This window comes from Phocoena phocoena, chromosome 16 (assembly GCF_963924675.1).
Source record: "Phocoena phocoena chromosome 16, mPhoPho1.1, whole genome shotgun sequence".
NCBI classification, from domain to species: Eukaryota; Metazoa; Chordata; class Mammalia; order Artiodactyla; family Phocoenidae; genus Phocoena; species Phocoena phocoena.
The window spans coordinates 50,297,888-50,574,266 of record NC_089234.1 but is presented as its reverse complement, the minus strand read 5'-3'; the positions used below and the strand labels follow the sequence as shown (position 1 = coordinate 50,574,266).

At 40.1% G+C, this 276,379-nt stretch overlaps 1 protein-coding gene across 4 annotated transcripts; it reads left to right on the top strand.

Annotated features, from left to right (window-relative positions):
* The first annotated feature begins 67,677 nt into the window (after positions 1 to 67,677).
* CCSER2 (coiled-coil serine rich protein 2) lies at positions 67,678 to 189,338 on the top strand. 4 transcript variants are annotated; one of them, XM_065894346.1, is made up of 11 exons: positions 67,678 to 69,094; positions 70,239 to 70,435; positions 101,165 to 101,255; positions 109,108 to 109,270; positions 130,906 to 131,101; positions 152,144 to 152,227; positions 157,770 to 157,856; positions 165,102 to 165,191; positions 176,185 to 176,269; positions 182,258 to 182,297; positions 188,520 to 188,583. In XM_065894346.1, the coding sequence occupies exons 1-11, from the start codon at positions 67,678 to 67,680 to the stop codon at positions 188,581 to 188,583; spliced, it is 2,514 nt and encodes an 837-aa protein (XP_065750418.1). The 4 variants fall into 4 exon arrangements, with proteins under 4 accessions (XP_065750418.1, XP_065750417.1, XP_065750419.1 ...); XM_065894345.1 differs by having other exon boundaries at positions 176,185 to 176,317; XM_065894347.1 differs by lacking the exon at positions 182,258 to 182,297 and having other exon boundaries at positions 188,520 to 188,614.
* Positions 189,339 to 276,379: the final 87,041 nt, after the last annotated feature.

The window sequence follows — 276,379 nt, the reverse complement described above, 5'->3', positions numbered from 1 at the left end:
CATTCAATAGCAAAGTAGTAGACCTAATTTATTTATATCTTTCCCCTTGCCATGAAATTGAAAGGATTTCTGCTGTTTTCCCTGTTAGAGACACAGTTAATTCAATTTGTTGAAATACAGGCTCATTCTCCCTCCAACAAAACTGTCTCCTGGATTATTTTTCCCATCTCAGTAATATCATTACTATTTGTCCTGTCATATAAGCTAAATGAAGAGAGAAGAAAGAGGGGGAAAGCAACAGCGTGCTAGGCCAAAGTCCTTACCTGGAAGATAAGGATGACGCGGTGCCTAGTTTCTACCACAGGGTGGCAGCGCTAACTCAATGATAAATTAATTCAACCTGGGTCTCCAGTCCCGGAGGTGTCTTTTGAAGAGCCTGGAGGTTCCTCACAAGGCTACTGGGGTGAATTATAGATTCCTGCAGGATCCCAGACAAGCATCCTTTTCTGCTCTTGCTACAGAAGCCTGATGTCTAGTTGTTTTCCACTCCAAATAATGATGTGATTCCACATCTCTCCTTGAAGGGCACGGAATTGCACGCCCACTGTCCAGAGGACTCCCAGAGGGCCCTATACAGCTCCCCTTTTCTCTGCCTACAGAAGAGTCATTGAAAGTTCTGCCAGATGTAAACCTCCAAAGTCTTCCCATGAATAGGATCTGGTTAGGACGTCTGGTCTGGCTTCTGCCTCTGTCTAATCATGAGAAGTTGGGGCAGTCCCTGAATTTTTCTGACTTGGATTATTCATCTGGAAAGTGGAGGTGAGAGCACCTTATGCTGATATTACATGTGGGAACACACAGTAAACTATGGGATGTGGGACATAAGGGCATTGCAGGGACCGTACCCAGAGAAGCAGCCCGAGCCTCTGCAGAGGTGCAGTAAATGGCTTTTGGTGATGGTAACATTTCTAAGGTAACAAGTCCTGGAAAAGCCCTGGGTGAAGGCCAAAATCACAATCCCTAAATCCTCCTGTCCTCTTGGTTGAGGTAACTTGCTGCTCCCCTCTTAAGCTGCTCCCTGGCCCTGACTCCACACATCCCTGCAGCTGCTGCTACAATGGCCTCCACTGTCTCCCTGCAAGGCCGGCTCTGCCCAGCTGCCCTTCCTTTCGCAGCTGTCAAAACACATGCAAGTCCTTTGCTGTCTAGGTGAGAGGCAACGTGACAGCTTGGAAAGCACTTAGGTGTGGGTATTGGAAAGACCTGGCATGAATCTAGGATTAGCCTTTTATTCAATGTGTGACCAAGTTTGAGCAAGTTTCTTATCTCTGATTTTGTTCTGCTCCCACCAAAATGGCCTCATTGGGGTGGCATATTTTAAAGCACATAGTGCGTAGTGGGTGTTCAATAAATATTAGAGTCCCACCTTATCGACTATTCCTTGCTATCCCCTGAATTTTACTATTACTCACTCAAGAAAGGGGTGTACAGGAAAATTATGATGATTGAGTGACAATTATACGCAACATGTGTCACATCTACAACCTCGTTTAATTCCCCACAACATCCTCAAAAACATATTCTCAAACTTGTCTGCACCTTTGAAGCATCTTGGGGCCTGGCCATTCAAAGTGGTCCCTGGACCAGAAGCATCTGAGTGCTTGTTAGATATGTAGATTCCCAGGCCCCAACCCCAGACCTCCCGAATCCAAATGTGCTTTTTAAATGACCCCCAGATCATCTGTATGCATCTTAAAGCTTGAAAAGCACAGCGGAGATTTACAGACTGTGAAGTCTGGTCCCTCCCACAGAGACTCTGATGTAATTGGTCTGAAGGGCTGGCGGGGCTTGAGGCTTTTAAAAGCTCCCAGATGATTCTATTGTGCAGCCAGGATTAAGAACCATTGACTAGGGGTGGGGGTTATGGACGCTCATTCTGTGAAGAGTGATTTAGCTGAGATTTACTGAGTCATCTCTGAGGCTATTATTTGCTGTTTTATATGAATATATTATATATCTATATCCACACACACATATGCATACACATCTCTCTATATAAGTCTATTTCCTTTTTTAAAAAAATTTTATTTATTTATTTATTTTTGGCTGCATTGGGTCTTCATTGCTATGCACAGGCTTTCTCTAGTTGGGGAGAGCGGGGGCTACTCTTTGTTGCAGTGTACGTGGACTTCTCACTGCAGTGGCTTCTCTTGTTGTGGAGCATGGGCTCTGCCCAGCTGCCCTTCCTTTCGCAGCTGTCAAAACACATGCAAGTCCTTTGCTGTCTAGGTGAGCTTGTTAGCAGCTCTTGGATGTTCTACGTGTGTGGGCTTCAGTAGTTGTGGCATGCGGGCTCAGTAGTTGTGGCTCACAGGCTCTAGAGTGCAGGCTCAGTACTTGTGGCACACAGGCTTAGTTGCTCCGCGGCATGTGGGATCTTCCCGGACCAGGGCTCGAACCCGTGTTCCCTGCATTGGCAGGAGGATTCTTAACCACTGCACCACCAGGGAAGCCCTAGAAGTCTATTTCTTTGTTACTCACCCCCATCTAGTCCTATGGATTGCTCTCATCTTTCTCTTACTAATTCCCCAAATCCCAAAGATCATGGACCCAGCAGTAGAGTTTCAGCCTAAGGCTTTTTGTTTTATCACCATGATATCATTTACAAGAGAACAGGGTCAGGTCTTGTAACTGATGGAGAGACAAAGGCATAAAGAGGTTAAACATACTCCTTAAGGCCATACAGTACATGGGGAAACATGACTCCTGACTCTCAGCCCAGATTTTTGGGTATCAGTGCTGGCCATTCAGATGCAGGAGGTAGAGAGCCGGGCTTCTCAAGCCATCAAGTGCACACGAATCATTGTTAAGTGCACGTTCTGATTCAGCAAGTCTCAGGTGGGGCTGAGATTCTGCATTTCTAACAAGCTCCCAAGTGAAGCCAAGGCGGCCGAAGCTGTAGTGTGTTTGGTCAGGGCATCACACTATGATCCCTAGTCCCCGTTGCCTGGCTCTCCCTTCCCAGCAGCTGACCGGGGTGTTCGTTCAGTCTCCCTCACCTGCCAGATGTTTCAGACCAAAGTTTCAAGGTGTGTCATCAGGTTGTGGAGATCGGCTGACCTCCATGCCATGACTCATCCTACCACTGGGTGGCGCTCTGGGAACACCTCCCTACAGGATTTCATATTGCTCAGCTGCTCTTGGATGTTCGTGAAACAAATATTTATTTAGCCTAATTTTATCAGGACACCGTTTAAACAAGACAGTCAAGGTCCTCACTTGCAGTTTACAGTCTAAGACAATAAATAAGTGTATAAAATAGATCATTATGAACTGTGCTGTGCAAGGAGATAAATGAGGGCTAAGATGGGAAGTGACTGGGAGTGGTGGTCAGGGAAGACAGCTCTGAGGTGGTGCCCAGTGAGCATTTGGAAACGTGGGCAGGAGCTAAAGGGAGTTGCCCTGGGCGGGGCAACATCACATGGCATCCTCTAGGTGTGGGACAGTCACAAACTCCCAGCCTTAGCACAGTCTCTCTTGACAGCCCAGGAATTAGCATGAGGAAAGGAGTGCTCTAGGATTCTGATGAGAATTTTAGGGCCTGTGATTCTCCGAAATAAATAAAGCCATGAGCATCAGTATTCTGCTACTACGGGAATAAAGGGAGGACCTTAGTGAACATGTGGATTGGGAAAAATTAGAATTAAAAACATTTTTCAACTCTTTTATTTCTGTGATCCTTAGAACAAACAAAAGAGGAAAGCAGGAAGGGGATTTGGAGTCCCATTTTTTGATGAAAAACTGAGATTCACACAGGTTAACTGATGACACCAGAGCCTGCATTTGAACCCCTTCCCCTTGATTCTAAATTAAGCCTCCAAACCATGCAGATCCAAATACCTATGGCCAGATAAACTATTCTTGGAAAATACGTACATGATTCAAGACAGCACGTGCTCGAATGTTTTTTCAGATGCTTTGGGAGGTGACTTAACAGGGTGGCAGCAGGTAAGGTGAAAAGAAACCCTGGGCTCCCAGTCAGAACAACACCCACCTTGGAGTTCCAGCTTTGCTGCTCCCTTCCTGTCTGACCTTGGGTGGGTCACTAAATTTTTCTGGTCTGTATTTTCATCTAATAAGGGGTTTGGATTATATCAGTTGTTTTCAAAGTTTAAAAAAAATGGAAGTTTTTGCTTTTGTTTTTTGTTTGTTTGTTTGAGAAAAGCCATACCAGGATGTAAATAAATTAGAGGGATCCCAGCATAACTTGTCCCCAGTCCTCTTCTCCAAGAACCATCATCCTGGAAGGTCTGATGACATCTCTGCTTTGCTTTCTAGGAGTCTGTGGGTTGCTTGCCTTTCTAGGTAAGTCCTGGGGTTTCCTACCTGCCCCCAGGTTTAAAGCCTCCAGTGCCCCAGGAAAGCTGCCTCAGAGTCCCTGTCTTCACACCTGGCAACCCCACAAGGCAGCAGGTGCCCTCTGTTCATAGCTCTGTCAGGGCACGAGCCCCATGGATGGAGCATCTTGGTTGTTCTGCCTGCCTGGGTTTCAAAGAAGGCCTTTGTGGAAGCTCAGGCATTAGAGAGCTAAAGACACTATTATTCATCTGTTGCTGTTGGCAGGTGCATTTGCCAAACCTTTGCTTAATTTAAACAGGAAGTGATTAAAGGGCTCCCTGGAGCTAGGAAAGGCAGGAAGAATAAACACTCGTAATTATGAGCAACAATGCCTGACACCTTGCTTTGTGTCAATTCATCTAATCCTCTGAACCATACTAGGATCACAGTATTATGATACTAAGTATTATTTTCCACATTGCATATATGTGAAAACTGAGGCTCTAAATGATTATAAAAACTGCCTTAGGACACTATTAATAAGTGACACAACTGGGATAGAAACCCTCACAATTATGTAGATACCAATGGAAGAATAGTTTTTCTAAGATTCTCTAGGATTAAGAAATAAAGCCACAACATCACAAGATAGCACAATAACTTGTCCTCGGTGGTTACTTCTTTGGAGTCCAGTCACTCATTCCTTCAATAGCAGCCTGCTATTTACCAAGCACCTGACTTGGTTCTGGAGGTGAAGATAGGAGGTGAATAAGACATAATCCTTTCACTCTAGGAGTTCACAGCCTAGCAGGAAAATAAAGTCATACATTATTATTTGTTACAAGTGCTATAATAGAAAAGTTGATTCAAAATAACATGGGGTGTCAGCAGGAATGATGGAACAATATATATCTCAACCATATAGCTCAGTTTTAGGGTGTGTAAATTGAAAGTGCTACAGGAGCTCAGAGGAAAGTTAAAAGCTACAGGGGCATCCAAGAAGGCTTCCCTGAGGAGGTGATATAAGTTCTTCTCTTCCTAGCTCTCAAGTCTCTGAAATATAGTTGGCTCACAATCACCTTCCAAAGCAATGTCTCACCACAGCACTAAGGTCCCACTTCACACGCTGATGTTTCTTCCTAGTGCCTTCCTTTCCTCTATACAGGCTTTACATTACATTGACAAAATCTTCCTAGCTCTATTTGTCCATCCTTTCTTCAGTGGAAGTTTTTTCTACATCTGAATATATTTTTTCATAGTCATTTTAAAATCAATGTCTAATAGGCATCTTGCATGAGAATTTTCACATCTTCCACATGTTTAAGGCTGGAGCAAGGTGGGAAAGAGACAGCCCATGGGAATGGAAGGGAAGGGGCGTGCTAGGGGCTGAATATCCGGGTGTGTAAGGGGCATTATCTAGTGACCTGTAGCATGGTTTTGCCACGCACTATGCTTGCACCACGGTTGCATGCCATAAAAGCAATGCTGGTAAGGAAACCACGGCCCAATGCCAGGATCCATTAGGTTGTGTATTGATCAGAAAGGGGACAGAGTACAGAGCAACAAACAGTGGTGGAAGCATCCAAGGGGCACCGTTGATGGAGGATAGATTTGGAGATGGGCTGGGAGGAACGGAGTCCTAACTCTAGGTTCTGGAGGAAGGAGCGTTCATCTTTAGCACAGGAATTGCCTGCTCTCCACTCCTCCACCCCACCCCTCTATGGACCTTAACATCACTGAGGTTTGAGAAAGTCATACCCTTTTAGTTGTGGTGCTTTTGATGAGATGAGAAAGGAGATGTTGCTCTAAGGCCATTGGAGTTGAAATAATAAATGTAAGGAAAGGAATGATATAAGCTGGGGCAGGAGACACTGGCCAGACCACACAGGTCGGTTTAAAGATTTTAGACTTTACACTAAGTGTAATTGGAAGGCACAGAAGGGGGTTAAGCATAGGTCAATATAATCCAGTTTATATTTTGACATTCTGGCACAAAGAAGGGTCTTTGTTAGGAAGAGTGGAGGCAGGGGACCAGTTAAAGTCTATTTATGGACATCCAGGGAAAATATTGTGGTAACTTGGACTGTGATGATGGCAGTGGAAGTGGAGGAAAGGACTGGAAGGTGGCTGGGTTTACGGGGAAGATTATGAGTTCAGCCTGGGATTGTTGTGGTTGGAATACCCGTGTGATGCCAAGTGGAGATGAAGAGAGGGTGATTGCATATAAGAGAAGTCTGAATGGGGATGTAGATGTGCGAGTCTTTGCTACAGAGTTGATAACTAAAGCTGTGGTCCGAGATGAGTTGCCCAGGGGAAGATTATACATGGAGAGGAAAAAAGAGCCTCCACCGAGCCTTGAGGAACCCCAAGATATTTAATGGCCTGATGCAGGAGGAAAAGTCTTGAAAGGAGATGGAGAATGAATATCCAGAGTAATGGGGGGAAAAAAACCTGGAGTAGGGGGTGTCCAGAAGTAAAGGGAAGTGAGTGTGTCGAGAAGGAAAGCAAGGTCAAGTAAGAATGGGAAAATGTACATTGGATTTGGTGACTTGGTGGCCATTATTGACCTGAGTAAGAACTGTCTCAGTGAAGTGAAGAGAATGGAAGCCAGAGTGGAAAAACAGGAGATTATTCCAAGAATTTTAACTGTGGGGTGAAAAATAGAAATAAGGTAATGTGGGGGAGAAAGGTAACTCTGTGAACTCTAAGAAGGACGAGATGTGAGTAAGCTTATGTTAATGGGAAAGCTCTATTGAGAAGGAACAATTGTACATATGTGAGAGAGAAGCAATAATTCGTAGTGTAAGGTTCATTTTATTTTTAATTTTTTTTAAAAAGAGGCTATCACTTTAATTATTTATGTTTGTTCTGGTATGCACAGAATCAAAGTTTCTCATTTTTCTCTGGCACAAAGACCATGATTTAGTTGAGCTGATTATAGTGTAAGCCAAAGAAAAAGTTATCAAAATCCTTTTAAATACTTGATTTAACTGCAGGACAGAACCTGCTTAAGAATAAATTTTACAAAAAAAAAAATAAATAAATAAATTTTACAAGTCTTTTGAAAGCTGAGGTTTTATTAAGTCCATGAGATTTTATTAAGTCCATAAAAATATCATCCCTTTTTATGGCAACATATGAGATGTGATTTTAAGCATCTTCACTTCTAAACATGTTTTTCTCAACGTTTAGGTACACAGTGTCTTCATGTTGAAAATGAAGCTATCACAACTTCCTAATTTGGAGGAGCATTTCACATTTTCTTTTCTGTATAAATGTTATCTTTCTCTACATCCACATAGTGTAGGGTTCTGAGAAGAGGAAGTAGATAGGACCTAACACAAGAGAAGAGAAGGGGTAGAGGGAGGGAGATTGGGATGTTTGTGGGTATACTGGCAAAATTTTAAGGAAATTCCCATTTGATGACTTCAATTTTCTTTGTGAAAGAGGAAGTCCGCTATTAGCAAGGGAAAAAGTGAGAAGGTCAGAAGATTGGGAAGAATGATAAGAATGAAGAAAGTTTAAAATAAAAGTTGAATTTCACTGAAGTGGATTACAAATAAACACATGAAAAGATGTTCAACATCATTATAGGCATTAGGGAAATGCAAATTAAAACCAGGAGAGAACTCCTGTTTTCAGGAAATTGGAATAGACTTGCGATTCCTTATTCTTCTTGCCAAGTATAACTAAAAACCCTAGACATGATATATAAAGCAAACATAAGAAAATGGCTGAGAGATGGAGAGAAGGAAGCCTGCCTAGAGACCTCAGGATGGAGAAATGACACAGAGGTTTGCTCCCTGCGTTTTCTTTTTGCATCCAATACCACAGATTTGAAGATGAGGAAGCCAGCCTCCAGTCACAACAATCAGTGAAGAAAAAAATAGAACCCCAATAAAAACCTGCTCTCTCTAGCCAAGTCAACAGGAAAGGTGCAGCCTGGCAAGACAGAAAACATTTAGGCAATAACCACCCCAATTTAATTAAATACCACAGGAAAATGTTATTTCAACACGTAAATTTGACAACTTAAATTTTACCTATTCCTTAAAAGCACAAACTACCACAACACATCCAATATGAAACAGGTCTTTTGAATAGCCCTATGAGGGAAATTGAATTTATAGTTTAAAAATTCCCAGAAAAATCTCCAGATCCAGAGAATTCTACCAAATGTTTAAAGAAGAACTAACACAAATTCTATGCAATCCCTTCCATACAGTAGAAGAGGAGGAAAGGCTTCTCAATTTATTTTATGAAGCTATCATTACCCTGATACCAGAACCAGACAAAGACAAGAAAACTACAGACCAATATACCTCATGAATATAGACGCAAAAGCCCTTAACAGAATATCAGCACATAGAAATCAAAAATACTTAAAAACAATTATATGTAAAAACAAGATCAGGAGAATCTATTCCCAGGGATACAAGGCTGGTTCAATATGGGAAAATCTATCAATGTAATTGTGGACAAAGAATGTTGCCTGCTTTTCCAATAAACCACAAATGTTGCCTGCCATCAAGCCGTCAGCCACTGCAGCTGCCACCTGCCCACAGTGCACCCTGAGGGGAATTCAAGATAGAGAAAAACAGGATACTGGCCCTAAATAGTTAAGATGCATATCTAAGGAATAATTTCAGTATGCCCAGATTCTTGCATCTTCCCATACAAAGAAAAGCACTAAAATCATTAACTTGGGATGTCTGGTTTTTGTGATTAGCAGTCTTTAGATGTTCAACTACATGTTGTTGTTTTGTTTTTCATCAAAAACTCCTCTATATCCTTGCTCCTCCCTTACCTCTTTGGAGCAGTTCTTGAGAGCTATCTGAGAGGCTGTCTCTCAGGCTGTGGTCCACAGGAAGGTCCCTGAATAAAACATAACTCAGAATTTTTAGGTTTTACATTTTTCTTCAGTCGATATCATCCACCATATTAACTAAAGACTAAAGAATAAAAATCACATGATTATATCAATAGATGTAGAAAAAACATTTGATGAAGTTCAACACCATATTATTCATAATAAAGATTCTCAGAAAGATAGGATAAAGTTATTTAAGTCAGACAAAGAAAGACAAACACTGTTCCTTAACTTGATGAAGAGCGTCTACAAAAACTTACAGCTAACATTATATTTAAAGGTGAAAAACTGAATGTTTCTCCCTAAGATCAGGAACAAAACAAGGACGTCCACTTTCATACTTCCTATTCAATATAGTCCTAGAAGTTCTAGCCAATATAATCAAGGCAAGAAAAGGAAATAAACAGCATAGAGTTTGGAAAGGAAGAAATAAAACTGCCTCTATTTGCATATGACAAGATTGTCTATGTAGAAAATCCCAGCAAATATACAAATAAACTCCTAGAACTAATAAGTGAGTTCAGCAAGGTCACAGAATAAAAGAAAAACATAAAAAATCAACTGTAGTTCTATATGCTAACAACTAACATGTGGAAACTGAAATTAAAATACAATACCATTTACAATTGCTCAAAGACAATGAAATACTTAGGTGTAAATCTAGGAAGACATATATAGGACTTGTGCGCTGAAAACTATGCAATGCTGATGAAAGAAATCAAAGGCCTAAATAAATGGAGACACACATAGTGTTTGTGAATTGGAAGACTCAACACAGCAAAGATGGTAATTCTCTCCAAATCGATGTAAAAGTATAACGCAACTCCTATTAAAATCCTAGCAACAATTCTTGTAGATATAAATTTTTAAAAATTTTGTATAGAAAGGCAAAGAAACTTAAATATCCTGAAATTTATGAAAAGGAAGAATAAACTGGGAGGAATCCATCTACTCGATTCCAATACTTATTATAAAGCTACATAACCAAGACTATGTAGTATTGGCAGGAATATAGTCACATAGATCAGTGGAACAGAGTGGATAACCCAGAAAAAACCCACCCTAATATGCCCAACTAATTTTTGAGGAAGGTGCAGAAGCAACTCAATGGAGGAAGGGTAAGCTTTTCAACAAATTGTGCAATGCAAGTCCATAGGCATAAACAAACAAATAAATGAACAAAAATCAACTTGACCTAAGTCTCACACTTTAGGCAAAAATTAATTCAACATGGATCATGGGCATAAATATAAAATGCAAAACTATAAAACTTTTAGGAAAATAATTTAGGGGAAAAATTCACAGCATATAGGGCCAGCCAAAGTGTTTTTAGACCTGACACCAAAAGGACGATTCATAACAGGTAAATCTGGTAAATTAGACTTCATCAAAATTAAAAACTTTTGAAAGCAACTGTACCCCAATAAAAATTAATTTAAAAAATTAAAAACTTTTGCTATGCAAAAGACCCTCTTGTCAAAATGCTTCTAAGAGGTACTTTGACAAGAACACATTTAATAGTTTCTATGAGGAAGAAAGGAAACCTCACTTCAGTTCAATAGAGATTGTTATTTGGGACCCTTTCAAAATAATCAATTATTACTCTCTCTATGATATTGCCATCCAGCCCCCATCCCTCACTACTGTCTTCATGGTATTTAGAAGGTATTCATTCATCCAGTGCCTTGCTGAAGTCCAGATGCTACTGTCTAAAGCAGTTCTTTAATCTGCCTGTCTAGTGATCCCACCACAAATGGTTCTATTCAGTCTGGCAAGCCTCGTGCGTGGTGTGATTTTCTACACAGTACACTCATTGTAGGTGAACGGGACAAATGATCTGATTAATAAAGAAAGCTACATTCAAAGCATTTTGTCCCAGACCCAGTAATCTCCATTAGAGGGAAAATACACTTTCTATTTGAGAATCCTTGGATTTAAGTCTTCCATTTGGAGGTTGGAGAGAATGAAGAAGGGAATCTGTGGCATCTACTTCATTCACATCTTGGTACAAGGTGAAGATTTATTAACTATTTGTTGTTTGGAACTCTTCATTTTAACGTTCTCAGTAAAAGCAGTCTGTGATGACAGCATCTTCCTACCTCAGAATTCATGTGTGCCCTTTATATTATCAAGGAATCAAATGTTAATAATCATAAATACTTTGTTATAGAAACTACTTTCACCCCTCTTGGCTTCATTGCACACTGCTATGAAAATATTTCAAATTCTTCCAAAGATAACTGCCTTGGGAGTAGTCACGGAACATTCTTGTTCAACCTGCTTATTAACCCAGCAAGCAACAGCTTCGGGATTATGCACCTGTGATCAGGCCAAATGTGGTAGGAACATTATTTACCCCTGTCTCCTCAGGGATGAAAAAACTCTGCATTGTACATCAGCCTCATTTTTTTCCCCTTACTCTCTGCCCAGAAATCCAGCCCCACCCCATGAAAAGGCTGTCTATTCAATCAGAGAGACACAAAGTTGGCTTGTGCAAACCAGGCCTGAAAGACACAAGAGCAATTTATTCTGGTTAATAAGCTGGGAGAAAACATGTAGAGGCCAATTGTACGGTGGGCACAAGAAGGGTTTCTTGTCTGACCAGTGTATAATGTTGTGGCAGACACTGTTATTTGTTTGCTCACCCGATAGCCACCTCCCACCCGCCTTCTTTATTACTTAGAAAAAAACTGTCTGCTACAGATATCAGGCAGGTGGCCATGGGATTTAGGAAGCAATGATTTGCTATCAGCCCTGACAGATGAACAAATTACAGTTTCTCTATGCAAATGTTGGGAGGCAGCTTTGAGATCCTCAAACGATGCTCACCTCCTGGCCTTCATGCCCTTGTGTAGTTGTCTCCTACAGTGAATAGGGCTGACGTGTGAACAACAGGATATTGTGGAAATGGCAGGGAACACAGGCTAGCAGAGCTGAGGACCCCTAGGAAAGAGAATGAAACATAACCTGAATCAGCTGAGGCCTTCTGGCCTGATGTGAGCTGCCTTTGGACCCACATAACCTTTTTAAAGGGGAGGAAGAAAAGCGTGGCTACTGGTAGAATGTGTACTCTGTGTTTATCACTGGACTAGGTACTTTATAAAAATTATTTTATTTGGTTCTCACAACACTATATGTCAGCAAATGTGTCGGCGTTTCCCTAATGATGAACGACCCAGGACACTGAGAACTGGAGTAACTGGCGGAAGGTCACCTGGCTAATCAGCAGTGGGGAAAGAATTTCATTCCAGGGGTCTCTCCGTCCAAAGCTCCAGCTCCTTACACTCTGGATGCTGCTATTTCCAAAAAGTCAACAACACAGTGGACTCTTGACCTAAGAAGAACTAAATAGCATTTGTATTAGGTAATAAATAATATGGATTATTTATTATCCAAGTGCTCTGCTTGAAGTCAGGGGATACTGATCCCTCTACACCCCTTCTTCAGCTTTCAGGGGAGCTCCTCTAGGTGCTGGAAAGATCCTGCAAATAGCTTCACTCCTACTCAATGGGAGAAAGTGAGGTCATTCCTGAAAACATGGGCTGGCAATGCCCTGGGACAGTGACTTAAGCCATAGAAGGCCAATGCTTGACAGCAACCAAGGGATCTGCTGGTGTGTGGTTAGGTCCCAGGGAACAGAAGAGGTTTCACACACTAAGACCAGGACCCCATCTTGAAGCCATGCCTGAGATGTGGTCAGTTCAACAAACACCACACTATGGGATAAACCTTTTATGGTAAGGCAATAGCATGGTGGTTAATGTCACCTCAGGCTGTCTGCATTCACATTGTTTCCACTAGCTGTGTAATTTGGGGTGCATTTATTTAACCCCATAAGCCTCAGTTTTCCCCTCTGTTAAATAGGGATAATAGAGTTGATTTTATACAATTATGTATGTCATATGTTTGACCTCTGGAAAGTATTCAATCAACTTTACCTATTTTTATTAACATCATTACTCTGCAGTGATGCAGGTCACTGAAGGAAAAGGCAGAGTTTCAACAATAAAAGGGAGAAAGTCCTTAGCGTGTCTCCATATTCCTTGAAGCAGAGCTGGAAAGACAAGATGGGCTTGGCCTTACTTCCCTCCCAGGCCCTCCCTGTTGGACTGTCATTCCTCTGCACACATTCCTCTACAGAAGCAGCCCCACCCATCTCCTGAATCATTCCCAACCAGGACAGGAGGAGGTCTTGGCCTCAAACCACCAACTGCACCACAGTTGAGCCTCTTGTCAGGTGCCCACTGAATCCCAGGCCACTCCTTCTCCTGTCCTTGTCCATCTGACCTGACTTCTGACTGGTTTTCTCTGCTGGACACTTGTCTGGGGCTGTATGTCCACATGGATCTTGTGGTCCCGTGCCCAGAGGTTGGGGGGAAGAGGCTCCCACGCCCTAAGACAACAGCTGAGCTCAGTCCTCTGTGAGTGCCGCCTGTCAGAAGAATAGTGGCACTGTGTTTAATGTGCCAGCTGTCACTGTGACCCCATCACCCAGATGAGCACATGCCATGCACCTGTGGATCACCAGCTGCTTTGTAGAGAGGTTCTCCCATCCTATGATGACCTAACTGGCTTCCCAATCTTCCCCAAAATATCATATCGCTGAGGTCCTTGTGGATCTTGCAGATAAACTCACAAAGGACATCCTATACACAAGACAAGCTGCTTATAATTAAACAGTCTTGCTCTTTGGTTCCTGGGCCCTACTTCACAACAGATGGCAGCCAGCTGTCTGGTTTACCCACTTAGGCAAAGTGATTCAGAAGTTTTCCTATCCATTAAAGCTACCACCCTCCATTCTGAGCCACACCCCTTAGTGGATGCACTAAAACACAGTCTCTCCCCTCCACCTGCTTGCTGTAACCCAGGGAAGTCTATGGGTTGTTCTTGATTTCAGTATTTCTGATTGCTATAGGAACAGGGGAAGTAGCAGCCACATGAGAAACTGAGTTTTACTCTGTAATATTATAAAATTCTTATAATAACTGGTTTTAGGCTTAGGGTCCATATTGTTAAAAAGAGATGATTCAGTGGATGCTTGTTAAAAATGGCAAGACAGAGTTTATTCAAGGCTATTGCAACAGAAGAGAGACCAAACTCAACTCTGAATACAAACAGAGAAGGAGAAGATAGGAGGAACTTGGTTAGGTATCAAGAGTTGGGAGGAAGAAGAACTGCATTAGCCTTTGATAAAAGGTGGAGGAAGAAGAGTTTGATTGGAAATCAAAGGGTGGTTGGGAGAGATTCTTCATAAACTGGCTTAGCAGGATTATTTGGTAAAATTAGGCTCAGCAGGTCAAGGATGAGACCTAGTCAAGAGGATCAAGGGGGGAGTCTTTGTCAGTATCAGTCAGAATCCTTTGTCAGTATCAGAATCGGAACCATCAGGATATATGGATATGGAGAAGGGGTGGGGGGGGCTGGGAGGGAGGGAGAGAGGGAAGGGAGGAAGAAAGGAGAGAGAAAGAGATTTATTTTAAGAAGTTGACTCATGTAATTATGGAGGCTGGCCAGTTTGAAATCCATAAAGTAGGCCAGCCGGCAGGAAACCCAGGCTGAATTTCTATGATACAGTCTTGAGGCAGAATGTCTTTTCTGGGAAACCTCAGTTTTTTCTTTTTTGCTCTTAAGCCTTTTAATGGATAGAATGAGAACCACCCACATTATGGAGGGTACTCTGCTTTTTTAAAAGTCAACTGATTGTAAATGTTAATCACATCTACAAAATACCGTCCATCACAGCAACATCTAGACTAGCATTTGACCAGAAGACTGGCACCATAGTTGAACAACCCTAACATAAAATTAACCATCACAAGGTTCAAAGAAAGTATGTGGAAGGCCAGCTGGGCATGTCCAGTCCCCTTTGACTTCTGAGGGACACTCACCAGCCTCCTGATCCTATTTTCAGAGAAGATGATACAGAAGACCCCTCCCCTGTACAATGCTCCTCTTAATAGCCTAGAGATTAAAATGAGGTAGAAAATATTTGTGCCTTTACCTCAAGTGGACATTCTTTATCCAGAAACCCACAGTTCTGGGAACATCTGCCTCCTTCAGACTCTGACTGTTGAGCAAGGGTATTTTGAGGCCCTTCATACAAGATGCATTGCCAAGGAGAGGGAAAAAACAGTCACCTGAACCTGAAAGTAGGGTCTCAGTCCCGGAGATGCTGAGGCTTGGCAAAAATGCTAAAAACACTGATATAGGCCCCACAATGTTATTTGTAGGTAAGAGCAAGGAAGGATTACGCCACAAACCTAATAATCAGAGATGATTGAAGTGGAAAATCTCACTTCCCATATATGCTGTTGTCTTCTGACTCTCAAACATGAGCTTTTAGGGGCTTCCCTGGTGGCGCAGTGGTTGAGAGTCTGCCTGCCGATGCAGGGGACACGGGTTCGAGCCCTGGTCGGGGAGGATCCCACATGCCGCGGAGCAACTGGGCCCATGAGCCACAGCTACTGAGCCTGCGCGTCTGGAGCCTGTGCTCCGCAACAAGAGAGGCCGCGATAGGGAGAGGCCCGCGCACCGTGATGCCACTTGCCACAACTAGAGAAAGCCCTCGCACAGAAACGAAGACCCAACACAGCCAAAATAAATAAATAAATAAATTAATTTTTTAAAAAATGAGCTTTTAGATTTGGCAAGGCAGGAAAAACCACACAGATAGAAATGGCCACCATCCTCTCCCCAAATAGGAACTTGTCACAGAGCATCTTACTGCTTTGCTGAATCTTCATAACTGTCCTCCATGGACAGCTCCCACTGCCAGCTGATGCCACTGCTTCACCAAGCACCTCAGCTCCACTGGGACTGGCTGGGCCTTCTTTCACAGGGAGTCTCTCTTGTCCGAGACCGTGGGTGGTCTTCAAACAAGCAAGGGCGTGAATAGAGTTTTCCTACTTTCTGTGATGGATTTTCTTGGTGTGATGATAAAGTAGGGTGCTTGCCTTTAAAAGGACAGCTCCCTTGATTTTACTCACTACATCCCGTTCTGCCCGAACTTGGACACGTTAACGGCTGGGCTGAGAGACAAAGCTGAGAGATGCCAGGTCTGGCTCCTTCCTGATAACCAAGCTCCTGATTGGATCAGGCTCAACCTGAGGGAATTCCTCCCCTCTCATTCACTCACGAGTGCATTTTAGAAATGTACTTTGAGTGCCTGCGCACCAGGCACTGCTCTGGGTGCTGGGGATTCAGCAGCGCCCACACAGCCTCCACCATCTTGAAGTGCCCCTTCTTGCAAAGGGACCTCTGCTCCCATCATCCCAGTGGTCAGATGTGTCCAAATAGGCCTGCTTCCAGTTCAGACTCATGATGGGCTCTCTTACCCCTGCTATGTTACGTATATTTTTTAAAAAATATTTTTAAACATTTGTTAAATAGCACTTAGTGGTAGATATTTCTTTAAAATAGGAAAACGCAGAAAAGTTTAAAAAAGAAAAGTAATCATTTTTACATCCAGATCCATTGATAACAATTGTTAATATATTGGTATATTTCCTTCCAGTTTTTTTCCCCAATATATATAAAATTGGAAACATACTACACATCCCGGTAATGGGGAGAATTGGCCATTATCTCCGTTTCCTCCAGAAGGACTTGGGAGATCAAAGGCCCTTGGCTGAGAATGAAGTGAAGGCATTGTTAGAAGTGCCATTTCACAGCTCCTCTCGGGGTAACCCAGGGAGCCTCCTCTGAGGCATAATGTGACTCCTTTGTTTTTCAGGCCAGCCTTAAGGAGAGGCAGGAAATAAACCAAACACGACATAGCTTAACAATGCAGCATGATGACTCCCAGGAAATAGGGAGATGCACTCAAATTATGGAGCTGCTCAGGGAAGAACTCCCTTCTCATTGCAGGTTTGGACACTGACTCTGACCACTAGCATTGCTGTTTGTCCTTGGGACACGTGGATGTTGATGCTGGCTTTAGCAGGTGCGTTATTTGAAGAAACTGGATGTAACAGGTGCATTCCCTGGGAGAAATGTGGCAAAGGAAAGCCAATCTGATGCCAGCATCCACCTCGACCATTGATATCTGAGGGCTAAAGCCCCTCCCGGGCCCAGGATGTGCAGGGGACTAGATTATTGGGTGGGAGTTCCCCCATCATCCTTCCAAAGCCCAGTGGATCACAGACTCAGGCTTGGGGAAAGGCACTGGCACCTTATAAAGCAGTGGGCGTGGGGATGAGGGCTGTGTTGCTCAAAAGTTGGGTGGAGGTTTAAAGAAAGAGGCATCACCACAGTGGGGCAGGTGTGAGCAGGGGCCTACTGCCAAATTAGGACCTGGGTCATGCCCTGAGGGGCTCCTCCATGAGGAGCTCATCTCTTTCGTACTGTTTCTTTGGGTTCTGGGGAGAAATGCTAATTATCACCTTCAATGTGGCAAATCCTTTTCCTCCACTGCCCTAATCAAAGCCCCTGAATGACATCAGGGCAGCAGGCCCAGGTCAGAGTAGACAGACAGATGCCACTGGGAGGGGCTCTGTCTTCTGGAGACAGAGGAAGCCTTGTTTTTGTGGTTATTGTTTAACGGAAGAAAAGAAAGAATGTGAGGACTTCGGGAAAGAAAGACACAAAGAAAGAAAATGTAATACTCTCCCCAGATCCACAGAGAGCATTGTCAACGTGGACATAATAAGGTAGCCTTTGTTTATTGATTTAACCAAAATAGTAATGGAGCTATATTGGGAGAATGGAAGAAGAAGATGATGTAAGAAGGCTAAATCATGATCTAAAGGAAGTAAAGAGAGAATGTCTAAAATTAATAAATTATGATTCAAAGTGCTCATCCGGGGAGCTGGGGTGTGGTCAGAGGTGGTGCAAGGTATTGCTTTATCATCCTCCTCTACTCTTCCTCTTAGTTCTCTTAGCCATGTTTGTGTATAACTTTTACCAAAAAAATTAAATCTATGAAATTATTTGGGAAATGGAAGTATGCCTGTTTACATGGCTGGTATACGGAAAGGGGGTCTTGGGGACTACAGGAGGGTGGTGGAGGAGAGGGGCCTCCCGCATGACCCCCGCCCCCCCATGTCTGTGCTGTGTTGGAGGACGAACAGCAGCCAGCCATTTAACAGGTGGTGTCCGGGGAGCAGCTCTAATGCTGAGGACGCCCTGCAAGGACCCCTCCTGAGAGACACACGTTAGACCTTCTCTCTACTTGTGCAAGTAAGAGGAAGCTGGCTTTGAATGGGGAAGTCGAGGTTGACATTGATGTTTCACATATCTCTGTGTCTTGCTTTTTACACTTATGGTCATTTTGTGTGTGTGTGTGCAATATGTACATCCTTTGGAAATTTGGTCAAAATGATATCTAGTCTCATGTCGTGACAATCCCATGTTAGTGGCAAAGCCAAAAACAACACTGCTGGTTAAGAATGCAGGTGTACCAGTCCCATCCTCTGGGCTGAAACCCTGACTCTGCCACCTGACACAGCTTCAGTTTCTACCTCTGTAAAATGACCTACTTCCCGGGAGCAGTTGTGAGATTTAAATAAATGGATACATGCAAAGTGCTTAAAACAGCATCTGTTACATAGTAAGCACTCAATAAATTGTAGCTATTACTTTTTTTTTTAATTTAGCCATCCTCATTTTTAAATTTAAGGTTTCTTTTTCCTAAAGCTCACTTTGATAAACATCCTTGTACATTTTTTTTTGTGAAACAATAATACAAATAATTTATATTTATTATAGAAAAAATAGACAATGCAGATGAGAAAAGAAAAAAGAAAGAAAGAAAAGAAAAGCTGCTTGCAGTATATTACTCCTCAAAGACAACCACAATATATTTGGTGTATATATTTCAAGTTTTTATTTCCTATATGTGTGTATGTAATCATACACACACATACACACACGTACTTTACAAAACGAATCTTGTATACTGTTTTATAATTTTCTTTCTACCAGTTAAGAATCATCATGTACACTTGTCAGGAAAAAAAGGTAACAACATAATTTTTAGTGGCTGCCTAGTATTCCTTTGCATGTTTGTATCATTCTTTATTAGCACCCATTGACAATTACAAACAGCATTTTATTATTCAAATTGTACGTATGTGGTGGGGTAAAAAGTTATGCACAGTCTCCTCTGGTGCAAAAGCGTACAGCTTTAAATTTTCTCCGTAATTATCACAAGGTATTCTCTATCAGGTGGTGTAATGACAGAAATTTAGACTTGCCATTTAAAAGTTCGCTATCTCTTCTCTTATTAGAGATAAATTGCCTGTCAATATTTAGTCTCCTTCTTCTGAAATTGGTATCTGGGTTGACAGGAGCACAGTGTGTGTAGGAATGAGGGGGCAGGTCCTGGGGCCTAGCTTGGAGCTGTGTACTCTGGTCATGGGGTCTAGCATGAAGTCTCTGGGGACCCCTTTCTACCAACTGAGCCCTTGACCCCTGACTCCTGCAAACCCTCTGAGTCTAGACACTTTCTCCATCAGTCCCCTGGCCAGTCTGTCTTCACCAGTGCTTTTCAATCTTTGGCACACAAAGCAATCACCTGGAGAGCCTGTCAAAAGAGATTCCTGGGCACCACACCCAGAGATTCTGATTACAGGTCTGAGATAGGGCTGTGAGAGTTTGTATTTCTACCGAGCTCCCAGGTAAGGCAGGTCCAAAGACCATACTTTGTGCAGCCCTGGTCCATGTCTCCACCACAGCCTCTGATTTGGGGTCACTTTGCTCTCACCAAGGTGGTCCTATGGCTGGCTCATTTGTTCTCAACCAAGCTGCCTACCCCACATGTTCCTGGGAACTTAGGAGAATTTCTGGATTCTTGTATTCCACAAAAGAAACAGGGGTGGGTGCTGCGGAAGTGCTTCCTCTAGCTCTCCCTTGGATGAATATTCCATGCTGCCTCCTCTCCCCTAAAATGAGGTGGGAGTTCCCTGTGAGAGGCATCCCTCCAAAGTACCAAATGGGAAGAGAAACACAAGCTCCCTTTGCCTTAGGCTTCGATCTGAAGAGGCAGTTCTTCCATTTTAAAACTAGAACCGGGGCTTCCCTGGTGGCGCAGTGGTTGAGAATCTGCCTGCTAATGCAGGGGACACGGGTTTGAGCCTTGGTCTGGGGGGATCCCACATGCCGCAGAGCAACTACGCCCGTGAGCCACAACTACTGAGCCTGCGCGTCTGGAGCCTGTGCTCCGGAACAAGAGAGGCCACGATAGTGAGAGGCCCGCGCACCGCGATGAAGAGTGGCCCCCGCTTGCCACAACTAGAGAAAGTCCTCGCGCAGAAACGAAGACCCAACACAGCAAAAATTAATTAATTAATTAATAAACTCCTACCCCCAACATCTTAAAAAAAAAAAAAAAAAACTAGGACCAAATGTGGGGAAGGGTAAACACAAGGACACTGGCACCTGACATCATTTGTATCTCTTTCTCTCCTCTCCTTTCCTCCCAGAACCAAAAAGGCTTTCTTTCATTGCTCGCTTTGTCTGAAAATCACTTTTCCATTGTTAATGCCTCCTTCTTCCTGTGGTGGACATTTGGGCGCCTTCCCTGGGGCCATAATGGCAGAGTGGCTTCTGGGGAACATGATTGAGAGAATAGTAAAAAATACATGGCTGGGCTTCCCTGGTGGTGCAGTGGTTGAGAGTCCGCCTGCCGATGCAGGGGACACGGTTTTGTGCCCCGGTCCGGGAAGATCCCACATGCCACGGAGTGGCTGGGCCTGTAAGCCGTGGCTGCTGGGCCTGTGCGTCTGAAGCCTGTGCTCCACAACGGGAGAGGCCACAACAGTGAGAGGCCCGTGTACCGCAAAAAAAAAAAAAAAAAAAAAAACATGGCTTAATGTTTTCAAAAGATTGTCTCTGATACATTCAGTAATTGTGTTATCTTTTTTTCTTTGTTACATTTGCCAGACATTTGTCTATGCTTTTTTATTTGGTTTGATTTATTAATTCTACTTTTTTCCTATTTTCACATTCAATAATATTGTTACCTTTATGACATTCTTCAGTTTTAGATTTTTTCTAACATCTTGAACAGAAAGCTTAGTTTATTAATTTTCATCATCTTGAACTTTAAAAATATCAATATATTTCACAATCACATACTGTAAATAGGTAATTTTACATAAATGGGATCATGTCACATGTGGATACCTTCTCTGCCACCCTCAGTTACATCATCCCTTTGCATCAGCACCGCCCCTTGCCTTTTTCTTCTTATATAATAGAACATTTGAGGCTAGAAATTTATTTCTTTAAATGCTTTGGCTGTATCCTATTAGTTCGACATGTAGGATTCTCACTGTCTTTAAATTTCTATAGACATTAAAATCCTGCTACAGGTTGCCTCATAGATAATGTGAATTTAGACATACTACATCTAAATTTACTGAGATCAGTGCTTTGTTCCTCCCCTCCTCTGAGCCTTCTTCTTCCTTTTCTTTTTTTTAAATTTATTTATTTATTTTTGTCTGCGTTGGGTCTTTGTTGCTGCGTGTGGGCTTTCTCTAGTTGCAGCAAGCAGGGGCTACTCTTCGTTGCGGTGAGCGGGCTTCTCACTATGGTGGCTTCTCTTGTTGTGGAGCACAGGCTCTAGGGGAGCAGGCTCAGTAGTTGTGGCACACAGGCTTAATTGCTCCGCAGCATGTGGGATCTTCCGGGGGCAGGGATCGAACCCATGCCCCCTGCTTTGGCAGGCGGATTCTTAATCACTGCAGGGAAGTCCTCTTCTTCCTTTTCAATCGGGGTCAGCTAAAATTCTTATCTTCCTCATAGGAAGGGGGATCTTAGAAGATGTGGGATTGGGCAATGGAGTGAAGAGAATATGGCCTCCAATCTCCTGGGATTCCCCTGGCCCATTGGCCCTAGGTCAGCTGGAAAACACCAGATAAGAGATCCTGGGACTGTTGCTCATGTCCTGGATGTAATCAGCCACAGAACTCAAATGCACTCCTGTGAATATTTAGGTTGGGGCAGCCATCAGCTAGCAGGTAACACCAAATGCAGCCAGGTCCTGGATGGATTGGGGGAAATCCCAGCTACAAAGACGTGACCCTCATCTTTTCATCTCATTAAACTTGCAGTAACATAAACCTGTACATTTTACAAAATTGAATTTTTTGGACTCTTCTAAGTGGATTATGATGGGGTTTTACTATGGGATGTGTGAACAAAGAACAGAGAGCGTCGCTCATCACCCAGTTATACAAGGGTTAAATCAAAACCCATGTGGTTGCCCACTAACAGGACACCCTGAAAGGGATTCAGGATAAAAAACAGGATGAGGCACTCTGTGCTTTGAATAAATGGGCCCCTATATTCCTAGAGAGTGAGAAGTCTATCTCAGGAAGAATTTCAATGACCCTAGATTCTTGCATCTTCCCACATATATAAAAAACACACTAAAATCATTAACTTGAGATGTCTGTTCTTTGTGATTAGCAGTAATCTTTTACCATCATGTATCCTTGACTATATGTATTTCCTAGCCAAAAAAAAATCGTATACAAATTGGTTCCTCTCCTGCCTCATAGCTGAATGAGTGGCTCTCTCCAGGGCTATAGTCCTCAGTAAGACCGTGAATAAAACTTAAACTCACAACTCTTATGTTGTGTTTTTCTTTAAGTCAACAGATGAAATATACTTGAGTCTGCTCCTACCCCCTAGACCATGAACACCCAACGCCAGAGAATGGCTCCCTGCCCCTGATTTTCACTCACCCACTACTCTCCTTCCAGCTCACGTCATCCTGTGGTCCTGGCACCAAGCTTTTCTGCATTTCGCACCCTTGGCTCCTAATCCTGTCTGCCATTTCCTCCCTCAAGCCTTCTTACTCCAACCAATGTTTCTGGTACTCTCTTTTTTGGTTGCATTTTAAAATTATTATTATTGTTATTATTTGAATTTATTTCCTATACTGCATAGGTATTTTCTTCATATGGTACAGCATTGAAAAGCTACACGAGTATACAGTGGGAATAAAGTCTCCTTTCATTCCACGTCTTAGTAACAGAATCCCCCTTTGTGAAAGCAACCACTGTTAGAAGTTTCTTGAGTATCTTCTGAGAGATGGCCTTTGAAACTACAAATATTTGTGTATATACACCTATTTCCTTTTCCCTAAACAAGTTGTGGCACGTTATACATATACTTCACACCTGGCATTTCCCCCTTGACATCGGGACTTAAAGGGAGCTCCATTCCAGCGCGTGGAGACCTGTGCGTTGTTGTTAATGCCATTACGTTTCTTGGGCCTTGACTTTTGGAAAAATGTCTTGGGTCATTCTGAGAACCCCCGAAACTGCCTTCTACTCCCCACACTGCAGCTTCCAGTAAGAGGTACTCCGTTCAGTCCACCCCACCCTCAGGGACTGGCACCATCCCTGCCACTCTCCTAGGATTTCCTGCCAATGATGGAGAGGAATGAGCCAGTTCTAGCCACAGCACTTTATTTCTCCCACAGAACAGCTGAGCTGAAAAGGGAAATGGCGCTTTCTGGAAGGGAGTCTGTGGACCTTCAACAATGACATGCTGACGCCTGGCGAGGAGCACAGAGTCACAAAACCTCCCCAGCCATAGCGGGCAAATGGCATTCATACAGGAGGGCAAGGCTCAGCAATATCAAATCAGCAATCCTTTCTTCTTTATCTGCGTGTTTATCCTGTAAGATAAACAAGGGGTCACTTTCCACGAGGAACAGTCAGCATCCTTCTCAGGGCCCAGGGTGGCAGGATATCTCAATTTCTTTACTCCTTGATCATGCAGGTTATTGTATTATCACTTCTTAAAAAGTTAGCCTTTTTCTCCCCAATTCAACAAATATTTTTGAATACTCACTACGTTACAGGTTGCATTCTAGGTACCAAGAATATAACCATACTGGAAGGTCCCTATTCTCCGTCCAGTTGTTTTTTTGTTTGTTTGTTTTGTTCTTTTAATTCTCCCATCTTCCCTCTTACATGCTCTAAAGCCTGATGGCTGTTTCTTGTATAATATTGGTATGTTCATTGTAGAGTCATTTCACGGGAAGGATCAAAAACTTTGCTCAATTTCCTGCTTGCTTTTGGTTCCTATTCCTTTGTCCAGACATGTCCACAGATCAGGTGTGTCAAGCAGTCTCCTGACTTCCACGGCTTAATGTCCTGGTGCTCAGGATAATGCAAAGGAGGGAATGGAAGGGAGAAGGAATCAGATACAGCACTGAAGTCGTCCATGGTAGAAACTGCCTCTAATACACATTCTCCTTTTCTTCATAGGCGTAGATTTTATATCTGGGCACAGAACTGTAGAGAGGAAAGAACACATTTGCCAGTCTCCCTACAACTAGGTGTGCCATGACCTAAAGTTTGGCTGAGGAAATATAAGAGGAAGCGTCCTGTGGCCACTTTCGGGAACCTACCTTAAGAGACTGCTGGAGCATGCCTTTTGCCCTTTCTTCATTCCTTTCTCCAGCCTACTGCTTAGAACACAGTTGTTGACTTAGACCTTGAAGGCGAGAGCCACATCCTAGGGATGGAAGAGGAACTTCAAGAGAAACTGATGGCGCCAAGCCCCATAACGATACTGGACACGTACCTCTTGACTTTTCCTTGAAGGAAAAAAGAAATTCTGGTGTGGTTGTAACCTCTGTCAGGTTGAATTTTGCTGAATTTTTTCCCCATCCCTACCTAAGTCATAAACTACCATCCACTCAGAATTCTGAAGAAATATATTTTCATGTTTATTTTTAAATCTCTGCTATTAGTAGTGGCAAGGGTTAATTTATAAATGTTGATTTAAAAGTTATCAGCCATTCTCAGCCCCCTGCCTTTCCAACCTACGCAGTAAAATTTTCAGCTTGAAACCTCAGTCCTACTCAGTGCGTGAGCCTGAGGAGGGGGTATGAAGTGTGCATGTGGAGCAGGGCAGGGGGTATAGAGGAGTTTGGAATTATTCTTTCAGGAGGTTGGATTCCAATATGCCCAGGCTACCCAGATGGTACTCTACACACCTGTGTGCTCAGCCCAACAACTGCTTGACCCTTAATGTCTTGCTTCTCCATCATGAGCAGGTCATTCACTCCTCAAGGGTGCACATCCTCTTTTATGTCTGTTAGAAGAGCTGGCTACTGGTCGGTAGCCTACGATGGGAATCCTCTCCATGATTAGTCCCAAGTACCAGGGAAATTGACAGCAGAATTGGCATAGGAGCCAGTTGGGAAGAAGTGAAAAAGGCAGCCCATGGGTCATTAAGCAGATGGTTTCCTATCACTGGCACCACTACTGGCCGATGGTGCATGGGCACATTTACCCAGCTTAAAGGTCCAGGGTAATCTGTGTAGTTTCTGACAGAAGCCTCTCTGGGTTGCTGGTGCCTGGCCCCTGCACTCTGCCCAGCTCTGAACGAGATGGGTCAGTTGGAAGTGCTCAGGTGCTGCCAACAGTGTCCATATTGCTTGGAGAAGTTGGTTCTGGGCTCCATCACTACACCAGACTGGGATGGATACTAGCTCATAATGTAACTCATATTTGCTGTGTACCCTGCATGCTGATTTGGAATCCCCACCCCCTATATTGGAAGTCCCCTCTACAATGTCCTCAGTGACCTGAGCCTTGGGATCACCCATCATCCCTTTCCTTCCTGGCCCATTGTTGAGCCAATTGCCCGGGATCACAGACAGATTTCAGAGGTGCTGTGGTGTTTGCAGGGGCCAAGGTGAGGCCAAGTCATCCAGAGAGAGTTACTGAGTCCTGAACAAGTCAAGAGGACTATATCTCCCGCTACCTTACTTGGAGTCTTCCACTTGGAAGGTTAAACAAGGGATATCGCTCCAGTGACTACAGAAGGCAGGAGACAGCATCTTTGAGGACCCCAACTCTTCCCCAGCACCATAAGGTCTTAAAAGCTATAGCCCTTCCCATCCCCCATAAATTCAGACACGTTCTTAGAGAGAGAAGCGGGGAACAGATGAAGCCATAGAGATATCGGGTCTTTTTACCAGGAAATAATCAAAGACTTCTTAAAAGGTATTGTTTATAAGATCAGCTATGTCCAAGTTTTAAGCAGATTGATATATTTTTTTCCAAAACCCAGCAGATAAGGAGTCAGGGGAAAAGTCAGATTAGTTATAGTCAAATAAAGGAATTTAAATTTCTCTGCTGTTATGGGCTAAATTGTGTCCCCCTAAAATTCATATGCTGAAGTCCTAACCCCCTGTACTGAGTGTATTTGGAGATAGAGTCTTTAAAGTGGTAATTAAGGTAAAATGAAGTCATTAGTGTGGGCCCTAATTCGACATGCTGGTATCCTTGTAAGAAGAGATTAGGGCATAGACTCAGAGGGACACAGGGATCAGATGGCCATCTACAGGCCAAGTTGAGAGGCCTCAGAAGAAACCAACACTGCCGACACCTTGATCTTGGACTTCCAGCCTCCAGAAGTTGAGAAAAAAATTTCTGTTGTTTAAGCCACGCAGTCTTTGGTACTTTGTTATGGCAGCCCTAGCAAACTAATATATCTGCATATCTGAATAATAGTGTAAATAAATTTACATCCCCGTTACGACTTTAATTTTTACATGAATTGAAGTGTGTTGTACTAATATCTAATTATTTAGCACCTCCTCTGTGCCAGGCATTACTCTAAGGGCTTACATATATTAATTCATCTTATTCTTATAAGAACCTCATTTATTCTCCATTTACAGATATGAACACTGAGGGACAGAGAAAGTAACTTCTAAAGCCTCACAAAGCATCAGTGGCATGTGGCAGAGCCAGGATTCAGAGCTAGACAGACACCAGAGCTACATGCTCCACCAGCACAGGGAAACTTGGTTTTTCACTGAAATATAATACTTCCTGGCAGTTTTCCATGTCAGTACATGTTTGTTTAAAGAGTCACATGGAATTATAGTCTTATTCCAGGGTATGAAAATTAAACCTGCATTGATGCCTTTGCTGCTTTAGCAAGTAGCCTTCTGACCATCCTCAGGAACAGTGACTCATCCAGAAAGAATTAAGGCATTTCCTCTCATCCCCAAGGAGCAGAGTGGCCATTGTGTTTCTCAGGATTGGTGGGCCCTCCTTCATTTAGTAGAGCTCCTTTTTGAGAAGCTTTGCCTGAAAGGAATTTAAGTCATATTATGACAGAAAACAAGTAAAATGAGAATTTGTAGGAGAGGTACTAGATGGATTTGGAGCTAGCACCCTAAGAAATGCCTGGGAGCAGGGGACAGGAAGAAGTCCTTTGAAAGGTCCTGGGGTCCAGTAACTGGCCCATACTTGTGTGGTCCCATCTGTGGTATATAGTCGGGAAAGGGTCAGGTCTAACGCCAGTGGGGGCAGAGGACTGTAGGGAGTTCTGTTGGAGTGGCCAGGGTGGACGTCAGACTAGAGAAGGGCTGTCCTACACCAGAGGCAACCAGCCAGGGCAGGCTGCACAGTGGGGAGAGGAAACTGTGGGAGTGGGCACTTGCCCTAGATGCTGCCTGCCCAGCCTCCTGGGAAAGCCTATGAAATCCATGTCCCCTAGTGAATCATCTGCTAGTGAGGAGCTTCCTCTTTTTACCCCAGGAACTTGGCACACCTTCAGGAGATCTCATTAAATTATTTAATCTCCTGTTCTCAATCTCTTTTTCTGTTTTCATCAATTTCTGGGAGAGTTCCTCAACTTTATTTTCTATCCCTTCTATTGAGTTTTTTCATTGCTGCTTCATCTTTTTCATTTCCAAAGGCTCTTGAACAGTGTTTTCAGAACATTTCTTTTCTTATGACATCTATTCTTGTTTCATGGATGCAAGGATATTTCTTATTTTTTTCATATTTCCTTAAACACATTATTTATACTTTTTTTGTGAGGCAAGTGAATGAGGAGTAGTTTTCTTCTTCCTGCAGAGTTTCTGGTTCCTTTCAGGTCTATTTGTTTGGGTCTCTGTCTTCTGTGTTAGAGGTTGTCTTCTAGTGTGCTGCAATTTTGGTTTCTTGTTCATTGTTAAGCAGGAAGGGGGAACTAAGGAATCCTATAAAACTATATTGGATTCTGTACCTATAGAAAAGAAAATATACCATTTTTTGAAGTGCACGTGGAATATTCATGAAAATTAACCAAATATTAGGTTGCCAAGAAAATCTCAAGAAATCCCAAAGAATAGAAACATACAAATAACATTCTCTGATCATAATGCAATACAACTTTTAGAAATTAGTGACAGAATTTCTTAAAAATGTAAAATTTCCTTTTTCCTGGTAATTTAAAAAAACCATTAAACACCTATTGGATTAAAAGGAAAATAAAAAAACAAGATTTCAGAATTTCTTGAAAATAATAATAATGAAAACATGACATAGAATCTCTGTGATACCACTAAGGCTGTTATCACAGGAAAACTTATAGCTTTAAACACCTGGTGCAGTAGAAATAAAAACATCAATATAAATGAATTCAGCAACCAAAATGGAAAGCTAGGAAAAAAATAACTAAAAGAAAGGAGAAGGAAACTAATAAAGATCAAATTATAAATAATGACTTGGAAAACAGAAAAGAGTAGAACCAATAAATCCAAAAGTTGGTTATTTGAAAAACATAACAAAATACACAAACAATTAGCTAACTTAAGCTTTAAAAAGGGAGAAATCACAAATGTAAGAGGGAAATCGCATAAAAGGGGGTAAACCACTAGCTAACTTATGCTTTAAAAAGAAAGAAATCACAAAAATAAAAGGGAAATAGCATAAAAACAGAGAAAGCAATTTTTTAAGAAGAAAGTACTTTGTGCAACTCTGCAAATAAACATGAAAACTTAGAAGAAATGGGTATGTTTTCAGGCAAACAGAAGTTGCCAAAATTGATCCTAACAAAGACAGAAAGTCTAAACAAACTAATTGCTATAAAAGAAATAAAAAGGCTAAAGAGTTATTGCACAAAATGATACACAAAGAATCACCAAGCCAAACGAAATTCCACATAATCTATAAAGGTCAGATAATTTCATTGTTACTTAAACTATATATAATATTAATCTCTAAACCTGATGAAGATTATCAGGTTTTTATTCCAATACATTTCAACGCATTTAGGATAAATTCCAAAGATTTTTATTCCATCTGTAAATTTTATTTTTCATTTTATTTTGGCCGTGCCATGTGGCATGTGGATCTTAGTTCCCTGACCAGGGATCGAACCTGTGGGCACCGCCCCCCCGCCCCGCCCCACCCCGTACTGGAAGCACAGAATCTTAACCACTGGACCGCCAGGGAAGTCCCAAAGATTTTTATCCCAATAAAAGGAGACCACAGACCATTCTCAATTAAGAATTTCCTTATCTATTCATCCGTGTCTTGGCTCTTGTGAATTATGCTGTGATTAACATTGAGAAAGAGATATAGCTTCAAGATAGTGCTTTACTTTCCTTCAAATATATACCCAGAAGTGGGATTGCTGTGTCATATGGTAGTGCTATTTTTAATTTTTTGAGGAACCTCTGTAGTGTTTTCCATACTGGCTGTACCAATTTACACTCCCAACAATACTGCACAAGTGTCCTCTTTTCTCCACATCCTTGCCAGCATTTTTTTATCTCTTGTTTTTTTGTTCTTTTTTAAATTATAGCCATTCTAAGAGGTATGAGATGATCTCTCTCTCTCTCCCCTTTTTTTTTTAACATTAAAAAAAAAGAAATTTATTTAACCAAAAAACCAAAAACAGTTCACCCATTTCTCCCACCCTTTCACACCCCCACCTCTGGCACCCGCTAATCTGTCTCTTCTCTGTATCTATGAGCTTGAGCTTGTTTTGTTTTTGTTTTTTTTTATATTCCATGTATAAGAGAAATAATATAGTATTTGTCTTTCTCTGTCTTACTTATTTCACTTCATGTAATGTCTTCGAGGTCCATCCACATTGTCACAAATGGCAAGATTTCTTTATTTTTTCTTCTCTGAATAATATTCCATTGTATGTATACCAAATCTTTATCCATTCATCTGTCAATAACACAGCTGTTCCCATATCTTGGGTATTGTAAATAATGCTGCATTGAACACAGGAGTTCATGTATCTTTTCAAGTTAGTGTTTTGATTTTCTTCAGATGAAAATCCAGAAGTAGAATCATGGGATCATTTGGTAGTTCTATTTTTAATTTTTTGAGGAAACTTCATACTGTTTTCATAGTGACTGCATCAATTTACATTCCCACCAACAGTGCACAAGGGTTCCCTTTTCACCACATCCTCACCAACATGTATTTCTAGTCTTTTTGATGATAACCATTCTAACAAGTGTGAAGTGATATCTCATTTTGGTTTTGATGTGCATTTCACTGATGATCAGTGATGTTGAGCATCTTTTTAAAGATAATAAATGTGTATTACAGTATTTAAGCTATAAATAAATAAATAAATACAGAAGTCCCTAGGAATATTAACTCCAAACTAGTAAAACATGTTAAGATGTCTATAAACTTAAGAAAATACACTGAAATATTATTATGATTGTATTAAGTGTGTTTGAGAAGTCTTTTCCTTGTTTTACCTATTATGATCCTATTGTAGATACTTTTTTAATCTAATAAACATGCATAGTAAAAATGTATAAATATGCTTGCTGACTCTTCTCTAGACTCATTCCCATACAGACATCTGTAAGGCAGACACCCCTTCCTCCAAACGTTCTGTGCTATCATACCGTTTTTCTTAATAATCAAGTCCAGACTGCGATCCAAAAGATCATCTGATTCCCTGTTTGCCCTGACACCACTGGGCCCATCCCAAAAAAACACTGGGAAGGTTTGTCAAACTACCAACGTTCCCACCACAGCATTTTATACATCTGCCCCTGACTCTTCATCTTCTGTTCTACTTCCCCTGCTCGTGGGGCTGGGGTTATACCCTGGCCTTCTCAGGCCTTCTCTGCTGCCTAGCCTGTGTTGAAGCCTGCCACAGTTGGGTTACTTATCCACATAACACATGACACTTAAACCTTTGTCTCCCATCAGTCATTCATGGGTTTCTGGGAGATGGTCATCTCCTACCTGATTAGGATGATTGTAGAATAGATTGTTGAAGAGGTAGTTTAGTGCAATGGTTCTTACGGTGTGGTCCCTGGGCATTATTCCTCCCAGGAACTTATTAGAACTACAGATTTTTGGGTACCACCCAGGCCTTCTGAATCAGAAACTCTGGGGGTGGTGCCCAGCAAGCTACAGTTTGCTAAGCTCCCCAGGTAATTCTAACTAAAATTTGTGAACCACTGCTCATCTTGATCTGCCCTCTCACATTTAACCTCAGTCATAAGCAGGCTTCAGACTCTCAGAGGTCAGACTTCTAAGGATATATATAATATGTATATACAATATATTTATATTTAATATTAAAAGCTTTTTTATATATAGCTTGATGTGCCTGACAGAACTAATGTGACATAACAACCAAGTAAATGAGAAAATTGAGATAAAGACTAAACAGCAATAAGGAAAATTAGATGAAGTTGGGAAATATTCATACACAGCAAGCCCCCAGTAACCTTTGTAGAGGAAGAAGGGAAAGGTGACAGTATTTAAGAGCTGCTAAAGAAAAGAGAAAACATAATCACTTCAAGTCTTTAGAGAATCACAAGATAGCAACCTAGCAATTTGGAGAAGCATAGCTCTTTCTGGTTTTTGGAACAGAGATGTTCCTTTCCTAGATCCTCATATGCAGACTATCTAGTATGTAGTGTCTTCTCCAATTCTCGCATACAAGCTGTTAGGAGACATTTCTTTCTTTTTTTAAATTAATTAAATAATGTATTTATTTTTATTTTTGGCTGTGTTGGGTCTTCACTACTGCGTGTGGGTTTTCTCTGGTTGCATCGAGTGGGGGCTACTCTTTGTTGCGGTGCGCGGGCTTCTCATTGCGGTGGCTTCTCTTGTTGCAGAGCATGGGCTCTAGGTGTGCCGGCTTCAGTAGTTGCAGCAGGCAGGCTCAGTAGTTGTGGCTCGCGGGCTCTACAGCACAGGCTCAGTCGTTGTGGCGCATGGGCTTAGTTGCTCTGCAGCATGTGGGATCTTCCTGGGCCAGGGCTTGAACCCGTGTCCCCTGCATTGGCAGGCAGATTCTTAACCACTGCGCCCAGGGAAGCCCGACGAGACATTTCTTGTACCACCTCTCAATTTAGCTGATGGCATAAACCCCAAAGCACATGTTGGTAACTGCATTTATTTTTATTTTATTTTTTTGGTACGCGGGCCTCTCACCGTTGCGGCCTCTCCCACCGTGGAGCCCAGGCCCCGGATTCACAGGCCCAGCGGCCACGGCTCACGGGCCCAGCCGCTCCGCGGCACGCGGGATCCTCCCGGACTGGGGCACGAACCCGCGTCCCCCGCATCGGCAGGCGGACTCCCAACCACTGCGCCACCAGGGAAGCCCGGTAACTGCATTTCTTGAGGGACGTTCTTGCGGGGTGTGTTCAAGTGTTCAGTGTGGTGTTTGCCTAATGACCTGACTTAATCCAAAAATAAATCGTAGAGTGTTTAGTTCTAGTCTACTTAATCCAGAGATAAATCGTAGAGTGTTTAGTTCTAGTCTTTCTCTACATTTTAAGCATACATCTTATCTTCCAAGAAATTCAATCTTTAACTTTATGGGTTGATTTTAAACATGACACTATTTTCCAAATATAAAAGTATACTATTAAGAGAAGTCTGGTTCTACAAATCAGGCATGCCCCCTCATACCAGTCTGGTAATTTCCACTCCCTTTCCCCTTGGAGTATCACTGATCTGGAGGCATGAAAGAAATCAGTATTTCTCAAGAAATCCTCAAAGTTATTTACTGCAATGGAGCTGCTGATAAGCATGGCCTACAGGGATTTCAGGTAAGTCTATTGCCAGACAGGGGAACCTCCAGGGCTTTTACATCCAGCTAGACCAGGGAGGCTTCCAGGGGCAAGGGCACTCAACAAGCCAAGCCATCAAGGAAGAAAGGAGGGGAAGAGAAGGCCTATGGCTGATGGAAGTCCCAGAGGGCAGGAGGACCTGGCTTCCGGCAAAAGAAACCCAGATTGATTATGTCATGAAGCTGTTTCCACTCTCAGCACTCCGGTGTGCCTATTTCTTCCACTCAATCTCAGTAAGATCCGGCAGAGTGTTTGTTGGTTCTCAGTAAGATCCGGCATTATCCAGAGCAAGCACCGGAGGGCAGAAAACAGGGATGGACCTGAAAACACAAAATGTTAGATCTGTCCACTTCACCGAAATGTGGGAGAGGAGCCCACGTCAGTTCCAAAGCTCTGACTACTCCTAACTTTTCGGGGTCGGGAGGTTTAGTTGACAGGTTTGACCGAGGTAAAGAGGCAAATGTTGGTCCAGGAGGCCGGCTATAGGTGGGTCAGCCACCAGGCTGGCGTCACAAGTTGGGCGCAGGAAAGGCCTGAGTCAGGGGGCAGAGAGGCAAGGTCAGTGGAAGGGGGCGGGTCCTGAAGTGGGGGGTGTAGCCTGGGAAAGGCTGGCGAGAGGGCGGGGGCGGTGCCAGAAATGGGCAGAAGCCGGAGTCAGGCGGCGGGGGCGGGCCCAAAGGCGGGGCCTAACCGCGTGAGGCTCGCGCCTGCGCAGGGCGTTCCGGGGGGGCGGGGCTGCGCGCGCGCGGTTCGTGGGCCCCGGAGGGCGGAGTCCAGGCGGGCGCCGGCCGAGGGAGGGGGCGCGGCGGCTCTGGAGTCCAGCGCTCCCTCGGGCCGTGGACGTGATGCTGGCTGCTGTGGGTCGGGCGGCTGGGCCAGCGGGGATGTGACGGGCGGCCCCTCGCCTCACCTGCCGTCCTTTGGCCTGTAGGTCGCTGGGCGACCGGCAGCCGGGCCGCGGCTGAGGAGGCAGCGCGACCTCCGCACGGTGAGAGTCGGGGTCGGGGCGGGAGCAGGGGCCGGAGTCGGGGCGGGGCGAGCGCCCGCGGCAGCCCTGGGCAGGGGGCGCGGTCCGGGGCCCGGGTCCGGGCGCTCGGGATAGGGCCGTGGCGTCCTCCGGCCTCCTGCCCTCCGGAGCGACCCTCTGGAGTCTCCGCGAGCCACCTGAGCAGGCAGGCGTGGAGCGGGGAGGTCGGACGTTCCTCGCCCCTGGGGCTGTGACAGGCATATCAGGGCCCGTGGGCCGCTGCGGCTGCGGCCCTCTCTCAAGGAGAAATCAGGGCGAGGCTGAGATACCCAGTGATTTCAGAGCCAGGATGCTAGTGAGGGATGATAGGGAAAGTACCAAGTACCGGGGTGCCCCGAATGACTGTGGGTTTTTTTTTTTTTAATTGCTGGGCCCAAACAAAGACACACCCTAAACACATCCTGAGACAAAACTTTGGTGGACCACACCGTTGCCATAGGTTCAGATGCTTCTTCTCTCTCCTTTTTAGACATCTGCTGTTTTTATACATATATATATATTTTTTTAATGCACCTACTCTTTTTTGTCAGGCAAAGGGAGAATGACTTCTTTGAGGGAGCATTTGACGGCTAAGCTTGAGTTTGAATTTCAGTAATTGCAAATTCATCTTTGTGGGCTACCCAGCCAGTTAGGCTTGCTGTTCCTAGACTAGGCCTGAACAGTGTGGAAATTACTGATGCAGGGACTCTTCGTAGTCCCAGATTGGAATGTCTGTGTTTCACTCCCATTGGTGAGATAAATGGAGCTTAGGCTTTCCAAAATAACCTTTTGAAAGGCATTTCTTTTTTCCCTTTTTTTCCTGAGCATTAAAATATTAATGGAACCTATTAATTTTGCCAGTTTTTTTTTTCTTCTTCTTCTTAAGCATCATCTTCTAGACTAGTTTTAAAGAGAGTTTGGTTGTGGCACCTCTTCTTTAACCAAAAGGCATTCAAGATACTTGCCTCTGCAAAAGATAGTCACAAAAAACTTCTTATCTGTAATCAATATATGTATTATAAGGATTTAAACATTCCTGAATGTTTTGCCTGAAGTCAGTCTTAGATGTTATTACTGTTTGCCTCTCTTAATTCATTACTTAGTATCTTTAGTATTTTCTTATTTGCTCGTTTTCTTTAGTGTTCTCAACAACACTGATGTCAAATAATCTTTGGGTAAACACACACTTTCTTGAACCCTTTAGCTGTAATTCATACTGTTTTACTTCAGTGTTGTATTAATACGCCATAGTAAGAAACTGCTAGAAGCCATCCTGAACACCAGGAACTCTCCATTTAAAAAAACACAACAAGGCAATTTATTGTACCTTTTCACATCTAGACTTTCATTTTCTGTTTGTTGTCTTGACTCAACTTTGATTGGGGAAGAAGAGGGGACTTTGATTTCATGCTTAAAAGTCTGGCAGTGACTCTTCATAATAGTCAGAGCCCTTCACGATTTCTCGTACTTGTCTTTGTTTCTCATTTCATCTTCTACCATTTTGCCTGCCCTCTCTGAACAAAGACTATTTAGAGTTCTCTGAAGATGTCATCTTCCTTTGTGGTTTTACACTGTTGCCTCTATTGAGAATTCTTCTCCATCTAGTAAACAACTTACCCTTCAAGACCTGACCAATTATCACCTCTGAATCTTGTCCAGACATCTTATCTCACTTGTCTTCACTGATCCACTAGTACATTGTACATTCTGCAGTTAGTACTCTGTCAGTTGGTAGTTAATGATTTGTTAATATGGCTGTGTTCACCAGACTTTTGGGCTTCTTAAGGGAAGGGACCTTTGCAACTCGCTAACACATGCTGTTTTATGGCACAGGTGCTCACAGACTGTTTACTAAATGAACTTTTGAGGAATGCTCCTATAGTTTATAGGTAAAGTATATTATAGGTAAAGTATATTACCTACCTTTTTATATAGGTAAAGTTTATAGGTAAAGTATATTAACTACCTCTTTCTGTGTTAGAAAACTTAGAAGAGGTGACTGCACAAGGTACTTTAAAATTTCCAGGAATAAAGTCAAAATTGTTGCTGGTTAGGAATGAAACCCCACTTAGGACAGAAAAAAACCAATATGTTTTATGACACAAGAATAAAAAGAATATGGCCAGTAAGTATTGCTGTTTCTTTAATTTTTTTTTTTTTTGTTTGTTTTGTGGTACACGGACCTCTCACTGCTGTGGTCTCTCCCGTTAAGGAGCACAGGCTCCAGACGTGCAGGCTCAGCGGCCATGGCCCACGGGCCCAGCCCCTCTGCCGCATGCGGGATCTTCCGGGACTGGGGCACGAACCCATGTCCTCTGCATCGGCAGGCGGACCCTCAACCACTGTGCCACCAGGGAAGCCCTTGCTGTTTCTTTAATTTAGGACTTTAAGACAAAGAAATTTGCCCAAGGTCATGCAGGTAGAAGGGGACAGAGCTGGGATACAATCCAGGTCTTTTGACCATCTGTGTCCTTGCCCCCAGTTGCCTACTTCTAAGTCTTGTTTTATAATCAGAGTGGGAGATTTTGAGAGAGTTGGACGTATATTGGTTAAAGGGGTCTATTAGTAGGATTTTGAACTTGAAAGAATTCATAGATTATTTGTTTCAACTTTAAAAATTTTACCCATTAAACGACTGACACCCCAAAGGGCAAGAAACTTACTTGAAGTTACTAAGAGTCACTTGTATCCACATCTCCTGATGTCACACTTGTGTATTTTTCATTATTCCTTGGTGCTTTGGGGGAAAATGAGGAAGTTGTCAATTTTCAGAGGGAGAGCAAATCAGCTTCAACTTTCAATCTCTTTGGCTGCTTAATTGCCTGCTGCTTCTAGGGTCTTAGAGCCCTTGAGGCTAAGAAACATGATGATTCATTTGAGGATATAGGAGAAACCTAACCTCCACTATTCCATTCGTCTGAGATTTTTGACCTCATTGCTGGATAGAGTGCTCCTTAATAAGTGGCTTCTGCTCACCATATGGAGACCCCCACATACAGTTACATTTTGATGGTGAAATGAAATTTAATAAAATAAGGTTACAGCTGGCTAATAGCATGGCTAAAATTACATGTATTGCTAGTCTGTACGTGAAAAGAGCCTATCTGATTACTTCTATGTGATAGGTTTTTTGTAAAAGAAAAATTGTGGTTTTATGCCTTTGAAAAGTTAGTTTTGAAATGTGTACTTCCTATGGGAGGCCTGATCAATTCTAACAGACAACTTAATGGTCAAAGAAATAAGGAAAAAAAATAAACTTAAAATATTCTCTTATTCATTTCTCATCATATATACATGATTTTGTACTGTAATCACAGCATTACAGTTCAATTTTTGCCTTCATATTTTATGTTTTCTTACTGCTATAGTTTTTATATATTTAAATTAGTATACAGTGTTACAGTGAGTTGATTTATTTACTTATTTATAATTATTGGACATCTAAGCTGCTTCCCGTTTTTCACGGGATGCAGTTAACATGGAGATGTCCTTTGTTTTGCTTCTTTCCTTTAGGCTAAAGCCCCAGGCGGGGGATTATAAGGTCAAAAGGTATGAACGGTTTTGTCACTTTTGAAAAATATTGCTAGGTTTGTTTCTGAAAGGTAGTATTTTTTTTTTTACTGCTTCCAGCAGTTTGGTTGACCAGTTTTATCTTTTACAGGCTTTTGTTTTTAACTTTTTTTTTTTCAAATAGGTATAAGGGTACCTGCTGTCTAAGATCGCTATTCACAATAGAAAAGGAAGTGCAGTATTTCTCTCATTTTCTTTTCTCCTTTGTATGAATTGTTTGTCCTTTGCCCATAAATTTACTGGACTCTTCTTACCAATTTTCATTAGTACCTAGCATCATAAATATATTATTCTCTTGAAATATGTTTGTGATCTGTTTTATTTTTGTTATTTTTATTGTTGTAGACTTTGCAGTTTTAAAATTATTAAAATCATTGACAACAACAACAAAAACCAAAAAAAAAATCATTGACAATTTTTTGTGTGTGATTTCATCCTTTGATTGTGAGATCTACGAACAAATGTCACTCTATCATCTGATGCATATTTTTATTTTCTTAAGCTTCTATGGTTCTTTTTGTTATATGTATATATCTTTAACAATAATATATGCAATTGAGATTGCATTTAATTTTTGTGGATTTTATACTATAGAGAATCACATTCTTAAAAATAAGTGAGTTTCCATTGGTAAACTGCTGCCTTTTTTCTTCTTGAACTTGAACAGGAAACAAAACAAAATGAAACTAACCTAGTTTTTTTTATAAATGGGTACTTGTGTTTTAATAAATTATAGTAAATTTAGGCAAAAATTTCATGAAAGCAGTTTTTGGTTAATTGAAGTTTTTGTTGTTTCCAGATTAACTAGAAGATCATTTCTGATTTAACTTTTATTAATCATTCTAAAATGTACGAAAATAAAACCTTGGTTATCTTCTTCCTTTGGGAGTAAGACATTCTAGATATATGAGACAACCCTGGTGTAGTAATTAACATTGATTGAGTGCTGGTTACTTTGCTGGTACTTGGATAGAATTTCTTACTTAATCCTCATAACAACCCTAAGATGTAGGTTCTTTTCATATCCTCATTTTGCACATGAGAAAGAGAGGTAAGGTGACCCGCCAAAGGTAACACAGCTGGGAAGCATCGGAACTAGAACTCAAACAGCCTGCTTTTAAAGGGCTCTATTTGAAAAGTATATTATATTACTTTATTTTCTCTGCTAAGGATTTGAACTTTATCTCTTAGGTACTGGAAAAATATTAGATGTTTCAAAGCAAAGGGATGATATAGTATGTTATATCTTTTAGGGAGGTGGCTGATGTGGCAAAGTGGAAATATATTGAATTGTGTTTCTGATAGGAAGTGGTTGAAATAGGTCTAATGAGAAATGAAACCTAAACTGCAAGTTGGAAGTGGAGATCAGGGGTATTATGGAAAGCTGTGGGGCTTAGTAACTGATAAGAGAGTGGGAAGCTGGAGTGTTGATTTGGACGTTATTAAGTGGGGTAATGACAGATGAATATGCGCTCACAGAGCTTTGTTATATTTCTTTCATAGCATTGACTGGGATTTATTGTACCTAACTTAGTGACACATCTACCTCCCCCACTGGGTTATGTACTTGTCAAGGACAGGGACTGAGTAGAAAGCATGAGCTAATGCAGGATGAGCTAATTCAGGAAAATGGCAAGAGACTGAACTGGGGGTAGGAAACACCAAATCACCAAAATCAAAAAGTGGCTGGAGGAAGAGAAGCTCTAGAGAATGACAGTTGTCAGGGAGAAGGGGGAAGAGCCATCAGTGCAGGATTAGAAGAGGAGCCATCAGTGCAGGATTAGAAGAGGAGCCTTAAGGAGAGGGAAGTATTCGCACAGAAGTAAACACGGAATGCCACCTCACGCTACAAACAGTTTTGGTTCGTGTGCCCTACTGTGATTTGCTGATGGCCAGTGGCTGCATGGCATTAAATCGTCTTTCCTTTGTTACTGACCTCCCCGCCCCCCGCCCCGGCCCCCCGGCCCCCCCCCGCCCCTTTCTCAGAGTATCCCGTGCCCTCTTTCAGCTTCTACCATCTTCTTGCTACAGGTGCTGATGCTGGGGCGTGACTCAGCCTATAGAGAGCAACCAATCAGAACGCTCCTTTCTTTTTAAGTGAATTGACCAATCAAGAGTACGATAGGTGTAATCTCTGAGTTTTTAGCTCTTCTCTGCTGAGTTGATTGCCTTTGAATGCCCCCAGAGTTACCTCTCTGACTTCAAATTGGTTATTTTGAGATTTGGAGCCATTAGAAAGCCAGAGAATTCTTAAAGCCTGCATCCATGAAAGTGAAAGATTTTCACCTTTCCCATGTTGATCAGTAAGTTAGTTCGAAAATATTTAGATCATCTTTGAGGATTGTTGATCTTAAAAATGCCCCAGGACCATCATTCCAAATAATTAAGAATCTCTCTTCTCTTTGTATAGTTCTGTCATTATCTAAGGTGTGGGAATTTGTTTTAAATTTTAAATTTCCTCGGTCAATTCATAACTTCATGTTTGTTTTTCGAAGAGTGACTTAGAAAAGGAATTTGTGCATGATTTCTTCTGCTACCTTTTGCTTCAGAGCATCGTTATCCTTCACTGTCTGTGTTGTCCTTCGTTGTATTCATCTGCCCAGTTTCTTCTGTACTTGGTAAGTAGAATAGGAAGGGGGAAAAGAGAAAAAACATGGGTAATTATTCCTCTCCCCTGCTTTTCCATGGTTGTTACCACTCTTCCCTCCCCCATTACTGCTCTCAGCTGTCCATTTTGGCATGGTCTCCTGCGCCATCTCTTCAATTCTATGTATGGTAATGGGAGATGCAAGACAGCTCTTTAGCTGAGGAATGCTGGATTTCTCAGGGTTTTGGTTCTTCCGTGATCTCTGTTTTGGTGTCATATTGAAGAGCCCAGGTGACATCTTGTATCTTAACAGATGCTTTCTATTGCCTGGCACTCTCTTTAAAATGGAAAAAAATAAATCCAGGTCCTGTTTCTTTGAATTTGCTCTCTCTCTTTCCCTCCCTCTCTTTCTCTCTCTCCCCTTCTCCCCCCTCCACACACCTCCCTCCCCCCATATCAAGATACCACAGTCTCTTGATGACAGATACCCTAGTGCATACACTAGAGAAAATGAAGATAGGCAGACACCAGAAGGTACTTTGAATTGTTGTTGTCATTACATTAATGATATTTGGTTGCAGCCTGAGTGCTTTGGGGAAATTTGAGAGCTTTCTCTGACCATTATGTCTTGGCAGCCAGCGTTAGGGTTGGGAGTTACAATTTTCTCAGAAGCCCATACCTTAGAAAAGCAGGGACTATTCCTAACAGCTATTTAAGTGTGTAGAATGGGTCTGGTAATATTTTGGTCTAACTTGGTAGGCCAGCTTACAGGAAACATATCCAGGTGGTATTTCTTTACAGGGAATAGCGAGGCAGGGATGGCCATTTCTTCTTCTTCCTTTTATTTTTATTTAAACATTTTATCTCAAGCTTATTTTCTTTATTTTAAGATAGTCTGGACTTGTCAGCCCTTATTTATTAATGGCATCAGCTAGACTTGTAGATCTGGCCATTGTTGTGGCCACTTTTGCAGTTGATGTTTTTTTCACTACTTGAGGATTTCTTCACTGTAAGTTTCCTCAACCCAGGCTTTGAGACCAGATCCTGAATCTGGATTTTCCTCATTCATGCCATCTTTCCATTCAACAAATACCAGCTGGGCACTTGCTAGTAATGGTGCAGTGAAGAAAACACATTTTCTGACCTTGTGGAACTTATATTCTAATAATAAGATACAGAAAATAAACAAGTAGCTATTATACTGCTGTGGAAAAAAACAAAGCAGAATAAGGTGGAAAGAACACAGGGGATGATGCAGTGATCAGTGGTGAGCAGAGATGTGGAAGAAATGAGGTTGTGATCTAATTTGTACAGATATTAGGGGAGAGCATTTGAGGAAGATGGAATAAGAGTGCAGATGTCTTTTGTCTGAAGCATGCTTGTCCTGTTTGAGGAGTGATAAATAGATCATTGGAGGCCTTGTGAGGAATGATTGGTGGAAGATGAGGCCAGAGAGGTGGGTGAAGGGGCCAAAGGGATGGTAGCGGGAGTGCAAAATACATCATATATGGCCTTACAGGCCAATAGAATTTTTTGGCTTTTACCCTGAAAGTGGGAAGCCATCCATTGATTTTGACTTGTTTTAAATAGACCTTTCCACTGGTGTGTAGAGAATGTCATAGGCAGGCATAATGAGATAATTCAGCAGGCTTCAGCAATAATGCCAGGTGGGAGATGATGGTGATTTTAGGCAGGGTTAGGAGAAGTGCTCACAGTATATTTTGAAGGCAGAGCTAACAGAATTTGATGGTGGATTAGATGTGGGTTGTAGGTTTTGACCTGAACCACTGAAAGAATGGAGTTTACCGAGATGGGGAAGACTGCAGGAGAAGCAGGTTTTAGGGGGAAGTAATGCGTTCAGTTTTGGATATGTTAGGAGTCCAAGTGGAGATACTGTCTAGACAGCTGGGTATACATGAGTCTGCATTTCAGTTCAGAGGAGGGGCTGGGGATATAAATTTCTAGTCATTGGCATAGAGATAGTATTTAATACCATTAGAACTGATTAAGATAATCTAGGAAGTGAGTGTGACTGGAGAAGTCAGAGACTTTGCCTTGGGGTCCTCTAATGAGAGAGAGGGACCTGGAGAGAGAGTTAGTGCTAGAGCTAAAAAATGAGTAAGAAGCACCCTCCAAAGAAGGAAAATTAAGAGTGAGTGGTTGTCTCTGAAGCTAAGTGAAATGTTTTAAGAAGGGGGAAGTGAGTGATCAGTTGTGTTGGCTGCAGTTAGATCGAGGACTAAGATGTGATTTAGATTTAACAATGTGAAAATCATTGGTGGGAATTCCTTGGAGGTCCAGTGGTTAGGACTCCGCGCTTCCACTCATTGCAGGGGGCATGGGTTCGATCCCTGGTCAGGGAATGAGGATTCCTCATTCCTCGTGGTACAACCAAAAAAAACACAAACAAACAAAAAAGGAAAATCATTGGTGACCTTAAGTTGTTCATGGTGGATTAATGGAGATGAAAACTTGATTGGAGAGGGTTTAAGAGGGACCTATAGGAGAGAAATTGGAGACAACCAGTTTTCTCAAGGAGTCTCAACTGAAACTGAGGAAAAACAGGGTGCTGGCTGGAGGGGATGTGGAGTCAAGGAATTTTAATTTTTTTAAAATATGGGTGCTTTTCTAGTATATTTGTAGCTGATGGAATGACCCAGTAGAGAGAAAAAAAATTACAGGAGCTATTTCTTTGAAAAATAAATGAAATTAATTTTATCCTTATCTGTGACCCTAAGGTCTGTCATTATCATATATGTGTCCTTATGTACTGACCTATTTTTTTTCAAATGAAGACAGTGGCTAGTGGAGATAGGTATTAAAGAACATGCCTTCCCCACAGTTTGGTGAATTTTCATCAGTTCAAAACTGTTGTTTTTATATGTGGGTAACAAAATTTTTAATGAATTATTAGGAATCCGTTAAATAATCTTTGTTGTTGTTGTTATTGACCAGTTGTTCTCTGGTAACTTTTTTTTTTTTGCGGTACGCGGGCCTCTCACTGTTGTGGCCTCTCCCATTGTGGAGCACAGGCTCCAGACGCGCAGGCTCAGCGACCATGGCTCACGGGCCTAGCCGCTCCGCGGCATGTGGAATCTTCCCAGACCGGGGCATGAACCTGTGTCCCGTGCATCGGCAGGCGGACTCTCAACCACTGCGCCACCAGGGAAGCCCTCTGGTAACTTTTTACTGATTATCATTCTCAGTAGTTTTGCACAGTGCTAGTAGCCATGTGGTAGGTTCCAAATTTGGATTTAGTAATCTCTGCCTGCTATGGTGTTTTATTATGAAGTATCTTTTTTAAAAAGAAAAAAAATTTTTTTAATAAAAAAAACCTTTTAAATTAAAGTATAGATGAAGTACTTTTAAGGGGAAAATTTGGTGGCCACTCTTTTTCCCTTTTTTTTTTTTAATGTCTCTGATTGTACTTTTACTGTAATTGCTTCTGATTATTGAGTTGTTATCAGAGATGAGTTCTGAAACTCATGGTTCAAAGCACATATTACAGTTACAGCATTTATGTGCCTCTTGCTGTGGTTCATTTATGTTTGAGTAGGTAGTTGTCAGTATTTAGTGCTGGAGCATTATTGCAATCGCTTCTTAATCTTCTTCAGTTTTCCTCGAGGTTTTCTTCCCTTAGCCACTGCTACTGACTTTTGGATTTCTGAAACAAGTTTTGTTATTGCTTAAAAATCTTCTGTGGCTCTGCCCTGTTTTTTACTTCTCCATCTCCTGCCTGCACTTGCACTCTGCTTTAGGGGATTTGGAGTACTCCTTAGGGCATTCTAATGCACATCTGACGTTTCTTACCACAGGACTATAGGATAAGGGTCAAATTCCTTATCAGTGTACAGAAAGTCTTCCATGAGCTGTGCCATGACACCTCTGTCATGTTTCCATGAAGATGAGAAACTCTTTTTGACATCTCCATGCTTTTGCACATACTATTCCTTTTGTTCCAGAATACCATTCAGCTTTCTTAGCTATCTTGTTAAATCACTTCATCTTTTAAAAAGCCCAACATAGGTGTCTCCTCTTCCAGGACAGCTTCTAGGTCTATTTTCATCATGCCTCCTCTACCCATCCTCCATTATATTCTCTGTTCTGTGTTACCTGTGTTTCTTTACATTTTGCAATGACTTTGTTGTAGTATTTGCTATATGTTACTTTATTTGCTTTGTATCTGGTTCCCCTTGTCCCAATGCAAACTGATAGTCACTCAATAAATATTTTTGAATGAATGAATAAATAAAGCAAGTAATTATTTAGTATTGACCCAGGTTTTTTTTAACAAATTTATTTTATTTATTTATTTTTGGCTGCCTTGGGTCTTCGTTGCTGCAGGCGGGCTTTCTCTATGCTGCGCGTGGGCTTTCTGTAGTTGCGGTGAGTGGGGGCTACTCTTCGTTGCGGTGCGTGGGCTTCTTATTGCAGTGGCTTCTCTTGTTACGAAGCATGGGCTCTAGATTTGTGGGCTCAGTAGTTGTGGCTCTCGGGCTCTAGAGCACAGGCTCAGAAGTTGTGGCGCATGGGCTTAGTTGCTCTGCGGCATGTGGGATCTTCCCGGACCAGGGCTCGAACCCATGTCCTCTGCATTGGCAGGCGGATTTTTAACCACTCTGCCACCAGGGAAGCCCTATTGACCCAGTTTTGATTGACCTATTTGGTTGGGCTTTTACATCAATTTAATTTTTACAGAATATGCAAGTAAGCAATTCAGATAGCATTCTTAAAGATAGAGTCATACCCCCAAGGTGTCTTAGGAAATTGGTATTTTGTTAAATATTTGTTCTTATGAGCAAAAAATAAGATTTGTTGATGATTTCATGATGTATCTCAAAATTCTCTTTTTTGTTTGAATATCTGAATGCAGTTTACCCTTGAACAACACAAGTTTGAACTGCATGGGTCCACTTATGTGTGGAATTTTTTCAAGAGTAGATACTATAGTACTACGGGATCTTAGCTGGTGAAATCTGTGATGCAGAGGGACCAAGTATAGGGAGGGCTTACTGTAAGTTGTACTTGGATTTTTGGCTGAGTGGAGGGTTGGCACCCCAATCCCTATGGTTTTTTTTTTCCTTCTGTGGTTTCATTTTTTGCTGTTTGATATTTCTATTTGAATGTTGTCCTTAGACACTTCTCATCCTAAACATATTTTAAACTCATTCCCTAAACTTGATCTTAACTTCTCCATTAGTGTTTTCTATATTACCGTCTTGTAGTCACTTAGGTTTCTCTGCAGTAACTTTAAGTCCCACTTCTATATTTTATCATTACTGAGTTCTATTGTAATTCAACAAAAATTTTTTGGCCTCTTCCTGTGTCCTGTTTTGTTAGTTCTAGTAATGAGAGGCCGAATAAGAGAGGGTCCCAGTCCACAAATGATTATGATGCAATGTGATGAGTATAATAATATGATTATTTTTTTAAATTTATTTTATTTATTTTGTTTCTGGCTGCGTTGGGTCTTCGTTGCTGTGTGCGGGCCTTCTCTAGTTGCAGCGAGCGGGGGCTACTCTTCGTTGCAGTGCACGGGCTTCTCATTGTGGTGGCTTCTCTTATTGCAGAGCACGGGCTCTAGGCGTGCAGGCTTCAGTAGTTGCGGCCAGTGGGCTCAGTAGTTGTGGCTCGCGGGCTCTACAGCACAGGCTCAGTCGTTGTGGCGCACGGGCTCAGCTGCTCTGCAGCATGTGGGATCTTCCCGGACCAGGGCTTGAACCCGTGTCCCCTGCATTGGCAGATGGACTCCCAACCACTGTACCACCAGGGAAGCCCTATGATTATTATTATACTCCAGTCCACAGATGATTATGGTGCAATGTGATGAGTATAATAATATAGTAATAGTGGAATATCTAGGGCACGCTGGGATTAGAGAATATCTCTCCTTCATGTATCTCTTAATTCTTACTTTGTCTACTGCCAACCTCTTTCAGGCCCTCATTACTATGTTTAGATAATTTTAAGACTGCTTAATAGCTTGTAACTCTCGTCATTCCAGTTCATCATGAATGTTGTCACCAGGGTAGTTGTTTCAAAAAGAAAAAAGAAAAGCTACTTGTCTTTCTTCTTCCTCACAGAATAAAATCTAAAATAGAATAAAATCTTGAATGCAAAGTCTTTGGCCCAGACTTCCTGTCTTGTCTTCTGCTACATGAACTTTCCATTCCAGCAAAACTCTTCTACATTCTGTTCCAAACACACTTTGCCAAATACATTTTGCACTCTTCCTTTTTTGTTTCCTTCTCCCAACAGTGTTTTTATTACTTTTGCTTCCTCTACTTGTTGAAATTGTATTAACCTTGGACATAGTTCCTAATTGTTAAATCCTGAGTGAACCATTTAGCTGATCGTGCCCATGTTCTTGACACCTCTTTTTCTTGGCTTCCATGATATCACTCTCTCCTGTTTCTCTTTCTTACCTCTTCTTTCTCAGTTATCATTACTAACTCCTGTCCCTTAATGTTCATGTTTTCCAAGGTTTTAGCCTGACTTTTTTTTCTTCATTGTTATGCTTTCTTGAATACATTATTTTTTGTTATCTCATATCTGTGTTCTTTTATCCACCCTAGTTTCTCTCTTGAGCATTACAGTCCTTAAGTTTGCTATTTAGAATGCCCACCTGATAGTTCAGCAGAAAACCTGAAATTTAAAACATCAAAAATTAGTACGTGGTCTTCTCCAGACTTACGAATTCACTTCATTTCCTGCTATGGTTAGTGATGCTGCCCGTCACTCAGTTACCCAAATTATAAACCTGAGAATCATCTTGACTTCTGTTCATTTTCCTTTGCCTGTCAAGTTCTGCTGATGGAGCTTTTCCTTCTCCATTCTCCTTACTGTTTCCTTCAGCCAGGCTCTAATATCCTGAGTAGACCATTGTAAAAAGGCCCTTTGAAAGTAATTCTTCTGCTTGGTCCTGGATATTCTACAGGAAATGCATGTTGGTTGTATCCAGTAGGAATGTCAAAGGCAAAATAATTTTGGATATGCCACCCTAGAATAGTGCTTGAACCATTAAAGGTCAGTTTCCTAAATATCTCTGTTAGGTGATATTGTTAAGAAGTAGTTTATGCTTTTTACAAGAAATTTGCTTAAGAGTTAAGAATATGATTTGTAAGGATTAGTGGGGAAAAGCAAGAAAAGATATATGGATAAGTCCCAGAAATGCTCTTATAGGACATTTTCTTAATGAGCTAGAAAAGAGATTAAAACTTTGAAAGTAACACTTGGTGCTTTGTGTCCAAATGCCAGTTAAAGAGCAATTAAGTATAAACCCTGCTTTCCATTTATACCAAACCACCCAAGGATCTGTGACCATACTACTATCTTTCAGGACTCCTTACCAGTCTTGGTACCATACTACCCCCTTGACTCAAAATGCCCATTCACCCACCTTGGTCCACCATGGGAACTCTCTCTGAAGACTTTTTCCTTTCTTAGCTTAACCCTTAAGCAGGAAGATCTTGAGGCTGTGAATAGATGAAAATAGGAGCTTTAGCGTGGGGAATTGTAAGCTAATATATTTGAGTAGTACCTTGAAGAAATGCTGTTTAAACTCAGTTAATACCCAGAAGAGACTCCTGATACCATTGTTGCATGTTCCTGGAAGATGCGGGCCTAATATGCTGATGCTGCAGATGTCGTAACATAATCCCTGTACCTGTACATCATCTAATATGATTCATAAGCACAAGTCATTTAGTATTGAATCGTCATTTTCTGATCCCAGATATAGTCATAGAAGAGCTCTTTAGTTTCTTGAATTTTGTCTTGGTTTGCTAACAGATTTTGTAAAATTTTGTAGAATTTATCTTGCTTGTTACATTTAAAGAAGTCCAAATTTGCAGAAGAAAGTATTTTTAAATTTGATCCTTTATATTCTGGATGATTTACCACATATTTCAAAATAATTGAGTTTTACATGTTGTGAATGTTTTGCAAAAGTATTAAATGTATTTTTATTAGCCTTTGCTGTTGCTACATTGTTGATCTTTATTTACTTTTCTGATAAATGTAGAGTTTATGAGGCTGGCACTATATTCTCACCTGGAAATTACCTTGGAAAATCTATTTGAGCATTCTGTATTGTAGCATTTTGAAATTTAGAGTGGGGTGTGTGTATCATTTTGGCTTATATTGTTCTGCCTAGGAACCTCCCTTGTGGAGGAGGTAAGAAAGAAAGGAAAACGTCTTCAGAGAGAGTTCCCAAGGTGGACCAAGGTGGGTGAGTGGGCATTTTGAGCCAAGGGGGGTAGTATGGTACCAAGACTGGTAAGGAGTCCTGAAAGATCATAGTATGGTCACAGATCTTTGGGTGGTTTAATGTAAGTGGAAGGCAGGGTTTATTGGGTAGTTGTGGGAGAGAGCTGCTGCAAAGGAGTAAAAGCCAGATTTTGAAGGCTTTTGTAATCTTAGCTGCATTTTCTTACTGTGTGGCTATGGACAGATCATGTGATTTTTCCAAGTTTCATTTTGCTTAAATCTGGAAAATAAGAATAATGAATATATCTGCACTGTAGGATTGTTGTGAGATTTAAATGAGGTAATGCAGGTACCTGGCATACAACTTCTCAGCAGCTGTCACCTGCTGTTGTTAGTACTGTTTTAAGGTGTTTGTTCTTTGGAGGACCACTGAAGGATTTTAAATCGAAGAGTGACATGATCAGATTTATGATTTTTTCTTTTCTTTTTTTGAGGTACGCGGGCCTCTCACTGCCGCGGCCTCTCCCACCGCGGAGCACAGGCTCCTGACGCACAGGCCCAGCGGCCATGGCTCACAGGCCCAGCCGCTCCGTGGCACGTGGGATCCTCCTGGACCCGGGCATGAACCCGTGTCCCCCGCATCGGCAGGTGGACTCTCAACCACTGCGCCACCCGGGAAGCCCCAGATTTATGATTTTAAATATCAACTCTGGGAAAACTATAGGGATGAATTGAAGGGGAAGAAACTGAAGGTAGGGAATTAAGGAAATTTATGCTAGAATGCTGGCTCTAGATGATAAGATTCTAGATTAAGAAATGAGGTAGTGTTGGAGAGCACAGGACAGAGTTGAGAATTATTACACATTGACATGTGCATTGTATTCCACGAGTTGGAGAGATCTAAAGGAAACTAGGAGAACAGACAGCCATCATATAGACAGAGTACCTAGATGAGTAGGAAACATTGTATTCTTCTACTCATAATAAGAGAGTGCAGAAGAGGATGGTTAGAAGCAAGTACTTGCCATTGCCAAGGAACTAATGACTGAGCTGGGTTGCCTACTGTTCCCCAGATGGGGCTGGAGGGTTTGGGCAACTCTGGATGAGTCCAGAGCAGTAACTTTGGGCAGCACATGGGGATTATATGCCAAGTGTCAGGAAGCTCTCATGAGTGGAGGAGAGAAGTGACATAGACCACAAGTAGACCTTAAGCAGTACCAGGCATGAAATAGAGAAAGAGCTAGTTCCTAAGGGGTTGGAAGGACAAACTGACAGTGTTGTGATATATTTGGATTTTCTAAGTACTAAAAGAGGATCAAGCCCCACTAAGGACTCACCTAAGTTTTGTTAATTTTATAAGCCCAGAAGTATCCTTCAAGCATTTGGTATTTTAACGTTTGATAGTGAGACATTTTGCAGTATTACCATATAGTCATTTTGGGTAAAGATGTATTTCTGCTTTATAGTTTTGTTTTTGAAGTACTTTATGTGTATTCTCGTTTAATCATATTGTGTCTGGCAAGTTTAATTGTAGTATTTGAAAACTACCTTTCACAGTAAAATGATTAGTTTTTAATTTGTTTACTAAGTTGCTTATTCTTACCTGACATAATTTTACTTAAAGTTTCTTTCATAATAGAGAACAAAGTTCTGTCTAGAATATTATGATATGTATTTTCTTGTCACTGAAGCGTTCCTTGCGTTGTATTGACCAGTTGCCAGCATAGGTTAAATATAAATGTACTTTGATTTTAAGGTGTGGTTGATACTCAGGCCTCAGCCTTTAACTTTTTTTCAGTCATAGTTTATGAAATTGTTATTGAAGTAGTTATGAAATTATTATTTGTGTTACTGAAGTAAACACGATTTGGGGATTGTGCATAGTGTTTTTAATATTTCAGTTCTTTATCAGCAACCCCTAGTTGCTGTGTCTCATTTGCTATGGAACTAGAGGAAGACTCTTTCTACATGCTGCTATATCCAAGGTAAAGAAAAAAACCAAAACACCTTTTTACTAGAATTGTAGTCATAACATTTAGGTTCTTTAGTAACTTTTATTTCTTCCCTCAGCTTTTACTGAGTGTTTTTTCCTACATATTTAAGAATTAAAAAAACCCAAATATGTTGTGGTCCTTGTTTTTTTTTTTTTGCGGTACGCGGGCCTCTCACTGTCGTGGCCTCTCCCGTTGCGGAGGCTCTGTACGCGCAGGCTCAGTGGCCATGGCTCACGGGCCCAGCCGCTCCGCGGCATGTGGAATCTTCCCGGACTGGGGCACGAACCCGCGTCCCCTGCTTCGGCAGGCGGACTCTCAACCACTGCGCCACCAGGGAAGCCCCATGGTGCATTTCTTTTAGTGTAGTCTAAGATTGCCTGTGTGTGGCCTTATCACACTGTTAACCCTTTTGAGCTCATCAACTAAAATTGCTAAAGTTAAACTAAGGCCCCAAATTTATTTCCTTGAGATTTAAAAACATTTTAATTTTTCTGCAGTAAGGTATCAGATTGGCTTAGAGACCTGAAATAGACTGAATGACTTGAGGGATTGTTTAGGGTATTCTTTCCTGTCTAAATTATTTCTTGAAGGTACCAAAACCTTAGACTGCTGGTATATTATTTGAATGTTTTCTACCAATACTACAATTCCTACTATCCTGAAATAGGTTACTATTTTAATATTTTCAATTAAAACTAATAATTAAGTGGTAATTATAACTAAAGTTTAGAAAGTTTTTTCTGAGAAGCTTACTTATATACTATAACTAGCATATTTAAAAGCAAACTTAAAAATAACTCCATACTTTGTTTTTACAGAGAAATGTCTTTAGAATTGAATTATAGTAATTTCCAAACTTAAAGATGTTTATTTAATACTTGGAAAGCTATTGTCTCATAAAATCATTATTTTATGTTTGTCAACCCAAAATAATGGACAGTAACACCATTGGATGTTACTAATTAAATCCAGAAAATAAAATTGATTGAAATGATGCTTTTTAATTGATATGTGAAGAAAATCAAGTTTTATTAGATGAGCATTAAGGAGATAGGTGGACATTTAAAAAGAATGAGGGGCTTGAGAGCAGGATTTCTGTGTTACTGTTCTTTGTATCTAGTAATTTGTTGTAAATGGTTGTTGAGTGAATTCTGAAAGAATTTCTAGGTAAGAATTTCTAGAATTTTTAGGTTTCTTTTCTGTGTTAGAAAAGCTGGCTCTGTGGTCAACAGAATCTGAATGGAAATTCTTTTAACTTCTCTGGACTCAATTTCTTATATGATCTGTAATTTCCCAATTCCAAAGTTCTGGTTTATTAAATTTAAAGTACACTGTATGACAGAGTGGCATTTTTAAGGATATAGAGATTGTTTATAGCACTTTTATTTATTATATCTAATTTTACTTTAAAATATTTTCATGATAAGCCATTTTTAACTGTTTATCTAATTTTCAAGGTTTATCTGTCTTCCTCAGGCACGTTTTGTGATTTATAAGTGGAGTGAAAATAAACAGGATTTTTTTTTTTAATTTATTTTTGGTCGTGTTGGGTCTTTGTTGCTGCACGCGGGCTTTCTCTAGTTGTGTCAAGTGGGGGCTACTCTTCATTGCGGTGCACAGGCTTCTCACTGCGGTGGCTTCTCGTTGCAGAGCACGGGCTCTAGGCGGTGCGGGCTTCAGTACTTGTGGCTCGTGGGCTCTAGAGAACAGGCTCAGTAGTTGTGGCGCACAGGCTTAGTTGCTCCGTGGCATGTGGGATCTTCCTGGAGCAGGGCTCGAACCCATGTCCCCTGCATTGGCAGGTGGATTCTTAACCACTGTGCCACCAGGGAAGTCCCAACAAGAGGATTTTTTGGGTTTTTTTTCTCTGAAGTAGTAACTGGGCAAGAATTTGAAAAGACAGAAGGAGAGATTTAAATATTTGGTTTTTAAGTTTGTGTATAAGACTGTGCTGTCCATTATGGTAGCCTCTAGCCACGTGTAGCTTTTAAATTTAAATGAGTTAAAAGTAAATAAAAATTTATTTCCTTAGCTACTGTAGTCATATTCTAAGGCTCAAGAGCCACTTGTGGTTAGTGACTACTGTATAGGACAGAGCAGATATAGAACATTTCCGTTATTGTAGGAAATTTTATGGAGAGTGCTAGAGATTGTATGGAATGGGATTACTCATGAGAGTGGAGACAGACAAAATGGTGACTTGTGTGCACACATTCCTTTTAAGGCTAAAGAGGCTAAATCTTGAAGGTGGGGTGAGGGAGAGGAGATGTGCGAACAGGGCCCCAAAGATATACAATTCTTTACACTGGCCATCAGGTGACAGTGTCTACTCAGGTCTGGGGAAAGGGGAAGAATGAGGGGAGCAGTCCTATGGATGAGTGGCAGCCAGTGTGCAAGGTTTTTTTTTTATATATGCAAAAGTTTGTCAGTAGGGTCTTTACATTTTACAAATTTCTTAGATGTTGCAATAAAATGTTTTATCCTTGTATTTTAAAACTTATAATCAGAACATTTTACATGCTGCACGCACATATATACACATAACTGAAACTAAAGTGTCATGAAGTACTTTCACTATGCATGATGCCTTCTGATATTTTCTGTTCTATTCTTATTGCTGTATATGTAGCAAAGGTATTGATTCATTATTAAGTAGGGAAAAACTTCTTTTTTAAATAAATAAACTGCTTTTTAAAAAATAAATCTAGTTTCCAAAATATAATATAAAAACGACTCAGTGAAATGTTGCAAAATTAATTTTAAAAATCCAACTGAACATTATAACAACTGCTGAAGCTGTAACTGTCTTAGGTTCTACACTGGTTTTCCTTATATGAAACACAAAGGCAAAAATGTTTACATAAAATAATTACATTTTATAGTACTGTTTCAGGTTTGGAAAAATTGCAGGCAAGTTTATTACTCTAAGTCCACTGAATGTGACATGCCTCGTTTCTTTGGTCTGACAAGTAAGACCATTACTACACACAAATGGAATCACTTAACTTCACATGAAAAGACTGAGTCTGTCAACATTTTACTGTCTTTAATCTACCTTAATCTTTCATCGGTGGTTTGATAATAGAATTCGGATAAAGCCTTTTGAGGTTATCTGCAACTTCTGTCCTCCTTTGCTGGCATTTTCCCTCACAGTGGTCCATTCCAGTATTATTTTGTAATTCACCCCAAATAATATAATTATTTTTCACCTTCAGACAGTTTTGATTTTGATTTCTCAATTACATCAATCAGAATTTCTCCTTGCTGTTTGTTTTTTTTTTTTTGCGGTACGCGGGCCTCTCACTGTCGTGGCCTCTCCCATTGCGGAGCACAGGCTCCGGACACACAGGCTCAGCGGCCATGGCTCACGGGCCCAGCCGCTCCGTGGCATGTGGGATCTTCCCGGACCGGGGCACGAACCCGTGTCCCCTGCATCGGCAGGCAGACTCTCAACCATTGTGCCACCAGGGAAGCCCTCTTACTGTGATATTCTTGAAAAAAACTGCAATTTGTATATTATTTATTTTCAGTTCTTCAGAAGGCTCTAGTAACTGTTGTCTCCTCCTTGTGGCTACATTTTTTTCTCTTATTGGAGTTAAATTGAGCATCTTTTTCAGCTTTCTATTTTCAATCCCTGACCCTTTTCATCATATTCTTGTTTCCCTGAAGTGTTGATTTCTTCAAAAAAATAGATTATTCTTTGGGTTTTTTTTCATTGAAATTGACTTTACTGTTACTTTGAATAATTCTTAAACATTTTCTCTTATCTATTCTATACAACTTTTACATTTAAAGAAGAAGAAGAAACAGATTTTCTGATTTGTGCTCCATGAATAAGTTTTTGAATATTTTTCACTGTTAAATTTGATTGATTCCTTCCCCATCCATTACAAAACTAAACAAACACATCCGTTACATATGCTTTTCTTGTAGTTCGCCCAGGGTGTTGGCCATCTCGTCCAGCACTAGAGAAGGTATTGGGAAAAGAGTGGAGTAGTCCATTCTATTCTAGCCTTTTCATTTACAACAAAACTTGCTTGTCATAAACCAATACATTGATGTCATGATCAACAGTTTGAAAAACACAGTATATTGCATCTTAGCTTAGAGAAAATGAATTGGAGAGAGGCTATATAGGGTAATGGTTAAATTTGAATCCTGGCCCCACCACTTAGTAGCTGTGTGGTCTTGGGAAAACTACCTAACCCCTCTGTGTTTACTTTCTTCCTTTGTAAAATGATTACATTTACTTCATAAAGTAGTTGTGAAGGTTAATAAATATGAAACCCTTAGAACATTGCCTGTCACACAGTAAGAGCTATAAGAGTGTTTGTTAGCTGCTATTGTTCCTGCTGTTACTAATACTACCACTACTATCACTACCCATCATATTGAGTGCTACTGACTTGGGTTCAGTAGTCTTGGTTCTTTATTATCTATGTGAACTGGGACAAGTTACTTAACCTCTGTAGAAAACTGAGTTTCTTCATCTCTGAAATGGGAATAAATATACCTGTTGTGTGTTGTAATGAGGTTAAGATATGGTAATTCTTATAAACTGATCAGCACAGTGCCATACATATACTGTTCTTGATAAAATTTAATGTTTTTTTAATAAAAATTAATGTTTTTTAAAAAATGTTATCATTAAGGCCCCTCACACTCATGTTGTCCTCTTTTGTTTTCAGTAGGGACAATTAGGTTTTTCCACCCTCCTGGTCCCATAGGAAGGAGATTTTCTAGCCAGGTCATTGGAAACACTGCAGAGCCTGCCTTCCACAGGTGTTCTGTCTCTTGGGATATTGCCCTGAGTTGGTCCCACAACATCATTCACTTGTATGCGCTGATATCTGTTATGTGCCAGGCTCTGTGCTAGATGATGAGAATTTTAAAAATGAGTTTTTAAATTAAGCTATTGAGTAAATATTACAGACATTTTCATTACATTTATATTTTTGAAATTATTTGTATTGCCCACGGTCTCAATAATCTTGCTGGTTGAGTTTGCTCATAACATCTAATAAGACCTAGTCCCTGCTTTCTACAGCCCCGTTCAGCTGCAAGCACAATTCCCACATCCTGCAGGTTTAGCCAGTCCCGACTAAGGTGGGTGAGTGGAGCCTGCCGTAGTGTCCAGTGTTCCCAGGGCTAGAGCCCTGAGCAATGTGCCTGTCAAGCTACCACCTTCTTCGTGACTCAGCTGTAAATCAGAATGTCTGCCTTGTTTTCCTGTCTAGCATTCCAGGCCTCATCATGGGACTGGAAGCCCATCTTCATCTTATATCCTGTGGTATCTTGCTGTAGCTATTGTTCCCACCATTTTCTTATTTTTAATCTTCTGTTTTAGCTCTTTCTCTGCATCTTAGAAAAGAGAGAACAAAATTAGAAAAAAAAAATTAGAAAAAACCAAAACTACTGCCTTTATTTCCTCTCAGGTTACTGCCTTCTTCTTTCTAGTCTTTGAAAGAATGGGTTAACGTTTCCTGACTCTATTTCTTTACCTTTTTTTTACTCTTGAACTCTGTAGTTTTCTGTGCCTCATCTTGTCTCCTGAAACTCCTCTGGCAAAGGGGACCAAATCTGCAAACTACCAAGGGTGATCATTCCTTTCAGTCTTTAGTTTTTCTTTGCTTATCTGTGGAATTTGACACTACTGCCTATTATTTTCAAATTCTCTTCCAGTTCTTTTCTTTCCTTTTGGATTGTGCATTCTCAGCCGCCTTTGTTGCTTTTTTTCCCTTCTGTCCATTCCTTAAATGTTTGTGATCCCCTGGATCTCCTTAGTCTTTCTTTCCTTTTTCTACATCTTCCTCAGATGACCTCACCTGTTTCTGGTGGAACATTTGACTGTTTTTTGTACTGACAGTTCTCAAATCATCTCCCATTCAGATCTTGCCCTTGCATTTCAGACTTCTTTACATGGCTTGTAAACACCCCCACCTGCACCCTCTCTAGGTACCTCAAAGTCAGCTTGACATGCTAAGTTTACGATCTCTTTCCCTAGACATAATGTTTGCCCTCAATTAAAGGCACCACCCTTTGTCCAGTCAGGCCTGGAATCATGAACCCTTTCTCCTCTCTACATCAAATTAGTCAATCAGTTATCCGTTTCCATCTCCTACACCTAATCAGTCAGTCAATTATTCATCCATTTATTCATTAAATATTGTGCTCTCATTTTGTGTCCACTGTTATGATCAAATTCTCAAGATTCAGTATTGCTAATATCTTTTGTATTTTTTCTCTAACCTTTTTGCTACAACCCTTGCCATCATTTTCATGTTAAAACCTCTTAACCTATCTACCTTTCTTCCTCTGGTCCATCCTTGATACTGAAATCAGAGTCAGTTTTCAAAATTCAGGTCAGGTCATTGTTTTCTGACTTAAAACCCTTTGGCTTCCTTACTGCCTGTAGTAAAGTTCAAATTTCTTAGTATGGCATTTAAGGCCTTTCGCAGGCTGTATTTTTTCCATTGAACTTCTCTCGTTTCCTGCAGCATTTCTTTGAACCCTGTTCACTACCCTTATTTAATTAATAACAGTTTCCTGAATGTGCCATGCTGGTTCTGTGCTTTTGTTTATACTCTTTACTTAGGCTGTATTGCTTCTCACATTTTCTTTATTATTATATTATTATTTACTATTTATCATTTGGACCCAACTCAAGCATTGGCTTCCTCTATGAAGCCATTTATGAAATCCCCTTCTCCCATTAAGTACTTTCTTTTTTGTACCCTCATGTACTACCCCGTATACTCTCCTATAGCAATTATAGCACTTCATTGCCCTTTTCTTGTCTATATATCTTTTTCTCTGTATTGGAGTGTCTGTTGTATCCACATCCTCTAGCACAGAGCCTGATTTGTAATAAATCTTTTAATAAATGTCTTCAAAAAGGCTTTCAATACATGTTTGATGACTGAATTAATGTATTCTAAGTCATGACCATGATGAAAACATTCCTTCCTTTGCCAGATCATAAGCTTCTCCTGGCAGGCATTATATCCTACCTTGTTTATTTTTTAGGATCTTGTCTCATAGATGCTTAATAAAAAAGTGTTATAGTAATCTGAGGTGGAGGTATGCAGTGAATTAAGTGGGGCTTCCCTGCAGAGGCAGAAGTTGAATTGTGATAGGCCTAAGCACAATAAGATTGCTCTTATATTCAGTGATCCTTATGCCTTACATCATGGTCAACTTATAGATGCAAATATTGTACCTAACTTTAATCACTCTGATTTTTACAAAATCAATAAGATTCTCAGTGCCAATACCTCTGGGGACTGGTTAAATGCTGTTAACTAGTTTACGGATTTTTACTTTTTAAAAATGTTAAAATATGAGTATCCTAGTTCAATTAAAAGTTGCAGAGTAATTATCTAAAATACTTTGTAATTAAATCACACAAAGAACTTATAAAGAGCACAATCAGACTGAGATTGTGTCATGTCCCATTTCTTTTGTAATTTTTTTTTTTTAAGAATGGAGACTTTTTAAAAAATTAATTAATTAACTTATTTTTGCTGTGTTGGGTCTTCGATTCTGTGGGAGGGCTTTCTCTAATTGTGGCAAGCAGGGGCCACTCTTCATCGCGATGCGCAGGCCTCTCACTATTGCGGCCTCTTCTTTTGCGGAGCACAGGCTCCAGACACTCAGGCTCAGTAGTTGTGGCTCACGGGCCCAGTTGCTCTGCGGCATGTGGGATCTTCCCAGACCAGGGCTCGAACCCATGTCCCCTGCATTAGCAGGAAGATTCTCAACCACTGCGCCATCAGGGAAGCCCCTGTAATTTATTTTCTTTTAATAATGTTTTATGCCAAAAGTTGTAGGTTTCTTGGAAAAAACTTAAAGAGTTAGGTGCCATGGGTATGAATAGGGAATGAGATTCCAAATTAGAATAGATTCTTAAGCAAGAAAGCTACCAGGGAGGAGACTGGCTTTTTCATTGGGTTTAATAACCCAGTGTGGTTTGTGGAGGGGTGGGAAAAAAATCAATATCATGAATTTGGGTGCCTGTTTTACCTAGGAAAATAGGAGTTTATAAACAGAAGCTTGTACTTGTGTCAGGCTGTGTTATGCTTTATACATATAAATGCTTTTATTGCTTTTTTAAAAAATTTATTTAATTAATTTATTTTTGGCTGCATTGGGTCTTCGTTGCTGCACGCGGGTTTTCTCTAGTTGCGACGAGCGGGGGCTACTCTTCGTTGTGGTGTGTGGGCTTCTCATTGCGGTGGCTTCTCTTGTTGCAGAGCACGGGCTCTAGGCACGCGGGCTCAGTAGTTGTAGCTCACGGGCTCTAGAGTGCAGGCTCATTAGTTGTGGTGTATGGGCTTAGTTGCTCTGTGGCATGTGGGATCTTCCTGGACCAGGGCTCGAACCTGTGTCACCTGCATTGGCAGGCGGATTCTCAACCACTGGGCCATCGGGGAAGCCCTAAATGCTTATATTGTTGATTAGAGGTAAAACTAACAAAATTCTCAGAAAATCACTGTTAAGGGATATGCTTTTCTTGCTTTCAACCTGCATTTATAAAATGCCAATTATGTGTGAGCCTATGTCCTAGGGCCACAGTGAGGAAACGGAAGAGTGAAAGGCATAGTTTGTATTCTCAAAGAACTTGGTTTCCAGTGAAGGGAACATAAACCTGGAGTGGTCTGAGGAACCCTTCTTGGCTTGTTGACAAGAAATAGGAGTACACATTCATTTGAATGCCCTACGCAGTTATTGAGTTTTACCTGAACTAAATAAATTTGGAGAGAGAGCTTTTGTGGTTGGCCAGAGGAGCTTCCAGTTCTTCTTTAGCTGCTAGTATTCTCGTTGTTCCTTAAATTAAAGTTTCAGGAAGTAATATACTTTGAATCTGCATTTAATAACATCATTTAATGTTCCCAAACCACAAAATCATTTTGAGAGTAACTTCCACAAGTTGCTTTGATCCCCATCTGCCTGAGTAAAAAATTGTAGCTAGAGGACAAAAAGGTCAGCTTGATTTAAAAAAAAAAAACAAAAGTGGGGTTTTGGGTTGAGCTCGGTGTGCACTCTTTAAAACCGTGAAGAATCTGGAATGAAGTTGTATTGTTTTAAACCTTTACTTTTGAAAGTGTTATTTTTACTTATTTAATTGCTATAATCAAGGCTTTGAATCAACTTGACATAGATGACAGCCAGAAAAAACATGGGAGAAGAGGATATGAGGGAAATGGTTGGGTAACACAAGGTAAAAAAAAAAATTTTTTTTTTAAATTAAATGTAGTTATCTGAATGAGAAAGCAAGTTTCAAGAAGTGACTGGTAGGGGCATGTAGTCATCAGCATTGTTGTTCAGTTAACTGCTCTTGGACTCAGTAGTGAATTTATGCCTATGTAAAATCCCTAAAATGTATGCATTTCATACCTTCTAAAAAGCTATTTGAAAAACGAAAAAAAAGAATATGAGTGGGTGGTTCCTCAGATGATAAAGTAATTGATATGAAAGAAATTTGAAAAAGAGAAAGCTCTTGTTTTTTTGCAAAAACTTCTTTAATCAATACCTAGGTTCTTTGCAGTCTTCATGCTTCTCCTCTAACCTTAGCTATCCAGTTCCTTCCTTCACTGTTGTCCCTAGCTATCAGTAAACTTCTCAGAATATTTCATTCCTTTGTCAGGAAGGCAGTCTGCCTGGATCCTGGAATCACGTAGAGTTGAACCTGAATTCTCTTAAGTAATTTATGAACTTGTGACTTTGGGCAAGTGTTTTAGCCTTTCTGAATCTTGGTTTATCTGTTTAAAATAGAATGAAATCTACCACCTTATAGTATTAGGAAGATTAAACAATTAACAGGGACAAAGTGGTAAGGATGTTACCTGTTATATAAGTACTCAGTAATATTTGCTCCTTCTTTTCCCTTCTTATCCAATTGTGGATTCCTTTTAAAAGCAAAAAACTTTGATTTGTAATTTTTTAAAAAAAGAATTTATAAGTAGTTTTGAAAATTCTTTCAAATGTGAACTACCATACTTTAAATGTGCTCTACTTAAAAAAATTATTCTTACAGGAAGTAACTCAAAATCTCAGATATTTCCAGGCCCTGTACCAGGTATTATTCTTAGTTCAGCATTAAACTAAAGCTCACAGACAATGTTAAAGTATTTCAGAGAAGATTATATCATTAGATGATGTAGTCAACATGTGCTTTTTCAGACTTATGACTGCATTTTTTTTTTTTTTTTTGCGGTACGTGGGACGCTCACTGTTGTGGCCTTTCCCGTTGTGGAGCACAGGCTCCGGACGCGCAGGCTCAGTGGCCATGGCTCATGGGCCCAGCCGCTCCGCGGCATGTGGGATCCTCCCCGACCGGGGCACGAACCTGTGTCCCCTGCGTCGGCAGGCGGACTCTGAACCACTGCGCCACCAGGGAAGCCCATGACTGCATTTTTTAATTGCTTAACCGACTGCATATCAGGAAAAGTGTAGCAAAGACAGCACAACTACTAAAATGAAGCAGATTCACAATGTCTGTTTTATTTCATTTCAGAGTTACAAGTAAGTATAGGAGAAAGTTTCATGAATATTTAAAGACAGAAGGTAGCTCATCAACAAATGAAGTGACAATATTCATAACATAAGCAAATATGGAAACTTTATAGAGTTGAGCTGTCAGATTAGCTTAGTTTTAAGACCACAGTCCAAGATGCTTGATAACAATTATGTTGCAGTTATTTGTGCATTTAGAAATCAGTAAATAATCTTGATAGGAAATAGTACATTCAGGTCCTAATCTTTTTTCTCCCCTGCCATGTGATAGCACCCTAAACATTTTGTAGTAACAGTGTGTCTTTCTTGTGGGCTTATCTTGTGCCTCTAAGTTATTAATACTTAAGATGTTCTTGGGGGATAACATATATTACCCTCATTTTAGACAGTCAAGGAGAAGCATAGAAAAGTGAAAGAATAGAGTGTTCTGTTCTCAGTCTACTTGTGACTGGCAGGGAAATGTTAAAGCCTTTCTGACTCACAGATGACTCACCAGAGGACAGAATCTTTAATGTGTGTTATTTAATGATTTGCAGAATGACCCTTATATCTAATATCATTACCAGTTTTCTTATGGTCACCCTGAAAGTATTTGTAGGTGTGTAGTATGTTTTGTGGTAAAGGTCATTATCAGAAAATGAGCATGGCAGTCATCCAGCATGGATATGCTGTCCCTTTTCCTGCTTATGGCAGATATTGCTGTTTGCAAGATTCTTTACTGCAGAGTCTAGATTTCACCTCAGAGTCCTCAACGTATTGCTCAAGGCCGCTACTACCAATCAGTCACAGGCCCACAAAATGAAATTACTTTTCAGTCTTGGCTTACTATTTATTAAATTAATTTGCACTAAGATTATGAGTTTACTTAAAAGTTGAGGATCTGTCATATTTGTGATCCCGTAGCAGGCACAGTTTATGCTCTCATACTTTCTTATGGGTCAAATAAACATGCACACAATTATAAGACAGACTCAGCTCTATTATTGGTGTGAAGGGAATAGAGAAGGATGCAAAATTAATTTTAACTGGAAAGGTTTGTGAGTGTAATGATTTTGGACTTGGAGGGTAGGATCTTCAAGGTGGTCTTTACAACTTTAGCAAAGGCATAGAAGGTACAAAATATAGGATGGATTTGGGGGAATGATAGACAATGTATCTTGGCTAGAATGTATAGTACTGCAGTGATAGGGTAGAAGCAAATAGAGAAGCTTGATCTCTGTACAGTGGGTTTTGGATTTTATTTTGTTGTTCCTGGGCCACACGTGGTTTTTAATCTATAGAATGACATGATCAGATCTGTGCTTTGAGAGAATAACTGTTTTGACAGTTTGAATAGAAATGGAGTCGGAATCTTGATAACGTAGGAAGGCTTTTTAGTAATGCAGAAAGAGATGAGGGTAAGAACTAGAATTGTGGAATGGATATGGTGAATTTAGAATAAAATTTTAAAGATAAAATTGATAAGTGAAACAATAAATTGAGGTTGAAGTCTGGAGAAATTGAAATAGTAATTTATGAAAAAATAATGTCTGTTGACTAAAAAAATCCTCTTTTGTGTTTTATCCAAACTTCTATTTTTATGTCTTTTAAGTATATTTTCTGTAATATTAAACTTAATTTTAAATAATTTTTTGATAAGATTAAACTGTTTAAGAGTCTTGTTTGATACTGAATAAATTTTTTTAATTTTTTAAATGCAGTTTTTTAGTTAACATGTTTTAAATGGCAAAAATATGGGCATATTTAAAGTATTTAAGCAATAACGATGTAAAGGTGAAAAGTCTTCTTTTCACCTAATTCTCACTTCCCTAATGGTAATCACTATTAACAGTTTGTGTGTTTAAATATATAGGTGCACGCACATCTCTATGTTATATCCTCTGTCTGTCTGTCTATTTATCTATCTATCTGGCATGTTACTTTTATAAAAATGGGATCTAGTGTACAATTTCTCAAGTAGCAAAAACGAACATGTTCATTTACATGCCCCAAAGAGAGTCTTTCTGTAGCACACAATAACAAGAAGCAAAAACATATAAACTTGAAATTATGCTTAGTAACCAAAGTTTTAATATTCTTACTTAGAAATGATCTAGCAAGCCAGTGATTATCCACTAATTAATTCAGTTTAATATTAGTCTAAGCTTTTGTTACCTTAAAGTTCTTGGAAATTATTTGTAAGATGACATACTGTAAAACATAATTACTGTTGAAATGAAAAGTTTGTCAGAATAGTCATTCAATTTAAATACAGTTTTACATTTTCATAGTCTTAAACACTGTGTGTGAGTAATACTGGCTTATTTGATCAGTAAGCCTATATATGTTTTAGAAAGTTACTCTAATGGAATAAAGATGTATGCTTGTATTATACTTAACATTGATTTTAAAAAGCAGAAGATAAACCTATTAAACTATTTTTGTTTGCCATTTACCTTAATTATATGAACTTAGTTCTTAAAACCTTTCTGAGTTAATTTCTGTAAGAATAATTTAAAAAAATATAACACAGTTAAAATATTAGAAGATCAATTTGCTTATTTTCTGGGAATTTTGGTAATATTCAATTTATAAAAATAGTGCATATTTATAAGCCAGTCGGAACAGAGCTGCTTTAAGAGACTTTATAGGGCTTCCCTGGTGGCTCAGTGGTTGAGAGTCCGCCTGCCGATGCAGGGGACACGGGTTCGTGCCCCGGTCTGGGAAGATCCCACATGCCGGGGAGCGGCTGGGCCCGTGAGCCATGGCCGCTGACCTGCGCGTCCGGAGCCTGTGCTCCGCAACGGGAGAGGCCACAACAGTGAGAGGCCCGCGTACCGCAAAAAAAAAAAAAAAAAAAAAAAGATAGGTAAACAAAAGAGATAAGTGAACAGGTGACTAATGAATCAGATTCTTCTTTTTCTCTCACCCAACACAGATCTGTATAAACCATTAATTTGTTTACAGAGATTACTGAATGACAGTCCATAAAATCAAATTCTGAATCATTGTTATCACCAACAGAGAATAACTTATTGACCATAAATAAACTAAAAACAAAAACAAAATTAGAAGAGAGGAAAGTTAAAATAGAAAGCACAGTTAACAAAGTTCTATTGCTGTTCTTAGTTCACTTCTGGGAGACAAGAAATGTCTGGGCTTGAGCTGCCTGTGAGGTATATGTACTATTTTGGCAAAGAAGTTACCTAGCTCTGTCAGGTGAATCCACTGGGTATCTTGGTGGAATTTCCAAAACTACTAAGGATAAATTTTAGAAGAGAATTAAATCATGACTCTTATTCAGATATCAAATGGACATGTTAAAGGTTTTATTTATCTTCATTAATGAGGGAGTCAGATATGTTATAGCTGGTTCAAGGGAGAATGCAAAGGACACGTACATTTATAGATCAGGAATATTGAAGTGAATTTGCAAAGCTGGCTTCTTCCATCATGGTGGAGAGAAGTCAACTGAAATGGGCAGAATTTATTTGCATGTCTGTAGACAAGAATTGTGTGCTTTACCATTAGTTTTCTATATGTTAACCTCTATCTTTACAGAGTGGTAAAATAGTCCAATGACAGTTCCTGTAGGATTAAATTATCCCTAGAAGCTGCAGCATTTCATCAGAAGGATCTTTTTTGCTTATTCAAAAGTCTTAAAATTTTCTTTACAAAATGATTTTTTTCAATCTGCATTCCCAGAGAATTATTTCTTTATCCTTGACGTTTTATTAATTTAATTTAGATATGTATTTGGATCTGTGGTTTATTGTATTTTTCCTTTCCTTTTGTAGATTTTCTTTACCTTTATTTTAGGGCTATTTTCTATCATGTCTACCTGCTTTTTCTCTTCTATTTGTTTAGTTATTCTACTTCAGGGATACTAAGTATATTTCTGTTTAGTCTCTGTCCTACTTATTCTATCTGATTGCCTTGGTATCTCTGTCTGTTTTTCTCCTCAGTACTTAGGAGATTTTTCTTATGATTTTTCTTCTTGCCATTAGTTTGATTTTCAGTGTTTGGTTCTTTTTCTTGCTTTTTTTTCAAATTCATTTTTCTTAATTTTCTTAGCTCCATAGCTTTTCTTTTCAACTTACCTGTTTTGTCTTTTTATCTTTGAGCTTTTGATTTATTAAATGTATGTGCTTATTAGGTTGTTTTCTGTTACAAAGAACTCATTGGGGATTTCCTTATTTTCCTGTGTTATATTTGCTTTCAGACTAGGTTCTTCTTTTCTTTCCTCTTCTTTCCACCCTCTTGTTTATACAGTTGCATGGCCTTTTCTTTATATCTTGCTAGGTAAAGACTTGGATAGTGAAGTCAAGACTTTGTATCTGCCCTGATATAACATGGGTGAATTCTCCTTGATGCCATCCTCATCTTAGCTGTGACTTTGTCTCCTCCTTTTACTGTACCCCCTCAATACATCTTTTGAGCAGTGTGTTTTATTCTCTGTCTGCTTCTCTGTAGTTGAAGGATATAAGGTGGTGGTGGGGGGAGAGTTCTTCTGGGGCTCCAGGCTCTCCTGTCTCCTTAGATTTTGTTAAGTGTCCTGTACTGGCCTTATTCCATCCTGCCGAGGGTGTAGTACATTTCTAGGGGCTTCAGACCCTTTCCTTAACTCAGAAGAATGCCTTGGAAGTCAACAGGTTCTGGTGGCCATTCTGCCTGTCTCAGCTTAGGTTTTAAAGCTTCTGTGCTGAAGGTGTTCTCCTGGACTTTTCTAGGGCATGCCAAAGCAGGTCTTTCTATCCAAACCGGAGGATCTTTATTAAAATATTAAAATATTTATATATTAAAAATTTCAAGTTTTATGAACTCACCAATTTTTCTCATTATTGCTTCTAGGCAGTGTAATCAGGCTAGGAGCCAGATCACACTGTGCAGAATCTTTTTCTGGCCACTACTTTTTAAAGTTTAGAGATGTTTAGTTTAAGCATTTTCTTGTTCGACTGTAGCTGGTGGATTTTTGGCTGAAAAATGAAACACACATATGTATAGTCTGTGTCTTTTTAAAAAATTAATTAATTTTATTTATTTATTTTTGGCTGCTTTGGGGTCTGCATGTGGCCTTTCACTAGTTGTGGTGAGCGGGGGCTACTCTTTGTTTCAGTGCATGGGCTTCTCATTGCGGTGGCTTCTCTTGTTGAGGAGCACGGGGCTCTAGGCACGGGGCTTCTGTAGTTGTGGCTCGCGGGCTCTAGAGCGCAGGCTCAGCAGTTGTGGTGCATGGGCTTCACCGCTCCGTGGCGCGTGGGAACTTCCCGGACCAAGGCTTGAACCCTTGTCCCCTGCATTGGCAGGCAGATTCCCAACCACTGTGCCACCAGGGTAGCCCTAGTCTGTCTCTTTTTTTTTTTTTGTGCGATACGCGGGCCTCTCACTGTTGTGGCCTCTCCCATTGCAGAGCACAGGCTCCAGATGCGCAGGCTCAGCAGCCATGGCTCACGGGCCCAGCCGCTCCATGGCATGTGGGATCTTCCTGGACCAGGGCACGAACCCATGTCCCCTGCATCGGCAGGTGGACTTTCAACCACTGCACCACCAGGGAAGCCTGTGTTACAACATTTTTATATAACCACAGTGAACATATAGTGACCATATTATATTTTTGTTAATGTTAGGGCATTTTAATATTTGTATCTCATTTTTGTAATCTCATCAGATGACATAATTTATTAAAGTTACATAGAGGACACTTTTTATTTTTATGCTCTTTTGTGTTCATTGAACCTTTTTGTTGTTTTTTATTACCTTTAAAATAATTTGAGGGACTTCCCTGGTGGTGCAATGGATAAGACTTCACGCTCCCTATGCAGGGGTCCTGGGTTCGATCCCTGGTCAGGGAACTAGATCCCGCATGCATGCTGCAGCTAAGAGTTCGCATGCCACAACTAAGGAGCCTGCCTGCTGCGACTTAAGACCCGGTGCAACCAAATATTAAAGAAAAAAAATTTGAGAGGTTGAGATTAATGGACTAATCAATGTTATTAATTCATTATACTTCTCACCCTGACACTAACTGTAATGTATGTTTATATTACTGGATAGAAATCCTTTTGAGATATTTGCTTAAAATGACAGCTGATATTTCAGCCCTTGATGCCAGAAGAATTTTTTTCGTGCTGTTGGATTCTTTATCTACATCCTTCTCGTAACTTTAATAATGAACGTTTTAAATTGTATTCCAGTTTTTATAAGATCAAGTGCACTTAAAAAAAAAACCAGGGCTTCCCTGGTGGCGCAGTGGTTGAGAGTCCGCCTGCCGATGCAGGGGACACGGGTTTGTGCCGTGGTCCGGGAAGATCCCACGTGCCGCGGAGCGGCTAGGCCCGTGAGCCATGGCCGCTGAGCCTGCACGTCTGGAGCCTGTGCTCCGCCACGGGAGAGGCCACAACAGTGAGAGGCCCGCGAACCACCCCCCCAAAAAAAAACCAAAGTCACGTTTTTATTTTTGAAGGAAATAATATTACCCAAAATGGAAAAAATAATTTGGATTGGAAATTGGAAGATGTGCTGTAGAAGTGTTATTTTTTAATACAAATTTGATAGTCTAATTTTATTATTTCTGGATTTTGCTATCATCATCCATGGCCCAAGTTAATAAAAGGGTTTACAAAAATGTTTATTTTCTAATAACATAAAGTTATTAATTAGTGTAATCAGTATTTATTAAGAGTTCTGTAGGAATTATGAGTAACTTTTGGTTTTTGCTGCATTTATTTAAGAATATGCATTCATATTATATAATAATCCATGTAATTATCCTTATTTAGAAATGTTTAATCTGCTTTTTTGTCTCCTCAGATTTTGTCAAATTTTAAGAACAAATGCACCATATAGCTCATGGAAGAAAAAACACAAATCAAGACTTTTTTGGGTTCCAAGTTGCCAAAGTATGGAACAAAACCTGTAAGAAGTACACTGCAGCCAATGCCAAATGGAAAACCTGTTAATTTATTGGGAACTTCCAAGAGTAGCAATGCCAAAAGTTACATCAAAAATAATGGCTCTGATTGTTCATTGTCCCATTCATTTAATTGGAGAACGGCAAATAAATACCAGTTTAGTGCACAAAGTCCTGAAGAGCCTAACGGTACTCAGAGTTCACATGATAAAGAAATTGATCCTGAAAAACATGCACCTGCTCAAGGAATGTTTGATAAAAATGGGATGAAGGGAGGTTTGAAAAGTATTTCTTTACTCACATCAAAGTTAGCAAAGACATCTACTATGTTTGTGTCATCTGCAGAAGAGTTAAACCAAAAGTCTTTGTCTGGACCATCTAATTTGGGTAAATTCACCAAAGGCACATTATTAGGAAGGACTTCATATGCTTCAGTCAGTGCTCCAAAGTCGCAGTTGAATGGATTTTATGGAAACCGATCAGCTGGTAGCATCCAAAGGCCTAGAGCAAACTCCTGTGCCACCAGAAGCAGTTCTGGAGAAAGCTTAGCACAATCCCTAGATAATATTAAATCTCTTGCTTGTGAAAAAATGGTTAGGTCACAGAGTTTTTCACATTCCATTCAGAATTCATTCCTTCCACCTTCATCTATAACCAGATCACATTCCTTCAATAGAGCTGCAGATCTTACAAAGCCTTATCAGAATCAACAGCTACCCATTAGAGTGCCTCTGAGGTCAAGTATGCTAGCAAGAAATTCTCGGCAGTCAGAAGTACTCAATGGGAATGAACATTTAAGGTATGGATTTAATAGACCTTATGCTGCTGGTGGAAAGAAGTTGGCTTTACCAAATGGCCCGGGTGTAACTTCCACTTTGGGTTATAGGATGGTTCATCCCTCTCTACTGAAATCTGGCCGATCTCCATTTTCTGGGACTATCACAGTTGATGGTAATAAAAATTCACCGGCTGACACATGTATAGAGGAAGATGCTGCACTTGTGGCTAAGGACAGAGCTAAGGATAAGGACCAAGAACTAATTGAAAATGATAGTTATAGAACAGAAAATGACCAGACCATGAAACATGATACTAAAATTAGATACCTGGGTGATGATGTGGATGACATTTCATTGTCTTCTCTGTCATCTTCTGATAAGAATGATTTAAGTGAAGACTTCAGTGATGATTTTATAGATATAGAAGATTCCAACAGAACTAGAGTAACTCCAGAGGAAATTTCTCTCAAAGAAGAAAAGTGTGAAAACGAACCACCAAAGGATATATTTGATTCCCCCAAGGAAAATGAAAAATCCTTCAGTAAAACTGATGAGTGGATAGATACAAGTGTCTCTGGTAAATATTAATGTCCTTAATTTTTTTTGCTTTCTCCTAGATAATAGAACTGAATTTTCATTTAGGATTATCTTCTGATTAATACCAGGATACTAACAATTTCATGGAAGGATGGATCTAGACAAAATTGGAATGGGGCAACATTTACCTTCCTTGTGAATTTTGTCCCTTGTTCTATTTTTCATGCTAAAACAACATCCATAAAAATATTCATTCCCTTATGGTATTTTACCTTTGCTCTTCTTTGTCACACACAGGCTTATTATCCCTGCTTGCTTCAAAATTATTTTTTTTCTCTGCTTCCTCCAATCAGTGGCAGCCTGTTTTAAACCATCTCTTCCTTTAGGGTAGTAGATCACTACTATTTGTTAAGAGTAAAGCTGTACCAAAGGGTAAATGGACTAATATAGGTTATGTCAAATCTAATGAATTTTTTTATCCTAGGCAATTTTAATTTTTTTTAAGGAAGAGTTAGATTTCTTGCTTAGTAGACTTAATAGTTAAACTTTCAGAGGAGCTTAATTTTTTTAATTGAGAGAGAGATAGCACCTGTTAAACATTTCTTCTTATACTTGGTAATCCTGGTGCTAAATACTGGAGAAAATATATCTCTGTGTCCATCTGGCCTGAAAAAGGAACAAACTGACGGTTTGGGTATAGGCATGTAGTCTGGTTGAAGGACTAGGCCATCCCTGGAGATATGCATAAACCCTTGACTGCCTGAGGGTCTTCTAGTTAGGAGTGACTACTGGAGTAAGTTATTTCCTTATAAGGAGTCAACTGCAAGATTAAATGATATACACAGAGTAAAGAGTTTCCTGGGCAGTGCTTAAAAATAAATATCTTAGGAAATATTCAAAGAATATGAGGCTTTATGTACATTTCTAGAAATATTGCAGAAGTGAAAGATGACTCATTGAATTTTCTTTATTGGGAAATATTTCAGTAGTTTATTTTTAAGATTTTGCATCTTGATTTTTTTATTGTTTAGATTTAGAAGATTCTAGTTATGAATACTTTTTTGCCAACTTTTTTGCTATAATATATCAAATTATTAAAGCTTATATTTTTTGAACCTGAGAAATAATTATATTTTTGTGAATTAATAACTTTTTTTTCCTCTCTTTTAAAAAATCAACTGAAGACAGGAGTGAATGTTCAAAACATGCTTCTGGAAACAACTTGATTTCACCAGATACAGATTACAGAGCTGGTTCTTCATTTGAACTCTCTCCATCTGATAGCTCTGATGGAACGTACATGTGGGATGAAGAGGGCTTGGAGCCCATTGGAAACGTCCACCCAGTTGGGAGCTATGAGTCCTCTGAGATGAACAGCATAGTATGTATGGATTTATATACCATTTTGGAACATTTTGTTTACTTTGCTATAGAGAGACTTGGGATATTGATTGGATTTTTTAAGTTTATGAACTAACTTTCCTAGTTTGAGAAATGGGGATTCATATCTCTTAAAGGCCTACAAAACATCTGGTCTTAATACATAATAAAGCACCTATTTGTATAATATAGCACGAGTTAAATATGTTCTCATACACATTCATAATGTAGTTGACCCTTGAATAACATGGGTTCGAACTACAAGGGTCCACTTATATATGAATCTTTTTCAATAGTAAAAATACTACAGTACTACACAGTCTGTGGTTGGTTGAATTTGCGGATGCGGTAATGCGGGTAGGGAGGAACAGTGTATGTATATAGAGGGCCGATTGTAAGTTAAACGTGGATTTTCAACTGTGTGGAGGGTCAGCACCTCTAACCCCATGTTTTTCAAAGGTCAGCTGTATGTAAATAAATACACACACATATTCATATGGACACACTGTACTGTTCAGGTTAAGCTAGGCTAGTGGTTCTCAGTAGGGGAAGGCAATGTCTGGAGACATTGTTGGTTGTCACATTGAGGGATGCTGCTGGCAACTAATGGGTAGACACTGGGATACTGCTTAACATCCTGTAATGCACAGCATAGCACCCACAACAAAGATTTATCCAGCCCAAGATGTAAATAGTGCTGCTGATGAGAAATCCTGGGCTAGGCTGTGCTGAGGTAACATTCTCAGTGCCAACTCTCAGTGACTTAACACAATAAAAGTTTATTTTTTACTCTTAAAATGTCTATTGTAGGTCTGGACAACTCTCTAGGGCAACTGTCTTCAGTGTTCCAAGCTGCTTTGATCTTGGGGCTCTTTTGAGACCCTTTGTCACTCTGGTAACGAGGATCTCACACATGCAGTTACTGGCAGAGGGTCTCACACATGCAGTTACTGCTGTGGCCTGCAGGTGGCATATGGCACTTTTACTCACAACATACTGACTGGAACTAATCTTGTGTACTGAGTGGGCAGGAAGTATAATTTTCCTGTGTGCCTGGTAGGCGAGGGCACCAGATATGAATGAGCACTAGAGGACCTACCATATATTTATACATGCATATTTTAAGAAAAATTGCAAGTAATGTGGATTATATGCCATGTGAGTAAAGTATAGTTGGTGTGATTAAAGTTATTCCCTGTAGTTACTGAGTATATAAAATCAATTTTCCAGTAGTTGTATGGGAAAATTGGTAGTTTTTGTGGTATATTAAATTCCAGGTAGACTTCAGGTGATGTAATTTTCACAGGTTTATTCATATAAACCTGTGACTTGGAAAAAAATAAACGTTGTTACCAGAGGCTTGTTAAATTGCACAGACATGGAGAGGGCACGTACTTAATTTAGAGGCAGCATCTCTTATTTCGTTAGATAAAGGAAGTTCAGAAAAGATTACGGTTTAGTGCCTTATGTGCTCTCTTACTAGGACTTTTTAAGCGAATATGATTGAAGTTGAAATGACCATTGTGTCCAGTAGATGACAGCAGTCAGCTGCCTAGTACCTGACATTTTTCAGACAGTTCACTGTTCCTGTAACATAAATGATGAAATAGCCTCTGGAAGACTTCAGTACACATCTGAATTGACCATTAGTCTCTAAGATCCATGAATTTCCTCCTTGATCATTTGGCTTGTGTGTATGGGATGGGAGACTACAAAAGTGTTCATTCTGTGCTTTGGAACGGAATGGTGTCTGTCATTCTCTTTGGATCTAAGAAGAAGATAGTCTGAGAAAGGATGGTGAATTGATGGTAAAAGTTGAAAAGAGTGTGTTAAGATCTACTGTGATAGTGGATTTACCATTTATGCTCTAAAATTCTATCAGCTGTTTGCTTTTTTCTATTTTAAATTAATTTTGTTACATGTGTACCTGTTTAGAATTGTTTCCTTGGTGAATTGGACTTTCAGTCATTGTTTAGTGAACCTCTCTAACCCTCATTATGCTTTTTGTCTTAAGGCCTCTTTTTTTTCAGAATTAGCATATTTTACCAGTTTTATTTATATATTTTCTATCCTTTCACTATCAGTTCTTTTGATATATAATAGGTTATTATTTTTTAAAAAATACAATCTGGGCTTCCCTGGTGGCGCAGTGGTTGAGAATCCGCCTGCCAATGCAGGGGACACGGGTTCGTGCCCCGGTCCAGGAAGATCCCACGTGCCACGGAGCGGCTGAGCCCGTGAGCCATGGCCACTGAGCCTGCGCGTCCGGAGCCTGTACTCTGCAACGGGAGAGGCCACAGCAGTGAGAGGCCCGCGTACCGCAAAAAATTTAAAATAAATAAATAAAAAATACAGTCTGTCTTTTGTTTTTAACTGGTGAGTTTGGTCCTTTATGTTTGCATTTATTGATATACTTGGAATTAACTCTGTTATCTTATATTTTTATTTAAATTATCTCACTTTTTCTGTTTCTTCTTTCTCCTTTTTCTAAAATAGTATATCTAACTTACCCCAAAAGAACTTTAGCCTGTTCTCATTTTCCTTTGTCTCTCCATTGCCTCCTTTGTGTCACCAAAGACATTTCCTAATCTTGTGTCCTTCTCCACAAGCACCACTATGGTGGTTCTTTACAACAGTGCTCATTCCAGTCCAGGTTGAGGTTAGGAGCCTTCACTAGAATGTGAGTCAGCTGTGTCCACAACTAACAGTTTAGTTGAAATCCATTGTTTAGTTCAGCTGACTTTCTCTTTGAAGAAAGCAGTGTGTTGATGCAGTCTGGTGCAAGCTCCTTATCTTGTCATAGGTCCTCACAGTTTGTAGACGGACTACTTTGCATAGCACTTGTCTAGAATCTAGGCTTTTGTTTTTTGCTTAAATATTGACAGTGGTTTGTTGAGGTATAATTTAAATACAATAAAATATACAAGTCTTTTGCATATCGCATAGGGAATTTTGAAAATGTGTATACTTGTTTAACAGTCATCCACATTTATGATATAGAATATTTCCAGCACACCAGAATATTTCTTGTGCTCTTCAGTCATTCTGTTACCCCACCCCAGGAGCAACCACTGTTCTGATTTCTATTGCTGTAGCTTAGTTTTGCCTATTCCTGAATTCAATATGAGTAGAATTATAGACATGTGTTATTTATATCTGGCTTCTTCCAATAAATGTTATATGCATATTTGTTAGTTGTTTGCTCATTCTTCTTGTTACATAATAATCCATTGTGTGAATATATTATAAGTTATTTTATTCTGCTATTGATGGACATTTAGATTGTATCTGGTTTTGGGCTACTGCTTCTGCTGTGAAGATTTTGCATCATGTTTTTTGGTGAACATTTATGCATTTCTGTTCACAAAATATGTAGGAGAGGAATTGCTGGATTATAGTGTATACTTATGTCTATAGCTTTAGATGCTTTCAGTTTTCCAAAGTGGTTGTATCCGTTTAAACTCTCACTAGCAGTAAATAAGCATTCCCGAAATTCCACTTTCTAGTTTATACTTTATGTTGTCTGGTTTTTTTTTTTTGCATTTTTGCTATTCTGGTGGGGGTATAGTAGTATTGCATTGAGATTTTTGTCCTGTGGTTTGTGGTAACTACTTGTTTGCCATTAGTATATACTCTTCTGTGAAGTGCCTTCTGTTGGGCTTTATGTATTTTTTCTTAATTGTTTTGTAAAAATCCTTTATATATTTTGGATATAAATTTTATATATATACACACATATACACATATGTGTATACATTTTTATATATATGGATTGCTTTTAAAACCTTTTAATAGTGTCTTTTGATGAGTAGAATTTAACAATTTAACATTTTTCCTTTATTATTAGCACTTTTTGCACTGTGAGAATTTTTTGTCTACTCTAAAGTTATGAAGGTATATTCCAATGTTGTTGGTTTTTTTTGTGGTATGGAGGCCTCTCCTGTTGCAGAGCACAGGCTCCAGACGCTCAGGCTCAGCGGCCATGGCTCACGGGACCAGCCGCTCCGCGGCATGTGGGATCTTCCTGGACCGGGGCATGAACCCGTGTCCCCTGCATCGGCAGGCGGACTCTCAACCACTGCGCCACCAGGGAAGCCCCCAATGTTTATTTTTAAAAGCTTTGTTTTTTAACCTTTCATATTAAGGTCTACAAGCCATCTGGGAATTATTTATGTGCATGATACGAGGTAGAAGTCAAGATTAATTTTTTTTTCTTTATTTTGGAAAAGTCATATTTTTCCTACTCTACTGCATGGTTTTCTTTGTCCTAAGTCAGTAATTGTATCTATGTATTTCTTGCCTCTCTTTTAGTTCATTGGTCTCTTTGTTTATCCTCGTGTCAGTGCTACACTGCTTTAATTGTTGTAGCTTTAAAATAAGTATTGACGTCTGGTAGTGTAAGTCTTCTAGTTTTGTTCATTTCCAAGGTTTCCCTAGTTGGCTTTTTGTAATCTATTTAAATGTTAGAATGAGTTTGTCAGTTTCTACAAAGAACCTATAGGGATTTTGAATGGGATTGCATTGAATTTATAGATCAATTTGGGGAGAAATGACATATTTACTATAGTGAATACTTCTACTTTATGGGTGTGGTCTGTTCCTCCATTTATTTGGGACTTTAAGAAATATTTATTGCTAACATTTTGTACTTTTCTGTAAAATTTTATACATATTTGCATTATTTTTAGGTATTTGATTTGGTTGCTATAAATGGTACCACTTTAAACATTTTATTTCCTGATTTTTATATTTTGACCTGTTTTTTCAGTGACCTTGGTAAATCCACTTACTAGTTTTGATAATTTGCCTGTGAATGTTTTTGGAATTTCTACATATACTATACAGTGATACTATTTGCAAAGGCTCAGCATCCCTCCTAACCCCCCCTCCCACCCCACCCTTTATTGCACTGGTTAGAACCTCCAACATAATGTTGAATTGAAATGGTGATAGAATTTTAGGAAAATTTTAATAGCTCACCATTAATATTTGTGTGTGTGGATATGTGTGTGTGTGTGGGGGGGGGCGGGTTGTAGATAGTTTTCATCAGATTAAAGAAATTCCCTTTTACTTTATTTGCTGAATTTCTGTTGTGAGTGAATGTTAATTTTGTTATCAAACACTTTCTCTACATTTATTGAAATGATTAAATTATTATTATTATTATTTCTGTTAGTGTGGTAGATTGCATTTCTTTTTTTTTTTTTTTTGGGCTGTGCTGTGCCACTTGCAGGATCTTAGTTCCCCGACCAGGGACTGAACCCATGCCCCCTGCAGTGGAAGTGTGGAGTCCTAACCACTGTACTGCCAGGGAATTCCCTAGATTGTATTTATTGATTTGCAAATATTAAACCACCTTTCCATCCCTGGAATAGATTTACTTGGCACTTGAGTGTGATGTACTATCCTCTTATAATAATAAATGTTGTTTAACATTTATTATAAACTTGATTTCCTAATATTGAATATGTATTTATGTTCTTTTTTTTGCATTTATGTTCATGAGCAAGATTGCTTTGTAATTTTTCTCTTTTTTTGCGGGGGAGTGGTATTCTTGTGGTGTTCTGGTATAAGGGTTATGTTGGCTTTATAAATGGGTTGAAAAGTGTTACTTTTTTTTTTTTTCCTTTGAAGAGTTTATGTACAATTCATGTGGCTTCTTCCTTAAATGTTTAAAAGAATTCACCAATGAAACCTTTTGGACCTGGAGTTTTCTTTGGGAAAAGAATTTTAAGAACAGATTTAATTTTTAAAATAGATGTTGGCCCATTAAGGTTTATATATATATTTCTTCTTGTGTTGGTTTTGAGAACTTGTCCATTTCATCTAAGATGTCATTTGTTGGTGAAGGTTGTTCAGGATTATCTTATTTTTTTTTAAACATCCTTATGGTCTTGTAGTGATGTTCACTTTTTCTTTCCTGATTACTGATTCCTGCTAATTCATTCATTAGCACCCTAGTAGCAAATATAAAAATGAGTTTCTTCTAATGTGTCTTACTTTAAAACATGAATTCTAAACCATGTTATATAGGCCATCTTTTTTTTTTAACCTTTAATGCATTTATGTATCTGTGGATAATACATGATATTGTTTTGTATGTCTGTTTTACAACTTAATATAAGTGATACATGATGTTCTGTGATTTTTTTTTTTACTCAGTTTTATGTCTTTGTGGTACATGTGTATTTATATTATAGGTCTATTTCATTTATTTTTACTACTGTATAATATCATTTAAATATACCATTCTTTTGCTCTCCGTTCCTCTGCTAATGGACATTCAAGTTATTCCTCACTGATAATATCAAGACAATGCAGCAGTGAACATTCTTACTCATGTTTCTTTGATCATATACGTCAGAATTTCTCTAGGGTATAAACCTAGGGATAGCATTACTGGATCAGAGGATCTGTGGATATTCAGCTTTACCAGATGCTGCCAAATATCTTCCTAAAAGGGTTCTACTAATTTATACTTTGCAGCAGTGAATGAAAATTTCTCTTGCTCCTCATCTTAGCCCACTTGCTATTATCTGACTTTAAAATTTTAGCCAGTCTGTTGAGTGTGAAATGATACTCATTTTAATTTGCATCTATATCACTATTAATTTTATAATTTTTTCATATATTTACTGGTTGGTTTCCTTTTCTGTGTATTACTTATTTACTGATTTTTCTACTGAGTTGTTTGTCTTTTTCTTATTGATAAGAAAAAGTTTCTTGTGTGGTCTGAATTTAATTCTTGTTAAATGTGTCACAAATATCTTCTCTCAGCCATTGGCTTCTGACTTTTTTTGTTGCCTTTACCATGTATGGTTTTAAATTTTCATGTAATTAAATTTAGTAATGTTTTTCTTTATGGTTTTTACTGTGTATGTGTGTGTGTGTGTGTGTGTGTGTGTGTGTGATAAAGACAAGAGCCAGGGCTCTGAGACAGGTTAGATTAAAAATCCCGTCACTGTCATGTACTAGTTGTACATCTTTGGATTCTCTGTTCCTTTTTTTTTTTTTAATAAAATGGAGATAATAACAGTACATATCTACAGGGCTGATATTAGGAGGTACATGCGTGAATGTTTTAACAGCTATGTGATAATGGTTGTTGAGTATTTTGAGTATCATCTCGGACTACCCCCTGGAATTGCTGTGAACCTTAAGTAAGGTCATACATATAAAATACTTAATGCCAGGGAAATAGCAAGAGCTCAACAAATGTTAGCCATTTATTATTTTCCTGTTGTCTTCATTTTTTTACATTTAAGACTTTAATCCATCTGAAGTTGGTATGAGGCATAATAATTTACCCTCAGTAATATTCTTTCATAATATACTTGCTGTGCAAAAAAGACTTAACACAGCAGGCCTGAGATTGCCTATTCCTTAGCTGGCCCTTTGCTGGTAAACAGTTCCCTTACTGTGATACAAAACCTTCCCTAAGTGATAAAGAGTGGTTCACTGTGCCTCAGCTGTGCATGTGGTTTATGCTGTGTACCTGCTTTCCTTCTGGGGTTCTGGAGTTTTGGTATGTCCTAGGCAGAGGGTGCCCATGTCACCAGCCCTCAATAAAAACAACCGAATTTCTTAGGAACATCTGTAATAGACAACACTTTTCATGTATTGTTACAACTTGTTGCTTGAGGAATTAAGCACACGCTGTGATTCCACTGGGAGAGGACTCTTGGAAGCTTATACATCGTTTCTTCAACTTCGTCCCATGTGCCTTTTCCTTTTTTTTTTTTTGCGGTACGCAGGCCTCTCACTGTTGTGGCCTCTCCTGTTGTGGAGCACAGGCTCTGGACGCGCAGGCTCAGCAGCCATAGCTCACGGTCCCAGCCGCTCCGTGGCACGTGGGATCTTCCCAGACCCTTCCACGGGCATGAACCCATGTTCCCCGCATCAGCAGGCAGACTCTCAACCACTGCGCCACCAGGGAAGCCCCAACCTTTTCCTTTTTTAATTTTGTTTCGTGTCCTTGTGCTGAAACAAATCTTAGCTGTGAATATCTATGACTGCTGAGTCCTGTGAGTCCTTCTTGTGAACCATCTAACCTGGGGGTGGTCTTGAGGACTCTGACATAGGTACTGATTTGAAGTTATCTTTGTTTGCTGCAGTAAGTATATTTTTAATTTATCATCTTTTGTATTTTTATAATAATCCTTTGAAGTAGCTATCGACCAGTTACTAACTCTTGCTTCAGATTTGGATAAGTTTAGATGCGTTGAGTAAACTGATATTGATAGGTTGGGAACTAGCTTGCTGACTGTTGTACTCTCGGTCCGGTATTCTTGTTTTTCAGCCTTATATCTACTCAGGATAACTGAGCATTTTAAAACTCAGGAAACTTTTAGTCGACATTTAACTTTTTTGAACATGAAATACAGCATTTTTTTTGTTAGTAAATATTGTCCGAATCATATTGTATGTGAACAATTAGAGGCAAAAACATTTTCACTGTTGTACAGCAAATCGCAACCCTCTTTGCTGTGGTGCTGTGACCAATATAAGAGCTTTCATTGCAGAGGAATTGAATTACAATGTCACAATGACTGATTTCCTAACACTGATATATTTAGGGATTGATAATTTTAAATCATCACATGGAGTGCTTTTATTTTTGGAAGGATTTTTATGGAAGGCTAAAGAAGTGGTTGAACCAGATTTTTCCTGAAAGTGTCTAGCTTTATTTTTCTATTTTATCAGCCTTGACTTATGTTCACATAGTAGGCAGGTTTAACCTTATCATTTAAATAGAAACTTTTTTACTTTGAAATGTAGATTCAAATTCTTGCTTGAATGCTTTTGACACATCAGTAAGTAGTTACGCCTCATGATGCTAACACGTTTTATTACACATTTTTTTCCTGTGTTTTACTAAGGGAACAGCTGGCTAGATTTGGGTTTCTACCTTCGTGGCTGATGTTGCTAGACTTTATTGAGACTTAAATGTATGCTGAATATCATAATATTCTTAGCAGTAATTTATGTGGGAATAGGACTCCCATAGGTGTTTTTGCACTGAATTTTGGAATTTTCTGTGGTCTAGAAATGTAGCAGAGGAATACTAGAATATCAAATTTGGTTTTTATTTTTCGTATTTAGTTTTATTGGCTTTAATTTCTGTTTCCTGTTTCTTTGGGGTATATTAACAGGGACCAGCAAGCTACAGCCTTGAGGCTGCCCACCCTTTTTTTTTTTTTTTTTGTGGTACACGGGCCTCTTACTGTTGTGGCCTCTCCCGTTGCGGAGCACAGGCTCCGGACGCGCAGGCTCAGGCTCAGCGGCCATGGCTCACGGGCCTAGCCGCTCCGCAGCATGTGGGATCCTCCCGGACAGGGGCATGAACCCATGTCCCCAGCATCGGCAGGCGGACTCTCAACCACTGCGCCACCAGGGAAGCCCCACCCATTTTTGTAAGTAAATTTACGTATATGTAAAGTTTAATTTACATGTAGTCTGTGGCTGCTTTCATGCTACTGTGGCACTATTAAGTAGTTACAATAGAGACTATTGTACACAAACCTAAATATTTACTATCTGGGCTTTGAGAAGACGTTTGCTGACCCCTACATTAGAACACTGAAGATAATTTTAAAGATTCGGAAATTAACTTTTTAAACCAATGAAAAGTCTATGGAAAATTTTTAGGCATTTAGTTTTCTCTTTGTTGTCATTGCTACGCCGTTCTTCCTCTGACCCCCAGTGGAAGGTATCCATCAATCCATTTAACATATTTGAGTGACCATCATGTGCAGAGCACTGAGGATACAGTGATCAAGACAGCTGTAGGATCTGTTTCCGTGCTTATATTCTATTAAGGCACATGTAGTTGAAATATTTAGCTAACTCATTATCTTCAATCGATATGTGGAGAAAGTGCTACAAAGGAGAATTACAAAGTGTGAAAGTGTATTATTGGAAAACCTGGTCTGGTGTGAGTGTAAGGTAAGGCTGTTTCAGGAAATGATGTTTAGGCTTAGTTGGCCCAGGGATACAGTAGGTAAAAAGGGTATATGTAATTGGAAGAATGTCAGATGTTTTAGTAAACGGCATATGGAAATGCCGTGAAGTAGGAAGGGATCATGGAGTGTTTGGGGAAATATGAGAAGGTCAGTATGGCCTGAGCACTGACACAGAGGGGAGGAGTGGCAGGAGAGAGGAGGCTATTAGTATAGAGCTTTTATGGAGCAGAGCACAAAGGGTTTGAATCTTTATCCTAAAAACTGAAGGGGAGCTGTTGGAGGATTTTAAGCTGGAAAGGGACATAATTTGATTCACATTTTAAAAACGCTTTGTATAAAGATTGAATTAGGGGGCTTCCCTGGTGGCGCAGTGGTTAAGAATCTGTCTGCCAATGCAGGGGACACGGGTTCGAGCCCTGGTCCGGGAAGGTCCCACATGCCGTGGAGCACCTGGGCCCGTGTACCACAGCTGCTGGGCCTATGCTCTGGAGCCCGCAGGCCACAACTGCTGAGGCCTGTGCTCCTGGAGCCCGTGCTCCACAACAGGAGAGGCCACTGCAATGGGAGACCTGTGCACCCCAACAAGAGTAGCCACAACTAGAGAGAGCCTGCGCACAGCCAAAAATGTAAATAAATAAATTAGAAAAAAAAAAAAGATAGAGTCAGAAGAGAGAGAGAAAGTATGCTGGAAGCTGTCATTCAAGTGAGGGGTGGTAGTGGCTTGGGCTAAAGTGACGGCAGAGTGAAGATGTAGTGGGGTCAGCAATTTTGAAAACGGGTTTAGAGGGTACAGCTGATGAAATTCAGTTACTCGTTGACGGTAGGGGAGAAAAGTGTCACCTCCTCCTGTTTAGAAGTTATGATTAGTACTGTTGCTCTCATTCATTTTGCCAGAATCATCCTAAATTGTCAGTTTGACTTGTTATTTTCCTGATGATTTTCCCATTCCTTATAATGTCAAATGTAAACTCCTTGACTGGCTCTCCATGGTCTGTGCTCACTTTATACAGGTCTGTCTAGTTGCTTTTAATCTCCAGTTCCTACTACATGTCTTGAATATAGTTGATATTTCTCTCTTTCATCATTCTTTTAGGTTTCTGGCACTAAATAAAGACTCAAAACATACTTGTTGAAATGGGTGCCATGATGACATGCCATTTAATTCAAAATAAATGGAAACCCTTAAACTAAATATAATGCTTAATATTATTCAGTATTTTCCCATACACATTGTGACATAGCCTATTTACAAAGTAAGTTTCTAAGGTACCACGTGTCATAATGGCAAGTTGCAAGTAAGTAAAAATGTGACATTAGCATAGGTGTAATAGTGGAGGGACAGCTTACAGAAAGTTGAGACCGTCCTGATATAGGTAAATGAAAATCTCAAACTGACATTAATATTTACAGTATGCTCTGATACAGAATACAGAACTTGAATGCATAGAAGGGATCTAATCCAACTCATTTAGCTATTTTACAGATAAGGGGACGGAATGAGATGGGAAAACTAAATTTTTCTTAATTTCCTTTTTTTTTAGCTAGACTAGTGAATTTCCCATGTCCATTTAATTACTAGCATAGCTTCTTTTTTGGCCTGTTAATGTAACTTTTAGGTTTAAAAACAAAGTTTAAATTTATCACACATGGTTGTTGTGACCCTTTAGACATAATGTTTTTCTTCACTCTATATTGTTTCTTGTAGATTAAATCTGTTTAATATGAAGTTCAATTCAGTAATTATTATTTTTTTTCAATTCAGTAATTGTTTATTGAGCTTCTGCTGCGTCTCAGGCACACTGTTAAGTGCTGAAATTACTGAATATGCATAAGGCTCTCTTTGTCCTTTATGAATTCAAAATAGTATAATTTTTAAGTGATATCATGCATGCTGTGTTAGCATGTGCATGATATACTAAGAGGAAGTGACATCTGAGTTGAGTTTTGAAAAATGGATACAAAGTTGACCAACTGGTCAAGGAAAAGGGAGGGTGAGCATTTTAGGCATAAAGAATAGCATGTACAGTGACCTGGAGGGATCACAAAATCGTGATGTATGAGAGGAATATCTGTACACTAATAGTATAAAGTGTGAAGTAGAGAGAAATTAGAGATGAAGCTGTGGAATTACTAAAGTGGAAAGGAAGAAAAATCTTGTATCTCAAATCAGAAAGACAAGTGATGTTTACAAATCAGATTTTAGAATAAGACAGATATAATTTAAATATTATATCAATATCTCTATTTCAGATCTTTATACACACTTCCTGTCTATGTACTGGGATCATGAGTATTTTTTTCTGAGCATTTTTTCTTTTTTTATAAAAATGGAATTATTGGACTGTCTAAACTCCTTCTGGGTCAAAGCCTGTGTTTCAGAGAAAAAGTTAGTGAATTTAAAAGTAGTTTGTCTTATGGTTACCAAGGGAGAAAAGGCAGGGGAGGGGTAAATTGGGAGATTGGGATTGACATATGTATACTACTATATGTAAAATAACTAATAAAAACCTACTGTATAGCACAGGGAACTCTACTCAGTACTCTGTAATAACCTATATGGGAAACGAATCTAAAAAAGAGTGGATATATGTATATGTATAACTGGTTCACTTTGCTGTACAGCAGAAACTAACACAACATTATAAATCAACTATACTTGGATAAAAATGAATTAAAAAAATAAAAGTAGTTTGTTAAAGAAAAAAAAAAGTAATTAGTTCACTGCCAGATCCCTTTTACCTAGCATAGGACCTGGCATAGAGTAGATGCATAGTTAGTAATATTTATGAAGAAAATACTGAATTCTGTGAGTTGGATCAGATAGATGTTATAAACTAGTTATGGTTAGTGAGGACACTGAGGCTGAGGAGTTAAATGCCTTTTATGAATTTTAGGAGTTGTTGAAGTTGCTGTTCTAACCTAAATGATTAGTCACTTAAGAACTGTTAATTTGTACCCCCATAGGAAACACCTTTATCAGTTAAAGTAAGGTGTTTATATAGAATTCCTTTACCTTTAGTCTTGCAGACTCCATTCATTTCCACAGTTACTTTGGACAGTGCTTTATTCCCCTCACCTCCTTCAGTGAGGTTGTTTCATAAACTTAAAAAAAATATGCATGCATTGAGATTTACTCTTTGTGCTATAAAGATCATTGAATTTTGACAAATGCTTAATGTCTTGTATCATAAAGAATAGTTTCACCATCCAAAAAATGTCCCCTATATTTTATGTGTTTATCCCTTCCTGCAGTGAACCCCTTGCAAACACTAATGTATAGACCATGTCTATAATTTTGTCTTTTTAAGAATGTCATATAATTGAAATCATACAGCACATAGCTTTTTCATATTGGTTTCTTTCATTTAGCAATATGAATTTAAGATAACTTCTGGGTCTTTCTGTGGCTTGCTACCTCATTTCTTTTTATTGATGAATAATATTGCATTGTACCACAGTTCGTTTATCCATTCAGCTATCAAAGGACATGTTGGTTGCTTCATTTTTGGCCATTATGAATAAAGCTGCTATAAATATTCACATGCAGGTATTTATGTGGACAGGTGTTTTCAACTCATTTGGGAAAATACCAAAGAGTGCAAATGCTCAATCACGTGGTGAGACTGTTTAGCCTTATAAGAAACTGCCAAACTGTTTTGCAAAGTAGCTGTACCATTTTGCATTTCCACTGGCAGTGAGTGAGAGTTCTAGGTCCTCTGTGTCTTCACCAGCAATTGGTATTGTCAGTGCTTTGTGTTTTAGGCATTCTAATAGGTGTATAGTGGTATCCTGTTATTGTTTTAAATTTGCAATTCCCTAATGACAAATGATGTTGAGCATCTTTTCATATGCTTGTCATCTGTATATCTTTAAGTGTCAATTTGGATCTTTTGCCCATTTTAAAATTCATTTCTTACTGTTGAGTTTTAAGAGTTCTTTGTATATTTTGGATATGTCTTTTATCAGATATGTGTTTTGCATGTGTTTCCCAGCCTGTGCCTTGTCTTTTCATTCTCTTAAAAGTGTCCTTCACATATATACACTACCAAATGTAAAATAGATAGCTAGTGGGAAGCAGCCACATAGCATAGGGAGATCAGCTTGGTGCTCTGTGTCCACCTAGAGGGGTGGGATAGGGAGGGTGGGAGGGAGACGAAAGAGGGAGGAGATATGGGGGTATATGTATATGTATAGCTGATTCACTTTGTTATAAAGCAGAAACTAACACACCATTGTAAAGCAATTATACTCCAATAAACATGTTAAAAAAAAATGTCCTTTACAGACCAAACATTTTAATAAATTCCAATTTAATTTTTTCTTTCATAGATCAAGGTCATGTAGTTTTTCTACTTTGTTTTTCTACTTCAAGAAGTTTTATAGTATCGTATTTTACATTTTGGTCTGTGATCCATATAGAGTTAATTTTTGTGTAGCACCTATGTTTGAGTTAATTTTTTTGCATAAACTTTTGTCTAAGAATTCCAGCACTATTTGTTGAGAAGACTATCCTTTCTGCATTAAATTGCTGTTGCTCTTTTGTCAGAATGAGTTGAGTGTATTTGTGTGGGTCTGCTTTTGAGCTCTCTGTTCTTTTTTGTTGATCTACATGTCTGTTCTTTTGCCAGTCACATTCTGTCTTGATTACTGTCTTGTTATGTCTTATAGTAAGTCTTGTGTTGTATAACGAAGAATTCAGCTGGCTTTTGTTCCTAGTTCCTGCGTGGGAGCCTCTACATCTTTGGAATTTCCCAAGTGATAGGAGTATTTTTGTTCACTGTGGGCCCTAATAATTTATGCTAACAGGGCAGCTCAGGGTCAGGGTAAGCCATGCAAGAAAAACCAAACATGTAATTAGAGGGTTGGGGTGTTGAGCCCTCTGCTATTAGTCTGATCTCTGGGGAGCAGGGGAAGTGGGCTGGACATTGAGTTCAGTCATGTGGCCAATGATTCAACCATGCATGCTTTTGTAATGAAACTACAATAAAAACTCTGGACACTGAATCTCAGGTGAACATCCCTAGTTAACCATACTCTCTGCATATGTTGCTGATCTGTGTGCCAAGGAGGTGACCTGTTCTGACTCCATGGGGAGAGAACACAGAAGCTTTGCGTTTGTGACCATCCTAAGCTTTGCCCTGTGTGTCTCTTCTTTTGGTTTGTCCTGATTTATACCATTTTGGCTATAATACAACTTATCATAAAGTATATTGCTTTCCTGAGTTCTGTGAGTTGTTCTAGTGAATAACCTGAGGGAGTCACAGGAACCTCTGCATTTGTAGGCAGTTAGTAGGACATACAGGGCCTGGGAACCCCTGAACTTTTTTGGCCAGTGATGTCTGAATTAATGTCAGTCTTGTGGAAGACTGTGCCCTTAACCTGTGAAGTTTGTCCTAACTCTGGATCATTAGTGTCAAAAGTCCTTGTAGTTGGTGTCAGAAAAAGTGGAATATGCTAGATAACCCTGCCTCACTGTAGCTTGTGGGAAGAGAAAGGATGAAAGGACTGGGGATGAAGAAATTTTGATTCTTGGATGGCTATCTAGTTGCTCATGATATGAAACTGCAGCTGTGCTATGATCCATTACTAAAGGCAAAAGTTGTGGAATAGAATTTAGAAACGGTGGGAGACACAATCCCCAATGAGGTGGCTCACTGGTTACAGAAGGAAATGCAGAATAATAAGAAGCAAACTAAATATATAGTGTGTTGGCTATTGTTACTTGTAATAACTAAAGTGAAAGTAATATAGAATGCTGGGGCTGATCCTGATTCTGGGCCAAGCTTAGATTTCAGTCAGTCTGATCTACCACCAATAGCTTTAAAGCCACCCCTAATGAGAGAGATTATTCTAGGACAAAAGGCAGTACTGTTATGAACTCTGGTTACCAGGAAGGTGGTCCAGTTAGGGAGAGGGAAAACCCAAGAAACTACTGAAATCAGGGGTTATAGTGCCAAGGAGTAGTCTTATTTCGTGGATCTGTGTCATCAACTTCCTGAAGAACTTTTAGTAAAATGGATTGCGAGAGTGATTAATTTAGGGGTAGTATCTTTGGTTTTGAATGCTACAGAGTGGAAGAGAATGTTGGGTTGACATAGGACCCACAGCTCACTGAAGAACAATCACAGATGGCTGTCCATAGTAGGTTACCTGAGGGACTGGGTAGCCTGGTGGACTGGATAAAACTTGCTGTAAAGTCTGTTTATCTGAGAAGAGAGACTGTATTTCTTCTATAAATGCCAAGTGGAACACCACAGATGAAGAGTCTGTGCACTTCATAGCAAGCCATGCTGGATTGACTTGATGCTTTTCATATGAAGGTTATTTATCTACTGAATATGCCCTATAACCAGGTCATGGTAACTCTTGTGATTAAGAGGGCCCCTTTTACATGGGCACCTCATGAAACAATACTGTTGTAAAACCAAGCAGCTGAGAAACGTTAGATTTGTTGTCTCAGTTTCCCTTATTGATGTTAAAGATGAAAAAAAAAGTCATTAACAAGAAAAGGGAGGAAAACAGAAGGGGAGAGCTAAGGGATTCGTCCCATCAGGGGTCGATGTTTATGAGAAATATAGTGAATATATTGGACATTGATGAGGTTAAGACAAAGGTGTTAATGCAGCAGTGTTGAAGATTGAGTGTACCAATGGGAGCTAATGCTGATTCTACAACTTTAAAGGGGCCTGAACAATACCACTGTATTTATCCCAGTTTGGAGGAATTTTAAACGCTTAAAGGCAAAGGTAAAATTGAGAAACCTGACTTGGAATCACCTGGGACAATGTTCTGGTAGATTAGTGAAAATGAAGATTGACAGAAGGGATAGGGTCCCTTGGCTCTTAATTCTTCCCCTCTGGGGACCTAAGGCCTTATGTATGTGAGTGGGTAAAATGGTTACCAGGTGTAGAAGAGACCTTTCTGGGACTCCTTGACACAGACCCCCATGTACTTTGGTATCAAAACATGTTGACGAACATGTCTTAACTGGGGCCACTTTAGACTGAGAGAAAATAGTAATGCATTGGTTGATGGGATTAAGATGAAAGTTCAAGTGAAAGTTTAAACAGGCTTTATGTGAAGTAGTTGGTCTTCTTAGCTGAATGTTTTATGGAAAAGGATATTATGCCCTATCTAGTATTGTGAAGCAAAACTGTTCGGTGAAATTTTAATAGAGGCTACTGTTAGGAATGCAAAGTTGATGGGATTATTGTCCTATGAAGGTCTGAGAATAATATTGTAATTTTCTGTAAGATGTTACAGAAAAACCCGAACAAACTTTTTGGCCAACCCAATAATTCCACCACCAACAATATAATTCTTGAAAACAGCTTGAGGATTTTTTTTTTCTTTCTTTTTTTTTTTCTATTTGAAATAGTTTCTCTCTGAATGGTTATTCCATGAACTTGATACACAGGTTTGTGTATAGTATTTTACTTTTGATTTTTAGGGATTCGTTTAAGCATTATTTGCGATAGTAGAATATTGGAAACAACACAAACACCCAAATAACATTAATATTACATAAGAATAGCATATTATAGAGGCTAAGGTAGGGGAAGGAGTATGAAAATGCAGGTATTTGTTTAAAAGTTTTAAATTAATTTTTTATTCATTTTTTTAGAAAAAGTAAGCAAATATGAATATATTTACCACCCCTCAGCTTCTAAACATATATATATTGCTTTTGCTATTACAACTAGTTCTTTAATAAATAGCCTTGTCTTTTTGTATTTTGGGGATAGATATATAGAATGGTGATATTGGATCAAAGGTTAAATGTACAAGTAATTTTCTTAGAAATTTGAGCAATATTTTTTAATTTTCAAAAGCTCTTTTTTATTCTTGAGTGAAATTTCATTCAACATAAAATTAACCATTTTAAAGCGAACATTTCAGTGGCATTTTGTATATTTGCAATACTGTGCAACCACTACCTCTGTCTAGTTCCAAAACATTTCATCACCCATAAGTAAAGATTGTACTCACTTAAGTAGTTACTCCCCATTCACTCCTCCCCAGCCTCTGGAAACCATCAATCTGCTCTCTGTCTGTATGAATTTACCTATTTTGGATATTTCATATGTGGCATTATACAACATGTGACCTTTTGTGCCCAGATCTTTTACTTAGCATAGTGTTTTTGTGGTTCTTCCACATTTTTGTAGCATGTATCAGGAGTCCATTCCTTTTTAAAGCTGAATAATAGTCCATCATATGTACATTCCATTCATCCATTAATGGACATAGGACATATGGGCAGTTTCTACCTTTTTGCTGTTGTGGATAGTGCTGCTATGAACATGCATGTACATGTGTTTGTTTGAGTACCTGCTTTACATTTTTGAGGTGTATATACCTTGGAGTGAAATTGCTGGATTATGTAGTAATTCTGTGTTTAACTTTTTGAAGAGCTGCTGAATCGTTTTTGTTTTGTTTTTAATTGCAGCTGAATCATTTTACATTCCCAATGTAAAATGTGTAAGTCTTATACAGCAATGTATAAGTCTTCCAGTTTTTCTACATACTTGATAACACTTGTTTACTGTCTTTTTTTTTTTTTAATAGTCAACCTACTGGATATTAAGTGATATTCCATTGTGGTTTTGATTTACATTTCCCAAATGAATAATAATGTTGAGCATCTTTTCATGTGCTTGTTGGATATTTGTATATCTTCTTCAGATAAAGTCTATGTAAGTCCTTTGCCCACTTAAAAAATTGGATTATTTGTGGTTTTATGTATCTTGGATACTAGAGTCTTATTAGATATGATTTGCAAATAATTTCTTTCATTCTGTAGGTTGTCTTTTCACTTTGTTGGTAATGTCCTTTGATGCACAAAAGTTTTTAATTTTGATGAATCCAATTTAATTTTTTCTTTTATTACTTCTGCTTTTGATGTCATACCAAAGAATTTATTGCCAAATGCAAATTCATGAAGATTCAGGGTCTTTTGTGTTTCCACAAAAGATTAGTAGAATTATTTCTTCTAGTTCTATGAAAAACACCATTGGTATTTTGATAGAAGTTGCATTCAATCTGTAGATTGCCTTGGGTAGTATGATTTTTTTTAACAATATTCTTCCAGTCCATGAGGACATATATCTTTCCATTCGTTTGTGTCATCTTCAATTTCTTTCATCGTCTTACGGTTTTCAGAGTAAAAGTCTTATTCCTATGTTTTTTATTCTTTTTGATGCAGTTGTAAATGGGTTTTTCTTTATTTCTCTTTCTGATAGTTTGTTGTTAGTGTATAGAAATGCAGCAGATTTCTGTATATTAATTTTATTTCCTGACACTTCAGTGAATTCACTTATTCTGTTTTTTGGTGGTGTCCTTAGAATTTTCTATATATAGTATCATGTCATCTCCAAACAGTGACAGTTTTAGTTCTTACTTTCCATTTATTATTTCTTTTTCTTGTCTGATTGCTGTGTCTAGGACTTCTAATACTATGTTGAATAAAAGTGGCAAGAGTGGGCATCTTTGTCTTGTTCCTGATCTTAGAAGAAATGCTTTTAACTTTTCACTACTGAGTATGATATAAGCTTTAGGCTTATCCTATATGGCCTTTATTATATTCTTTCTGTACCCACTTTCTGGAGAGTTTTTATCATAAATGGATGTTGAATTTTCTCAAAAGCTTTTGCTGTATCTATTGAGATGACCATATGGTTTTTATTCTTCAATTTGTTAATGTGTTGTATCACACTGATTGATTTGCAGATATTGAACCATCTTTGCATCCCTGGGATAAATCCCACTTGATCAAGGTGTATGATCCTTGTAATGTATTGTTGAATTTGGTTTGCTAGTATTTAGTTGAGGATGTTTTCTTGTATTGCTATAAATTTCCTTCCTAGAACTGCTTTTGCTGCATTCCATAGATTTTGGAGCATTGTGTTTCCATTTTCATTTGTCTCCAGTTTTTTTTTTTTTCTTTCTTTCTTCTTTGATTTCTTCTGTGATCCAGTGTTTGTTTAGTAGCATATTCTTTAGCTTCCACGTGTTTGTGTCTTTTTCAGTTTTTTTTCTTGTAGTTGATTTTTAGTTGTCATAGTGTTGTGGTGGGAAAAATGCTTGATGTGATTTCAATTTTCTTAAATTTGAGACTAGTTTTGTGGCCTAGTATGTGATCTATCCTGGAGAATGTGTTATGTGCACTTGAAAAAAATGTGTATTTTGCTCTTTTGGATGGAATGTCCAGTAGATAGCTATTAAGTTTAATGAGTCTAACACGTTCTTTAAGGCCAGTGTTTCCTTATTGATTTTCTGTCTGGATGATCTGTCTGTTGATGCAAGTGGGGTTTTAAAGTCTTCTCCTATTATTGTGTTACTGTCAATTTCTCCTTTTGTGTTTGTTAATACTTGTTTTATGTGTTTAGGAGTTTTTCTCTTAAATTGTTATACTTTCATCTCCAGAATTTTTTATATGTTTTATATCTTCACTGATACTCTGTACTTGGTTAAATATACTTTGCCTGAGGTTTGAACATATTTAAGATAGTTGATTTAAAGCCTTTGTCTATTAAGTTCAGTGCTTGGGCTTCCTCAGGGATCATTTCTGTTAATTTTTGTTTTTTTTCTGTGACTGGATGATACTTTCTTTGCATGTCCCTAAGGTTTTGTTGAAAACTAGTCATTTTAAATATTTTAATATAGCAACACTGGAAATCATATCCTTCATCTTTCTTAGGGTTTGTTTTTGTTACTTTTTTAGGCTATAGCTGTTTTTTTAAAAAAATTTTATTATTTATTTATTTTTAGCTGTGCTGGGTCTTAGTTGCAGCATGCAGGATCTTTGTTGTGGCATGCGGACTCTTAGTTGCGGCATGTGGGCTTCTTAGTTGCGGAATGTGAACTCTTAGTTGCAGCATGCATATGGGATTTAGTTCTCCAACCAGGGATTGAACGCAGGCCCCCTGCGTTGGGAGCATGGAGTCTTACCCACTGGACTACTAGGGAAGTGCCCCTTTTTTTTTTTTAGTGAATTTTCTAAACTATTTTTCCAAAGCCTCTCTTTTCATGTGTGGTCTATGAAGTGTGTGTTACTTTAGCTTGTGTTTATTTAGTGTTTTATGCAGAGATTTCCTTGAGTGCCAGATGGCAAATAAAAAGAAAGAAAAGAGGGCTTCCCTGGTGGCGCAGTGGTTGAGAGTCCGCCTGCCGATGCAGGTTCGTGCCCTGGTCAGGGAAGATCCCACATGCCGCGGAGCGGCTGGGCCCATGAGCCATGGCCGCTGAGCTTGCGCGTCCAGAACCTGTGCTCCACGACGGGAGAGGTCACAACAGTGAGAGGCCTGCGTACAGCAAAAAAAAAAAAAAAGAAAGAAAGAAAGAAAAGCAAAAAAGAGGGAGAGAGGAAGAGGAAGGGAATAAGGGAAAGAAGAGGAGGCAGAGAAAGAACAAAGAATTAAAAGGAAGGAGAATTAAAAGATCTTACAGTCAAAATTTAAAAAAAAACCCATTCAGTGTCTCTGTCTGCATATTGGCTCTGTGTTGGGCCACTCCTTCAATCTTTAGCCTGACCATTTACAGTTCTACCTTAGCCTTCACTTGCTACTTTTTCTGGGCCTAGAGATCAGCCAGAGGTGAAAGCTTTGGGCTTTCTTAGGTCTTTACTGAGAATACATTCTGCCCTGGGCATTTTTGTGGCTTTCTAAATTTCCAACATACATGGCACTTTTGAATTACCTAATTTCCCAAAGAAATTCTCTCCCCAGCCTTTTTTCTCAGTCTTTTAGTATTCTATTATATCAACTATAATCTTTTGCCCCAGGGTGATTGTGGATTGTTTGACTTACAGTGGTTTTTGAGCAGTGCCCACAGCTTTTCTGCCTGAGTGAATTCCAAGTTGGGCAAAACAAAGAAAAGCACTTTGTGTTAGTTATTCATGTAACCCCAGACAGGTTAGAGCGGACAAACACAGTATTTCATGAGTAAGTTTGCCACTATGCCCTTTGGAACCAGGTAGCAGAGTCCCACACTGGGAACAAGGTCTACTTTAAAGTCTGCAGTCAAGCTGGGGAGGGGCATATGGGAAAGGCTGGTCTCAATGATAATTGGAATGCAAATTGTTACAGCAATTCTGGGAAATGGTTTAGCAGTTTCTTATGAAGTTAAACATAAACTCACTATATCACCGAACAGTCTTACTCACTTGGGTATTTACTCTAGAGAAATGAAATCCTATATTCACACAAAAACCTGTACATGAATGTTCATAGTAGCTTTATTTATAATAACTAAAAACTGGAAAAACCAGTTTACTTCAGTGAGTAAATGGATGCACAAACTGTTACATCCATGCAGTGGAATGCTATTCACTAGTAAAAAGTAATGAGTTACTGATATATTCAATGATTTAGATTAATCATAAAGGCATTCTGCCGAGTGAAATAAGCCAGTCCCAAAAGATTACATAGTGTATGATTGCAGTTATGACATTCTTAAAAAACACAACTGTAGTGATGGAGAACAGATCATTGTCTGCTAGGGGTGATGGGTGGGAGAGGGTGTAATTAAAACTGGATAGTACAAGGAAGTTTCTTTGGGTGAAGAAATTATGTGTCCTGATTATATTGGTGATTACACAAACTTATATGTGTTTTAAAATTCATAAACTGTATGCCAAAAGAAAAAATTAATTTTACTGCTTGGTGATGAATACAAACTTGTGATGAAGTCCTTTATTTGCCAGAAACATTTAGGCTTTCTTCAGTGTATTACTGAAGGAGAAACTCGTTAAGGAAGCACTGGCCCACCATCTCATAGTTCAATCTTTTTGAATGGAAAAGCATTCTCAGAGACCAAGGAAGTTCTGTGGCACTTCTGCTCATATGTGTTTAGTCAGGGTTTTAATTCCAATGAGATTTGTGGGAAGCCTCTGGAAGCCAGACAGTATACAGATTTATGTTTTCATTGTCATACTCCCAGCTAATGGCTGTGCTAGATCGTCTCCCAGGTATATATGGATGTTGGCTCCCAACAAATGCAGGCTTGCCAGTGAGAGGAAGAGCCTGCCACCATCACAAACATGGAAGAGAAACACTTTCCCATGTTAAGCAGTCTCCATGCTTATATGGCTTCCTTTCTTCCTATAATAATGCATTTCCTAGACTGTGCAAACGACAGATTTCTACACTAGTGAAGAAAAATTATAATAATTTTTTTTCTTATCTCTTTGCCTGAATCCTTTCTGAAAGGTCTAATAATATCTCTGATACAACTCTTCTCAAAATCTGATATTGGAGAAACAGAGACCTTCTATGGGAGTGTGGGAAAAACTGTCTAAGACAGATATTAGAATCCAGTCTTCTCAGTCAGCATTGTGTATCTTGTCAAACTCATTATTTGACAACTTTCAGTTGTCATCTATGTGGTAGTGACTCCCACACCTCAACTCCACTCCCCTGTATATTTAGTTGTCTGGTGGACATGTCTTCTTGAAGATGCAGCAGGCATGTCAAAACTGTCAGGTTCTAATATTATTAATTTTTTAATCTCCTATCACATCTGGTCATCCTTTTTTAGTACTTTATTTCAGTGAATGGGAATCACCCACCTGTTTCTAAATCCAGGAACCAAGGAGTCATTCATGGCTCTTTGTTTACTTCTTAGTTAACTTTGGTTCTTTAGATCCTAACTCCTCAGTGTGTCTTATAATTGCTATTCTTTCATTGTCACTGACACTAATTAATATCAGGCTGCTGTCATATGCCACATGGATTCTGCAGTAGATACAAAACTGCTTTTTTCCCCCCATTTAAATCCATTGTCTACACTGTAACCAGAATAATGTTTCTTTAATGCAGATCTCAATTTGTCACTTCTTAAAACTCAACAGTCATATCCCTGTCATTGAGATACAGTCCAAACTCCTTAACATGGCTGAAATAGTTGTTCATGATGTAGATATATTTCTGTCCCTTCCCCTTACACTGTGTTTGAGTGTTGTCTTAGTTCTAGCTACTGTAACAAAATACCGTAGGCTATGTGGCTTGAACAGAGACATTTATTTTTTACGGTTTTGGAGTCTGGAAGTCCTAGATCAAGGTGTTGGCAGATTCAGTTCCTAGTGAAGGCCCTCTTCACCTTTTAACAGAATCCTCCCATGGTGGGGAGAGAGATTGTGTGCTCTGGTCTCTTTTGCTTCCTCTAAGGACACTAATCCCATGATCGGGTCCTCACCATCATGACCTTGTCTAAACCTAATTATCTCCCAAAGGCCATATTTCCAAATATCCTTATATTGAGGGTTAGAGCTTCAACATATGAATTTTGGGGGGGATGCACACACAAACATTCAGTCCATAACAAGTGTTAATGAGCTACTTGAAGTTATTTGAATAGAGCAGATCAGCATACTATGTCCTGTAAGCAAAATTTGACGAACCATGTTTTTTACACTTCCAGAGGTTACACTTTAAATGGTTATATAAGTACCTACATAATATACTTGATTTTCTCTGTAGGCTTGCAAAATCTAAAATACTTTTCACCTTTTAAAAAAGTTTCTGCCAACGTTTGGAATAGATTATGCTTTTTGCTTCCTTGCCCTTACCATACTGTTTATGCAGAATATAGTCTGCTCTTCCACGTTCTAGAGGCTGAATTTGTTGTTTCTTAGGTTGTCTTGACTTGACTTTGTTTTATTTAAAACTATTTTATTTAAAAAATTTTTAAATTGTTAAATTTTTTGAACATCTTTATTGGAGTATAATTGCTTTACAATGGTGTGTTAGTTTCTGCTTTATAACAAAGTGAATCAGCTATACGTATACATATATCCCCATATCTCCTCCCTCTTGCGTCTCCCTCCCACCCTCCCTATCCCACCCCTCTAGGTGGTCACAAAGCAAGGAGCTTATCTCCCTGTGCAATGTGGCTGCTTCCCACTAGCTATCTATTTTACATTTGGTAGTGTATATATGTCCATGCCACTCTCTCACTTCGTCCCAGCTTACCCTTCCTCCTCCCCATGTCCTCAAGTCCATTCTCTGCGTCTGTGTCTTTATTCCTGTCATGTCCCTAGGTTCATCAGAACCTTTTTTTTTTTTTTTTTTAAGATTCCATATATATGTATTAGCATACGGTATTTGTTTTTCTCTGACTTCCCTCTCTATGACAGACTCTAGGTCCATCCACCTCACTACAAATAACTCAATTTAATTTCTTTTTATGGCTGAGTAATATTCCATTGTATATATGTGCCACATCTTTATCCATTCATCTGTCGATGGACACTTAGGTTGCTTCCATGTCCTGGCTATTGTAAGCAGAGCTGCAGTGAACATTGTGGTTCATGACTCTTTTTGAATTATGGTTTTCTCAGGGTATATGCCCAGTACTGGGATTGCTGGGTCATATGGTAGATCTATTTGTAGTTTTTTAAGGAACCTCCATACTGTTCTCCATAGTGGCTGTATCAATTTACATTCCCACCAATAGTGCAAGAGGGTTCCCTTTTCTCCACACCCTCTCTAGCATTTATTGTTTGCACAGTTTTTGTTGATGGCCATTCTGACTGGTGTGAGGTGATACCTCATTGTAGTTTTGATTTGCATTTCTCTAATGATTAGTGATGTTGAGTATCCTTTCATGTGTTTGTTGGCAATCTGTATATCTTCTTTGGAGAAATGTTTATTTAGGTCTTCTGCCCATTTTTGGATTAGGTTGTTTGTTTTTTTGGTATTGAGCCGGATGAGCTGCTTGTAAATTTTGGAGATTAATCCTTTGTCAGTTGCTTCATTTGCAAATATTTTCTCCCATTCTGAGGGTTGTCTTTTGGTCTTATTTATGTTTTCCTTTGCTGTGCAAAAGCTTGTAAGTTTCATTAGGTCCCATTTGTTTATTTTTGTTTTTATTTCCATTTCTCTAGGAGGTGGGTTTAAAAGGATCTTGTTGTGATTTATATCATGGAGTGTTCTGCCAATGTTTTCCTCTAAGAGTTTTATAGTGTCTGGCATTACATTTAGGTCTTTAATCCATTTTGAATTTATTTTTGTGTATGGTGTTAGGGAGTGTTCTAATTTCATTCTGGTACATGTAGCTGTCCGGTTTTCCCAGCACCACTTATTGAAGAGGCTGTCTTTTCTCCATTGTATATTCTTGCCTCCTTTGTCAAAAATAAGGTGACCATATGTGTGTGGGTTTATCTCTGGTCTTTCTGTCCTGTTCCATTGATCTATATTTCTGTTTTTGTTCCAGTACCATACTGTCTTGATTACTTTAGCTTTGTAATATAGTCTGAAGTCTGGGAGCCTGATTCTTCCAGCTCTGTTTTTCTTTCTCAAGATTGCTTTGGGTATTTGGGGTCTTTTGTGTTTCCATACAAATTGTGAAATTTTTTGTTCTAGTTCTATGAAAAATGCCATTGGTAGTGTGATAGGGATTGCACTGAATCTGTAGATTGCTTTGGGTAGTATAGTCATTTTCACAATGTTGATTCTTCCAATCCAAGAACATGGTGTATCTCTCCATGTATTTGTATCATCTTTAATTTCTTTCATCAGTGTCTTACAGTTTTTTGCATGCAGGTCTTTTGTCCCTTTAGGTAGGTTTATTCTTAGGTATTTTATTCTTTTTGTTGCACTTGAATTTGTTTTAGATTGGCTCTGATTTGCCAAGATATATATCCATGTGATATACCCTCATGGCACCTGGGAATACCATACTGTGAAGGAATTTTCTGTTTGAGGGGAGACAAGTAAATTTGGAGGGTTGTTGTGACTTTGTTAAATTAACATTTGTTAAGTAGAGCCCCAAGGTGTTGTTTGGTGAGCCCCAATTCAACAAAAGACCACAAGGGAAATAGAAAATAGAGAAGTTTATTACTCTCAGGTCCTCGAGGAAGTACATGGCATGCCTGCAGGGGCCATATGGGAAAACGTGGCATGCCTCAAGGAGCCATACAAGGGCAAACAGAGTGGTAGGAACCTGGGGCACATGCTTTTATTATTAGGGTCCATGGCTGGAGTGCTTTTAGGGTCTTGGGCTAAGGCTTGATTGGGCAGTTCAAACCAAGAAGTGCAGGGTTTTGGTAAGCTCAGCAGCGGTCTTATGTAAGGTTTCACAAGGGGCAGTCCTTGGGAGGCAGGGGAGACTATTGCTCACAAGGGCTGCTGGAGAAGTCCTGTTAGGAATTTACATTTGCTTATGACTCTGGAACTGTTATCTAGGGCAGGCCCCTGCAGACTTCTTGGTCACACAAAATGGATGCCAGGGCAGCAATATCATTGAGTAGTTTAGCAAACTCTCAAGATAGGGATTGTCTTTTTACATGAATATATCACGTACCCAGAATTATGCCTTGCATATATTGGTTTTCATATGTGTTGAATTTTTGATGGTGTGTCTTGTGGTTGCCACATGGAGGCAGGATCAACTCCCCTCCCCCCAGATTTGTTCAGTGTCGAGAAAGATGGTGCCACACATGTAGCAAGAGAATGTGAAAACATTTATTATTCACATAGTGAGACTTTCTGGGAACACCAGGACAGACACCCAAACTAGTCCAGAATGGCTCGAATGAAGAGGGGAGAGGCAGGTGGCTCTGGTTATTATTGTGGTTATGGGGATGGGCTGGGTTGAGGATTCCCACATGCAGGCTAGACTTGTGTGGTTTGAACTTCCCTGCTGTTGCTAAGGGAGGTTCACTTTTTTCAGTGTGAAGTTTTGCTTATTATAAAAGTAGTATGTCCTTATTACAAAATCAAAAAAAGTGTAGCAAGTCAAAATCAAAAGGAATACAAAGAACATAAGCGCATGTTGTTTTACATAGTGGAAAATAATAACAATTCTTTGGTTTATCACCATTCAGACATTTAAATGTATTTTTCAGCATTAAAGATGAAGTCATATTGTACATATATAATTGCTTCACCGCCCACCATTTTACAGAGCATCTTTCCATGTGTCTAGATAAATTTCTGAAATATCATATATAATGCTTTATTGATGAGTGTTAACTTGAAGCATAAATATGGATGGTTTTCCCTTTCTGTAACTATTGCTAACTGTGTCCCCTTTACTTTTCCATTGAGCCTTAGTAACTTCTCAAAGTGATACAATTTTTTGACCACTTTTGAATTCATTAGAACAGGCTCATTCCCATTCCCTAAGACTATGTTTTTAAATCTTTGTTATAAAATGAAACCTACAGAAAACCCTACAAAACATATGTAGAGTTTAATTAGTTATTAAAAGTTGAACACCTTTTTGGCAGTGGTGACAGTGCTCCTTTTGCTGACTGGTGCTTCTCAGCAAGCCCTACTTTGGACTTAGAAAATGAGGTTCTATTGCCTTTGATTCTTTGCTGTGTCTTTAGTTGTCAGATTTGGCCTGGGGTGCCCAACGTCATCTTGTTTCACACATATTCATACAAATAGCCAAACGTTTTAAATTGAAGATATGATTTTAGGAGTAAAATTATATAAGTTATAATACTTATTGCAGAAAATGAGAAAATACAGGTACTCTAATCAAAAAAAAAGAAGAAAAAGAAAAATCTCATAATCCTAAAATAGTTAACCTGTGTTTTGGTTTTCTTCTAAGTTTTTTCCAATGCATATTATACAATTTTGTTTCATAAAATGGATAATTCTGTATATGCTGTTTTAGAGACGTGATTTTTTTTTTCCAGTTAACATGTAAGCCTTTTCAGTGGAAGAAATGTATCTTTTATTTTAAGATGAAAAACATCTTGTGTTCATACTGATACTTCCCACTTATACTCAGGAACATAGCATAGAATTTTTACTTAATTTCATTGTTTTTTACGTCTTTATTTTCTTTTTCCTGAGATGAGAATCCATTTTTTCAGCAAATACCAATATACACGAGTCTCAGAATAACAACACCATTATTACCATCTGTAATGTGATTACTGAAAATAGTTTGAGGATTTTTTTCCCCCACTTGAAATAGTTTCTCTCTGAGTGTTATACCATCAACCTGATATACAGATTCATTTACTTCAATTTAATGTTGACATATAGGGATTCGTTGAAACATTATTTGTAAGAGCAAAAGATTGGAAACAAACTAGTCTGTATTTTTCCCCAATTAACATCTTTCTATGTCTGTAAATATATTTTTATTACCTTTTTTTAAGAACAACATCATATTCTGTTGTATGACTATATCGTACTTCCTGTTTAACCATTTTTCTGTTATCGGACATTTAGCTCATTTCTACTTTTTTTGCCATTCTGTCCAATGCTACAATAGCCACACTTATACATATATTTTTTGCATTTGTCTGTTTCTAAGGGATAAATTATTAGGAGGGAAGACTTTGCCTTTTTCAAAAAGGTTTTAGCTAAATGTTAACAAACTGGCCTCCAGATGGTTTGTATGGATACTAGATTCCTCTAAATCATGATAAATCCACATTGGTGTGGTAGCATTCTTTCCTACATTGTATTTATTGGCCGTTTATTTTCTATTTATTTTGTGAATTGTCCATTATGGCCTTTGGCAGTTTTTTTTTTCCATATTCATTTTTTTCCTTGATTTTTTTAGGAAGACTGTTTTAAGAACAGCAAATATTTCATAATGGAAAGAGGTTCTGTGAAATACCTTTTTCTTATGCCAAGGTAAATAATTATGCAGCTTTTTTGTTCATTTTAAATAATAACAATTATTCCAATTACTCTTAGTTCTCAGTGGATTCTGGAAGGAAGGCCCAACACAAAATTGAAAAGATTTGTGTGGAATATCCAATACAGGAAACACTTCTAATTTTATTCATATTATCTGTAATAAAGTAGATATTCCCCTTCTGTGAGTGTTTTTCAAGGTCATAATCTCTCAGTCCCATTTAAAGATTTGTGATCTTTTTACTTGTATATACTAAGGCAAGATCTTGCAGTATTAGATCAGTTTTTGGATTGGAGGGATTCACTAGTGGGCTATAGGTCAAACTGAGTTCATTACCTTAAACTTAGTTTTTGTTTATTTAGTTATTTAGACTTCAGAATAAGAGTCTTCTAAAGCAAAACAGTACTTTTCTAAGGATAGATAATAGCTAACAAGATTGCAAATAGAACCCAGGAGGGACTGCTTATAACCAATTTGAGTAGTCCAGTCCTACTGTAGAGAAAGAACAAATTAAGATAAACCAAGGAAGCAGTAGTGGTGCTGAAAGTAGTAGTAGCAGCGGTGTTTGGCTCAGGAAAGGAAATGTAATAATGACATCATTAAAGACTCACTTCATTAATTTACGTAAGTAGTCAGATCCCTAGAGATAATAAAATACCATCTCCCACACCAAATATGAATACATTCTGTGAGATTGTTTACCATTTTTGATTATTCATGTTATCAGGGAAGTTGTTAAAAGCGTGGACTCAGGAGATTGACCTCCTGTTGTTCACATTCTGTTTTGGCCAGGGATTTAGATTTTCTGTGCATTAGTTTCATCATGTATAATATGGAGATTATACTAGTCACTAAATCATAGTGAAGACTAAAGAAATCAATATCTGTGAAGTGATTAGAACAATATCTTGCAGATAGTGAGCACTGTGTAAGTTTTTAAAAATACAAATAAAAATTACTGGTGGGGAAGAAGACTAGGAAAAGGATGTTACAAATAGCTTAACCAAGTAAACCAGTTGAATCTATTTTTTTTTTAATTTTATCTTTAAAATCTATTCTTAACCACACAAACATTGAGTAAAATAAGATTCTCATATAGTGATGTTCGAAAATAATGATTACACTGAGCTAGGTTATAGCATTTTTTCTGCTTTTGTTTACAGGATATTCTGAATAATCTTGAATCATGTGACCTTGAGGATGATGACCTTATGCTTGATGTGGATCTGCCTGAGGATGCACCTCTTGAGAATGGTAGGGGGGACAATATTGAACCTTCAGAAGTATATAGTTGAGCTACTTGACTACATCCAATTTGGTATTTGTTATTTACAGACTTCCTTATCTCTATGGTGGTAGCCTTTTCAGGCTGAGAATTTATCGTAAGTGATGTTAAACAGGTTCATTTGCAAAACTATTTAAATGTTTAAAACCTGACTTTGTAGGTCTTAGGTATAACTCTGTATGATCCAATAAGATTGTATACCTATATCCTAAAGTATCTGGTAGATAGGATTTGTCCTTTTTTCCCTTTGTCTTACCCAATTTTTTATTCCTTTATCTCATTTTGATTTTAAGAAAACATAAATTTAGAGAAAAAGAGATATCATTTGACTTGTAAAACAGCAGCAAAAACCGTTAATAAATACTTTAAAAAAATCAATTCTGGGAAAATGGTGACCTGAATGAATCATTCTGTCCTTTTTACTCTCAAATCTGGTCTGTCTTCGTCTCTGGATCCCAGTAACTGCTGGAATGGGGCTTTAGATAATCCATGTGCAAGAGGGGCCTGGGTGCTCTTGCTCCCATTGCCATAGCATTTGAAGGATTTTCTGTCTTAAAGACTTGTCAGGAACCAGAGACCAGCCTAGGAATCCTCTGGGGCAAGGGTTGAAATGAGGATCCTCCTGGAAGAAGAATCTCAGAGAGCTGTGGATTCCCTGTTAGTCAACATTTGCCAGGTTTCTTAGGCCTTCCAGGGTCCAGGGATGAACTAAAAAGGGTAGTGAAGTCCTTTTTATACATGTTGCTAGAAAAATGCAAGGATATTTCAGAGAGGGTGGTTGGTTGTTCTAGTGCTTCATCGAGGTACAAGGAGCCTGCTTCCTGTTCACTTTTGTCTTATGGTCAGGGTTTTTTTGTTTGTTTTTTCTTTTCCCCTGCTGCCAGGATGCTGTATAATAATCACTCTTAGAATCTCAGTGGCTTCCAAAATAAACATTTATTTTTCTCATTCATGGATCTTTGTATTAGCTGGGATAGCTCAGACTGTGGGACTGAGTTCAGGTCTACTCCTTGCTTCTTCATTTTGAAACCAGGACTCCTTGGAGCAGGTTGTGCTCATGGCAGATGGCAGAAGGACAATAGGGTGCGGAGAAGCATGCATATAGTATCTCTTAAAGTCTTCACTTAGAACCAGCACACTGGTATTCTACCCACATTCTGTTGGCCAAAGCAAGTTACATGGCCAACCCTAAGAGCAGTGCGACTTGGAAGTATACTCTATTCACAGTGCGAATCTCTGCAGCAGAGGACATTGGATGTATAAGTCTATTGAAGGACAGTGTAGAGCTGAGAACAATATCTACTCTACCACAGGGGTAGAGACTGTTGCATCTTCTTGTGGTTCTGCTGTCACTTGGGATACTCTAGCAATCAGTGCTGAGTTCTAGTCAACTGAGAAAGAAAAATCACAGCCAGTACCCAGGAAGAGGAACAGGGAAAACAGCAGAACTCCCGAGATTAGAGTGGCCAAAAGAGATGATAATGAGAGCACTTAGATTCAATTGCAGCACAATACTTTCTGGAGCTTATTATAAAAGAAGATTTCCCAACAAAACAGTTCAATCGATGACAGAAAGCATAGTTGAAATCTGAATTAGTGACCTGGAAGATCAAGTGGAAAAGTATTTTAGAACACAGAAGAAAAACATAAACCATTAATGATTAAAAGGGAAGAAATAATGAGACTTTATGATCCAGGAGATTTAATGTGAAGTTTTAAGGGCTGGTACTGAGGAATGAAGGATTTACCTCCATGGAATAAATTATCTAATGCATTTTACTTTGACAGAACTATAACAACTTCTCTTTGGAAACCTTAGCTAAACCAGGAAGTAGAGAGATGGCATTGGTCTTAGAGCCTGCCTCATCTTTAGAGCACAACAAAAAGTTATCCATATATTAGGTAAAAGCAGAATCACAAGGCAATTTAAAGTTTCTGAGGTCTTGGCTGGGGACTTGTGAAAAGTAGGAGGGAACTCCTGAGGTATAACATCTCACATATATTATAGATTTTCCTAGGAGAAGGCAAACAAGTATTGATTATTTTGAGCTAATTGAACACGGAAGAAAGCAGAACCTGGATCTAAAATATGTAGCCTTCAGAGGCACCAAAGATAAAACAGTATTTAGATTTGGTACTACTGGGAAGGAGGGAATGACTATTCTCTTTACAGGTCTGAGGTCCTGAATGACTATACCCACTGCTGCTGAGTTTTTTTATTGGCAGGATAGGAATGTTACAAGGATTAGTACAAGGTTTAAGGGGTCTTCTAATATACTTAGACTATTGGTTTTAGTTCCCTTTAGCTTCTGGTTTTTGAAGCTACTATGCAAATTTGGGTAGAGTTTTGGATGGATCACTCTGGATTTTATGGGTTCAGCCCCACTAATTCTGCCAATATCAGTGGAATTTTTGTCAACAAGAAGACTGGCACCTTGTTGAGGTCTTTAGTTTGGGTTTGATTTGGACACAAGTTTGCTGTGACTTTATTATGAATAGGGAAGTCATCTGGGATTTCAAGGAAGAGGCCATGAAGAGAATATTTATCTGGCAATTGCATTTGTGAACCTATTAAGGTAGCATATGTGGTAGCACAGACAAGGAACGAATGTTTGTTGGTCAAATGTTTCTTGGACAGTTATGGGCTAGGACTTGGGAACTGTCTGAGTTATTGGAGATAGCTACACTGGGTGGTTTAGTGACACTGAGGGGGAGGTTATATAATAGTCACAGGGTTTAAAGTTGATATTATAGTGCCTATATCAATAATATATTTTCAGGGTTGTCCTTTACTGTTTAGAAAATTTTATCTTTGAGTTTAAGGGTAAAACCTGAAATTGGGTGCTTGATTTTTCCTTCAGAACACTTTGACTAATCGCCCACTTACTTTTTCTCTTTTATTTCTTAGGCAATGCAAGACAGTTTTTCAGTGCCCTGCTATTTATCTAGAAGTGTATCGAGAGACTCCTTTCTCCAGTGTTTAATTTACTGGGGTGGAAGCATCTCGTTATATGTGAAGGACATCATTTTATTCTGAGTCTTATTCTGCTTTTTTCTAAGTCTCTTTCCAAGCACTGGAAGCCTGGCAAGGGAGGAGGGAGACGAGGTCACATCTCTTCCAGAATCTATTCCTGAATGCTGTCTGATGGTGTTAGTCTATCTGTGAAATCTCTAGTGGATTTATTCTTCCTTTGCTTACAGAACTGAATCAGAGCCCAGTCTACGTTCACAGGAAATACTTTGTTGACAGCCTCTGAAAGTCCTTTTCTAACTTCTGATTTCCTCTGCAATTGATGGAGTTCAGGACACACGACCCCAAAATATGGCACCTTGGCATATTGAATATTTTAAGCTGAAGGAGTTTTAAAAAATGGCAGAAGCAGAAAAATCACTCTGATTTCCTCCCCCTCTTGCCCATCTTCCCTGAAACAGGTCATAAAACCGTCATGTGAGGGCCGCCTTCCCCATACCTAGAGGAAAGGAGCATCCTTATCTCTGAAGACAAAGTTAGACCAAGAAGATCCTAACAAACAGGCCTTGCTAAAGTTTCCCCCAGTTTACCACACTTAGACTCCTTAACCTGTGACATTCCTCCTTGACTGTCTACTCTTCATCAAGCCTAGCATAAAAATATACAGGTCTGTTTCTTTGGGTCTTCATTTTCTCATGAAGGCTCCCATGTCACATATTAAATAAATTTGTATGCTTTTCTCCCATTAATCTATCTTGTCAGTTTTATTTTCAGGCCCTAAGAGAGTTGAGAAAATCTTTCCTCCTCTACTACACAATCGTGGGTTCTTCAGTCAACTTTAGGTTTTTCACACTGTGCTTTTTCTATTCTGTTTTTATGCACCTAGATTTCCTTCTAATGTATGAACTAATTGGTATAGATCTGGAGGCCCTGGATTATCAATTGCTAAAAGTATTCTAAATTCTTCTGGAAATTTCTCCCAGTCTTGTTTAGACCTTAGAAAGTCTGTAGCTATGGCTCTCAGCTCAGGATGAGACCAGATCCAAGTCAACCTTAAGGGAATTTTCCGTCTTCTGAAGGAGGGTTAAGAGGTATAGAGTTTTTTAGGTTTCTGGTCAGCTTGAGGGGTAGGGAAAGAGGTTAAAGGGAGAGATGGGGTGGAGGGAAATTGAATATAGAATGAGGGAAGAGGAATAAAAGGAAAAAGGACTTTAGATTTGAGTAGCAATTTGGGAGGATCTAAAAAGAGAGACCATTTTCTTTAATATTTTTCTTTTACCTTGGTGAAGGAATCTCTTAAGGAAATTTTGGAATCTGAATTTCTTTTAGTGGACCAGTGGGTATTTGAGCTTTGCTTGCTTTTTGTTCTAAAGTGTCTCTCATATAAACAGTTTGGTTATACCAAAGGCATAGTTGTATTGTTTTATTCTCTTGCTTAGAAACTTCTAATCGTCACTCATTGCCTACAGATTAAAGCCTAGCATTTGGCACATTCATAGCATCATCCTTAGGTTTATGAAATTTCCATAGTATACATTTTCTTAGGGGTGATCTTTCTTCCACTCGTTCTGTTTTAAACTTTTCTCTGTTGAAAAAGATACCTTTCTAATTACTTCCTGAATCTTATCCCATCAAATTATGGTGCCTATTAAATTGCACTTACTTCATGCTATTAATATATTTCCTAAGGCCACTTTTTTGCTAAACATTTTATTGAGATAATAGTCATATGAGGTCAATAGTATTGTCCTTTACCACTTTCCAATTACTGTATTTTCTTCTGGAAATTTATCTTTCTTTTTCAGTACTAATGGCATTTAGTAATATCAACTTCATGATTTTTTTTTTAGCATGAACTTTTCTCCTTTCAAACCAAATTTCATTTAAAAAACTTTCTTGTTCATATTGTAAAACCTCCTGCATGACACATCCTTTCCAGACTTTCTGATATATAATTTCTTCCTGCTATCTTCATAGCCAGTTGTTAGTCATGGATAGGAATACTACCTGTGTCAGCCATTATCTTCTTAGGACTTTAAGTTATTAGAAAGAATCTAGGGTACTTTTGGCATCATATTTCGTTCTTTATCAAATCAGAAGAAATGGGTATGATGAGTGTTAGACATAGGCATCTCCGTATCCCATACCTTTTAGTTAGCTATGTTAGATTCTCTTTCCCTCATCACAGGGTAGAAGTACTGAAAATTCTGTCTCCTACTCATAGTAAAAAACCTACTAAAATCTGTCTTTTACTTTGGGAGCTAGAAAGCCCCTTTAGAAGGCGTTTATTTATTCTCTATTCCTAAACTCATAATTAGGGTCAAATCTGGTGTGTAGATAGTTTTGATCAGCATATTGGTTAGCATTTTTTTTGGAAAGCTTTTAGGTTTGCCTCATCCTTCCCTATGATATTACACATTCAGAAGGATTTATTTCCTTTCTTAGTCTTGTTTGTCCTGTTCCTTCATTGGTGCTGGAAACTGGCTTTAAATTAACTCCATCTTGTAATTTTATTGGCTTTCCATTTTATTTTCTATGTTATTTCTTTCTCTCTGCCCTTAGTCTTTTCTAAGAAACCACCACTAATGTTATTTTGCATTCTCTTCTTAGTAACATTTTAAAGTGTATCAAAACATGATTGATGGGTACTGCAGGTAGTAGTATAAGCGGGACCCTTCCTTCCTTCAGAGTCTTGGAGGAGACATTTTTCTGAGAGTTTAAGCCCCGCTCTGTCCCAATTCTAACAATAGTGTTTTGTAGTCATGGAAAATATTTGTTTCCGGTGCCTATTTGTCGTTATGCTGTTGGTTGAGTTCATGTTTCAATGAAAGTGCTTTATTTGGAGCCTGTGTGTAGTACCAACAATCTTTAGTAAATACAAAAGCAGCACATCATTTTCTGCATTATAATTTCCCACAGCATTTAACCCCATCTCCTGACTTGTTTTCCTGATTAGTGTGCTTCTTATTACTCTGAGTGCACTGTGTGGATGATATACTAATTATATAACAGATTCTTATTGCAGAATTTCTTTTTTGGGGAGTGAGTGGAATTTCACCTGTGTGAATTAAGAGGAAATATGAATTCAGATTTAAAAGTAGATATAGATTATCCCTCAGCTATACAGAATTTCTTAACCTAAAGTAACATTTTAATGCCATGTAGAAATACTTAAGGAAGTTAACTGAGTCTCTGAGTATAATGTGAATGTCAACTAAAAGCATTTTTAAGCCTTCTTAGGATTATTTTTCAATTTATTTTTCTTTTGCCGTCTTATGTTCTCCTCCTTACTTTTGCGGCATAATGATCACCATGCCTTTATTTACATGACAGTCCGGTTTTCTTTATTGAACTTAAAAAAAATATGTATATCTTAATTTATCCCAATAAGATGATGAGAAATTGTTAGAAATAATTTCAAATGTAAGTCTTCTTTAAAAAATTTTTCTTAAAAAAGTTTTTTTAAAACTATAAAACCTATCTTTTTTTTCCCCAAGTTGATTTCTCTAATGGAAATTTTCTAATAAACAAAATTTCGATGTCTTTTAGAACCTTATTTAAATTGTTACTCATATATAAGTAATGTGTTCACAGTGAGTTCAGTGTATATGAGAATTGAACATATACACTTTAATTATATCAACCTTTTTTTTGGAGTGGGGAAATTTGTTTTTATCTGGTATACTGTAATTAAACACTTGCCATGTATCAAATTCAGGTTTAGGTTAAGTTAAAAAAACCATTTAAATAATGAGTTTTTTTTTTATTTTAATTGGGGAGGATTACGTTGATTTCTAAAGCTTTCTTGTCACAAGGGATTCTGAACATGCAGGATTTGAACTTTCTCATGTAATAATTCTCAGACTAGAGAAACCTTTCCTGTTCCTGCCTTGGGTTAGTGTTTAGTTATATTTTTAGTAACAGTCTTAACTCAGAGGCTATGTAAGCACTGAGTGAAGATGGAGTCACAGGGTAAACTGGGCTTGCTTCCCACAGGGAGGGCTGGGAGTTGAGCAGGAAGGAAGGCCTGTTTGTCAGTGCCTTGTATGCAACTATGTCTGAGTAGGCAGCAAGCGACACAATGTCTCCCTCGTACAAAGTAACTCTCTCAGTGAGTGCTCAGATATGTGAGGAAAAAGTGTTTGGGTAAGTGAAGGAGAAGCTTGGGGTGTTTCAAAGAAATTCTTTTCATGTTTTTGTGGCATTTAGATTTCAGGGAGTGTACTGTTTGTTGCTGCAAAGTACTGGCTTTGTTTTCAGTGGCATTTTAGAATTTTTGAACAAGCTCTACTGTCGGCAGATTGGAGCATTTTACTTTCTAAAACTGTGAGCTTAATTTAAAAAGTATGATTTGTTTATGATGAAGAGTTAATTTGTACTTCTTGAAATCAGTAAAAATTAATTGTGGCATTCATTTTTAGGAATGAGTTCTCTACCAGACTTAAAATCTTCTACTTTTTCTTGTCATTTTCATTCTGAAGTCAGAACCAACTACTGATAATGATGAAAACCACTTAAAACTGACTACTGGTGTTTAAAATGTATAATGTTGATTTCAAGGATAATTTGCTTGTTTTAAAACAGTGGGACTGTTGTTACTTAAGTGACTGTGATAATGAAAGTTCTATAATTTACTTCAGTTTGAATAATATAAAGTTTGGTTTTCACTGAAAGAACTAGTCATTTTTCTTCTGGAAATCTTGATTTTGTGGTTAGCTAACATAAATGGCTGGTAGTTTTAGAACATTACTTTTATATTTTCAGCAGCATTTAATTATTGAGCTGTAAGTAGTTAGCTTTTATAGAGTTTGTGTACATGTTTCTAGTGTTTCGCTTTTGAATTTGTCTAGTGGAGTGTGACAATATGAACCGCTTTGACCAATCAGACAGAAATGTTCGGCAGTCTCAAGAAGGATTTTGGAAAAGGCCACCCCAGAGGTGGAGTGGACAGGAGCATTACCACCTTAGCCATCCTGACCACTATCATCACTATGGAAAAAGTGACTTGAGCAGGTGAGTCTAATTTCAATTATATTTTCCATCTTATTAGTTTAGAATCATATTTCCACCCACCCCTTAAAACTGTTTTTCGTCTTTGTTTTTAGAGGCACCAAAAAACATTTCAAGTTATATGTGATACTAATTGGAATAATCTAATTTTTTTCTTTTGGCTCAAATCTTTTTTCATTAGCTTTGTCGTGAATATAAATATTTATGTCTGCTGTTTGAACTTTAAATTTTTGTGTGATTTTCTGGTTCTTATTTGGGAATGATCAGAGATGTTGACTTTGTTAAAGTTTATTATGTTTAAGATATTAATGTGTAAAATTAGTTTCAAGTGATTTGTCTTCTTTTGCTTATATAATAAATTGAAATTTTAAAATTCCTCAAGTACTGTACTAGCATTCTTTTTCTTTTTGAAGTGTACCATAGTCTTTAATTTGGTCAGAGCTTATGTATAGTGTGGCTGTATAGTCATTCAAACCTGGGATCAAACCCTGGCCTGGTACAACTTAGTTTTGTGAGCTTAGATAATTTTTTAACCCCTCTCTACTTCAGTTTACCATCTGTAAAACATACTTAATAATACCTTTCTTTCAGTGTTCAAGGATCAGGGATAAAAGTGCCTGGAACAGTGTCTGACTTACTATAGGCACCCGATGGCAGTTATTAATTTTTTTCCTTTTTACTCTGTCATCTCATTCTCCTAGGGATTTGAGGTCCTTTTGGAGCACATTTACAATACAAATAATAAAATTGGGATAAAGACACAATGGAAGGGGGGAAACTTAAGGCACTGTATAGCTCTTGAAGTAAGAAAAAAAATTAAGATTCCTTGCAGCAAAAGCAAAGAACAAAACTTGATCCATTACAAGATTTATAATATACATAAGATAAAGGGTATGTTTCTCAATTAATTTGCTTTTATGAGATAGAAACCTGAAAGCAGTTGCTTTGCATGATTTCTTATAAGGAGACTACCTTGTGATATAGTGGACAGGTCTCAGACAGCTTCCCAAAGTAGAAATATTGATAAATTCCTTAAGTCTGTATTTTCTTTATGTTCTTCAATCCATGCTACAAAAAACTCTTAAGTGACAAAAGGCAGTTGTACAGTGGATCATGAAACAGTGAGGTCCAACTAAAGATCCTTCTGTTGGTAAAATTTGATGCCAGTATAAAATTTAGAAGATCTGGAAGAATGTGTGGAGTACATACCCTTCCAGGCATTATTTTGGCTGTTCTGTTTCTGGTATCTGGGCTTTTGATAAGGAATGGACATCAGAGAGTTGGTATTATCAGGCAGGAATCTGATGTAAAGATAGTCTTCATTGCTAATAATGAAGATGATGCTTCCTTCATCTTTGATGGTTGGTTTATAAGAAGGTAAATTTAAGGCCAACTTATGAAAATTTAGAAGCCTACCTAAAATATGAACCTTTGCTTATAAGACAAGATTTATTCAACCATTTGAGAAGTATTTTTTGAGAACCTGTATGTTGAGCTCTGTGCTAAATTCTCAAGCTGGAATGAATTTGGAGATGGTGTGAGAGGTGAAAGGTGTAGATTGGTAGTGGCTTCTCAGAGCATTGTTTTGAGGAGGTTAAAAAGAATTATGCAGTGTGTGAGGTCAGTTGGAATCATTGCAATTATCAGGTAGGTAGAAGACTCTTGTGCCTTTTCCATCCCATACAAATTTGAGTAGTAAATACTTCCTGCTGCCAGGGTGTTTAGTGTATGGGAGAGACAGGTATGTAGATAGTTATAATGCAGTATTAGTACAGTGTAATGATGAGAGGTGCCTCAAAGTGTTGTATGCAGGACTCCAGGAGCATACAGGTTTTTGTCTAGGATAGTGATGCATAAATTTACTGTTGAACTGATAACCATGACTGTAGCAATTGCAGAGGATCAATTTCTGTAGAAGGGTGAGTATTCAGATGGAAAAAATAGCATGTGCAAAACCATGTATGAAACAGTGACATTTTCAGAGAACTGCTCTTAGGTTCCTAGCTGAATTGGTAGTTCACTTGGAGGAATGAATAAATGTGATCTCTAACTGTAGATAGCAAAATTATCTATTCATTTTAAGATAAAGGGTGGCAAATTTCAGCTTTGTGAGACTATTAATCAGAATATCCAAAATGGAATGAATTACCTGGAGATAGCAGTCTCTGTCCCTGGGAATGATCAAGAGATCAAGAGATCAATGAGATCTCATTGATCAAGAGATCAGTGAGACTGATTATCTGTCAGAAAAGTTAAGCAACATTTTTCAAAAACTGTATTCCTGGATTTCAATAGGTGTAGAAAAGGGAGACTGATCAGATGAGTATAGGAAGAACAAGTTAATCGAAGTTAATTTTTTTTTTAAAATAGTAGACTCTGCAGTGCCTTTAATATATAATTATAGTACTGTGATGTTGCAAAAGGTGGTACAGGAAAATATATAGCCATTTTCCAAAACATGAGGACAAATCCCTTCTACACAGTGTATTTTGAGGGACTAGTGGTTTGTGGATCATCCACACTTGTGAGTCTCGATGAGGAGAGAGAAATGCACAGAACTCTTGGCGGTTGCTAATCTGACTCAGCGCAGAACTTCCCAACAAGTGAACTGACACATACTGGTTTGTTATGACTGGTTATAGGTTAACCAGTTTATGGATCCCCTCAGGCTTTTGGGTAGCTGTGCGAGGTTTGGGACTTCTAGATTTCTCAGAGCCAGTTATGGGGATGGGTGGTAGAGAGAGAAATCTCATCCAAGATAAGCCTTACTCCAGCAAACCTTAAAACTATTATTTTCTTTCTATACCTTGATTTTAAAAGATTTGGATGTACTAACCCCAGGGCCTTTTAATATTACATGTGTAAAAATTCCTCTTCCCATTCTATGACTTCTTGAATGTTGCTGGTTCCCTTTCCTGTCTGTCCTTCAGTTCCCATCGTTGTCATAATTAATTACAGGATTATGTCTTAATCTGTAATTCAGGGGACTGGTGCTTCAGAACCACTGATCTACTTTCTCTGTATTTTTGTCAGTACTGTTTCTCTTTTCACCTGGCCTATCCTTTTATTCCTCTTTTCTCCCCAGACCTCCCCTTTTCCCTACACCCTCCATTAACCATATGGAATTCTCTCACATCTTAACAAACCCATATCCTTGACTTCTTCACCTACATTCTCCTGATTGTAACTTTTTCCTAAATGTACTAATTCCTCAGTAGCATTCTTATATGAAAGATTCTTATTTTCCAGACACTCTAGTACTGTGCTGTTTAGGGGTGAGGTCTTTGTCTTTGCTCCTCATTGTTACTTCTAAATGAAGTGTTCTTAAGCCTCTTTCATTTGACACTTAGGGCATTTGGCTTTATCAACTCCTCCTTAACGGTCCCAATCCCTAGCTCACAAAAATCTTGGCCCTTGGCTCACTTTCCCTCTTCATTGTAAGCTTTGCTACAACTCTGAGTGTAGCCTCCAATGTTCATGTGCATGATTCATTTAACCTTCTGACTACCTAGTTCCTTAGGAGTCTCTTATATATAAGATCTGTCATCTGAGAATAGAGATAGTTTTACCTTTTTCTATTCAATCTGGATGCTTTCCCTTTTTTCCCCCCCTGCATAATTGGCTAGAATCTCCAGTACAAGTTAAGGAGTGATAAGAGCAGACATCTTTGTCTTCTTTCTGATAGTAGGAGCAAAGCATTTGGTCTTTCACTGTTCAGTATGACGTTAACTGTGGGTTTCATAGATACTCTTTATCAGGTTGAAGAAGTTCCCTTCTATTCCTGTTTTGTTGAGTGTTTTTTTTTAATCACGAACAGGTATTAGATTTTGTCAAATGCTATTGCTGTGTCTATTGAGATAATCATTTTTCCTTTCATTCTGTTCATGTGGTGTATGACTTTGATTTTCAGATGTTGAATCAACCCTGCATTTCTCGAATAAATCCCTCTTGGTCATGGTATCCTTTTAGATGTTGCTAGATTCAAATTGCTAGTATTTTGTTGAAGATTTTTCTGTATACATTCATAACAAATACTGGTCTGTAGTTTTCTTGAGATGTCTTTGTCGTTTTGATATTATCACATAAATTGAATTGGGAAGTGTTTCATTTCTATTTTTGAGAGAGTTCGTGAAGGAATTTTGTTAATTCTTCATTAAATGTTTTATAGAATTCACCATTGAGGTTATTTGGGTTTTGGCTTTTCTTTGCAGTGAGTCTTTTTTTGTTTGTTTTTGGGTTTTTTTTTGCGGTACGCGGGCCTCTCACTGTTGTGGCCTCTCCCGTTGCGGAGCACAGGCTCCGAACGTGCAGGCTCAGCGGCCATGGCTCACGGGCCCAGCCGCTCCGCGGCATGTAGGATCTTCCTGGACCGGGGCACGAACCCGTGTCCCCTGCATCGGCAGGCAGACTTTCAACCACTGCACCACCAGGGAAGCCCTGCAGTGAGTTTTTTGATTACTAATTTAATCTCATATATTCTGTGGATGTCTCTTTGGTTTCCTTAGTTTGTAGTGTTGCTCAAGTCTTCTGTTTCCTTGCTGACCTTCTTCCTAGTTGTTTTATCCATTAATGAGAAGGAGGTATTAAAGTCTCGAACTTAAGTATATCTTGTAGGGAAGGTTTGATAGCAACAAATTGACGCAGTTTGTGTTTATCTGGGAATGTTTTAGTTTCTCTTTAATTTTAAAGGATAGTTTCACTGGATATAGGATTCTTGGTTGATAGGCTTTCTTTTAACTTTTTTTTTCTGTCTTTTTTATTTTATTTTTTTTTAAATTTTAACAGCTTTATTGATACACAATTCACATCTAATACAGTTCACCCATTCAAAGTGTACAGTTCAATGGCTTTTTATATTCAATCTCTACTGAATTGTGCAATAATCACCACAATCAATTTTACAACATTTTCATCACCCCTGAAAGGAAACCCTGCATTCCTTAGTCACCCCCCTACCCTACTCGCCCATAACTTCCAGCCTTAGGCAACCACTAATCTGCTTTCTGTCTCTATAGATTTGCCTATTAGGATGTTTCATATAAATTGAATGATACAATATGTTGTCCTTTGTGTCCGGCTTCTTGCACTTAACATGATTTTTCAAGGTCCATCCATGTTGTAGCATGTATCATTGCTTCACTTCTGTTTATCAACAAATACTAATCCATTGTATGGATATGCCACATTTTATTTATTCATTCACCAGCTGATAGTCATTTCATTCTTTTTTAGTTTTGGTCTATTATGGATAATGCTGCTATGAACATTCGTGTACAAGTTTTTGTGTGGATGTATGTTTTCATTTCTCTTGGGTATGCCACCTAAGAGTAGAATTGCTGGGTCATATGGAAACTCTTTGTTTAAACTTTTGAGAAACTTCTAGACTGTTTCCTAAAGAGACAGAACCATTTTACATTCACATTAACAGTTTATTAGGGTCCCAATCTCTCCACATCCTCGACAACACTTGTTATTTGACTTATTTATTCTAGGCATCCTAGAGGATGTGAAGTGGTATCTTGTGATTTTCATGCACACTTCCATGATGGTTAATGATGTTGAACATTTTTTATATGCTTATTGTTCATTTATATATCTTCTTTGGAGAAATATATATTCATATCCTTTGCTCATTTTATTTATTTTATTATTTTTTACATCTTTATTGGAGTATAATTGCTTTACAATGGTGTGCTAGTTTCTGCTTTATAGCAAAGTGAATCAGTTATACATATACATATGTTCCCATATTTCTTCCCTCTTGCATCTCCCTCCCTCCCACCCTCCCTATTCCACCCCTCCAGGCGGTCACAAAGCACGAAGCTGATATCCCTGTGCTATGCGGCTGCTTCCCACTAGCTATCTACCTTACGTTTGTTAGTGTATATATGTCCATGCCTCTCTCTCTCGCTCTGTCACAGCTCACCCTTCCTCCTCCCCATATCCTCAAGTCCGTTCTCCAGTAGGTCTGTGTCTTTATTCCTGTCTTACACCTAGGTTCTTCATGACATTTTTTTTTTCTTAAATTGCATATATACGTGTTAGTATACGGTATTTGTCTTTCTCATTCTGACTTACTTCACTCTGTATGACAGACTATAGGTCTATCCACCTCATTACAAATAGCTAAATTTCGTTTCTTTTTATGGCTGAGTAATATTCCATTGTATATATGTGCCACATCTTCTTTATCCATTCATCTGATGACAGGCACTTAGGTTGTTTCCACATCCGGGCTATTGTAAATAGAGCTGCAACGAACATTTTGGTACATGACTCTTTTTGAATTTTGGCTTTCTCAGGGTATATGCCCAGTAGTGGGATTGCTGGGTCATATGGTAGTTCTATTTGTAGTTTTTTAAGGAACCTCCATACTGTTCTCCATAGTGGCTGAACCAATTCACGTTCCCACCAGCAGTGCAAGAGTGTTCCCTTTTCTCCACACCCTCTCCAGCATTTATTGTTTGTAGATTTTTTGATGATGGCCATTCTGACTGGTGTGAGATGATATCTCATTGTAGTTTTGATTTGCATTTCTCTAATGATTAATGATGTTGAGCATTCTTTCATGTGTTTGTTGGCAGTCTGTATATCTTCTTTGGAGAATTGTCTATTTAGGTCTTCTGCCCATTTTTGAATTGGGTTGTTTGTTTTTTTGTTATTGAGCTGCATGAGTTGCTTGTAAATTTTGGAAATTAATCCTTTGTCAGTTGCTTCATTTGCAAATATTTTCTCCCATTCTGTGGGTTGTCTTTTGGTCTTGTTTATGGTTTCCTTTGCTGTGCAAAACCTTTGAAGTTTCATTAGGTCCCATTTGTTTATTTTTGTTTTTATTTCCATTTCTCTAGGAGGTGGGTCAAAAGTATCTTGCTGTGATTTATGTCATAGAGTGTTCTGCCTATGTTTTCCTCTAAGAGTTTGATAGTTGCTGACCTTCCATTTAGGTCTTTAATCCATTTTGAGCTTATTTTTGTGTACAGTGTTAGGGAGTGATCTAATCTCATACTTTTACATGTACCTGTCCAGTTTTCCCAGCACCACTTATTGAAGAGGTTGTCCTTTCTCCACTGTACATTCCTGCCTCCTTTATCAAAGATAAGGTGACCATATGTGTGTGGGTTTATCTCTAGGCTTTCTATCCTGTTCCATTAATCTATCTTTCTGTTTTTGTGCCAGTACCATACTGTCTTGATTACTGTAGCTTTGTAGTATAGTCTGAAGTCAGGGAGCCTGATTCCTCCAGCTCCATTTTTCATTCTCAAGATTGCTTTGGCTATTCGGGGTCTTTTGTGTTTCCATACAAATTGTGAAATTTTTTGTTCTAGTTCTGTGAAAAATGCCAGTGGTAGTTTGATACGGATTGCATTGAATCTGTAGATTGCTTTGGGTAGTAGAGTCATTTTCACAATGTTGATTCTTCCAATCCAAGAACATGGTATATCTCTCCATCTATTTGTATCATCTTTAATTTCTTTCATCAGTGTCTTATAATTTTCTGCATACAGGTCTTTTGTCTCCTTAGGTAGGTTTATTCCTAGATATTTTATTCTTTTTGTTGCAATGGTAAATGGGAGTGTTTTCTTGATTTCACTTTCAGATTTTTCATCATTAGTGTGTAGGAATGCCAGAGATTTCTGTGCATTAATTTTGTATCCTGCTACTTTACCAAATTCATTGATTAGCTCTAGTAGTTTTCTGGTAGCATCTTTAGGATTCTCTATGTATAGTATCATGTCATCTGCAAACAGTGACAGCTTTACTTCTTCTTTTCCCATTTGGATTCCTTTTATTTCCTTTTCTTCTCTGATTGCTGTGGCTAAAACTTCCAAAACTATGTTTAATAATAGTGGTGAGAGTGGGCAACCTTGTCTTGTTCCTGATCTTAGTGGAAATGGTTTCAGTTTTTCATCATTGAGGACGATGTTGGCTGTGGGTTTGTCATATATGGCCTTTATTATGTTCAGGAGAGTTCCCTCTATGCATACTTTATGCAGGGTTTTTATCATAAATGGGAGTTGAATTTTGTTGAAAGCTTTTTCTGCATCTATTGAGATGATCGTATGGTTTTTCTCCTTCAATTTGTTTATATGGTGTATCACATTGATTGATTTGCATATATTGAAGAATCCTTGCATTCCTGGGATAAACCCCACTCGATCATGGTGTATCATCCGTTTAATGTGCTGTTGGATTCTGTTAGTATTTTGTTGAGGATTTTTGCATCTATGTTCATCAGTGATATTGGCCTGTAGTTTTCTTTCTTTGTGACATCTCTGTCTGCTTTTGGTATCAGGGTGATGTTGCCCTAGTAGAATGAGTTTGGGAGTGTTCCTCCCTCTGCTATACTTTGGAAGAATTTGAGAAGCATAGGTGTTAGCTCTTCTCTAAATGTTTGGTAGAATTCGCCCTTGAAGCCATCTGGTCCTGAGCTTTTGTTTGTTGAAGGATTTTAAATCACAGTTTCAATTTCCGTGCTCTTGATTGGTCTGTTCATATTTTCTGTTTCTTCCTGATTCAGTCTCAGCAGGTTGTGCTTTTCTGAGAATTTGTCCATTTCTTCCAGGTTGTCTATTTTATTGGCAGAGTTGCTTGTAGTAATCTCTCATGATCTTTTGTATTTCTGCAGTGTCAGTTGTTACTTCTCCTTTTTCATTTCTAATTCTATTGATTTGAGTCTTCTCCCTTTTTTTTCTTGATCAGTCCGGCTAATGGTTTATCAATTTGGTTTATCTTCTAAAAGAACCAGCTTTTAGTTTTATTGATCTTTGCTATTGTTTCCTTCATTTCTTTTACATTTATTCCTGATCTGATCTTTATGATTTCTTTCCTTCTGCTAACTTTGGGGTTTTTTGTTCTTCTTTCTCTAATTGCTTTAGGTGCAGGGTTACGTTGTTTATTCAAGATGTTTCGTGTTTCTTAAGGTAGGATTGTATTGCTATAAACTTCCCTCTTAGAACTGCTTTTGCTGCATCCCATAGGTTTTGGGTCGTCGTGTCTCCATTGTCATTTGTTTCTAGGTATTTTTTTGATTTCCTCTTTGATTTCCTCAGTGATCAGTTCGTTATTAAGTAGTGTATTGTTTAGCCTCCATGTGCTTTTATTTTTTACAGATCTTTTCCTGTAATTGATATCTAGTCTCATAGCCTTGTGGTCGGAAAAGATACTTGATACAATTTCAGTTTTCTTAAATTTACCAAGGCTTGATTTGTGACCCAAGATATGATCTATCCTGGAGAATGTTCCATGAGCACTTGAGAAAAATGTGTATTCTGTTGTTTTTGGATTGAATGTCCTATAAATGTCAATTAAGTCCATCTTGTTTAATGTATCATTTAAAGCTTGTGTTTCCTTATTTCTTTTCTTTTCTTTCTTTTTTTTTTTTTTTTTTTTTTTTTTTTTTTTTTTTTTTTTTTTTTTTTTTGCGGTACACGGGCCTCTCACTGTTGTGGCCTCTCCCGTTGTGGAGCACAGGCTCTTGACGTGCAGGCTCAGTGGCCATGGCTCACAGGCCCAGCCGCTCCATGACATGTGGGAACTTCCCGGACCGGGGCACGAACCCGTGTCCCCTGCATCGGCAGGCGGACTCTCAACCACTGCGCCACCAGGGAAGCCCTCCTTATTTATTTTCATTTTGGATGATCTGTCCATTGGTGAAAGTGGGGTGTTAAAGTCCCCTACTATGAATGTTTTACTGTCGATTTCCCCTTTTATGGCTGTTAGTATTTGCCTTATGTATTGAGGTGCTCCTATGTTGGGTGTGTAAATATTTACAATTGTTATGTCTTCTTCTTGGATTGATCCCTTGATCATTATGTAGTGTCCTTCTTTGTCTCTTCTAATAGTCTTTATTTTAAAGTGTATTTTGTCTGATATAAGAATTGCTACTCCAGAGTTCTTTTGGTTTCCATTTGCATGGAATATCTTTTTCCATCCCCTTACTTTCAGTCTGTATGTGTCTCTAGGTCTGAAGTGGGTCTCTTGTAGACAGCAAATATATGGGTCTTGTTTTTGTATCCATTCAGCCAGTCTGTGTCTTTTGGTTGGAGCATTTAATCCATTTACATTTAAGGTAATTATCGATATGTATGTTCCTATTCCCATTTTCTTAATTGTTTTGGGTTCGTTATTATAGGTCTTTTCCTTCTCTTGCCTAGAGAAGTTCTTTAAGCATTTGTTGTAAAGCTGGTGTGGTGGTGCTGAACTCTCTCAGCTTTTGCTTGTCTGTAAAGGTTTTAATTTCTCCATCAAGTCTCAATGAGATCCTTGCTGGGTTGAGTAATCTTGGTTGCAGGTTTTTGTCCTTCATCACTTTAAATATGTCCTGCCACTTCCTTCTGGCTTGCAGAGTTTCTGCTGAAAAATCAGCTGTTAACCTTATGGGGATTCCCTTGTGTGTTATTTTTCCCTTGCTGCTTTTAATATATTTTCTTTGTATTTAATTTTTGACAGTTTGATTAATATGTGTCTTGGCGTGTTTCTCCTTGGATTTATCCTGTATGGGACTCTCTGTGCTTCCTGGACTTGACTAACTATTTCCTTTCCCATATTAGGGAAGTTTTCAACTATAATCTCTTCAAATATTTTCTCAGTCCCTTTTTTTTTCCTCTTCTTCTTCTGGAACCCCTATAATTTGAATGTTGGTGCGTTTAATGTTGTCCCAGAGGTCTCTGAGACTGTCCTTAGGTCTTTTCATTCTTTTTTCTTTATTCTGCTCTCCAGTAGTTATTTCCACTATTTTATCTTCCAGGTCACTTATCCATTCTTTTGCCTCAGTTATTCTGCTATTGATACCATCTAGAGTATTTCTAATTTCACTTATTGTGTTGTTCATCGTTGCTTGTTTCATCTTTAGTTCTTCTAGGTCCTTGTTAAATGTTTCTTGCATTTTGTCTATTCTATTTCCAAGATTTTGGATCATCTTTACTATCATTATTCTGAATTATTTTTCAGGTAGACTGCCTATTTCCTCTTCATTTGTTAGGTCTGGTGGGTTTTTATGTTGCTCCTTCATCTGCTTTGTGTTTTTCTGTCTTCTCATTTTGCTTATCTTACTGTGTTTGGGGTCTCCTTTCTGCAGGCTGCAGGTTCGTAGTTCCCGTTGTGTTTGGTGTCTGTCCCCAGTGGCTAAAGTTGGTTCAGTGGGTTGTGTAGGCTTCCTTGTGGAGGGGACTAGTGCCTGTGTTCTGGTGGATGTGGCTGGATCTTGTCTTTCCGGTGGGCAGGTCCACGTCTGGTGGTGTGTTTTCGGGTGTCTGTGGACTTATTATGATTTTAGGCAGCCTCTCTGCTAATGGGTGGGGTTGTGTTCCTGTCTTGCTAGTTGTTTCGCATAGGGTGTCCAGCACTGTAGCTTGCTGCTCGTTGAGTGAAGCTGGGTGCTGGTGTTGAGATGGAGATCTCTGGGAGATTTTCGCTATTTGATATTATGTGGAGCTGGGAGGTATCTTGTGGACCAGTGTCCTGAAGTTGGCTCTCCCACCTCAGAGGCACAGCACTGACTCCTGGCTGCAGCTCCAAGGGCCTTTCATCCACATGGCTCAGAATAAAAGGGAGAAAAAGTAGAAAGAAAGAAAGAGAGAGAGAGGGAGGGAGGAAGAGAGAGACAGGGGGAGGGAGGGAGGAAGAAAAGAAAGAGGATAAAAGATAAAATAAAGTTATTAAAATAAAAAATAATTATTAAGAAAAAATTAAAACAAAAAACGGACGGATAGAACCCTAGGACAAGTGGTGAAAGCAAATCTTTACAGACAAAATCTCACAGAGAAGCATACACATACACACTCACAAAAAGAGGAAAAGGGGAAAAAATAATAAATCTTGCTCTCAAAGTCCACCTCCTCAGTTTGGGATGATTCGTTGTCTATTCATGTATTCCACAGATGCAGGGTACATCAAGTTGATTGTGGAGCTTTAATCCGTTGCTTCTGAGGCTGCTGGGAGAGATTTCCCTTTCTCTTCTTTGTTTGCACAGCTCCCGGGGCTCAGCTTTGGATTTGGTCCTGCCTCTGCGTGTAGGTCATCTGAGGCCGTCTGTTCTTCGCTCAGACAGGACGGGGTTAAAGGAGCAGCTGCTTCGGGGACTCTGGCTCCCTCAGGCTGGGGGGGAGGGAGGGGCACGGATACGGGGCGAACCTGCAGCAGCAGAGGCCGACGGGACGTTTCACCAGCCTGAGGCGCGCTGTACGTTCTCCCGGGGAAGTTGTCCCTGGATCCCGGGACCCTTGCAGTGGCGGGCTGCACAGACTCCCGGGAGGGGCAGTGTGGATAGTGACCTGTGCTTGCACACAGGATTCTTGGTGGCGGCAGCAGCAGCCTTAGCGTCTCATGCCCGTCTCTGGGGTCCGCGCTGTTAGCCGCGGCTCGCACGCGTCCCTGGAGCTCCTTTAAGCAGCGCTCTTAATCCCCTGTCCTCGCGCACCAGGAAACAAAGAAGGAAGAAAAAGTCTCTTGCCTTTTCGGCAGGTCCAGACTTTTCCCGGGACTCCCTCCTGGCTAGCCGTGGTGCACTAACCCCCTGCAGGCTGTTTTCATGCCGGAAACCCCAGTGCTCTCCCTGTGCTCCAACTGAAGCCCGAGCCTCAGCTCCCAGCCCCACCCACCCGGGCTGGTGAGTGCGGGTCGGCACCGATCCTCTGTGCGGGAATCTCTGTGCTTTGCCCTCCGCTGCTCTCCTCCGCGGCTGCGGCTGCGGCTGCGGCTGCGGCTGCGGCTGCGGCCGCGGCTGCGGCTGCGGCTGCGGCTGCGGCTCCGGCTCCGAAGCTCCCCCCCCTCCGCCACCCGCAGTCTCCACCCGTGAAGGGGCCCCCTAGTGTGTGGAAACCTTTTATCATTCACAGCTCCCTCCCACTGGTGCAGTTCCCGTCCCTATTCTTTTGTCTCTGTTTATTCTTTTTTCTTTTGCCCTACCTAGTTACGTGGGGAGTTTCTTGCCTTTTGGGAGGTCTGTGGTCTGCCAGCGTTCAGTAGGTGTTCTGTAGGAGCTGTTCCACGTGTAGATGTATTTCTGGTGTATCTGTGGGGGGAAGGTGATCTCCTGCGTCTTACTCTTCCGCCATCTTCCCGATTCCCCCCTCTTTTAACGTTTTTGATCCCTATGCTTTCTGATGAAAAATCAGCTTTTAATCTTATTGAGCATGTCTTCTACATAATAAATCATTTTTTTCTTTTTTTTTTTTTTTAAGGAATTTTGCCTTTTTAAAAAAATTATTTATTTATTTATGGCTGTGTTGGCTCTTCGTTTCTGTGCGAGGACTTTTTCTAGTTGCGGCAAGTAGGGGCCACTCCTCATCACGGTGCGCGGGCCTCTCACTATTGCGGCCTCTCTTGTTGCGGAGCGCAGGCTCAGCAGTTGTGGCTCACGGGGCCAGTTACTCCGGGGTATGTGGGATCCCCCAGCCCAGGGCTTGAACCCGTGTCCCCTGCATTGGCAGGCAGATTCTCAACCACTGCGCCACCAGGGAATCCCATAAATCACTTTTTCTTGCTGTGTCAGGATTCACTTTTTCTTTGGCTTTTGACAGTTTAACTATGATGTGTCTCTCTTTTGGTTATGATGTATCATATTTTGGAGTTTGTTGAGCTAATGATTAGAAAGCGATTTCCTTAAATGCCTGTCACCAGTAAGTTTCGCAGCCTTTTGCCAAGGGGCTCTGTGTGTGTGTGTGTGTGTTCAGGGGTGCCTTCAGCAACCTGATAAGCAGATTGCAGCACTTTCTTAGCCTTCATTTCCTGCTTGCTCAGAGGCTCAAGGTTAGCAAAAGGTGAAGGATTAAGACCTTCTCAGGTATTTCCTTGGCTTTCACATGTGTATGGCCATCTCTATGCCCAGGAATATGTTGGAGCTTTCCAAGACTCCTGTGTACATCTCATTCCTCAGGTTTTCCTTTTAAGTGTTTTGGTCACCTTCTTGTTTGTTCCAAGTGGTATTGCCATCTTAGGCAGCTGAGAATTTAAACAATTGCCACTGATTTTTTTTTGTTTGTTTTTTAAAAACAAATGTACTAGAGATAAGGCTGTTCCCCCTGAGGGAGCTCTGAATGAGGCCAAATAAAACAACTGCTGAGAATGGGCCTTTTCTAGGGAGGTGCCATTCAGGTCAAATAGTAACAATTCTCTAGAAATGGTGCTTTTTGGAGAGTTCCAATCCCAGTTTACCTCCCATCCCAGCCCCTAGAGATTGCTGAATTTCACAGCTATTGTACTTGTAAAGCTTTTGTTTTTCAAGCCAACACAGAGCTAGGAAGATAGGCAGGGAAATAGAATAAATTAAAATGTCACAGAGTTTGTTCTTCTCACGAGATTCAGCTGGTTTTTTTCAGTAAGTGCTCTTCAGTTGTTGCAAGCGATTCCAGAGCTCTGAAAAAGTTTTGACAAATTTGCCAGTATTCTCAGAGCTTTTATGGAGGAGTGGATTTTTGAGATCTTTTATTCTGCCATTCTGTAAGTACTTCCTTCTTTTCCTTTTGTCATGGATTTTTTTTAAATTGCCTTATTTTTAGAGCAGTTTTAGGTTTACAGAAATTTTGAGCAGAAAGTATAGGGAGTTCTCATATATTCCTTCACCACTTATGCACAGTTTCTCTTACTAACATCTTGCATTAGTGTGGAATATTTGTTACAATTAATGAGTCAATGTTGATACATTATTATTAACTAAAATTCATAGTTTATACTAGGTTTCATTTTAAATGCCTTGAACCAATAAGTTGTGTGTACATTCTGTGGACTTTGACAAATGCATAATGATGTATATCTACCATTACTGTATCATACAGAAGAATTCTACTGCCCTTGAAACCCCACATCCTCCATCTATTCATCCCTTTCTTCTCCTCCCTATCCCTACCCCCTGACAACACTACTGACAAGCACTGATCTTTTTACTGTCTCCATAGCTTTGCCTTTTAAACAGAATGCCATATAGTTGGAAACAGAATGTAGCCTTTTCAGATTGGCTGTTTTTAGCAATACGTGTTTAAGGTTCCTCTGTGTCTTTCCATGGCTTTATATCACTAAAGAACAGTGATTTCTTTTTACTAAATAAAAGTCCATTGTATGGATGAACTGCAGTTTGTTTATCCATTCACCTACTGAAGGACTTCTTGATTACTTCCAGATATAGCAATTATGAATAAAGCTGCTCTAAACATTTATGTGGGTAAGTTTTCAAGTCATTTTGGTAAATACCAAGAAGCACGATTGCAGGGTCATATATAGTAAGGGTATGTTTAGTTTGGTAAGAAACTGCCGTGGCTGTACATTTTGCATTTCCTCCAGCAATGAGTGAGAGCTCCTGTTGATATACATCCTTGTCAGCATTTGGTGTTGTGTTGTGGATTTTAACTGTTCTAATCGGTGTGTAGTGACATCTCATTGTTGTTTTAATTTGCAATTCTCTAATCATATGATGTTGAGCATTTTTTCTTATACTTATTTGCCATCTGTGTATCTTCTTAGTGACGTGTCTGTTTAGATCTTTTGCTTATTTTTAAATTGGGTTATCTGTTTTCTTATTGAATTTTTTTTTTTTTTTTTTTGTGGTACATGGGCCTCTCAATGCTGTGGCCTCTCCCGTTGCGGAGCACAGGCTCCGGACGCGCAGGCTCAGCGGCCATGGCTCACGGGCCCAGCCGCTCCGCGGCATGTGGGATCTTCCCGGACCAGGGCACGAACCCGTGTCCCCTGCATCGGCAGGCGGACTCTCAACCACTGCGCCACCAGGGAAGCCCAGTCTTATTGAATTTTAAGAGTTCTTTATATATTTTAGATACCAGTCCTTTGTCAGATACATATTTTACAAATATTTTCTCCAGCCTGTGGTTTGCCTTTTTATTCTCCTAATGATGTTTTTCACAGAGCAGACGTTTTTAATTTTATGCAGTACAGCTAGTCAATCTTTTCTTTCATGTGTTGTACTTTTTGTGTCATATCTAAAAACTTATTGCCAAGGTCACCTGGATTTTATTCGTTGTTATTTTGTAGTTTTACATTTAGGTCTTTAATCCATGTTTAGTTAATTTTTGTGGAAGGTGTGAATGTCTAATTGTTCTAGTACTATTTATTGAAAAGTCTGTCCTCTCTCCTTTGAATTGCCATTGCTCCTTTACCATACATATGTATGGGTGTATTTTGGACCCTCTATTCTGTTCCACTGATCTGTTTTTTTGTACCACAGTCTTGATTACTGTCACTTGATAGAGTAAATCTGTAAGTCAGATAGTGTCAGTATTCTGACTTTCTTCTTCAGTGTTGTATTGGTTATTCTGGGTCTTTTGCCTTTTCATATAAACTTTAGAATCATTTTGTTGCTACCCACAAAATAACTTGCTGGGATTTTAATTGAGATTATGTTGAATCTAGCATTAAAAAAATGTAACCAAGAAGTTAAAAATACATATGTTTAACTTTTAATATACAATTTTTATTAATGGTGAGAAAAGAAACAAAGGTTTTGTGAAGTCGAACTGTGACTCAGATTACGAAATAAATAAGGAAGAAAAATCTCAATCTCTCTCTGTCTCTCTATGTCTCTCTCATTACACACACACACACACACACACACACACAATCTCCATTCACCAGTCTAACCTATGAATCACAAATCTTAAGATTTGCACAAAAATCACACATCTTAGTAATCAAGAAGCTCTGATAGTAGTGGTGAAGAATATAAATATATGGATAGAGCCATATAATTTGGGGAGATTACTTTAAAACTGCAATAAGTGATTATGTAGCAATGTGATTATTAGGTGTGTGGGTTGAATCTCAGGTGCTGCTACTGTATATGGATTAAGTTTGAATTGGTTTTAAAAAAGCTTATTTCTTAAAAATTCCTTTTTGTAGTTATTCTGATCATGTTGTTTTTCTTGTTGATTTTATTGGCTGTACTTAATAGAACAATGTTAAATAATGTTAATGATAGTGGGCATTTCATTCTTATGCTTCTGTAACCACTGAAATAATTTTTGCCTTCATCCATACCTGTATTGGTTCAATTCTTCGTATCCACTAGCCGTCTTGGCCTATGATTGGCCACATAGGTTCTGCCTTTGCACACACACTGCCAACCTTCCAGTGTTTTGCCCAAAGCAGCTTGGAGTCTTTTGTTGCTTTCATGATCTAATATCCCTACTAGAAGTCCATGATTGTTAAAATTTGTACAAAAGTACAAATTTATGTCTGTTAACCTAACACGAGGTATTTTTCCAGTAATTCCTTTTTTTTAACATCTTTATTGGAGTATAATTGCTTTACAGTGGTGTGTTTGTTTCTGCTTTATAACAGAGTGAATCAGCTATACATATACATATATCCCCATATCCCCTCCCTCTTGTGTCTCCCTCCCACCCTCCCTATCCCACCCCTCTAGGGGGTCACAAAGCACTGAGCTGATCTCCCTGTGCTATGCGGCTGCTTCCCACTAGCTATCTGTTTTATATTTGGTAGAATATGTAAGTCCATGCCACTCTCTCACTTTGTCCCAGCTTACCCTTCCCCCTCCCCGTGTCCTCAAGTCCATTCTCTATGGCTGCATCTTTATTCCTGTCCTGGCCCCAGGTTCTTCAGAACCTTTTTTTTTAAGATTCCATATATATGTGTTAGCATACGCTATTTGTTTTTCTCTTTCTGACTTACTTCACTCTGTATGACAGAATCTAGGCCCATCCACCTCACTACAAATAATTCAAATTTAATTTCTTTTTATGGCTGAGTAATATTCCATTGTATATATGTGCTACATCTTCTTTATCCATTCATCTGTCGATGGACACTTAGGTTGCTTCCCTGTCCTGGCTATTGTAAATAGTGCTGCAGTGAACATTGTGGTACATGACTCTTTTTGAATTATGGTTTTCTCAGGGTATATGCCCAGTAGTGGGATTGCTGGGTCATATGGTAGTTCTACTTTTAGTTTTTTAAGGAACCTCCATCTAGTAATTCCTCTTTTGTCTCATGTTTTTACCTCTCATTCTGTTTCACAGGTTCAGGTTTTCCTATGTGAACTGCATCATCTCAGAATGTGAAATTTCAAAATCTTCATTATCTTTCATTATCTTATTTTGTTTCTTCTCCTGTTTTAACAGTGTCCTTTTATTTTCTGAAAATAACTTCTGTTATGTATTTGCTTTCTGTTTCATTTTTGTCTTCTTCTGCCTCTGAGCCTTCTCAATTATATTCATTTTTTCCAGCAACCTTAAAATGGCCCTCATTGAGATATTATATTATTCCAGCTTATTGTCATATGGTTTAGCAACAAATATACACATAGATATAAAGCATTGTGTCAATATTTATCAATTGTCGAATCTAGGCGAGGGGTATATGGCATTATAGTATTCTTTTGACATTTATGTTAGAAAAAAATTTCAATATAGAGAAGTTAGAAATTATTGATAATAATAATACATAGTAATTGGTTTTTATTTAACAATTATTGTAAGTCAAGCACCATTCCAAGCATTCTAACATATATTATTACCTCATTTAATCCTTATACCAACCTAATGAGATAAATACTGTTATCCCCATTTTACAGCTCAGGAAAATGAAGCATAGATAAAGTGACTTGCCCTGTGTGTTATATAGCTAGTGAGTGACAGAGCTGAGATTTGAGCTCAGATAATCTGTGCATTAATTGAATAATATAAAAATGAATAAGTCCCTGTTTTCAAGTTATCATCAAGTGAGAGGTGATATTTATGCAGATTTCTTTCACTTATGCTGTGAAAGAAGTTAAGCGTCATAAAACAGTTTTATCTAGTTAAGAGGCATCAGGACTAGGAGAAGATGTAAGTTTAGTTTTGGGTCTCATGGTGGAGGTATTTGAAATGCAGCCTAAGGCATATGAACTTTATTTGGTAGGCACTGGACAACACTGAGAACTAAAGAAACTATGGCCCGAAGATATTAAGTTTTTTTTGTTGTTGTTGTTTTTGTTTTTGTGGTACGCGGGCCTCTCACCGCTGCGGCCTCTCCCGTTGCGGAGCACAGGCTCCAGATGCGCAGGCTCAGTGGCCATGTCTCACGGGCCCAGCCTCTCCACTGCATGTGGGATCCTCCCGGACCAGGGCACGAACCTGCGTCCCCTGCATCGGCAGGCAGACTCTCAACCACTGCGCCACCAGGGAAGCCCGATATTAAGTATTTTTAATAGCTAGTTACTGTCAGCCAAGATATAAACTTCAATCCTAGGCCAGAGCTGTCTCTTTTATATACTATTGTGGCTTTTCTAGATGCCAGTTCTTTGTCCCCATATTCAGTTAGTGATCAAGGCCTGTTGACACTTCCTTTGAAATGTTTTTAATTCGTTAGTCCCTTGTATGTGGTTCATATTTATGCCTAAACCTAATATAAGCCATTATTGTATTCCTGATTCTCATGCTGTAGACTACAGACCAGTTTTCTTCAGTCTCTTCCCTCTCTGCTTTTTCTCTTACTTACCTGGTAAAATAAAAAGTAATTTTAATTTGATTATTATCAGGAACTTTTTTAACATGACTGCTTACAGATTATAATTTTAAAGTAGTGCTTTTTCATGTCACAGCTAAAGAATTTTAGAATCTCAGAGATGGAAGCTTAAAAAGAAAAACCAACCTAGTGGTTAAAATTCATACTTGTTACTCATTCAATAAAAACAACAACAAAAATAAACAAACAAAAAGTCGTTTCTGACAGAAAAAAGAAGACACAGTCTGTGTCTTCATGGAGTTTGTCATTCGGCATGGATTGGAAATGAATGCAATGTATTGTGGCAAGTACTGTGATGGAGTCCAGCAGAAGGCTCTATGAGGACACCTATGGAAGTACCAAGTGCTGTTTTAGGGGATTAAGGAAGCTTTCCCTGAGGAAGAGCTAACTAATTTAAATTGAAGAGGAGTTTTCATTCTCCAGATCAAGTGTGCAGTGGAGGGCAGAATGGGTAGATTGGCCAAGAGTACAGAGAGGTTGAGGACATGGGTTTGGAGATGAGGGTGATTGTCATGTGCTTTGGCTGTCTCAGGAAATTGGCTATGAATTAAGAAGTCAGTCTGAGGGAGGCAGGTATATTGAGGGATGAAGTTGAAGAATAAATTGTATTCAGGCTGTCTGTAGTCTCATAAGCCATGTATAAGAGTCTCCTTGTCCCTGAAAAACATGCACTTTTGTGCCATTTATTTTCATTTTCTTTTTCTAGAAAACTTTACCTTTCATTTCAGTCCAACTCAAACCTCACACTTTATAGTTCATCCCAGCTTCTTTCCTACCCAAGAAAATTTCCCAAAGTATGTCAGCTTTTTCTCCAAAGCCATAACTCTTGTCTCTACTATTCATTTGCCAGGTGGTTCTATCTTTTTGTCTTACTATTAAAAAATTTTTTCATCACTTTGTGTATAACTTCTCTATTCAGTTATGGATGATAAATTCTTACTAATAATTGATCAGTACTTGAAATTCAGTAATTCAACTATATTTTGAATCTGTAAAAATAAAACAATTAAAGTAAAGAAATTCTTATCTATGGATCAGCAATTTAAAGGTTCTTAAAAATCTCTTCTTTGGTTAAAAGAAAAATCAGGCCTGAAATCAAGTATGAGAAGTAGCTTCAGAGAAAAATAATCTTATGAAAACCAAGCTCATATTGAATATTTGAGAATTTAGAGATTTGGGAATATTTGTTAAAAGCTAGAAAATTTAATAGAAACTGTATTTCTACTTTTGAAATTTAATGCATCCATGAATTTAACTTTAATCCTAATATGTTAATGTAGCCGTTATATTGGAGAGAATACTTTTTCAATGTATTACTTTAAATGTTGAGATTTCACACATATAACAAGTTATTGTCTTAAAAACCACCTGGAATTATGTGTAATGTGAACGCAGTAATTTTTAAATTGCTATAGCTATGACTTCCGGTTAAAACATTGTGTTTTTCATGTCCGTGAAACACATTATTCCTAGTTGTGTTGGTTTTTTTCCCCTCTTATTCAGCATGTATGTTATTGCATGAAACTAAAGGGAAGCTTAAATTTTTTTAGAGTAGAATTTTTTTAAGGCAGTTTAAGATTAGGAAATATGTGGTATGTATAAGACTTTTGTGAAACCTTGTTTAATCTTTATTGGAAAAGATGGTTTATCAACAATTTAAAAACAAAAGGATAACAGTGTATCTGTCTTAACTGTCTGCTGGCACTTTGAGGACATAGGAGTCCAGGGGTGTGTCCAAACTGGGAATTAATGAGGGTAGAATAGTGATGCAGCTAAAAAAGATGTGAAGTTTAAGAGGGTAATTAAAATTAGAAGCTAAAGATCAGACTATCAGTGCAGAAAAGTAAAATAAGTATAATTGTTTCCAGGAAAGGCCTTTCCTCAAAGGTTTTTGTTTCTACTCTAGTTCCTAAGGAATAAGATTTACTTAACCAATGTGTAAAATACACAAGAGGAGGGAGTGCAGATGATAATTGTGTTAATGACAACTAGGACTGATTGAACTTTTCAGTGGAAACAAATTCAGTATCTGAAGTGAGTAAAAGTCAAAGGTTTTGTGATAATGATAAATGATTTATAATAATCACTGTAATAATTTTATAACCTTTATTTCTTTCTGAAATTATATTGTATATCTTTTCCCTCCAACTCTTCCCCTGCCCTTCCAGAGGCTCTCCCTATAGAGAATCTCCTTTGGGCCATTTTGAAAGCTATGGAGGGACCCCCTTTTTCCAGGCTCAGAAGATGTTTGTAGATGTACCAGAAAATACAGTGATACTGGATGAGATGACCCTCCGGCACATGGTTCAGGATTGCACCGCTGTAAAAACTCAGTTACTCAAACTGAAACGGCTGCTGCATCAGGTTAGTATGTAGTGAACATTTTCAGCTCTGATATTTTGAATTGCAAAATGGATTGACTTTACTTTTTTTTTAAAGTATAGGTGAATTTCTAATGTCTACTTAGATTTGTAGAGAAATAATGGTTTAAATAGTACATAATAGGAACTTCTCTGAGAGGAAAAAAATGTGTGATTTTGCATGGTGGTCTCAATACAGTCCCCAGCATTTATGAGCTATGTAATATTTGGTAAACTCTCTGCTTGTTTCCTCGTTTTTATAGTACCTACATTGTAAGTATGTTGAGAGAGTTAGAGTTAGTAGTTGTAAATTGAGTGATTTAATACCTGAAACATAGTAGGTGTTCAGTCCTCAGTGGCTGCTACTATAATTTCAGCTAAGTGAGAAATAAGGAATAGCAATTTACATAATCATATAATTTCACTTTTATTTGAAACCTTCATGTTTAATCATCCCCAGTCTTTTCATTTTTTTGGAGAAAAGCTAGATGATATGGTTGTCCAAAGACACATGGTGAGCTGATGGTAGAACCTGGCTTCTGATTCAATAGCACTTTCTTTGTTTGAACAGAGCACATACAGACAAAGTCCAATGCAAAGCAGAAAGCTAAGGAATAAAATACTAATTTTAAATTGGGAATATATTTTGTTTAGTTTTAAATCTATATTTGTATTTTGTAGACTGGGCAAGTTTAACTTAAAATTATCGTTGAGAAAGAACAGTCTGGATTTTCTTCTCAGTTTACATTCTGAGTTACCTTCCTCAGGATTGTATATTCTAACTTCTTATGATCAGGGACCAAGTCTTAGAATTTCCGGTGGCCATCAAAACCATCTAGCAGCCATCAAGATAGATACTCAGTAAAGGCTATTTGAAGTGAACTGTGGCTCCTCTGTTAGTAACTACAATTAGTGTGAATATCCTGTTAGTCATGTAAATTGTTTTATATTACTCGATTGTGGATTCTCTGGACTATTCTCCATTCTTTCTTTCTTTCTTTCTTTCTTTATTTTTTGCTCGATTCTTTTTTTTTAAAAAAAGTTATTTATTTATATTTTTGGCTGTGTTGGGTCTTTGTTGCTGCGTGCAGGCTTTCTTTAGTTGCAGTGAGAGGGGGTTATTCTTTGTTGCGGTGTGCGGGCCTCATTGCGGTGGCTTCTCTTGTTGCGCAGCATGGACTCTAGGCGTGCGGGCTTCAGCAGTTGTGGCTTACAGGCTCTAGAGTGCAGGCTCAGTAGTTGTGGTGCATGGGCTTACTTGCTCCACAGTATGTGGGATCCTCCTGGATCAGGGATCAAACCGTGTCCCCTGCGCCAACAGGCGGATTTTTAACCACTGTGCCACCAGGGAAGTCCCTATTCTTCTCCATTCAAAAAGGTAGATATTTAACTACCTTTTGAAAAGACACTTTTCTGTGCTAAGGCCGGGAGCAAGAAAGTGGAGGATCCTTTTCGGATCTGAGGTTCTTGTACTCCTCTCGAGGCAGAAAGAGATTCAGTGATTGAAACACCCAGACATAAAGCTTACAACTTAGTTTAACTGTAACTAGGATATAGATTCTCTTCGTAGTATTTCTCTTCTTGCTGGTTCTGGGAGAAGATTTTCTGTCAGGAGCTTCAGAGACAAAGGAAAGAGAAGGTAGAAAAGGTGGTAAATAGCTAAAATATGTTAAATATCTACTTGGAGTTAGTCATTTTACTAGCTTTACCACATAGCCTCTTTTGTGTCTGGGTTTATTGCCCTGAAACATGAAGCATGATTGAATATCATCTAATTAAGACCAGGCCACCTCTAATAATGAGTAAAGTAGCATAATTCAGGAAAGAATAGGTGAATTGGTAACCAACCATAGATACCATAAAAATAGAAGACTGTTCTTTGAGACACTTTATGAAAAACTGAATATCTTAATGGCTCTTTTCTGTCATTATGGCCTCTGAAATTTTAGATAGTACACATTGATCAGATTGACTTTATCCTTTGTTCATGTAGTGAAAACAAATTATGAGAAGAAAATTGTCTTTTTAAGACATCTTTAAAGTTTCCCAAAATGCTAATAGAAGATAAAAGCTGAATTAGTCCAATATTTTGTATAATTGCCTCTTTTATTTTTTGGCTGCATTGGGTCTTTGTTGCTGTGCACGGGCTTCCTCTAGTTGCGGCGAGCGGGGGCTACTCCTCATGGCGGTGTGTGGGCTTCTTGTTGCGGTGGCTTCTCTTTGGTGTGGGGCACAGGCTCTAGGCACATGGGCTTCAGCAGTTGTGGCTCGCGGGCTCCATAGCGCAGGCTCAGCAGCTGTGGCACATGGGCTTAGTTGCTCCGCGGCATCTTCCTGGGCCAGGACTTGAACCCGTGTCCCCTGCATTGGCAGGCAGATTCTCAACCACTGCGCCACCAGGAAAGTCCAATTGCCTCTTAATGTTACTAAATTTTAATTTAGTAACATTAAAATTTAATGTTACTAAATTTTAAAAACTTCAGTGTAATACATATACATGGCTTAAAAAAATCACATAGTATAGAGAGGCTTAATGAAAAAACAGTATTTCTGTCCCTCTCCCCACTTCAGTCAGCCTTTTCTAATCTGAACAGGTTACTATCTGAAGCTTCTTTAGAACTATCATACAGGGACTTCTTTTGTCATATTCTGGGATTTCAGCCGTTATTTCCTGGATAACATATCTTCTTTTTTCTTAGCTTACTTCCTTATTTAGCTGGAGTATATCCTTAATTTACTTCCTAAGAGAGGGCAAATGGGTGGGAAATTTTTTAAAATTAATGTGTCACTGAAAATCTCTTTTTATCTACTCTCACATTTAATTGATACTAATAGTTTGGCAGGGATGGAGTAGTTTGGCTGGGATAGAAGTGAGTTTTTCCTTAGAAATTTGAAGGCATTGCTTTTCTAAGATCCAGTTTAGCCACTGAGAAAAGTCTACTACATTCTAATCCATTTTACATTTTGTTTTGTCTGTTTTTAATCTCTCTGGGAGATTTTTAGTCTTTTATTTATGGCATTCTGCAGTTTCACAGTGATATCCTGGGATTTTTTTGTTTGTTTGTTTTCCACTTAATGTATGGGTAATTAGTGAGCTTTTGAAGATTCATGTAGTGTGAAATTTTCTTAAGTCATTTCTATGATTATTTTCTTTACCCTGTTTTCTGTTTCTTTCTGGAATTCTTGGTAGTCAAAACTAGAACTTACGAATTTTCAGTCTTTTTTCTTGCATATTTTCCTTTTCTTTGAGTTTGATTATGTTTCTGGTATATTTCCTCAACTTCATATTCCAGCTCCCTGTTTCTGTTGAATTATCTTGGCAATTGTATTTCCAGTTTCCAAGAACTCTTTATTGTATACCTTTCCTTATTCATATCTCAGTTCTTATTTTGTCAGTAAACTATATTAAGTAGCTTGTTTCTGTTCTTTTTTGTTAAGATTTCTCAGGTTCCCTACATTATTATCTCTTTCTAAATGGTCATTTTGTTCTTTGTGTTTATTTTAGTTTCTCTTTTGGAATATTTCTTTAGATGTCTAATGATTCTTTGTTGTTTATTAATATTTAAGAGTGAGGGAGGAAAAAGTTGGTTCAGGACTCTTTATACATGGGCTGGGCTTGTCAACTGGCTGGCTTCATTACAGTGATGGATGGATGTCAGTGGACCCTCAGTACTTCCTAAGTGGAGGATTTTTCCTTCTGAGGTTTTGCTACAGTTTCCACAGAGAAGAAACCTCTGATTTTTTTATTTTGCTTGGAGTAGAGTTAGAAGTCACCTTTGCATTTTGTAGACTTCCCTTTAGTATCTATTACCAGTCTGAAGGAATTGCTTTTGTGTTAGTCTGGGTTCTCCAGAGAAAAAAGAAGCAATAGTGTGTGTGTGTGTGTGTGTGTGTGTGTGTGTATTTATCTATCTACATGCACATACACATGTAATATATGAAGAGGTTTATTATAAGGATTTGGCCCACATAATTATAGAGGCTGAGAAATCCCAAGATCTGTAGTTGTTAGGCTGGAAACTCAGGAGACGGATGATAAAGTTCTAGACTGATTCTGAAGACCTAAGAACCAGGAGAGTCAATGGTGTAAGTTCAGAATCCAAAAGCCTGTGTCCCAGCTCAAAGACAGTCAGATGGAGAGAATGTGAATTCTCCCTCACTCCACCTTTTCTTCTACTCAGTCCCTCAGCAGATTGGATAAGGCCCACCCACATTCGGGAGGCATTCTTTAAGTCCACATTGATGGTAGTTTTGGCAGAAGCATTGCAAGTGTGGGAAATGAATCATATCCAGAGTAAGGACAATAAGGACAAAACACTGCTTCCGTAATGGAAGTGGTCCAGTGTAATCAACGTGCTACCAGATAGCTGGCCGATCATCCAGGGGATGGTGCCATATCAGGCTCAGTGTTGATCTCTGCTGCTGGCAGGTAAGGCACTAAGCAGTGACTGTAGCCAGGTGGGCCATGTTGCTGAGTCCATGCATAATCTCCATCCCTGCCACTGTGGCTGTTTTGTTCATGAGCCTATTGGATGATAATAGGGGTGGCTGGGAAAGAGGCTGACTGGTATCCACAGAATGGGTCATCCTATCCACTTGATTATTAAAATCCTCCTCTACTGAGGTCACCCTTTGGTGAGCATTTACATGAGACACAAATACCTTCGTATTTTTTGCCTATTCAGAGATATCTATCCACATATATATCTTCCCCAGATTCCCTTGTCACCAATTTTTCACTCATATTCCTTCCAACTCCTGACCTGTCAAACCATTGGTCGCAGCCCATGAATTGGTATATAACTGTACCATTTTTCCTTCTAAGCAAAGTGAACAACTAGATTTACTGCTTGAAGTTGCCCACTGGGAGGATTTTCCTTTACCACTGTCTTTCTGGGGTGTCCCAGAAAGGGACTGTAGTGTTGTAGCTGTCCACTTTCAGCTGTTGTCTGCATGCTGTACAGAACTGTCTGTAGACCAGACCTGAGTCTTCTCTTCCTCTATCAGCTGGTTATAGGGAATTCCCTGTGAGGCCATAGTACAGGCTGAGAGAGAAAGGCTGTAGCAGGAGTAGGGATCATGGGCGTTTGGGCCACTTTTTCATGTAACTTACTTGTATCATCCGGGTCTGCTTGGGACTGATCACATATATACCACTTCCATTTGATGATGGAATATTGCTGTACACACGCAACTTCATGGCTTTGTGTGTCAGATGATACTAGTTCATGATGGGCAGCTCAGGTTAAACATTTAGTCACTGTTGAGATCCAGTAGCAGAACAAGAGCTGTTTCTCAAAAGGAGAGTCGTTATTTGCAGAGGATGGATGGATTTTGCTCCACAATCCTAAGGGCCTACAGTGAGAGTCACCAGTGGAGGCCTGCTAAAGTCTCCAAACAGCATCCATATCTGCCACTGTCACTTCAATACCAGGGGATCAGCTGGATCATGTGACCCAAGTGACAGAGCAGCTTGCACAGCAGCCTGGACCTGTTGCAGAGTCTTCTGGGCCCTACTCAAAACTAGCAGCTATTCCAGTCACTTGGTAAATGAGCTGAAATAACACATCCAAATGAAGAATATATTGTATTCAAAAGCCAAAGAGGTCCACTAGACATTGTACATCTTTTTTTTGGTTGTAAGAAGATCCAGATTCAACAGCTTATACTTTATACCTTAGAAGGGATATCTTGACATGCCCATGGTCCCCACTCCTGCTACACTGCCTTCTTTCTCTACCAGCAGTTGTTTATATTCCTTTTGTGTTTCTGGTAGTAACGGTAAATTGATGATTAGCAGTGCTATTCAAAGTAACTTGTACATGAAGTTTCTGTTCCTGGTCCACTAGAGTTAAAGTAGCTCTTGCCAGAATAGACATCAACACATTTCATCCTTCTTCCACAAATTCTTGCTACCAGGGAAAAAAATTGAGCCAAATTAAACAGTATGTTTACTGACTACTTGATTTATATTCTGGTCCAAGCTTTTTACTGTGTCATAGACAGGAAACAGTTTGTGGACCAGAACTGTTCTGCAAATCAAACTGTGAATAACACTGGTGTAAGATACTGTCCTTACCTGTAAAAGAGACATGAAGGGAATGAAAAAGATGTGCAACCAAATGTTACATCAGAGGTATATTTATGTAGTATGCAATAGAGAAAATGCCCTGGGAATGGAGATGAAGAGATTCACCATATGCCATTTTAGAGACATTGATATTTTGCTTCCTGAAAATTGAGTGTATCAGGTGAAGAATTCTGGGGAGATCAGTGGAGTTGGCACGTGCAAAGGCATAAGTTCTTAGGAGCTGCATTGACTGAGGGAAAACCCACAAGTACTAAGATACTCAACAAGGAGAAAACCAGAAAAATCAGGGCTCACTTGGTACACTTTGAGGTGACTATTAATACAACTTCTTACTCTAAAAAAGTTTATTAATGGGAAATCATTAAGCACTTACGCTGCATTTATAGTAGGATATATATTTCAGTAACTAAAGAGATCCTTCATGAAAGATAATTCATCTCTGCTAAAGAGTGCCAGCAAATGAATGTAGAACGTGTGATACAATTAGAGAAACATCATTTTACAAACCCTAATGAAATTCCGTAAATGAAATTTATGCCGAGATTATTATTGTTACAACCATTAGGTGAAAGAGTGATGCTTTCCCAGACAATTCATATAGTGCCAAAGTAACATTGTATAACTTACTTTATGGTTGCAAGAGAAAAACACATAAGTGTTCATTGGAGAGATCAAATTGCCATCACCCTAATCCAGTGATTAGTTTTCCCATCACTACTGAGTTGCGTTAACCAGATAGTGTGTATCTTCTCATGTGATACACAGAATTATGTTTAATATATTCTAGGCAAAAATATTTAATTTTAATTCCTCAAGTCATTATTTACAGCTTCCTTTTTATAGGGGAAACAAATGATAGAAGATTAAGAAAGGAAGGAACCAAAGAAATTCAAATGGTTGAAAATTCTGTAGGAGAGATAGTGATGTCACTTCAGCTAATTAGTGTCCTAAAAATTTAGTACAGGGAGGTGACAGTGCTACCTTAAAAGGAATTTAAGAGACAGCTAGATGCAATGTGAAATTATGAATTGGATACTGGTTGGACAGATAACTATAGAGGACATTTTGGGTCAGTTGGAGAAATTTGACTATGGCCTATGTATTAGATGAGGTGGAATTTTACTGAAATGGAAAGATTGTTGACTGAAGAAAAGCAGGTTATAAAACAGTATGTGCATTATGATCATATATCTTTATCTCTATATATCTGTATACCTATATCTCCAGAAGAGTATGCACTAAGGCGGTAAGTGATAATACCTGGGTGGTGAGAATGTGATCTTTTTTTTTTAATTTACATTTTCTAATTCCTGATTTTCTACAACATATATTTACTGTTTTGGAAAAAATAAAAGGCTATTGAAAAAGTATGTGTCCTACTTAAAGATTAGTTATAAATTGGATATGGTTAAAATGTAGAGTATTAGGGAAGAGGCAGGAATGATAAATAGGCTTAGGGCAGATTGTAAAGGGTCTGTGTACCACAGAAGGAGCTTGGGCATTATTCTGTAGGCAGTAATAAGCTTGGATTAGTGACATGGCCAAATTGGTCTTTTAAAAATATTACTTGGGGGCTTCCCTGGTGGCGCAGTGGTTGAGAGTCAGCCTGCCGATGCAGGGGACGCGGGTTCGTGCCCCGGTCCGGGAAGTTCCCACATGCCGCGGAGCGGCTGGGCCTGTGAGCCATGGCCGCTGAGCCTGCGCGTCCGGAGCCTGTGCTCCGCAACGGGAGAGGCCACAGCAGTCAGAGGCCCGCGTACCACCAAAAAAAAAAAAAAAAAAAAATTGGTTAAAAAAAAAAAAATATTACTTGAAGGGATCTGTGGAAAATGAATAGCAGAGAGAGTGACTTAACTCATAATATTTAGGCGGCTGTTGAGGACATCCAGGTTTTAGCTTAAAGTTTTTAAAAAGTCTTCTCTTTCCTGTATGTCTTACAGAGTTGTATGTAAAAATTTTATATAGTGGTCATACATTTCATACTGGGCATTCTTCTAGGTTCTGTAATGTATATTATCTCTAGTTCTTGAAAAGTGGGTGATACTGGTTTCATCTCACAGTTGAAGAAGTTGAGACTCAGAGAGCTAATTATTGATAAAACCGGAGTTTTTACCCCAGTCTATATGGACTCCAAGGCCTGCTGCACACAGTGGCATTCTAGGAGATACCCTGGGGTACAACAGGAAGAGGAGAGTGTGAAGGCAGCCTCTAGCACTCTCCTCACCATCGCCTTGCATCCCTTCAGCCAAACCCAGAACAATGGTTTATTAAATAGGCCTCTGTATTTAAGAGTTCACTTGAACAAAGTTCTCAGTGCACACAAATAAAATTTAAAAGTTGTAAACAATTGTGTTTAGTCTTGATCTATTTTTTGTTTTTGTTAATGCAACTCAAGGGTACTTCACAATTTAAACAGCGCCTTTGTGAACTTTATTTTCTTTCTCAGTAACTGTGGGATAGGGAGGATGGCAGTGATCCTATTTTAATGGTCAGAAAACTGAGACTCCCAGATTTATTGTGTTTCTCAAGGTCACCTGGTTGCATACTAATGCAGAATGTATTTTAAACCCAAGGCTTTTGAAATATTTTAGCATAATACTTCTCATATTGTATTACCTAATTTAGAGAATTTTAAATAAGAATTTTTGATCCTGATCTGAAGACAAGGGCACATACAGAATAAAAAAATTTTTAGTGGTGTCTTATTTCCTTACTTTAATTCTGTACTTCCTGTTTCAACCACTTGAAGCATAATATGCACATAGAGAAGGGTACAATTCATAAATGTCTATCTCAGTCAGTTTTCACAAACTGAAAATACCCATGGACTCAGCACCCAGCAAGAAAAAGAACATTACCAGGACCCCAGAACAGAAGCCTCTTTCAGTCATTAACCTGCATTTCTAGTGGTGACTATCTGATTTCTGAAAACATAGATGAGTTTGTCTGTGTTTGAACTTTACATAAATGAAGGGAATGTATTATATTTCCTTTTTGTGTGTGGCTCCTTTTGCTCAATATTATATTTGTGAATTATTTCATTTTTTTCATTTGTTCTTATTGCTATAGAGTATTACATGATGTGAATATACCGCAATTTATTTCATTTGTTCTACAGTTGATAGGCACTTAGGCAGTTTTTGGCTATTATGAATAGAGCTGCTACATTATTCTGGTATATGTCTTTTGGTGAACATACGTGTGCATTTTTGTTTGGTATATACCTGTGAGTGGTTCAGCTTTAGTAGATACTGTAAAACGGTTTTCCAGAGTGGTTATACTCATCCATTTTCTTCACTCTCATTTCATTATTTTTCCTGTATGCTTTTATCGTATTATCACATTGAGCATCTCTTTTGACCTTGGAGTAAGAAATGAAATATCTAAGGTGGAGTAATGGGAAGAATATGATGGTATCTTTTTCTGACATTTTTCTTTGGGATTGCAAAATATTTGATCCTGATGATTCATACCCTGTCTACCTTTTTTTGGGGATAAAAATAAAGAGGTATATAGTAGTGTTTTATGAACTGTCAAGTATGATACACAAATGTTTTGTTTTATTATTTCTTCTCAGCTCCAGTGTTGAGAATAAAACCAGTAACTTGTCCCTCACATAATTCTCTTGTCTGTCTACCTGTTTCTGCCTCTGACTCTTTCTCTCTGTTCCTGTGTCTCTATCTCTCTGTCTCTGTATGGGGGGGAGTGGATGCATGGGTGCAGTGGCAGGTGGATGAAATATTTACAGCAGCAGCATCCTGGGAGGGTGCACTAAGAGTTGAGGAGCTGCTGAATGATTGCCACTTGGTGGCAGAGAACTATAGAAAAGTCAGGGAACTTATGCTTCTCTATCCCCAGACTTTTCTCTTCATTCCAGGAGAAATAAGTTTATGAAATATACATAAAAAGAGCATATACAACATAAGGGTACACCTTAATGAATAATGTGAAACAGGTTTGTACTCACCACCCAGGTTAAGGAACGAGACATTAGGAAGCTCCCTATGTGATCCTTCCTGATTGTAGTGCCTTCCCTTTCCAGAATCTAGTATTTCGCCCTTGCTTTTTCTGTTAATTTTTAACTGTCTCTGTTTGTGTCCTCATGAATATTATTTTTGCCTCTTTCAGAACTTTATATAAATGAAATTATACTGTAAGTATTTCTCTGTGAATTGCTTCTACCATTCAGCATTTTCTTTAAGGTTCTTTCGTATTTACGTTTAATTCTGCTTCATTAATTTTCATTTTTGCACTGTCTCTGTGAACAATTTCTTTCTCCACTTTATTCCTGATGTCCATTTTGTTTCTTTCCAGTTTTGTTTGGTTTTTTTTTTGCCATGACAAATAATGTTGATATGAACTTTTCCTGGTATACTTGTGTGAAAATTCTTCTGGAGTAACTAACTAGGAGTGGAATTTCTGAATCATGGGGCATAGAAATATTCCACCCTACAAATACCAAACTATTTTCCAAAATTGTTCAATCTGTTTCACTCCCTTCAAGTAATAGATGCTTTTTCTTCCATTGTTCTACATCTGAGCAACACTTCGTATTATCACACTTCTTAATTTTTGTCATGTGATGGGAATCTAGTGATATTTAGTTGTGGCTTTATTCTGCATTTCAAAATGAGGAAATCAACATTGACACATTACTACCATTTAATCCTTAGAGCCTGTTCACCATTTGTCCTGGTAGTGTCCTTTATAGCAGAAGCAGAAAGATCCAGTTTAGAATCACACATTGCTTTTAGCTGTCATGTTTCTGTAGATGTCTTCAAACTGTAGTACTTCCTCAGTTTTCTCTTGACTTTGATGACCTTAATATACTTACTCTTTTGACCAATTCTCTTGATTATAACCAACTTCTCACCACCTGCCCTGTGCAGTTGCCCTCCTCATCCCTCTAAGATTCTGAATCCCCATGCCTGGCTGCTCACCTGTGTACACCTTCCTCACCCTACTTGGGCTCTGACTCCTTGTCAGCCCCATGGGTTCTGACACCCCACACCAGTCTCCTCCTCCTGTGGATGCCTCTTCACTCTGCTTGGGCTTGATGCCACGTGTCAGTTGATGCCTGCACGTGGATGCCCTCTTAGCCCTCCTTGGGTCTGACACCTGGCACTGGGCCTTTTCCTGCATAAGTGCCCTATTCATGCTGCTTGAGTTCTGGTAGCCCTCTCCAGGCCCTCCTGTGGGAGTACACCCACCCCACTCAGCTTAGACTCTGACAGCCCAGACCAGGCTTCCCCTGTGTGCATGCACCCTCCTCATTCTATTCAGGTTTGACACTGGAATCTTTCTTCCCCCATGCTTTCTGTGGATGCCCTTTTTACTCCTTTGAGCTCTGACTTGCCTTGGTAAGCTGATCCCCTGCAGGGACATGTTTCTCAACCCAGTTAGACTCTGAAACCCTATGCTGGGCTCTCGTTTTGGGTGGAGACTTATCTTTTGTTGTCTCACCTGATGGCTTATTCAGGAAGATAAAGGAAAGTGAGGAGGAAGAGGAAGCAAATTTTTAAAAATTTATTGACTTTATCAAGGTAGAATTTGCATTCAAGTAAAGTGTACCCATTTTAAGTATGCAGCTGGAGTTTTGATGAATAGACACAGTTGTGAAACCCCCAGCCCCACCATCAAGGTATAGAACACTGCTGTTGCTGCTGATGTTCTCTCATGTCCCTTTGGAGTCAGTCTTCTCTCAAACCTGGCCCAGACAGCCATTGCTCTGCTTTCTGTTACTAAAGCTTTGTCCTTTCTAGAATTTCATCTAAAAGCTTTGTCTTCTTCTAGACCATCCAATGTGTGCTTTTTTTTGTTGCTGGATTTTTTTACTCACCATAATGGCTTTGATACTCATCTGTGTTTTGTGAGTTTCAGTACATTCCTTTTTATTGTTGAATAGCATTCCATTATACATGTATGCACCACAATTTTATTTTTATCCATTTACCCATTGATAGACATTTGAGTTGTTTTTAGTTTTGGGTTAATTGGGGTAATGTCGAATCTCTAGAATAATGATGAAAGTTAATAATAATAGATGTATTCAAAAAATTAGAATTTGAATTTAGGCCATTTTCCCCACTTGTTTGTTGTGGATAAATTATCTTGGATAAATTAAATTACTTAAATTTCCTATGCCTAGACTTCCTCATAAAAGAAATAGAGATTATAATAGCTCCTATCTCAGGACTGTTATAAAGAAAGCATGAGGAAATTCAGATAAAGTGTAAGCATAGTGTCTGATGCATAGAAAGCAGTTAATAAGTAAGTGTTAGTTATTTTACTGACAATAGAAACATCAACAAAGGTAAAAATGTGAAAGTGTTTTAATTGCTTGCATTGCTTACAGTTTTATGTAGCTGCCCAAAAAGCTAATTCCATTTACTTTAGTATCCATGTATTGTTATTTCATCATTCAGTATACTTTATTAAGCACTTGTTGAGTATCAAGGATTGTGGTAGTAATGAAGATAAAAAGAAAGAAGACATAATCCTTCCCTATATCTAGTGCATTGTTCTTAAAACTACATATTACAAATGGTTAGTGGGTTTTGAAATAAATTTTGTCCATCATAACTAGACTTTTTTCCTAATAAAGTAGAATGGTATAGAAACTATTAGGGGGCATTACGTACACATGATAAGGACAGATATTGTTTTGTGAAACTTGTTTTTAGTGTGATATTTGTATCTCTCTGTCTACCGTCCATCTATCCATCCACCATCTTTTTTAGACACATGCGTGCAAACATATACACACATGCATGCACACATATTCAGGTATATATGTACACGGTTATGATGTAAAATGTATTCCTTATTGTGGGACATGGCCCAAAAAAAAACCCTGCTCCAACAGGTAAACAGTACTATACTCAAGACTTCAAGGATAATAAATCAAAGATTTAAATTAGAAATAATGAAATAACCACTGCATCAATAAAACATTAAATCATCAATAAATCTGAGAGATGTTTGTGATGTTTTATAAAGAACCCTGCAAAACTTTGTATAAAAGATTTAGATAAAATACCGATACTTATATTCTATAGGGAGGCTAAATATTATAAAAGTTATCTTAATCCATGGATATTAATGTAGTAATCAAGACTACCTTATAGTCTAGGAGAACATACGAGTATTAAATAACTGTAAGAATGATGTGTTGGCGTGTCACACTGACTTGACATCCAGGCTCCCTGGGATCAGTCTCTAGGTCCAACCCATGTAGGAATAGACTGGGCCATATGCAAGAACTTCTGGGGGACACACTGTACTGTTAGGGTCCGTCCAGCTCCTAAACAGAGTTGCTAATTCCCCTGAAGCTGGATTTCATGGGAACTCCTTAACCTTTCTCTCCGAGGCATTGCCAGGGAGTCTAGTCCATGAGAGGCACATGGGAGACCTCTGTCTCCCACGGTGGGGGTGTGAGGAGTGGGTGTTGGGTGGCTGGGAAGAACGATGTGTTTGAAAGAGCAAAGATAAGATACAATCTGAGTGTGTGATTGGAGCCCGTAGTTCTTCCTGGTACTATTGGTAGATGTAATACAATTTCAGCCAAAATCACAACAGTTTTATTCTGGGGATTAATCAAAATGACTACAAAATTGTTAACACCAAAGTGTAAGATTTGTGTACATTAAGAAAGACAAAAAGAAGGAGGGAAAAACCCTTTAGAGCAGGTTATAATATTGACACAAATAGAAACACAGAGCAGTGGAAGAGAATAGAAAACCCAGAAATATGTGCTGAAGTATGTACTAAAATCAGTTGGACACAGAAGGGTTTTGAAATAAATGTTGAGAAAAACTCAGTAGTATAGAAGGAATTATTTAATTTCTTGTTTTATATTATAGTAAACTCAGGTGGTTTGAAGAGTTACATTTTTTTTTTTTGCGGTACGCGGGCCTCTCACTGTTGTGGCCTCTCCCGTTGTGGCAGGCTCCGGACGCACAGGCTCAGCAGCCATGGCTCACGGGCACAGCCGCTCCACGGCATGTGGGATCTTCCTGGACCGGGGCACGAACCCGTGTCCCCTGCATCGGCAGGTGGACTCTCAACCACTGCGCCACCAGGGAAGCCCTAAATATTTTTTTTTTAATGTAGAAAAATTAGAAGAAATCTACAACTAATATTTTTAAGTGACAAAAGAAACCTATAGAAAAGGATATCCTGAGTCAGATATGTACAAATTAAACAATTAGGTTTAATAAAAAAAAAAGTTTAAACAGAAGATATTTGTATGTAAGGTTTGCTTAGAATATTACAGACTTTACCCATATATAACAATGTTCTAGTCAATTTGAATGCCGGGGAGAGTTTTCTGTTTTGAAAATGTCTTTGCCCCAAACCATCTGTGAGGATCAACTCATCTTTGAAACACTTATTGAAAATCAGGCTTTGTGATTCCATATCTTTAAAATCTTTCCAAATGTAGCTTGAATCATTAGATTTTAAGTCCCATAGGTGAATTACAGTATTACTCAAAGAACTCTTCTCAGTGCACACATTCTGTGATGTGATGTTCATCCATATATACTTTTATTTTTTTAAAAAGTGACTTTTGAAAAGAAAATGAAAAAAATCTCTCCTCTTCCTCTACTCCCTTTCCTAGGATGCCTCTTGTGATTGTGTTGTAGCATATCTGAAACACAAGGCAGTTTTGTTGACATCACTGATGCTGCTTGTCAGCAGAGATTGGTCAGTGCTGCCAAACCTTTTGGTTAGTCATTTCAAGTGTCCATGTCCATTGCAACTGCTCTGGAACTCATAGGAAGATCCCAGTTTTTGCAAACTCATGGAAGAACCACTTGGGTAAGATGGAGTTTGTTATACGGTTTTCCAACAAGTTAATATGTGAAGAGTTTAATATTAGAACAAAAGTTTACCTTTCTGCTTTGTCAAAAAGAAAAGTGGAAGATCATGGACATCTTCCTCTTAGGACGGAGGAAGGTTTACCTATCTTTTGGAATCTTTAGTAAAATGCTAATGACATAAGAGTTAATCAACTTAAGGTTAATTGCATTCAGAATTCAAAAATCCTAACTAGAACCCACTAAGACACTTCACTTAGTAAAGCAGCCAGAATACTTCGATAATCAGTTAACTATGAATTGCTTACTTTTGTGCAGTGGTGTTTTATAGTTTTTATGTATTATTTTTGTATCTATGTATTTATTAAATATGTTTATGCAAAATGCTTAGAACAGTTCCCAGCTGTAGTATGAAGCATGAAAATTGCATGCATGGTTGTTATTCAGTGTTTTTAAAAAGAGAATGTTTTCTGTACATTTTATGCTTTTCCCCTGTCTAATGCTTAAAAAATCTTGTCTCAAAATGTTTCCTAATGTCTCAAAATGTTTGACCTGAACACTTCTCATCCTAGACAAGGTTTTATAGCGAGTACTACCATTATTTAGGGTCAAAGTTATTTGGAGGGTAGGTGGTTTTATTATTGATTGAATTGGAGGTTATATTCATGATTTTTAAGCTCTTGTGCTTTGATGGAAATAATAGCTTTTTCCTTCTTTGATCTGTTGAATCTAGACTACTAGTCTGTTAAAAAAAATTGGAAGGATTTTTTTTTCCTTTGAGACATAGAAATAACTTAAACATTAATGACTCCCAATTGTCTTGGGCTGTACTATAAATTATTTTATTTAGAAGAATTTTTTCAGTATTCAAAAACATTGGTTTGAAATATGAGACTCGCTTTTTAATTAATTTCTAATTTTAGTACATTAATAGTAAAGAATAATATCTATATGATATAAATGTGTTGATATTTCCTTTGTGTTGGAAACCTTTTCCTTGGCCAAATAGTAAATATTTTAGCCTTTTCAGCTGAGAGGCAAAATTGATGTTATGTAGATATTAATAAAATCATTTGAAATGTAACCATTTAAAAATGTAGAAACCATTTTTAGCTCATGGACTGTAATAAAAATGGCTGTTGACTGGAGTTCTCCTGTGGACAATAGTTTGTTAACTAACCCCTGGCTTGGAGCCTGGTCAGTTTTTGTGACTGTTCTACGTTTGTTTGAATAGGATATATACTCTCTATGTTTTATGTAGTGGTATATCTATTATATTAATCTTTTAGTATCTTTAGGATATTTTATTAGGTATATAAATCTTTATGATTGGCACATCTTCTTGGTGGATTGTTCCTGTGGTCATTAATTAAAGCCTTTCTTTATCCTCATTAATACTTTTCATCTTTAATTATACCTTAATTATAACCCGTGTGTTATAATAATATTGCTGTGTCAGCTTTATTTTCCTTGGGATTGTTGAGATTTATCTGGTGTTTCTCTCTTTTTGTTTTCTTTTGTTTTATTAGGCCTTACATTAGTTTTCTAGGGCTGCCATAACAAAGTACCACAAGCTGGGCAGCATAAACGACAGAAATTTATTCTCTCAAAGTTCTAGAGGCTAGACACCTGAAATCAAGATGTCATCAGGGCCATGTGTTCTTTGAGGCTCTAGGAGAGGAACCTTCCTGCCTTTCTAGCTTCTGGAGGTTGCTGGCAATCCTGGCCATTCCTTGGCTTGTAGATGCATCACTCCAGTCTGCTTCCATCTTCACATGACCCATGCTTCCAAATTTCTGTGTTCTTACAGGGACACCAGTCATATTAGATTTAGGCCCCACCCTAACCCATTATGACCTCAACTTGAATATATCTGCAAAGATCCTATTTCCAGATGAAGTCATAGTCACAAGTTCTGGGTTAGATGAATTTCTAGGGGGACACTATTCAACCTGTTACAGTTCTATTGAGGTATAATATACATGCAGTAAAATTCAGTCTTTTTTGTTGTACAGTTCTGTGAGCTTTGACAAATGCATGCAGTTGTGCAGCTATTATAATCACACTTTAAAATTTCTTTTCTTTTTTCCTTTTAAGTCAATCCCTATATCCACTGCTAGCTCCTGGCAACCACTGATCTGTTTTATGTCTCTGCAGTTTTGCCTTTTCAAGACTGTAACATATGTGGACTTGTATATTTTTTAGTCTTTGGAGTCTGGCTTTTTCACTTACTGTAATGCATTTCAAATTCAGTCATGCTGTAACATGTACCAGTAGTTTCTTCCTATTTATTACTGAGTAGTATTACACTGTATGCATATATCATAGTCTGTTTATCTGTTTACCAGTTGAAGGATATTTGTGTCTCTTTCCAGGTTTTGGCAATTATGAATAAAGCCACTGTAAACATTCATGCACAAATTTTCATGTGAGGTTGTTTTCATTTCTCGCCTGGGGGTGGGGATTGCTAGGTTGTATGGTAAGTATATATTTAACTTTTTAAGAAATTGCCGAACTGTTTTCCAAAGTGGTTACATGATTTTGTATTCCCACCAGCAATTAATGAAAGTTCCAATTGTTTTACATCCTTGTCCACACTTGGTATTGTCAATATTTTTCAAAAGCCGTTCCCATAGGTATACGTTGGTATCTCACTGTTTAATTTGCATTTGCATAATAACTAATGATATTGAGCATCTTTTGTATGCTTATTTTCCAATTGTGTATCTTTGGGTAAGTGTCTATTCTTTTGCCTATTAACAAAAATTTTGTCTGTTTTATTATTGATTTTTGTTAGTTCTTTATATATAAGTCCTTTATCAGGTATATAAATTATGAGACGAATATTGAAAAAATGGAATGCGCTTTTTGGGAAAGTATTTACAATTGTGAGTTAATGGAGTCAGTTAAAAACCCTAGACTTGGGCTTCCCTGGTGGCGCAGTGGTTGCGAGTCTGCCTGCCGATGCAGGGGACACGGGTTCGTGCCCTGGTCCGGGAAGATCCCACGTGCCGTGGAGCGGCTGGGCCCGTGAGCCATGGCCGCTGAGCCTGCGCGTCCGGAGCCTGTGCTCCGCAACGGGAGAGGCCACAACAGTGAGAGACCTGCTTACCACATACACACAAAAAAACCCCCAGACTTTCACATTATCATTATTTTTGTTGTTGCTATTGTTAAAAAATAGCCACTTTATAAATGCCTTTTGCCTGTTTTGCAGTTTTGCTAATGATTTTGCAATTGTCAAAAAACCTGCTTTTGGTTTTATTGATTTCCGTTTCTTGATTTTCAGTTTCATTAATTTCTGTTCTCTATTATTTTTGTCTGTTTGTTTTGGCTTTAATTTGCTCCAGTTATGGATTTGACACCTTTGCTTTAATATAAGTATCTCATACAATAATTTTTCCTTCTAAGCACTGCTTTAGTTGCATTCCACAAATTTTGATATGTGGTGACTTCATTTTCCTTCCATTCAAAATATTTTCTCATTTACTTTGGGACTTCTTCTTTTGACCCACAGATCAAAGAAATTTGTTATTTACTTTCTAAGTGTTTGAAGATAATTTTTCTGTTATTAATTTCCAGTTAAATTCCTTTATGTTCAGGGAGCACATTCTATTTTCTCTACTTTTAAATTGAGCTTCTCAAATATGTAGGTTCATGTCTTTCACCACATCTGAGGTGTATTTATCCATTATTTCTTCAAATATTTTTCTGCCTCACACCCTTCCTTCTGTGACTTCAATGATATGAATATTAGATCTTTTGTTATTGCCCCACAGCTCCTGCAGCAGGCTCTGTTTTTTTTCTCTTCATTGTTCAGAGTGGATGATTTATGTTGATATATCTTCAAGTTCACTCTGTTACCTCAAATGCTGGAATTTAGTCCATCCAGTGCATTTAAAATTTTTGATTATTGAATCTTTGCAGTTCTAAAATTTTCATTTGTTTCCACTTTGTATATTCTGTCTTTGCTGAGACTTTCTCTTTCCATTCCCTTTAAGATTTCATCCTTACTTTTGGAGAATTTTTATAATAGCTCTGTTAAAATCTCTTCTAATTAATTTCAACTTCTCTTTTATTTTGTCATTGATGTTTGTTGATTATCTTTTTCTGTGTGAGTTGAGATTTTCTTTGTTGTTTTTACATTGAGTAATTTTGGATTACATTTTAGATGTTCAAATGTTGTGTTGTGAGACTCTGGATCTTGTTTAAATCTTATGGAGAATATTGTTTTTTGTTTTTTTGTGTTTTTCTTTTTGTGGTACACGGGCCTCTCACTGTTGTGGCCTCTCCCGTTGCGGAGCACAGGCTCCAGACGCGCAGGCTCAGCGGCCATGGCTCACGGGCCCAGCTGCTCCGCGGTATGTGGGATCCGCCCGGACTGGGGCACAAACCCGTGTCCCCTGCATCAGCAAGCAGACTCTCAACCACTGCGCCACCAGGGAAGCCCTGGCCCTGTTTTTATATGTCAAGGCAGAGATAAACTTTTTACTGAGATGAATCTTGTAAAATTTCTTTTTCTTTTTTTTTTAAACATTTTTTAATGTTTTCTGAGAACATTTGTTCTTCATTAGGATGTTACATTCTCTCTCAGGTCAGATTCTTAATGTCTGTATGGTATCACCAATAAAAATGTAATTTATCTCTGCTGGAAATTTGGCAACTGCTAATACTTCACTGTCAATCACTGTTAACCTGTTGAATTTTTCTAAATACTCATTCCTAGGCCCCATCGCTAGAGATTCTGATTCAATAGGTATACAGTACAATAAGTAAAGAAGAAAATGATCTACATACTTATGTCTCCTATTTTAGCACTCCTGTTTCAATACAGGACATTTCCATGGTCTGGGAGATTTCCTTCAGGACAGATAGGTCTGAGGAAGGTTGCTATGGCAGTACTCCTTGAAGGTTGTTGACTCAGTGGGTGTCCCAAGGCAGCTAGGTACCATCTGAACAAATAAGGTATCAAGCTGCAGTTGTCCTGCCTTGGTCAGGGACTCAGTCCCTCGCCATCATCCCAGGCATATTCTTTTCTGGTTCATCTTTCTTAAGGTTGTCCGTGAATCATTGAACATGCCACTTTTCAGCTGGTTATTCCTAAACCACTTCAGCAAGGGGTAGGACATAATACTATTCTGTCATTTTTTAAAAATTGAGTTTAAGGACAAAAATTTAATTTTTTCAATTTTTTAAATTGAGGTATAGCATACATTCAGTAAAGTGCTTAAGGTGTACCATTCTTAAGTGTAAAGCTTGTACTTTTCATTTGTATGTACGCATGTAACTGTCATACAGACAAGACATAGAACCTTTCCAGCATCCTTATGGAGTATAATGCACTTTACTGTCAATAACCCCTTTCCCCTGAGTCAGCCACTGGTCTTCTGATTTGTAGCATCATAAATTAGTTTTGCCTTTTCTCAAACTTCATATAAATAGAGTCATGCAATATGTATCTAGTATTTTTAATCAAATGATTTTTGTGGTCAAACCTTTTTTTTTTTTTTTTTTTTTTTTGTGGTACGCGGGCCTCTCACTGTTGTGGCCTCTCCCGTTGCAGAGCACAGGCTCCGGACGCGCAGGCCCAGCGGCCATGGCTCACAGGCCCAGCTGCTCCGCGGCATGTGGGATCTTCCCGGACCAGGGCACGAACCCACGTTCCCTGCATCGGCAGGTGGACTCTCAACCACTGCGCCACCAGGGAAGCCCATGGTCAAACCTTTTTGAGCCATTTAATATTATTGTTTCTGACTCCTTTATACTCAGAACACCACAGCTGATTCAAATCAGATTTAATTTGACTTTTATTTTACATTTTTCATAGGTGAGGTAGTCTTAAAATTTTTAAGGAAATTTCCCATATTCCTTTTCCCACTGTAAAACTTTCAGTGGCTTTCTGCATCATCGACTTGTATAGTGTATGTTATTTATTCCCACAAAATATTCTTTCCTGAGCTCTGTTGTTTCCTGTTCCACATTTCTTTCTACCAGTGCATAGAGATGAAAAGGAGATTTCTAAAATCTTATTTCCTGTTTGCCATGCTTATATTTGGCCTGGGGTGAATTCAGGTTGAATTCAGTGTCTGCAGTTAATTGTATTAATCTTACGTTTTCTTTTTCTTCTTTCTGACAGCATGATGAAAGTGGTTCATTGCATGATGTTCAACTCTCCTTGTCATCTAGTCCAGAGCCAGAAGATGGTGATCAAATATACAAGGTATGATGACTAGGTAGTCATGCTGAATTTTGCAAAAAAAATGTTTTATTACTAAAATTGTAAAGCAATAATAATTAAAACATTTAATAATAAATATATTAAAACCTGCAGCTTTGCTGTCTTGGGTTTTAATCAGATTTCTTTTAACTTTTACTACCTTATTAAGTTAAAATGATATCACTGTGGTGCTTTAATTTGAGTTTGTTTTATCAGTTGGATAATCATCTGTCCCTGTATTAATATTGGTACAGGATTCTTTTTAAAAAAATAAAAATCATTAAATTCTTTTTTATAATTATGAATAACAGTTTTTAAAATATGACTACCAACAAAAATTAAAACAGTTAATAGGTACTTCTCATATATAATCACAACATTGAAGAAATATTAATGAAAATGACATTAATTTATTTTTTTCATGTTTAATGATAAAATTATAGACTGCAAATGCAGGTTAGTGTTTGAAGGTGTATTTCTTTATAGTTCTCATATTGAGGTCTATTTTTAGTTGAAGAAAGCTCTTTTTGTTTTTTGCATCTACCTGAATCACATATTTACTTCTTAAGCACATACAGGTATTCTTGATGTCTTTCATGTTTCCAAGTAAAATTATTGTTTCCTTTCACATTCTGTTTTCAAGGTATAATAGTCAGTGTGTGCTACTTATCTGTAGTAACAACCTCAGAATATTGGTGACTTACAATAACAAAAGTTTATTTCTTGTTATTTCTCGATATGTTACATTTTGGTTGTAGATCAGTGGGACTTCACATGTCCTCTTCATTCTGAGATCCAGGCTGAAGGATCAGCCCTTATCCTGGGACATGTTTTTTGTACCTGAGGGAAAGTAGCATTGGCATAATAACATGTGGATTCTGCTTGGATGTAACATATGTCGTTTCCAAAACAGGTCAAGTGGCCACGCTTGGTATTAGGGGTCAGAGAAGCATTAATTTTCTCATAGGATGTGGAGTGACCTATTGGGAACAAATTTATGTATAAAACACAAAATCAAAAGAATATAGGATAGTAGTCACATCTGGTTATCTAATCTTGGCTTTTCAACATGTTACCTACCTGTTCTCATATAAATTTCTTCCCGTCTCTGGGCTTCCATCCTATTGTGAGTATAATAATAGGTTTGCAGTAGGACATCTCTTTTTAAAAAACTTTTACTTGCATACTCAGTTGAGAACCATTGATTTAGATGATTTCTGATTATCTCAGTTTTTTTAAGTTTTGTGACTGATATTTTAAGAGTAAAGTTGACTTTTTTCCTGAATTCTTTTTTGTGAAAAGTTTTTTACATGTAAAGAAATTCTTTTTAAAGAAAAAAAGTTTAATTCCAACTTTTTTATCGAATTAATGTCTTCATTTTGTCCATCTTCCTTTACAGTTTGTCTGTTAATTTAGTACTACATGATAGACATATCATGTATTTATTTCTTGTCCCCAATGCCTTCCTTTCAGGCAGATCATTCCTAGTCTTTCTTCCTTCTTTCCAAGGTGAGATGCAATAGCTCACACTGTCTCAGCCCAGTACACTAGACTGTCCTTCACTTTCATCAGCAAATCCCCAAGTATGTCATCTTCTTATCCAAGATGGTTTCGCAGTTCAGTTTCAAATGATACAAATATGGTGACTTATACCATTACAATTTTAGGGTCTAAAATCTACAGTGGACCTGCCATGTCTACAGTCTTTCCTTTATCTCAGGACAGCTGTCTCTCCCATTCCCTTGATGAGCTGTTCCAGACATTGGCCACTCTCCTCAGCCTCTTTCTCAGCTACTCTTCTCAACTTCTGCAGGTAGCCTTGTGTTTTTCAAGCAAGATCTTCTGCTGCCTGCCTTCTGACTTAGTCTGTGTCTATGTCACTCTCAACCACTTTATTCCAGTTGTAGGGAAAAGTGACCGCTGTGCTGTGGAAAACCAACCTTTCTTCTCGTGTTCTGGACTCTTATCTTCTGCTGCAGTTAAAGACCTCCTCTCTCATCTCTCTTCAGTGTGCTTTCTCAACTTCCCCTTCATCCTCACCTTATAAATTTCTGTGTCTTACCTATCCTAAATTCAGTAAATCGAATAAACCTTTTCTTGACTCTCCTTAAACTACCTTTCCAGTTAATGTGGAAACCTGGGAAAATAGACATTTGGCATGGCCTTTGTCGTCCTACAAGCTTTATCCCTTGGTTTTTGTGTCACTTCTGTCTGAATTCCCTATATACCCCTTAACATCGCCCCCCTCCATTTTCTTTGTAGGTCCCTTTTCTTCTTTAGAATGTAGATTTATATCTTTAGTCCAGTCCTCATCAAACTTTCTACTGTCATGGTTTCACATATAACATATATATTGATAACACATAAAATCAGTCTCATCCTCATCAAACACATTTATATCGGCTATAAATGTTATTACCATATTGTGTTTTGATTTCAGCCATTTCCTCCAGTCCTCATCAAACTTTCTACTGTCATGGTTTCACATATAACATATATATTGATAACACATAAAATCAGTCTCTCTCATAGTTGGTAATCCAGTTGTCCCACTGGACATTTCCACTGTGTGTCCCACTCACAGGTGGAATACCTCTAACACACCTCTCAAGAGGTGTGTGTACCTCTAGCAATGTATTTAAAACTCAAAAATATTCCTCATTGGGGAATTCCCTGGCGGTCCAGTGGTTAGGACTCAGCACTTTCACTGCCAGGAGCCCAGGTTCGATCCCTAGTCAGGGATCCCATGAGCTGCACAATGCTGCCAATATACATATATGTATTTCTCTTTGGACATAATTTCTCCTCCTTCATTCTCTGTTTCTATTTACTATATCATCTAAGCTAGAAATGGAGATGTCACTCTTGACTACTTCTCTGTGCTCTTCTCTCTCATGCAGTGAATTGCCAACATCTCCTTTTCTCCTGTTTCTTCTCCTCCCTATTATCACTCTCTTGGGTCAGGCCCCTGCTCTTACCTGGCATATTACAACATCTAGATAACCAGTTTCCTAGCCTAGTTTTTTTGTTGTCCTTGTCAAGTATATCCTCCACACAGCTGTCAAAGCCATCTCAAATGCAGATCTATCTGTTACTCCCTGACTAAAGCCATGCTTGATGTTCAGGCCCTCTGTGATCGGGCCCTTGCCTAATTTACTAACCACATTGCTCCCCACTGTATACCACAGCCTTCATGTGACAGCATCACTGCCTGTAATTCTCCAAATATGCTATGCTTGTCCCCATCTCTGTATTGTCTTATAGAATCCCTTACCCTAAAATACAAAGCCTGCCACAGTTTGTGTCCTTAGAACTTTTTACTTATCCTTTAAGACTCCACTGGAATTACCCATTTCCTGATGTGTTCTCCTTTGCCTGTCTTTATGTGTAAAATCCTTAGAGCAGTGCCTATTCTAAAGTAAGTGCTATATGCATATCGGCTATAAATGTTATTACCATATTGTGTTTTGATTTCAGCCATTTCCTCCAGCACCAGCAGAACCTAGCCATGACTGAATGATGGCTGTGTAGTATTCCATCAAGTCGCTTACTGTATTGTATTTCAGTTGTCCTCCTACAGGACAATTCTAAATTTGTAACTTTAAGAGAATATCTTATTATAGGTTTTCTCGTACTTAGGATCATTTCTTTGGCATAGGAGTTGGATAACTGAATCGGAGAGTACAAGTAATTTTTATGACTTTTGTATATACAGGCATACGTTTGTCCAGAAATGTCAGTTGTTATGTCTGATAATGTACCATTTTTTCTGCAGTCTTGTTAATCACATTGAGTATTTCTCCCCCAATTTAATGCCTGTAAAACAATACCTTTAATACTTTAATTTGTATTTCTTCAATAAGTCAAACAGAACATTTTTTCAGTTATACGTATATTTGTGAGAACTGACTATCTGTCTATTGGGGCCTAGAAATGATCTTATATGTTTGAACAGTCTCCTAATACACTTGAGTTATAAATTCTTTGTCATATTAGCATAGGTTTTCACCAGCTTTTAACTTTAATGTTAATTGTATAGTGCTTTAAATTTTTATGTAATCAAATATATTTATCATTTCTTAATAGCTTAATTTGCCACTTAGTTTAAAAATATGTCCTTCATGATTTGCAGTCCATCTTTTTTTTTTAGTCCTGATTTATTATTTTTTAAAGTCCCTAAACTCTTTAAATTCAACTGGAAGTCATTTTTTATATTTAATAATTAGTCTTTCCCAATTGTGGTATACATAACAGCATTTTAAAAAATATTTTCTTCCCTGTTGTTTCTTCCCCATTGCGATGCTTATTTGATATGTGAAAGCCTTCATAAAATGTCTGTTTCCAATCTCTTGTTAATGAGACTGCAATATTATTTTTTGTTCCCAATATATCTGAAGAAGAGTGTATACTTTGCTCATGACCAACACATTATAATTATTTGCTCACTTACTTTTCTCTCTGGAAAGATGTATCATTCACATATATATTCTACAGTTTATCCCTGAACAACACAGTTTTGAACTGCATGAGTCCAGTTACATGCGGATTTTTTTCAATAATATATACTGTGGTACTACACCGATCTGCAGTTGGTTGAATCCAAGGATGTGAGCCTTGTGGTTATGGAGGAACTGTGGATGTCAAGGACCGACTAAAAGTTATACCCAGATTTTTGACTTTGCAGAGGTTTGGTGCCCCTAACCCCTGTTTTGGTGCCCCTAACCCCTGTGTTGTTAAAGAGTCAACTGTGATTTCCTTGCTTGCATTACTTCGTCAGTATATATTTCTGGATAATTGAATAGCAGTAAACAAAATGGGCTAACTATAGGGTAGTGATACCTTATACTTGGAAATGTAACTGCATTCCTGCTAACCTTGACAATAGGTTTCTCTTAATACTATTAGGAATTTCTTATAGACTAAGTTAACAGGGTATTTACTCTTTGATTTAGGCAGTTCTCATGAAAGTAGTTCATGGAAAAAGAATCTTCCTTGTTATCCTTCAGGCACATTTATCTTTCTGCTGATTTCTGAACCAGCCATGAAATGACTCTGTGCCTTTAATTACACAGTTTTCTCTACTTGTGGCCTTCATTTCCTCTGACAGGCAACTCTTATACATTCCTTGAAATCTAGCTGAAGTTACTGTTTTGTGTGTAATTTATTTTACTACGTGGCCTAGTTGCCAATTTTCTTGTCTGTAAAATGGGGATAATAGTACCTACCTCAGGGTTGCAGTCGGAATCAACTACTTAGATACCTAAAAGGTACTCATTCTTGGCACCTGATTAATACTCAATGAATGTTAGCTGTTGCTGCTATTATTGTTCATTGTTTACGTGTCAGACTCCTTAGACTATGAATTCTTAGAAGACCAAAATGGGTTTTTTTTTAAATGGATTAATAGCTGACATATTTAAGAAGAATTTCCCCCTTAAATAAACAACCAATTCATTACTCAGTCTTCATCATTGATTTAATGCTTCTCATTAGTGTTTTTAAATACAATTAAATACTTCATGTTAAATTTTTTAAAATATTTCAGAATGAAGATTTATTAAATGAAATAAAACAACTTAAAGATGAAATAAAGAAAAAAGATGAAAAAATCCAACTATTAGAGCATCAGCTTGTAAGTATTATAGTGTAGTATGTAAAGTGCAGGCTTTTCAAACTGGGCAATATGTATATTTTTTTATAAAACTAGCCAGAATTGAAACTGGATTTTATTTTTAGCTTTTAAGATTGCAATATTGTATTATTTTTAAGTTACATGCTCTGTTAAAGTATGTGGTTTAACTTTCAGTCTAAATAATAAATTTTCAAGGTGAAAAACTCAATCCATTTTCAGTTGCCTCTGTTTTGGGTATTTGAAATTCACCAATTTACATTCATGTTGTTGAGGAACGAAACTGGGTGTTTAGTCTTAGGAATCTGAATGGCTGTCTGTTAGAATGGCTGTTCTAAAAAAAGTTTCTTGCCCATGGATGATACTGAGTGATCTCTCAGAGATATGTCTGAATCTTTATAATTTTATAATTGTTATGATATCAAATGTTAGTTCCATATGAAAACTGTATGTGCTGTATCTTGAATTTAATTATAATTTGGTTTGTAATAATAAAAGGCCAGGATAACAAGAGTATAATGGCATAACAATCACAAGAGGCCAAAGAAAATCTTTGTTGGAAGTCAAAACTTATTTTGACATAGCAAAGCAATGCAGCAATATGAAGGAGTAATCTCACTCAGAATATAAAGGATATAATATATTGAGCTCTGAGCCATTGGGGTCAGATCAGAATCCATCTTATGAATAAATAGTAAGAACAGATGGATCAGATGTTATGATTAAGGGTATCAGAAAACTTATGAATCTGAAAAAAGAATAACTGATTATTGCAAATTGAGGGCCTACCAAATATAAGATTAAAAAGGAAAAGAGTAAGACCAGTGTTCGTATTTAAGAACTAAAGACAAAACCCAACCCAACCAATTTTTAGGGAGAAGAAAAGGTACTTTTAGGAAATTAAGCTTCAAATTTTGCAAAAATCTGTTACAGAGCACAAGAAGTTGTATCTAGTGCACTTTAGAAAAAAAGGTTATGACCCTCACATTTTATAACTAAATGCATTTTTATTTATATACAAAGATACATTCTCAGACCTTTAGCATATTGAAAAATATGCCACCCCGTTATCTTTGTAAAATTATTTAATAATACATCCTAAATGCTTGAGAGAGAAATTTAAAAATAACTCAAGGGCTTCCCTGGTGGCGCAGTGGTTGGGAGTCCGCTTGTCGATGCAGGGGATGCGGGTTTGTGCCCCAGTCTGGGAGGATCCCGCATGCCGCGGAGCGGCTAGCCTGTGAGCCATGGCTGCTGAGCCTGCGCGTCCAGAGCCTATGCTCTGCAGCGGGAGAGGCCACGGCAGTGAGAGAGGCCCGTGTACCGCAAAAAAAAAAACAACTCAAGAATAAGGAAATAAAGATTAAAATGAATGAGTGGTGAAATGAAAACCATCTTTAGAGAGATTAGGTGGAATAAACTTCCCAACTACTAACGGGAGAAAACTTAATGCTCATTATTTAATCTTATGTAATTATATATAATTTAATGTTAAAAAATTTTAATTAAAATTTTAAATTGCTATTAATTTTTGTAAATATTTAGATTAAATAAAATAGGTTTGAGAAAAGAGTTAAGGGATATGCTGAAGAAGTCAGTAGCACTGAATTGTGTATCTACAAATGGGTATCTAAAATAATTCTTTTTATATACTTAGATAAATTAAAATGTTTCTGAAATGCTTTAAGATAACTAATAGTAGATTAGAATAATGTATCTTGCAAAAGATGAAAGTAAAAAGACATCTAAAGTAGAGAAATACCAAGGATGTCTAAAAACAGCAGAAGTAAAGTTACAGAAATTAGACCAAATGTAATAAATATAATAGTAAATGCAAACGGCCTTATCTCATGGAGAGAGCTTTGCTGAGGATTTAAAGCAAAATCCATTAATTGCTTTGTATAAAGGAAATTTAGATAAAGTAAAACAGCACAATAATGCTGAATATAAAAGGTTGGGTGAGACAATAAAGTTATTCTCATCTAAAAAACTGAAGTTGCAGTATTAAAATTAGAAGAAGAAATCTAAGACTGAAAAAAATTATGAAAAGAGGTCACTTTATATTGATATATGATTAATAAATAATGAAAGATATAGCTTTTTATGCTGAGAACTTTTAATAGTGTTCTTTTTAACTTCAGTGTGCCTCTTAAAAAATAAGAAATGTTCTCTTCCTAGCTGAAATATTATCTTTAACCAGTTAATAATAATTTTTAAAATATTTTCTAATATCCAGTCCATATTCAGATTTCTGCAGTTCTAAAAATATCCTGTACATTTGTACATTACATCTAGTTATTCCTTAAGTCTCTTTTACTTTAGAATTATTCTTTTTTTCATTGTACTGACTTACTGAAGAGACTGGGCCAGTTATCTTTAACAATATCTCACCTTACAAATAACTTTTAGAAAGGTTTTAGAAATATCTAAGAGAATCCTAAAGAAAGGAAGAAAAGCAAAGAAAAGTGAAAACATTACTCTTAGCGATATGTGCTTCGAAATTCTCTGTATTTGATACATTAAACTTAGAAGGTAGGTGAAGATCCCATCACCTACCTTTAGTTTAGTTGTGGACCTGGGAAGTCACTTGTTCAAATCAAGAGAATTTAAAGAGATATAAACCACTGAAAGTAGAGATAGGTAAGAGCATTTTTCAGATTACCAAAATTAAAATTGCCTTTCTCTTTACAGTTTTTTTCTTTCCTTGTATCCCTAATTTGCTCTTCTTAAAAATAGCAAAATGGCATCAGAGGAGCCATGGAATAGGAATTAGATAACTTTTCTTCAGTATTAATTAGCTGAATCTCTTGTCTTCAATATTAATTAGCTGAATGACATTGGCAGTTTCCATCAGTCTCTAGTGCTTTCTTTATGAAAAATGTGAAGTTTCTAGATGATTTCAAAGTCTTTTTCCATTTCTAGCTTTCTATACTTTTTATCTTTTTTCAAAAATAGGCACTCAGCTCTAACCTATGTTTACATGCAAACTTCAAGAAAAATATAGCGACAATATGATGTGTTAAATTCATATTTTGTGTGAAATATACAGATATAAAATCAGATTGCAGTGCTCCAGAAATGAAACTGAAAGGTATAGAGGCATGACTATTTGAACCTTATTCTAAAATGCTGAGAATGCCCATTTATTTTCATCTTAGTGTACTAGTTAAATGATAGTTAATTTAGTTGCATTTGTTTATTGAATCCTCAGAATAATCTTATGAAATTATTGTGTAGAATTTTCTTTGTGGAGACATTAGAAAGTGGAATTCAGCTTAAGTAGGTTAGCACTGTAATATATTTGAGAAACCATGACCAGCCTGAAGCTGTATAGACCTGGGTTCAAATCCTGGCTCTGAAACTTAGTAGCCGTCTTCTCTTAGGGAAGTTACTTAATTTCTCTTAAGCCTCTTCTATATGTGAGGATAATAAAAATAATACTGACCATATAGGGTTGTGATAGCTAATTAAACTACATATGTAAACTCTCTAATGCTACAGTTGGCCCATGGGTGCATGATAAATAATAACTCTTATTTGATGATTTGTCCCAAATCACCCAGTTAGTAAATCAGTGCATATCTAATGATGTTTTAAGTTTTAAGTAAAAGTCTAACTAAAAGTGACTTGAAAATAAGAACATTTATAAACTTAAATAACAAGAAAGTATATTGGTCTCGTCTGCTTCCATGGTTTCCTAATTGGTCATTTGGGTAATGGCAAAGTTCTAGGGTAGCTTTTTTGGAATCCTCTTGGCTACCCCTTCATGGTCACAGGATGTCTGCCATAGCTCTATGTGTCATACACTCAGTAGTCCCCAAAGATAGGAAAAGCACCTATTTTCTGTAGCATACCAATTTTAAAAATTAAGAACACTTTCTTAGAAATAACCCAGGCTTGCCTCATGTTTTATTGGCTAGATTTGAGTTCTTTGTCCCTTAAGCACTGAGGAATGGGATTAATCAGACTGGTTCAGACTAATCAAACTCTATCACTGGGTCAAGAGAGGATACTGAATCCCTAAATATGGGACTGCATAGAAGGTGAGCATCTGAACAGAATCTGTCAGCAATAAAGAATGCAGATGGAGAGGGAGTGATTTGAGTAGCTGTTTTCTATCTATTGAAATCAGTAAAAACTAGGTTTTCCAAATTGTGGAAAATTCAAATATTTGCCGGTTATTTTTCTTCATATGTTAACACATAGGCCACAGACAGGTCATTATGTCTGGAATTGCAGCAGTCAGGATAGAACAAGTAATGTGCTTGCATTAAGATAAATGTCTTACAAAAGACATTAATGTCTATCTTATAAAAGAAATTAAAGATGATACAAACAGATGGAGAGATATACCATGTTCTTGGATTGGAAGAATCAACGTTGTGAAAATGACTATACTACCCAAGCAATCTACAGATTCAGCGCAATCCCTATCAAACTACCAATGGCATTTTTCACAGAACTAGAACAAAAAATTTCATAATTTGTATGGAAACACAAAAGACCCCGAATAGCCAAATCAATCTTGAGAAAGAAAAATGGAGCTAGAGGAATCAGGCTCCCAGACTTCAGATTATACTGCAAAGCTACAGTAAACAGGACAGTATGGTACTGGCACAAAAACAGAAATATAGATCAGTGGAACAGGATAGAAAGCCCAGAGATAAACCCACGCAGATATGGTCACCTTATCTTTGATAAAGGAGGCAAGAGAAATGGAGAAAAGACAGCCTTTTCAATAAGTGGTGATGGGAAAACTGGACAGCTACATGTAAAAGAATGAAATTAGAACACTCCCTAACACCATACACAAAAATAAACTCAAAATGTATTAAAGACCTAAATGTAAGGCCAGACAGTATAAAACTCTTAGCGGAAAACATAGGCAGAACACTCTATGACATAAATCACAGCAGGATCCTTTTTGACCCACCTCCTAGAGAAATGGAAATAAAAGCAAAAATAAACAAATGGGACCTAATGAAACTTAAAAGCTTTTGCACAGCAAAGGAAACCATAAACAAGATGAAAAGACAACCCTCAGAATGGGAGAAAATATTTGCAAACGAAGCAACTGGCAAAGGATTACTCTCCAAAATATACAAGTAGCTCATGCAGCCCAATATCAAAATAAACAAACAACCCAATTCAAAAAGGGGCAGAAGACCTAAACAGACGTTTCTCCAAAGAAGATATACAGATTGCCAACAAACACATGAAAGGATGCTCAACATCACTGATAATTAGAGAAACGCAAATCAAAACTACAATGAGGTATTACCTCACACCAGTCAGAATGGCCATCATCAAAAAATCTACAGACAGTAAATGCTGGAGAGGGTGTGGAGAAAAGGGAACCCTCTTGCACTGTTGGTGGGAATGTAAATTGAACAGCCACTATGGAGAACAGTATGGAGGTTCCTTAAAAAACTAAAAATGGAACTGCCATATGACCCAGCAGTCCCATTACTGGGCATATACCCTGAGAAAACCGTAATTCAAAATGAGTCATGTACCACAATGTTCATTGCAGCACTATTTATAATAGCCAGGACATGGAAGCAACCTAAGTGTCCATCGGCAGAGGAATGGATAAAGAAGATGTGGCACATATATACAATGGAATATTACTCAGCCATAAAAAGAAACGAAATTGTGTTATTTGTAGTGAGGTGGATGGACCTAGAGTCTGTCATACAGAGTGAAGTAAGTCAGAAAGAGAAGAAGAAATACTGTATGCTAACATGTATATATGGAATGTGAAAAGAAAAAAGAAGGTTCTGAAGAACCTAGGGGCACACAGGAATAAAGACACAGGCATAGAGAATGGACTTGAGGACACAGGGAGGGGGAAGGGTAAGCTGGGATGAAGTGAGAGAGTGGCATTGACATATATATACACTACCAAATGTAAAATAGATAGCTAGTGGGAAGCAGCCACATAGCACAGGGAGACCAGCTTGGTGCTTTGTGACCACCTAGAGGGGTGGGATAGGACAGGTGGGAGGGAGTTGCAAGAGGGAGGGGATATGGGGATATATGTATACATATAGCTGATTCACTTTGTTATATAGCAGAAACTAACACAACAATGTAAAGCAATTGTATCCAATAAAGATGTTTTAAAAAAAAGATAAATGTCTTATATTATCTGTTTTCTTCTTTACAAATTCCTATTATATTGAATTCCAGGAGGTCTAGATTGACCTGCATATATATTGAATTTTGTTTCAATGACTGTCCCATGTTTCAGAATGGGAAATATGTCTATACTATGAATACAAAGAATGGGAAACAAGTCTGTATTACAGAGATTTTTGTTTTGATTAGATTTTATTTTGATTATGGAAATTGGGATGATCCAATTGCAATTAAGAAAAAATTTGAATATTGGTAAATATTTTAAAAGTAAAAACTTACCATTTTAGCTTGATGCAACAATCAAGAATTTGTTATGTAGGTTTTCCTACAAGAAAGCATATTTACCTCCAAGGGGGTTGTTTAATAAATAATATGGCTATATTCCAACTTCACACCAAGGAGAAATTATCATTATCAGTCTTTTCCTTTTTAAAAAATTTGATATTTATTTGAGAGACCATAGTTTACACAATAGGCACATTATTTTGTGTTGTATAAATTACTGAATGAGTATGATCTGAGTGAAGTCATGTGAAGAGAATTTATTTATGAACTGAGATGGTCGGATGGATCTTGTCAAAGGGCAGAGATCCTTTAAAATATTCCAGTCCAGTAAAGTCAACACATCATTAAAGGGGCTTTTAAATGCGTTGCACAGGTGAAAAGACAACCTTAATTGTGGACTGGTGGTATTTAATAGCCGAGTCCCATCAAAAATGAATTTAAGAAAGAAACTGTGCTGCAGTGATTGTAGTACCATAATACTTTAGGGACGTATTTAAAGTTTTGCTATTATATTCTTTATATACTGTATATTGCTGTATATGTTCTACATCTATATACACATATGTTTATATACATAAAATCATAGGTAGTGTGTTGTATGGGCAGTATAAGAGATTGCCAATGGTAATTTTGACTACTCAAAATTTTGCCTTGCTGGGTGAATCTAAAATCCAGTCTGTGAAAAAGATGGGAGACTACTGAATAGATTTTGATGTTTGCATTTTTATCTTAACCCCCTAAGAAAGACCCTAATTACTTTGTTTGTATGTATATGTGTATATATAGAATTATACCAATGTAAAAATTTATGTTTTTGTTCAGGCAACTCGGTGTAACTGCCATCAAAAATCTAAAGAGGAAAAATGCACATATGCTGATAAATATACCCAAACACCCTGGAGAAGAGTTCCTGTAAGTAACATATACTCTTATCCTCTTTTCTTGTCATTTACTATTTTGATGTTTTGTTCTACTCTTTTTACTCTAATAATTTTGAATCTGCCGTGGCTGTCAGTTTTTTTTTTAAGGTAAGTGGATTTTTCTTGTTCTTAGGTGTTTCTGTGCTTTCTAAGGCTTCTCTCCTGTGTCTTATACGAATGAATGTGCATTTAATAGCTTTTCCATTCTGCACACCGTAGGTCATTTTATTTGAGTGTCTAGTCTCTCTCTTATTGCATGTATTTATGAGAGTAGTAGTTCCCCATGCCCTACAAGAAAAAGAAGTCCAAAATGTAGTCTTCCCTCTTTAACAGCATATGACTCTGAAAATATATTATGTAGCCTGTTCTTTTTATTTGTTGAGACTTTTCAAATATATTCTGTTATTATAATTACTCAAACAAATATTGAGGCTGTTAGGAAGTATAAATGCATTAAGATACAGACAGTAAAGGTTATGTTTTGGGCATAGGGTAGGGAATGGCTTCTTCTAAACAGTAGAAAATAACCATGCATTCTGTGCTTCTTTATTGTTTTTCAAAAATACTACATCTCAAAACATGTTTAGTGTTAAAAATACACTTTCTGAACTCAGCTCAGGATATGCCTGAACCAGAGAGTCATCATGGCTATCAGTCATTGTTATCCTATTGTATGGTGCCAAGTAACAGGTATTTCATGGTAAAAGAATGCCTGATAAGCCAGCCTTGCTCTTTTTTTGCCTTATTTTAAGCGGTGGAATCCTCGTTAACACAAATGAACAGGGAATTATAATGGTTAGTGTATTCAACAATCTGCTTTTTTTAAACTTAGCTATAGGCCTTTAAAGTTTATAAGATGCTTATTTCTTTTCATCTAATAAGTAGTTATTTTTTGTATGCTCTGTATAAAGTACAAAGCTAATAATTAATTTGTTCAACAAAAGTTTGGTGAGCCCCTCCCATCTCAGTTATTAGCCTCTTGAAGTAGAAGTGGGGAATTGGGAAAGAAAATATACAGACAAATAAGGATTCTTCCATTAACAAGTGCTTATTAAAGGAACTGACGGTGTGATATAGTTAAAGTGTAGAAAGTGCTATAAGGTTCAAAAGATTGGGAAAGTCTAGGTGGAAGAATCAAGCTTGGTGAAAAGGGTGAAGGTAGTGGTTGAATCATAGAAAGCAAAAGATGGCAGTAGACAGAGATGAGTTCCAGAATTGAGAATGAGAGACTATTCTACATCAGCACTCTTTCATAGAGCTTCCTTGAGGTCCAGTGCAGTAGCCACTAGCTACATGTGACTGTTGAATACTTGAAAATGTGGCTAGTGTGACTGCAGAAGATAACTATAAATAATATTTAATTGTAATTAAATGTAAATAGCCACATATGGCTAGTGGATACCATATTGGACAAAGCATCTCTAGAGTTAATGATGAAGTAGACTTAGATGGATTATAGGAAAGCCACCTGGAACAATAAAGGGAAGTCAGTGAAGGCAATTTTTGGAAGAAATGAAAGAAAATAAAAAAGACAGAGTTCATATTTAGGTAGTGGAAAAAAAGAGAAAGAAGGTAAAAATGAGTTGTAGGAGAAGATGGTACCTTCAGAAGAAGAATGGATAAGTCAAATTCTGACCAAATGTTCTCATCTGAGGGACAGAATGCCCAGATAAAATAGTGAAATGGATAACATGGAAAGAAGAATAAAAACATGGAAGGTTCCTAATCATTCATACAAGAATACTTGAAGAGACTAGGCATATGCAGGAAAATGGTGATTATGTGAGAAATAAGGATTCACTTTAAATAATTAAACTTATAAGACTTTATTTTAAACATAGAATGACATTGTTGATCCATGTACAAGCATGTTCTTATAAATAATATTATCTTGGACTGAATTTTAAGTTTTTAAAATGTATTTCCAATATTGTTTTTAAAGCATTTAACATCAGTATTTGAAGATTTGAATAGTTATTTTGCACATTAAGTAAACTGTAAATTTTCATGATAGGTACTTTTATAGAACATTTGTTTGAACATCTTAAATTAACTAGAGAAGACAAAATACCAGAAGACATTTCTAGACTCACACCATCAAAGCTTATTATTTATGCCCTTGAATCTCAAAGAAGGGATTGCAAGATGGACCCAAAGGATTCACATAATGACCCAACCTGGATTACTCTGAAAATTGAGTGTAGGAATAAACAGTTTTATTGGTATCAGTGGGAAAGTTGCCGATCAGTTAAAACTCAGATTGTGCACAATTTGACCTGATACTAGTTTCCTCTCATATTTTAAGAACTAACTCTTATTATATATAGCAAAGGAGTTAAGAAAGATGCTTTTATATAAAATTTAAATGCTCTGTTGGAATTAGTTTCTAGTACTGAATCACAGATTAATCCACTTTATAGCATATTTAATAGATATGAATAAAATTTATATAAATTCAAGAATTGGAATATCAGCATTATTTGCAATCCCTTGTGCTTAGAATTAGGTTCTCATGACTCAGATTTATTGGATCATACATATATTGCAAAATGTTACAGTCAACTATGTTCCTATTGTAACTATTTATAAAATAGAAAATATTGAATCAGAAAAATATATCACAGACATATCACACACAAAAAAATCAATTGTTTATAATTCCCAAAGGAGAAGGAATTTACTTAGTCCTACCAGTCATGATACATGTGCTAGCAAAGAACTTTGCTCCTTTTTTTCCCCTTGCCTGGGAGATAAGATGAAATGTTAAATATAAGGAACAATATAACCCAAAGATTTGTCTCAAGTACTCTTTCCTAAGTCCTTTTTCTTTTAGACCACGTGCCTTTCTGATTTGGAAGTATTATTGGTTAATTTTTATGTAAGATTAATAACCTGATTTTAAACTTAGATGTGCCATTTTCTCCCAATTAGAGAGTCGTTACATTACTATTTATATATATTTCCAAAGGGAATTAAGGGATTTATTTCTTTGCTAAGCTTTTTATTTATATTCACTATTACTTATATTTAAAATATGCCACTAGACGTATTTTAAGTGAAATATCTATATCCTTTGGTGTATAAACATGTAATATTTAATGGTCATGCAATAATGTTTAATCAATATTAGACATTGAACGTTAAATATGACCTATGTTTCAGTGAGCTAAATGCTGATAGGAACCATCTTTGTACTGAGACATCACATTTTAGTATGCATGTGAGTATGACAGCACACCAAGAATTCTATTATGTGTGTCTTTTACACTGTAGTTTATGAGCAATAGCACCTGAAACCAATAACTGAAAAGTGGAATTGTTTTACAAGGCTAGGGACAAATGAAATATAGATATTAGAGCAGCTGAGGGATTTATCTGGTCATAAATTTAAGGGTATGTAAATTCGTATCCTCTAATACCAAATACCAGAACTGAAGTAGGCATTTTTGGAACTTTGTTTAAAATATCCACTGAAAGGGACTTCCCTGGTGGCACCGTGGTTAAGAATCTGGCTGCCAATGCAGGGGACACGGGTTTGAGCCCTGGTCAGGGAAGATCCCACATGCCGCGGAGCAACTAAGCCTGTGTGCCACAACTACTGAGCCTGCACTCTAGAGCCCGTGAGCCACAACTACTGAGCCTGCATGCCACAACTATTGAAGCCCGCACGCCTAGAGCCCGGGCTCTGCAACAAGAGAAGCCACCGCAATGAGAAGCCCGCGCACCGCAATGAAGAGTAGCCCCCGCTCGCCGCAACTAGAGAAAGCCCTTGTACAGCAACAAAGACCCAATGCAGCCAAAAATAAATAAATAATAAATAAATTTTTAAAAAATAATAAAATAAATAAAATGTCCACTGAAAGAAACAAAGTTTGTGTGCACAGTAGTTAGAAAACAAAGGACAGCACCAAAGTTTTCCACTGCTGGTATCCATTTCATGTGTGTAATGTAGGGTTTAACTTACTGACTTAACACAGTGAGGGTGTAGGCAGGACATAGATTTTACTCTTAGAATTTAATATTAGATAGCAATCAGTGAGAAATGGATGATCCTGTTAGGTTTCCAAGAAGCAGCATGATCAAATTAGTCTTTTAGAGAAATTAATCAGCTTCCATAAGAGGTAATAAAAGTTGCTCCTCTTTTAGTTTATGCTAGCAGAGTGGTAACTTATTAGGCCTTTATTTGTTGGAGCATTCTAACTTCTCTTGTTCTTAGGTAATTACAAAAACATTTTTACAGATGTTTTAGAAAATTACTATTTTTTAAATGTCAGATGTAACTAAAATTTTTTCCTGGAGAATGTCTCTTTATTATTATGCTCAGAGGGTTCTTTCAAAAAGTTACATTGATATTCCTGATATAGCAGAAAATAATACCATTTCTCTTACCTAGTCCTAAAATTTCTAAGCAAATATAGCTATCCTGGTCATTCAGAGCAGTGAAGTGTCAATGTACCTTCAGCCAAAGCCCACCAGGAATATATCTGTAAAACAAGTTGGGTGGATTACATGTTGCAGCCAGGGAGAACACACATCGTGAAAAATGATATCAAGATTGTATCAGAAAGAACCTTTTATAGGATTTGAGCTTTTCTTGGATGATTTGAGGGAGGGTCTAAGGAATCGGGTTTGCTCAGATTGGATACTATCAGAAGATAGAAAAGTCTAGAGTACTTTCTGGATGGCACAGTGTGACCTTGCCTTTATCTGTACTTAGGCAAAATTATGCAGTGATCTTACTTTGTTTCATGTTACCATGGTCTCAGAGTAACCATGGTATTCTGTGAGATTGTTTATGAGATCACTGGGCACTAGGGGCTGCTTGTTATCTTTCACAGAAGGAATACCTGGGCATGGATTAAATAAAAATTTACCAACCAGATGAAATTTCTTTTACGATTGTTAACTGTAACATTTGGATTGTTACCTCTCTGTTTTTTAAAATCATTTACTATACTTTGCCATGTTTTAGTGTAGTTATTGGTGGTGGTAGTAGTAATGACTACATAAGAATTATTATGAGGAAAGAGAAGTTTGGAGAGTTAGAGTTGGATCACATTATGGAGAGAGTTAGATGTTAGACTGAGAACTTTCAACTTAATTCTGTAGCCAGAAGGTTCTAGCAGGGGCCAGACTTAACTATATTTTGTTACAGGGAGAGTAATGTGAGAGGAGAAACTGTGATTGTCATGAGGCAGGGGTTGTGTCTCCTTCCTCCATCTGTGCTTAGTGGCTTAGCACAGGGCCCAGTAGGATTGAATCAGTTCCAGTGAGAACACAGCGAAGGCAGGGAAAACTACTTAGAAGATTATTATAATAGCCCAGGAGATGAGGCTAACCTATGATTTTTGATCTCTCATGGAGATGGAGAGAAAATCCCTGAGGCAGAATCTGTTGTCTTGAAAAGTGATTAGATGAAAAGGTGTGATGAATGGGAAGAAGAGGATGTAAGTTATCAAATGTGGATGACTGGGAAGATGACATGTCAGTTAAGAAAATAGGAGAACCAAGAGAAGGGATTTTATTTGGTAAGAAAACTGCTAAAGGTTTTAGATATATATTTTAATCACTTGAGATTGAGATTCTGGCAGGACAGAAGGGTAGAGGAGTTTGAATATGTAGGATTGGAACTTGAAAAGTGCCAGAGAAGTTAGATATAGATGTAGATTCAAAGTGGGGCGGTGGGAGGTGGGAATGAGTTTATGGAAGACAGAAATCTCTAGTAAAGAGTTTCATCCACTAAGGAAGCTCAGTGCTACAGTGCCAACTGCCACAGACCCCTTTCGGAGCAAATAAGACCATTCCAGGAGGCTTCCTAAGCTCTCCCAGAAGAGGGAGACACAAGCAAACTAATCTTCCTGAATCAGGAAAAGTTTTATCTTTTCAGTGCTAAGATTAAAAATTCTCCATCCTCTAAGCTCAGGTGGTAACTCTCATGTGTTCTCATCCCTTGCTTTAAGAAAAAGCAGCTGCTGAGGGAAGAGCTGCATGTGTTCTGAAGAACTTGGCTCACTGTTCTTTATCTTATCCCACAAGGTTTGAGTTCACAGAAAGATGTTTTTACTTGGTCTCCCTAGGCTTTATCTTGAGAGAAATGAAATTTCCTCTAAAACCCTGAATCCAGATACTCTTGTTTTTTAATGTTTTCGTATTCTTTTATTTTGTTCTTGTTTGTGTGCATATGTATGTGTTTTGTCCCACCGATTTAAAGTGTAACTAGAATGTTATGCATATGGTTAAACTGTATGTCAGATATCCTATGTTTTCCTACAAGTAGATTCTTTTCCCCCTTGGATGTGATATATTCATATGCATTCCTACTGCTTTTTGTTTTTATATACAACCATTGTGATTTCTCCAGCAGAAAGCATCTCATATCTTCATCCTAAAAGTCAGCAGAAGATTTAAAGTAGACTCAGTTGAGCAAAAGGCCCTTTCCTGGGCAGAGCTTAGGGATCTTCACAGCATCAACTAGGAAAGAATTATGCACTTTCCTGCCCTCTAATTAGTGCTCCAATGTAAATGTAATGTGAGCTACATATATAATATAAATGCTTTAGTATCCAAATTAAAGCAAGAAGAAACATGCAAAATTAATTTTAATAAAATACTCTATTTAACCCAGTAGTACCATTTGAACATGTAATCAATATAAAGAAGATATTGAGATATGTTACATTCTAGTTTTTGTTTTCATATGAAGTCTTTGACATCTTGTGTGTATTTTACATTTATACCACATTTCAATTGAGACTATCTGCTTAACCCCATGTAGCTGCTAGCAACCATATTGGATAGTGCAGCTCTGAATGGAGGTCACTGGGTTTGGCTTTAAACCTGAACTATGTAGCAGGAATTAACCAAAAAAAACCCACAAAATAGAAAATTCCTTCAGGTTTTAAACCATAGGTCCATTTATTCATTCATTCATTGAACTTTGACTAGTTTTTTCTGTATTTCAATCCCAGTACTAAGGGCTTTGGATACTAAATAAAAGACATTGCTTGATTCTTAGTTTATGGTACTCATGGACAGACAGCAAAGTGTAAATCAGATGATAGGACAGTGAGGCCTTGTTTCTGGACCAGAGGATGGTGGACATGTCTTCCAGTTACGGGGACTAGATCTTCTGGCTCTCAAATCTATCTTCACATGGCTGTGACTTCCAGCAATCTTCAGTTCAGGAGTATAGCGTATTCCAGCACTCACTGCTGGAAGAGATCTATCCGTCTGGGAAATTTTTCTTTCTTTGTTAATACTGTCTTTTTGCTCAAAATCATGTTTCCCATCCTTTCCTTACATCTTATAAATCATACGTCTTCTAAGTTTCGAAGTTAGGGTCTTCCGTACAAGTTCCCTTCTTTGTAGAAACACTTCAGTAGACGTGGAATCATGGGGAGCCAGCACATGCTGTTTCTTAGCGCTGCTGCTTGGTGTTGCTCACATGTCTGCTGTCTCTGAACTTGCCTGGTCTCAAGGTTTAGTTAGTCATGTTTTATAGTTGTTTCAGTTGTGTTTTTTTACTATTGAAAGGAATATATAATCATCTTTTTATTATCAGGGAAATTACCTTTAGTTTATAGAGATGAGAAGGTCGTTAAACATGTTTTCCTTCTCTCCCCAAGAAAATATGATCCTACCAATATAATTAGCGTTTCAAATAATTTTCCTCAGTATCACTCTAATGTGCATTGTTTTTACTCCTCTGTTTATGTTGTTACTTTTTATTTTAAATTCTTGTAGATTCATAGGAAGTTGCAAAAATAGATCCCTTATTTCACCCAATATCCCACAACAGTTACATTTTATATAGCTGTAGTACAGTGTCAAAACCGAAATTGACTTTAGAGAATGCATAGTTCTGTGCCATTTTATCACTTGTGTAGATTCCTGCAACAACTACCATATTTAAAACACAGAATTATTGCACCACTACAAAGTTCTCTCTTCTGCGCTGCCTTTTAATAGTCACAACCACTTCTTCCCTTACCATTCCTAACCCCTGACAACCACTAATGTTTTCCATATCTAAATTTTGTCATTTCAAGAATTTTATATAAATGGTGTTATACAGTGTGTGGGCTTTTGAGATTGGCTTTTTTTCACCCAGCATAATACCCTGGAGATCCATCCAAGTAGTTGTGTCTATCAGTAATTTGTTCCTCTTTACTGCCGAGTAGTAGACCATAATATGGATGTTCCACAGTTTTTTTAACCACTTGTGTCTATAATAGATAGACATGTTGGTAGTTTCCAGTTTTTGGCTATTAAAGATAAAGCTGTTATAAATATTTGTGTAGATGTAAATTTTCATTTCTCTAGGATAAATGCCCAGTAGTGCGATTTCTGGGTAATATTATAACTGTACGTTTAGTTTTCAGAGAAACTGGCAAATTATCAGAGTGGCTGTGCTATTTTAGATTCTCATCAGCATTGTATGAGTGATGCAGTTTCTCTGCATCCTCACTAGCACTTAGTGTTGTCATTATTATTTTTTAAATTTTAGCCATTCTGGTAGGTGTGTAGTTGATATCTCATTGATTTGTTGGTCTTGGGGGAGTAAAGAATGGGTATCATTGTATTTGTTTTTTAAGATTTTTAGTTGCTTGCAGTGTGTGTCCAGGCCTGGCAAATGTTATATCTTCATCTCTAGGTAAACACAATAACTTAATTTAATTCAGTTTGAATCAGTAAACAGAGTCTCCCGTTTGCTGGGGACGGTTAGGCAGAGAATGTGGGACATTTAACATCTTTTAAACTCCTGACAGGTTCTAGGTATTCTTACAGATACTTTCACTTAAATTATTTTAAAGAACTAATGATTTATCATGAGAGACAATTTAATACAGTTGATTGTTTTAAGTGCCGTATAAATAGAGTTATAAAATTAAAGGATAACAGTGACTCTGGAGTTGGGGGTGTGTGAGCCAACTGAATTACAACTAAAAGTGAGACGTTTCTTAGAGATGAACCATTCTATCTTAGTTCGTTCAGGCACCTATAACAATACCACAGACTGGCTTATAAACAATAGAAATTTATTTCTTACAGTTCTGGAGGCTGCAAATTCCAAGATCAAGGCACCAGCCTGCTTCCTGGCTTATAAACAGCCGTCTTTTCCCTGTGTCCTCAACATGGTGGAAGGGGTGAGGGGGCTTTCTGAGATTTCTTTCACAAGGCACTAATCCTATTCGTGAGGGCTCCACCCTCATGAGCTAATCACTATCCAAAGGCCCACCTCCAAACCATCACACTGGGGCAGTAGGTTTCAACATATGAAACTTGGGGGCGGGGACACAAATGACTTAGTCTGTAGCACATTCCAATCCTGCATCTTACAAATGAAGAGACTGGGACTCAGAGAAGATCAGTGGCTTTCTCAAGGTTATAGGCTCTTAGAAGATCCAAGGAAAAACACAGTTCCCTGATTCCCAGTGGGTACTATTTCCATAAACCCTCAGGGAGACCTTATTTCTTTGAGAAGGAATCTCTGACTGCTGGTTTAGTTTATATACAAAATCCCTATCTGAAAGTTTCTTTACCCAGTGCAGTGAGTAGAAGCTGGTCCTGCCTGGTAAAACCCATAGGGAGAAAAGTACATGCCCCTTCTTGGCGGAGGACTTGCTTTGTGTAAAGGTTTTGGACCAAAACATCTCTGAAACAGCAAAATCGAGTTGTATCAGGTAATATCTATGGAGAGCACCTGGGGTCATCACCCTATTAAATATTTCCTAATCTGTTTTCACAAACACCCATGGCTAAATTAGTGGAGAAGTTACAATAATTTCAAAAGACAAGATCTTTATTTACTAGGATACTCTAAAGATCATTAATTTTATTTAGTTTCTTGTAGCTGTTTGTTTCCTTAATCGACATAGAAAATGGATCTTTTTTTGGTTTCTGTTTTGTAGTGAGCAATGTAGGATTATTCTTAAATTTAAATGTGTATGATTATACTGAACCTCAGGCAAGGAATGTTGATACAGGAGTGGACATAAGTTTTTTATTTGGATCAGTGTTCCCGAAATATCTAAACATCAGTAAAATACATTAGTAATCTTCTAGTACATCATTTCTATATCAGATTAATTGCTGTGAAAAATTATGCATACTTTATTTTGCAAATTGAGCTGGGTGATGATGATTTACAAGCTCATTTTTCTTGATGCTATCATGAGTGTTTCTATAGTTTTATGTGTGGATATGTCTCATCAGTGAGGAGGCTGGGAACAGAGAGACATGAGACCCAATCTGGTTCTATTTGTGTGAACAAATTCTCTCTTGAAGACCCAGTTTTACCTGGAATGTGAGGAAATAGAAGTAAATGACATTTCTGTTGTTTTCCAGTTCTGATAATCTGATCAAAATAAGTAAAGCTAAGAAGCCACAAGTTAATAAAATTAAAAAGTTTGCATGTGTAACCTGTGGCCTGTATGTCACATTCTTGATATAGTACTCACTCTTACAACATCCTAAGTCTTTGAATGCTCTGTTGGTTCTGCTATCTTCAGCTAATGTTCTTTATTTTAGCTGCTAATCCTTTGAAAACCTATGAGTTAAAAAAGAAAAAAATTTTGTATGATAATTTTTTAATGCCTAATTTATTATTGATGCAGTTTCTGTGTGTTTAACTCTTAAAGTCTATCTCCCCTTTTAAATGCTTTCATTTTTTGCAAAAAAACTGGAATCTGCTACTTTAAAAAGAGATACATGATGATAAATGTAATTGTATGCCAGAAAAAATGTATTATTTCATATGCATTAACTACAAATATTAGAGGAAAATAATTTTTTTCTTAACATATGAAAAATAACTAGTTTTGGATTATGATATATTTTTAGTAATTTGGGCTGCCTGTATTTTAAAAAATGAAATCTGTCTTCTCATTAACACTGTTATTTTTTTTTAAAGTATGACTGTGGTTTCTCTATTTTTTGGTTCCCTTTTTTATTATACCTCCCTACCCCCATCTCTCTCTGCACAGGGTGGGTATTCTGCCCCCTCCTTCTCTCCTTGGCAGGGCTCCTTCCAAGGCATCCCACGGACTGTTCCACCGCACCGCAGACAGAGTGAGTCTGTGTCTCTCACTCCTATCCTGCTCTGGCTTCCCATTCATGGTATTCCCCTTCTGCATGACTATCCCTCCCCAGCACCTCCTCTCCCTCCAGAGTGACCTGCAGGCACACGCTAAACCAGCACTCCCTGGGCTCTCCTCTCTTAATTAATACTTCCTTTGACTGCATGTAAATAGACTTTTCTCCTTAGAGCCTTAGGAAAGCTGTCTGAAGTTAATGTCATTCTAATGCCGTTTAAACCTATTGCCAGTGACCCTATACCTACTGACATGCATCTGTCTTTAATATATTTTCTATTTTCATGACCTTGAGATATATGAATAAAAATTTTTTAAATCTAGTCATGTTAAAAATGTATACACTATCTGCAGTAGTATAATGGACAGATGCATATTGTTTAGGGAGCAGGCTTACTAGACCATTGCACATTTCTTTAAATATTTTCTAATCAAAAGGTGTTGATTGTGTTTCACTGTCATCTAATACAAAAATCTTTAAAATCATTTTTAAGAGTGTTTTTTAATAACTAATATGTCTTTTAATTTATCAGCTGCTTTACAGTACAGAAGAAATGGCTTTTGAATATGCATGGTTTACTAACATTTCTAATGATTTAGTAATTGTTTGACTTCAAAAAAAAATCTTTGTTTACATTAAATCTGCTTTCCAAAACAGCATTTATTATTTTGTATTATGTACTTAAGTATATAACTGGTAAGTTGGTTATATTTTATCTTTTTTGAAAAGTCACCCAAAAAAAGCTAATGTTAATGAAAAAGATATAAATGTTATCAGAGTCACTTTTATGCCTTTTCCATAGATTTGCCCTGATTTGTGATTCATATCAATTTTTTCATAAATTATTCTTATCAAAGTCATGTGAAGTATCAAAGGTCCAAAAGGGGGAAATTTTAAGCAGTTAAAATTTTTAAATGTGATTTATTCAAATAAAACTTTATTTCTTGAATTAGTCAATTATAAAGTATCAACATGAATTTGAGACAAGGTTTGAAGTTTATTTTTTGATCATTATGCCTTTCCTTCCCTTTTGCACTTTTTAAAGAACAATGGAATAGAGTTTGCATAGACTTTTATATCAAGTTTATTTACTAGCAAGTTAATTTGTTGGGTGAAAGCGTTCCTCCCTTTTCCTCCTTTCCCATCTCCTACCACCTTTGTAAATCCTCCTTTTTACTTCCTTTGCTTCAATTAGGTTGCTTTCTCCTCTATTTGAAGATGGCTAGCACATAAAGAATTATACTAAATTGCTAGTGAACTAATCTGAATTTCAAAGGGCAATTACAACAAATGATAATGTATTCTTAAGCTGTAGCCAGTATACTGCATGGTTGACAGATTTACCTCAGACTGAGGTAAATTACGCACCTACCTTAACTTTTCTGAAGCCCCCTTATAGTCCCTGTTATTTTTCTCCACTGTTCTTCTCCCTTATTCTCCTTCTCAGCTACATGTAATATGGAATTGGAGTTTAAGGTTAATTATTCAGTATTACAAATAGTTTAGATTTATTTTTAAAACATGTTTCCCAGAAGCACCCATTTCACTAGTTTCTCATTTGTATAGCTTTAGAAATTACTTATCCCTCACCTGAATCGTTGGCTCTCCATTTCCAAATGCTTCTTTCTCCTTTGGGTTCAGAGGTATTTTTTTCATTTCCAACTATGAAGCAGCACCGTCTGTCCTTCAGCACTACTATCAAGAACTGTCTTTCTAGCTTTTCTAGGTCAAACCTGCTTTCTCTGCATCTCAAAGTTAGCAAAAAGAAAGTTTGGTTTGCCAGAGTTTGGATGTGTTGGCCACCTAGGAGAAGGTATATACATTGGAGTCTTTTCCTGGGTAAGTTCTCGTGGCTTATGCAGCTAAGAGAACTGGCCCTGAGACTTGTAGAACTCTGTTTGTGGAAAGTGCTAACTAGAGGACTTATTCACAGCTTTTTTTTTTTTTTTTTTTTTTTTTGCGGTACGTGGGCCTCTCACTGTTGTGGCCTCTCCCGTTTCAGAGCACAGGCTCAGGACGTGCAGGCTCAGCAGCCATGGCTCACGGGCCTAGCCGCTCTGCGGCATGTGGGATCTTCCCGGACCGGGGCACGAACCCGCGTCCCCTGCATTGGCAGGCGGACTCTCAACCACTGTGCCACCAGGGAAGCCCTGTTCACAGCTTTTTGACAGCTCTTATTGAGCTTTGAAGGTTCCTTTAAAGGAAATATGTTTAAACTACTACACTGTTTTAAATTTACCCTGAGAACGCCTGAAAGAGTATAAAAAAATATAAAAGAGTGTAAAATAATAATGTTTATTATTTCATAACGATAAAATATAGAGAAGGAGAAGGATATGAAATTATGGGAGTAAATCCAGTAGTTTTCCAGAGAGTTTTGGAATAGGTGTCCCCATTTCCTGCACTAAACTGCTATATATTCAGTGAAACAATATTTTTCTCCACATTTAGTCAGTTTGTGATTTCTAGTGCTGATTTTAATTTTGGAGAGGTTAATTCTGTAAGTGATGGTATGTAGTTGAGAGAGTTCTCCTACATTATCGTGTTTCAATAATAAGTTCTTTCTGATGCCCTCTTGAACATCAACTTAAGCGAACTGCCTTTTTTTGTAAACGCAGAAGCCAGGTAAGCTTGGCTATTAGTCTTCAGCAAGGTAGTCTGTTTTTGGTTTTGTTTTTTAAAATGTGTAAGAGTAGTGGACCTAATAAAACAGGCATAAAGAGAGAGCCTGTTGTAGATATTGCAGAGAGTGAAATAACTAATGTTTACAGGGACTATTTAGCTCTGGTAACTCCAGAAAGCTGCAGTGGCCAAGGATGTTCTTGGTGAATTTAAGAATAACTCTAAAAAAATGGAGATAAAAGGAAAATCCTGGTCTTTTTTTTTTACTTTCTCAGGAAATTTTGACTTACATTCCTTTTCTCAGGTGTATTACTAGTCTCAGCTTGATGATGCTTATCTCCCAGTTTCAAATTAAATTTTCCCTAGGTTAGCAGAAAATATCTACATTTAAACATTCAAAGGTCTTCCTGCTGTCAGTAGGCACTTCAGCTTTTGTCCAACTGACTTAACTGGCATTGGTTTAGTCTTTCTAATTTCCAACTGTGTAAAATTAGGAATTATATATATATATATATATATATATATATATATATATATATATATATATATAAAACCTACCTCACAGTATGAAAATTTAATAAAAATAATTACTTTTGGCAAGTAACAGCCTTAATAGTAATCTCAAATAACATTTCTTGCCAGAGCATATGCTTTCAGGAATACCTGACTTTTCAAAAAGTATATCTTGGAATAATACCTATTTCTTATCATGCCTAAAGAGACTTAAAATTCTCTGTTTAACACCTTTCTTGAAAGAATTTAGAAATCTTACTTCCTTTAGCTTCCACATACAGTAACTTAAATTGGAAGAAAAAAGTTGTTTTTAAGCAACAAAAGTAACAAATACATGTTTATGTCTTAATAGCCATATTAAGCCCAGCAGTTTCTTTTTTAAAAAATTTTATTGAAGTATAGTTGATTTACAATGTTGTATTTAGTTTCTGCTGTACAGCAAAGTGACTCAGTTATACATACATATATTCTTTTTCATATTCTCTTTTATTATGGTTTATCACAGGATATTGAATATAGTTCCCTGTGCTATACAGTAGGACCTTGTTGTTTATCCATCCTATATATAATAGTTTGCATTGGTAATCCCAAACTCCCAATCCAGCCCAGCAGTTTCTTGATGCAGTGCTGCCTGATTTCTAAATTTATATTATAATAATCACTAATTGTATTCACCAGAATTATATTAAGAATGGCAATTATATTGCCTTATATTTTCCTCCTCCTCTTACAACCTTCAGGGGTTGTTTCACAAACCTTTTTTGACAAATTCATTTTACATCATAACCCAGTATATATTTACTGAATGAAACTATATATTTACAACCCAAGACACACGTGTGTGTATATTTAATATTCAGATTAAAGATTCATGAAACAGTACTTTCTGTTAGGACATATGTATGATACTCTCATATTTTTTCCCCAGTTTTTTGTTTTGCTTTTTTCACATAGTATTATATGAGCATTTTTTATATAGTAAATATTTCTTGAAAACATTTTAATGGCTACATGATAATACATCATCATGTGACTATGATATCATTTATTTAATGTTTTCCTGTTGTTTGACATTGATGTTGTTTCCATTTTCCCCTATTAAACAGAGATACTATTGTAATGCAATTTATTCTTGTGTTTAGATCAGTGTCAGCACTAGAAGGATGGTTCTTAAAGGGTGTGTGCTTTTTAGAGATGCTTGATGTGTATTGTTAAACTGTCAAACATGTTCATAAGGTATACATTAACGTGGCTCAATATGATTGGCTTCACCATGTGACTGTAATCAATTGTACATGTAAAGATAGCATCAGTCAGTGCTTTAATGAGAATTTAGCTCTGAGAGTGACTTTTCATAAAAATAAAATATTTTTGATGAAGTCAAAGAGTAACTCAGTAAAAACTGAACAATTCGATTTTACAGTAAGCTATTTTTTTAAAAGTGTGGTTGATATAGAATATGGCACTGTGTCCATATTTGCAGTTAATTCAAGTGCAGATTAGTCACTGGTTAATTGACTAGAAATGTGCATCAAACTCATGGTCCAGGAGGCCGTCCCATAAACGTAGGCATGGGTTAGTTTCTTTCTCAACACCTTGCAATTATGAGAAACAAAGCAATTGCTGTTATCTGTATAAGCCTTTTATAGCCTGCTCTGCAGATTGTGGGATTGTCTTGTTAGCTGTATTTGTTGCCATGTCATAGTGCCTGCAGTATCCTACTCTGGATAAATATACCATGCGTATTGGTCACAGCAGTGGAATTGTACTATTATGATGTTATTTAGTTTAGTTTTTTTTTTTTCCCTGAACTGTTCTCCATCCCAGGGGTAGATGCTGATGGGTTCTTTGTCTTAGAGATATAGACCCATGAAAATTAAGCATCTCACACTAATTATGCCTGTGCAGTAAATACTTACTTAAGTCACTATTATTCACGCCCATAGTTTTTATATTTTTAATTAATTTGTATTGGAGTATAGTTGCTTTACAGTGTTGTGTTAATAGTTTTTAAAAGCAGTTAACTGATCAACTTAGAAAAGTCATTGAACTCCTTATTTCAGAAATTGCTTATTTATAATTTATATTTATCAGTCAGATATCTTCCCTAAGTTCTCTGAGATCTAGAGGCACTATTCTGAGATCTAGGGAATGAGAGCATTCCTGGTCCTCAGGAATCCTTGGAAGCTTTGATTGGGTTCATGTGAATTATAGACCAGAATTCTTTGAATCTAGTTATACTAGGGATCCAGTCCTGTCTTCCATCTCTATAGTGATGTGGGGAGCCTTGCTTATAATGTAGAACATTATATTTAAGACATACATGAAAATCAGATTATTCTTTTATTGGTCTTTAATGCAGCAGCAGTTAAAAGTAAACTAACGTTCAGTTGTATTTATAATATGCAAGACTGAAATTATTAAAAATAATTTCTACTTCCTTTATAAGGGATTACATGCAGCTAAACCTTTTTAGATCTTTGGAGTATGAATATTAATTGTGTCAAAATTCTTTTCAGTATTTTATTTGGTAAGATTCTTCAAGTGATTCCTTTTAAGGGTAAGAAGATTATATACACTGTTCTGTGGATATGAATATTTGTATTAACTTGCAAACCACTTCAGCAAGAAGGTATAAGTCTATTAAGAATATGTTTTCATTTTATAGAAATATATTAAAATAATAAGTCCTAGAAAAATACAACAAAAGAAAAGCAAATACCGTTGGCTGCTACCCAGTCATGGCAATTCCTTGGTGTTGTATGTGGTCTCTGACACCACTGTCCTGTCTTTTTCTTGTCTCTGCTCTCCCATTATGCCATTGGCAAGGAGTTGAGAAGTTAGTCCATTACTTCTCTGACAAAGCGTGGTACAGTACAATTTCAGATTTTTTCCTGCCACCTTCTTCATTGTAACTTTTTCCCCCCCAGTTTGCATGATGCATGTCAGAGCCTGCATGAAGTTACAGGCATGTTACAAATGGCTCCATTACCATCTTCCTTTTAACCTTTGAAATGTATTTAATAATGATAATAAACTTGTATGTATCAAGAAAATAATATTAGGTCATTCCTGTGTCTGTTATGCAATAGCATTTTTATGAACATTTTCTGTTTTCTACCTTACACACTTTGACATATTTTTACTCCATCAGGACTTGGTGTTTCTAGCTGCTGTCTTACTATTGGTGACTTTAGAACAAGAATGTTTACAGAAACTTCCTTTGTATGTTTACAGATATGACTATTTTTTCTTATGTTAATGCTAGAAATCTTTGAAGTGCTATGAAAGGGTGAAGGTGAAGAGTTTTTGTGATGAGTGCTAATTTGCATTTCCTTGTGTTCAGTATATTTCCTCCAGTGGGTCTCTTGGAACCACTTTTCCCTGGAAATACTGCTTCACCATGTGGCTTGAATTTGGTGTCTGAGAGTTATCCTCTGTAGGACAGATCAGCTAAGAAGGAAATAGGACATTATCTAGGAAGGTTAATACCTGAATATTGGTATTGAATCTGTCTTTTTGAGTTTTTAAAACAATCATCTGGCTATACTGCATATTCTGAAAGTCTGTGAACTCATTGGACTTAACCCAAATATCAAAGAATAATAAAATTTTAGTGCTGCATTTTAAATTCTCTGTCAGTTCAAATTCTGGCTTTGCCATTTACTAAAGTCTGTGAATTTGGAGATTCTACTTAATTTCATTTAACCTCAGTTTACTCATTTACAAAAAGAAGATAGTACCTTCCACCTAGGGTCTTGTGATAACTAGAGATTATGCATGTGAGCGTAGAGTTTGGTTGTCTACCATTGGAAAGAAGGGAAACCCTTCTTTTACAGTCTAGAGTATAATATTTCTCAAGTATTTGTAATGCGTCAGGCATAATACTAAGCACTTTATATGCATGTTATCATTTGTGATTTACAACAATTCAGTGAGGTGTAGGCACTATTATCCTCATTTTACAAGTTACAAAATTCCATCTCAGAGTAGTAAGATAATTTACCCAATATCTCACTGATAGAGATAGAGCCAGAACTCAAATCCAGATCAGTCTGACTTCCAAAGCTCAGTGATTCAGTACTGTGTTGTACTAGCTCCTTCATGTAGCCACATGTAAATTTTCTCTAAACGTTAAAGTGCCTCTGGTTTATCTCCAGGAGGACACTTGAGGAATCTTGACTTCTGTGTCATATCAGATATGCCTCCTGTGGATTTAAAACATTTAGATATGACTGACATTATTGAGATATGTATTTGGAGCCTAGAAACCTTGCAATCTGTAGCAACTAGTTTATTATAATACTATTATAGAAGTTGCTTCCCCGCCCCCCCAAGATGTAGTTACAAAAGGACAATGGCTTGAATTAATCATTTTCACACCTTTTCATAATCGTGAGTGACATTTACTGAGCAATTTTGATGTGCTCTGGGAGGTTCTATCCTAAGTGTTTTACATGTTATAATCATTTTTAATTATTAGAATTAGAAATGGAAAATAGTTGAATGCTTGTTAAGACAGTTTCCCTAACATATTTCATCCAGAAATGTCAAGTCTCCCAACTAAAAAACATCTCTGGCGTAGCTCGTGGATCATTATGGGAGGTGCAGGTCATATTGGGAGGTGCTGTGTTCAAGCTAACATGTAATGAATCCTTCATGCTATGCTTCTAAACATGAATCATTAAGCTGACCCCAAACTTATTTAGAGAAAACATTTTTTTAATTATAAGATTTCTTTTCCATCAGTTATTAAGACTCGTTTAAATTAGTGCTGCATCATTGACCTAATAGGGGAGTATCATTTTGCTAGTCTGTTACCAAAGAAGCCGTGCTGGAATATACCACTTACCAATACTCATTTATTTATTTATTATCTAGTAAATACATATTTAATCCCTGCTGTGTGCCAAATACTGAGGATACCAACTACAACAACAAAAAATGAATAAAGCGTGGTACATGCCTTAAGAAGCACATAGTCTCTGGTTATCTTTGTAAGCAGCACAGAATAGACATTTAAGGTTATCATTGAAGATGCCTATCAATCCCTTGCATAGTTACCCAGTAGTGCCTATTGCTGGCACTCTTGCCCTTAACATCTGTAGCCATTGCATCTGAGAATTCTCAGAATAGTGTGCTGAAGTATATGTATTTAACTACTAAAGTAAGACTTGAAGTTGCTGAGTCCAGTTAGAAGCCCTGAGTTCTTTCAGTCCAGGAATGGATCCACATTTTTAAGCTTTAGTAACCAACCTTTCTACAAGTTGCAAGGATGGAGTACTAAAGCTCTACGAATTTGTGACTACAGAGAGTTTCCAGAGGTCCCTGCAGTAGTGGGGGAATTCCTTTTGCCCTCTGAGTCTTGTGGGCGGCTGAAGCTATGTAATGAATGGGCTGGTGGGCAACTTCCCCAGAGGTCTTTTTTTGATATAGGGCAATACCTCGTCTTTTCATCTTCGAAGCCGGAAACATGAACTCATCTTAAATTTCTCTATCTCCTTCAAAACTCTTTCAATCATTTCCAGTTTTTTTTCCTATATCCTAATTTTAAACCCTTATAATTTATCACTTTTGCTGTTAGCAATGGCGTACTACCTGGGTGTTATGCTTAACAGTCTCATCCCCTACTGTTACATTCCTCACTGATCCCACCAGTGACATTCTAAAATACACATTGGGTCTTACAATTCCTCTGCTTAAAATTCATCAATGTCTCCCATCATCTACTGTACAGAGTCAGAACTATTCGGCCTGATGCGAGTTCCTTTATGAGTTGGCCCTTGCCTACACTTTCCTACCAACATTGTGCTTGCCAATTCAAACAATTTGAAGTTACTAGAACATAATTATGTTCTTTTTTTTTTTGCCTTTGTGTTTTGCATGTACTGGCCCTTTACCCTGAATGTTCTTCCCTTCTTGTCTTCTTGGCAAACTCCTACTCATCTTAAAACTCAGTTCAGATGTTTGCAATTCTTGGATGCCTTCTGTGACCTCTCTAATCAGGCATATATTTTCTTCTTGCTTCTACATTTTGTTATGCTTGAGACATGGTCTCATCATTTGTCTACTTGACTCTTTCTTATGAGGCCTCTCAACCACAGGAACAGCATTGTGTTCAGGTTCATATTTTCCTACACCTACTACAGTGCATGATATATCAGACATTTTTTAAATGAATGAATGGTTTTGATATTCCTTCCTATTGATCTTATTATCCCTGATACATGGGAATTTTCTTTTTATATTTAAAATTCATTCTGAAAACACCTGTGGTAGTGCAGTAGTAAACGTGGGCAAGATGAATTGTTAATACACAGCTGAGAGTTTAGAATTTGGGGAATTGTACTGCAAGCAGCAAGCTGTCCGAACACATCTTTGCTTTTGCTTGCTAGATGTTAAGAGGCAACTTGTTGTTCTACTTGTCAACAGGTAATTAATGACAACCCAGTCTTTAGTGGGTAACCAGTTTTACACAGTCTTCCACAAATCAGGAGTAAGCCTTTCCTTGGTCCTCACTATAGTCATTTCTTGATCTTCTTCTAGAGACAGAAGATCAAGTAGCAGAATCGATTTACAAACTAGTTTTCAAATAAATAATAAAATAAGACATTTATTTTGGGATAGGGAAATTAAATTATTTAAAATAAACTTCTAATAAAAATATAAAATCTATATTATTCAGCATTTAGAAACCAGTGATTTATTTAATGTAATTAAATGATAGTATGGACACTTTTTGTATAATTGGTCAGTCTAACTCCTCTCAGTTAAAAGACTCAAAATTTTATTATTTTTTAAAAACCTGATTATTTTCTAGTTCTTTAGTATTTGTTATTGAGCTTTATTGCCTCTAATACAAGCAGAACATCTTTCTGACCTGACACTCTGCTGTATTTCCATTTAGTTCTCTGGTAAGCAGTGGTCATTTGGGTAATATAAGTAATCAGAACAATGCACATGGATAATTTATCTACAGTTCATAGTGCCCCTTTTCTGGAGGCTTGATTATCTTAATAATCAGTTTAATCTTACTTAGAAAATTATACCTGTATGCTTTGAGCTGGTAGTGCATATTTATACCATTTTTTTCCTTATGGGCAATAGACATATTACAATAAAATCATTTATTTAGATTGTCACTGATATTTTCAAAGGTCTTAAATTGTTTTAAGATTTTTAATTCAAGACTAGACTATCTTATTGTTTTTAAAGGTGAAAAGAGGTAAAAAGGGAAAACAGATCCCCATTCAATTAACCGTTTAATGTTGCACTTTTCTCCTCCTTGGTTGCTTTTTTTTTTTCCCTTAGGTAGATTTTGGTTTGCTTAATAGGGCCCTGCTTTATATTTTTACTGATCTTTCTAAAGAATATATCACTTTGGCATGGCCGGTTTTTTCTAGGGAATCCCAAGGAGAGTCTTGAATAAATTCCTTGATGATTTTAGTACCTCTAAATCATCTCTGTGGTGATATATTGTGAAAATGCCCAGTGACTTTAACTAGGACATTTATCTTGAAGCAAAAACTGACATGACTTATTTATTTTAAATATTCTAAGATAAAAGTTTAATGTAACATTCTGCATGGATTAACTTTGAGTAGTCATTTTCCTGATGTTTATTATTATTATAAGTAGCAAGTCGACCCCATGCCATCACGACCAACCATCCCTCCATGAGTTGGTGACCTTTGTTCTCAGTAACTTGTAACCCCTCTATAATCTAATCCCTGATTTCTGACTCTGGTAGCCATTGTCCAGTGCTGGTCAAGGAGGTGAAAAAAGGAGCAAAATACAAATGATGCAACATAAATAGATTCACCCTTTCTTTTGGGGAAATTAGAGATACTGTGTAGATTTGTTTGTGGATTAGCATGGTAAAAAAATTATTAGTAAAATATGGTCTTTTAAAAACATTCATGTTTCAAAGCCCTTTGCCAAATTTTTTGACATTTTCAGCCCACGTTATTTAATAGAACGTATATATGAGGGGTGTGTGTGTATGTGTGTGTGTGTGTGTGTGTAAACATTTAGAGCAACTATTCCTGTATCATGATATGACCAATAGGCTCTGCCCCATAAACTTTTAACTGTTTGGGCCATTGAAAGATAACTTTAAGATTCATATTTCTTTACTGAATGCCCCAAAGTAATGGAAGTTGTATGTTTCCTCTGATTTGTATAGAATATAATCACACAGTAAGCTCCAGAGAAGTGTGTGCAAGGCATGTGAGCCGTAAGAACTTTACTTTTGTAGGCTTCTGAGCTTTAGTTCAAGTTACAGGCAACTTGAAATCTGTTTTAATCTCAGACATCATTCAAAAGGCTGGTTATTTTTAGTTTTATTAATGGACATTTGCTCTTGGGGAAGGTAAATCTGTTTTTCATATATCAGCCATAAGAGAACCTTGGTTGATCCCTCAAATGGCATCGAGACAGAACAAATAAGCTGTGAAAACATTTTATTCTGAAACTTTTCAGTAAGAATATTAAAGGTAGGTTAACATTAGCTAAAGATGTTGACCTATTTTTTTTTAAGTAATTAGAATTTCACATCAACTGAGAATATAATCTTCATTCTAAATTGTTTATCTGCTGGTAATTTTAATTCTCGATAGAGGTACAGCACCTGACACTTTGAAGTTAATGCTTCCTCTGATGAAGTGTATTGAAGTGGTATAGAGCTTTCCTTAAAAAATAAGCCTTTAAAATGGGTAATATTCTGAAGGTCATAGTTGCTATCATTCTGTCAAGCTGTCTTATATATAAAGTTTTAAATAATTAATGAATCAATTAAGGTAGGAATCATTTTTTACAGTAAATCAGTACTTTAATATTTTTCTTTTCTCCTGTTGGATTTTGGATCTTGTTTAGTGTTTACTGCCTGTACCATTTTTTGTTTGCATCATCACTCTTGTATGTGTCTCATGAATTACTTGAATATTGCAATTTATGTTTTAATTGAAAAACCCCCACATGCTTCTCATATTAAAACATAATAAGTACCAACACAGCCTAATTGGAACTTATATTAATTCTGGGTGTTATTTCTAAAATGAATTGTTGCTAATGTTGTTTTTAATTCTAATAGCCTCAAGTACTACAGCCTTCCAGCAGCCTTCCCAGACCCACAGACCACGCCCAGGGAAAACTAGCAAAGCCACAACATACCGAGGCCCACAGTGAGTGCATAATCCAGGGCATACATCAGGCTGTTGCACCTCTGGATGAAAGCTTTACACACGGCTTGCAACAAGAAAGCAGCAGTGGTCTGGAAGACCGGCCTTTTTCATCAAGCCCAGAATTCACTAAGGATGTGGTGAAGCGTACACCTTCTGAAGCAGACTTGAACATGACCATGAATGCTCAAGAGCCTTATCATTTGGCAAATAATCAAATTAGTGACATGCAATTTGTAACCACTTCTCTTCAGACACTTCCCCAGTCAAGTATAGTAGACCAGGCTAAGACAGTTGGAAGAAATCAGTCTTCACCAGAGGGCTACACATCTCAGCCCAAGTCCTCGAAGCTTTTTAAGCCATCCATCTTGAATTCTGTGGTACCTCCTCCAGTTCCTGAAACGTGTCCAAGTGGGAATCCCACTTGTAAGAAGTCACCAATAATCACACCATGTAATTCTGCAAAACTCCAGCCAACATCTAGTCAAACAAATCTTGCAAGTAATCCAAATCCAAAAGCATCTAAGCTCCGCCCCCCTGCTGGCTCTTTCAAACAAAAACAAATAAGCAGCCCCCGACTAGAGCCTCAAAACTTCCAGTCCAAGACAAGCATCCCAAGGCCACTAACAAGAAGAAAAGAAATCATGCAGAATCCTAATGACAATTTGAATTCTGGGGATTGTTTGGCCTCTAATCAATATTCTCGTCTTCCTAAACCAAAGATACATTAAGCATAGCCATCACCTGCCAATTTGTTTTTTTAAAAAACAGTCTGTAATAGCTTTATGTGCAGTTTGCTACTGTGATGGAGGTTCCATTGAAAGCTTGCAAATCTAAAAATTAAAATGTGGAAGCTTCTACTAGTTTGGCTCTTCCATTTTATATCCTGGTTGAAGTACATAGTATTTGAGCATATTTGTCTCAGGTAAACACAAAAGTTTGCTTACCCATTCAGAGGTCTACAGAAGGCTCTAATGTTATCCATCCCTCTGCACATCAGAAAATTCATAATATTCCACTTAGCAAGCAACAAATGTGCTTTGCTGATTTAGTCCTTTTAAGGTCTGTATTAATTGTGGTTGTCACAGCCTCACCCTTTTTCACTCATCCCTCCTGTGAATATGGTTACTATTATAACTAAAAATTTGGTGATAATGGAAGATGGTAGTCTGTACGTAGAGTTCTGGCCAGTGATTTGTATATTTAAAAGGTCTATGCAAAAGCTCTGTGATGAATACAGGAGATCAGGCTTTTATTGGGAAGTTTATGTAAGTTTTATTTTTCTTTGCTATAGTCTCAATATTTATTTACCAGACAAATTCCCCTGGCTAAAAATGTTTCATATTATATATATAAACCAATTATATGTTGCTTTAACATCTTGTTTTACACACACACACACCATTTGTGTTTGTTTTTATTATTGAATAAATTTTGGAAAGCTCGAGTGAGGATACATCTTGAAACCTGACGTAAAGATGTATTCATTTGTAACATATGTCGGTGCTAGAGTTTTGCTGGTAATTCCATTTTGAACCCTATCGACTTATGGATCCATGATAGCTGTTTTGAGGTTCCACAGTATATATTTTAAATTAAGTCTTTATTGCAATGTTTATATTTATTGACTTTCTGCTAATATCCGAAGACTGGAATAATGGACTTGAAATGTTTGCACAGAACTTTGATGGGATATAAATATCCCATATATAGGGATTTAAAACTATTTTCTATAGCAAAGCGAGTTAAAGTATTTTGAGTATAATTATAAATTTAAGTAAGACTATCTTGAGAAAACCAGAATTCATAATAGCTGTGTTTTTTTGAGTTTTCCAGCTTTCCCTTTTATGTTGGTGTATGTTTGAATGACAATTTCTTGAAAGTAGGTTTGGGAAGAAAAATAAAATTAGGAAGGGGAAATTATGTTTTATTAAAAGGTATTAAAAGATATTTCAATGGCAATATGTTTATTTATTTTAATGTGCTGAGAAGGTAGCTGTGGAACTGCCAAGGGACCATATGCATTAACCTAATTATGCTGCAGGCCGCTTGTCAGGTGGTTCAGTAAATTTGCCCTCCTGTTCTCCCAAATCATGGCATCTCCAGGCTGTTCAACTGTTGCTGCTTTTGTTAGAATTAATGTCTTTCACACAGATAGTATTTACAACGTCAATCTTTGTTGTGATCAGCTGACCAAAAATTTATCAAAAGGGTTTATGGCCATAAAATCAGTCACTCAAATTCCTAGGGATCCCTTTAAAAAAATGTACATCGCCCCATTTTAGAGGAACAACACAGCAAGTACTCTAGCGGAAATTTGAAAAGAGGTGTTTACTGCCATTTGATGCAGTCTTTCCTTACCTATAAGGAACCATTCGAATGAATTTGCCGTTCACCAGATATCAGCGATTCTCGGATTTGGTAAGAGGTGAGCAACACAAATCTAGTATCATACTCTCATCTGACAGCACTTCTGCCAGAGAAGCACTAAAGTTGAGAAAGTTTTTCACATAGTCCAGATACTGTTACTATGCTAAGCGATCAGACATATCAGGAAGGCTCTTTTTTGTTCATAGGGACAAGCAGTAATAGCTGAAGCTGTAAGTGGGTACATGTGGTTTTTATTTTGAAGGAGAAAGAAAACTGATCTCAGATATTGCAAATGGGGTGTTTCCCTAAAGTAAAACATACTGATTAGTAGGTCTTGGTTTATTTAGAAATTATATAAACTCTTGTGAAACATTATTAACAAGTAGGCCTTTATCTTTAGGGGAAAATTTTTAAATTTTTACTTTATTTTTAACCCCCTAGTCTGAGGGAAATGTCTTTTTTAAAAATGTTGACTCCTGCAGTATGTTTATTCTAATCCTTTTCCTGCTCTATTTTTTATCCCTGATGAATTTGCAGAAATATTAATCCATCAGTTCAATTTCTCTGTACCTTTGTTGAGCCTTAGTCTTGGCAGAAGACTCATTAATATAATTATGAAGCATACTATTACATTTAAGAGAAAAAATCTAGGATGCTTGCATGAAACAACGAAGTATTTGCCTGCAGTTTTCTTTAAAAACTGCAAGAATATTATGCTAGTCTGCTCCTTAGTAAATGTTAAGTCAGAAATGAGGTGAGGCTGTAGCTCACCTGAATAATCAGAGCTCACTCACATTTGGCTCGATCTCTCTTTAGTGCTTCTGTAAGTCAACTCTGTGCCAAATCCCCCTGCACAGGAACTCAGATCACTCTTTTCCTTGGTTCTTGTGATTTCGGTGAAGATGGTGGCAGTGTATGAATTCTAAATCCCGAGGAAGAAGTCTTAAGGGCATTGGTTAAGTTTCACATTGGTGAAAGAGGAAATAGAGTATGTAGAATTATACATTTGGCTGTTAATGGGGTGCATATAAAATTCCTTAAAGACAGCTTGGCTAAGGAGTTAATCAGTACAGGTGCAGATGATTTTAAGGCATTAAAGGATTGTATAGTAATATCATTTAGAATGTTTCTAATAACTGAGACCCTCTAGCATTTTTCTTGTGGAGTCTCATTTTAATTTGTGCAATATTTTCAGGCATATAGACTACTGTTCATCGTATTTATATAGATGTTAGGGAAATTTACTAAGTATCTTAACAAGTAAAAATCTGAATATGAAAGAAAATATCAGATTTGCACTTTAAATGAGCTTAACTGCTTGGAGTTGTGCCTGAAATATTGAAATGCCTCCTATCGGGTGCGGCTTTCTTTGTTGAAATGAATTCTCTGTAATTGTTGCTGTTCAAAGTACAGCCTTTCACAGTTGTATTCTAAGCATGTCACTTTTTCCATTAAAGCACTAAGTTCTTTGAATGTTTCATTGTCCCCTTAAGTATTTTACTCAGATGCATCAGAGAGAACATGGTCCCCCTAGAGCTGTCACTTCTAAATCTTCCTGTAGCATGGATGGTGTAACAGACACAGAGATGCACTCTTCATTTCTGAGCAGAGTTGTCATGATGGTTTCCTGGCCTCTAGGGCACTGAGGATGCAATTTGGAATCATCAAACAGGCTTGCAGTGAAGAGCAGTAAGACTGCAGCATAGTTTCAGTTTACTGTCAATCTTACATAATAGTTTTCGTGTTTATGAATTAGTTGGGGTGGTTATGTTTGCATGCTTATGCACACATTTGAACATTAATTATAGCTGTAATACAGATACCTGATGTTTTTCCTTGGGGATGATGGCCTTGCTGTTTTTCTTAATTCTGATGCCTGAATTATATTTAAAATTTTTCTTTCCACACCTCCCTTCAATTTTTCTGCTGCAGCAATTTGAAAGAGTATGTTTGGGTAAATGATTATGATGGTGAGCACCAGTCTACAACTATGCTGTTAAAGATACATCATATGTTTTAACTTCGTTGGGGGAAAGCTACCCACTTTCTCCTTGGTAAAGCATTGCCGTAACAAAATAATACTGTCCCTAAGAATTTAAAATCTCTTAAGTCACTGCTGACTAAAATCAGAAACACCACGATCTTTAATGTCTGCAGTATTGTTTTTCCCACCGATTTAAAAAACCAGTTCAGAGTAAATACTGTATATTAGAATTTGCTTGTAAAATGAATTATAAAAACTGGATGTAAAGTCTCTTTCCTGAAAATGTTGGCATAGTAAATAAAAATAAAGTTCATAATTATAAAAGTTTCCTTGTCCTTCTCAACACTGACGTCCACAGTGTACTTTCTCTCATAACCTTTTTTCCACAAAGATCTAAAGTATTCATTTCGTTGATTTTTTTTCAAACTCTGTATCATTTCACACACTCCCTTCAGCATACACACCACACTTCCATCCCTGATTGAGTAAAAGGAATAGGGAATTTATAATTTATTTTATTTTCCAGTTTAGCTATATGTGATAGACTTTATATAATAGGATATTTGAAGTTGCTTCAGTGATATATCACATTATTACCGAAAATGGTTCCATAAATGCCAGAAAAAGAGTGAATGAAATTTTATTAGTAATAAATGTGATAATGGCATTTACCATGTCTTAAGACACCTATATCAGTTTTAAGGCCCTCTGAGTTGTTAGCAAGTATTCTCTTAAATTAACTCAAAATTTTTCCTTTTTAGTCTTTCATCAAGTGCAGTCATTTGTTTCCCATTATGTTTTTTCCCCACATTTTCCATTCTGAAAATCTTTTTCTTCCCCAACAGAGAAAACAAGTAGAAGTTCTAACTTCTTTTGATGATCGGGTTTAAGTAATTTTGCTGGGTATCTTAGGTATGCCATCATTGTACTGGCTGCTGGGTGGGCAGAGAGGAAGGCTGCGTGGTCTCTGCCTCCTAGAGCTGAAGAACCCACAGGTGGTTTTTAATACCCTCTCATCCAGTTCATCATCTTGTTGGGATAACAGTAAAACTCCTCTCCACTCCTTTCATTTCATTCTGGATTTTAATTCCCTTGCACTATTCTCATCTTTGCTTCTGTGTTCCTTTCTTGGTTACAGTTCTTTATTTCCCTTTGAAAACCTGGCCTTTTATAATCTGATTTTATTCAAGAACGCCTTTCTTAGCTGTACTGGATAGTTTTAAGTATTCTGCATTCTCTTCCATAGGTGATTTGGTCAAGATTTAGTTTTGAGGTTTCTCAGCTATCTTAAGCCGCCTTCCCTTGCGGACTTCAGCCCATAGATGTCTTGCTTCCAGGGGCCCAGCCACTGAGGTAGCAGTTTTAATTCACAGTGTCCTGTTAATAGGGTTATAGCAGTGTCGTGTTACAGAAGCAGGGCCAGCAGTCAATCCTACAGCCTCACACACAGAAGAGCCTGTGGGCCAAATGGAGGTCCCATTTCAAACATCTTAGATACTAACAGGCATAGTAACACAAACCTTAAGTTTATAAAAAAGCTCAGTGACAAGTACTCTGATACGTACTGTATGTGTCCATTACAGTCATGATAGCTAATAACCCTTGGTGTCCTATGCGTGCCAGTCATCATTCTAAGCACTCTGTGCTACCCTTTTTTTTTTTTTTCCTTTCTGCGGAACGCGGGCCTCTCACTGTTGTCCTTTCCCGCTGCGGAGTACAGGCTCCGGACGCGCAGGCTCAGCGGCCATGGCTCACGGGCCCCAGCCGCTCCGCGGCACGTGGAATCCTCCCGTACCGGGGCACGAACCCGCGTCCCCTGCATTGGCAGGCGGACTCTCAACCACTGCGCCACCAGGGAAGCGTTGTGCTACTCTTTTAATTCTAGCAGCAATCCTATGAAGCAGGCAGCAGTATCTCCGTTTTACAGAGAGGAAGGTAAGGCTCAGAGAAGTTAAATAAGCTGCCTAAAATTTCACAGCTATTAAGTGACACAATAGAATTGGAAACGAGGCCATCTGGTTCAGGGTCCATGCAATTTAATCACAAGGCCATTACCGCTTCCCAAGGTATATTTCATCTCAGTTCATTTTCACAACAGCCCTTCTTTTCTCGTGTGATAAAACTGAGACTCAGGGTGTTAAAAGTCACTTGCCCAAAGTCACACACTTATTTAACTAGCAGAATTGGTTCGGGAGGGTGGGGGTGGGGGCGGGGGTGGGACTGAAGCCAATATATTTTTATTGAATTATGCTGCCATCTAGTGGTAAAATTTGGAAACATCCTTACACGTACATTGCCTTACCCGTTTCCAAAAGACTTCAAAGCTGCTTAATATTTCAGAAGACAGAAACCCTGCAAAATCCCCAAAGCATTAAAATAAGAGTGAAGGGACAACAACTACATGGTAATGGTGGAGGCAATATCTTTTAACTGAGAGCAGACTTGGTTCTGAGTTTCCTGGCAGCCAAGGCAAAGAGGGGAACTTATATGTGTTCCATTTTTATCACTGCCAGAAAAAAAGTAGATCAGTACATCACAAGAGATTTACTGGTCTTGGACTTCATTAGCAATTCAACAACAACTAAAAATGCTGGAGGTTCCCTCAGTGTGGACATTCATTTACCTGGAAAAGCCAGCATAGAGTCTCAATAGAAAAGGTGTGCCTGTTTATATAGGAGCCCTGACTCAACCTCCTACTCTCCGCAGGCAGTCACTCCTGGGATGGGAATGCACTGTGAAGGCTTTAGCAAACTATCCACTAGATCTTTTTTTTTAATTTTATTTATTTTTTTATACAGCAGGTTCTTATTAGTCATCAATTTTATACACATCAGTGTATACTTGTCAATCCCAATCTCCCAATTCATCACACACCCCCACCCCCACCCCCGCCGCTTTCCCCCCTTGGTGTACATACATTTGTTCTCTACATCTGTGTCTCAATTTCTGCCCTGCAAACTGGTTCATCTGTACCATTTTTTAAGGTTACACATATATGCGTTAATATATGATATTTGTTTTTCTCTTTCTGACTTACTTCACTCTGTATGACAGTCTCTAGATTCATCCACATCTCTACAAATGACCCAATTTCGTTCCTTTTTATGGCTGAGTAATATTCCATTGCATGTATGTACCACATCATCCAATCCATTCGTCTGTCGATGGGCATTTAGGTTGCTTCCATGACCTGGCTATTGTAAATAGTGCTGCAATGAACACTGGGGTGCATGTGTCTTTTTGAATTATAGTTTTCTCTGGGTATATGCCCAGTAGTGGGATTGCTGGGTCATATGGTAATTCTATCTTTAGTTTTTTAAGGGACCTCCATACTGTTCTCCATAGTGGCTGTATCAATTTACGTTCCCACCAACAGTGCAAGAGGGTTCCCTTTTCTCCACACCCTCTCCAGCATTTGTGGTTTGTAGATTTTCTGATGATGCCCATTCTAACTGGTGTGAGGTGATATCTCATTGTAGTTTTGATTTGCATTTCTCTAATAATTAGTGATGTTGAGTAGCTTTTCATGTGCTTCTTGGCCATCTGTATGTCTTCTTTGGAGAAATGTCTGTTTAGGCCTTCTGCCCATTTTTGGATTGGGTTGTTTGTTCTTTTAATATTGAGCTACATGAGGTGTTTATATATTTTGGAGATTAATCCTTTGTCTGTTGATTCGTTTGCAAATATTTTCTCCCATTCTGAGGGTTGTCTTTTCGTCTTGTTTGTAGTTCCCTTTGCTTTGCAAAAGCTTTTAAGTTTCATTAGGTCCCATTTGTTTATTTTTGTTTTTATTTTCATTACTCTAGGAGGTGGATCAAAACAGATCTTGCTGTGATTTATATCAAAGAGTGTTCTGCCTATGTTTTCCTCTAAGAGTTTTACAGTGTCCAGTCTTACATTTAGGTCTCTAATCCATTTTGAGTTTATTTTTGTGTATGGTGTTAGGGAGTGTTCTAATTTCATTCTTTTACATGTAGCTGTCCAGTTTTCCCAGCACCACTTATTGAAGAGGCTGTCTTTTCTCCATTGTATATCCTTGCCTACTTTGTCATAGATTAGTTGACCATAGGTGTGTGGGCTTATCTCTGGGCTTTCTATCCTGTTCCCTTGATCTATATTTCTGTTTTTGTGCCAGTATAATATTGTTTTGATTACTGAAGCTTTGTAGTATAGTCTGAAGTCAGGGAGTTTGATTCCTCCAGCTCCGTTTCTTTCTCTCAAGACTGCTTTGGCTATTCGGGATCTTTAGTGTCTCCAAAGAAATTGTGAAATTCTAGTTCTGTAAAAAATGCCATTGGTAATTTGACAGGGATTGCATTGAATCTGTAGATTGCTTTGGGTAGTATAGTCATTTTCACAATATTGATTCTTCCAATCCAAGAACATGGTATATCTCTCCATCTATTTGTGTCATCTTTAATTTTTTCATCAGTGTCTTACAGTTTTCTGCATAGAAGTCTTTTGTCTCCCTAGGTAGGTTTAATCATAGGTATTTTATTCTTTTTGTTACAGTGGTAAATGGGAGTGTTTCCTTAATTTCTCTTTCAGATTTTTCATCATTAGTGTATAGGAATGCAAGAGATTTCTGTGCATTAATTTTGTATCCTGAAACTTTACTGAATTCATTGATTAGCTCTAGTAGTTTTCCAGTGGCATCTTTAGGGTTCTCTATGTATAGTATCATGTCATCTGCAAACAGTGACAGTTTTACTTCTCCTTTTCCAATTTGTGTTCCTTTTATTTCTTTTTCTTCTGTGATCGCCATGGCTAGGACTTCCAAAACTATGTTGAATAATAGTGGCGAGAGTGGACATCCTTGTCTTGTTCCTGATCTTAGAGGAAATGCTTTCAGTTTTTCACCATTGAGAATGATGTTTGCTGTGGCTTTGTCGTATATGGCCTTTATTATGTTGAGGTAGGTTCCCTCTATGCCCACTTTCTGCAGAGTTTTTATCATAAATCGGTGTCGAATTTTGTCAAAAGCTTTTTCTGCATCTATTGAGATGATCATATAGTTTTTATTCTTCAATTTGTTCATATGGTGTATCACATTGATTGATTTGCATATATTGAAGAATCCTTGCTCCCTGGGATAAATCCCACTTGATTATGGTGTATAATCCTTTTAATGTGTTATTGGCTTCTGTTTGCTAGTATCTTGTTGAGGATTTTTGCATCTATATTCATCAGTGATAATTGGTCTCTAATTTTCTTTTTTTGTAGTATCTTTGTCTGGTTTTGGTGTCAGCATGATGGTGGCCCCATGGAATGAGTTTGGGAGTGTTCCTTCCTCTGCAATTTTTTGGAAGAGTTTGAGAAGGATGGGTATTAGCTCTTCTCTAAAAGTTTGATAGAATTCACCTGTGAGACCGTCTAATCCTGGACTTTTATTTGTGGAAGATTTTTCATCACAGTTTCAATTTCATTACTTGTGATTGGTCTGTTTATATTTTCTATTTCTTCCTGGTTCAGTCTTGGAAGGTTATACCTTTCTAAGAATTGGTCCATTTCTTCCAGGTTGTCTATTTTATTGGCATACAGTTGCTTGTAGTAGTCTTTTAGGATGCTTTGTGTTTCTGCGGTGTTCGTTGTAACTTCTCCTTTTTCATTTCTAATCTTATTGAGTCCTCTCTCTCTTTTTCTTGTTGAGTCTGGCTAATGGTTTATCAATTTTGTTTATCTTCTCGAAGAACCAGCTTTTAGTTTTATTGATCTTGGCTATTGATTTGTTTATATTTCATTTATTTCTGCTCTGATCTTTATGATTTCTTTCCTTCTGCTAACTTTGGGTTTTGTTTGTTCTTCTTTCTCTGTTTCTTTTAGGTGTAAGGTTAGATTGTTTATTTGAGATTTTTGTTGTTTCTTGAGGTAGGCTTGTATTGCTATAAACTTCCCTCTTAGAACTGCTTTTGCTGCATCCCATAGGTTTTGGATCATCGTGTGTTCATTGTCATTTGTCTCTAGGTATTCTTTGATTTCCTCTTTGATTTCTTCAGTGATCCACTGGTTTTTTAGTAACGTATTGTTTAGCCTCCATGTATTTGTGTTTTTTATGTTTTTTTCCTTGTAATTGATTTCTAATCTCATAGCATTGTAGTCAGAAAATATGCTTGATATGATTTTAATTTTCTTAAATTTCTGAGGCTTGATTTGTGACCCCAGATGTGATCTATCCTGGAGAATGTTCCATGGGCACTTGAGAAGAAAGTGTAATCTGCTGTTTTTGGATGGAATGTCCTATAAATATCAATTAAATCTACCTGGTCTTTTGTGTCATTTAAAGCTTGTTTCCTTATTAATTTTCTGTTTGGATGATCTGTCCATTGTTGTAAGTGAGGTGTTAAAGTCCCCCACTATTATTGTGTTACTGTAAATTTCCTCTTTTATAGCTGTTAGCAGTTGCCTGATGTATTGAGGTGCTGCTATGTTTGGTGCATATATATTTATAATTGTTATATCTTTTTCTTGAATTGATCCCTTGATCATTATGTAGTGCCCTTCCTTGTCTCTTGTAACATTCTTTATTTTAAAGTCTATTTTATCTGATATGAGTATTCCTACTCCAGCTTTATTTTGATTTCCATTTGCATGGAATATCTTTTCCCATCCCCTCACTTTCAGTCTGTATGTGTCCCTAGGTTTGAAGTGGGTCTCTTTTAGACAGCATATATATGGGTCATGTTTTTGTATCCATTCAGCGAGCCTGTGTGTTTCGGTTGAAGCATTTCATCCATTCATGTTTAAGGTAATTATCGATATGTGTGTTCCTATGACCATTTTCTTGATTTTTTTGGGTGTGTTTTTGTAGGTCCTTTTCTTCTCTTGTGTTTTCCCCTTAGAGAAGTTGCTTTAGCATTTGTTGTAGAGCTGGTTTGGTTGTGCTGAATTCTCTTAGCTTTTGCTTGTCTGTAAAGCTTTTGATTTCTCCATCGAATCTGAATGAGATCCTTGCCGGGTAGAGTAATCTTGGTTGTAGGTTCTTCCCTTTCATCACTTTAAATATGTAATGCCACTCCCTTCTGGCTTGTAGAGTTTCTGCTGAGAAATCACCTGTTATCCTTATGGATGTTCCCTTGTATGTTATTTGTCATTTTTCCCTTGCTGCTTTCAAAATTTTTTCTTTGTCTTTAATTTTTGCCAATTTGATTAGTATGTGTCTCGGTGTGTTTCACCTTGAATTTATCCTGTGTGGGACTCTCTGCACTTCCTGGACTTGGGTGGCTATTTCCTTTCCCGTGTTAGGGAAGTTTTCAACTATAATGTCTTCAAATATTTTCATGGGTCCTTTCTCTCTTCTCCTTCTGGGACCCCTATAATGCGAGTGTTGTTGCGTTTAATGTTTTTCTAGAAGTCTCTTAGGCTGTCTTCATTTCTTTTCATTCTTTTTTCTTTATTCTGTTCTGCAGCAGTGAATTCCACCATTCTGTCTTCAAGGTTACTTACCCGTTCTTCTGCCTCAGTTATTCTGCTATTGGTTCCTTCTAGTATTTTTCATTTCAGTTATTGTATTGTTCATCTCTGTTTGTTCTTTAATTTTTCTAGGTCCTTGTTAAACATTTCTTGCATCTTCTTGATCTTTGCCTCCATTCTTTTTCTGAGGTCCTGGATCATCTTCACTGTCGTTATTCTGAATTCTTTTTCTGGAAGGGTGCCTCTCTCCATTTAGTTGTTTTTCTGGGTTTTTATCTTGTTCCTTCATCTGGTACATAATCCTCTGCCTGTTCATGTTGTCTATCTTTCTGTGAATGTGGTTTTTGTTCCACAGGCTGCAGGATTGTAGTTCTTGCTTCTGCTGTCTGCCTTCTGGTGGATGAGGCTATCTAAGAGGCTTGTGCAATTTTCCTGATGGGAGGGACTGGTGGTGGGTAGAGCTGGGTATTGCTCTGGTTGGCAGAGCTCAGTAAAACTTTAATCCACTTGTCTGCTGATGGGTGGGGCTGGGTTCCCTCCTTGTTGGTTGTTTGGCCTGAGGCGACCCAACCCTGGAGCCTTCTGGGGCTCTTTGGGGGGCTAATGGCAGACTCTGGGAGGGCTCGTGCAAAGGAGTACCTCCCAGAACTTCTGCTGCCAGTGACCTTGCCCTCACAGTGAAACAGAGCCACCCTCTGCCTCTGCAGGAGACCATCCAACACTAGCAGGTTGGACTCGTTCAGTTTCCCCTGGCATCACCGCTTGTTCCCCTGGGTCCCCATGTGCACACTACTTTGTGTGTGCCCTCCAAGAGTGGAGTCTCTGTTTCCCCTAGTCCTGTCGAAGTCCTGCAATCAAATCCTGTTAGCCTTCAAAGTCTGATTCTCTAGGAATTCCTTCTCCTGTTGCCAGACCCCCAGGTTGGGAAGCCTGATGTGGGGCTCAGAACATTCACTCCAGTGGGTGGACTTCTGTGGTATAATTGTTCTCCAGTTTGTGAGTCACCCACCCAGCAGTTATGGGGTTTAATTTTATTGTGATTGCGCCCCTCCTACCATTTCATTGTGGCTTCTCCTTTGTCTTTGGATGTGGGGTGTCTTTTTTGGTGAGTTCCAGTGTCTTCCTGTTGATGATTGTTCAGCAGTTAGTTGTGATTCTGGTGCTCCCACAAGAGGGAGTGAGAGCACGTCCTTCTACTCTGCCATCTTGAACCAATCTCCTATGCACTAGATCTTACAGGCCCCAATGCCCACAGGTTTGGTACTTTTGGCCCAGTTATATTTCAGAAGCAGCACTGAGGACCTGACACCCTGGTTTGGACTTTGGAGAATGGCAATGATGGTGCTCAGTTGTGTCGTGAACTCGCAGAAATGAACTTTAGACCTGAACAGTCCAGTAAAGTGGCTGTGAGCCACACATTGTTACTGAGCTCTTGAAATGTGGCTAGTCTGAACTGAGATGTCCTGTAAGTATAAAATCAGGATTTCATATAGAATATCTCACTAATAATTTTTATACTCATTACATTTGGAATAAATTTTTTCATATTGGGTTTAATAAAATATGTCATTAAAATTAATTTCATTTATTTATTTTACAATTTTTAAATGTGTCCTTAAATAAATTTAAAATCACATGTGTGGCTAGCATTGCATTTCTGTTAGTGCTGGTCCAGACCATTTACCCTCCTCTTCCTGGCTCCTACCAGAGAGCAGGTGGACTTGGCAGTGTGGTTGCCCTGTGATGCCCAGGACTCTTAAGAATCTTCTGTGCTATCAAGAGAAGAATACTTGTCTTTGTCTTCCAAATACAGGCTGGCTCCAGAGGGGATTTGCAAGACCCTGATACGAACCATACCAAAGCTGGGTTCGAGTTGGAGAATTTGACTAAAATATTCAGTAGTCTCAAACAACTTTGCTCTGTCAGTTGGGACATCTGGTTCTCTATATGTGTATAAATAGTCCTGGGATGGGGGGGGTGGGGTGGGTGTATTGCCAACAGCAGGAGAGGAAGAAGCAGAAAGCAGGTCTGTTTTTTCTGAAGTCCAAAATGAACAACCCTATGTACCTGAAGTAGGTCTCTCCTTTGTAAAATATTCTTCAGTTTCCAGGTGTATATTGGTGAGTCCTCTTCAGGGTCTAGGTCCAGGGGCCAGGGTTTAGACTCCACCCTCTAAGGCACACTCTGATTTGCTTTTGCATTGGTTATGGCTTTAAGAGGCCAATCTCTGCAGATTTCCTCTGGGTTTTGAAAAGGCTAGAGTCAGGGAGATGAGAGTATAACGTTTTTGTAAACTATAAAAAATCCCAAGTGCATCCAAGTACACACACTTTCAACCATGAAGGTACCACAAGTCTCCAATCACATAACTGAGCTCATCATTACTGTGATTCCATTTTTTTCTACATAATGTGTTACAATATTGAGTCAATTTCCCAGAAGTTTCAGTGGCTTTTCTCTGACTACCCAATCAGTAACAAACGCTCACAGTCACGTCAAGTGAATGTCAACAGATCCCAGTGTGCCATGCTCTGCATAGTGACTAAATGAAGCAAAATTTCTTTCGAGTGCTGTTGGAGGACAACAGGAATCTCTGGCAAAATCCAAAAGATGGCATCAACCTCTTCCATGTACCCTGAGCAGACTGGCCAAAATGTGATGGCAACTTGCCTAGATGGGCTTCTTCAAACTTTCCGGTCTACTCCTAATGCATTTAAGGGCATACTCCATCTTAGATAAGATTAGGTAGGACCAGTGCCCACCGGAGTTATCGGAGGGGTGTGTGTGCCTCCCACACAGTAACTCCTCCTTAAGTATGAGTTTCCACATTAGGGGAGCCAGATGTGCAGGAGGCCTCCACCTGGGGCTGGAAGGAGGGCAGGGAATGATGAGAAGCCCCCTGCTGAGGTGCACAGGATTCACTGTGGGGCCTTGGCTCTTTGGTAAGTCTGAATTTGGGGGATAGATCTAAAGACTCTAGTAGCCTGTAGAGGACACAGCTTCGGTGCCAGGAAGGTGGCTGGCTCTTGGAGGGCACTCCATCATTCCTGCTGAATGACTGCAGGGATGAAGCTGAGTGAGCAGTGCTAGTCTTGCTGCCTGTTACTCTGGGCCACTTCTTTTGTTCTGTCCCACATCTTTAGGGCAGCCCTGGAGGGGCCTTGCACCCAGCTCAGGCTAAAGTTCTCATGGGAGGGCCAAGACCCTGGGCCAGTAGGTGCTTCTTAAGCCCCCAAGAGGAAGAGAAGAGGATGCCCCTCGGGGTGGCTATCTTAGGAGGTCCTGTTCTATCAAGTGCCTTCCAATTTGAGTAAGGCCTGCAGGGACCTCCTCCCCTCTTTCTCCTCCTGCCCCCCCCACCCCCCCGGTGGTGCTTCCTCCCCAGGGCATTTTCCCAGCCGGTTCTGACCTGGGGTGCTCAGGTTCCATGACCTGCGTTCCCAGAAATGGCCACACGGGGGCGCGCGGCTCCCGTTCCGGAGCAGCGTCTGGGTCTGGGTCGAGAGAGTAGGGAGAAAGGCAGCCAGGCCGGGGACCGAGGACGACTCCTGTTAGGGTCGCAGGGCCCCTGGCCCCCCCCCCGCGCCTTGTACGCCTGTTTCAGGGCGGGATATCCCTTGAGTATCTAAGGAGGACGCCGCTGCGCCTGGAGGTCTTCTCTGACTTCGTTTCCAAGGACGCCCGGGCGGGGACCGCTGGTGCAGCCTGGGTTCCCGCCCATCGTCCGGGAACGGTAACAGTAGCTTTTCCCTGCAGGGTTGTTGAGAGATGGAAAATGTTAACAGGGCTCAATTAGTACTTCTCAAGTGCAGGGGAGATTGACGGGGGTCTGTGCTGGGGGTTCGTCCTGGAGGTGGGGTTGGGCAGCAGAGCCGGAGACAGGACGCCGCGGAGGCCTAGGAACCACAGGCAGGCTGGGGTCTCCATCAGGAACCCTCTGCGGTCCCCGCTTCTCTCCTCCTCCCCGCCTCCGGGCATGGGTCTGTTTCTATGTCTGTGTTTCACAGGGCCTCAGCCTTTGCCCCCAGCTGGGGAGCCTGCACGATGAGAGAATTGGAGTTGACAGCTGAAGCAGGGGTTCCTGACCTTCAGTCCTGTCCTGAGTGATACAGGGAATCAGCCTCCAGATTCTCAAAGGAGAGCTTGGGACGACGGGGCCCTGCCCAGGTACAGACCCGGTGACAGAGGGGCTGGGGCCTTCACAGTAGCGGCTCCAGCGCCCGGCACTCACTACAGGCCCAGCACTCCACGCCTCACGTGGTACCTCATTTAATCCCACCCTCGCTCAGGGACATAGGTGCTCATGGTCCTGGTTTTACAGGTGAGAAAAAGGAAGCATGGTCAGTTTAAGGAACTTGCCCACAGCTATCCAACTGTAGGGGTTACAGGGCTGTGGGGTCTGACCTTAACCACTGCAGGTTCCAGGACCTAGACTCACCCAAGGGTTGAATCCCTGCTCTCCTAGTAGCTGGCAGCTTCTCAGGTTTGCTATCTGAGCTCAGCATCCTTGTCTAAACACCACCTACACCTTCCACCACTGCTGGGGTGAAATGAGTTTCTTGTAAGACACCTAGGGCAGGTCTAGGCCCAGAGTAAAGGCTGACCCATGGTGCAGAATTCCACTTCTGAAGGACCAGGGAGGTGTCTTATAACTCCCGGGGGATTCTTCCATGTTTTATGTGAAAGTCTGGAGTTCTTTATTCAACAAATATTTTTAAGGTGTTTGCTCTACGTCTGCCCCAGTTCAAGGTGTTAGGGATGCACCACTATCGAGAAAAAAACACAAATCCCTACCTTCATGAAACTTACATTCTGGTGGGAAAGACAGAAAAGAGGATACATGGACCTTTAAATGGTGATGTGTGCTAGAGAAAAAAAGGACAGGAGAGGAGGAGCTTGTGTGAGGGTGTGTGTGTGATTCTGTTTTTGATTGGGAGGCTAGAGCAGGCCTCACTGAGAAGATGCCAGTTCACTTAATCCCTGAGGGACGTGCAGTTAACCAAGTGACCCCACCCTCTGACCCGAGGCTGCAGGGGCTGGAGAAGCAAGTTTTCAAGCCCTGGTGCAGATGGGGTGCATATTTTGGGCCCCCCAGAGTCCTCAGCATTGGCATCTGTAGAAAAATGATGGGTCATATTTTCAAAGGCTCCAGAGACAGCATTTCCTGTAAATACAAGGCCAGGGACATGGAAACAAGAAAATCGACAAAAAGGTGAACATCCTCTAGACGAGTAGCTGGTTACAGTTGTAATATATTTGACTGTATGATAACGTGGAATTTAAAACTTTAGATAGCAGCAGGCGAAAATGTGGAATTTGACCTTCATAAAGTGTTTTATTTAAAATCATTAGAAGTTCTGCCAGTTAATGTGCTGAGGAGGCAGCTGCAAGGCTCCCGACGCATGTGTGTCCCCAGCGTCCTGCTTCGGGAACTCATAATGTCTCCTGTGGATGGGTCTGCGAGGGGTCAGCCCATGGTGGCCCTGGAAGTCAGGGCTCCCAGCCAACATGGTTCTCATTGTCTGCTTGGCAGGCAGATGCCCCAGCCGTATGTGCACAAGTGCCTATCTCTGTGTGATTAGATTCCAGAGCCCAGGTCCTGGCAGAGTCCTCTGCTGACTGCCAGAGGTTGAAAATCTTGTCCTGATTTGGCCTGGCTCTAGGACTGAAAGTCTCACCACCCGAGAGGTCCCTTCAGTCCTGGGAAAACCTGGAAGGCTGGTCATCCGTTGGGGGACCAGACACCCTCCCTAGGTCTCTGCCTGCCTCCCCATCTATAGCCTATAGCCAATCTGCAGATGACCTCTGACGACCTGCAGATTGATGCTACGTTCCTGCAGGGCTGTGCACTTGGCCCTGGGGCATCTCAATTTCACACAGCTACTTCTGGGCTTCTTCCCTGGCCCTTGGGCATTGTGGCTTTCCAGCCTCAGTGTGGGAATCCCAAGGGAGGGCTCTGATTGGGCCATCCAGGAACTGCTGACTGTGACTAGCCAGGAGAGGGCTGCTTCTGGGAGGAGTGCAAGGGGCTGTCACAGAGTGACTTGTATGGCAGAAACCATATCTATAGACTGGTGTTATTATCCCCATTTTACAGAGGAGGAAACTAAGGCTCAGGGAGGAAAAAATACTTAATCCACATCACATGGCTGGAAGCAGTGAGCTGAGATTCGAACTCAGGTCCAAATGACTCCAAAGTGCTTCTCCCTCTGTATTCCAGGCCTGTTCTGTGGGGAGCCACGTGGAGAGCCCGTGGGCTCCTGATCGACCTCCTAGGGCAAAGGAGGCTGGGCCCTCTGTTCTGTGCCCTTGGCTTCCAGGTCTGGCTTTCCAGGTGTCAGTTCCTGTCTGGGCCTCTAGATGTCGCCCGCCTCCAACGTCCATTCTAGGCTGAGCCGTGCCTTTCCCAGGATTGGCCGGCAGAGCTCACAAACTCTATGCTCGACTCCCCCTCAGGTGGAGGGGCTGGGACTCCCTCTCACAGGCTCCTGAGGCCCCAAACACTGTCAGCACCTGGGAGGCTGCGCATCTGGGCGGCAGGGAGGATGGGAGGAGTGGGCGGGGCCGTGGTCACCGCGTGTCTCGCCCCAAGCCCCTCCTCCGCGCCGGAAGTCCGCCACCCACGTACCCACAGGCCTTTTCACTTCCCGCCTGGCTCAGGTAGGTCCCTGCGGCACACGAGCCGGTCCGTGATGGAGCAGCTCCAATGCCCAGGTTCCACTGATGAGCTTATCCGCACTTTTCGTTATTCTGGTGCTGTGGGTCTTTCCCTTGCAGACCGTTCAGCTCTCATTTTCCGACCCCGCAGCGCCTGCCCACATGGGCCGGAGGAGCCCTGGACGTTCCGGTCTCTGCCCGTAGTGCCCTTCCGAGCGGTGCCCCGACCACCCTCTGTGCAGTCAGTGGTCAGCCCGGGCACACCCGTCGACTCTGCTGCTTGAGTTCCTTCCCAGCACGTGGCAGACGTGAATTTGACCGTCATGGACTTGGGTGTATCAAAATAGTCGTGTTATTTCTCTACGACACAATTCTGCATGGCTCACAGCCCCCGTTTCCACTAGAGAGCGACACTGTGACAACCTGAGGTAAGTCTGTGACTTTTCACTAAAATGCAGTTCGCTTTGGGTGAATGCTTCCGTGGGGTGCCTGGGGAAGCTCTTCCCCTCCCCCTTTCCCTCGCCGCGAGTCGCGCGTGACTTTGCTGGGGGAAGCTGGAGGAGAGTGGCGTCCGGCCTCAGGGCACCTTCTGTCCTCCTCAGCCTCACCTGAGGGGTCCCAGGCCCAGCCAGGATCAGGCGGCCCTGTGCCCACCGCTCTCACCGGCCCCACCACCATCTCAGCTTCTCCTCCCCTTCATCCCAACCACCAGGCCTCTTCCACCGCCTGGGTCCTGAGGAGGGGTACACAGGTGCTCTGGAGGGGTGTGTCCTGAGGCGTTAGTTGGGTTGGGTCTTAAACAAAGGACTTCTCGGGGCTTCTCTGGGGGCGCAGTGGTTGAGAGTCCGCCTGCCGATGCAGGGGACACGGGTTCGTGCCCCGGTCCGGGAAGATCCCACATGCCGCAGAGCAGCTAGGCCCGTGAGCCATGGCCGCTGAGCCTGTGCGTCCGGAGCCTGTGCTCCGCAACGGGAGAAGCCACAACAGTGAGAGGCCCGCGTACCGCAAAAAAAACCCAACAAAACAAAACCAACAAAAGAAAACCAAAGGTCTTCTCCACTGTTTGACGTTTCAACTAGTAAAAACCCGAACTGCTAGACATCATCTCTCACCCAACATGACATCCCCGGTACCCCATCCACATGCACCATCGCCCCTAATCCTCAGCAGCTCAGCGACTATGAGTGTTGTTGCCCGTGTCAGCTGCCAAGCGGGGTGGAGCAGGTACGGTCAAACCCAGACCCTCCTGACTCCAAGCCCAGGTTTTCCACGTGACCCCACAGGGCTCCATGGAGGACGGTAGGGCAGAGGCAAGTCCGGCAAGAAACTGCCAGTGTTCCAAGGAGGCCGAGCCCAAGCCCAGAGGGAGCCTCACAGGCAGGCTGCCCTCTTGGCCACAGTCCCCGCCCACCCGACTCTGCAGTAGAACAGGATGGTGTAGAAGAGAGAAAATTGGAGAATGAGTAGGAAGCGGGGGGAGAAGTAGAAGAGCCCAAGGGTGATCATCATCCTTCCCCCCTTTGGGGGAGGTCCAGCCATGTTTTTCCTTTTGGAGGAGGGGGGTTAACACAGGGCGACTGTCTTTGTCTATTTGGGCTGCTACAATGGAATAGGCTTATAAACAACAGAAATTTACTTCTCACAGTTCTGGAGGCTGGAAGTATGAGATCAGGGTGCCAGCTTAGTCGGGTTCTGGTGAGAGCCCACTTCCTAATTGAATGCTGTCTTCACACTGTAACCTCACTTGGCAGAGGGGTGAGGGGGTCTCTGTTTGAAGGGCATTAATCCCATTCACAAGAGGTCCACCCACAGGGTTTAACTACTTCCCAGAGGCCCCAGCTCCAAATATTGTCACGTTGGGGATTAGGATTTCAACATGATATTTTGAAGGGAAACCAACCATTCAGTCTGAAGCAGTGACAGAGCTGGGATCCATCCCCTGTCCATCTGTGAGGGGTGCCCGGGGCTTTGTGATGTCCTTGACAGATTGGCTTTGCCCTCCTGGGCTCTGAGGATCGAACGTGAGGCCAGCTTCCCCCATGGCTGCTGCCCTTTCCTCCTGGGCCCCAGGATGAGTGCATATAGAACAGGTGCCAGCCCATAGTGGGGAGATCACAGCTGAAGCAGGGCTGCCCTGCTGAGCCCAGCCTCAACCGGTGGTCTTCAGTGGGCCACACTCATAAGCATGAGAATAAGTGCTGACCGTCATGTGCCACTGAGTGTTTGTGGCGGTTGTGCAGTGAAGCTGAACGATTCGTGCCATTTTTGGGTCAGCTCTGAATGAGTTACAGCCCAATTCCATGATGTAAAAGACTTCATGGAGACGCTAATATTTTGAAGATTGTGCCAGCTAGACTGCCATTGGCTTTCCTGGGGGAGGAGTTTTTGTTGTGCATGTGTGTGTGTGTGTATGGTGTGTATGAGTGGTGTGCATGTAGTGTGTGTGGTGTGTGTGTACGGTGTGCATATGTGGTGTGAGTATGTGATATGAGTGAGTTATATATGGTGTGTACATATGGTGCGTGTGTGTGGTGAGATTGTGTGTGTGTGTGGTGTGTGTGAGGTATGTACGGTGTGTATGTGTGGTGTGAGTGAGTGTGTGTGTGTGTGTGTGTGTGTGTATGTTTGGTGGGGAGAGGACATGATCTCCGGTCAGGGCTCAGGCAAATGGCCTGCACAAGGTGAGGGGCCGGTTTCCCACCCAACGCCACCCTGAATGGAGGTCCTCCTAGACTTTACATACGAGGCGGCTTGACACTGCAGCCTCATTAGTAGTCGTCTCCCAGTCCTGTAAGCCTTCTGCTTACGGAACAGTTGCTGCCTATGGGTAGATTCTGATTTTGTCTTCTTTCCTCTGTTGGGTAGAGGTAAGACCGTTGTCCCGTCTCCATTCTAATGCCACAGCAGGTACTGTCGCCGGTGAATCAGGGTTTCCAAGCATTACAGACTTTCTGGTCCTCCCATAATTTAAGTACAACTTTGTGGTATAAAGATCCTGATTTGCCCTGAGTTTACACGCCAGGAAGTGGTTTCCTTCCCCAGAGCCATAAAGCACTGAGAAGAGGGACCTGAGGGCCCAGCACAGGTGTCCACAGCAGTCAGCCACCAGCCAGGAAAAGCCATGATGTGAGCAGTGGGCCGAGGTGTGGAGGGCAGGCCACAGCCCATGCAGGTCCACCATTAGAACTCAGAGAAAGGGGAGGCGAGGCAGCTTCACAAGGTTCCACCCTCTGGTTTGATGGGGTAGGTAGAAGCCTCCGGAGGCTTCCTGTGGGGCATTGACAGCTGGCTTTGGCCAATCACTGTGGACTCCCCTTCCCCCCGTTGCTGCCCACTTGGACGTGGTGGGTGACTGGGGGAATTTCTGGCCAGCTCTGGATCTCCCCTAGCTCCACCCCCTCCCCATTCCCCACCATCTCATGTCTTCCTGGGCATTGCTTTGTGCAAATACAGAAAATACCAAGGAGTTGTCAGAAAACACAGGGGCCCCATAGGATCCACTGGGTTTGATGTCCAAGCTTCTTCTCTGAAACTCAAAAATGGGAGCAGATTTTCAGAAGCCTCTCCAACTCCTTTCGATATGATGAAATAACAAGAAGCAGTTGCCCCGTGACATCTGACACAGAACGTTTCTTTTTCTAGTTTACCCAAATAACAAGATAGTTTTATTTATAATGAGATAAGCGGAAAGGATGCTCGGTAAGGCTTGGAGTCATTATAGAGCTCTTTCTATGTTAATGGCGATGACGAGAATGCAGAAATGGCTGTCACAGATAGAAAGGGGTGATGTTAAATGTGCCTGTTGCAATGTAGCCAAGGTGGAAGGCCCCATTTCAATAAGGAGGATGAACAAGCAGTGTATGACTTTTGTGTTTCCTGGAGAAGAGGGTGTTTGTGGCCCTCTGAGCCCCCTCCCCAGAGTCCTTCCAGCAATTGCTCTGGTCTTACATCAGGCATTTGCTCCTTTAGGCCTAGTGCAGGTGTTCCTGGGGATGACCCCAGGGATCTTATGGGATGCAAACCTCAGGTGGTTCGCCTGGGCCCCAGCAGGCCTGGGAGGAGACAGACCACAGTCTAAGGGGCCAAGGAAGGGACCTGACATTGAAGACAGGGCAGCTGACTCCATGCTGGGCCAGGGGTGAAGCCATGGGATTGACTCAAGTAGATGACAGAAAACTAGATCCAAACTGGCTTAAGCAGAAGGGATTCGATGTGGCTTGATTTGGGCTTAAAGGACGCCATAAGAGTGCCATTTCTTGTTTTTCCTGCTTTGCACTCCATTCTCTCCCATGTTGGGTCTTGTCTCAGGCTCCCCGTCGTGGTTAGACCCTTGCCCCTGGCAGTGCAGCCACATCCTGGCAGGCTCTGGGGAAAGAGGGACAGTCCCTTTCTAGGGCATCCAGGAACATGTCATTGCTTACCTTTGACTCTGGCCCATGTGCCCATCCCTAAAACAACCTGCGTGCCAGTCGAAATGCAGTGCTCCGGTTGGCCAGGCCCGGGCCGTGGACTCCACCTGAATCACATGGTCCCCAAATGATGGTCCTGTATCCTTGCCTGAGTCTGGCGATTCATTCTCACTGACAGTGCTTGATGACGGGGAGGCAGGCGGGATGAAGCAGGGTCCAGCCCAGAGCCCACTGGGAGGTTTTAGGAAGGCACATCAGCATGGGTCCCGCAAATGTAGGATTCCCACCCATATAGCTCTTAGGTGCATCCCCTTTTCTGCCTGCATTGCTGATGCCTTATTTTGAGCCCCCATTTTTCTTTTCTCCCTCCGGAATCATTACTGTCTGAGACGTTTTTGTGGAACACAAAACCTCAGCGTGCCACTCCTCTTTCACTACCCCGGTGGTTCTCACTCCCGCAGGATGAGGCCTGTCCTGAGTGTGACGACAGAACCTTTCCTGGATAGGCCTCTGCCCCCCTCTACAGCCTCCTCAGACCAGTCCAGGTCCTCCAGACATCATGAATGTCCCATGCTTATGCTTTGTATGTGCGTGTGCCTGAGGTGCCCAGCCACCCCTGCCGTCCAGCTAGAAAAACTCCTGTGTATCCCTCAGGACCCAGATAGTGTCACCTGTTCTGTGATGCGTCCCCCAGGTTTTCCCAGGCATTTGTCTGTGCTCAGGCTCTCTGTGCTGGCTCTTTATCGGTTTTAACAGCTGCCTTCTTGTCTCATGTCCCCAGGAGCCTGGAAGTTCCTTAAGGACTGTATTATAAAATATTCTTTTAAATTTTTTATTACGGAACATTAGAAAACTACAGAAAATAACAAATATGTATTAAAAACCCAGAGTTGATAGATAACAACAGCTTGCCACATTTGTTTTAGCTTTCTCTTTGAAGAAATAGATATTAAAAAATACCACCAAAGCCCCAATTCCCTGTTCCCTTTCCTTCCGCTCCCAGGCTCCTGCAGTTGGATGGAATCTCTATTCAACATTATGCTCTTGAGAATTATCCATCTTGAGTTATGTAAATATGTTTTGCTCATTTGTACCATAATGGAGGGCTTTTGATTTTAAGAATAAACTGTAGTTTACTTATCCTTTTTCTCCTCCCAATGAATGGCTCTGTTTTTGATTTTTCAATGTTATAAACGTGCTACAGGGAATGTTCTTGCGTGTGTCTCCTGAGATCACAGGCAGGAAGGTATCAGCAGATAACCCAGTGGTAGAATTGTTGGCTCATAAGTATGTAGAGTCCATGCATCCTCACCTTTAATAAACTTTGACTGAGTTCTCACCAGGGTGTTGTACCTGCTCACATGCCCCCAAGGGATTTCAGTTCTGAGATACCCTCAAACCTCACCAACACTGACTGTTAGGAGACTTTTCAATGTTTGTTACTCTGCGTAGAAGAGAAGGAAGTTTTGTTTCATTCTCCTTGCCCCATGACTGTTGAGGCTCAACCTTCTGTCTTTTCTCTCTTTTTTAAAAAAAATTATTTATTTATTATTTTTGGCTGTGCTGGGTCTTTGTTGTTGCGTGCAGGCTTTCTCTAGTTGCGGTAAACCGGGGCTACTCTTCGCTGTGGTGCAAGGGCTTCTCATGGCGGTGGCTTCTCTTGTTGTGGAGCATGGGCTCTAGGCGTGTGGGCTCAGTAGTTGTGGCTCGAGAGCTCTAGAGCACAGGCTCAGTAGTTGTGGCATGTAGGCTTAGTTGCTCCACAGCATGTGGGATCTTCCCAGACCAGGGCTAGAACCCGTGTCTCCTGCATTGGCCAGGTGGATTCATAACCATTGTGTCACCAAGGAAGCCCTCAACCTCTTTTCATATGTTTGTTGGTCATTCAAATTTTCCCTTTTGTGAGCTGTCGGTTTTCCTAGTGGCTTGTTTGTCGCTGTGTCTTGCAGCTGACTCCTTCATCTGCTGTACACACCATGTCTTATCCATCAGTGTGTCCCTGCATCCCTGCATCTCCCTCAGGGCCAGACCCAGGCTGCCCCTGGCGAATGTTTGCCGGAAAGTGAGGAGGTGAACCAGGGGAAGCAGAGAAGCCAGCTCAACTGTACGACCGGGATGGAGGAGATGGGTCTCCCTGGGCTAGAATCTGAGTGAACAGAAAGTTAGCGATGGCCAGTTAGGGCAGGAGGGTGGAAGTTGAGACCCTGAGAAGGGATTTGAGCCAAGGGTCCAAGGCTGTGCTTTAAAGAAAGCCTCTTGGGGAGTGGGGTGGGGAGGAGAGGCTGGGGAAGGGGCTTAGCAGGAGCAGCTGACCCACCCGGTGAGGACTGAGGACATCACAGCCTCCCAGAGGCCAGAAGAAGGGGTCAGGGAGGCTGCCCAGTCCAGTGACCCTTCTCAACTCCGCCCTCCACAAAGCAAAGAGTCTCTGGGTCTTCCTGACAACAGTTGACAACAGTTCCTCCCAAGGCCTCCCTAAGGTCCTTCGGGGCAGTAAGAAATGAGCTAGGCTCTCAATCCTCTTCCCAAGGTGAACCCATTAGCAACGATCCTCAAGACTCACATCTAGACATTTTATTTCCAATTTTTTCCCATCTTGCTCCTGTGCTGAGTCATTCAACAGGCTCCCAGGCTCTCTACATTTGGACACACACTTGAGGGAGGGCAGCCCCTGGGTGTTCCACGGAGATAGTGAGGGCTGGCCCTGTGTTCCAGCACTCACTCTGGGAGAAGTAGGGACTGGAGTCCTGAGTCCTAATCATGTCTTTATTAGCGAAGACACACTTGCAGCCACGGTTCAACTCTCATCTATGTGTGAATGATTCTTTAAATAAATAAAGTTCAGAATAAGCTTTGAGAGGGCAGGGATCATAGCTGACAGTGTCCCAGCACCTTCAGTACACCTGGCACATAGGAGACCTCACTAACGATTTATTCAGTAAATGAATGAAAAGACCAGAACACCCAACACTCCAGAGATGGCAGTTCTCCCCGAGTTTGTCTATACATAGAATTGCAGTTCAGTTAAAATATCATCAGGGTCTTATTTTATTTTTTAAACACTTAATCAAATTATTCTTAAAGTTCATCTAAAATCATGAACATAGAACAGCCAAGAAAATCCTGAGATGAAAAATTTCCACGAATTAAACTTCCTTCATATAATAAAACCTATCGTAAAGGGACAGTAATTGAAAGAATATGGTACTGGTCCAGAAATGGATACATTAATGGATGATATTAAAATGCAGAAATATATTCAAGTAATATTAGAATTTTGGTCATAATAAAAATGGCATATCAGAATAGCGGAACAATGATTATCTAGTTGATGGTGTTGCAACCTCTGCCAGAATATTTGGAAAACCAGAGCAGTTAAACCTTGGCTTCACTCCATGCACAAAAATAAGTTCCAGGTCCCGGAGGGAGTTTTCTAGAGTGCATTTCCAGTTCCCACTGGACCAGCCTGCATTGTTCCTTACCTCTAGTGCCTCTCAATAGAGGGGTCTTGGGCCCATCCCCACTTCCGTGGCCTGTCGTGAAAGGCCACTGCTCCTGATAGGTGTGGGTCGCTGGGTCCACACTTGCCCTTTCTTCTCAGGAGGTTGCAGTCCTGTAGGGGTGTGAGGGTTTGGGGAGGCTGATTAAAGAAAAAGATATGACCACAAGAGGCAGTAACACACAGTAAGCTTTGTTGGGTGATGCTCGGACAGGGTTGCGTGTGAGGGAAAGGAGTCCATTGTAGCAGGAGCCTGGCCAGAAGGCATGGCAGCTCAGGGTTGCTACTCAAGGGGGGGAGGGCAAGGGAACTCCCCAGGAGAGAAGGGAAGTGAGAGGGGGCTTATGTATCTGGTGAGGTCTCTTAGCAGCTTGGGGCCTTGTGACTGCAAAGCCCCATCCTGTCAATAGGTAACAGCTGCTGGGTGAAGTGGTCTGCAAAGCAGTCATTCTCTAAATGGCTAAAAAGTGCTTGTTTGGACTATATTAACAATAATTGGATGTGTAAAAATTTGAATTTAGCATTGGCAGGCTTTTGAGCTAAGGGGTCTTAGCTTGCAATGAAGAAATAAAACAATGTGGAGGCCAGCACACAGAGGCCATCTTTGGCTTATTTACATAACAGGTCCCCATCAGCGACTTCAGTGGTGGTGACTGGTGGGGTACGCCGCCCTTGTCAGAGGAGCTGTGTATGAGCAGACCCTGTGAGTAGGGCCCAGAAGCTGGGATTCTTTTTTTTTTAAAGCTCCGCAGGTGATTCTGATGTTTTAGGCTGCACTGGAAACCACAGACATAGGTCAGTGGTCCTCAGACCTAGCTGCATTTTAGACTATTTGGGTGGAGGTGAGAGTGGTGATAGCTTCCAGCACATATTAAAACCTGGACCCATTCCCCGAAATTCTAATTCTATATCAGGGCACAGGTAGTTCTTCACCTCTCAGATGAGTGTGACATGCAGCCAAGACTGAGAACCCCGCCATGGGGCCTGGGGAGGGGGAGCTGGTGAGGCGTCTACCGGGAGGGCCACAGTGCCCACAAAGACGGGGAGTGAGAGTGTCCAGTTACTGGCTGCTTACACACTGCACATGCCAGGCATTGTACTGCTTGCATGATCTCCTGTGTCCTTGCATCACGTCAGACAGGAAGCCACCCCACACGGCCTTCCACTCCCTCCTGTTTCCTTCTCCATGTCACTCAGGCTTTGCCAAGAGTTTTCCTTGACTGCCAGTCACACTGACCAGAACTGGGGTTACCTGCAGTGGTCATGTCTGCTCACCTCCCATTCCTTCCATGGTGTCTGAAAGAGCTCGTCCTTTGCCTGTAGAGCTGAAAGGCACTGGAGTAACTGGCACATCTTCCCATGGCCCAGATTGAGGCCTTGTCTCTCATACCTCTGGACGTGCACCTTACCCACTTCCTCTCACAGGCCAGGTGGGCTCTGTTCAGCCTTCTGGCTGCTCCACAGATTCAGAATCTGGCCTCAGATTCCCACGTAGCCATTGTACTGTTCCAGGGGATGCAGATAGCCGAGTGCTAAGGTCCCTCTCCAAACCAAACTGAGAAACATGCATAGTATGTCCTCTACGTGCAGGGCCCGAGACTCAGCCTTGCACACATCCCCACTGCTGGCTGCTCCAGAGCCCATATTCTGCTGAGTCCCGGGCAGTTCCCAAGTCCCTTCCCAGAGAGATCCAGGCTGGGCAGGGAGGGAGGGAAGCCAAGTCCCTCTGTGCTTGTCTCCCTTCCCTCCTCACCTGCCCAGCTCCTTGCTGTCACACGTGTTTACCCAAGCATGGCACCAATACCAAGAGTGGAGTTTGACCTTTACAGAAAGGAATAATTTGATTTCCCGGGGAAGGTAGTGAACATCAGATAGACTTTAGCGGTATCAAAGCAGCGTATCAATTAAATATCTGCCTAAGAGTCCTCTCTGGGTTTCCATATTCCGAAAGGCTCATGATAAAATTAACTCCAAAGTTACTGACTGAGAAATGTACAATCACTGTCTTGCTGGTACCATAAAATGGGATGGATTGTTTAGGCATTTAATTGGCATCCAACAACAGGCTGTTAAGTAGACATCAATTACGGCAGAGCTCTAATTGACATTTGATAAGCGTTCTGACTGATCACCAGTGTTTGCCCTAACAAATTAAATGGCTCGGTGGACGGTGAACTCTGTGCTTGACGGCCGGGAGGGGGCTTATAAAAGGGCTGTGAGTGCCTGGTGGCCTTCCGGGGCAGGGGCTGTGTCCAGAACACCCTTCCTCTCATTCAGAAACACTTCTGAGAGCCAAGTGATTGCTTTCTGGCCTTGAGTTTTCTTCAAATATTACCTCTGGGAAAAGAGATGGTCCTCCTGCTGGAACCAGGCTTTGCCTGCCTCACATGCAGACCATCTTCCCATTTTCTGTCTTCTGAGCTCACTCAGACCCAATTTTGAGTCCAATTTCTGTGGGCTTTACAGTCAGACCTATTTGAATGCTAAGCCTGGCTCCACCACTTTAAAGCTGTGAGCCCTGAGGAGTTCGGCTGATTTCTCTGGACCTCATTTTCCTTCTCAGTGCAATAGGGACATTGCCTCAGCGTCAAGACCATTGGGAGAAAAGTGCTGGCCAAATTCTTAGCACAGAGGAGGTGCTCAGCATGTTTTAGTTCCTCTTTTTCTCTCTCCTCTCTTTCCCTTGTGCTCCCCTATTCCTACTCCTGGGCTATGGTTTTGTTCCACTCTGTTGCATTGTGGCCCAGATACGATCTTTCCTAATGCTCCATCTTAGCTGAGACCCAGCTTTGACAACTACCAGAGAAGCAGAGGGGCTTGGGCTCGGGATTTAAACCCTGGTTCTGCCACTCATGAGCTGTGTGACATTGAACCAGTTACTTCACTTCTCTGTTGTTTGGTTTTCTCATCTGTGTTGTGGGGATAATTGACAATAATTACCTTCTAGAGTTAATGGAATGACTTAGGATGATGCCTGTGCTTTTAAGGGCCCAATGTATAATACGTTGCCTGTTGTAATCATCAGACCCATTCGTCTAGGGTGAAGCCATTGAACTTGATTCTCTTATTCAGTAACCAACTCTTGAGTGTATTCAGGCTTCCACAGTCCCTTGTTTCCAGATGGCAGCATGCCAAGTGGCCTCATTCCATCTTCTTAACCTCCTTTCTCTTGAGGGCTGCTGGATCAGTTCAAATAGACTCTGGCTGCTGTACGTGGCAACTGCATAGCAAACTTTTTTTAAATTTAATTTTATTTATTTCTTATACATCAGGTTCTTTTTATTTATCTATTTTATACATATATTAGTGTATATATGTCAATCAAAATCTCCCAATTCATCCCATCATCACCACCACCCCCTGCCACTTTCCCCCATTGGTGTCCATGTTTGTTCTCTACATCTCTGTCGTGATTTCTGCCCTGCAAACTGGTTCAACGCACCATTTTTCTAGGTTCCACATATATGCGTTAATATACGATATTTGTTTCCTCTTTCTGACTGACTTTACTCCGTATGACAATCTCTAGATCCATCCACGTCTCTACAAATGACCCAATTTCATTCCTTTTTATGGCTGACTAATATTCCATTGTATATATGTACCACATCTTCTTTATCCATTCTTCTGTCGATGGGCATTTAGGTTGCTTCCATGACCTGGCTATTGTAAATAGTGCCACAGTGAACATTGGGGTGCATGTGTCTCTTTGAATTATGGGTTTCTCATGGTATATGCCCAGTAGTGGGATTGCTGGGTCATATGGTAATTCTATTTTTCGTTTTTTAAGGAACCTCTATACTGTTCTCCATAGTGGCTGTATCAATTTACATTCCCACCAACAGTGCAAGAGGGTTCCCTTTTCTCCACACCCTCTCCAGCATTTGTGGTTTGTAGGTTTTCTGATGATGCCCATTCTAACTGGTGTGAGGTGATACCTCATTGTAGTTTTGATTTGCATTTCTCTAATAATTAGTGGTGTTGAGCAGCTTTTCATGTGCTTCTTGGCCATCTGTATGTCTTCTTTGGAGAAATGTCTATTTAGGTCTTCTGCCCATTTTTGGATAGGGTTGTTTGTTCTTTTAATATTGAGCTGCATGAGGTGTTTATATATTTTGGAGATTAATCCTTTGTCTGTTGATTCATTTACAAATATTTTCTCCCATTCTGAGGGTTGTCTTTTCATCTTGTTTGTAGTTTCCTTTGCTTTGCAAAAGCTTTTAAGTTTCATTAGGTCCTATTTGTTTATTTTTGTTTTTATTTCCATTATTCTAGGAGGTGGATCAAAACAGATCTTGCTGTAATTTATATCAAAGAGTGTTCTTCCTATGTTTTCCTCTAAGAGTTTTATAGTGTCCAGTCTTACATTTAGGTCTCTAATCCATTTTGAGTTTATTTTTGTGTATGGTGTTAGGGAGTGTTCTAATTTCGTTCTTTTACATGTAGCTGTCCAGTTTTCCCAGCACCACTTATTGAAGAGGCTGTCTTTTCTCCATTGTATATCCTTGCCTCCTTTGTCACAGGTTAGTTGACCATAGGTGCGAGGGTTTATCTCTGGTCTTTCTATCCTGTTCCATTGATCTATATTTCTGTTTCTGGGCCAGTACCATGTTGTCTTGATTACTGTAGCTTTGTAGTATAGTCTGAAGTCAGGGTGTCTGATTCCTCCAGCTCCGTTTCTTTCTCTCAAGACTCCTTTGGCTACTCGGGGTCTTTTGTGTCTCCTTACAAATTTTAAGATATTTTTTTGTTCTAGTTCTGTAAAAAATGCCACTGGTAATTTGATAGAGATTGCATTGAATTTGTAGTTTGCTTTGGGTAGTATAGTCATTTTCACAATATTGATTCTTCCAATCCAAGAACATGGTATATCTCTCCATCTGTCTGCATCATCTTTGATTTCTTTCATCAGTGTTTTATAGTTTTCTGAGTACAGGTCTTTTACCTCCATAGGTAGGTTTTTTCCTAGGTATTTTATTCTTTTTGTTGCAATGGTGAATGGGATTGTTTCCTTAATTTCTCTTTTCGATCTTTCATTGTTAGTGTATAGGAATGCAAGAGCTTTCTGTGCATTAATTTTGTATCCTGCAACTTTACCAGATTCATTGATTAGCTTTAGTAGTTTTCTGGTGGCATCTATAGGATTCTCTGTGTATAGTATCATGGCATCTGCAAATAGTGACAGTTTTTCTTCTTCTTTTCCAATTTGTATTCCTTTTATTTCTTTTTCTTCTGTGATTGCCATGGCTAGGACTTCCAAAACTATGTTGAATAATAGTGGTGAGAGTGGACATCTTGTCTTGTTCCTGATCGTAGAGGAAATGCTTTCAGTTTTTCCCCATTGAGAATGATGTTTGCTGTGGGTTTGTCATATATGGCCTTTATTATGTTGAGGTAGGTTCCCTCCATGCCCACTTTCTGGACAGTTTTCATCATAAATGGGTGTTGAATTTTGTCCAAAGCTTTTTCTGCATCTATTGAGATTATCATATGACTTTTATCCTTCAATTTGTTAATATGGTGTATCACATTGATTGATTTATGTATATTGAAGAATCCTTGAATCCCTGGGGTAAATCCCCCTTGGTTGTGGTGTATGATCCGTTTAATGTGCTGTTGGATTCTGTTTGCTAGTATTTTGTTGAGGATTTTTGCATCTCTATTCATCAGTGATAATTGGTCTGTAATTTTCATTTTTTGCAGTATCTTTGTCTGGTTTTGGTATCAGGGTTATGGTGGCCTCATATAATGAGTTTGGGAATGTTCCTTCCTCTGCAATTTTTTTGGAAGAGTTTGAGAAGGATGGGTGTTAGCTCTTCTCTAAATAGGTGATAGAATAATAGGTGATAGAATTTCATAGAATTCACCTGTGGAGCCATCTGGTCCTGGACTTTCGTTTGTTGGAAGATTTTTAATCACAGTTTCAATTTCATTACTTGTAATTGGTCTGTTCATATTTTCTATTTCTTCCTGGTTCAGTCTTGGAAGGTTATACCTTTCTAAGAATTTGTCCATTTCTTCCAGGTTGTCCATTTTATTGGCATAGTGTTCCTTGTAGTAGTCTCTTAGGATGCTTTGTATTTCTGCAATGTCTGTTGTAACTTTTCCTTTTTCGTTTCTGACTTTATTGATTTGAGTTCTCTCCCTCTTTTACTTGATGAATCTGGCTAAAGGTTTATCAATTTTGTTTATCTTCTCAAAGAACCAGCTTTTAGTTTTATTGATCTTTGCTATTGTTTTCTTTGTTTCTCTTTCATTTATTTCTGCTCTGATCTTTATGATTTCTTTCCTTCTACTAACTTTGGGTTTTGTTTTTTCTTCTTTCTCTGGTTCTTTTAGGTGTAAGGTTAGATTGTTTATTTGAGATTTTTGTTGTTTCTTGAGGTAGGCTTGTATTGCTATAAACTTCCATCTTAGAACTGCTTTTGGGGCATCCCATAGGTTTTGGATCATTGTGTTTTCATTGTCATTGTCTCTAGGTATTTTTTGATTTCCTCTTTGATTTCTTCAGTGATCTCTTGGTTATTTAGTAACATACTGTTTAGCCTCTATGTGTTAGTGTTTTTTACATTTTTTCCCCTGTAATTGATTTCTAATCTCATAGCGTTGTGGTCAGAAAATATGCTTGATATGATTTCAATTTTCTTAAACTTACTGAGGCTTGATTTGTGACCCAAGATGTGATCTATCCTGGAGAATGTCCACGGGCACTTGATAAGAAAGTTTAATCTGCTGTCCTGTAAATATCAATTAGATCTAACTGGTTTGTTGTGTCATTTAAAGCTTGTTGTGTCATTTAAAGCTTGTTTGTTGTGTCATTTAAAGCTTGTTTCCTTATTAATTTTCTGTTTGGATGATCTGTCCATTGGTGTAAGTGAGGTGTTAAAGTCCCCCACTATTATTATGTTACTGTCAATTTCCTCTTTTATAGCTGTTAGCAGTTGCCTTATGTATTGAGGTGCTCCTATGTTGGGTGCATATATATTTATAATTGTTATATCTTTTTCTTGGATTGATCCCTTGATCATTATATAGTGTCCTTCCTTGTCTCTTATAACATTCTTTACTTTAAAGTCTATTTTATCTGATATGAGTATTGCTACTCCACTTTCTTTTGATTTCCATTTGCATGGAATATCTTTTTCCATATGCTCACTTGCAGTCGGTATGTGTCCCTGGGTCTGAAGTGGGTCTTTTGTAGACAGCATATATATGGGTCTTGTTTTTGTATCCATTACACAAGCCTGTGTCTTTTGGTTGGAGCATTTAATCCATTCACGTTTAAGGTAATTATCGATATGTATGTTCCTGTTACCATTTTCTTAATTGATATGGGTTTGTTTTTGTAGGTCCTTTTCTTCTCTTGTGTTTCCCACTTAGAGAAGTTCCTTTAGCATTTGTTGTAGAGCTGGTTTGGTTGTGCTGAATTCTCTTAGCTTTTGCTTGTCTGTAAAGCTTTTGATTTCTCCATCAAATCTGAATGAGATCCTTGCCGGGTAGAGTAATCTTGGTTGTAGGTTCTTCCCTTTCATCACTTTAAATATGTCATGCCACTCCCTTCTGGCTTGTAGAGTTTCTGCTGAGAAATCAGCTCTTAACCTTATGGGAGTTCCCTTGTGTGTTATTTGTCGTTTTCCCCTTGCTGCTTTCAGTAATTTTACTTTGTCTTTAATTTTTGCCAATTTGATTACTGTGTGTCTCGGCGTGTTTCTCCTTGGGTTTATCCTGTATGGGACTCTCTCTGCTTCCTGGACTTGGGTGGCTATTTCCTTTCCCATGTTAGGGAAGTTTTCAACTATAATGTCTTCAAATATTTTCACAGGTCCTTTCTTTCTCTCTTCTCCTTCTGGGACCCCTCTAATGCAAATGTTATTGCGTTTAATGTTGTCCCAGAGGTCTCTTAGGCTGTCTTCATTTCTTTTCATTCTTTTTTCTTTATTCTGTTCCATGGCAGTGAATTCCACCATTCTGTCTTCCAGGTCACCTATCCGTTCTTCTGCCTCAGTTATTCTGCTATTGATTCCTTCCAGTGTAGTTTTCATTTCAGTTAATTTATTGTTCATCTCTGCTTGTTTGTTCTTTAATTTTTCTAGATCTTTGTTAAACATTTCTTGCATCTTCTCGATCTTTGTCTCCATTCTTTTTCCGAGGTCCTGGATCATTTTCACTATCATTATTCTGAATTCTTTCTCTGGAAGGTTGCCTATCTCCACGTCATTTAGTTGCTTTTCTGGGGTTTTACCTTGTTCCTTCATCTGGTACATAGCCCTCTGCCTTTTCATCTTGTCTGTGTTTCTGTGAATGTGGTTTTTGTTCCACAGGCCGCAGAATTGTCGTTCTTCTTGCTTCTGCTGTCTGCCCTCTGGTGGATGAGGCTATCTGTCATGCTTTGTTAAGAGCATAGTTGTGTGTGTGTTTGTGTGTTTATACTTGCATATTGGCATGCAGTCTGATTAACAGTTAGTGAGTCCTAGTTCTCTTACAGTGTAAGAAAAATGTGACTCTTTCTTTGCTTACCAGTTGGCATTTTATTCTAAAATATCACTTGGGAACTTAGATTGCTGATGGAACTAGGTCAATTTGCGTAAAACTAACTTATTGAATGGCTAATTTGCCAAAAACCAATTCACCAAAAGTTAATTTGCTGAAAATAAATTTGCTGAATCATTAAATCACTGAATGACCAGTTCACTGAAAACTGTCAAACCCTCAACACCGTTTAGGAGTGGTGGCTGTAGATGTTTTGCTGTCGGAGCAAGAAGCACATGTAGAGAAGACTCATAAGCAAAGGCAAGGGTTAGGCAAAGATCCTTAAAAATAAAGAAGCTAGGAACCATGAGATGAAGGGAAAGTCTATCCGTTTGCAGTTAAATAACAGCTTTTGAACAGTGAAACATACAAGGATTCCATATGCAGTTGACCTGGGCAGGTTGCTCTGTGGTTAAATGGCTGCAAGAAAGCTATGATGAAACTAAAACAAAAATTAATTCTCAAAAATTTATTACTCAGTCATTTACAGATTGGCTTTGGCAAACTGATTTTCAGTGACTCAGTCTATTTTCTTCCCTAGTACGACCTTAGCCTGAGACTGAAGTGAGAATGTGGCCAATTGGGAGAGGCCATCCATCCATCCATAGAAAACAAGGGACTGATGGTGGCCTCTGCTCTGCCTCTGCATCTCAGCTAGGGCTGGGGCAGGGGAACCTGGGGCTGGGGATCAGGGTCAAAGAGGCTGTGCCTCTGGGTGGTGGTAGGATTGATGATTAAGCCAGTAGTGGTCCTCTGTTCTGGGGGCACGCTTAGAAGGATGCCAGACCCAGCCACTGCTAAGAATGGGACAGGCAGAAGCTCAGAATTGACCTGGGCCCAAGGCAGTAGGCAGGACTGTGGGGAGGGACCTTCTACAGCCCCAGACCTTCTATGAGGAGCAAAACAGAATTGGCAGAGGCCTGGGGACAGCCCCAGCACAACAGGCTATGCTAGGAACCCCAGGTTCCCTGAATGTAGGCTCATTTATTGAGTAAAAAAAAAAAAAATCTATTATGTGCCCATAATGGTAAAACGAAATAATTTTAGCTGAATATATTGAGCATTTACTGTGTCCTAGAACTATGCTAAGCACTTGTGTGCATTAATCATGTGAGCAACTCCATAAAGGAGTTGCCATTTTTATTTCCATTTAACAAAGAACCGAGGCTCAGAGATATTAAGAAGTTTGCACAAGGTCACAGAGCTAACAAGAGTCAGAGGTTGTCTTCACATCTAGCGCTGTCTGGTCCCAGATATATGCTCTTAACTCAAGAATGTTTATGTAATTATATATATATATATAAATATATATACATGTTTGTATCCTTTCTTTTAAAAATACATATGATGTAATATACTGTTCTTCCTTTTACTCTTCATTTAAAAACATGCATTGGAGTTCTTTCTATGTAAGCACATATAAATACCACATTCTTTTTAAAAAAATGAGTGGTATTCCATTGTGTAGATCTGTTGAATCATAATTTATTTAAACAAATATGAGTGTTCCAATTGCTATATTTGACAGTTCTTGGTATTACTCATCTCTTTAAGTTTAGCCGTTCTGGTGGGTGTGAAATCATATTTCATTGTGGTTTTAATATACAATTGCTTGATGACTAATGAAATTGAATACATTTCCATATGTCTATTGGCATTTTTCCATACTTTTGTGTGCCCATTCAGGAGTCTTTCCCATTTTTCTATTGTGGTGTATTATTTTTATTTGCTTGTAGTAGATCTTTATATATTCTAGATTCAAGTCTGTTGTTACTCACATATGTATATTGCAGAAGTTCTTCTCTCATCCTCTGACCTGTTTTTGATTCTCTTAATAGTATCTTTTGGAGAACAAGAGTTCTCAATTTTAATCAGGTTCAACTTAGCAGTTGTTTCCTTTAAAGTTAGTGCCTTTTGGGTCCTGTTTAAGAAATGATTCTTTACACCAAGATAATGAAGAAATTTCCCCATATTATCTTCTAGAAATTTTATTGTTTTATGTTTTTATTTAAGTGTACAATCCACATATGTTTAATTTTTGTTGATGGTATAGAGGTCAAGATTCAACTTTTCCAAATGTTTATCGAATTGACCCAACACCAGGTTGATTAAAAGAACATTATTTTTCCCTGTGCTATACAAAGTTACCTGTGTTAGAAACCAAGGAGTCATATTGGATTGCCTGTTTCTGGACTCCATATTCTGTTCCATTAGTTTAATTACTGCCTTAATTATTTTGGCTTTCTACGTCTTTACACTGAGTAGCTCTTATTATTCCATCTGGTTCTTCTTCAAGAGATTCTTCACTTTTCTTGGCCCTTTGCATTTCTATATAAATTTAAAAATTGTCTTGCCAACTTCCAAGCTGAATTAGAAAATCCTGCTAAAATTTTGGTAGAGTCTATGAATATGGTATATCCCTCCATTTATTTAGGTGATCTTCAATTTCTCACAGTATTTTGTAGTTTTCTGCGAAAATTAGAGTTCTTGTACCTTCTTTGTTAAATTTATTTTCAGGTTTATTTTTTACCATACTATAATTGGAGTATTTTAAAATTTCCTTATCTACTTGCTCATTGGAATGTAAAACTACAACTACTTTTTGTGGGTTGATCGTGTATCCAGTGACTTTGCTAAATGTATGTATTTATTTATTTATTTATTTTTGCGGTACGCGGGCCTCTCACTGTTGTGGCCTCTCCCATTGCGGAACACAGGCTCCGGATGCGCAGGCTCAGCAGCCATGGCTCACGGGCCTAGCCGCTTCGTGGCATGTGGGATCTTCCCGGACCGGGGCACGAACCCGTGTACCCTGCATCGGCAGGCGGACTCTCAACCACTGTGCCACCAGGGAAGCCCATTAAATGTATTTATTAATCCTAGCAGTTTGTCTATAAATTTTTGTGTATTTTTTGTTTTACACTATGTAATCTATGTGTTAATTTATAATCCTTATATCTTTCTTTCCAGTCCTTAAATATTTCATCTTTTGTTCTTGCTTAATTGCATTATAGTATCTCTAGCATAAGGTCTAATAGAAGCTGTGAAAATAAGGATTCTTGTCTTATTTCCAACTTTGGGGGAAAGTGTTTAGAATTTCATGGTTACATGTAATGTTGGTTGTAGATTTTTTGTACTTATAAATCAATAGTTTAAGAAGATTTCATTTGAATCCTAATTTGCTAAGAGTTTTTTAAAAATCATGAATGGGTGTTGAATTTATCAAATGATTTGTCTTTACCTATTAAAATAATCATGTGGTTTTCTGCTTATTGTTTATGTGGTAAATTAAATTCATTGATTTTCTAATGTTAAATTCCTGTCCATTTGTAGAATAAATACATCTTGGTTGTGACATATTATTATTTTTATATATTGCTAGATTTGTATGAATTTTTTTTTTTTTTTTTTTTTTTGCGGTATGCGGGCCTCTCACTGTTGTGGCCTCTCCCGTTGCAGAGCACAGGCTCTGGGCATGCAGGCTCAGCGGCCATGGCTCACGGGCCCAGCCGCTCTGCGATTTGTATGAATTTTGATTCTGTGTTTATAAGAGAGATTAACTTGTGATTTTCTTTCTTATAAAGACTGTCAGATTTTGTAATCAAAGGTTGTACTTGCTACATAGAGCAACATGTAGGGAAGTGTTTCCTATTTGCTGTTTTCTGGAAGAGTTTGGGTGTGACTGGCATTATTTCTCTTTAAATATTTGGAAGAGATCACCAGTGCAGCTGTCTGGGCCTGAAGTTTTCTTTGAAGGAATATTTTTAGTTACGGATTTAATTTCTTTAAAATGCATAGTACAATTCATATTTCCTGTTTTGGGGGTGTTTTCTTAGATATTTATCCTTTTCACCTAAATATTTAAATTTATTGTCCAAAGGTTGTTCATTATTTCTACTTATTTTCTTTTTAATGCCTGGCAGATATGTAGCCATTTCCCTTTTTCATTCTTGATATTGATTTCTTGTACCTTCCCTTTGCCCCCCATGATTAGTTTTCTTAGGGATTTATAAATTTTATTAAAGCTTTCAAGAAGCAAGCTTTGTTTCTGAACTTTGGTTCCCTTGAATTTTCTCTGTTCTACATTTGTTTTCTATTTTATTAATTTCTGTTCTTTATTATTTTCTTTCACTTTGAGCTTGATTTACTATTCTTTTCCTAACTTAAGATGGATGTTTAGATCCTTGTCTTTTGGCATTTCATCCTTTCTCATGAGTACATTTAATAGTAAACATTTTCTTCTATTTACAGTTTTAACTGAATTTCATACATTTTGACATGCCATGTTTCACTGCCGTTCAGCTCCAAATATTTTCTAATTTCCATTGTAACTTTTTCTTTCACTAGGTACTGTTTAGAAGTGCCCTGCTTAATTTCTAAACATTTGAGAGATTTCTAGTTATTTTTGTTACTCATTTCTAGTTTACTTCCATTATAGTCAAAGGTTATACTCTGTGAAATTTTAATCTCTTAAAATTTGTTGATATTTGCTTTATGAACAGTAGTATATGGTTGATATTGGCAAATTTTCTATGTGCCCTTGAAAATAATGGTGTATGTAGTTTGGCATATAGTGTTTTATATATGTCAATTAGCTAAATTGTGCTACATAAGTTTAAATACTCTCTTTTTCTGGATTTTTGTCTATTTACTCTTTCAGTTATAAAGAGATGTATATTAAAACCTTTCCCACTATAATTGTGGATTCATTTAATTTTTTTCCTTTTAGGTTTGTCAATTCCTGAATTATGTATTTTGAATCTATGCCATTAGGTGCATACAATTTTAGACTTTTTCCAGTTTTACTGATTGTTCACTCTTTTATCATTATTAAATATCCCACATTACCACTTATAATGTGTTGTCCCTAAAGTTTATTTTGTCTGGTATTACTATAGCTATCAGCTTTCTGATAGTGTTTGTATGGTGCATTTTCTTTTCTATCTTTTACTTTCATCCTTTCTATATCCATATATTGGGGGTATGCCTCTTACAAGAAGCATATAGTAACTGATTTTTTTTTGCTGTACGCGGGCCTCTCACCGTTGTAGCCTCTCCCGTTGTAGAGCACAGGCTCCGGACATGCAGGCTCAGCGGCCGTGGCTCATGGGCCCAGCCACTCTGCGGCATGTGGGATCTTCCCAGACTGGGGCACGAACCTGCGTCCCCTGTATCGGCAGGCGGACTCTCAACCACTGCACCGCCAGGGAAGCCCCCAGTAATTGATTTTTAATCCCCATGATAACCTTTACCTTTTAATCCCCATGAGAACCTTTACCCCATGATAACCTTTACCTTTTAATAAGTTAAGGAATATTTAACTTATTTATTTTTAATATAATTGTTGATATGGGTTTAAATCTGTCATCCTAATGGCTTTTTTCTATTGGTTTCAGCAGTTCTATGTTCCTTTCCCTATGTTTTCTTGCTTTCTTATAGATTCATCAAGTAGTTTAAATTTGTTCCCTTCTTTATTAGTTTGATGGCTTTTATATTCTTTTAAATGGTTATCTTAGACATTACAGTAGGCATCCTTAATTTTTTAAACTCTAATAAATTATCTTTCATTTCTCAGTAATTCAAGGGCTTTAGGATACTTTAGCTTAATGTTTTTCTTGCCTTTTTTACTGTTTTCCTCATGTATCTTAATTGCATGTATATTCTTAAACCTCACATGATGTCATTATTATTGTTGTTTCATACAGTCAGTATTCATTTAGATCTGTCTGTCTGTCTATATGTATGTACGCTATATCCTTTCTAATTCTCTTTGTTTTGTTTTTTTTTTCTGGAAATCCGTGCTTCCATTTAGAATTATTTTTCTTCTGCTTGAAGAACTTTCTTTAGTGCTTCATCTGATGTAGATCTGTTTAGTTTTTGATTATCTGAAAAAATGTCTGTATTTTGTCTTTACTGTGAAGGACATAAAGGATTTTTATGCTGGTATAACATTCTTAGCTGTCAGTTAGTACTTTGCATATATCATTCCACTATTTGAGAATTCTCCTCCTTGTTTCCATTGGGAAGCAGCAATCCTATTTCTCCTTGATAATCAGGATCAGGTAACCCAGTCTGTATAGTTAGTCCCCTTTGTTGCTTGCTGGTTTAATAGCATGAGGAGCTGTGGGAATCTTAACTCCCAGTGTCTCTGGTGGAATAATTTCTCCTTTAGTAATTACGAGCTTGAAACTAGCAGAGCTCCACTTTGTGCCATATTTAGACTCATACCCCTGAGTTATGCTGGGATCTGATCCTGGTAATGGGTCTTCAGGCAAGAGGGAGTGGTGGTAGTGGAGGTGTGGATCTTAAGGAGAATGAGACTCCTCTTGCAGTTAATCCTCTTGACCCCAGGTAAGGCAAAGCTCTTTAAGCAAGGCAGAACTATGCACTCATCCCTGAGGAGAGAGGGGAGACTTCTCTTGGCAAAGGAAGACTTAGAAGGATTTGGGAATTTGAGGTGTTCGGTTTCATCCAGGTCTACTCAAATGACCCCATTCTAAGGGTCCATTCCAATTATTACTCTAACTTTACCATGAGAGATCTGGTGAGGGTGTCATTCTGGTTCTTCAGGCTGCTTCTGCTTGACTCAGGAAACTGCAGAAGACTATCACTTACCTCACAATAATTATACAACATTAAGGTGGGTGAATCAGAAAGTTATTTCCAAGTCTGAAGAGAGCAGAGACATAAACAATATAGAAAAACAAATGGTAGGGTTAAAGAATGTGTGCAACATTTGTGCTGACAATGGGCAAATACCCTCTTTAAAAAATTACTTCCATACATTGTTAAGTGTAGTAGGCAGACTCATGGACCACAAAGATACCCCCACCCTAATCCCCTGAACCGATGAATAGGTTGCTTTAGGTGACAAAAGGGCTTTGCAGATGTGATTAATGAACCTTGAGATGGAAAGCTATGCCTGGATCATCCAGGTGGGCTTGATCTAATAATGCATCCTTAAAAGCAAAAGAACCTTTCCTGGTTGCAGAGAACCAGAGAGATGGCAGCGTGAGAAGGACTTGGATGGTTATTGTTGATTTTGAAGATGGAGGAAGGGGCCATAAGCCAAGAAATGTGAGTTGCCTCTAGAAGCCGGAGAAAGAAACAGATTCTCTCCTAGAACCTCCGGATAGGAATATAATCTGGCCAACGCCTTAATTTTAGCCCAGTGAGAACCATTTCTCACTTCTACCTCATAACTGTAAAATAAGTTTGCGTTATTTAAGCTACCAAGTTTGTGGTAATTTGTTATGGTAGCAATAGAATACTAATACAGTGAGAAAAAGACAAATAACTCAACAGAAAAACAGGCAAAGGATATGAACAGGTAATTCACAGAATTAGCCAATTAACATTTGGAGAGATGCTTAATCTTACTAATGAAGCAGGTAAATGCAAATGAAAACAAGATACCATTCTTCACTCATCAAACTGGCAAATGTTAAAGCACTTGATAACACACCCTAACAGTGGGAACTAAACACTTTTAAACATTGCTGGTTGGAGTGTGAATTTCTGTAACTTTGGGGAAAGTAATATGGTGATTAATAATATAAATAACATACAAATCCTTTGACTTAGTAAATAAATCCAATTTTAGCTATCTTTCTCTTACAGAAGTAACAGGGCTATTTTTTTTTCTCTAAACATATGAGAAAATTTGGTGTCAAACAACTGGAACTAATCTGAAGTTTCATCTTGGGGAATGATTAAATAAATTTTGATAAATTCATGATATGAAACATTATGCATAAGGTAATACTAACTAGAGCTCTATGCAGAGGTCTAGAAGGTGGTCCATTGTATACTGTTGACTAAATAGGTTGCAAGATAATGTCCATAATATGAATCCATTGAGATGCAGAATAATACAGCAAAGCATAAAATAACGTTTGCCTGCATATGTTTGTATACATTTCTGTTTGTATAGAGAAAGATGTGGAAAGAAACAAACCAAGCAATTAATACTGATTATCTCCAGGAATGGCACTGGGGGTGAAAGGGCATGTGGGAGAGTGAGAGAGTTACCTTTTTCTTCATACAACTCGATTGTCCATCTTTTTACAATGAGCACATACAACTTTTAAAGTAAACATTTAAACATTTCTAATACAGCATTTAAGAAAGGGATAAAACCTTGCATTTTTGAACTTACATGTTCGCCCATCAGCCGGTAAATCACCCTTTCAGCTGGTGCTGGTGGCACTGCCCCCTGGCCAACAGTCCAGTTTTGGCCACAGCACACCTTCTTTGTCTACACAGCAGTGTGCCTTTATGCAGCTACTTCAGCATTTTGTCCCTCTTTTATAAAAATGAGGGGAAGATGGGAAAAAAGGAAAGTGCAGATAAGAAGTGTAGGTTTCATAAATTTAAACCAATAGAATCAAAGGTAGAAATCGTTAGGCGTGCCAAAAGTAATAAATCTCTTACCTGAATCAGATACTCACTGGACTTGAACCAGCTGACTGTGAATTTGGTTGTAAAAGAAAAGAACAAAATTAAGGAAAAGAGGCAAAGATCTTTTATGTCTTTTAGGACAAATAACTGGGGGTTACATGATATATTTATTTATCCTCTCCAAGGTGGAACCACCTCTAAACACACTTAAAATATATAGGTCTGTTGCAGGTTTTTCTCACATTACACTTTTTATTTTTTCCGGTACACATTTGGTGTGTACAGTAATAACATATGCTTACTGCTTTTTCCTGCCATTTCTTTGTATACATTTCCTGATTCTCACCTCTGGTCAGGCAAGACCCTCACGTGGTCTTCAGGATGAGTAAGGTAAATAGGAATAAAAAGTGCAAGGAATAGGCGAATTTCAACTATTTGTTTCCCAAAAACAGGCTCTTAAGATTCAAAAGGGCAAGCCCAAGTGAGGCAAGGTACAGAATGTATATCACAATGGTAAGACTGGAGAGAAAATGAAGGAGGAGACCACTCCTCTCATGCCGACAGGGAGCAAAGAGAAGGTGGCTGAGGCTGGAGAGGAGGAGACTAACGGGGTCTTTCATGAGGGTCTGTGTGTATGTGATCCAGTCAGGAGGCCATGGCAGCCTTTGGTGTTTGCTTTGAGCAGGAATGAATATGCACCTTAAAAAAAAAATAAAACCAAACCAAAACAGTTTTGTTTGTCTGGAGGCAACACCAAGGTGCTCAATGACATTATGTATTCTTCAGTATTATCTGGATGTTTTTCACTTCACCCCACGATAAGCGTTAGTGATCTGGTGACCCCTTTGCTTGCCTATCACTCACCTTCTCTGCTGATAGAGGGGTGGTGGGCTATGTCCCCTACACCCCTGCCTATAACTGATTGAATCAGTGGTGGGCGCAAGACCCAGATTTGTTCAACATGGAATTTGCATAGGACTCAGAGACTCTGCCTCTGCAGTCCTGAGTGCTGGGAGGAGGTGATTTGAAGAGCTGGGGCGCCCATGTGTGCAGAGGGAGAAGGCTGGGGAGAAAGAAGCCTGCAGTAGGGCTGCTGGGAGATGAAGGGCTGAGAGAGGAATGAGACCTGCCGCTGTAGCCTGGATACGCAGGGGAGTCTAGTTCTAGACTTTTCCCTTTCTGATTCCCTCCTGATCCTTGACTGTATCTATCAACTTTTTGCCATGAAAAGAGAGGCTGTTAGGATAATTATACTTCCTTTTACCTCTTGCCTCCTCCCCACTATTTTATTAGTTCTATTGTTTTATTTTAAGCTTTTTATTTTGAAATAATTTTAGATTTACTGAAGAGTTGGAAGGGTGGTACAGAGTGTTCTTGTATACCCTCCACCAGCTGCCCCTGATGTTACCATTTACATAACCAGGAGACACTAGTCAAAATTAAGAAATGAACTTGGTAACCAACTCATCCAGGTTTTGCTGAGACTTCCCTGGTTTTAGCACTGAAAGCCTCCTGTGCCAGGAAGCCCCCAGTCCCAGACAAACCAGGGCTATTCTGATTTTTAAAATTGAAAGTCCCATGCCCAAGGGGCCCCTTCAGTCCTGGCAAACTGGGATGGTTGGTCACCCTGTTACCTAAAGTACAAACTTCATTTGCATTTCCCCAGTTTTCCCACTAACATCCTTTTCCTGTTCCAGGATCCAATACGAGAGATCACTTTGCATTTAGTTCTCGTATCTCCTTAGTCTTCTCTGATTAGTGACTATTTTTGGGTTTTCCTTGATTTATGTGACCTTGATACTTCTTACTGGTCAAGTATTTTGTAGAATGTCCCTGAATTTTGGTTTGTCCGATATTTTCTCATGAATAGTCTGGGGTGACGAATACAAGAGAGTGAAGGAAGCAGTGCCCTTCCTGTCATACCATATCGGCGGGGTACATGACATCAAAATGACTTATTACTGGTGATTTAACCTTGACTCCTCGGTTAAGTTGATGTCTGTCAGTTTTCTCCAGCGTAAAGTCGCTATTTCTGCCTTTTCATAGTCTGCTCTTTGGAATTGAGTCACTAAGTCCAGCCCACATTCAAGAGGGAGGGGTACCAAAGAATTTCTGGACATATGTTAAAACCACCATAGCAGTGGTTTGGTGGAGATACTTTGAGGCTATGCAAATATCCTTGTTTCTCCTGAAAATTTGCCCACTAATTTTTAGCATGCATCATTGGGTCTTGCTTGTAAGCATTTATTACTGTGGTGTTCTAGTGGTGATTTTCTATCCTTTTATTAATTTAATTGTCAAGGTTTATAATATTGGTATGCTGTCCAAGGTGCATCTTCTCCCCTTTAATCTGTGAGCTTCACCTGAATTTTCGAATAGATTCTCCATTTTGCTAGGGTTAGCTCAACTGGATTCTTTTCCTTACAAGCAAATGATGCCTCCAAGAGTGAGTACCTAGGATACAGAAGGTGCTTAATAAATGATTATTCTCTTTTGCCTTTCTCTCCAAGGCTGTCAGGGATCTATGCAGAAGAGTAGCATCCCATTTGGGGCCCTTGTGGCTGAGGATTCTGGAAGAAGAGGGCTTGGGGCCTTAAGTGCTGCTTCCCAGAATTTCTCTTCCACCTTGGTAGAGGACCCACCCTAACATGGAAACACTTCCCTTCTGTTCTTCCCCTTCCTTCTACTAACTTCTCCCCCATAGACCTTTCACAGGGCTGCCAGAGTTCCAAGCTATCTTCCTCAAGCACAACACTGATCATGATTCTCCCTTGAGGGCTATTCACTGCAAACAGAATTATTTTCTAACTTTTCACAAGACCCTCCATCTGCTGACCTTTACTTCCCCCTTCATCCTCATCTCTCACCATCCTTCTCTTTAGATCTAAAACTGGAGCCACACTGTACATTTTTCCTTTTCCTAAAACACTGCTGCTATTCCATGCCTCTTTGACTTTGCATAGGGTGTCCTCTCCAGCTGGAATGTCCTTCCACCTCTTTCTTTCTGTGAAATCTTCCCTGACTTTCCCAAGATCTAGTCTCTGTGTTCCTACAGCAGCTTTCACCTGTAAACCTCTGTCATGGATCATATTACTTTTTGCAATTTATCTGTGTCCATTTCTGTCTTTTCTAGTAGAGGGAGAGCTCTTTAAAAGCAGGCCATCTTGTTTATTTATGTATTTTCATCACAGAGCCTGGCAATTAATAATATCAGCTAATATTTTTCAAGTGCCTACTTTTTACCAGACAAAACAAATTAGCTCAGTGATTCCAACTAAGAACTCTATAAGGGAGGTGTTTTTAACAATTCAATGGGGGAGGACTTCCCTGGTGGATCAGTGGTTGAGAATCCACCTGCCATTGCAGGGGACATGGGTTCGAGCCCTGGTCCGGGAAGATCCCGCATGCTGCAGAGCAACTAAGCCCGTGTGCCACAACTACTGAGCCTGTGCTCTAGAGCCCGTGAGCCACAACTACTGAGCCTGCATGCCACAACTACTGAAGCCTGCATGCCTAAATCCCATGCTCTGCAACAAGGGAAGCCACCTCAATGAGAAGCCCATGCACTGCAATGAAGAGTAGCCCCTGCTCACTGCAACTAGAGAAAGCCATGCAACAACGAAGACCCAATGCAGCCAAAAAAAAAAAAGATATTTTCTGAAAACAAAAACAAAACAAAACAAAAAACAATTCAATGGGGGAAAGTTTTTTTTTTGGGGGGGGGAAGTCTTTTCAACAAATATTTCTGAGAGAACTGGATATCCACATGCAAAAAATGAAAATTGAATCCCCTACCTCACACCACATACATATTAAATTAGACCATAGACCTAAATGTAAGAGAAATTGCAAAACTCTTAGATTAAAACATAGGAGTAAATCTTCATGAACTTGGGTCAGGCAATGGTTTATTAGATATAGTGCACAAGCAACAAAGGAAATAGATAAATTAGAGTTCATCGAAATTAAAAACTTTTATGCTTCAAATCACATTATCCAGAAAGTGAAAAGACAACCCACAGCATGGGAGAAAATACATGCAAATCATATCTCTGATAAGGGACTTGTATTCAGAACATAAAAAGGACTTTTACAGCTTAATAGTTAAAAGATAACCCAATTAAAAAATGGGTAAAATATTTTAATAGGTATTTCTCCAAAGAAGATATGCAGATGGCCAATGAGCACGTGAAGAAATGCTCAATACCATTAGCTCAATACCATGTAGTTAAGGAAGTGCAAATCAAAACCGAAATGAAATGCTACTTCTCACCCACTAGGATGGCTATAATCAAAAGGACCAATAATAACAAGTGTTCATGAGGATGTGGAAAAATTGGAACTCTCATATATTGCTCGTGAGAATGTAAAATGGTGCAGCCACTTGAGAAAACACTTTGGAAGTTTCTCAAAAAGTTGAACATGGAGCTACCATATGACCCACGAGTTCCACTCCTATGTACAGTCGTCCCTCTGTATTCACAGGGGATTGGTTCCAGGACTCCTGCAGATACCAAAATCCTTGGATGTTCAAGTTGCTTTTATAAAAAGGTGTAGTATTTGCATATAACCTATGCATATCCTCCTGTATACTTTAAATCATCTCTAGATTACTTATAATACCTAATACAATGTGTTACATAAATAGTTCCTGGTGTGCTGCAAATGCAAATTTTGCTTTTTGGAACTTTCTGGAGTTAAAAAAAATATTTTTGATCCGTGGTTGGTGGAATCCACAGGTATGGATCCCATGGATATGGAGAGCCAACTGTATATACTCAAAAGAAATAAAAACATGTCCACACAAAACCTTGTACGTGAATGTTCGTAGCAGCATTATTCATAACATCCCCAAAGCAGAAACAACCCAATGTCCATCAGTTGATGAATGGGTAAAAAAAATGTAGTATATCTATTAAAATGGAATATTATTCAGCAATAGAAAAGAATGAAGTATGGATACATGCTGCAACATAGATGAACCTTGAAAACATTATTCTAAGCAACAGAATACAGTCACAAAAGACCATATATTATATGATTCCATTTGCATGGCATATTCAGAACAGGCAAATCCATTGAAGCAGAGCATAGGTTAGTGTTCACTAGAGGTTGAGGGGGAGTGACTGCTAATGGGAATGGGGTTTCTTTTTTGGGGTGATGAGAATATTCTAACACAGATATTGTTGATAAGGGGGCTGCACAACTGTGAATATACTGAACTCCACTGAACAGTACTCTTTAGAGGGATGAATTGTATGCAATGTGAATTATATCTCAATTAAACTGATATATATCATAATATCATATATATGTGTACACACACACACAGTTGAAGATATGAGGTGGAGGTAACCTGTGTTTGAGTATGTCAAAAATAATTGAAACTAATTTATTAGTTACTAATAAATTTCTTCTATTTAAAAAAATTGAGGATATATAAGCATTTATATCAATGCTATGTTTCTGAGAGTTTAATCAAATAATATCATGTATTTTGAGAATGTTTCCTTACCCAAGGGCTTAAATAGTTCAAGAGGTGAAAAACTCCTTTTCCCACAAGGAAGCATTCTGAGAAATTATAGAAGAAATGAAAATGAAATGTTAGAGATGAGATAAAATAAACCAATACACTTGAGTGAAGTGCTGGAGCCATGAGGATGGGCAGAGCACATTGAATAAAAAGAAGTATACTTGGGAAGAGAAGCGTGAGGAGTCCCTTAGCACCCATCCAGTGAAAGTACTGGGGCTACAGTTGTCAACAAGCTGGAAGGAGCAGAGAAGGGCAACCAGGGGAATATGTGTTTAACCTGGAGATTGACAATGCAAGGTGCCGGAGACAAGAGCCAAACACACCCAGTACCTGGAGAACTGTCTTATTAATAACTACTGAGATCTGTTGGAACTGTTGAAGTTATACTCGGTGTGTCTAGTCAGATAATGAAAGGTCTGGAGAGAAGGTATTCAGTAACAGTTAGTTATTTCTCTTCCTTCCCTCTGTATACACTTTCCTCATTTCATTTCCTACAGTTAATGTTTTGTGTCCTTGAAGTGTTCCATGCAACAGAAGACACTTTAAGCTATTGTCTATGGACTTGTTCTCCAGTGACAATGACCAGAACACTCTCCTTGGCTTCAGTTGGGGAAAAAAATTAATGGAAATCCGAGGGCAATGCTGCAGTGTGAGTAGAAATGGCTGGTGGTTTCTGAAGACTCTGAACTGGACTTTTGTGCATTTTCATGTTACCTTTCAGGCAGACTCACAATAGTTGTACCTCTTAAAGCTCTGGCAGCTGCAAGGGCTGCCCTTTTCCACTGTCTTCCAGGCCAGCCACATGGGTGGCAGTGTGGCAGCAGTCCCCTTCTGGAGGGGGCAGAGCCTGGCAAAGCATCTGATGCTTCTCGTCCTCCGCCTCGTCCTTGTCTCCCTTCTTCTCACCCTTTTCTCCTCCTGATGGCCTTTTGGGCAGTGTGCACTGTGGGGAAGAGGGTGAACGCTGTACAGGGGCAGTGTGGAGTGACAGTGTGTCAATCATTATTACATCTGTTGCTTCCTGGCCAGTCCCCAGAAGGTCGTCCAGGTTGCTAAGGAGAGGAGGTGTCAAATCATCTAAAACTGAGCCAAATGAAAGAGCTGTAAGAAAAGACACACTAGTCCTCCCTGGCCGGGAAAGAGAACATCCAAAGCTGACATGTCAGGACACTGCAGTGAGTGCAGTGATTAGAAATGAAATGAAAGCATCACAGGTCTGCAGTGGGGTGGCCACAGGAGCTGCAGCTTCAGCCAAGACAGGTGAGGTCCACTTCATGGCCATGAGCCCAGGGCCGCCCAGGAGGAGCGCCACTGGGTGGGGACAGTGAAGACAGGAGTGTGATGCCCGCCCACCCAGAAGCACCACAGGACACTGAGAGGCAGGTTCATGTCTGATGGGCTTATGAAGATTTCACACCTGGGGTTGAAGTCAGAGACCCTTGTCAGTGGGACCCACATTTCATGATTTTGGTTTTCCAGTCTGGCCTGTGGGAATGGATGCTATTTCTGGCCCTGTTGGGTGCTGATCACTCTAATACTTGAAGGTGTCTCCCACGCAAGGTTCAGGTGGTTTACACGCGCGCGTGCGCGCACACACACACACACTGCTAAGTACCCGAGGGGATGGGCTGCACATCTCCGGGTTTCCCTCTGTGTGTCTTTCTGTCCTCATCCCCACTGTGTCCTGTGAACTCCGGCCGCTGTGGTCTCACTGGACTCTCACTGCTGTCTCCTCAACTCAGGGAGCCCGGGGCCCTGTGTGGGCCCTCCCTGCCTCCCCTGACGCTCTCTCAAGGCAGGAAGCTGACCGTGTCGGTTTCCCATCTCTCAAGGATCACCATTCTTCATGGCCAGAGATCCAGTGTCTTGAAAACCATTATTTCATACATTTAACGTTTTTGTTGTTGTTTCAAGGCAGGAGGCTAAATGCAGTCCCTGTTACTGCATCTTTTCCAGAAGCAGGAGAAACCATGTTTGACCTTGAACCCAGTCCACCCCGGTGCATGTCTCACTCCCACCACCCCTCAAGCACCAGGCACACGCAGACTCTTTCTTAGCCAGCAAACATCAGTCCAGCCAATCCCAGTCGATGTGCCACCTCCTCAGGCACTTCCTGGCCTCCTGGATTTGAGTTTGGCCTCCTCCTGCTGTGCCTTCAGAGCTCCCCGTGGCCCCCGTGGGCTGCTGGCCAACTCTCGCCAGCATCTCCCCTGCCTGAGCTCCAGGGCTCACTGCCTACCCCCCACCTCGTGCTCAGCAAAGACTGGTCCAGTGGATGACTGAGGGGATGAACGAGTGAACAAAACCCAGCTCCTCCATCAGCTGAGCCCCGGCAGACTGGGCAGGAGGCAGTCTGGGGAGAGAAATGAGCTGTTTTAAGTCTGACCTGGTAATCCTAGCTGAAATTCCCTCTGGGATCCACAGTATCCAGACTGGTTGACCAAGCGTGGGGAGTTGAACCTGTAAAAACAGAGTGGCATTTTATAGAGAAGAAATGTCACCTTCTTCTTAGTTGGCATATTTTCAAGTGATAAAGGCAACGTCCAGTGAGTTCAGGATTGTGATTCATGAAAAACATGTCTTCACAGCCACCTTCTCATGGAGGGCTCAGATGTTTGGCGTCATTCCCAATATCCAGGAAAATATCAGGAAATGCATCACTGATGATGACAAAGCCAGGCCCTGGGGGAGGGGGCAGGGGGAAGAGGCCTGTGCGGAGTGGTATGAATTGGGGAAAATAGGAGAAAGACGAAAATGGTTTGTTTTTAGGCAGGGACGGTGTCATCTCATACTATTTGTCACATAGAGGAAGGAGTGTGACTTGCATCAGACACACCTGGGTGTAAATTTAAGATCACCTGGGCTCGTTGCTTCACTTCCTAGAGGCTCAGTTTTGCTACCTGTTGAATGGGCTGCCTGGATAAGGAAAATTATGGGAAGCACTAAACCCAACATCATGTGACTTCTCTTTCTCTTCTCACCTCTTTCCATCTCCTGCTCCTTCACAGAAGATGGGAAAAGAAAGGCCAGGTGTATATGGTTTCAGTTCCCTAAGAAAATGATGACATGGGAGCAAATTCTCTCTACCAGCTTGTCTGGAGCTTCAAGGAGTGGGTGACTGAGCTGAAGTCTCCCTGTAACTGGCTGGTTGAGGATGCTCAACCCAGAGGGGTGTAAACATGAGCAGTTTTATTTTTCCCCAGTCATTTTTTTTATCCACACCCTGTTGAATCTCTGTCCCATCCTTCACAGTATCTTGGTAAGGTTCTGTAACTTTCAGGTCTCTTTTGGCTATTAAAATTTAATCCAAATTTACACCTTCAATCTCAGCCTTGATTTACGTCTCACCTTCTTGGAAGCTAAGATGTGTTTTTTTTTTTAAAGAATATGTTGGGGGTAGGAGTTTATTAATTAATTAATTAATTTTTGCTGTGTTGGGTCTTCGTTTCTGTGCGAGGGCTTTCTCTAGTTGCGGCGAGCGGGGGCCACTCTTCATCGCGGTACACGGGCCTCTCACTATCGCGGCCCCTCTTGTTGTGGAGCACAGGCTCCAGACGCGCAGGCTCAGTAGTTGTGGCTCACGGGCCTAGTTGCTCCGCGGCATGTGGGATCCTCCCAGACCAGGGCTCGAACCCGTGTCCCCTGCATCGGCAGGCAGATTCTCAACCACTGCGCCACCAGGGAAGCCCTAGGATGTGTTATTAGTGGGGGCCCTAACCACTAATTCTCAGGCAATGGGGAGACTGTCACTCAGCAGTAGGTTTTGCTCCTTTATGATAGAAGGGCAGGCGTGGGCTCCAATGGGGTGGTTAGAGGGACTGCACTTGTCACCTTCAGCTGCTGGTGTTTGCCCAGGAGTGAGGAGCAGGCTGTCGGGTATGGTTGTGAGTGGGGAGAACACTGTTGTCCTGCCCTCTCTCCTTGTCCTCAGACATGTGCTGTTCACCTGGGGATTCGGGAACATCACTTAAGAGCTACTGAAATCATCTCCACCCCTGAGTTCTAGCTAGATGGTCCAGTTGTCTTTCTTTCTGAGCCACATCTTCTGCTGAACCATCAGGAAATGTGTTTCTCAAGTAGAAGGGTATCTATTCACAGCCCCACCTCCCCTTTTCCTGTCTGCTGGTGAGTGGGGAGTCTAGTGAGGGGTCCATGGAGGCCATTTGGCCCTCTTTTTTCTACTTCCAGTTTCCCTCACTCTTTCCTGAGTCAGAGACACCCATTGGGCTCTATGGGGGCTCCTGTCATTGTCCTGTGGTCTTTCCTTCATCAGCTGCATTCCTTGCCTTTATCACTCCTGAGATGGTGTGCCCATGTCTGACCAAGTCTCCAGGCAGGCGAGACCCGCATTTCAGGGCAGATGCCTGGCCCCTGGGTTGGTGGTGGGTACAGCAGTGGTGTGGTACAGGGCACGAAGGACAGTGGTCCAAGGGCACAGTGCCAAAGGCAGCATCATCCAAGGGCAGGGAAGAGAGTGCAATTCTGGGTAAAAAGGAAAACTCCAAGGGTGTTGGAAAAGACAGGAAAGCTCAGGAAAATAGAGAGGGGTTGGTCTGGCTCCATGCCGCAAGTCTTCCAAGGGAGACAGTTTCCCATCAGCAGCAAGTGATGCCTTCTGCTGCTGTGTCAGGGCTCCAGGCCTGTGGGCCAGTCCCTCCCATGGCTGAGTTCCTGCTGCCCCTACACCCACTCATGGCCACCCACTATGACCAGAAATGCAGTGATTTCTTTCTAGATCACTGCTTGGAGGCTCTTTACACTTAATCTCACTATCTACTCCAGACATAAAACAATCTCATTTTTTGTATCACTGAACTGAACATGCTCAGGAGACCTCATTTTCAATGAAGGCAGGACCACCCCTCTCACCACATACCAACCAACTAACTTTAATCTTAGTAATGCAGTTTCTTCTGGTTTAAGACATTGTAGATTTGGTTAAATACTCAGCCAAATTCAGAACTGACCCTTTGCCCTCCTCCTGTCCTCACCTCTGGGGAGAAATAAGTTCTTAGTGTCTGTTTCTGTGTTGTCCTGGCCTTGGAGCAAGGCTGCAGGACAGGGCTCAGGCAAATACTGAGAAGGGTACAGCAGGGTGCAGCAAGACACCATCATGGGGCTGTCTCTTCATAGACATGGACGGCTGACAGCTGAGCCCTATTCACCTGACCATGGGCATTGCTGCCCCCAGACTGCTGGACTTCATCCCATCTCTGCCACCATGGAAACCAGCTACCTGACCCTGAGCTCTTGCATCACTCAGGAGCCAAGACCTGGTGGTAGCACCCGATTGGCCATACTCAGGTCACATGTCTACCCCATGGGCTGGCAGGTGGGGAGAGGAGTATCTGCCACCTGTTCTCCCACTCGGTGGCTTCAGAGGTAGAGCTGCTTCCTTTCTGTCTTGGGATTCCCCCACATAGGAGAGATGTTTGGATTTTGGAAAGCCAAAGTGATAAATATTTTCTGGAACCAGAGAGGGCCTGAGTCAGCCTCTGCCCACCTACCCCAGCCTGTCTCATCTCTCGCAGAGCCTAGAGAAAATCCACAACAATTTCTGTACCTCTTGGAGAGGGATGCAGACATTATCCAGGGATTCTGAGACAGTGTGCCTGCCAGAGGTCACTGTGGGGTGAGGCATGGTCCTCCCAGTGAGTGAGGAGTGGGCTGGGGACAAGGGTGGGCATGGCTGAGTCTCAGAGGGTCAGCAGTGCAAGAATGATGGTGTCATCTACAGAAGGACATGGGCCAGCTTCATGCAGCCAGCAGAGAGCATGAGCTGCACCAGCTTCAGACACTCAGCCGTGGCATCTGCAAGGGCAGAGGCCAAAGGCCAGAGGTCTCCACTGCCCAACCAAGGCTGCATGTTCCATGTCCCTTATGTCCATTCTGGGGACGCTCTGATACCTGGCTGATGAATGTCTTTTCTGATTATTTAGCCAGAATTGATTTCTTTGTTTTAAACCAAGAATCTTGACAAATATGTTACCTAAACATGCTGTGCCACCAGCTCTATTCTGTAGGGGTCCCACATTGCTGTAAAGCATCTAGGTGATAACATTCCAGAATTTCAGCAAGAAGTGGGGCAGCCTCCCACCCTCTGCTTTCAGGTTCCCCTCCACAAAACTCAGCTCTCTCAGTCCCTTCAAAGGGACGCAGGCAATGTCCCATTCTTGGTGTCACCACTTCCAAATCCTGTTGATGACCCCCAGCCCCATCTCAGCAGGGAGATGCTTCTCTGTCTTTTCCTGTTTCCTTCCCCACATTCACCTCCTCCACTCTGGGACTTTAACTCCAGGCTGCATTCTCAGAGCTGTGGTTCCACATTATCCAGCTCAAATCCATCCTTTGAAATTCAAAGGAGAATCAGTTCCCTTTTAAGCACCCAGCTCTTGGAATTGAGCTCAAAGGTGAGAATTTAACTCTTTGTTCTGGTCTGAATCTCTCCCTCCTCTTCCCGCTGAGGGCAGTGCTGGGAAAAAGCCAAGGTTCCCAGAAAGGTGGGAAAAGGATCACAGGACTGGATGCCTGGGAACAGCCTTTTAATATCTGAAGATATTCTACCACTACCTTTTACTTTTAAGTTAGGTCACATTTTTATTAATTATCTCTGGAGGGCTTATTAAATTTTGAAGATTATGGTATGAAATTATTAAAGATGACTTTATAAATGGCAACACATTTTTGAATCCAGATATTAAACTCAATCAGACTCCAATCCCAGATGGAGATGGGGAGATGCGTCTGCAGGGAAGTCAGCTTCAGACCTTGCTTGCCTCAAGGGAGCAAATGTGCAGGACCCCAGTGTTCCCACAACGGCAGCTCCCTCCCTGCTGTCCTAGATGGGCACCCCTGCTCATTCAGTGTCCCTCCTCTCCCCTTCCCCAGCACAAGCCTCTGGGATTTGCAGAAGTGGATTCTACCTACCCAGCCACAGTGATTCCACCAAGAGGAAGTGCAGAGCCCCTGCAGGGGGCGACTGACGGCTGGGGGTGGGCAGTGGTGCCGATGGACCTGAGGACGCTGCTTCCTGGGTTCTCAAGCCACAAATAGCTGAGGCCAGAATGAAGGCAAGAAGGTGGAGGCAAGAAGCTTTTGGTGGTGTCCTTTTAGATCTGTTGGGGAGTGATATTTACGTGGATCTAAGGGTAATCAGGAGCACTGCATCCTGACAGTGTGAGCTTGCTGAGGCCTCGGTGACCAGGGATGGCATGGCCATGGGAGGCCCTAGAGCTAGGGGTGGAGTGAGCAGGCCTGGGCAGTGAACTGGGGCTTCAGGTGGTGGGAGGGGTGAGCTTTCTAATGACAGTATCTAAAGAGCCAGTTCTCACTGTGGGTGGTTCAGGCCTTACTTGGCCAGATGGTGCTCTCCTCCCAGCCGTGGAGGGACGCGGTGCCCAGTGCTGTGATCTCTGCAGAGTCTATGACAATGAGTGGCTTGGCTCATGAGGAACAGGGTGAAAGCTAGACAGGGAGGACTGGGCAGGTGGGAAAGGTGTCAGTCTCGGTCCGGCATCTGACATCTAGGACAGACCTTGCCCTCCAGGGATCAGGGTGCAGGAAGTGGAAAGAGGCTCACGTGTCAAAGTGCAGCCAACCCCAGAGGGCCAGGTCCCCTGACTTTTCTACTCACCTGAGAAGGGGTCGAGCAGCAGGCCAGCCCAGAGGCCCTCCTTTCTGTGCTTAGGGATCCCTCTGCCCTGGAGGTCACTGGAGAGATGGAATCAAAGGTTGAACCCCTCCCTCCACTCTCCTTAATCCTCCCCCACCCCCGTAATCCTTGTGTTTTCAGAAGGCAGAGGCCCCAAAAGCTGTCCTTGGAAAGGTCCAAACGGGAATGTCTTGTCCAGTCCTATATTCATTAAGGATCATTACAAGTAAAAGAACATGACTGAAGACAATTTAAATGAAAAGAGGGTAGTGTTTTTAAATGCCTCCTCCGGTGACTTCCCTTAGGACAAAGTAGTTTTTCTCTGTGCGTCGAATCTGACTGTAAGGCTGGACCAGGAGACTCAGAGGTCTAAGGAGTAGGAAATGTGGGTTGTTCCGCCCTTTGGGTGGGAAGAGGAGGGTAAGATGCAAGGGCGTTCCGCTCCCCTGTGGTGGCGAGGGTGCAGGGTTTGGGGAAAGTCCTGCCTGAGGCCTGAACACAGTACCCCCCACCCCCACCCCACTCCTTGGCCTGATGGGCAGGGGGCAGGATAGTGGGCTGAGAACAGAGGAGGAGCTGGGGCTGCTGAGGGGAAGCCAGAAGTGCTGCTGGTCCTGGAACTACATCTGTCACTTGCTGATCCTTTGAAAAGTGCTAGCTTCCTGTCCCCGTGCGGGGAAGAGACACCTTTGTCACCCAGAATAAGAATCAGGCGAATATCATCGTGTGCTCACTCCTGAGGGAGAAGAATGTATTTTTTCCTGAATGTCTTACAGTTCCTACTTCTTACTGATAATAATGAAGCTTGCTTCTGGCTCATTCGGATTCTGAATGAGCGCCACGGATCTCGGCCTTGGGGGACACCCACTTTCTCCTGCTCCACTGTCCAAGTCAGGTTGGTCCAACCAGGGCCCCATGGGTCAGCAGCTGCTGATGTGACCCAGAGTGCGGATGGGCAGAGGGCATTCCTGAAGGAAAAGCTGGAATTCAGGCCTCCGGAGGAGAAGGCTAAAATGGGATTGTTTTGAAAGCACGCAGGTCTAGTTGGAATTCAGATGCCTGAAAGGAAGCCCATAGAATCAGAAAAGGGGGGCCCCTTTGTCCTCCCCAGAGCTGCTCCAGGCTGAAAGAGTCTCTCAGTTCTGCATTACCAGCCGCCTGAAACAGCAAACCCCCAGAAACCAGTTTTACTGCATCGAAAAATGATTTATTCTCTGGAGTTAATGATCCAGAACAATAGATTGGCCTTGGTCAAAAATCAATTTTTAGTATTTGGAGAAGGGGTTGGATAAAGTCTCCTTTTCATTACCAGGCCCACAGATGACAGTCCTAAATTATGATTGTTCAAGGACAAAGCTTCATTTGGATCCTGGTTTGGGCACATTCACAATTTTTCCCTTTCATTAATTCTTAAAGCTTAAATCCATACTTGGTGATGACTTGTGTAACTCTCACTTAAAATAAATCAGCTAGACTTGGTTTCTACCTAGAAAAGAGGAGCCGGGCACCCTTGGATACAATTCTGAGTGCATGGTTATTAAGCGGGTTCGTTGTTTGTCTGTGTGCCGCTGTCTGGGACGTACCGGGTTGGCTCTGGGAGCTCACAGCAGAGCTGCTCCAGTGCTTGTACGGCGCTTGGAACTAGTCTCAGGACTCTACAGACCGCAGTTCACTGGGTCCTTGTGTCTGGGGTGAGGAGGGGGAGGGTCAGGGTGGCTCCTGCTTAGCAGAGGAGGAGAAGGAGCCCAGGAGAAGGCGACAGCCGGGCGGAGGCTGCCAGGATGAGCCTTCTCCCTCCTGATGCTTTGGTTCCTTCCTCTGACTGACGAACCTCATTCATTCTCTCTTTTCCCCAGAGCCACGAGTCCCACTGGCATTTCTGATACTTTCTGCCTTATCAGGGCTCAAAGACCCTTGGGGTCTGGCTCCTCCCTTTACTTCCTACCCCACAGACCTTCCATGGACAAACCATCACAGCTCAGGGGCTTTGCTGCTTCTGTCCCCCTGCCTGGACTAGCGCTGCTCCTTTGCTTTAAGCTTGGAGCAGTCGTCGCCTCCAGAAGGCTTCGTGCCTCCCTCCCGCCTGGGTGGCATGAGTAGTCCCCTTCTGTGCTTCCACAGCTCCCTCCCTTAAGGACCTGCAGAGAGATTGTCATAGCACCTCAGCCCGCTACCCTGCAAGGCTCTGAGCCTCTTGAGGGCAACCCTGACTTCTCTCTGGTTCCCAGAGATGGGAGCAATGCCTGGCTCGCTCCTGGGAGCTGCTCCATAAATAAATATTCAGGGAAAGAACAAACACAGTTTTTTTGAGATGCCTTCTCAGAGCTCTCAGCACACACTGACGTTCAGCTTTTCTGAATTTCAAATTTCTTGCTTTCTTTGGTATTCATTGTACCTTAGATCGTGGGCTATTGTGTATGGTTAGAGCTGGTCTTCCTGGTCAAATATAAACCCTGTCCTTCCTGCAAGGAGCTGTGTCCTAAGTGCCTGAGACAAGGCCCCCTTTCTTTGAATCTCCCTGCACAGGTGTTCAGGCCACATGTGTGTGTGATTTGAGTGATCTGGGACCGTCAGCATGTAAGTACAAAAAGATAGCGGCAGTATTACTAGTCTGAATGCTGGTGGCTGATTACTTCCGCGGCAAGGGCAGGATCTCAACCTCCCAATTGTGCTTAGAGATCTTGGGGTCCCTGGGGGAATGTCAGATGGGATTACAACCTGTCCTCTCATTTTCTTCTGCTCTGGTCTCCTTGCTGGGTCCTTTCCTGCTGTCGCTTGAGTGAAGCCCCTCACCACTGCCTCTCCTCCCTGGCGTTTGTCTCTGAGTGCTCTTCAAATAGGGCTCCACAGTGCTGCATATGCCTCACCCTTCCTGAATCAAAGTGGGTCACGTGTCAGGAAGAAATGGAGCCCACATTCTATGCCACCTTTCCACCTGGGCCTCAGGCAACCCAGCCTGTGTCTGGAACCTCATGGGTGCTCATTAAAGGAACTCTCAGCTTTTGCTTGTGGTCACTTTGTCCCTTCAGGGTTAGTTAGAAAAAGACATCAGGCAAACCTTCATTTATCTCTACTTGCCTCTTTTGCCTGGAAACTTGGGTGCCAATTCATGCAAATAGGTCCTAAGGCAGGGGAGGGGCTCCTGCTGAGGGAGGAGGAAGCTGTCTGGACTGGGAATCCCCGTTTGTGCATGTGTGGCAAGGACCCCTACTCAGTGTGGATGGCGCAGGCCTGTAGCTTTTGATCCTCAAAATCTGATTTCATGGATCATTTGAATATATTATCTAAGCCTTTTTTTTCTTGCCTGAGACCCATGGATAAGATTATTAGGCACAAAGAAGTTGTGCCAGGGAAAACTACCAGTTGGAGTCTACAAGTGACACAGGGAGGAAGACCAAAGGACGGGCCACACTGGAGAGGCTGAGCTGGCCGGGAGCTGAGCAGCATGGGGTGGGTGCCAGCTGGCAGGTATAAGGTGAGGGGCAGGTGTGTGGAGACAGCAGATCAGGAATGAACAGTGGCCCTATATTCCCCATGTGGACACCATCTCACAGTGGCCTCCCCATCTCCTGGGACCCGGTGACCTACTTTATGGGTCCACTAAGATTTCCTGTAGTCGATACTTGACTGTATCCCAAGTAGCTTGCTTCTTCTGTCACCCTGGCCATTGTACCTGCACCTTGAACACTTCTCTGGGCTCCTTTGACTCCTCTGGGCCCTCTTTTTAACCACCACTGGGGTTCCCATTGTCTTTTTTGGCCTCCATTTTCAGTGGGAAAGAATCTTGCCTACTTTGGGCACTTTTTCTATGTCTGGACCTCTTTTTATTTCTTATTTTCATATTTTCTTAATAAGTTTATTTATTGATTGATTGATTGATTTTTGGCTGCATTGGGTCTTTGTTGCTGCGCACGGGCCTTTCTCTAGTTGCAGCAAGCGGGGGCTACTCTTTGTTGTGGTGCGTAGTCCTCTCATTGTGGTGGCTTCTCATTGCGGAGTTCGGGCTCTAGGCACACGGTCTTCAGTAGTTATGGCACGTGGACTCAGTAGTTGTGGCACGCGGGCTCCAGAGCACAGGCTCAGTAGTTGTGGTGCACAAGCTTAGCTGCTCCGCGGCATGGGGAATCTTCCCAGACCGGGGCTCGAACCTGGGTCCCCTGCATTGGCAGGTGGATTCTTAACCATTGCGCTACCAGTGAAGTCCCTGGACCTCTTTTTAATATTTATATGCATTATCTGATTCTCTATGAAAACTCTATGAAGGGGTCACTGAGATGAAATAATCCACCCAAGGAACAGAGTGTAGAGACAGGTCAGCTGGAGAGCAAAGGCCATATAACACCACCAGCTCCTCTTCCTCCTATTTCCGACTGGTGATTATCCATCACTTTTATTTAGTGAAGCGCTGATAAACTTCCAGTTGTAGTGACTCTGTATTGGGGATATTGACGGGAGATGAGTTGGGGAGCTACTCAGCAGTTGGTTCCTTTTATGTTTAGATCACGTGTTTAGAAAGACACCTGCAGCAGGTATTGGGAAGGAGGTGATGAGAGATGCTAATCAAAAAAGAAATTTAAGTAAGAAAGTTAAGTAAGACATTTTTAGGTTAGGTAATATAATTGGGAAATTTATCTTATCAGATATTTGTGTTTAGAAATATTTTGTGTATTATCCTTTTTCATAGGCGTAGAATTAGAATGTACTAATTCAGCTGAATCAGAAAAATATACCTAGGTCAATGATACAATAAGCAAGACAGGCATGAAAAAGTGGAAGAAACTATCTTTTCATTTTTTAAAACTTGTTATGAACAATCTAATAATTACACAAAAGTAGAGAAGAGAAACTCATATTCTCTGTAGATTCATCACTTAGCTTTTATAATTACCAGCCATGGCCAACCTTGTTTCTTCTTTTTCAGAATTCTTTTGAAACAAATCCCTTACAAGTGATGTGGACATTAACAAAATAACCCAAACATAGTTATTACGTCTAAGAATTTAATAATAATTCTTTCAACATCAATATCCAGTCAGTGTATAAACTTCCCTGTTTAATATTGATAAATATTAAACTTTTAAATAGGTTATTTGAATGAGGATCCAAATAAGGCCCACATTTTGAGATTAGTGTCTTTTAAGCCTCTCTATTTTGTTGTTGGTGTCTCTTCTGTAAAGTTTCCCACAGTCAGTTTGGTTGGTAGCATCCTCAGGATTGATTACGTGTTCCTTGTCTCTTGCATTGCCTGCAGATAGATCTAGTGGCGTGCCCAGATACAGGGAGATTTGTTGGTACCACTCACTTCCTAGGTGGTGTTGTGACTTCCATTATGAGTCATGGAGTGTCTGGTTGTTCATTTTCATGATTAGCAGCCATGAAGATCAGCTTAGGATTGTTAATTCATTAGAAATAGCACCACAGTGTCATTCTATTTTTATCATTTTTCTTCATTTATAAGTTGGAAAACATTTACAAAGAAAAACCTCGCTTCATTGACTATTGGATTACCTGGAAATCTGGTTGTATAGGAAAGAGAAATAGGCTTAATTCTTCCCCTTTACTTATAAGGTTTCAAAACAATGAGCTGGGGGCTTCCCTGGTGGCACAGTGGTTGAGAGTCCACCTGCTGATGCAGGGGACACGGGTTTGTGCCCCGGTCCAGGAAGATCCCACACGCACGCCGCGGAGCAGCTGGGCCCGTGAGCCATGGTTGCTGAGCCTGCGCGTCCGGAGCCTGTGCTCCGCAGCGGGAGAGGCCACAACAGTGAGAGGCCCGAGTACCACAAAAACAAACAAACAAATGAAAAAAACCAGTGAGCTGATCCCAGAACATTCTCCAAAGGTGTCCAATGTAGTTTTTTTCCCTTCTGTTGAGCATCATTATGGAACTTATGGATTGAAATGTATCTAATATGTGTCAGTCCATCATAGCTTTTATCCTTATTGATGCCCAGATTGTTCCTTCTTTGCCTGGAAGATCAGTCTGTTCAAACTGGCTCTGAGTCCTGTGGACGTGACTGATCGCTTTTTTTTTTTTTTGCCGTGCCATGCAGCATGTGGGGTCTTAGTTTCCCAACCAGGGATGGAACCTGTGCCCCCTGCATTGGAAGCGCGGAGACTTAACCACTGGATCACCAGGGAAGTCCTGATCGCTTTCTTACTTTCTAATTTAACAAGATGTAACAGACTCATCTTGTTCATGTTATGATCTGGAATCCACATTTCTCCCTTGGAATTCTGGCTCCCTTTCATGGGATTTGGAGACCACCATGTGAATGCTAGGAATGCACATTGCTATTGGGTTGGTTATTGTTTCTAGACCTTTTTAGTAAACATAGCTAGGAAATGCGTATTTGTTTTTAAATAAAATGCATCATGGATTCATATTGCTACTTCCAGTTCTAATTCAGGATTGTTGAATTTCTACTTAACCATATCAATTTTATATCTGTGTCTCCTTTCTCTTATGCTGAAAATCCCAGGTTTTCACCTGGGATTTCACTTGCTTCCCAATTACTGTTGCAAGTGTCTTTCTAAATGTATGATCATAATGACATCATCTTTTGCTTTTTCCCACAGTGCACACAACAGAGGCTGGGTTTTTCACTTTCTGGCCATCACAAGAGTGAGAGGAACTGGTTTGCAATTTGAGAGGAAACTGTGGAGAGTATAATGACTCCATTATGTATGTGGACAAGTTTGATTTGAGGATAAAGGAGAAGGAGTTCACTGGACCTGAGATACTGAAAACTCTTGGGCACTTCCTGTCTGTTTTTTCCTGCTGGGTGTGTCACAGGTCCCTGAGTGTTTCAGAATCTAATTGTCCCACCTGTCAGTTCTACTACACAGAGAAGCTCTGTCCTGGGAGCTGGAGGGCTCATGCTACTGGTAACCCTAATGAGTATAGGTTATTCATGATGACGATAGGTTGGCTGCCTCAATCTATCTTTTTCCCCTGTTTTCACCCAAGGGAGGTGAACTTATGCCTCCCTCAGGGATAGGATAAATAGGATGAACCCCTTTCTACCCCTATACAGACGCACTCTTTGTTTTACATTGCAAGTTTTTTCCTACCGAAACCGCCTCTTGTTGCCTCTCTGGGAGCCATTCCCATTTATACATGTGCCATGTGTCTTTGGGTCCATTTTTCATGCTATTAAAATAGCTGAATAGTAAAGTGGGGTCGGAAACACGCTGTTACCTTCCCATGTGCCAAGGCTTTCTCTCTACTCCCAACCTTCTTAGGTTTTCTTTGAGGGAAGAAGAAGAAAGACACTGATTTTGCCTGGTTTACTAGGGGGCAGGGTCATTATTCATTGATGGTCATGGGGTTATACATGGAGTGGGAAAATCCCCTTTGGTATTTTCAGGTAACCCTCTTTCAAATCACTGACTACTGCTGGAGGATCCTCATCATAGCTCCACGTGGTGACCAGACAGTGATAAGGTAACAAGATTTGTTTTGTGACATAGAATAGAATTGAAGGACTGTCTTGGGCTCAATCTTAAGCCAAATGTTGGAACTAAATTTATTAAATCTCTACTCTGTGGATTCTTGGCACTGTCCCTGCCAATAACAGAATGAGATTTTGGTTCCTGTTTTCTGTTGTCATTATCTGGGTCATCAGGATCCTTGGACTTGGGCAAGACTTGCACTTCTATTTTCTGAACGTGATATCATTTAATAGTTTCAAAATACCATTCTTATTTTTAATATAAAAATCTGCAAAGTTTGCGTCTTAAAAGGCATTATGTAATACACATCAAGTCTACTTTGTGAGTTAGGACATAATGAGCTGTGGAGGTGGCACTGGTTTGTCAGTGTGGTGTTTGGGGTGGAATAGAATGAAGATGGATTCTGACACTGCTGCTTACTGGCTGGAGGACCCTGGATCAGTCCCACTTCCTCATCCATAAACAGGAATGTAGTACCTACTTCACACGGTCCTGAGAATTCAGTGAGTCAGTGGAACAGTACAGTTGCACACTCGGCAGATGTGAGTTTCTTCCTCATCTCGATTACCACCTGAATTATTGAATAAAAATAATACATTTATTGAATAAATAGTTCCCACCTGTGATCCCACCCAAAGCATACTAACCTTGCTCTGGAAGAGTCAGATGAAGAATCATTGATCTTACCCCTCCATCCCTAAACATGCCTGGCAGGTCTGAGAGGTGAGTTCTTCCTCCTCTGTTCCTTGGTTTGAGGCCATCTTCTTTTCTGTCCCTTCCCTCTTCTTCCATCTCTTCTCTCAGCCTCCTCTCTCTGGATCAGTTATCTTCCTCCCTCTCCTTTACCTCCCCTCCCTCTGCTGAAGTTGAATAGAACCATATGACACACAATGATATTGCTCTTGATATGTTTTTCATTAAAGCAGTAATGCTACGAACCCGGGGGATGCCCAGCTCCAGGGGCTTGGTGGAATTTCCAAGATGAAATCTGATAAGTTTCTCTGCTACCTTTCCTTGCTAGAGACTCAGTGAATTTGGTGACATCATATCACGGGCTGTGCAGAAAGACCACATTCCGCAAGAAAGCCACTTAAATTGTGGCTTGTGTTCCAGGCTCCCTTTCCTCTGGGTGCAGGACAGTGGCTAAAGGACTGACAGTGTGGCTGCCTGGGTCCCCATGCCTTATTTGTCCCTCTTGTAGGAAGGAAGTTTTATCTTCACCCAGCCTTCCTGGGCAAAAAATCAGAGGCCCATCTACATAGGAACTGAGAAATGAAGTCGAACCCATGTCTTCTCAAACTCGAAGAGCAGAAATATTTGTTTGGTACCCCCCTACCCTGCGGCCCCATCATCAGACGTAAGGTATTTCCAATCCTGGGCTTCACACTTGCATAGGGAGGTCTTTTGGACACTAAGTTAGGGCCATGTAAAGCTAAGCTCCATTTTTACCTCATATATAGGACTGTCAGACCATCCTATCCATCCATGCATCCACCCAACTTCTATTTGTTCACTCACTGAACCATTCATTAATGCATTGGACAAGATTTACTATGAATCTTTGTTGTGCAGGACACTGCCCTAGGCACTGACAGTTCATATAGAATAAAATTCATGCTAATACTTTCCTCAAGGAGTTTTCAATCTGGTAGGGAAATGGGGACAAGTGGGCAGTTCTCTATACTGAGACAGACCATGATAAATGTCACAGGGGTAGAAGCAAACGTAGATGTGGGTACAATACAAACAAGGGAGAGATCACTTCTGTCTGGATGTAAGATCCAGTTGTGTGTCTTAAAATAGGTACCCTATGAGTTTGAAGACTGGGGAGAATTTCAACAGATGGTAAAGGGATGAAGTACATTCGGATGAAGTACATTCCTTGTAGGGGAAATGAATTTGTAAAGACAAAAGTGTGAGAAAACACAGGGTATGTTTAAACATGGTATGTGATAGATGTTAGGCAGTGAAGGGGTAGGTTAGACTAGAAATGCAGGTTGGGATCTGATCACGGAGAGCTGTAAGCATTCAGCCAGGGAGTTTTGACCTGTCATGACAGTCAGTCCACGGCAACAGAATATGTGACATGCCATGTTCCTTTATTTCTCTAAATCAGACTTAATTTGCTCAGAGACCCCTACCTGTATGCTGGCTGAGAATATAAGGGAAATGAGATGGGCTCTCAGACCCCTCTCAGAGTTTATGAAAGAGTCCAGGATCCAGGGAACTATGCTTCTCCCATCTCAGTGGGAATTTTTACTCTTTACTTCCATTGGTAAGTCCCTTTGGAGTGGTTCTTGGCTTTGGATTTAGACCAAGAACAAGAAACTTAATATCAGTCTAGAGGGGAGTCATGGGCTGTTGCCAGAGGCTCTGGCCAAGGCGGTTTGGTCCTCATGCTTACTTCCTGGTCTTTAGTTAGAGACTGCTGCAGGAGCCCACCACTGGGCTTAGCTTCCCTCTCCTCTTGGGTACAAAGGACCCTTTTAAGGACCTCTGATGACAGCAGGTGTCACAAGTGCTCTGGGACTGCTTTCCCTTGATCCTCTCCTCAGTTTTGCCAAGTTGGGTTTAAGATCAGAGCTTTCCTATTTGGGGATGGACCAGAGCATCAGATGGCAAGAAATGCACTGTCTTCACCACCTGCCTGGCTCCCCACTTGGGACCCTCAGATCTCCCTGAGGCCCAGGGTCACCCCCACCTCTGGCCATCTGGAGGTCAGTCTGTCATCCATCTGATGTGTTGATTCCAGACCTGGGCATGCACTCAGCTCAATGAATGGTCAAGGACCACAAATAGATCATTGTGAAAGAGGATGTATAGGCTTTCATAAAGGTAGAAACATATGCTGAGACTTAAGGGCATTAACAAGAAGGATTAGCAATAAACAAAGTTGGTAGTGAAGCTAAGGGAGCAGACATTTTTTATTCTGCCCCTGGTCTGATTATCCAGGCTTTGGAAAACCTCCCAGTGACCAACGACCGGGGATCTACTCAGGGGCTTCTCTCTCCTTCTTCCCCCTGTCCTCCTCCTCTTCCTCTTCTCCCTCTTCTTCTTCTCTGCTTATCTGCCCCTCTCATAATTGGTTTAGAAGCCCTTTGTTATTTCTTGGACTTCTTGGCCATGTAACCAGCCCCAGAGTTACATAAAATGTATATACCTTGGGATCCCAGAAACACATTTGTGAGCTTACCGGTGGGGTTGAAAATTAAGAGTATCCTAAAGGGAGATAAATCTCTTGGGCAGGATTTCACCGAGGCCTTCTTCTGCTGCCATTTTGTTTTGGTGGGCGAAGGACGGAGCTCCTGAGTCCTGAGAATGGTGACCGGCTGGGTCACAGGTTTGCCCTTCTGTTCCTTGTTCTCAAACAAGAATTTCTCTGGTATATTGTTTTACTTAATCTGCCCCCAAAATCAGCAAATGGGGTGTTTTTAAAGCCTTCCCCCCTTTTTATTATGCCAACGTTTAAACGATAGAGAATTTAAGAGCATTAGCATAGTGAAGACCTATGTATCTCTCATCTGGGTTCAACAATTCTTAACATTTTGCCGAATTTGCTTCTTGCTTTCTTTTTCTCCCCTCTGAACCATCTCACAGGAAATTGCAGGCATCATTAATCTTCACCTCTAAGTGCTTCAGCGTATATCTCCTAAAAATAAGGAACTTCTCCCACGGAGCCACTATACTACTTTTACACCTGAGAAAATTAATAATACCCCAATATAATTGAAAACCCAGTCTATACTCAAATGTCCCCAGTTTTCCCAAAATGTCTTTTTTTGCCTTTTTAAAAAAAAAAATCAAGATCCAATTAAGTTTTATGCTTCGAAGGGCGTGGAAACCAAGGCCTTCCCACTGCTCCCTGGAAGTGAATAAGCTATAGCAGCCAGTGGGCAGTGAACCTGGGCTTCTGGCCATGCCTGTAGGAATCCAGTCCACACGCTCCCCTGCATTTGCAGTCCCCAGATCTGGTTTTCACAGGTCAGTTCTATTTCTAAAAAGAATTTTAGATACCAACCTAACCTTTTATTTTACCAAATGTAAGCATTAAAAAAAAAAAGACTATCTGTTACCTTCATCACTTAACATAAAGAATAACATTGTAATGACAAAATCAGGGACACAATTTCAGAATATATGATAGTCTTGCAGGAATCTAGTTACCATGGTGGCTGTGGAATCACAGGGCTGGGAGGGAGAAAACTGCACCCATTAGACAGCTAAGCTTGCAGGGAGGGGCTCTGAGGACCAGGAGCTGGTGGGTTGGTGGTGGGAGCCATAGAGCGGGGGCTGAGGATGCACGGATGTTCATATGAGCTACTGTCACCCTATATTCCCCTGTCCTCTGCAGGAGAAAATGTCCCCCCACCCTCCCAACATTTTATTATACCAATTTTCTAACATATGGCAATGATGAAATACCTTCATAGTGGAGATCCATATTCCCACAACCTCTATTCTGCCACTGCCATTTTATCAAATGTTTTTAGCTCGAGCCCAGCCTTCTCTGCCTCTAGACTTAGTTCTCTGTAATCAGCTCCTCAGTGTGGGGAGGGTTTTCAATCCTGATGGTCTCAGTGGTAGGGTGGCCTGTCCACCCGGGGTTTCATCACGCTTGTCTGAGAGGGGTGGTGTGATTGCACACTGGCCCCCACTCCCGCCCAGAACCTGATTGCCGGCTCCTACTTTATTTGCGCGCTCTCCCCAGTGCATCAGGCGAAGGCTTATTTAGTTTGCAGGACAGACTGAGGTGAAGGCTGGCCAGCCCCCGCCCAAGGGCAGGTCCTGCTCTTGGACTCTCCGTGGCCAGGACACCTATGGTGGCTTCCTTCCTGTACTGGTCCTCAGCCTTTAGCTCCATCTTACCACAGACCTGGCTCAGGTCATATACCAGAGGTCCCTGCTTGATTGGCTGATCGTTGAATTCTGTTGCATTCCGTCAGGCTGAACGGAATTTGGGAGAGGGAAAGATTATAGATAGGTTAAGGCAGGTCATCCCATGGAAAGGCTGCTGTGCCCCCAGCCTTGGCTCCCTCTGAGGACCTCTTACCCTTCCATGAAGCTCAGTGGGGAGGCCTTGGAAGACAGTTCTGTATTCTGACAGGCCATTCTTTTGCCTAGAGGTATGGGGAATCTCTGGGGCTGAGAGCACTGCAGGACATGCCACCGTGATGAACGCTGCCTCTCTCTATTTGTAGATGGATTCATCTCTCACAGCCACTGCCGCAAAGGAGTGCGTGGGGGGAAAACAGACCAGCAGGCATTGGGATCCAGAAGGGGGTTGAGTGGAGATAGTGTGCGGACCCCCGTGAGGGTAGGTGGACCAGAACCAGGAAGTGCAGTGCACGCTGCTCTTCACTGGAGCCTGAGAAGCTGAGACACAGCTGTGTCTGTCTGTAGTCTGCAGCCCTCCCCTGTGTCCCCAGGAGAGTGGAACTGGCTTTTTCCTTGAGAGACGCCCCGGTCCCATGGAAGCGTGGGCACCAAGACTCATAGGCTTCTGTGTGGAAACTTGATCCAAGAGAATGGGGACCTTTCCTCTAGGGCACCACCATGCACCCCTCAGAGCTCTAGGAAGGCTTGCTGGGTGCCTCGCTCCACAGGCTGCCCCACTGTCCTCTGAGCCCAGCCTCAGTCGAGGTCTCTGCCCAGGAGTGGTGCCCACCAGACAGGGAGACCCGCGCTGGCCAGGCTGCTCCCAGGACACCAGCTACAAGGGGCTGCTTGCTCAGGGGAGCTGATGGGAAGACGGTGTGCCACACAGCACCTCTCCACATGCAGCCTGATGGGTTGTTAGCCCCATTGCTCTCAGACTAGAGAGCACACAGGTGTGGGGGGCAGGGGGAGAAACTACACACACCATACACACCACATGCACACACACCATACACAGCACACGCACACAGACACCGTACACAGCATACACATTATACATACTATACACACATCACACATACATGCTACATACATACACACCATACAAACCACACACACACATACTACATGGACACACACCATACACACTAAACACACTCTACAACACCACATACATACCACACACTATACCCCCCATATACACATACACTACACACAACACACAAACACCACATACCACACACACTACACACAGCAGACACACACACACACACACACACACACACACACACACACCCCAGAATATCTCTCTCTCCTGCCCCCTTGGTCTTCCAGCGCTGACCCGTCTCCTGTGTAAGTTCTGTGCCCTGCACACACGCAAACCGAATGCCGCAACCATAGGCCACACCCCTCAGCCTGAGACCAGGGAGCAGGTAGCCCCCTGAAGCTGGCAGGCAGTGTCGGCTGAAATCCTGAGACCTAAGAATGCATCACTACCAGGAAGAAGGCAGTTATTTTTTCTCTAATTTTTAAATTCAAGAAGGTGTCTGGTGCAGAAACTTGCACATCCCCACAAACAAATAAACATCCAAGGAGAGAATAAGCACTACAGATGATGGAATATTTTGCTGAGGTAAATGCCAGAGAAATATATATATTTATATATCTATCTCTCTCTCTCTCTCTATATATATATATATATAATATATCTTCAACCAGATTTTATGACTGTTTCCTTGTAAGTTATCTTCATCTCCTGTGAGTGTAACTAATGCTTTTGAGAAAGGTGCAGAAAAATTGAGAATTGAGACAGTTCTGAATTTGTTAAAATGTTACGTAATGTTCTCTAGGTAAAAGTAACCTCTTCTTCGGAACAGAAGGAAACATAACAGAAAATTTGTTTTGCTTTCTTATTCTATGGTGTGGAATACATTTAAAAACTTGGTTTGAAGAGGCTCTGTGGGATTGGCCCACCTAGAATTTGCCTCCTCCGGGGCCCTGGGGAGGCCGGCCTCATTGTCACCTGCTCAGCGTCTCCCTCAGCCTGGCTCTCAGTGGCCAGCTGCTCCTCCCAGGCCTCGTGTTCCTGGGGTGAGTGGTGCCCTTGCTCCATGGGGTCCTTTGTTCCAGCATCACAGGGAGAGGGACTGGCCCCTCCCCGGGATGCCTTGGAGGAAGGCAGAGAGATAGAGGGGACCCCGTGGAGGTGGCGAGCGATCTCAGCGTCTTGGCTTCCCTCTCTCTGGCAGGCTCTGTCTGCCCTTCAGGTGTAGGTCTCCCAGGTCTGGGGCTGGGACCAGCAGTGGGCAAGGGAGAGGCTGTGTAGCACCTGGAGAGCTAGAGGAGCTGCAGTACATCTTTTTGGAGTCTCCTGAGCTTCTAGAAGGAGAATCCAGCCCTGGTGCTGGAGAGGAAGCTGGGCTTCCAGCAGGCAACTTGCTTTGAGTCCATCTCCAGGTGCAGCCACAGTCCCCGACATCTCTTTCTTGGCTGGTTGTGGCTGACCTCACAAAGCCAACCATTTGACTGCCTCTGGACAAAGCTGGACATGGTATTCACAATGTATACCCCGTTCCTGGTGTGGCATTCTTCACTGAAGGTGTTTGAAGGGCAAAGAGACTGGAGTCCTGAAAACTCTTGGCCACTTTGGAGTAGCAAGAAACAATGCCATTAAAGTTGGAATGACGAGGGCATCTGGTACATACTAAGTGTTCAATAAACGTTCGGTGAGGGCACAGAGGACAGTGGCTTCGTCAGAGGAGATGAAAAGAACCTGCCTGTTTGCAGCTGACAGCCCCCCCGAGGGGCTTTGACACCCCGCATGGAGGACCTAAGATGGACAAGTTGGTGGGTCGCAGAGGTCGCCTTCATGGAGTCGACAGCGCCGCCTCCCACTCTGCAGTCTTGGCAACTGTGTGGCCGCCTCCAGTGTCTCACATCTGCTCTGAGCTTTGAGGCTGTGTCTGTAGAACGGCTTCAGGGCATTCATTAGAAAAGGGTTTGGGGGCCCAGGCAGGGAGGGAATTTCTGTACAAACCAGCAGAATTGGCCTCCTAGCTTAATCCTTCTGAAACCAGAGAGGGGAGAAAATAAGAAGTTTTGTCTCTTCCATTCTGCAACAATGGAAGCAAGACTTTTCATCTTAGGGAAGAAGGACATTTAATGCTTAAATATTACCTGAATCTTTGGGATGTATCAAAAGGAGAAACGTCTGCTGCAACCCTGTGGTCTGATTCTGTGAGTGGAGGTAGGCCTTTGTCTTGGCTGAAATGGACAAAGTTGGCTGTGCCCTGGGCAGAACCCCAGGGGATGAAGGGACTTGGGGACGATGGCCAAGCTTTGCAGAGAAGAAATGGGTTTCTGCCAGTGCCCTCCAGGCTGCACACGTCCTCCCTGTTCACCCAGCATACCTGGGATGCAAATTTGGGTCAGAATTGGCTGAACTCCATCCACCTGGGAAAGCTACACCTTTACTTTAGTTTGGAGCCTGTTTCCAGAAGATGCCCATAATGAATTGTGCCAAGCTGAAGCCTGGCTGAGCCCTCTTCTTGTTCTCTTAAATGAGGCCAACCAATATACTGCTGCACTGAAATCTGGATCAGATGAAAAATCTGGGCAAGATTTTTTTTAAGATGGAAAACTTCCCAAGCTGCAAGATGAAGCTACTAAACTTGGCACATGAAGTGTGAGTACAGAGGTTTCTAACTGAAGGGATCGATGTCTTCTGAGTGACATTTACAAACATGGGAGGAGTGGGAGGAGGCTGGATGTCTTCAGACCAGCCCTGGGACTCCATCCTGCCCCGGAGCTTCTGCCGTCTTTCCTCTGTCCCTGGCAGCGGTGGTGCCTGAATTCTCATTAGCTTGCTACAGGCAACTTGCTTCCCCACAAGGGTAGTGATGCCATTTAGCTCCAGGCCTCAGAAAACTCAGTCTGGAGAGGTTCTACAGTACTAGTTACTCAAACATCCTCTAAGTGGCTGTAGGGACCAAAGTGCTTACTAGATGACCAGGACCCTCCGTCCTTTTATGTAGAGGATGCCCTACTTGTTTTTTTTTGTTTGTTTTTTTTGTGGTACGTGGGCCTCTCACTGTTGTGACCCCTCCCGTTGCAGAGCGCAGGCTCAGCGGCCATGGCTCACGGGCCCAGCCGCTCCGCGGCATGTGGGATCCACCTGGACCGGGGCACGAACCCGTGTCCCCTGCATCTGCAGGCGGACTCTCAACCACTGCGCCACCAGGGAAGCCCTGCCCTGCTTGTTTTTACTGAGCTGCCCTGCCATCTGCTTGCAGATGGGTGGTTTCTAGATAGAGCCAATGCATTCTCTTTTTGAAGCCCGTAGATGCTTTTGGAGGGTATGCAAGGGGGGGGCTGTCTGTAAGTAATTGACCTTGGCTAGTTGACAAATCAGCCAGTTGCCTGTCTGGTTGACTTCATAATCTAAGTAGTTCCCAAATAACCCTTGTTCTCTCCAGCTCCACTACCCTGCTCAAGATTTTAAATAAAACATTATTAGGACTTTTTGGTTACAAGTAACAGAGATTCAACTTGCAACCTTAACCAAAAAAAAAAAAAAAAAAAAATCAGACTCTCCTTCCAACTCCATGGAATGTAGAGGAAGGACAGAGCTGAAGTTGGGCCTCAGAAATGGGACCAGAGACTGGGCAGTGCAGAGCCCAGACAGATTTCCATCGTGACCTCTCTCCTCTGTTTCTCCTGTATTGTGTGCTTCATTTCTTGCAGAATAGCTCCCGCTATGCTCTATCTGGTGTCAAATAAGACCACCACCAGCTTCTCTCAGGTTCATAGTCATAGACCAGGTCCCCCAAGGAGATGAGAGTAAGCATCTCTGGTTCCCAGTGCCAAGTTCCCAGGCGTGGCACCCACTGGCCAGCTCAGGTCAGTTTCCCCAGCAGAGCTGAGACTGTGAAAGTGTCTGAAATGTACCCTGTTTCTGTCACTGCTCATGTCTGGACCAGGGCAGAACAACTATGTGATTCTCACTCTATGGTAGATTTCCATTAAGGTCCTAGGGGGCTGGGCAGACAAAAAATCCACTGCAACTCCCGTGGCTGTTCTGCCTTCGATTTTTTCTCCTGTGCTATCACCGTGATAGCTCCTCCGCTTACGGACCCAACTGGCTCTGTTTGCCAAAAGTAGAGACTCCCATCTCCTTGGCACTGCAGACGGGGCTGGTACCATTTCAGTTCCCATCTTAACCATCTTACTTCCCGCCGGAGATCTCAAACACTCGGATTTTGTGTCTGCTCCTTTGCCCACACTGTTTGCATTGCACAAAATTCCGACCCATCTCTCTTCTAACCAATCACTCCTCATCTTTCAGGAATCTGGCTCAGACACAACTGCTCCCGGGCAGCCTTTCCCAGGCACAGGGTCTGTTCCACCCACTGCCACCCCACTGAACGTGGCGCAGATCCCTCCACTCATCCAATGTGTTGTTTTGTGTCTGTCCCCCAGTGGAACTTGACCTCCTCCAAGCAGGGGGTTGCTCAGCTTCCCCTGTAGTAAGCACAGATTAAATGCTTGTGGTAGGAAGTGAGTTGCTAGTGTCCCATATGTGGTCCTGGGTGACAGCGATGGACAAAGAGGGAGGGGGCACAGGGCTTTCTGTGTGCCTTTCTGGGCCCTGTCCTCTGAGAGGGCTGTACACTTGCCCATACAGGGCTAGGGGGGTTCTCTGAGGCCCCCAGGGATGAGGTCTATTGTGGGGCAGGCTCATTTTACCCAGCAGTCAGGCCTGGTGTCTGGTTTGGTGGCTGCAGAGCTGAGAGATGTGGGCTGGCTGGGGAGGGAAGATTGAATTCAGGCTGCAGCCTGTGCCTTCTTCAGGGAAATTCAGGTGAAGTGAGAAGGGAGAACAGGAGGGCAGAGACATCAAACCACAGGCCCACGCAGGGGCGCAGAGCTCCCGCTGAGAGGCTCTGGCAGGCTCTCCAGATGGGGAATGCACTCCAGCCCTGGGTGCTTTGAAGTGCACGGGAAAGGGGCATCACACAGTTTTCAAGGCAAGTCAGGTTCTAAATACCCTCCCTGCCCCCATTCCACACACTGCATTGCAGAGCGATGCGTGTCTGTTGTGGAAGATTGTGAAATACAGAAAAGTCAAAAGAAGAAGAAACAGGCACCCGTAAGCCCATCATCCAGAAATAACCGCTGTTAGCGTTAGGTGACCTTCCTATTTGGCTTTTCCTCTATGAATTTTTTTTTGCGTTGTTGATCTCATGCTATGAATATGAATCTGTTATTGTTTTTATTATTAGCTTTACATGTGAGCATTTATTTCCATGGCCACAAAAACACTTTGTAAACACACTTTTTAAGGGCTCTGTAATATTGTATTTCTGGATGAGCCATACTTTGCTGAATGATTTCAGGCCAGGACTTTAAAAGTATGTCCACAAGATTTCTCATTATCAGATAAAAATACACAGATTAAAAAAAAAAAGCCACTGCCTACAATTAGCACAATGCCTGACAGCAGGCACTCACACACACACACACACACACACACACACACACACACGCACACGCACACACACACACACACACCCCACACACACCCCACACACAAGTATGGCCATAGGTCTGCCACCACCCTCAGGCTGCAAAGGGATGGTGGTGGCTGGACCCGGCTGAGTCAGCCTTGGTGCACAGGGAGCAGAGGAGGCTGGAGGCGAGACCATGGGGTCCAGGCTGTCTCTGGTCACATTCTAGTTGTGACTGAGCATGAGACCCGTCCAGAGAGCTGCGGCAGAGAAAAAGGCACGATTCTAGTTTCAGGAAGATGTAGGTTTGCATTCCGTTTGTCACTTCCTAATAGCAGGACTTTACACAAGTTATCAAAGCCTGCTGGGCTTCAGTTTTCTTGTCTGAAAATGGGGTGATAAATAACAGATTCAAATGATTGTACTAAAAATAAAACATGTAATAAGCCACATGGGATACATAACATTTAATATTTATGTATTTATGTATTAAACATAGAAAATGTTTAGTTTTATTATATTAAATATGTAAATTAATATGTATTTCATTAACTATATATTTAATACATAAACAATTGTGTATTACATATATAAAATATTTATGTATTAAATATATGATAAATGATAAAATATGTAATATGTGATGTACAATTTTACTCTACAACATGGTATAGAAATATAGTGTAGCCTATAGCAAACTGGCATGGCTTAAGTGAGAGAATGTAGTGTCCTGGTACCTGATAGAAGGAGGAGTCCCCTTTTTCATTTAGCTGATACACGGAGTTCGAGTCACTACTGTTTAGTGAGCAGATTTAACAGGAAGCAGGACAGGAGAGCCCAGGTCAGTGAGCCCGGCAGAGCCAGGACGTTTCTGTGCGGAGCTAAGCCGAGTACTCAGAGGCCCAGTCCGGCGGAGAGGATTTGATGGTCCTTGCCAACTTCCTCAAACCTTGACCTCCTACTTTATTTCCCAACGGGCCATTCCAAAAGACTCAAATCCTAGTTTTTGTTGCCCTGTTGGCTCTCTAAATTGCAAGAAAAGCTTTGTAAAAAACTGTTAGCTTCTGCCTCAGTGGCAGAGGTGTAGAGTTGCCCTGCACAGGCTGGAGGAACTCTCTGGGAAATAAGCGCCGTCCAGTGAGGTTTTCTCAGCGGAATGTCGGGCATTCAGGGACTCAGTGAGATTCCACTTGAGAGGTGGGCACGTGAAAGAGCTGGGCTTACAGACTTTCCAGTACTCGAGTCTCAGGTCCCTGTGGTTGGGGCTGGTTAGAGGTTTGGCCTGAATTATAGCTTCATCACCTGTTACTCGTTTGTCCTTGGGCGATTCACTAATCCTCTCTGTAGGATGGGTACCATGACAGCCATATGGCAAGGCTGCTGCAAGGACTACATAGAGACCATGTGTAAGGTGTCTAGCATAGTTCCCTTCCCTCCCACTTCCTCCTCTCTCTCCCGAGAGATGCACCCCCCTCGCTATCACCATGTTCACACACACACATGTGGACACATGTACACACGTGCACACAAGGCACATACCCACAGCCATACATACATACATACGCATGCATGCCCTCAGGCACATGTGCACACATGCACATAGAGCCGCACATACATGCACACAACATATGCACACATACACTTATGCATATTCACATGCACACCGTAGTCTACCCACATCGATCTGTTCAGCTCGCTGCACATTTTCGCATTTGTTTGACTGTGAAAGGACTCTTCTCTCACCAGGAAAGCATCTTCAGTTCTTCAACTGATACACACCTCCTCATTTTGTATAACTCATGTCAAATGTTATATCTTCTGGGAAACATTTCTCGGCTTTCCTAAGACACAGCTGCTAGCTCCGTCTTCATTTCCCTGTAAACTGTGAGCAGGCTGACGGACATGTCTTTCTCGTCTTCCGATTCTCAGCAGCTGGCATGGAGCTGGGGTTCCTGAAACGATGGCTGAATGTTGAAGAGGCAGGTGTAAGCTTCATTCTATCAGGTTCCTTGGTCTGTGATCCCCTTAAAGAGGTTTGGGGGTCAACCTCTGGAGAGAAGTGCTGTTTTAGAAGCATTTGGAAGGAAGGAAGACAGGTAGCTTACAGGATGCAGGCTCTAGGGCTGCAACTGGTGGCAGGAAAGGAGGAGAGAGGGAAGAAAGCCACTCTGTGCCCAGAACACTGTCAGCCCAACCCTGCCTGAGGCCAAGGGCACAGCTTGGGGTGAAGTGGCGAGGTAGGGGGGAGAGAGAGAGAGAGAGAGAGAGAGAGAGAGAGAGAGAGAGAGAGAGGAGATATGCATCTGGTAGAGAGATGCATCTGGTAGGAAATGTGCTAGGTGTCCATCTGAGAACACAAGGGATAAGAGAGAAGGACTGTCCCCTGTAGGCGGGGGGCATGGGCAGCTGCTGGTGTCAGTGCAGGGAGGGGTACAGGATGATAAGTTGGAAAGTCCAATTAGAGGTTCTGAATTTTTGTCTTAGGACCTCTTCACACTATTAAAAATTAATGGAGATTCCAAAGACATTTTGTTTATGTGGGTTATATCAGGCAATATTTATAATATTATAAATTAGAAAAGATAAATTTTAAATTTATGTATTTATGAACTCATTCAAATAAAACAACAAACTCTAAACCTAACACTTAAAAGTAACTATATTTTCTAATTCAAAAATTAGAATAAATAATGAGAAGAGTGGCATGGTTTTATATTTTCGCAACTTTCTTTAACGTCTAGCTGGACGGGAGACAGCTGGGTTCTCATCTCTGCCTTTGCATTCAGTTGAATAGATTCAGTAGAATAAAGTTTGCACTTGCCTTTTCATCATTCAACAGCGACTTCAGGAGCTCCATCCAATCTACTGCGACATTGCACATCAGGTCACCTCTGGAAAAGTCCTCTGTATGTTCATGCAAGAAACAAGAGTGCAGAAGCCAAGTTGTACTTTAATGTTACTGTGAAAATAGTTTTGACTTCACAGACCCACTGAAAGGGCCATAGGGACTTCCATGGCTCCCAGCACCCCATTTTGAGAACTGTTGGGCGCAATCATATGAAAGTCCTGATATTCTGTTGTTTCTTTTTTCAAGTTGAGCTTTACAGCATGTCTTAATGTGATAGAGGGAACTTGACCTTGGCCTGTGGAAAGGCAGATCTGCCAACACTGCCTGGGCCCACCTGCTACCAGTGAGGCCTTGTAGAGCTGTGGGTCCTTGCTGTGCATGGTGAGCTTCTGGCCACACAGGTTATAAGAGGTGGTGAGCAACAAGGGGTGGACGTAGGGGTACTGAATGGAAAGCAGGAGCTGAGCTTGAATCCTGAGGTCCGGGAGGGATGTGTGTCCTCGTGCGAGCCACTGTCCCTTCAGCAGACCTTGCTTCCCTGTCTGAAGTATGAGTTTGGGTAGGTACCCAAGGTTCCTCCAGTGTGACAGATGCTGGTCTCTGATTCTGAATCTTATATGGTCCCCTGTCCTACCCCCTTCCTCATGGATGAGACTGACCATCACAGCATGAGCCAGTGGGCAGCTTCCAAATTCCACCATTCATATACTTCATATAATAACTTGCATTGTTATTTCTTTCATTCTAAAGGTAATAAAAATTCATTAAAACTGAAAAATTAGATATGCAGAAAAAAAAGAAAAAAAGGACACAAGTAAGCGCATGTAGTCTGCTGCCCTAGAGATAACTGCTGCTGACACTATGGTGAATATCTTTCCAGGTGTTTTTTTATGCATATAGTTCATGCTTTATCTTTGTAGGATCATTTCTTCTTAAATACAACTTGTTACGTGATTCCCAGCAACTGAATACAGTTTGAACTCTTCATTCTGGCATGTGAGGTTTTCTGTATCCAGACTTGTCTTCTATTCCTTCCATGCCAGGTTATTTCTTCTTAAATACAACTTTATTATGTGATTCCCGGCAATCGAATACAGTTTGAGCTCTTCATTCTGGCATTTGAAACTTTCTCTATCCAGACTTGTCTTCTATCCTTTGCCTATCTGTGCCCCCTACTCTTGCCTCTCCCCAAACCACGTGCCTAACCCCTCCACACCTGTAAAGTCATCTCCCTAGCTTAGTACCCCATCTCTAAGTTGAATTTATTCTGCAAGGTAAGAAATTCTAACTTGTTCATTCCTCACCTGCTTCTGTGATGGCTCCAGAGTATTCTTGGAGATTCTGACCCCGTGATACTTCTAAAGTCTTACCTCATTCTCAGGCTGTTTGCCCCTCCCTCCTCTGAGCTCCCACAGATATCATACATACCTTAATTGGCACTTTGCTCACTGGATTGTAATTGCCTGCATGCCTTTTACTACCACCTGGTTCTGGAGCTGCCCACAGTATTGCACACTGATTATTTGCTGACTGGGTTGGAACCCATGTGCATGGCAGGTCTGATCACAGACTGTATCATCCAGTGTATGTTGGTTACTTGGGTGTCCTGCTGGACCTTGAGCCCCCTGCACGCAGGGTCCCCACATGACTGATCCACTCCTACCTGTAGGGCTGGGAAAGTCTCCTCCTGGTGGGCTTGGGGGTGGCTTTATCCTGTGATGCTTGGGGCAGGCAGAATTCCAGACCACCAGATGTCAGTGTTGTCTCAGCTACCAAGGAATCGCCAGGCCGTGACTTCCACGTCTTTCTGGTGCTGGCAGAGCTGGGTGCTCAGAGGAACTGACAGGGTTAGACAAACGCTCTTCCTGAGCTGCGGACTTGATTTGGAGGAAAGTGAACTACAGGGTGAGGGTGGAACTCCGTCACGGGAAAGGCATGGACAGGGGCAGGCTAGTGAGTGGTCTCATGCTGCCTCCGATGTGGAAGTCAGCCCAAGGGGGCTACCTGGAGCAACATCTGTACTGGTAGAGGATGATGGAGCTTTTGAGGTTTTACCTCTAATGTGGAAAAATGGGAAGGGTGCAGGGCAGCAAACAAGGAGGGCTGGATCCATCCTGTCTCTGTCCCCTGATGGCTTGAAAACTCAGGTGAGATACATGCTTCTCCAAGCTTCCAACTTCTCATTTCCTTTCCCCCTCCCCTCTGTCCCCTCCCCTTGGACTGCCTGCTCTCCAAGGCCTTGGCTTCTGCCTTTGGCCTCTACTATTTTCCCTGTGAGTGATTCACATTGTTTCTTCTCACATGGACTAGATACAAATATTTCAGTGGCTCAAAGCAGCATTGTGTTCTAACTGATGTTCTGCTATTCATTAAATTGTAGGTAAAGTTAGGATTATTCCAAAGCTTCTTCAAAAGCTGCTTTAGGGCTTCCCTGGTGGCGCAGTGGTTGAGAGTCCGCCTGCCGATGCAGGGGACACGGGTTTGTGCCCCGGTCTGGGAAGATCCCACATGCCGCGGAGCGGCTGGGCCCGTGAGCCATGGCCGCTGAGCTTGTGCGTCCGGAGCCTGTGCTCTGCAATGGGAGAGGCCACAACAGTGAGAGGCCCGCGTACCGCAAAAAAAAAAAAAAAAAAAAAAAAAAAGCTACTTTAATTTTGAATGGGGAAAAAAGTCATTTCCAGTAAATCTGTTAATTTGCCTTGAACTTGTTCTCATGTAAAATTTTTGCTGGCCTGAATGATGGGCCCTTCCAGTTCTGTTCCGGATCATAATGAGAAGTTTTCCAGAAAGCCCAATACTTCAAGATCTCACAAATCCTGTGATTTTTGTAGACACTGTTGAAAATGTCATCTTCATAATAAAATCCAAGTTGATTGTGATATTTAATATCTTTTAAAGGCACCACAGACTACTTATTGATTTTTAAAATTAAGAAAAAAAAGAAACCCACACAATTGTTTATAATTCACCAGATGTTAGGATCTGGAATCTGCTGAAGCAAGAGTCTCATTTTAAAATGTTGGAAAAAAATTTCAATGCAAGATCAATAAAATACATGACAGTAATGAAAAGATGAATAATGATCAGAAACAGCCCTTGACCCCTGAGTCAGTGTTCTACACAACATTGAAAGCATTCAAACTCCTCCTTGCCTGGAAGATAAAGGTTGGGATTGGGAACAGATAGAACAGAGATGGCCGAGGGAAGACACAGCATTTACTGGATACCTTCTGTGCCAGGTACTGGGTTGGGTACTCAGAATTCCCAGTTGTTTACAGTATGTTTGCAATGGGAACGTACGGTCTTATATCCGTTGCTGCTGTGGTAGCTCCTCTCTACTTACTCAGTTATATTCCTGGTTCCCCAGGTCTCATCACTGCAGCACTAGCTGACTTGGGGAAGAAGCGAGCCTAAGAGGCTTATCTGGAATAAGAACCATAGTACCATAGAAGCACTCACATGTCACTCACATGCCACTTGATCTTCTAAGCACTCTAGCTATACTAATCCATTTGATTCTTAAAACAGAATGAGGAGAGGTTTAGTATTATTATCATTCCCATTTTTCAAGCACTCTAGTTACAGTATTCTGTTTGATTCTTATAGTAGTCTATGTGGACACAGGTATACTATTATTATTATTTCCATTCCACAGAGGGGAAAACTGTGGCTTAGAGAGGTTAAGTAAGTTGTTTAAAGTCACACAGGTCACACAGCTAGTAAGATTTGAACCTGATTTGAACCCGGGGAGTCCAGCTCCAGAGGCAGCGCACTCAACCACTTTGCTATACTGAGTAGTATGAGCTGATCACTTCTGTGGAAGAAAAGTCCCCACTTGATGCATCGTTTGGAGTATATACTTGGATTCTGAGGAGTGGAGATTTTCCAGAGGTATTTCTGTTTCTGCCAGGTCGCTAATGTCCCAGGAGGAGCTGGGTTACTCCCTTCACAGGTGAAAGGCATTGATGCTAGTCTAAGTCTTGGCACGTGCCTAGGGGGCCTACCCTACTCCATGTTCTTCCTTTCTTTTCTGAGAAAAAGCTATGTATTTCAGGGAGGTGTGTATGTTTGTGTGTGTGTTGGCTGCATCAGGAAAGGCTTAAGGAATTGACATTTGAGTTTGGCCTGATTAGTAGGGGACAACTTGGAGGAAAATGGGTTTGGAGTTGGGGGCAGGGGGTATAGAGGGCAGCGCTGAGAAAAGGCATGTTGTAGCAGCAAAAGGAGCAAATACAGCAGAGCTGTAGGAACATGGAATAGTCGAGTGTTAGTAATTAGTGGCAAAGCATAATATCCTCAAATACCCCAAAATATGTAGTGATCACGTATCAAAGATTGGTTTAACACATTAAAGGGGGAACCAGCAGAATGGTAACACTGGTCTAAAGAACAATATGAGAGCTTGAAACATGTTGTCAATGAAAGAAAGAATGCTGAAATAAGATTGTTAGGTTAGATACCAACTGGTTAATATTCCACATGGTGGTACAACTGTAACATTTGGTATCTTTTCTATTGGACAAAATTCATTTAGATCTCTACTAAGTTAAATTATTTGTAACTTATCAATATTCTGAAGCTAACATCTACCTTCACAATAAGTCAAACAAAATTACTTTTCCCTAGAACATCAGGGGATCCTTAGGTGGGCTCGTTAAGCAGTGCGTCAGAGTGACATTGAAAGGCACAAGAAGCTTTTTTGTCTTATTTCTAAGCTTGGCATTTGTTTTCTAAGTACCAGAAGGCGGGAACTAGGGAAATGTGGAGGATGAGGTGGTGACGTAGGCAGGGCGGTTGTGGGGCTTTGCCTGCCATGGATCCTAGTGCGTCACTGGCTGGTCTGAATCAAGGAAGTGACATAATTCACCATCCTTCCATCCATTTACTCAATAAAACTTTATTGAAAGTGCCAAGTACTAGTCTCAGAGTTGGGAATAGCGGGGTGATCAAGACAAGAAAGGCACGTTTCTGTTCTTATGCAGCTTACATCTGGTGGAGGGAGAAATACAATAAATGCATTGATTCCCTGAGTGTTCCACCCTGTGAGGTCAAGGAAGTTCTTTGGAGGAGTGATAAGGGAGAGAAGGGAAGTCAGCTGCACAAGATCTGGAGAAGTGGATTCCAGCCTGAGGAAGTGACGAGGGCAGAGGTTGGAGTGAATTGGGTAGGTCCCACAGATGGAGGATGACACGTGGAGGGCCTGAGTGCAATGAGCATCAAAGGAGCAGTAGGCTGGAAGGGCATACATGGTCCCCTGATCTGAATTCTTTTCTGAGTGTGATGGGAAATGACGTGACCTAACTTCTGTTTTTCAACTTATCATTTCGGCTCGTGTGGAGTGTGGACTATGGAATACAGCAAGAGAAGACATAAGGGGGCCAGTGTGGGTAGGTCGTGGGGAGGATGTTTGCATTCATTTCTGTGGCAGATGATGGGGCCCGCACCTCAGTGTTAGCTTGACCAGGTTCTTATTTTTGAAACTTGACCTTGGCAGCTGAGGGATGGTTCCCAGAGAGGAGTGATGCTGGAGCTAAGGAGCTACCTAGGGGTTCAGAGGAGAACTGATGAGTCTGCAGATGGGGCAGTAAGTGTGGGGAGGAGGGAATACATTGGAATGATGTTTGGGGCTTGAAAAAACTAATTCACAAGCTGCTCCTAAGGGTAACTTTGTTGTCAGAGGGAGCCTTATTTCTGTATGCAAAGCCCAGCTAGAGGCGGGTCCAAGCTCTCATCCAGACCTGGTTCTCCCAGTCTGCAGAGTGGAAGGTGCCCTCGAGGGAGCACGAGGGGAGGTTGTGTCAGCACCCCATAAGAGGACACTCTTTCTGCTGTTTCATGCCTCTCCTGGGGTCTTGGTGGAGCGCCCAGAGGTTAATCTACACTTTGACAAGAACTTCTTCCCTTGTAATGATCACAGAGGCACTTCCTATGGTGGTGGCTGAATGTGTTGGCTAACCTGTGAATGCTTTCAGAAGGAGAAAAGAGGCCCAGACGTTTTTAAATCCATTCCTGCCCGGAGCCAGGCTTGTTTAGGATCCCACAGCCAACAAATAGTGGGGCAGACATTTTCATCCACATCTCCGTCTCCCAAACCCATGCTCTTCCATCATGCCAACCTGGGAGGCTGGGACAAACCCTCGGGGGGAGTTGTTTCAATTCTGTTTTGCAGTAAACTGTTAACCTTGGAGGCCCAGGTTGGAGGGCAAAGTCCCAGGGGCTCCTCCAGGTAGGTTCCTAGAACTCCTCCTTGAGCTTTTCTTCTGATTGGGGTATTCAAACACCAGTCTTTTGTCAGGAAAAGGTATTTTCCCATTCTAGAGCAAGACTGGCATGTGCTGGTGAGCTTAGTGATGCTATTTATGCAGGAATGAAAATGCCAGGACTGGAGGAACATGGAAGAACCAGATGCGGTCTTACTTGTTCTAATAAGTAACAAGAAAATGTGATTCCAAGTGCTAGTCTCTCTGGGTAATTACTTACAGCGTTATATCGTCCAAGATCAAAGGGCAACTGTTTGGATCTGGGTTGCAAATGAGTCAGTGCACTTTGCAAGCTAGCTGCTGCCTAGGCCTGTTGTGAGCTGGGGCAGGTGTGCCAGGACACCTGGCCTCGAAGGATGACACAGCAAACCCAGTAAGGCAGGAGGTGCAGCTTTAAAAAAAATTGGCGGGGAGAAGGAGGTTTTGAGAGTGGGAGAGGGGACACAGTCATTGAGTGCAGAAAAATCCCACAAGAGGAAGACATTTTCAGGAAAATTCAGCTTGGAAGCTGTCCTAACGTCAGAGGTAGGACTGTCAACCTCCCTAATCCTCCATCCCAGTGTAGCAGCCAAGAGAAGGTGTTCTGCCTCCGATATTTGCAGGGTGGTTTGGAAGGAAGTGTTGTTCCTGAAGTTCCAGTAATTGCAGGCATCTGTCACTAACAAATGGAAAATGGAAATAGCTCAAGAAATAGACTTACACTTGCTGAAGTTAGTGCTTGCAAGGCTGAATTTGAAGCAATTTTAGACACAGGGTATGAAGACTCTGCAGTGGGTATATCGACCCTGATAGAAGAGACCAATTCAGTATAGATCATTCGGGGTGGTGGGGGTGAGAGAGAGACAGAGACAGAGACAGAGACAGAGAGACAGAGCCAAAGACAGAGAGAGCCAGAGAGACAGAGTGTTTGTGTCTAGGAGGGGATATTCCTGTGGGCAGGGCCACGCCAGGTATGTAGATAGCATGCTGCTGATTTGACAGCATGGAATCTCACGCCCAGAGAAGCTGGCCCCCTTGTCAGGGACTTGTCAGGGAGGACTTGGATCCATGTCTGCAGAGTCCAAACTACCCTGCCCATTCATGGATGGGGGGCCAGGGGCAGCCCCGAGATGGGCGGGGAAGGGGAGAGGCAGACCAGACAACCAAAGAAAAGGAATTTGAGAGCATGTCCAGAGCAGGCCCGTTGCTCAGCCTCTCCTGGCATACTGTGGTTTATACTATTCTGTAAAGTAAATATCAGCCTTTCTCAAACTGTGTTCTTTAGTTATTGCTGTATTACTTGTATTCTATGAAACATTTAGAAGCGTCCTACATAAAAGGCTTCTGTGTTCAAAGAAATTTGAGTTAAAAAATGGTCCTTTAACTGGAGGACTATTCCAAGCCTAAGGCTCTTATGCACGGTGAAGAGGAGCTGAGTATGTTCTGTTTCCTAAATTTATTTGATCTTGCTACCTCTTCTTTTTTTGGATGGTCTCTACTTCTGTAGCTATATCCATGCATCAATCTGCTTCATTTAGTAAAATGCATATGTAGTTCATTCTATGGAGTGAGTTTAGGTCTTTCTGTTTTTTTCTTGAAAACGTTTGGCGTTACAAGAGCGTCTACACATTTATAGTTCAGAATGCTGTTGGGGTACGTGGAGAGCAGAAGAGAAAGGTCAGGAAGAGGGACCTAGACCCTGGGCGTCAGCAGATTCCACTGTGTGGGAGGAGGATGCAAGCCTGGAGAAAGAGTGGGTGATGGAGAGAAGATGATGAGGAATAGCCATCCAGACAAGGGGGGACGGGTATGGAAGGAATGAGACTCTTGCAGTAAAGCAAAGATGGAGGAGGATAAAAAAGGTGAGAGAAAGTGAGATTGCTGTTCCACGAGCCTAAAAAGGGAGGCTGTCTGCACCCCTTCTCACTGCTGGGCTGCATGTACACCACTGCCCAGCGAGAGTGCAGTGAAACAAGCAGGGGCTTTGCAGCCAAGCAGATTTGCATTCAAGTCCTGCTCACCAATCCCTGCTATGTGACTTTGAGTAAATTCCTTCACCTCTCATCTCTTGACTGCTCAGAACCCTTGAGAGGCTTTAATGAGATAATTTGGGCCAGCACAGTGCCTGCCCCTCACAGTGGGAGACCCCGGGTGGGCATGATCCTCAGCCCTTTTACTCTCTCCTTTGCTCAGCATCCCTTTAATGGTCATGGACTTTGCCGTACTCACCTCTTCACCTTCCACCCACCCGGCCTTACCTCCTCCTCCTCCAAGTCTCTGTGTTGGGCTCAGGGCTGTTTAGACCTTGAGGATTCTGGATAAATAGTTTCCTGATAACTGGGGCTGTGCTGCTCTGAGCGCTAATTGCTTCCAGCCTGGAGATGGAATCTAAAATTGGAAGCCGGGTGAATGGAGCAGCTCCCCACACCCCATGGCCCTGTCTCTTGGAAGCTTTCTCAGACTGAAGAAGGGTAGCACACGGTCCTTCTGGGATCCGGGAACCGATGGCTGTTTGTCCTGATTTACCTGTTTCTCTTTGCAGCATTATATTCTGCCAAACAGATTAAAGACAATATGCTGGACCTGTTGGCAGTGTGGAGTTGGGAAATTTCTTATTGGTGTGTTTTGTTTTTTTCTGCCACTTGACTCTATTTGTTACATACTCTCTTTCAAAATGTGAATCAAAACTCCCGTTGTATACTTTCTTTCTGCCATTATTTTACATGATGATCTCTTTCTATTACATCCGGGAGAAAGAATGCTGGAAGGTCTGAGATGGCTGCTGTCAGCTTTCAAAATTGCAGACAGATGACTTCAATCTATCTGAAGGGACAATGGATTATTTAGGAGAGTTGCTAAGAAGTTAACCTTGGAGAACACTGTGCCTTTAAAAATGTTGAATGAGTAAATTTTGAAGATTTATTATTTTCTTTTTGATTTATAAATGTATTATATGTTCATTGTAAAAACTAGAAATGCACAGAAAAGAACTAGCATCAAAATTAAAATTATGGCCTATTTTCTAAGTCTCTCTCTTTTATAAGCCAATAGGTGATCACACTGCATGCATGGGTTGGCTTTATTTATTTAACATTATATTATGAAGAATTTCTTATCTCACTAAATAATCTTTCTTCCATGATTTTATTTTGTTTTATTTTGATGTGGACCATTTTTTTAAAGTTTTTATTGAATTTGTTACAATATTGCTTCTGTTTTATGTTTTTTTTTTTTTTTGACCAAAAAACCCTTGATCGGGTGTATAGGTTACCCACATTTTTCCCATTTTGTCAGTAGTCTTTTTTTTTTTTTTTTTTTTGCGGTATGCGGGCCTCTCACTGTTGTGGCCTCTCCCGTTGCGGAGCACAGGCTCCGGACGCGCAGGCTCAGTGGCCATGGCTCACGGG

Bases quoted from the DNA above. Each gene is read 5' to 3' on its own strand.
- CCSER2 (XM_065894344.1), top strand. From the start codon at position 67,678: ATGGAAGAAAAAACACAAATCAAGACTTTTTTGGGTTCCAAGTTGCCA. The intron at 109,271-130,905 runs GTGAGTCTAATT...CTGCCCTTCCAG, and splicing joins GGAAAAAGTGACTTGAGCAG to AGGCTCTCCCTATAGAGAAT. The intron at 157,857-165,101 runs GTAAGTATTATA...GTTTTTGTTCAG, and splicing joins AACTATTAGAGCATCAGCTT to GCAACTCGGTGTAACTGCCA.